The sequence below is a fragment of the Heterodontus francisci genome, chromosome 35 (assembly GCF_036365525.1).
Source record: "Heterodontus francisci isolate sHetFra1 chromosome 35, sHetFra1.hap1, whole genome shotgun sequence".
Classification (NCBI taxonomy): Eukaryota; Metazoa; Chordata; class Chondrichthyes; order Heterodontiformes; family Heterodontidae; genus Heterodontus; species Heterodontus francisci.
The window spans coordinates 40,505,116-40,793,473 of NC_090405.1; the positions used below are offsets into that span (position 1 = coordinate 40,505,116).

General features: G+C 42.6%; 1 protein-coding gene across 6 annotated transcripts; it reads right to left on the minus strand.

Annotated features, from left to right (window-relative positions):
- Positions 1-12,180: 12,180 nt before the first annotated feature.
- Positions 12,181-137,532, minus strand: c35h15orf39 (chromosome 35 C15orf39 homolog). 6 transcript variants are annotated; one of them, XM_068015416.1, is made up of 6 exons: positions 107,013-107,173; positions 106,693-106,883; positions 104,659-104,703; positions 75,691-75,812; positions 28,497-31,972; positions 12,181-17,887 (listed from the first exon to the last, which is right to left on the minus strand). In XM_068015416.1, the coding sequence occupies exons 5-6, from the start codon at positions 31,951-31,953 to the stop codon at positions 16,872-16,874; spliced, it is 4,473 nt and encodes a 1,490-aa protein (XP_067871517.1). In that variant the 5' UTR covers positions 31,954-31,972; positions 75,691-75,812; positions 104,659-104,703; positions 106,693-106,883; positions 107,013-107,173; the 3' UTR covers positions 12,181-16,871. The 6 variants fall into 6 exon arrangements, with proteins under 6 accessions (XP_067871517.1, XP_067871516.1, XP_067871515.1 ...); XM_068015420.1 differs by lacking the exon at positions 75,691-75,812 and adding an exon at positions 18,000-18,037 and having other exon boundaries at positions 17,773-17,887; positions 107,013-107,175; XM_068015415.1 differs by lacking the exons at positions 75,691-75,812; positions 107,013-107,173 and adding an exon at positions 137,514-137,532.
- Positions 137,533-288,358: the final 150,826 nt, after the last annotated feature.

Sequence of the window (288,358 nt, forward strand, 5' to 3'; positions counted from 1 at the left end):
GGTAGAACAGGCTTGAGGGCCTGAATGGCCTGCCCCTATTTCTGTGTCCCTATTTTTCTATTGATCAATCTCCCCTAAACTGTAGAGAAGAAAGATTTTAAAATGACTTCGAGTGCAGGAATGTGCTTTCATCACAAACAGCATGAACTCAAAGGAAACACCCACAACTTATGACCCAGAAGAGCAGAAGCCTCCCGGACCCAGAGCGAATGCCGACCAGAAAATATGACAAGTACAAAGCCAGTGCATGGAGACCAAGCCTGACTTTCTGCACAGGAGCTCTAGGCCAATCTACTCCAGGGGCCAGCTGAAGATGAAAGAAAATGAGAATGAATTCACAGCTGGCAGAAGGTTAAATAGACATGTCTTAGAAACAGGATGTGACAAAAGAAAATCTGAAAAAGATTTATCAAAGAGCTGCAAAACTGATCAGAAATACACTGAGGTATTGTTCCAAAAATGAATGGACTGTTCTGAGGAAAGAATGCTTTTGAAAAATATAATCAACTGACTCATTCAGCAAGGAATTTCAAAGTTTTTTTTGATTAAAAGCAGTGGTTTGCAGTGATATGTGAGCCATAAGCTATTGAAGGATTGAAAGATTAGTACTCTGCTTACCAATACAAAAAAAGCATCTCTGTATAATCGTCATTCTACTTAATTTGGTCACATGGTTGGACGAACTTGGAGAACTGTCAAAAATTTAGCTTGGGTATTGGATTTAACTTCAGAATTGAGATAATTTAAGTGGTTGAAAGATAGTTTAGAACTTCAAGTCTTTTGATTTAGTTCTTTGAAGTGAAAACTTGCATTTGCAAAAAGCTTCACGTGTAATTTTGGATGAATCTGATCTGTTTTCTAAACTGTGGCTTACAGATTCAGAAAAATGCACTGGGTTCGAATTAGTCTGTAACAGTCAGAATAAAAGCTTGAACTTTTAGGAAACTGAAATAACAGCCAAAAAATGTGGAAACGCACAAGTCAGCCTGTGGAGAGAACAGATGGTCAATGTTTTGGACTCATGCCCTTCTTCAGAACTAAAAGCTAAAAGATGGGCAAACATGTTAATGAAGCCTTTTTCATCACTTGACAAAAATTTATATGATACAGTTGTGTGGTGGTGATAATAGGCCAAGTTTTCAGATGTTATGAATTAAAATCTCAAGATGTGGAACTGAATTCAATGAATCTGAGTGTCTGTGGAAACAGGGAAACAAATGAGCATGGAAACTGCCAGATTTCCACAAAAATCCAACTGGTTCACTAATGTCCTTCCGGGAATGGGTTTAGCCTCTTGTGACTTTAAACCACCTTAAGTGGCTGATTCTTAATGTCCTCCAGGCAAGTCACTCGGTTGCAAAAAGAAAATTGCTACCATGAAGATGGGCTACCACCACCTCGGGTGAGGGTCCTATCCTGAGAACTAATTAAAGAAATTGGACATGCACAAAGCATGCCAATGTCTTCTTGTCGCTTTATTGCAGCAGCCATCAAACAGAGGGCCATGTTCTTAACTCTATTACTTGTCTGATGATTCATGCCTGCAAATTAGGTTTATTCTCCATTGAATTTTTGCTGCATTTCTTTGCCCTCTCCTTTCAGCTGGACTTTGGGAGCATTGCTGTAGGTGTTTAAAGGGTTGCAGCAGCCTCTTAGAGTGGAGCTAAGCAGGATTAGTATCTTGCTGGGGGGTCACTGAAGCCTTTATAAGCAAGTCCAAGCATAACAATGGAAGAACATCCAGAGTACCTAACAATTCTGAAAGGAACAAAGTGAAGAAATCTATTAACTTGGATCAATGTAATTATTTTAGAGTCTTAGAAACGTTTAGTCTTCAGTCACCGTAAAGGTCTCGCACTTCAAATGATCAGTACTACATAGGAGGCATATGGACAAGGGTATTGGATGGCCTTTAGTCAAGGTAACTGCAGTACACAATTACAATATCAATGACACAAAAACAAGAAATGCTGGATTCACTCAGCAGGTCTGGCAGCATCTGTGGAAAGAAGCAGAGTTAACGTTTCGGGTCAGTGACCCTTCTTTGAAACTGACAAATATTAGAAAAGTCACAGATTATAAACAAGTGAGGTGGGGGTTGGGCAAGAGATAACAAAGGAGAAGGTACAGATTGGACCAGGCCACATAGCTGGTCAGCTATGTGGCCTGGTCCAATCTGCACCTTCTCCTTTGTTATCTCTTGCCCAACCCCCACCTCACTTGTTTATAATCTGTGACTTTTCTAATATTTGTCAGTTCCGAAGAAGGGTCACTGACCCGAAACGTTAACTCTGCTTCTCTTTCCACAGATGCTGCCAGACCTGCTGAGTGAATCCAGCATTTCTTGTTTTTGTTTCAGATTTCCAGCATCCGCAGTATTTTGCTTTTATTACAATATCAATGATCTTGTGGATGGTGCAAATTTTGTTTTAGATTTCCTTCCTCCACAGGTGTTAGCAGCCTTTCAATAACCAAAGTATTCATTCTTCATGCCTACTTAATGAGTATTAGCAGGCTAGTAGCAGGGGAGACCACAGCCTATCACATTTGACTCATCTGAGTTCTGCATTTGCACTTTGCAGGAAGCATTACTAATAGTGATCACCATTAGTAACAGTGTTTTCTCCCCACCTTCTTAATCTGGAGGAGGTGTGGTGGGGGAGGTGAAATTTCAGTGATTTGCAAAGACCCCACTCTGCAGTAGCCAAGACCAGCTAACCCAGCGCAGGGCAGGGATCAAACCAGATATTTTTCTGCGATGGATATAACTTAGTTTCACAGCCACTGAACCATAGAGGAAGGAAGTGAAACCATTGCAAAAATAATCCAAAGTAAAATGACTCAACCATTCACAGCGTGTAGTGCACGGGGCAAACAAATTCAACAAAATTAAGTCATTAGATTTTAAAATTCAATGAAAATAGCCATACCACTGTGGTTGAGAAATGTTCATTCCAAAGCTCTAAGAACAAGAGTGGTTCATTTTTTTGACAATTCACATACATTGCACTAGTTGAGAAGATGGCAAATGACATACCATCGAGCTTTTGAAGATGCTGCTCTTGTTTACATTACTATCCCCTCTTCAGCACTTGCGGTTCTGCAATTTGGAGCTCTTCCACAAAAGATTGTAGATGGTAGGACAACTGGAGCTTTCAAGTCTAAGATGGTTCTATTTTTTAGGTAAGGTTATCAAGGGGTATGGAGCAAAGGTCAGAAAATGGACTTGAGGTACAGATCGACTATAATCTAATTGATTGTGCTGAGCAGGACGAAGGGCTGAATGGCCTACTCCTGTTCCAATGTTCCTAATACTGAAAGATATCCAAACTGTGTGTTCAGGTCTTATCGTTGCATTGGTTCATGATGACTTGAAAAAAGAGACTTTAAAGTGTTGAGTTTTATATAGAGCCTTTCACAATCTCAGGTTGTCCAAAGAGTTTACAACCAATGAAGTACTTTTGAAGTGTGGTCACTGTTATAATCTTTTTTTTAAATTGCAGTGAATCATAAGAGGTAAAGGAGAAGATAGGATACAATTATTCAGTATTTAGATTACATAGAGGAAGAAAGAAGCCATACGGTCATATGCAACTAAGTTTAACATCAAGTACAAATTGAAATACCTCCACCGGGATGAATATCATTTTCAGGAACATTTGTCTGCTTTGTTGTCCTATCTCCCAAATCTGATTAAATTATAGAAGGTCCAGAGAGAGAGATCCTCAGGATTTTGTTGGGAGAAATATCCCTTTATTTTACTTTAGTTCGGACAAGACAACCAATCTGGTGAGACAGAGACAACAGTCAAAGTATAGTCAACCAATCAGAATTTATTAAGGTATACTTAACAATAGGCAGTGAGCAACGACTGTTCACGGGTCCTTGCTTTTCCCAAACGTCTATCTCTAGACGATATTCCTCTTCTCTGTTTCTCTTCTTCTGCTTCTTCAGTGGAACTAGAGTACCTTCAGACAGGCTCCAGGGATTTTTATACAGTTGTAAATGTGTATTCTGTCTCTGGTCAGTCTCTGACCTCATTCATTACGTTTTTGGTTTTAGGTTCGTTGGGAGAAATCATGAATGCTACCTATCGTGTTAGTTAAAGTTAATCACTTTTATCAATCACCATTCGTACTGTCATGCAGGCCCCCACCTGCCAAGTCTGAGGCACACATTATTTCGCCACATGAACATTAAAACTTAAAATTGTGACTGGGAAGAAAAGAGGGCCTATCAAAAGGAATTGCCAAGCCTCTCACTGGAAAGATATTTGCATGCTAGTAGACAGTGTTGGAACAAAGGACCTGCTTCTCCAATACATAGAAGACCTGGTCAGGCCAGTTTGTCACATGACTAACTGGCTGTTTGAATTCGAACTTGCCACAGAGTGTCTGAAAGGCAGAAAGCTCTTTTCTCGTGGACTGAGAACACCTTTTTCCTGCCTGCTCCCATCTTTCTCACGGAACTGAAGACCCATTGAATACACATGAACCTCGAGAGAGAAAAGTTCAATACAGCGAACAAGGTTTAGGAAGAATACTGGGCCCCAATGAAAAGCAAGACTACATACAATCAAGGACTACAGTGAGCTCGAAGCACAGTAAAAACCCCTCTTCAGAGATTGCCTCAAACTTTTTTTACTTTTTTTCTTCTGCTCTTTTCTGTCCCTATTTGCATGTGTGTATTGCGTATGCATGCTAGTATGGGGCGCGGTGTGTATCCGTAGGTGTTAACCAAATTAGAGTTTAAGATTTAATAAATTTCCCTTTTCTTCTTTAAACCTAAGAAAGCCTGTTTCTGCTCATTTCTTTGCCTTTATAATTGGAAAGTGAACAAGTATTCACTAAGGGGGAGCTCAAATCACAATGTGTTTAAAAATTAAACCCTGTTACAATAAGACTAAAAAGGGGTCCTTAGGCACCTTTCTCACCCGGTTGTAACAATACCATAATTAATTTTAATTAATAGCCTGTTCACAGTTATGTTGGCAGACAATATGCATAATTGGGGCCATCTCCTGGATTATATTAGATGAGTTAACGTGCAGACACCTTGATTGCTTGCATTGTTCTCCACAGTGGGATAAACTGCTCTCATTCCATTCAATCTTCCTGGATTGTTCTAACATCCCATCTTTTGTTTCTATAAGCACCTAGTCTCATCCAACATATTATCCTTAACCATCACATGACATCCATTATGTGCGCCAAACTTAATCAATGATGCTTTCCACATACCAACAGTTTAACCCTTTTCTTATTAAAAGAACCCACACCACATTTATAAAGTACAGTGCCTAAAATTCGCAGTACTAGGAAAAATATATAGAAACCCAGAATTCTTACAGGAATAACAATTTATTCTAGTCTAACTGCATTCCATAAGATAACCAATTAGTAATCTGTTCAACAATGAAGGCCCACCACCATCTTCTCTAGTGATGGGTGATAAATATCGACCTTACCAGCAATGCCACAATTCTAAGAATGTGATCATTTGAAAAAGATACCATGTGAAGTAAATCATGAGACATAACAACTACACCGAGTATTGACAATATGGATAAAATTTTATTCCAAATGAACAAAAAAGCTGCATGAGCAACCCTTGCCAAATCATAGAAATGAGGGCAACTTTTTCAATAAATGATGAAGAGTAATTATCTACCTTTTTTCCCTATAAAAGTAAGTACACCATAGTAATACTAAACATTAGTAGACCTCTGTGAACCTACATATTTAACACAGTTTAAAGCGCTATCATTCTTGACCTTTGAGGCAAAAAGCTCAACATAGCTGTACTTTGGAAAAACATGAAGGCTCCTTCCATCTGTCCTATGCTGAGGTGACAACGATTTGAGTAGAATGAGTCTCATTGTTGAGATAGGTCTTCCCCACCCACATTGCAATTTGCTAACTGTGGTGATGGATTTATTAGATTATTTGTTGATTCTACAATCATAACATAGTATTATTTTTATTATTTATTTTATTTAGAGATACAGCACTGAAACAGACCACCAACCGACACTAGGGGCAATTTACAACAGCCAATTTACCTGTCACCTGCAAGTCTTTGGCTGTGGGAGGAAACTGGAGCACCCGGCGAAAACCCACGTGGTCACAGGGAGAACTTGCAAACTCCACACAGGCAGTACCCAGGATCGAACCTGGGTCCCTGGAGCTGTGAGGCTGCGGTGCTAACCACTGTGCCGCCCTTGAGCATCAGTGCTCTGCCACTGTGGATTCTGACTCCTGAAGGATGGCTTGGAGTTTCTTTTCCAGTGATTCTTATCCAATAACAGCAATCCCATCTCCCTTCCTTGATCCTTTACAACCTAGTTATGATCAATTTTCTTCTTTTCCTTATTTTCTGACCCCCTTTGTTTCTTTTGCTTATTAATTTTCATGTTCCTTATTTTTAACTCTTTGGAGCTGATTTTTTTTTCTTATTTTCCATAAGTACATTGTTTGGATTTTGGATTAAAGAGTAGAATCTCAAAATTTGCTGATGACACCAAACTTGGAAGTGCGGCGAGCAGTGTGGATGATATGAACCGCCTGCAACAGGACATAGATAGGCTAAAAGAATGGGCAGAGAGGTGGCAGATGAAATTTAATACTGACAAGTGTGAGGTGATGTTTTTTGGCAGAAGGAATAGGTAGAAGCTAAACATACTTAATGGCACAGTTCTAAAGAGTGTGCAGGAACATAGGGACCTGGGGGTGCATGTGCATAGATCTTTGAAGGTGGCAGGACATATTGAGAAAGTGGTTGGTAAAGCATATGGGATCTTAGGATTCATAAATAGAGGCATTGAGTACAAAAGCAGGGAAGTTATGCTGAACCTTTATGAAGCTCTGGTTAGGCCCCAACTGGAGAATTGTGTCCAGTTCTGGTCGCCATATTTCAGGAATAAAGTAAGTCTCCTTGAGAGGATGCAGAAGAGATTTACCAGAATAGTTTCAGGGATGGAGGATTTTAGTTACAAGGTTAGGTTGGAAAAGTTGGGTTTGTTCTCCTTAGAACAAAGAAGATTGAGGGGAGATTTAATAGAAGTGCACAAGATAATGACAGGCTTAGATAAGTTAGACAAAGAGAAACTGTTCCCATTAACAAATGGTACAAAGACTAAGGGATGCAGATTGAAAGTTTTGGGCAAAAGATGCAGGGGGAATATGGGGAAGCACTTTTATACGCAGCGGGTGATAATGACCTGTAACTTGCTGCCCACAAGGGTGTGGAAGCGGAGACGATCAATGACTTCAAGAGGAAGCTGGATAGCCACCTGCAAGAAATAGACTTGCTGGGCTATGGGGATCGAGCTGCACAGTGGGACTGACTGCAAAGCTATGTGGAGAGCCAGCATGGACTGAATGGGCTGAATGGCCTCCTCTGTGCCGTAAATAATTCTATGACTCTGATTTGTTTTTCTTATCTCATTAGAGCCATTAGAATTGTGCACACATGCATTTTTTTAGTTGGCATTGGGATTTCACCAGAGTTGTTCCAGTTATGTGGATAGATTGGAGAAGCTGGGTTTATCTGCTTAGAGTAGAGAAGGTTGAGAGGAAATTTGATAGAGGTGTTCGAAAGTATGAAGTGTCGAGAGAAATTCGTTTGGATAAAAACTGCTCCCACTGGCGGAAGTGCCACGAACCAGAGGACACAGATTTAAGGTAGTTGGCAAAAGAACCAAAGGCGACATGAGGAAAAACTTTTTATGCAGCGAGTGGTTATGATCAGGGATGCACTGCCTGAGAGTGTGGTGGAGGCAGATACAACCTTGGCTTACAAAAGGCAGGGGTGAGAGTGGTCAAAGACCAAAAGGTCTGAAAATTAGTGGCCAAAGACAAAAAAGTCTGAAATTTGTTTTGAACAATGAATCATGCAATTATGGTGCTGTTAATGATCTCGAATGCATGCGAATGCGTCCAGGTCAAATGTGTAGAAATATTGTTCACCTTCGATTACTGTCAAGATGGTGGACCAATGCATTTGTATAAAATCAGCAAAGTGACCTCAGCATTCCAACATTTCAGCATATAGTACAGTTAGTACATCATGTAATTATGAAGGATGAAGTAAGTTTTAACACCAGAACATGACCTTGAAAATTTGTTCATAAATCTGTGCTTGTTCGTTGTTACTGTAGCCTTAGTGGGGCCGTTGGCATCGTCTTGCTTCCTCTCTGGCTTTCTTCAAGCCTCCCTCAGTCTCATCTCCATGTCATTCACCCATCTGATTTTTTCTCTTTCTCTACTGTGTTTTCCCCTCCATTTCTCCTTCAATTGTTGCCAAGACAAAGCTGTCGGGTCTAAGTCTCAGATGGCCATACTTGGCTATCTTCCTCTCTAACTGTACTTAGCAACCAACCCTTTTGATTCCTGAAATTCTACTCTTTATCTAACCCACTCATTTGTCTTTCTGTCCATCCAGCTGATTCTGAGCATTCTCCATCCTCTCATCCTCTTTCTCCAGAGTCCAACTCTCACATCCATAGAGTGCAACACTCCACACTAGTGACTGTACCAGAAATTTTCTCAACTTCATGCTGGTGCTTTTGGACTTCCAGAAGCTACTTAAGTCACTGGTCACACCTCTTGCCATAACTAATCTAACCTGGATTTCATTGTTGGATGTAACTTTGGTGTTTATCATTGAGCCAAGGTATTTGAATTTGTCCACTGCCTCTATCTCGGTGCTTCTAATCTTGAATTTGCCACTGCCATTTAGAGCCATTTTGTTGGTCTTTGCCTCATTTATGTTCAGTCCAAAAGACTCACTGTGTCTTTTGACTAGCCTGCCGTAGTCTCTAGCTCTTCCTTTGTTCTGACTGGGTGTGGTGTTGCCTGCATACCCGAGATTTCCATATACTACAACCTCCTGTGATGAAACCACATCTGTCTGGTAACTCTGTTCCTGCACCATCCTCATTATCTTCTCTCCCACAGCATTAAGCAGCATGGGTGACAGAAGACACTCCGGACTGACTCCCTTCTCAAACTGGAATTGGTTTGTGTGCTCATCACCAACTCTGATGACTCGTGAAGCATTTCTGTGTGGCTCTTGTATTTGCCACACAAGATATTTGGGTGCACCAAAATCTATGTCTTCCATAGACTTTCCTGTGGGACAATGTCGAAAACTTTGGCATAGTCTAGGAACATGAGCCAAAGCTGGGCTTCCTGCTTGTTTTCATATTTCTCCATGAGATTTCTGAGCATAGCGTTAGTTGTACCCTTTCCTGGAATGAAGCCAAACTGCTCCTCTGCCACTTCGGTGTTCGCATGGTGGGGGTAACTCTGCCTGATGATCAAGTAGTACTTTAGATGCATTACTGATGAGATTTAGCGTCTGCTGCTTTGGACAGTCCTGTGTCCCTGCTATCTTTAGTATTGTGACCATCTCAGATATAGTCCACTTGCAAGCCCATTCACCTGTTGTCCATATATCATCAATAATTTTTCACTGCTGCTTCACCTCCTGCTTTCAATGCTTCCACTGGTATTTGATCTTGTCCATTCAATGTTCTTTATAGCTTTTCTTATCTCAACTTTCAGTACCTCAGGTTCTAGTTCTTCTTTGTTGTTTATCTTTGGTTCTTCTTCAAACAGTTTCCTGCAATAATTTTGCCATCACAGCCTGAGCTTGTCCTCATCATATAACAAGTTTCCGTTTTCATTCTCGATACCTATTCCTGGGTTTACATATTTCTTTCCAGCTATGACCTTGACTAGTGAATATAATTTCTTGATGTTATCATTCTTGAAAGCTTCCTCTGCTTCTTTGGCTCTTTCACTCAGCCAGTTGTTCTTGGCTTTTATACAGGTTTTCTTCATATCAGCACACAATTTAAGTTGTTCTCCGCTTTGCACAGAAATCTGTGCTGTAGTTTTAGAAACACTGCTAATTGGCTGGTTAGGTTTTCCCTTTAGCTGATGAATGCAGAGCTGTAACATGGGCCATTCTAGCTTTCTTAGCAGCAACCATCATTGGCAGAGCATTTTGTGGCCAGTTTCTGGTGTGATTTCTAGCCCTTTTCTCCCTGATATTTTTCCTCAGAATACACCTTGTATAAACTTCAGCAGTTTGCCACTAACAGGATCACTAGTCTTGTGTCTTCTTGCAAAGTACTCCAAACTTGACTTATCCTCTGCTGTCAGTGCATATTTCATAGTTTGGATGGCACTGTATGTGCAAGCATTCATCCGGGTCGACCCTGAGTCAATGATATTAGCCATGGTGCTGAAAGAACCTTCAACCATAGGTCCATGGAAGCAGCTCATCAAAGCAACTGCAAGTCTGCTGAGTGTTTTGTACTTGCCCCCTTGTGAACCTCATCCCACCATAAGTTTGACCTTCTTTCATGTTTGTATGGGGGTACAGTGTGTGTGTGTGGGGGTGTTGAATGGGGTACATGTTTGTCTGTATGGAATTGTCTGACTTCCAGATTGAATTTCAGATGTTCTCCCTTAGTGTCCCCATCCAACTCCAATGCCCCCCCCCACCGCCCCCAACCACACACACAATGTACCCCATTCAACACCCCCCCCCCCCCCCACACACACACTGTACCCCCATCCAACTCAGGCAACTTCATGGCTGGCCAGCTTGAAAAATAAATCAGGTTTTAAAGCCAGTCTTTTAAGGTCAGAAAGGGAGAAGCGAATGTCGGAAATCTGCCATTTGGCGGAAATTTCTCATTCCTGAAAAGGGAATTAGAGAAGTACTTGAGTGAAAAAAATGTGCAGGGCTATGCAGAAGGTGGTAGGAGGGGGGTGGGGCGTGGTAGGCGTGGTAGTGGGACTAACTGGATTGCTCTTGCAGAGTGCTGGCATTGACTCAATGGCCTCCTTCTGTGCTTTAACTTTTCCACGATTCCAACCTTTCTCAAGAGAAACTTAATTTCAGTTTGCATAGCCCAATGTTTCATAATAAATATGCATATATAATGGTAAACAAGTTTCTCCTCTAGTTAACTACACTGTGAAAGATGGTCTTGACTGTCTTGTGGTGGAACACCCATTTTGTGCAGACTGGGCTCTCCCAAAGGCCTCCATTGTCATCTTGCAGCATCTTTAGCATGCTACACTGACTATCTGATTGATCTGTATGCATCAGTGGCAGATTTGCAGTTCATCTGCATGGAATGAGAGGGAACCAAGTACTCCCTCTTCTCCTATTTACATAACTGATTAGTGTACTGTCATTCTCTGACTGCTCCAACCTGAAGGACAGAGGGGTCCAGATGATCAATGGGTTGCCATAAGAAGCATTCCACCTGATCAGTAGCATCTAAAGAGGAATTTCTTCACTCAGAGGGTGGTAAATCTTTGGAATTCTCTAGCCCGACGGCTGTGGAAGCTCAATCATTGAGCATGTTCAAGACAGAAATCGATAGCTATCTGGAAACTAATGACATCAAGGAATATGGGAATAGTGTGGGAAAGTGGAATTGAGTGATCTAATTGAATGATGGAGCAGGCTCAACTGGCTGAATGGCCTACTCCTGCTCCTATCTATAATGGCTCGAGCATGACTCAATGCCAAAAAAAGGAAATAGAAACCATCAGGAGGACATTTCTTGTGATGGCATTGAGCAGTACAATTGGTTGAGAGAGGGACTTCAGTCCCATCAATTCTTTGGTGACGTCATATACGGATAGCTCTTTGGTAATATATTGGCCTTTCAGTCTTGCTTCAAGTGTGCATTATCAATAGACCTGATCTACCAACAAACTTGTGGCTTTTGGCTCACTGTCAAAGGCTATGAACATGGGAGGGAGTGTTGTGATAAATGCTTCAATTGGCATTGAGTACTGCATGACTAGTGCTGAAGGAATTGCTCGTGTGCCATTTTCTGGCACTGAGTTAGTCAATGCCATTCAAAGGTAAGGTTTCTCCTCAGCAAGAAATTTTGGAGGAGATTCTGAGAGGTCTAAGATCCAAATGCCCAGAAAGCATTTTGGCCAAGCATAACTGCTCACTCTTTGACACAATAGTTATGCGATGAGGATTCCATCCTCCTAATTTTCACAATCTTTTTGTGTTGGCTACACTTGTTCTTGGTCAGATAAGTCAGTGACTTTAGACATTAGAAATGAACGAGCTCAGGACAATTTATTTCAACAGATTTATTTACAGTACTAGGTACAGATAAAACCTTAAACCAGACAGCATAGGTGTTGTGGTCTGGAGCTCCTCGTACACAAGGTCCTTGGGTGGTTAACCCAGCTATATTTATATTTAACTCCATTAAGTGTTAAGGGTTTGCCAAAGGCTGATATACTTTACTCAATTATTACACTTGTGGTCTGGCTTTGCTCAAGGAGAACACTATTCCCATTCATGCATTCCTGTTATCTCAAACTCAGATACCATCTTCCTGGCAAAGAATGTGTTTTCATATCCTTTCTCTAAACAATTAATACATATTTGCGTGAGCTGATCAGTCCACACAGACATAAGCGAATTAAGAACGCTGGTGCTCACAATAGTAAAGTGTACTTTGATTCAATTGTTCAGTAGCTTTCCGTTGTGCTTTGTTTGTATCTAACAGAACAACAGTGTGCTTGTCTAGATATCAACAGTTATACTGCTCATACCTACAGAAAGGAATTTCAACACGGCTCGATATGCTCCAAAACTATGACAAGAGGGAGGCATTAAGAATGAAAGGTTGTAGGTGTCTGCTGCCAGCATAGCTCGATAAGGGGCGATAAAGAAATTGCTAAAGTAGATGCTCGCCTAATCTAGCTGAGTTTTCAGAGAAATTACTGAAACCAGGCTCAGATAACAAAAGGCACGAGTCGAGTAGGGCTAAGCAAAACAAGACTGACAATGGTAGAGGTCTGCAGTTTCAAAATTTTGAGGAGTTGTGAAAACTGCAATAAACTTCAGTTGTTAAAATTTTTATTTGAAATTTAGCAAAAATTCAACTTGTAAGGTAAAATCACTAAAACTATCTTTTTCTTTCTGGGGATGTAGAAACAAGTGGAGTGATGCGTGGAGGAAAGAGAACAAAGGATTTTTAGGAAAGATTATCTTGATACCATGAACCCTACACCCATTGGTGGGAGCGGCCTAAACTCCAACTATGCAACTTCATTGCTAACCACCTCAATTTCCTCACAGGGCCCTCATTGTGTATGTATGCAAAGTTGGTCAGCTGCTAATACCACTCCTGATCGGTTTGCTATCACTGGACAGATTGAAAGTGCAACAGCAATTCAAAGGACTACAGATCTTTCTACAGAGCAATAGCGAAATATGTAGCAGCCTCAGGGGGTTCCAGCAGCTGAATCTGTAAAGGTCCTCTTGACGAAAGTGAGGGCTAAAAGACCAAGATTATGGGCATTGAAGGGAGGAAGTCCTACAAGGGCTTCAGCCTGCATGGAGGGAATATCCGAGGCAATCAGTGCAACCTCCATTGTCCCAAAAACTGCCACCCATATTGGAAGATGTTCAATGACCTCACAAGGGTGGTGAAGGTAAATCTAGGTAGTGTTGCTAATAAACAGCATTCACTTTTTCTTTCAGCACCTCGATGTCAAGGAAACTTATGCAAAAGGGCAAATCTCTGGAAAGAAAATAATCAAGCACCATATTAACCACACCATTAATTCATATAGCTGGCTGACTAAGCTCTGGCTATTCAAGGCTGCTTCACCTCAAGGAACAACGTACCTACTCACCATCATGGGATGCATGTCTTCATAAGGGGCAAATACCTTTCAACATTCTCTTCACCACCACCAGAAAAACCTGAGAAACGTGGCATGCAGAACACAACCAAGAGCAGTGTCATTACGTAAAACTCTGCAGGAAAAGTCCAGACATCATAGACTGAGACTGGCTCTGGGAAATAGCAAGGTTGAAAACAAAGCTGGCAACAGAAGGTTGGTAAAGCTTCGTTGTACATATTCTCAGCTTGACATGCAATGATTGCATTAAGCAGAAAGGTCACTGTGTCCACAACTTCTGTACTTCATATCACGGATAGGGTCTTGCAGGAAGAGGTCAGCAACTCCAATCACTTGATCCACAACAACCTCCAGTTTAGTGCCTTACCTTGTGCAAGCAGCAGCTCAGACACTCAGGAAATAGCTAGCGAGTCAGAAAGGGTGCCAGTAGGTGAAGCAGTAAATCCTGAATGAAAATGAAGGCCTTAACAAATGGTTGCAGATACAATGATCAAAAATTTTGGCACTTTTGGGAGAATGTTACATAAACATGGTTTGATCATACATAGAATGTTTTCAATGTTTCAGGGTTGGCAGGGCTCATGAACAAACTAGGCAGAAGTCTTTGACAGTGAGGTCTTTGCAAGGGTAGAGAGAGAGAATAGGCAGAAATGAAATGATGACCTGGTAAATCAATCTTTATTGAAAATACTGGGCTGTTAGTTGTATTTTCCTCCAGTCTTGCCTGTCCTCTCCCATGTCCCCTCCGGCGTCTTTCCTGCGCAGCAGTATCACTCTCACCTCAGAATCACAGGGTCGTGGGTTCAAGTCTTTCAGGAGTAAAGCAGGATGGAGAATGTTGCATTGCCAGAAGTGCTATTTTCTGGCTGAAATGTTAAGCGGAGGCTCCAGCTGACTGCTCAAGTAGACTTCAAAGATGGCACAATTTGAAAAGGAGATGTTGAGTTTTCCTGATATGTTGACTAATATTTATCCCTCACCCATCACACAAGACAGATAATCTGTTTGTTGGACTTGCTGGACACAAATTGGCTGCCACATCTCCTACACCACTGACTGCACTTTAAAGACAGTGACATACACTGTAAAAATGCATCCTCTATCATTTTTGTTCTCTTCTACCTGTGCATGCATCTCTGGCTGAAGGGAGGGAGGTCCTTTGGCTTCCAGAAGCAGCAAGCTTTTCTTCTTCGCCATATTTTGCTAGTACACAGAATGCTGCAATGATTCATGGAGCCATGCACCAGGCCATATGCAGGGCTCTATTAGATTTATCCAAGAATCTAAAACAAGACTGGAAGATGGCGGTAGGCTGCAGAGTAGCACCTGCATTATCATAAGGCATGGCTACAGTGCATCACACCATAACAATGCTCTTCTCTCATGTATTGTTCACGTACATTTCACAAAAGAATGAAAGACAAATTTCCAAGTGGTTTCAAATTTTTATACAAAAGTATACACAGTTAGAGGAGTTTGCAACACTGGTTTTTTGACCGACCATTTTCACATTTAGGCATCATATTTCAATATCAATGACTCTTATGAAAAGGTAACAATTTAACTTATGATAGAAAACTTAACTAGTTTTTTAAAAAAAGTACATACAAAACACTAAGTGTAACTACACTACTTAATGCAGCTGTGTTATCAATGCCCCAATTTATCTTGGCCTGTACAACAGTAACAAACTGAGAAGAAAACACTTGTCCCAAGGGTTTATATGAACATAGCAGGATGGATACAAGATTTCTTTGGGTAAAAGGGAAAGGGAGAATTTTTTTTTAAAAAAAGTTTTCTTTTATTTGCATGAGGACAGGCTGTACTGCAAGAATCAAAAGTACATTGAAAATACAAAATAAAATACAACTAATTGTAACTGCTGCCAACAAAAATTAGTTTTAACTTGATAAAATGTTGAAACTAAAAGGAAACCTCCTGTAGTTATCAATTCTTGATAAATACATTGCCAGCACAGACTAACAAACAGCGCTGTTTGGACTGGAACATAATTTGCAGGACTCTGCTTGTATCCAACACCGACCTTGAGAGTAAAGGCAAGGTGGGAAGGAAGGAAGGAACGAAGGAAAGAGAACCATTGTGCTGGTACTATTGAAAGTTTAAAATTAATTCTATGTTTAATCAAATTTGCAGATCTGAACTGTTGAAGACCTGAATGGCTGTACAAATTGACATAGCAAAAACACTTACACAAATGATTACACGTTTTTGTTATGCACCACCTGCTGTTAATTATAAATCTCTCAGTCCAGTGTTAACTCATTTCTGCTGGGGATGTGGTTGATGGGCCTCAACTGACCTCAGTAGCCTAGGCTAGGGGACAGAAAAGGTGATCCAGGGTTACAATTCTGAATAGCTATCCAGCAACTTCTACTGGGAAGTGCATGCATGGGCATCCAGCCGCAACTGGACTGAACTGGACTCAGCAAATATCCCACCAATATTCATCGTCTTGGCTCGCACAAAGAATGACTACCTAGGCAAGGACTGAAGGCTGCTGGTGCGCATGGACAGTGCTCCAAAGCAAGAGTCAGCACCTTGCAAGAGAAATTTAAAACAAAACATCTTTGATTAGATTTGACAGTGGAGAAAATACAGTGCACAATACAATTTTATATATAAAAAAAAGAGACTTGGCTCAGGAATTACAATAGTATGAGATTTGGTACATTACAAGTTGGATTAAATTATGTTTTGAACAAGTATACCTTTATCTCCAGTTGACCAATAGGAATATCATTGGCTTCCAATTTCCTTCCAGCATTTTTAGACATTACTGAAATCATAGAACTCAAAATAAAATGTGCCTTTGGAATTGAGGCCTGCACAATATTCCATTTCAGCAACCCAAAAGTCTCCAAGCAGGCTGCACACAAGTCAGTTCTTTTAAATTATGTGCGCATGGCCACGCAAAGTAAAGGGGTCTTCACTTCAATAAATCGCACTCCAGAAAAATAATTACGAGGGAATGTTAGATTTGCAGCAGTCTTTATCCCTACAATGTAAACTAAAAGACGACCTGATGATTCCTCCAGATATACATCATCTACAATTCTATTTTACTTTTGCCAGTCACGGGCAGGTGTTTACCATTATAGAAATTGGAAAAAGAAACTACAGCACAATATTTAGTTTTACAAGTCAGTCATCAACTCTTAGCCACCCTTTTTCATAATCCTGCAAGAGTTCAAGGTAGTACTGCCAATCAGGTTCAGTGTCATATTTAACTTCATACACAGTCTCTAAAGGGTCCTGGTGCTTTTCATGCACTCTGACCACTACACCTTTATACCAGGACTCAGATTTATCATTTTCCTCATATAGGTGTCTTATTCTTTTGCCGACTAAATTTGGGTATTCTTTCCTTTGACGTTTTCTGTAGGATAGAGGTTTGGTCATCTTCTGATCCAGTCGCCGGGAAGCATGTGGTAATAGTGGCTTTCTTGTAGCAACAATTGATTTCAGCATTATGTTTCTGCATGCAGCAGTCTGCCCTGGTTTCTGAAATTTTAACCGCACAATTGAGCTTCGAAGATGCAATACTTTAGATGTGCTTCTTGTTGGCCTCAGTGCACCATTATTCTTTTTCTTTACTGGCATTTGAGATTGTTTGATCTTCCTAGTGCAGGAAACATCTGTCCCTTTATTGTCCTCATTGATGGCCACTCGATTCAGTCTAACTACCAAAGTACTGCCCTTCTTTTCAAAGTTGCCTTTCATGAAAGCCTTTTCATCCAGAATTCCTTTTGTTCTTTTTTGCAACTTCCTAGGACCTGGCTGGGATTCCTTACCAGACTGCACTGTATTAGCATCTTGATTAGGCTCTGCGCAGGATGTTTTCTCTGACCGGAAAACTGATGCTGGCTTTACTGTCTGTAAAGATAGTGAATCATCACTTGAATTCTTACATTTAGGGTTAGAATTTACAAATGACGTTGAAGCTTTTTTTATTTTCCTTAGTCTTTTTCTTAGTTTTACATCACGCCTGGCTATGGCAATTCCATTGTCCGGCTTCTCCTTCAAGCAAGAAGTGTTTGCTACTGTTTTGTTTTTTATTTCTGTAGCACCGGTCTGTGTTTGCTGATTTTTATTAGCACTCTTGTCTGCTGGATTTGGAGCGATAGTCGTCTCCTTCATGCTTTCATCATTTTGCTCACCTTAAAAAAAAAATAGCATCCTATTAATATTGGAGACAATCAAATCGAATGTTTATGAAAGAAAACAAAAAGTAAGTGCTACAGGATTCAAAACACTTTGGTTAACAGATACCTGCACTGGAGCATCTAGACCAACATGTGAAGGTAGATCTGCAAAAAATAAATTTATTTACAGTGATCTGTAACTATTAATTTAAGACTTAAGTCTAATATATTCCAACTAGGATAACATTGCTTTCTCGTACTTGCTGCCTAGAAAATATTTTCAAGTGTCAAAACTGCTGGGACATAAGATTTTTAAGGAAAAACTATCAATCCTTATCTGATAGTAATATCCTTCTGCCTTCCTCTCCCACTGTCTCCTTTGCAAGTTTTCCAGGATTACTTATTTCATATTCAGGAGGGCAAAATGGTCATACCCATCGTAAGATCAACCAAGAGACATGGGACAATTTGAAATATCAAAACAGGGACATATGAATATCTGGTTTTCACTTTAATAGGCATAAAATCTACCAAAAACAAATTCCAAATTTTAATTTAGATTCAAGGTTGGGTAGAAGGATGCAAAAATGTAATAAGATGCAAGGTACGGAGGTCCTCAATCTTTGGAAAAACATAAGAGGCTCTACATAACCGAGTATTTTCCAAAACTTCCATCATCCACTCATCACTGGAAGGGGGAAAAGCAAGGATTTCAAACTCTCTTTGCCATCCCCAATCAAATGTGACTTTCCTAACGCAAAGGGAAGGTAACAGAAAGTAGTCATTTAATTTCCCACTGAGCGGTTTTGGAACAGGGGGAATAATGCAACCAAATTGCTACCTGGACACCAAAAACCTTAACCTGCCTATCCCTATGACAGGACTGGATTTTTACATTTAATGCATTTTAAAAAAAAATCATCCCGAGACCAAAAGTTCCTTAATCTAGAACAAGATTTGCAGAGGATAGGAAAGTTGATATGATAAACAGTCTTTATTAGTTGAACTAGTCCATGGAGTGCCCAATCATAGAATCTATGCTCCAATACAAATTTACATGAAACTGGACAGGAGAGAGAAAAGGAACTAAAGCAGTTACAGCACCAATACCAACAGTTTAAACCGTTCCCACTGGGCAGGAAATAGGCAACAGTGGGTCGGCCGCCGGTTTTACCTTTTCCACTGACTAGAAAAAATTTGGAGGGATGAAAAACGGATGGCTGGCCCACTGCTGCTTACACCGGGCACGGCAGGAATAGTCAAAAGTGACCTTTACCTTGCCTATAAAAACAAGACATTGTTTAAATCAGAGGCATCGGACAAAGATTAGCTGGTCACAAAGCAATGCCAGTCACTGAACCTCCAGGGTAGGACAGAAGCCACCATCGAGACAGCATTCTAAGTGAAAAGCTTTAACTCTCAAATCAATTGGCTTAAGCTAGGGCAGCAGTATTGCTAGCCTCAAACTGCAGCTTGGAGAGCTTCTGCACCTGGTTCTTACCCAATAACTCCCTGCAAAGTAAATGCATGGATATTGGAGAAGGGTGAAATCAGGATTGGCAATGATCCTCTCTTCCCAATAGCCCACCAATGCTCAACTGTCTAGGCTAAAACATGAATGACACCCACTTGGGTAAGATGCTGAACTACCTTAGACAGCCATGGAACATTGTCCCAGCCCCAGTCACAGTCTTGAAAAAGAAGAAAGAAAACTAGGAGGTGAGAGAAAAACAACCTGACAGTACAGACAAAACTGCAACTCCTATGAACCCAGGAATGGAGGTGATATTACAATTTTACAGTGGCAATAGCAATAAAGCAATGAGGACACGATTGTGTTGTGCAAGGCTTAGAAATGGGAAATCCTGTCAGGTTAGGATGAGCGCAGAAATAAGCAGAGAGTAAAGCAACAGAATAAAATGGTCAGGCACTGAGTGAAGGGGGAATTGGGGACGTAGGAGAAAACAGTTAAGTCTAATACGTAATTAGTCAGAGTTGAATGTAGCCACACCTGATTAAATAGTGAGCAAAGGCTCTTAAGTTATGCACCTTCCTCAAAGTGAATTGGGACAGTTGCAGTGCAACCCTTATGGACCCAGAACACAAAATTACCCGAATGTGGCATTGTTATGACCAGGAGAGAGGGGTCTAGGCATTCCCTCTCAACCTTTGCCTGGTTTAACCGTAACAGGGTTTAATTTTAAAACAGTGTTGTTAGAAATCAAACAGGTTTCCTTAGATTTAAGCAAGAAAGGTAGAAGTTTATTAATCTTAAACTCTAATCCAGTTAACGACTACAAATAGGTGACACGACCACACTAGCATGCATATGCAATAAACACACACGCAGATAGAGATAGAAAAAGGAGGAATAAAGGAGGAAAAGTTTGAGGCAATATCTGGTAGTTACAGTCCTGTAAGTTCAATGTGGAGTCTTTGGTTGCCAAAAGACTTGCAATTGGTTGGGGCCCAGTTCACGCTTCAACTGGTTCCGATATAGGAGTCTTTTTCCCATGAGGTTTACGTGTCTTCTGTGGGTCCAGTGGCTTGGGAGAAAGAGAGAGAGAGAGAGAGAGCCAGGCAAGAGACTTGCTTGCTTCAGCTTCTGTTGCAAAACTGGCTTCTGAATTCAAACTATCCTATGGCTAGTTCAAAAAACCTGGACCAGCCAGTTAATCATGCGACCAGCTGGTTTAACCAGTCCCTGCTCTGTGGATTGCATCATCTTACCAGGGCCTGGAATGCGCTTCTTTGCCTTCAATGTCTCGTGACCAAAATTCATTTGGGTTAATTGGAGCAGGGAATAGTCCTTTGTCTCCACAAGCAGCGTCTCTTACTATGTAAATGTCCTTCCAGCCCAGTGTCTGGTGATCTTCAAACAAGTAATTTCTTCATTCCAGCAAGAGTTTAAAATCAATGCCTCATTCTTGGCAAGTGGGATCTGCATGACACCTCCATACCCAGTGGAATGAAATGCAATTTTTAAAAAGAGCATTTCATTAAAAGAGACTACAGAGAAAATAAAGGTCAGGAAAAAACATGCATCTCTTTCATTCATTCATAGCCCTATCAATTGTTACAGCCTGTCTTTTCTGGGCAGCGGTGCTGCTTTAAACTGCCCTTTTTGGCATCCCAATAAACGTGATTTTTGAGAAAGTTTTTTCAGTTTGCACATTTGCATGACGGTCAAAGGGGTCTTTGTTCTTCTTGAGGTCTGCAAGGGGAGGGTTAGGTCTAATTAGCTCTAGGTGGGAGTTCTGCTCAGGGGCAGTGGCAGTGGGCGGTTCTACTCTGAACTCTCAGTGCTTTGATGAGTCATGCAAGGGCTTTTCACAGGGGATGGCTGGTTCCTTTTTGTCCTGCCTGTGGGGGTGGATTCTTTGCTAATCTTCCCTTTGCCCTCTGGGACACTCCTGCTTGCAGGTATTTGTCGAGATTCTGCTGCATTTCCCTGTGGCACTTTGACTAGGTGAGTCATTACCCTCACTGTTTCTCTGCCCTCTTGAGGTCTTTCTTTGTCTTTGCAGGTGCCTGTAAATGCTGTTAGCAACTCTGGTGGGGTGCTTCTAGTGTCTGCATCTACATAGGAGGATGTGGGTTCTAACTTTTCAAATATTTCAGGGTTGGTTGACCGGACAGTTGGGGTTTCCATTTGGGATTTCTCCCAGACTTCCTTTAATCTGCCCTCTTGGTCCCTTTTTCTCCGTTCCTTTCTAACCTGATGCCAGCCTTGTGCCTGCCTGTCCCCTTTTCTTCTCAGCCAGGGTCCCTTACAGTTCACCAGCCCTCTGCTGGAGGGTCCTCCAAACACTGATACAGGACTTAGGGGTGCAGATTTCACTGTAGGTTGGGATTTCCCCTCGACCTGGAACATGTGGCAACTCTTACAGTACTCCACCACATCTCTGTAGAGTTTTGGCCAGTCAAACTGCTGTCTTATGCGGGCTTTGGTTGAATTCAAGTTTCCTCTGTTCTAATTGTATCTTTGCTAGCAATAACCCGTCAGAATCTACTACTACTTCTGATTCAAGGGAAAAATGGTTGGCCACTAGTCATAGCAGTTCAGACTTCCTAGCCTTGCTACGTACAGTGACCCCACACTGCTCAGCCATTTTCCTCAACTCCTCCATAGACAGTGCTTTTAACTAATCCCAAGTGACTTCACCCTGGCTTGGGGAGCTACTAGCTTCAGTTGCAGACATGTTAGTATTGTAGTACACACAGCCACAAGAAAATCTGTATTGAAATCTTTCCTCTTTTGCTTGGGATCAATTTGGCTTCCCACTTCCAATTTCTCATTTGTCTGTGGGTAAAATCCCAGACGCTAGCCCCAAAATTTCTGTTACGACCAGGTGCAAGGGGTCTAGGGGTTCCCAAAACAGGGTTTAATTTTAAAACCTTTTTAGCTCCCCCTTAGTGAATCCTTGTTTACTGCTCCAATTGTAAGGCAAAGAATCAAACAGGTTTCCTTAGATTTAAAGAAAGATAGAAGTTTGTTAATCTTAAACTCTAATCCGGTTAATGACTACAAATAGGCGATGCAATCACGCTAGCATGCATGCGCGATAAACACATGCAGATAGAGACAGAAAAAGAACGAACAAAGGGGGAAAAGTTTGAAGCAATATCTGGTAGTTACAGTCCTTTAGGTTCAACGTGGAGTCGTTGGTTGGCAGTAAGTCTTGCAATGCATTGGGGCCCAGTTCACATTTCAACTGGTTCCGATGCAAGAGTCTTTTCTCTCAAGGTTTACGTGTCTTCCATGGGTCTGATGGCTTGGGAGAAAGCGAGAGCGCGAGCCGGGTGAGAGACTTGCTTGTTTCAGCTACAGTTGCAAAACTGCCTTCTAAATTCAAACTGTCCTTTGGCTAGTTCAGAAAACTGGACCAGCCAATTAGTCATGCGACCAGCTGGTTTAACCAGTCCTGGCTCTGTGGATTGTATCATCTTAGCAGGATCTGAAATGTGCTTCCTTCATTTGGGTTAATTCGAGCAGGAAATAGTCTTTTGTCTCCACAAGCAACATCTCTTAGTATGCAAATGTCCTTCCAGCCCAGTGTCTGGTGATCTTCAAACAAGTCATTTCTTCACTCCAGCAACAGTTTAAAATAAATGTTCAGATGCCAAAATTAATATGCCTCATTCTTGGCAGGTGGGTGTCTGCATGATCGGCATCAACTAGCAAACTGAACCCATAAGAATAATGTACGTCAAAAATAGAAGGCTGTACTGATCCAGTAGAGGCAACCTTATTTGGCTAGGAACTGGCTGTGTGAAAATGGACGTTGGATTTTTTCATGCCAACAATGGGTATCTGAAATACGAAAGTTTTGCATTGCTGGAAACAAAATGAGAAAAACTATATCCACAATATGTAGAAGCCAAAAGGATTGTGTTTCAAAATGTAAATTTCAGAACTTACAGGTTGAAGACACCAATTTTGCCTTAAACAAAAATGATTGAGTGTTATACAACTAACACAGTGGAATTCAGTTATAAGCATTATTGCTCAGAAGGAAATGTGTACAACTAAACCAACAACAGCAATGCTGTACAAGTTTAGAACTGCACCCATTAAGGTGTTTTTAAAACAAAAACTAGTAAATTTCCCATAGTATTGCCCATGGCACTTGAAGAGCTAATTAAAGAAGGATATATAATTTTTTTTTTTGGGGGGGGGGGGGGGGGGGGTTGGAATGGGGGCTACACAGTAGGCTGAATTTTTTTAAAATGGGGAAATTGGGGGTTAAAATAGCTAGAGAGAAGAGAAAAAAACTAATTAATTAGCAGGACAGGAACTAAATAAAGGAAAATAATATGGCCAATTAGGAGAGTTTGATTTGGATAATTTGGGGGAGGGGTACAATTAGGGGTCTAAAAGAGTATGTTAGGAATTCAAGCAGAAACACCAAAGACAGAAGCCCAACATAGCAATTAGAAAAAACCCTGACTAGGTCTTGGATAGGTTGGGGCATTGGATGTTAATAACAAGGGAGGAGGAAAAAACAAATGAAATGAAAGGAGGCTTGGTAAGACAAGACATGTCTGGATGTAAGGTGCAACACTGGATCTAAAAAAAAAAAATTAGTGTAGAGCTGGAAAATTTGACAGTGATGTAGAGTGCTAGGAGCAGGATGAAAATAATTTTATGGTGGAACAATTAAATTGGCGGGGGTGGTGGGCAGAGGTTTGGGAACACATTGGAGTGGTGATAGAATCAGAGTCATGTGACAGGGTGGGCTAGAGTTTAAAAAAAAAATCGCAGTTCAAGGAAAAAAAGCAGAGAGGAAAGTTCAGTACAGATTTAAAACAAAAATTCTAAAAAACTGCAGAAAGTTCTCAACTACTTATAGGAAACAAATTTTAAAAACTGCAGTAAAATGAAAGCATTTGAGGTGAGCTGAATAAAACTAAAGCTGACAAAGGAGCCATCAAAATGCCACTGACTAAATGGAGGCCAGAATCGGGACAGCCCATCATGCTGTGCTTCTCTCTCCACAGATGCTGCCAGACCTGCTGAGTATTTTCCAGCACTTTTTGTTTTTATTTCAGCACATTATAGAGATGGCCAAATAAGGAATTCACATTGCAAATGTTCATATTCTAATTTTGTCACTGTTTTCAGTAATGCTTTTACGTCAACAGGACAACTAGCTGCTCTGCCCTGAAACAGGTGATAACTTTTTTTGTTCATAGCAATGACTTTCAGCTAAGACTAGTTTCAAAGATTGCAAGCAGTATATTGTGATAGATATTGCTGTTTGGCAAAGATCAACATATTCCAACATTTCAAAAATACCAAGTTTTCATTTTTACATTCTGTATCAGTTTTCTATTAGTCAAACATAATTTTGTTAGGATTTTGAAATAAGTTGTCAGAATTCCAAAGTGACTTTCAAGTCCATTTGTTTTTAAACTCTGAATTATTCCCTCAAGTTTCTGTCCTTTCCTCTTAAATGATGCTACAAACACTAGCAGCCCTAGAGATGTCAGGCTAACTCAATTAATGGGACCTCGAGGGTTATAATTTCTGGATTATTCTTCAGCCACATGCAAACTGGCATAGGGATAAGCAGATTAGGCAAGTGGCTGAAGGAATGGTGAAGGAAAGAGGGGTTCCGTTTCAGTGGAAACTGGCACCAGTATTGAGGCAGGAAGGAACTGTACATTGGGATGGGCTCGATTTCAGCTGGGTTATGACCAGGCTTTGAGCGGAAAGGACTTTTAAGTTAGTATTTGGAGTGGGGGTGGGGTAAGGGTAAAGAGGGTTCAGGTGGAAAAGATAGTGAACTATTATTTGTGCTAACAATCAGAAATTGTGCTTTAGGCACTACAAGTAAAGGGAAAACGAGAAGATGTAATGTGATTAAACCAAGAGAAATAAGGAACATGTGAGTAAAACATTAGAGCTGAAGGACAAGTTAGGGTGCGAGGCACAAATAAGCATTAGTTATTCAAACACACGGAGCATAAAGAACAAAAGAATTGCAGGCACAAATCCAACTTGGAAGGCATGACATAACGGAGAGGTGGCTGAATGATGGTCAGAACTGGGAACTAAATCTACCTGGTTATAAAGGTCTACAGGAAAGATGGGGAAAATGGTAGAGCGGGAGTAGTAGTCTTAGTGGCTATGGAAGAAACAATTTCAATGATGAGAGGATATTATGAGAGGTAAGCAGCCAGGGGAGATAGAAAAAAGGATTTAAGACTTAAGTGGGATTGTGAACAGGCCTCTTAATGGGAGCCGTGAAGTGGTAGATTGTATGTATAAATACAGAGACTAGACAAGGATGCAGCAAAGGCAGAGTGGTTTTAATGAGGATTTTAACTTTTGTATGGATTGATACAAGCAGACTAGCACATATCAGAAAGTTAGTGAATTTCTTGTGTGCTCAGGATTGTTTTCTGCAACAATATATCCTAGAACCAAAGGGACATGCCATATTAGATTTAGTAATGAGCCACATTTGGTTAACAGCCCAACATGTGAACATTGATATAATAGTAATAATATTGATCTAATAGCAATCATAATATAAACAAGCTTAATGTAGCATCTGAAAAGGGAGAAACACAAAACAGCAACTAAGATTCTAGATCTAGGTAAGGCTGACAGTGCAATGAGACAGAGACTGTTCATAGTAAATTTGGGCAAGTCGGCTAATGGACAAAATGACAGATGATCAGTGGGAGGTGTTCAAAAAATAAATTTATGATACAGAACCAGTTTATACCCCTAAGGGGCAAGAGCATTACTTGCCAAAAAGAAAGCAAGCCAGGGATGACTAAGAAGGTAAGAGACAACATAATTTTATTGCAAGAGCATTTGAGTACAGGAGTAAAGATGTCTTTCTGCAGTTGTATAGAGCCTTGGTGAGACGACACCTGGAGTATTATGTACAGCTTTGATCTCCTTGCCTAAGGAAGGATATACTTGCTATAGAGGGAGTGCAACGAAGGTTCGCCAAGCTTATCCCTGGGATGGCGGGATTATCCTATGGATGAGAGACTGAGACTGGGCCTGTATTCTCTAGAGTTTAGCTTGGTTTGCGGGGGGGCGAGGAGTGTCTAAAACCAACGTACACAGTTTAAGAGGAGGAGGTAGGCCATTTAGGACTGAGATGAGGAGGAATTTCTTCACTCAGAAGGTGGTGAATCTTTGGAATTCTCTACCCCAGAGGGCTGTGGAGGCTCAGTCATGGAGTACAAGACAGGGATCTATAGATTTCTAGATAAAGATATCAAGGTGTATAGGGATAGTGCGGATAAATGGTGATCTAGTTGAATGGCAGTGCAAGCTCGAGGGGCAAAATGGCCTACTTCTGCTCCTATTTCCTGTGCTCCTATAAAACAAAGTATACAAAAATGCAAAAAATAGCACTGATCCTGATGAATGGGAAAGGTACAAAAAGTGACAAAACAGAGATAGTAGGAACTACAAAAAGGATGAGGCAAAAAAAAACTTGCAAGGGCGTCAAATCAACTTTTACAATATTAGAAAAGAGAGAGGTTGGTTAGGAGCCATGTGAGTCCCTTGAAAACTATTTTCATTGACAATATCACTAACCAAAGAAATGGTGGATACGTTGAATAATTACTTTACGTCAGTATTTACTGCTGAGGAAGAGGTCAGCATGCCAGAAATCCAAGGATACGAAGACTGAATCAGTGTCAGGGACTCACCAAAATTTAAGATTAATCTTCAGTATTGACAACAGTAGTCATTTTCAGAACTTACAAAACATGCAACACAAATGTCATATTAGGAAATGATGTAGCACTTTTTCTTTAAAAAATGTTTTACCAAGGAGAAAATTAACAAATCTCACTTCACTTTTCCTGGCGATAACTACTCATATAATTAACTTTCTAATTCCCAGGAACTAGTCCAATCAAGCTTTTGGTAGCATTTAATAAGTCTTGTGCATAAGGAAGAGAGGAAAAAAAAGTTGAATAATGTGATGTCACCATCAATCAGGAATGGATGCAAGTTTGAGTTTAACCTGCTTAGCTCCTGTCATGAGCAGAGTTGAGCAGGTGACATCTCCTACTGAAAGGAAAGGGGGCTATGGGGAAATGCACCTTCCAGGGTCTTCTGCCCTCTTGGCTGCCCAGTCAATGAACAAAATTGTAAATTGAATCACTGGGGGTGGGGTGGGGGTTCACAAACACTCAGTGGAGCAAAATCTGAAAACAAAAATTAGGTTTATCACATTCAAACTCGCACTTCACTTCATGCCTCACCTCATGTCTAATAAAAGACAATGTTTCATATTGGGAAAGTAAACTTTACTGTGTCAAATTTGTCAACCAAATAATTGAATACAGTTGCAAGTAAAACCATCATCCATTCTTTCCTTCCTGTAAAAAGCATTTTTGAGATTATTGCTTTTTAATTTAACACACCCAAATCAATTCCCAGTCTTTTGAAAACCAGAGGATCAAAAGTGGATCAACTATACTAAAATCAGGGATAATTTTAATACTGTGTCTTCAAAAATAACCTGCATAGTATTTGTAAAACAAGCTGTTAAAGTACAATATATATGTTTATATATGTGGAAAACTTCTACATAGCATGTTTTTCAGAAGGCTGGTCAGTTCCAGTTTCCATACAGTTAACTGTTTGACGACTGTTATAGTATTTCTGCACCAAAAGAAAAGTAACAAGATTAGTTTTATAATTAGTGTTTTGGGGTTTAATATTCTTATTCTACAAGATCCAACATCAATTAGCATTTTATTAGATGAATAGGAAACATGCATATTGTGAATGTTGCAAAGATATATTAGCATGCAGAGTTAACAGGTTAATCCTTGCAATGAAGATAAGGGATAACTGGGGGTAAGTGTGTGAAAAGTGGCAGGCAAATTTAAATAGTTAGAGTAGCTTGGGAAGCGATATTAAGATGCAGTGCAATTATGTAAAGAGACAGAAGGTTATTGATGAAATTACAGTAAAAGAACCCCTGTGATAAATACTTGACCTTTATTTCAGCATATTCAAGTTTTTAAAATTCCAAAAGCTACAAAGAATATAAAAAGACCATTGCCAAAGATTTGACTTGCCTGAAGAATCGCTCTTACCAGAGACAAAAGTGCAAAAAATTAAATTACTCACCAAGACGAATTTTTACACAAGAATGCCACAGAACATCCAGCAGGTCTTGATAGATTTCAGGTAACTGCTTTAAGGAAAGCAGCTTGATTAGTCTGGATGAACACCTTTGAAGCTGCAAATCACTTTGCAGTTTCTTCTCCTCTGAAAGGGTAGTTGGTCGCAATTCAATTTTGTGCTCCTGAAAAACTTGATCAATTGTTGTGCCCTTGAGGCTGGAAAACAGTTTCTCCTTCACTAAATATATTGGAATAAAAATGGTGCCAGCCCTGATTACATGGGGAAATGGGCATCTTCTGGAATAAATATAGCTCTCAAGGTGAGAAAGCAGTTTTTGCAGTGTCAGTTGAACTTGGCCATAGTTACGCCAAATTTCTTTTGATTTTGACATTTTCAATGCCTCAAAGTTTCTTGTACCATTCTTTAACTTTAGTGAAGAACTCAATTTTGGATTTTCCTGTCCTTTGATGTCCTGCAAACGCACACGCAAAACTTCTTCAGAGGTTTCAGCCACAGACTGTGCAATCATGTCACATAGGGACTGATGAAGATGCACAAAGTAATTGTAGGTGCCATTCTCACTCTGTGTTAATTCACCATTACTGGGCATACTGACTTTTGTTTCACAAGGTGACTTTCTAGCTTCTGGAACAGGACTCTCAATTAATTTAGACATATCAGGTAATATGCACTTCAGAGGTCTCAGAATTAATGTCGAAGGATCAATTGATCCAATTAAACTAAATTTGTTAGCTTCAGATGGCTGAATTGGATTATTTTCACCAACCTGTAGAGGGGCAGGTCTCAGTATTTTAAATTTTTTCATTTCTATCCTAGGGCAGTCACTCATGCTGCTAGTTTCAATAGAGGTTGTAACAACTGCCTTTTCTCTGTGCTCTCTGGATAGTCCTTTGTTTTCATGTTTCTCTGCATTACTCATAGATTCGGCAGTAATTTCTTTCTTTTCATTCGACAGATCTTCAGTCCTTTTCAATTCTTCTCCAGACCCACCAGAAACTGGAGAAGTTTGCTGAGTGACATCCAAAAGTGGATTTTTTGTCTTAATACTTAGGTCCAAGGCTCCATCAGCATCCATTTTGTCCATCCCAAGCTTTCCATTCATGTGGTCAACTGCACAGCTTGCGTTACAATTACTGCTTTGAAATGTTCCATTTTTAAGCTGACTGTTGTTTGGAGAAAGATTAATCACTTGACGCTGCATATCTAAAGAATTCTTCTCACTTACTGTTTTATTTAGCCCATCATCTTCCAATGCACCTTTTTCATTACTGGAGTCTACACACTCAGAAGGGTTGTCTTTTCTCAATTCAACATTCTTGGGTTGCAACTCATTGATGGCCTTTGGCAGCCTATTAGGGCTATGCTTATTTGAATCCGGATCTATGACACCTTCATTTCTGCAGTTTTGAGTTTTATTTTCTAAAGAGCATGAACAAGATTTATCACAATCTGACTGACATTTTAGACATTTTGAAAAGAACAGACCTGTGGCTTCCAGGTAAGCTTTGTAAGGTGCCAAACTGAACACATTGTTTATGACTGGCATGGGAGGGGAAGGAGGAGGAGTTGCTCTCTTGCCTTCATTAGAAGCGGGGGAGGAAGCAGGAGAGAAATTAATCTCAGATGTTTTTCTGGTTGGACTAATAGTGTAACTTTTTGGTGGGCTTTCCAGTCTAGCTTCTACTGGTTTATTATTTAAATTTTCAGTCTCTTTACTGAATATAGACCTACCACAATCACCATTGGATGAACTATGAATGCTTGGGATATGTTCCTGCATATGAATGTCCTTCAGTCTTTGATCTACAGTGGAGCCAACAGGTCTCTCAAATGTCCCCTTCAGGTGTTTTCCAGATAGTACAGGGTGAAAGGCACTGTGTTTACTTATCAACTGTTGGTGACCAACGTATTCCTTACTATAAAGCGAGTTTAATGATTTGTAGCACCTTTCAGCGGTTTGTGCATCAATGACATGTGACCTGAAGTGCAACATGTCCGGTGTAGGACGCTTTACATTTGCTGGATCTTGGTGAGATGGAGACACTTTGTTTCTAGAGGGACTTTGTGACTCAAACTCTGTTGGTTGCACTACAGGCTGTAAAATAGGATGAAGCAAAGGACCAGTCATGGTGACACTTTTCTGCTGTGAAGGAGGGGGAGGATAAGCAGGATACCCAAGAGATTCTGAAGGCTGTGCATAAAGATTCCCTGGACTAAGCTGACCTGCAAAACTGGAGCTGGATACTGGCATCTGCCCATCTGCACCTGGAACTGGATACTGGCAGCTGCCCATCTGTTGTTTGTAACTATGTGGATGCAATAATGAGTAAGTACCTGTGTTTTGCTGGTTTGAAATAGTGTTCCGAGAGTGTAAAACCTTTGGCTGAATTGGTATTGGAAACTTTGGTGGCGACAGCTTATCACAATACAAAGGTGGCTGCATTTGTTGCCCTTCAGTTCTTGCAAGTGGATGCAAGGGACCTTTCTGGAAGTCTTGGAGGTTGTGTGCAGACATGTTGTTATGACTCTGTACATTTCCATTACAGTTTTCGTACGAGAATGCAGAATATCTGGGATCTTGTAGAACATTCCTATTGTAAGCTCCATATCCTCGACACAGAGGTGAACGCACTCCAAGTGGTTTTCCAGTTTCTTTGGTGATTCTGCCCACAGAGCTAACTTGTATATTGCTGGATCCATGATGCAGCAAGTTATTTTTCAAAAGAGGATTACCATATTGCTGACTATGCATCAGTTGATCATTATTTGCAATTAAACTTGAACTAACAGGAGGTGGCATTCTCCATTCAGTTTCTTGACCTCTTCTACGAAAATGATCGGTTGAATTTTCCAAAGAGCAAACAGCCCCTGAACAACAGACACTATTTCTATATACTGGTTGTGGAAATGCTACATTTGCACAGTTATTAACAGTAGGTGATAATAAACTATGTTTCCCAACCGCAGAAGAACAGAGCACAGCTGGGAGATTCTGGCTATTTCTCAAGTTCTTCTGCCGTTCAACAAAAGTGACCCATTTTGACCGAATATTCATCAAATCTTTGACTAAGTCGAGTTTATCATTCTCATTTACAGATGGCTGAAATCGTGGGGGTCCAGTTTCAGGTTCTGTCGGATATAAGCGGCTGCTGAGATGTGAAGCATCACTTGGTTGTGACTGGATTGTTGGACTACCCATATGCTGCATAGAAGGTTGTGGCTGGCTCCAGACTCCTGATAGGTCAGTTCCTTCACGATTTCGAAGATGATACGCTAAATAAGATCCAGTGTACTTAAGGGCATTTTCAGGAGCATAGCTAGGGAGGGGGCTTGGTTTACAAAGCCCTGCCGATAATCCACTGTGTTCATTTTCCAGTCGAGGTATCTTGCTACAAATAAGCGAATCCATACGATCAAGGTTTCTTTTATTGGCCATCATGATGCTTCCAAACTATTTCCTGCACCAAATAAAGGAAAAGAGCCGTAACCAGAAGAAATAGAACAATATTAAAATTAAATCAGATTTTTGTGAAATTTTAAAAGTGACACTATCAGTGAAAACAACTGCAGAAAGTACTCAATAATTTACACCTATGTGTTATGGAAAATGGCTATGTAAATATAGAATTTTTCAGCATTGGGTAATTTTCATAATTCTTTTGCAATTTCAATGCATTTCAGCAGTGAAACATCTAATAGCAAGAATGAAGTGTGTTAGACAATCAAAAAATACAATTAAAAGAACCAAACCCAGTCATGACAATAGTGCATATGCATTCTTCACTATTTTTCTCAATGACTGCTTACTCAAGACAGCCAACCATTGTTCCTGCTCATTTATTTGAACCATGTTTGCTGCCATACCCATCCTGCTGTTAGGAATCAACAGGGAGAGAATGCGTTGCAACAGATGACTCAATTCTACACCAGTGCTGTGAGAATGAACTGGAACAGACATTGATTTAGATTTGTTAATAGCAACACACAAAACGGTTTAGTTACTCAGCACGATCCATAAAATTGTGAATCAAAAGACCATGCTTTCCTTTGGGTCCTGACCCATTATCTATTTAGTTGTACTTGAATCTCTCCAGCAAATGATAACAGCCACATCCATTCTCTTTGCAGTTTGCAGGTTTCATTTGAATCATCAGGACTACAATGAACTATGAGTTTTACTGGGCAAAGTATCAATTCTTATGATTTAGAATAGTTGAGTGAGGACTTGAAATGATCAAAATATTATATAAAATATTTACAAGCTGTAAATGAAAATCCTAATTATCTGTTCCCAATTTGTGGCATGCTCATCTTCTAGTGAATAACTGTCTCACTTCCTAGTTTTTTTAAAATCTTCATGAAGATCAGTTACTTGAATCATTTACATTATGAACCTCTCACTATTAGTCATTGCCTACTGGCCAGTCAAAAGCAGTTCAACTGGATCATATAACAAATAGCCCTGGTTTAACTACTAATCTATTGTAATTCTCACCACATGGTAGGCTGGGGCGCAGTGGTATTATCACTGAACTAGTAACCCAGAGACTCTGGTTATTGATTTGGAGACATGGGTTCGAATCCCACAGCAGAAAGTGGAATTTGAATTGAATTAATAAATCTGGAATTAAAAAGCTAATGACGGCCACGAAACCATCGTCAATTTTTGTTAAAAACCATCTGGTTCACTAATGTCCTTTAGGGAAGGAAATCTGTTGTCCTTACCTGGTCTGGCCTACACGTGACTCCAGACCCACAGCAATGTGGTTAACTCTTACATGCCCTCTGAAATGGCCTAGCAAGCCACTCAGTTGTACCTAACCACTATGAAGTCAATAAAAAGGAATGAAACCGGACGGACCACCCGGCATCGACCAAGGCACCAGAAACGACAATGGCAAACCCAGCCCTGTAGACCCTGCAAAGTCCTCCTTACTAACATCTGGGGGCTTGTGCCAAAGTTGGAGAGCTGTCCCACAGACTAGTCAAGCAACAGCCTGACATAGTCATAGTCATGGAATCATATCTTACAATGTCCCAGACACTGCAATCACTATCCCTGGGTATGTCCTGTCCCACTGGCAGGACAGACCCAGCAGAGGTGGCGGGACAGTGGTCTACAGTAGGGAGGGAGTTGCCCTGGGAGTCCTCAACATTGACTCTGGACCCCATGAAGTCTCATGGCATCAGGTCAAACATGGGCAAGTTAACCACCTGATTACCACATACCACCCTTCCTCAGCTGATGAGTCAATACTCCATGTTGACCACCACTTGGAGGAAGCACTGAAAGGTGGCAAGGGCACAAAATGTACTCTGGGTGGGGGACTTCAATGTCCATCACCAAGAGTGGCTCGGTAGCACTACTACTGACCGAGCTGGCCGAGTACTAAAGGACATAGCTGCTAGACTGGGTCTGCAGCAAGTGGTGGGGGAACCAACACGAGGGAAAAATATGCTTGACCTTGTCCTCACCAATCAGCCTGCTGCAGATGCTTCTGTCCATGACTGTATTGGTAGGAGTGACCACCGCACAGTCCTTGTGGAGACGAAGTCCCACCTTCACACTGAGGATACCGTCCACCGTGTTGTGTGGCACCATCACTGTGCTAAATCGGATAGATTTCGAACAGATCTAGCAATGCAAAACTGTGCATCCATGAGGCGCTGTGGGCCATCAGCAGCAGCAGAATTGTATTCAACCACAATCTGTAACCTCATGGCCTGGCATATCCCCCACTCTACCATTACCATCAAGCCAGGAGACCAACCCTGGTTCAATGAAGTGTGCAGGAGGGTATGCCAGGAGCAGCACCAGGCATACCTCAAAATGAGGTATCAACTTGGTGAAGCTACAACCCAGGACTACTTGCATGCCAAACTGCATAAGCAGCATACAATAGACAGAGCTAAGCAATCCCATAACCAACGGATCAGATCTAAGCTCTGCAGTCCTGCCACATCCAGTCGTGAATGGTGGTGGACAATTAAACAACTAACTGGAGGAGGTGGTTCCACAAATATCCTCATCCTCAATGATGGGGGACTGCCGAGTTGATAATCCATCTCGGCCCCCTCCTGAAGTCCCCAGCATCACAGATGCCAGTCTTCAGCCAATTCGATTCACTCCGCGTGATATCAAAAAATGACTGAAGGCACTGGATACTACAAAGGTTATGGGTCCTGACAACATTCCGGCAATAGTACTGAAGACTTGTGCTCCAGAACTTGCCGCACCCCTAGCCAAGCTGTTCCAGTATAGCTACAACACTGACATCTACCCGGCAATGTGGAAAATTGCCCAGTTATGTCCTGTACACAAAAAGCAGGACAAGTCCAACCTGGCCAATTACCGCCCCATCAGTCTACTCTCAATCAGTAAAGTGATGGAAGGTGTCAACAGTGCCATCAAGCAGCACTTGTTTAGCAATAACCTGCTCAGTGACGCTCAGTTTGGGTTCCGCCAGGGCCACTCAGCTCCTGACCTCATTACAGCCTTGGTTCAAACATGGACAAAAGAGCTGAACTCAAGAGGTGAGGTGAGAGTGACTGCCCTTGACATGAAGGCAGCATTTGACAGAGTATGGCATCAAGGAGCCCTAGCAAAACTGGAGTCAATGGGAATCAGGGGGAAAACTCTCTGCTGGTTAGAGTCATACTGAGCGCCAAGGAAGATGGCTGTGGTTGTTGGAGGTCAATCATCTGAGCTCCAGGACATCACTGCAGGAGTTCCTCACGGTAGTGTCCTAGGCCCAACCATCTTCAGCCGCTTCATCAATGACCTTCCTTCAATCATAAGGTCAGAAGTGGGGATGTTCGCTGATGATTGCACAATGTTCAGCACCATTCGCAACTCCTGAAATACTGAAGCAGTCCGTGTAGAAATGCAGCAAGACCTGGACAATATCCAGGCTTGGGTTGACAAGTGGCAAGTAACATTTGCGCCACACAAGTGGCAGGCAATGACCATCTCCAACAAGAGAGAAAATCTAACCATCTCCCCTTGACATTCAAATGGCATTACCATCACTGAATCCCAGGGGCTACCATTGACCAGAAACTGAACTGGAGTAGCCATATAAATACCGTGGCTACAAGAGCAGGTCAGAGGCTAGGAATCCTGTAGTGAGTAACTTACCTTCTGACTCCCCAAAGCCTGTCTACAAGGCACAAGTCAGGAGTGTGATGGAATACTCTCCACTTGCCTGGATGGGTGCAGCCCAAAAACACTCAAGAAACTCGACACCATCCAGAACAAACCAGCCCGTTAGATTGGCACACCATCCACAAACATTCACTCCCTCCACCACCGACGCACAGTGGCAGCAGTGTGTACCATCTAAAAGATGCACTGCAGCAACACAGAGGCTCCTTAGACAGCAACTTCCAAACCCGCGACCTCTACCCCCTTGAAGGATGCATGGGAACATCACCACCTGCAAGTTCCCGTCCAAGTCATACACCATCCTGACTTGGAACTATATCGCCGTTTCTTCACTGTCGCTGGGTCAAAATCAAAATCCTGGAACACCCTTCCTAACAGCACTATGGGTGTGCCTACCTCACATGGACTGCAACGGTTGAAGGCAGCAGCTCATTACCATCTTCTCAAGGGCAATTAGGGATGGGCAATAAATGCTGGCATAGCCAGCGACGCCCACATCCCATGAATGAATTAAAAAAAATTTGCCTACCAGGTTTCATTCAGTACTGAAGTACAAATACAGCGGAAAAGGAAACCATTCAAAATTGCAAGTTGTTGTGAAATATTCAAAACAAAGTGCAGGACTATTGCATGCCTTCTACCTAATTTTATGGGAATCACTTCCAATAATACAATCAGCATATTTGAATATAAAATTACATTCATGCCATGATAGGACATCAGTTATGAATGCTGACTTTGTAGTACAGTTGTGTTTGAAGAACTGTGATCCTTAATGCAGCGCAACATGATCATTGAGGAAACATGTGACCTCAAAAAAAAAAAATCTGCCCAGAGACAAGCCAGGGTCTTGGTTATCATGAGAACAAGGAACTCCGATCAAAGACCCTTTTGCAGGCAGGGTGCAAGGTTGTGACACCTAAAGGACAATGCGTTTTGCTCTTCCAGATACTCAGACTGTAAACACGGAGCAAGAGGCTTTAAAATGCAGATGAGTTGCAATTTTTTAACACCTGTAAACAAAGGAAGGCCCAGGTAGTTTTGCTATGGCCAGACTCATGGTCTCCGAGAATTTACAAAGGCAAACGACTATTGACTTTTGATCTGGATAAATGCGAGCGACTGAGCGACACAGGCACATGCATACCAGTGGGCTGTTTCTGGGGAAAACAGCTGGTCTCAAATCACCGATACAGGAAAAGGCTAAGATTTAACCTAGTTCAGAGACTTGTGAGGAATATTGTGTACAGTTTTGGTCTCATCTAAGGAAGAATATAGTTGCCATAGAGGGAGAGCAACGGAGGTTCACCAGATTAATCCCTAGGATGGCAGGATTGTCTAATGAGATTGAGGAAACTGGGCCTGTCTTCTCAAGTTTCGAAGAATGAGAGGTGATCTCATTGAAACTTACAAAATTCTTACAGGGTGTGACAGGGTGGATGTAGATAGGATGTTTCCCCTGGCTGGTGAGTTTAGAACTAGGGGATATAGTCTCAGAATAAGAGGTAGGTCATTTAAGACTGAGATGAAGAGGAATTTCTTCACTCAGAGGGTGGTGAATCTTTGGAATTCTCTGCCCCAGAGGGCTGTGGAAACTCAATCATGAAGCATGTTCAAGATCGATGGATATCTGGATACTAAAGACATTGAGATATTGGGATAGCATGGGAAAGTGGCGATGAGGTAGATGATCAGCCATGATCTAACTGAATGATGGAGCAGGCTCAACAAGCTGAATGGCTTACTCCTGCTCCTATGTTCCCAAAAGACCAACGGGATCACCAGAGATTGCTTTATTAACAGAAGTCCAGTGAAATCTGCTTGGAAGAAGTGAGCGAAGAGGACGTTGGCTTTGAGAAGGACACTGGGAGATCTAACCCATTGCAGCTGGGAGGAGTGAGAGTGTTTAAATTTCAAGGATACCTTTTCTGCTGAGAACACCAGAACGTATAAATGTGGTATGGGATTTGTGTGTTAATAAGTTAATTGGAAATACCTTCTTTGTATTTTAGAGAATTAGCTACCTATTGATTACTGTTTAGTTCATGTAGATTGAGTTTAGTTATAGCAAAAAAATGTTAAATGTTAAATCTTGTCATGTGATTCTTTAATTGGTCACTGGGAAGTTCATATCTCCTGTTTTAAAGTTAGCAGTCTCTGCTGAGGTCGTAACACATCAGCTTTTTAAAGAATGCCTTTTCTTTTCAAAGCTTTGAGCTCCAATGCCAGCTGTTTTGTAGCTTGCACAAGAGAAAGCAGCATTTACATTTCAGCTGTGTTACATGCCAATGTGAAGAGAAGTGCTCAGCAAGGAGTGTACCTCAAAATTGGACTTAAAGTAATCTCAAACTAATCAAAGTTATTCATTAGCATTACACAGACATATGTCCAATGGACAACTGACATTCTAAGAAAATAAAACAGGGGTCAAGTCTGAAAATATGAACTGTACTTGTACATTTACAGAATATGCCAAAGACCTATGAGGCAGCACTTCAATATTCTAACTTTTTTCTCCCAATCTAGCTCTTTGGTTATTCAAATACATATGACCAGTAATTGTTACATGCAGTGTATGTAATTGTTACTTTGCAGTATGCTCAGTCAAGATTGGATTCTGAGGATTATGGTTGTGATCTAATACAAAATGATATCGTTAAACAAATTGTCAAAAGCTTCTACAAAGTTGGGTTATCATCCATGTTCAAGTTTTAAGAATGATTCAGGAACCAAAAACGTTGCGATATAGTGATGCAAACCCATTAGTGAGCCACCTGTTTTGGTTACATACAACTCTTGTGTGTCTATATGCTACAAGACTACCAATTAAGGGGTTCAGCTAAAGCTCAAGAGATCTCTGTGCATTGATATTCTCAATTGAATGACTGATATACAGCCTTTCAAGTAAATTATTTGCTACTTCATTTGAATATATACTTCTAAAAGGCAAGTGTTTCATGTAGTTATGCAAGTCGGTGGTACAAAGATAAACTATAACATTAATAAAAAGGAAAAAAAATCAACTGAACATATGACTTATAATACAAGTTGTTCTGAAATGTAATGATAAGTTTTCCATGACGGTTATCCATTTTAAACAGTGCAGTTTTTCTAAACTGCCACTAAGTGGCACATACACACCAAGATTTCTACTAAGCCTTGTTATGATGTCTTTTCACAATAGAACAAAATCGATCAAGGCACGTGCACCGAACACACTTTACTGCCAAGATGGTCAGATTGTTAGTTTTAAACTGCACCGAGAAAAAAAAATGGAATTTTAAGAGAGCTTACTCAAAGATTTAAGATTTTCAGGGAATTGTGTTTGAATTGAAGATGACTCATTACAGTTAGCAACTTTTAGCATTGACTTCCAACAATTAAGGTGTGTAATCACAAGAAAAAAATGTATACTTATTACGATATTAAAGCATCAGTATGAGGATGCATCTTCCCTCACTCAATGCATTCTCAGCCAAGTTTCTAAATGGATTATGATATTCCTCATTTAGAAAAATGCTCCAGTATATACTATTCAACTTGCGACCACAACATAGAGCGTACAAGCTATTTAGATTTTTTTTTAAATTACATTTCACAGGTATTTTTATATGCTTGATTTTTCTGATGACAAGCGTTACAAAATATGTCACCACATACCTGCTATTGCATCATATAAAAAGTCACAACAGCACAAATAATTAAAATGTGCAAATATAATACATACCACTATAGATCTTTACTGACATAGTCCATCATTAATTCCACAGTTAAAAAGGCATGCAGAAACAAAATCGGCTCAGAAACTTAATCTATGTCCTGTTCTGTAGCAGAAGCAACAACGAATGGAAAGCCTTTAGGTGCTGCATGCTGCCTATTTGGCAAAGGAAAACAGACTCGTGACAATTACTGCAGGATCAGCCAATAACTAGCTGCCAAGTACGCTCTTTGAAGAACAGCTATCGGCAGAGATTGCAAATATTTATTATCCACTGTTCACTATTAATCTAACTACAGTGTTTCAATCATGCACCAAGCAGGGTTAAAATTAAGATATGCAAATGTATATCTAAATTAAATTACAAAGGTTGCCTCAACTATAGCAGTTATGAATAAACAAACCAGAAAATTATTTAAGGTTACGGTTTCTTTGTGCTTGTATTTTTAGCTGAAGCTATAGCTTTCTTTCCAGTGTAACAGTGAAACTACATTTCACTTTCAATATTTAGCTGTAAAACCCTGAACTCAGATTTTAAAATGAAACTTTTGGTAAACAGAAGGCTTTTTAATTTAAAAAGCACAGACAACCATTGCCTCTTTTATACTCAACTTTTCTAGGGTCCACAAAAAGTGAAACCTACTAATTCAATTTTAAAAAGACACTTCATTGTTCAAGTTATTTGGAAAGAAAATAAATTTGAAATGTCTGAATTCAATGTTGTTGTTGATGCCAATACTCAAACAATCTGCTTTCATTAGAGGGGAAAAAAAGCACCACATATGTGGTTGAGTCAACACAATGTGTTTAATTTGGATTGAAACCCAAGGCTGAATGCCAAGGTTCCCCAATCTGGCACACTGACTATTTGTTTTAAATCATTTAGTCCCAAACTAATGACGTCAGAACCATGACAAAAGCAGTAAAATGTACCTCTATATCTATCCATTCAGAGGTGCCAAGCCACAAAATCAGTTGGAAAGGAAGGCAATAGGAGCTGAGAGGGTATTTAATTGCCACCAGTTAAAATATTTTCACACATTCTGGAGAACTTTTAAGCCATATCTTTCTTGGTGTAGCTTTTCCAAGCAAGCAGAAAGCACGTCACAGTAATTTAACAATCCTCGACTACAAAAATGATTTGTGGTTTTCAAAATTTTATGTGCAGGTCAAATCAAATGTTATACATGACAAACCAAAATGTTCCAGATGATGATGATGATGATTTCCAACTGTAAGCTTCGAACACACTCTACTGATGAACTACAAGTCTTGAATTTCAGTGCATTTTAATAAAAATCTGTTACAACTGAGGTGGGAGGAGTGCACAGTTTATTCTAGTTCCACTTCCCCACAGGTCACAAATATTTACATTTTTTCCCCACTTACCGATACAGTCAATCATAGACTCTATTTTTATCCCAGAATAGAACACACCAACCAGGTTTCTTTAACAACAAAATCATCAGTTTATTATAAAATAAGTCTAAACCAGTAACGAAGCAAAGCATAAACCTAGATTGAAATAGAAAAAGGTCCCTTTTAACCCAAGCCCCCACACATGCGGTTAACCAAAAAAGATTTACTCTTTAGAGCTCTATTACAAAAAAATACCTTATTCAAAATACTTGCTAATTCTTCAAGAAAAAAAAAAGATATGAAAAGATGTCAGAAGTCCTTTTCTGGTTTGGCATCCTAAATACGCATAGATGGTTGTCACTGGGATCTTCCTAGAACAGTTCTTGTCAGGCGACATTGAAGATCAGGCACGCTTTCCAGGGAAAATGCAGTGACAGGAATTTTAGGCAGTTTCTTACACTTGCTTCTCAAGAGATGGAAAACTGGCAGACTTTTTTTTAAAAAAAAGAGCTGGAACAGACCGAGGTAGGGTTTGCTCCCTTGGCAAGTTTTCACCAACGGTCTTTTCAAACCATTGTCCATATCCCAACTCACTGTCCAGAGCGAAACCAAAAATAATGTCGCAAGAGTCAAGCCTCCTGACCCCTAAATCGTGACCTGTCACTTCTTTGTAAACCTCTTTCCCCAAGTCAAAAACAACTGCTGCTGGGTAATTATTTGAATACAGGTGCCTTCTAGTAACGGTTTGTTTTCAAGCTCAGTCCGAAGCCCTTCTGGTGACCTCTTTTTTAAAAAAAAAACACAAAGTTCCAGCATCATTTGAGTGGCACAGTGGTTAGAACTGCAGCTTCACAGCTCCAGCGACCCGGGTTCAGTTCTGGGTACCCCGTGCGCAGTTTGCAAGTTCTCCATGTGCGTGGGTTTCCGCCGGGTGCTCCAGTTTCCTCCCACAGCCAAAGACTTGCAGGTTGATAGGTAAATTGACCATTGTAAATTGACCCTAGTACAGGTAGGTGGTAGGAGAATGGTGGGGATGTGGTAGGGAATATGGGATTAATGTAAGTTTAGTATAAATGGGTGGTTGTTGGTCAGCACAGACTCGGTGGGCCAAAGGGCCTGCTTCTGTGCTGTATCTCGAAATAAAAATAAAATCTATGGATTCTTTTCAGTTTTAAAAAACAAATCCTCAAAATTTAAAGAAAAATGGAAGTACTTGTAACAAATCAAATAACTAGGGAACTTCATCACAGAGGTCATAGAGTTATACAACACAGAAACAGGCCCTTCGGCCCACCCTGTCCGCACCAGCCATCAAGCACCTATCGATTCTAATCCCATTTTCCAAAACTTGGCCCATAGCCTTGTATGCTATGGTGTTTCAAGTGCTCATCTAAATACTTCTTAAATGTTGAGGGTTCCTGCCGCTACCACCCCTTCAGGCAGTGCGTTCCAGATTCCAACCACACTCTGGGTGAAAAAAAAAATGTTCCTCAAATCCCCTCTAAACCTCCTGCCCCTTACTTTAAAGCTATGCCCCCTGGTTATTGACACCTCCACAAAGGGAAAAAGTTTCTTCCTATCTACTCTATCTATGCCCCTCATAATTTTGTATGCCTCAATCAGGTCCCCCCTCAGTCTTCTCTACTCTAAGGAAAACAACCCTTGCTTATCCAGTCTCCCTTCATAGCTGAAATGCTCCAGCCCAGCAACATCCTGCTGAATCTCCTCTGCACCCTCTCCAGTGCAATCACATCTTTCCTTTCGTTTGGTGACCAGAACTTTGCACAGTACTCCAGCTGTGGCCTAACTAGTGTTTTGTACAGCTCCATCATAACCTCCCTGCTCTTATATTCTATGCCTCGACTGATAAAGGCAAGTATCCTATATGCCTTCCTAATCACCTTATCTACCTGTGCTACTACCTTCAGTGATCTATGGACAAGTACACCAAGGTCCCTCTAACCCTCTGTACTTCCTATGGTCCTACCATTCATTGCATATTCCCTTGCCTTGTTAGTCCTCCCAAAATGCATCACCTCACACAGGATTAAATTCCATTTGCCACTGCTCTGCCCATATTACCAGCCCATCTATATCGTCCTGGAATCTAAGGCTTTCCTCCTCACTATTTACGACACCACCAATTTTCGTGTCATCTGCGAACTTATCATACCTCCTGTATTCACGTCTAAATCATTAATGTACACTACAAACAGCAAGGGTCCCAGCACCGATCCTTGCGGAACACCATTGGTCACAGGCTTCCAATTGCAAAAATAACTCTCTGCCACTAAGCCAATTTTGGATCCAATTTGCCAAATTGCTCTGAATCCCATGGGTTCTTACCTTCTTGACCAATCTTTCATGCAGGACCTTATCAAAAGTCTTACTGAAGTCCATGTGGACTACATCAACTGCGTTATCCTCATCTACACACCTAGTCAACTCCTCGAAAAATTCAATCGAATTTGTTAGATATGATCTCCCCCTGACAAAGCCATGCTGACTATCCTTGATCAATCCTGTTCCTCAGAAATTTTTCCAATAGTTTCCCCATCACTGACATTAGACTCACTGGCCTGTAATTACCTGGTTTATCCCTACTACCCTTCTTGAAAAATGGTACCACATTTGCTGTCCTCCAGTCCTCTGGCACTTCTCCTGTGGCCAGAGGAATTTGAAAATGTGCGCCAGAGCCCCTGCGATCTCCTCCCTTGCCTCAAATAGCAGCCTGGGATACATCTCATCTGGAACAGGGGATTTATCCACTTTTAAGACCGCTAAAACCACTAATACCTCCTCCCTTTCAATGCTTTGTTCAAGTAAATCACAATCCCCCTCCCTGATGTCTACACCTACATCGTCCTTCTCCATTAGTGAACACAGATGAAAAATGCGTTCATTCGAAACCTCACCAACGTGCTCCGGCTCCCCACACAGATTGCCACTTTGGTCCTTAATGGGCCCTACTCTTTCCCTGGTTATCCTCTTGCCCTTAATATACTGATAAAACACCTTGGGAATTTCCTTTATCTTGCCCGCCACGGTTTTTTCATGCCCCCTCTTCGCTCTCCTAATTACTTATTTTAAGTACCCCACTACACTTTCTATACTCCTCTAAGGCCTCAGCCATTTTCAGCCCTCCTTTTGTTTCCTTATTCAATCCTCTATATCCCATGATATCCAGACTTATTGGTCATACCCTTCACCTTTACGGAAACATAGTGGCCCTGAACTCTCATTATTTCAGGGATATGGTCACTATCCCGAAATGCTCCCCCACTGACGCTTCTACCACTTGTCCGGCTTCGTTCCCCAAGATTAGGTCCCGTACCGCCCCTTCTCTTGTTGTACTAATAACTTGTATCCTTTCGATATTAAAAAAAAAGAGCCTAATATAAACTATTTCACTACATTACTCTAAACGTCTTAAAGTCATTGCTCTGAATACACATTACATAGCACATGCAGCCAAGTGACAGTTGTCATACATCCGCTGAAGTGAACATTTTCAAACCATAAATAATGACCAACAACTGATTTAATTCTACAGGAGTGGAGAAATGACTTTAAAAGCTGTTTGAGAGTGTGATGGCAAGATTATACATTTTTATTTTTGGACGAAGTCAAATTGGGATGAATAACCTCTCATATCTGTATGCTTATTGTGGCCCTGTAACTGCTGATACTCACCCTGTAGAATTAAAAAGAAAAAGAGCCTTCCATTTATAGTGTGTCTTTCATGACCATCAGATGTCTCAAAAGCACTTTTACAGCCAATGAAGTACTTTTTAAAGTGTAGTCACTGTTGTAAGACTACTAGCTTCCAATAAACCCATATCCATCATCTTCTGGAATGGACAAGCTTAAGAGGGAAGAAAATATTTCTTCAAACAAGAATGTAAGTGAAGACAGCATAGCCCAGAAAGAATTTGCTCCCAATAATTTTTAATCATATGGCATTGTCCCCACAGGCAACACCATTCTTCTCTTCTCACCAAGTCCTAGAAATGAAGTCACTCATATGACAGGAAAAGCTTGCAATATGATGTCTAGTTTGACTATCTATTCAATAGCCTCCTGAGATGCCAAGTGGAGAAATGAGGTGCCTCCCACAACACATCTTAGTGGGCAGGTTGACATGGTGTGGGGCTCATGGCCACAATCGCACTTTGGGTTGTCCCTCATCTTCCACTTGTTTGATTTAGTTGAGTGCTATCCACTTTCTTCGAGCGAGTTCAAAGCCAGGGATCTTTGCTATTGCGTCACTGATGAGGTGGGGTTTTTTTAATGCTGCATGCGTCCAACGATTCTGCCCATTTGGATAGTGGGTTGACACCAGCTATATGAACATTAGCTGCTGTTTTCCAGAATGGCCGACACAATTTTAAGCACTTTCATGGTGGGGTTTTCAAGTTTTCGTGAATGGGAAGGTCAGTGTTGCTCATGACTTCTTCCAGCTCACTAAACATCATAGCGTTGCAGCGAAAGGCAGGCGCAACAATGTGGGACAGGACTAGGAGCCACTCAGTTGGAGGTAGGCTTAAGTTCCCCTGACAGTGTTCAGCTGCAGGACCATGAGGCAAAGCACTATTCTGCATCAGACCAGATTAGGGCCATGACTGCAATGTGAAGGGTCCTGTGCTTCCATGGAGAGTTGATGACAACCTACACGGTGTGTGTGCTAGTTCATTGAGAACATGTTAAGAATGCTATCAAAAAGACAGATGAACACCCCCCAAAACTGATCTGAAAAGCACGAAAGCATCAAATTAAGTTGGCATTTAGTTGAAAAAAAAATTGTAGAACACGGACTTGAAGCACTGGAGATGACTCAGTCAGCATCAGAATGCATTGTGCTAACCTTCAATTAAATAGTCATCAATTTTGTAGAAATAGTTTGACAGCCTAAAATTCATTGTGTTTATGGAAATCATGCTTTGGTTTATTATACAGCGTTAGATTGAGTTCAACTAATATTGTGCTACTCTAGCACTGTTATTTGTGATCTTTGTGCTGGCAATATTACTTTTCTTTTTAACATGACTATAATTAGAACAGTAAATCTCCTACCTAAATCTGATATTTACAAGATGAGCCAATTGTTTGATACAAGTCAGAATTTGTGTCTGTTTCTAGGGTTTGTGTGATCCGTAGTATCCTTTAGGTTAGATATAAACAGAGCCAATTTTAAAAAGTCACTAGTTGGGACCAAGTACAGCACTGGGTAAATAATATTTAACTCAAAATTCTCAACCCCAAAATAAGTATGTGCTACTAATAACAAGATTGATTTTTCTAGTTCCACAAAGTAAAAGGATAATATGACTATCAAGAGTAATCGTAGCTCACTTTCAGAATTGCAACACAGCCCTAGTTGGGTTCAATTTAACATGGTACAACAGTACAATTGCCATGAAGGTGGAAACCTGGAGGTGGGAAGCAGCGGCCCATAGCTGCTTCCTTCGCACACCTGGAGGACAAAATCACACCTACTTTTATGCTGATCTTGGAATATATGCACAGAATTAGCCTTTTGCAATTTATAAAGCAATAGAACAGCAAACAATTATCGATTCCTTAAACAGAGGAAGTAATGTTTAAACTGTAGTGTTCTATTCCGACCATACCTTAACTGCTACCTGTCTCATTGAGCAGAACTGGACAAGACTGTTAAGGCCTGGAAGCAGACATGAGGCTAATCCTCAGACGACTGAGCTATGTAACTTAGGTTTTCAGTTTACAGTTCAATTAGCTGACTAAGAAGGGGCCCAAGACTCAAGCAAATATTAAATGATATGGAAGAGGTGAATCCCGAACAGAACCTCAAATTAAACAGTAAGACGAGGAAGCACAAAATGAAATTGGTGAAAAGTCAGGAAATTCTTCCATCAAAGAAAGGCTAATCAACATGTGGAAAGGGTGGCTTCCTGGATGGATAAAGTGAAGTGTGCCAAATAGTTTTCTACCCATTTTACAATCTTGTAAATGGAAACCTCTTTGCTTTATTGATTAGTTAGCATTCTAACTGCTATGTCAAAACAGCCCACTTTTTCTTTGGTATATTTCCAGTAAGCTCGAGGTAATCTTTCATTCCAATTGTTTGGAAATCTTTTCCTCACTTTTGTCCAACACATTTGCAGTGGAATCTGGTCATAGTAATCATCTTAAGTCAACTGACCAAAATGATTTTTATAACTGCATTGATCAATATTAGTGATTCCTCATGTGCACTGCACTGTCAAACAGCCTGTGGCTAGACTATGAACATGCCTGATCTCAAAGGTTAAGCAGAGTCAGGCCTGGCTAGCACTTGGATACGAGACTGACTGAATAAAAGGGGTCTTGCTAAACAGCATTCACCAATACTATGAACAGTTGACTGGTCGGTGAAGCAAGGCTAAACATCCAATGTGCTATTCTTTCCAGTTCTGTTTTCAGGCCTAAACCAGAACTCTAAGACAGTGTTAATCAGTACTCACTGCAATTTTAAGCAGCTAAGCACAGCTAAAAGGACTGAGCTGGATTGTGAATCCATATATAAGTGAAAGCCCTGCAAACACTGGTCTAGACCATGAGCGCCCAAGCTTTACTCTTAGCAAGTCACTTAGCTGCACTTCACGGAACCTTGCAGGCTGTATCTAAAAACACGGCACGACAGAACACAAAAACTCATGAAACACTGCAGTTCAAAACAGAACTGATTTTTTTTTTTAAAAATAGGATTCTACATGACCAATTTATTTTACCCAATGCCTTCCCTTAATTGAATTTCTCAGTCATGTTAATTTGCTTTTTTGGCAATAAGGTTTGCAGTAGCTTTTTTTCCTTCAGAACTCAATGAAGATTTATGTTTTCATTCAATTACTTACCAATAGGAAAGATAAAGAAACTGTCTGTAATAAAGTTATCAGCCTTCCACCCAGCATGCTTGCCCTCATCTGCACTCTTCCTAATCAACTGGCCTCAATCTTCTCTCCGTCCCAGATATACTGTCTCTCCAATTTATTCTTCTTCTTGCAACAGTGATATCATGATTCCTATTCCCCCACCACACCAATATCCTGGTTCCTGCTCTCCTTAATGCTGACTGCTTTTCTTCCATGCTCTGTTGGTTCCTCCCACTTAAATTTTGGGTGGATTACAAGGGCTTCATAACACCATTCTCTCATCGATGGCTTTAGGATTAGTCAATAATGAAGGAACATCCTGAGAAGATGTTTCCAAACTGCCAGATCCACAAAATGGAGCAGATCACAGCTGCATATGGAATACTGATGGCAAAAAAATACATCAGGGCTTCATTAGGTTGGATATCAAAGGCTGGGGACCAGATATGAACTGACTGTACTTCAGATACCTTTGATCTAAAAACTTATAGCAAGAATTTCATTTGATCCATCAACATTTTTTTTTAAAATTAAAATTGTGAAGAGATTTCTAATCCAACTACATCTTGGGGTTAAGAAAACACTTCTCAGACATTACTCACGATTTGCAATATCTAAGCCCTCTTTTGCACTATAATCATTCAGGTCATTACCTCTATGCAATACATGTAGCGAGAAAAAAATGCATGTTTTAAATATCAGTTTCTTGTTAAAGATTATGTATAATTGTTACAATATAGGGAATTAAAACACAAAGTAAATGGTGAAACAAAAACAAAATACTGGAAACCCGCAGATCAAGCAGAATTTGTCTAGAGGGATTAACGTTTCAGAACTGGATGATATTAAATTGAACAGTTTTGTTAAAAAAAGGCACAGAACAAGGGAAAGTGGTGAGTAAAAAAAACAAACAAACACAGGCAAGACAGAAATAGAAAGACCTGTTAAAGTGGCTTGGTGAAAAACAGGAGATGGTTAAATGGCACGAGAGGGAACTGTAATGATAGAAATCTCAAAAACAGCAGACACAGTGTGAATACCTGACTGCGTGGTTGGAGGATAGGCAAGCATGCAAAACTGAAAGCAGAGCAGAGAGGAGACAGAAATCACTTCACCAGTAGAGTGTTTCAACCCACCCCATGGATAAACCCACTTTCTTCTCATTCCTGCAAATGCTGGCATACTCATACCACACTGGCAGCATGCTGCCAGAGAGAGAAATATAGAACTATAGTTCGCTATTTTCTTCTACCAGGCTCCTGGAACCTCGGTCGCCTTGCTAGACCTTCAGGCTTCCCTTTCCTCAAGCCTGTCCTCCACTCCTTGGCACTTCCAAAAATGAGGCATCCCTTCTGTACAGCACTTGAATGCAGATACTATACTGGCAATTAAGTCTGGAGCGGGGCTTCCATCATAACCTTCTGACTCAGGAGTTAAGGGTGCCAGCAACGGAGCTAAACTGACAAGACATAAATTGGGTATTAGGAAGGAATGCTGAACGTGAGCTCTGAAATTCTGAACAAGTGTCCACAACCAAAATGTAATTTTGTTTGTTCTGGTGGTAACTGACCTGCTGTGCTCTTGCAGAATTTTCTGTTTTTAAAGCATCCAGCAGTATTTTATTATTATTTTTTAAATCTTTCTGCTCAATAGTCTAATAGTGATTTGTCCAAGTGGATCCCTGTTCCCCACAATTTAGAAGCTGTAACATTTCGGTTCTCGCCCTTGTAGGAAATGCCTCTTCTTCTTTGGCCTCCTTGTCTCGAAAGACAATGGGTAAGCACCTAGAGGTGGTCAGTGGTTTGTGAAGCAGGGCCTGGTGTGGTTATAAAGGCCAATTCTAGAGGGACAGACTCTTCCACAGGCGCTGCAAATAAAATTGGTTGTCGGGGCTGTTACACAGCTGGCTCTCGTCTTGCGCTTTTGTCTTTTTTCCTGCCAACTGTTACATCTCTTCGACTCGCCACTCCTTAGCCCCGCCTTTATGGTTGTCCGCCAGCTCTAGCAAGCACTGACAACTGATTCCCACGACTCGTGGTCAATGTCACAGGACTTCATGTCGCGTTTGCAGACGTCCTTAAAGCAGAGACATGGACGGCCGGTGGGTCTGACACTAGTGACGAGCTGGCTGTACAATGCATCCTTGGGGACCCTGCCATCTTCCATGCGGCTCACGTGGCCAAGCCATCTCAAGCGCCGCTGGCTCAGTAGGGTGTATATGCTGGGGATGTTGGCCGCCTAGAGGACTTCTGCGTTGGAGATACGATCCTGCCACCTGATGCCAAGGATTCTCCTGAGGCAGCGAAGATGGAATGAATTGAGACGTCGCTCTTGGCTGACATACATTGTCCAGACCTCGCTGCCGTAGAGCAAGGTACTGAGGACACAGGCTTTACACTCTGACTTTTAGGTTCCGTGTCAATGCGCCATTTTCCCACACCCCCTTGGCCAGTCTGGACGTAGCAGCGGATGCCTTTCCCACGCGCTTGTTGATTGCTGCATCGAGAGACAGGTTACTGGTGATAGTTGAGCCTAGGTAGGTGAACTCTTGAACCGCTTCCAGAGTGTGGTTGCCGATATTGATGAGCATTTCTGATGCACTGTCCCATGATGTTTGTTTTCTTGAGGCTGATAGTTAGGCCAAATTCATTGGAGGCAGCCATAATCCTGTCGATGAGTCTCTGCAGACACTCTTCTGTGTGGGACATTAATGTAGCATTGTTAGCAAAGAGGGGTTCCATGATGAGGACCTTCCATACTTTGGTCTTCGCTCTAAGACGGGCAAGGTTGAACAACCTGCCATCTGATCTTGTATGGAGGAAAATTTCTTCTTCTGAAGACTTGAACGCATTTGAGAGAAGCAGTGAGAAGATCCCAAACAGTGTAGGTGCGAGAACACAGCCCTGCTTCACACCACTCAGGATAGGAAAGGGGTCTGATGAGGCACCGCTATGCTAAATTGTGCTTTTCATATTGTCATGGAATGAGGTAATGATACTTAGTAGCTTTGGTGGACATCTGATCTTTGCTAGTAGTCTGAAGAGACCACGTCTGCTGACTAGGTCGAAGGCTTTGGTGAAATCAATGAAAGCAACGTAGAGGGGCATCTGTTGTTCACGGCATTTCTCCTGTAGCTGGCGAAGTGAGAACAGCATGTCAATGGTGGATCTCTCTGTTCGAAAGCCGCACTGTGCCTCAGGGTAGACACGCTCAACCAGCTTCTGGAGTCTGTCTAAAGCAACTCGAGCGAAGACTTTCCCCACTATGCTGAGCAGGGAGATTCCACAGTAGTCGTTGCAGTCACCATGGTCACCCTTGTTCTTAGAGGGTGATGATATTGGCATCACGCATGTCCTGTGGTACTGCTCCCTCATCCCAGCACAGGCAAAGCAGTTCGTGGAGTGCTGAGAGTATAGCAGGCTTGGCACTCTTGATTATTTCAGGGGTAATGCCATCCTTTCCAGGGGCTGCTCCACTGGCTAGAGAATCAATGGCATCACTGAGTTACGATTTTGTTGGCTGTATGTCCAGTTCATCCATGACTGGCAGAGACTGGGCTGCATGGAGGGCGGTCTCAGTGACAACATTTTCCCTGGAGTACAGTTCTAGGCAGTGCTCCACCCAGCGGTCCATTTGCTTGCGTTGGTGAGTGATCGTGTCCCCTGATTTAGACTTGGGGGGGGGGGAAGAGATGCGATCTTCTTGATGGTTGGCCCAAAAGCTCTCTTAATGCCATCATACATTCCTCTGATGTTCCTGGTGTCGGAGGCCAGTTGAACACAACTGCATAGGTGTTGCCAGTAGTCATTTGCCTAACAGGAAATTAGGAAATGCCCAACAGGCCAATAACCACCCTATTTGCAGTAAATTTGCAAAATTACACAATATGAAGCACAATAGCTACCAATGTCTGATTTATGCACACCACAATGAAAATGCCCATAATACATTGATATTATCCTTAGTATAAATGCTTCTAAGTTAGTTGAAAAGCCTATCAATTTGACAGACAATTCTGCCCCATTGCCACTCCAGCTCAAAATTTAAAACTGAGAATTTCCAGATGTGCTAAGCAAAAGCTTTTAAAAACAAAATCAAAACTAATGCAACTGGGAACCCAGACTGCCCTTAACCCAATATTGTATATCATACATAAACACAATTAACAGCAGATAATGCTAAACAGAATATCAATTTACAGGACATCAACCGAAGATAAAAACTTTGATCCATACAATGGGCATTCAACTCATCACAATGGAACTAACTAGTTTTTTGATCAAATGACAGTCTGCGAAATAAATCAACAAACCAATCTGCCCCAAGATCAAGTCACAATTCAATTTTCAAATCCATGATCAATTTGAAATGATACAGTTCAGAAGCCAAGTAAGATTTCCATCACATTCATCAACAGCAAACATCGCAATTCTTCTCTGCAGAATTACCCTCTGAAGGGGTCAATGATGTCATAAAACAACATTTAAAATGACTTTCAACACTTGTTTTAACTGCCTGCAGCCACTGACAGTTAACTACAACTCATCCTTCAGCAGTGGGACTGCCTCATCAACTTCTGCTCTTGCGAGATTTCCCTTCTCGTAAGTTTCTCTTAACCACCCCCACAAGGTTTCCTCAGTTCTCCCAAGGATTAGTTCTTGACCCCCTTCTGTTTCTCATCCACACTGTGCCTCTTGGCAACATCATCTGAAGTAGTCAGATTCTACACGTAGGCAATGACATCCACAGCGACCTCACTACTACTGTATTGACCAATATGCAATTCTGGGTGAGCCATAATGTCTTCCAAATTAAACATCTGGAAAACCGAAGATACAAACTCTGTTCTTTTACCACCGATTCCATCTCCCTCCCAGGCCTCCAGCTCATGCTGAAGCAGGCGGTTCACAACCTTGGAGTACTATCTGACCTTGAGCTGAGCTTCCAATTCCATATCCTCTCCATCGCAAAGATCCAGGCAACACTGCCCTTCACCATCCCTGCTGCAACCCATCTGTTGCTGATCCACACTTTTGTTACCTCCAGAGGCGACTGCTCCAAGGAAGCAAGCTGGACGAACAACGCCATCTTTCTATTAGGAACTATATACAGTCTTCCGGCCTTAAACATTGAGTTCCAACAAATTTTGATCTTAAGCCACCATTTTCTCAGATGGGTGTTGGTGATGGAGAGTGGCTGTACCAGCACCACTGCGAGTGGAGGTGGTGTGGGGATCCCCATGGGATCAGCCTGCGAGATGGTCCGCATTCCTGAGTTCTGCCTACCTTGCTCACCCATATTCTCTAGCCACAAGAGCCTTTTCCTCCGCCAGATTTTCCATGTCTCCCTCCTCATGTTATTCTGTAACATTTACGCCTACCATTGTTTCATTAACGTCCCATTACACTTGCTTTTGCCTTGCAGCATCTGGTACTTAATCACTCCTGCCTGCCACCCTATCACAGACTTTCCCCATTGTTCTTTCCCAGCCCCAATCTCCCAGCTCTATACTTGCCTAAAACCTGCTAATCTTGATTTCAATTCTGACAAAAGAAAAACACTATCCAGAGCAGCTACCTGCCCTTCGTTTTCAATTCAGATTTCCAGCATCTAGTTTTTAACCTTTATTCCAATCTAAACTGTAGTATCTGAAAGGATGATGGAAGCACATTCAATAATAACTTTCAAAGAGGAACTGGATAAAAACTTGAAGGGGGAAATTTACGGAGGTGTGGGGAAAGAGCAGGCAAGTGAGACTAATGGATAGCTCTTTCAAAATGCTGACACAGGCAAAATAGACTGAATGGCCTCCTTCTGTGCTGTCATTCTATGCTCTCTTGGCTGGCCTTCCATCCTCCACAAAAACCTTTCAATACTCTGCTGTCTGTATTCTAACTTGCACCAAGTCCCGTTCACCCCAGCTCCAAATTTCCTTCCCTAAACTTCTCCATCTCTCTCCTCCTGTATGAAGTTCCTCAATATCGCCACGTTTGACCAGGTTTTTGGTAATCGGTCAATCTTCGTCTGATTATCACACAGGGCGGCACAGTGGTTAGCACCGCAGCCTCACAGCTCCAGCGACCCGGGTTCAATTCTGGGTCCTGCCTGTGTGGAGTTTGCAAGTTCTCCCTGTGTCTGCGTGGGTTTCCTCCGGGTGTTCCGGTTTCCTCCCACATGCCAAAGACTTGCAGGTTGATAGGCAAATTGGCCATTAGCAATTGCCCCTAGTATAGGTAGGTGGCAGGGAAATATAGGGACAGGTGGGGATGTGGTAGGAATATGGAATTAGTGTAGGATTAGTATAAATGGGTGGTTGATGGTCGGCACAGACTCGGTGGGCCGAAGGGCCTGTTTCAGTGCTGTATCTCTAAACTAAACAGATGCCAAGATCTCTGCACTCCTCAGCATTCCCAATTTCAATCACTCCATCATTGATGGCCATTGCCTTCAAGTTGCCGAGGCCCTAAACTCTGGAACTCCTTCCCTAAACTCTCTCTTCTCCTTTAAGACACTCCTTAGAACCAACCCCTTTGACCAAGCTGTTGTTCATCTGCCCCAATATCTCCTTATAGGTCTGTGTCAAATTGTTTGATAAAGCTTCTGAGGTACCTTGGGAAATTTTGCTACGTTAAAAGTGCTATATAAAAGCACTATATGAATGCAAGTTGTTGTAATTAACTTATTACTGTTGCCAAACATTGCTCTGTATGGGCTTTAAGATTAAACAAAACATCAGCTTTACGTTTAATACTCATGTGCACAGGATTTGGTAAGGAATCATGAAAATGGTTTCCCTAAGCCAGTTGAGTGTCTTCCCAACAATGTAAAAATATTGCATTGCATCTTGTGCCATTTTCTTTATGGTCTGCTGGTTGCAATCCTGTCTGGTGTTTTATGATCCCCAGTTGCTCGAACAGATAGCCAGATAAGGATGAGGGGCCTTATGTCTTTTCATATTTTTACTTATCATTGCCTTTCCAGACCTATAGCTTTGTTGTACAAAGCTTTTGATGTCTGCTCTATAGCAAAATTGTTATATAAAAAGACAATCTCTTCTCTTATACTCCCGCTGCTGTGACCAGTTTCGAGCTGTGAATGGAATGTTGCAGAAGCTACAGCGTCCATTAGAGGGTGCCACATGCTTAAACTGTCAGCCAGATACAAATCAGACAAAAACAATTAAAAGGGCATCTATTCAGCAGAAACTGAGACCTATGTAACAAAGTTCACGGTATAAGTGAAAAATCATGTGTAGGATACAATTTTGCTTATATCCCTACATTGTACATTTCTTACATCACACTATTTTTAAAGCTGTGCCAGTGAGAATGTAAAGTAGAGGTGAAGAATCTCCCATTGCTAGCATGAACACCTTGCTTATGTACATGATTTTCATTGCAAATACTGCATTCCACTTCAAGAAAAAAATGCTAAGATAATCATTTTCTGCGGAGAGAACAGATTGACAACAAAGTTCAGCTGTTGGCCTGTTAGCACGCATTTGTCGTCAAATTGCTATCCACAAACCGTCAATAGTAGCATTTGCAAACCATGGCATTAAGGTCCCTGTGGAGACCAACAAATCAAAAAAAAATTGAAATTTACCAAATGACTCCAATAAAAAAAAACAGGCCAAGATTTCACTTTTATTTTATCAAAGTAAAAATCAACATAAACATGAATTACCTCACAGTATGCCTCCAAAAAAAAACAAAGTAAGCTTTGCAACCAGGGTATGTGCACCTAACAGGACATTCGACAAGTCATCTGTTCAGGCAACAGCTCGTGCATGCTCCCCCACAGGTCCCGCAAACTGCAGATTCCATGACAATGGCACGTAGATAAATGCAAACAGTGTATATAAATTAGATGATAGCCTGCTTCTGGCTCAACCAAGATTGGGTCCCACCTGTTGTAAAAATTCTGCTCCATTACATAATGATACTGACAATCTGAGTTCTTTTTGCCCTCAGTCTGGTTCAGTAAATATACCGAGTCGGATGTGTAGGTAAAATCAATTACTTTATTTGCGCAGTCGCCGGCGGACTTACTCTGATACAGCGGCACTGACTCCACCGGAGTCTGTCGGGTCCACCAGAATAAGTGTCCGTTTGTGATACAGATACTACTGCTTATACATTAAGATTCATGCTACACCTCCTTGTTTAACCAATCAGTGCTGTACAATTCAACTTCAACCGCGTGGTAACGTGCAGTACATCTGTTATTGAGGTTAACAATACACTCCTTTCTTAATACATACTTGTTACTAACATAATATTGTTTTGCACCAAGATAAAAGAAAGCAGACAAGCAAGATAAATTAGCAAAAGGAGAGAAGTCAGCAACAAACATTCTGGTCTCACTCCCCACATTTATCATGAGTTCTGTCTCTACCTTGTGACAGTTGATCCTGTTATCTTTATCAAGTTTGCATTCCTAAGTGCTTCGTGCAGTCTGCAGTTACCCAAAGCAGCGGTCGTATACACTGATAAGAGGGGCCCTACATTTCTTATCATCAATCACACAGGGATGGACAGCATGTGTTTTACAAGAGTCCATTGCTCCAAACCACAGGGAGCTACACAATCATGCCATAAAGGAACAGATGTCCTTATAATTACCGGCGTTAGCTAATCTATACAATTTCACACCTTCAGCCTTTACTTTTAACTATTTCATTGCGGTTTCTGCAACTTAAAATCATACTATCAAAGCTCAGCAAAGCTACTATTCCTAACTTGGCTACATTTCCCATCAAGCATAGTGCCATGCCATTCTGCTCATTTCTACAATACCATTTTACAACAATTATTACAACTGCAACTGGGCATGCAAGTACAAAGTAGCTGTCATTAAGAATGGAAATCAAATTGTAAAAGTCCAAACAATTAGCTGCAATTAAACACAAGTTATTAAAGCAAAATTTAGGTGCAAGTTTGGCTTAACTGGCTGCTTAAATCAGGAGATTGCCAGTTCATCCCTTATTCCAGGATATGAGTGCATAATTGCTGAAAACTGCAGAAACAAAAGGGGCAGTAATAGTAGGGGATTTCAATTACCAGTACAGAGGACGCAGAATTCTTAAAATGTATTAAGAACTTTAGCCAGTATGTTGCAATCCCAAAAAGAGATGGAGCATCTCTGGACTTATTAGGGAATGAATTTGGGCACGTGGAAGGGGTATCAGTGAGAGAGCATTTTAGTAGCAGTGATCATATTTCAGTTAGATTTAGAGTAGTTATGAAAAAGGATAAAAATAAACCAAGAAGAAAAATTTTTTAATTGGGGAAAGGTCAATTTTACGAAGCCAAGATTTGGCAAAAGTGAACTGAAACAGCTACTTGAAGGTAAAATCAGTGTGAGATCAATGGGAGGCATTCAAGGAGATAAAGAGGGTTCGGAACAAATATGCTCCAACAAAGAAAAAGGGTGGGACTTACACATCTAGACCGGATGTAGCTTAGAGTAAAATGAGGCAAAAAAAGCTTATGTCAGTTGTCAAGAGCTCAATACTGCAGAAGGCCTAGGAGGAGTACAGAAAGTGCAGGGGTGAAATTAAAAAGGAAATTAGGAAAGCAAAGAAAGGGCATGAAAAAAATATTGGCAAGGAAAATTCAAAGATGCTCCATAAACAGAGGATAACCAAGAAAACAATAGAGCCAATTAGAGACCTAAAAGCTAACACATGTAGTTCTTAATGAATACTATGCACCTGTTTTCACAAAAAGAGGGGGACAAAGCATACAATGTGCTTAAAAAGGAGTATGAAATATTGGATGGAATAACAGTGAGGGAAGAAATATTAACGTGTGTAGAATCCTTGAAAGTGGATAAATCGCCACGGTTTTTGACAATGTCCCCAGGGTAGTCTGTTTGGTAAAGTAAAAGCTCATGGGATCCAAGGGAAAGTGGCAACTTAGATCCAAAATTGGCTCAGTGGCAGGAAGCAAAGGGTAATAGTTGACTGGTGATTTTTGAGAGTGGCTGAGAAACTGTTTACAGTGGGAGTTCTGCAGGACTCAGTAATGGATCCCTTGATGTTCGTGGTATATATTTATCTCAATGATTTAGACTTAAATGTAGGGGGCACGACTAAGAAGTTTGCAGATGACATGAAAATTGGTCATGTGGTCGTTAGCGAGGAAGAAAGCTGTAGACTGCAGGAAGACATCAGGGCTGGTCAGGTGAGCAGAAAAGTGGAAAATGGAATTCAATCTGGAGAAGTGTGAGGTCACACATTTAGAAAGAGCAAACAAGGCAAGGGAATACACAATAGGTGATGGTCCTTCTGTTCCTCTACAGAATCCTAAGGAGTATGCCTACTGCTACGACCGAGGTCGGAAGACTGCACAGTCTTTTCTAGTTCCACTTCTCCACGGGTCACAACATATATTTAAATGTTTACCTGGTTACTGGTACAGCCAGTCATACACTATTTCTTAATCCCAGAATAAAATACACCAACCAGGTTTCTTTAATAAACAAAATTATCATTTTACTATAAAACAAGACTTAACCAGTAATGAAGCAAAGCTTTAACAGATTAAAATATGAATGTCCCCTTTTTAAATTCCCCAATTACTCACACAGACACTGGAAAAATACAGAAATTCTCTCTGCAGAGGTTTGTTACAAAAAAAAGACAGAAAAAGACAACTTTGGCCAAATACTTGCTAATTCTTGATGGGAAAAAAATACGATATGGAAGGAAGTCAGTTGTCCATCTGGCATCCGGGTATAGAGACAGGTCACTGGCATAGTTTCAGAAGCAGTCCGTTCTGGAGATGTCGAGAATTATTCTAGTAGGCTTTCCAGGAGAAATGTGGCATCAGGGTTTTTCCACCAGCAGGCACTTGAATCGCAGGATTTTTCTCAGCTTCTCAGGAACTGCAGCACCAGGGATTTTAGCTCACCCACACTGGATGTTTGCAGGAATTCTTCAAAGAGGTAAAGGAGGTGGTGAGCTGGGTGGTTTTATTTTCCTTGGCAGAAAAACACCAATTGTCTTCAAACAGTTCACACCCCAACTCAACTGAAAACGATGTCCAGACCCCAGAGCGTTCTGACCTCCAGAAACCTTCACATGTGGCTTCTCTGTAACCATTTTTAAAGTCACCAAGGGTTCTGTGGTTTACTGAGCCCAAATCACAGGTGGTTTTCTAACATCTCAAGTCTCCTTTCGGTGAACTTGGTAAAAAAAAAATCCATGGAATCTTTTCAATTTTAACACAAGTCCTCAAAAAAAAAAGGAAGCACTTTCATAACAGTTACTACAGATCCCTGAAGGTGGCTGGACAGGTAGCCAAAGTGGTCAAGACGGCTTATAGGATATTTTCATTTTTTGGCCAAGGCCTAGAGTATAAGAGCAGGGAGGTTATCCTAGGACTGTTGCCAGTATTCTAGCACACCAGTATAGCGAAACAGGCAATTAGCAGCCTCAAATAAGCAAGTCAATTTTTTTAAGACAACACTATTTGAAGTACACAATATTCAAAGATTACATGAAAGCAGCTCACTGCAGCAGCAACAGGCACAGATTCAATGACCATACTGTCAAGTCTCAGCCATGTACTGCAGAAAGATACGTACTGAAGACCTGTCATGTACTTTCTGGCAGACAATTCAACAAGACAGGCATAGAAGTATGTGGTCTACCTTTCCTTTCAGCTATTAGTGTTTGAGCAAGGAGAATGGGCAGTCAGGTGGCAGATGGAATTTAAAAGACAAGTGAGAGGTGATGCATTTTGGCAGAAGTATATATACTTAATGGCACAGTTCGAAAGTGTGCAGGAACAGAGGGAGCTGGGGTTGCATGTGCATTGATCTTTGCGGATGCAGGACATACTGAGAGACTGGTTAACGAAGCATATGGGTTCCTGGGCTTCATATATAGAGGCATAGAGTACAAAAGCAGTGAAGTTATGCTGAACCTTTATAAAGCCCTATTTAGGCCCCAACTGGAGTAGTGCATCCAGTCCTGGTTACCCACACTTCAGGAAGTATATAAGGCTCCTTGGGAGGGTGCAGAGGAGATTTACTGGAATGGGTCTAGGGATAAGGGCGGCGCAGTGGCTAGCACTGCAGCCTCACAGCTCCAGCGACCAGGGTTCAATTCTGGGTACTGCCTGTGTGGAGTTTGCAAGTTCTCCCTGTGCCTGCGTGGGTTTTCTCCGGGTGCTCCGGTTTCCTCTCCAAAGACTTGCAGGTTGATAGGTAAATTGGCCATTAGCAATTGCCCCTGGTATAGGTAGGTGGTAGGGAAATATAGCGACAGGTGGGGATGTGGTAGGAATATGGAATTAGTGTAGGATTAGTATAAAAGGGTGGTTAATGGTCGGCACAGACTCGGTGGGCCGAAGGGCCTGTTTCAGTGCTGTATCTCTAAACTAAACTAAGACTGTATAAAACACTAATTAGACCGTATCTAGAGTATTGCATATAGTTCTGATCACAGCATTACTGGGAAGAATGTGATCTCACTACAAAGGCGATTTATGAGGATGTTGCCAGGAATGGAGAATTTTAGTTATGAGAAAAGATTAAAATAAGCTGGGCTTGTTTTCTTTGGAACTACAGGAGGCTCAGGGGAGATTTCATTGAGCTGTATAAAATTATGAGGGGAGAGACAGAGTGGATTGGAAGGACCTATTTCCCTTAGCAGAGAAGTCAATAACCAGGAGGCATAGATTTAAAGTAATCGGTGGAAGGATTAGAGGAGATTTGAGAATTTTTTTTCACCCAGGGAGCAGTGGGGGTCTGGAACTCGTTGCCTGAAAGGATGATAGAGGCAGGAACCCTCATTCCATTTAAAAAACACTTGGATATGCAGTTGAGCTGCAGGAATGTACAGGGAGGGCAACAGATCCAGAGTTGGAAGATGGGATTAGAGCAGATAGCTCTTTTTTGGCTGGCATGGCCGTAAATCTTTCTGTTTTTAATAATCTAAACTGACACTTGGGACCACAACACTTTTGGCGTCAGTTTTTAAAAGTTAAACTGAGGCCCAAACTGCCTCTTCAAACAGGTAGACCACCCTGTAATTTGACTATCATTTCTCCCTCAACCAGAGCATCAAAAAACAGGTTACTCCTATCAGGCCCTGCCCCTTTATTTGTTTAAGAACGATGCCTCACTACCATTTTCCAGTTCTGATGAAAGGTCAACAACCAGAAACGTTAACCGTCTCCCCACAGATGCTTCCTGACCTACTGAATACTTCCTGTTCTTATTCACTTCTCATTTGTGGGACCTCACTGTATCCAAACTGGCAGCTACATTTTACCAATTGACAATGACATTTCAAAAAGAATCTAGTCAGAAATGAACTGCTCAGAGAAACACCGCCCCGCCCCTCCAAGCCCCACCCCCCAAGGACACAATAAGGCATTGTAGGAACGAAAGTTCTTTATTTAGCAAAAATGATGCAGCAGACACTCAAAACGCTCTAGAAACTGGTGGGAAAAAACACAAATCAGCAGCTTAAAAGGGATTCACAGATGCAGATGTACAACATTGAGCAAGAAGTCTCTGCCAATGTAAAGATGTAAAAACTCAGCACTTGTGAAAGTAACAGTCCTAACCAGCAACACAAACTTTTGATGCCAAGTCAACACTAGAGATTTACACAAGAGCAGTGCAAGTCAAATTTACTTCCTTTCTTGTGGTAAAAGCACCTTCCTCTAGAAAAATTTAATAAGCTTATTTGGTTGATAAACAGACCTGCAACTCTCTGCCCCACCATGGAACACATCAGAAGAAAAGCACATCCACAAATTTAAAACTTGAGTTATTTGCTAATTTTTAACCTGCAAAGACAATTTGCTTTCTGCTTGCCATGCAATTCTGGAAACATTCGGCCAAATTGGCCACATGAGACTTTACTAGACATAACAAAGAATTGACAGAGCTTGAGAGAACAGTAAAGGTCAAGGTGAACTGACAAAAGATCAAAATAATGGAGTTCTATAAAAAAATATCTTGGAGGGGTGGGAAATTAATTATGGACATGAGGAAAAACTTTTCTATGCAGCGAGTGGTTAGGATCCGGAGTGCACCGCCAGAGTGTGTGGCGGAAGATTCAATTGAGTCTTTCGAAAGAAAATTGGACAATTATCCGAAGAGAAAAAATTTGCAGGGCTAAAGGGAAAAGGCAAGGGAGTGGGACTTGGTGAATTGCTCTTGCACAAAACCAGCACAGACATGCCCTACCGAATGGCATTATTCCGTGCTGTAACCATTCAATGATCTTCACTGGAGAAAATCTCTCGTATTTTATCTAGTTTTTAAAAACCCACTTGTTATCCTTTCTTCCGAGTAATAATTAAAACGCATCCCAGATGATACTTTGCCAACACCAACAGCACAGAATACTGACTGTGTTCAAGAAGCAGTGGGAATTGCTAGTGCAGGGGAGGTAGAAGGGTGCTAAGCAAATTCTGGGAATGCCGTACATGGGGGGAGGAATCACACGCTGTAAACGCCACGTTTGCTATAATGCACTGCAATAACATGATCTTAAAATGCAGAGTGAAATAATGATGAAAAAGGACCACCTTCAAGGACAGAAAGCAATAGAGAGAAAGACAGAAAAAAAAGACACTCTGCAAATATAGGAGCGAGCTCCCTACAATAATTACAGAAGACTCTGCAGATCTGTGCTCTTGCTACATTTAAAAAAAATGCAAGTTAACAAGCAGTTCTAGAAAAGTGTATGCAAAGTTGCATTGAGTCACTTGCATACCATAGGAGCCGGTTATAGAGAGAGAGAGAAACTGGGATCTATGCAGGGCTAAAGGAAACCCAGAGACCAAACCCATTGAAAGCGCGAGACGGCGTCCCAACGCGCGCTGAGGACGCGTCACCAGTCCGGCCCCTCCCCCAAACCCCCCACACACAATCCCGACCTCCCACCCCTCCCCCCACACCCTCAGTGTGGGCGCGCAGCACTGCAGCGCCAACTTACCTGCCGGCTTCGCTCCTTGATGTCCATCCAATACGATAAATCCAAACGAGTGAAATTAGAGATATTTTTCTCTCCAACAGATCCAATACCGGTTGCTTAGTCTCCAAATCTCTTTAAAGGCGCTGGATTCTTTTTTTTTTGCTCCGACACAAATACACACACAAACAGAAAAGAAGGAGGCATTGCGGCACCTTCCACTTTTTGAAATCGCCTGCAACTACCGCCGCCTCCTCCGCTCGGGGGGGGGGGGGGGGGAGGAGGAGGAACCGGTCACGTGCGCCAATGACGTAGGCCGGCTATTGTCCCCTTTCTGAGAAGAATGGGCGCCGCGGGCGGGGGTGTGGGGGAAGGAACGGCGCGGTGGGAAGGGGGCGGGGCGTGAGGGAAAGGGGCGGGGCGAGAGGGGAAGGGGGCGGTCGCAGGGGCAAGGTGGGCGTCGCTCGCGGCTGCTTGTCACGTGGGCGCCGGCTCGCTATAAAAGGCACTAACGGTCGGCGTGCTTGGTTCAGTTGAGCATAGTAGCTGGACGTTTGAAGTGGTCGATACGCGTGTGATGTTCCCTTGCAATGTTTGTATTTTTTGGTGCTGTTTGGCAATGTAATGTTTGCAGATTTTTATGAATAAACTATATTTTGGGAAAAAAAAAGATACGCCTGTTAGCCGAGAGACCTTAAAAGTTTTTTTAAAAAAGCAGCTAATGAAAGAGGAAGTAGAAAAGGCGCTGTCTCCTGTTAGCAACACCTTGAACCGGGTGACCCGAGTGTTGCATGAAACTCTTGAATTCTTTCATTCATTTCCTCCACCCTCGTTTCCTTCCTCTTTTCGTACATTACAACGTTGACCACAGCCTCAACAACACTTCATTGGCTGAAAAAGTGCTTTATGACATCCTGAAGTTGTGAAAGGTGCTGTCGAAATACAAGTCTTTCCTTTTCTTCACTTGCCCATGTCCTTCCTTTCATCCCGCCTTTGCTTTCATCCTGCCCTCTGCATTTTAGAGTCATACAGCACAGAAACAGGCCCTTCGGCCCATTGTGTCTGTGCCGGCCATCGAGCACCTAACTATTCTCATTCCATTTTCCTGAACTTGGCCCGTAGCCTTGTATGCTATGGCGTTTCAAGTGCTCATCTAAATACTTCTTAAATGTTGTGAAGGTTCCTGCCTCTACCACCTCTTCATGCAGTACGTTCCTAGCTAACCTACCAAGCCCCTCATAATTTTGTATATGTCAAACATATCTACCCCCCCCCCCCCACCACCACCACCACTGCCCTCAGCCTTCTCTGCTCTAAGGAAAACAACACTAGCCTTTTCAGTCTCTCTTCATAGCTGAAATGCTCCAGCCCAGGCAACATCCTGGTGAATCTCCTCTGCACCCTCTCCAGCGCAAACACATCCTTCCTAAAGTGTGGTGCCCAGAACTGTACACAGTACTCCAGCTGTGGTCTAACTAGCATTTTATACAACTCCATCATAACCTCCCTGCTCTTATATTCTATGCCTTGGCTAATAAAGGTAAGTATCCCGTATGCCTTCCTAGCCACCTTATCTACCTGCGGGACAGCCTTCAGTGATCTATGGACAAGTAGACCAAGGTCCCTCTGACCCTCTGTACTTCCTAGGGTCCTACCATCCATTGTATATTCCCTTGCCTTGTTTTGCTCCCAAAATGAATCCTCACACTTCTCAGGATTAAATTCCATTTGCCACTGCTCTGCCCATCTTACCAGCCCATCAAAATCATCCTGTAATCTAAGGCTTTCCTCCTCACTATTTGCGACACAACCAATTTTTGGGTCATCTGCGAACTTACTGATCATACTTCCAATATTCAGCTAAATCATAATGTACACTACAAACGGCAAGGGTCCCAGGACCGATTCCTGTGGTACACCACTGGTCATTTTCTGCATCTTCCCCTCAGCTCTCGTCTTTTTAAGGGGAGTCTACACTAACTTGCTTAGTTTAATATTTTCATTCCCAATGTGCTACATACACTGTGGAAAGTGTTACTTTTGCGCTGAAATGAATGGTTAATGCCTGTAAACAGGAGTATATAGCTGGCTATCAGTGCTATTTGCATTGCATCCCACAGCCATTACTGCTGCTGTTTCATTGTTGAAGTGCGCTTGGCTTTTAAGTATAGGGATAATCTATTGAAGGGTAATTTCCAATTTGCTCTCCACGTGCTCACTTGCACAGGGCCCATGTTGAGATTGAAGTTGGCCTCAGTCGGTTAAAGTGCCCCAATTTGGTTTGATTGGCAACACTATTGCCTGAGTCAGATTGTGGTGTTTACACTTCATATTAGAAGCCGAGACTGAATGCTATTGTTGGGGTGCTGTTAATAAGAGCCCCTGTTGAAATTAACATGAGCCAATGGTAGTATTTGAAAAGCAGAGAATTCTCTGCATGCCTGTTTTAACCAATTTGTTAATGGACTTGATGGGCTGAATGGCCTCCTGTACTGTGAATGACTCTGTGACGCTATCTATATAATAGTCTTGACATGGCAAAATAATGCAGCAATCACCTAACAAGTGTCATTGGAGAATTAAACCACTTAATACAGTGGTCTACAACAACAAATTGTTATGGTTGGAAAAAAATCTAGTGGCACAAAATGTAATGTAATTGAATTAACTATTTCTGTTTAAACTTTGAATTGAATTGTTAATTGTCTTGTTTACTTTGAACCAACAGCCATGACATACAGTAAGTCATTTGTACAATTTGGGGAGTTTTAATATAAATTTCTTGTTCTCAGCACTTTTGGCATTGGACCTTGTCCCCTGCAATGTAGCTTTTTGATACTATGCCCTCAGTGCATGTGTGTATGTCCTTGTAGATAGCATGTGACCTATAAGATTAACAATTATTTGCTATCATGTGCTATGTTATCCATCTGGCACAGTATCAAACTCTGGATAAGATGTTTACATAGTTAAAGTAGCTAATGCATTTATTGACTAGCACACAATAAAAATGAGAAAGATTTGCCAATTATTAAAGATACTGTGTAACACAAATCTGACAACCAATGTCCTGTAGAAGTGATTAGCCTTTCATTTGACTTTTGAAAAAAATTGACCATTTGGTTAAAGTTCTGATATGCAGAATGCCAGTTGTTATACAGAATAAATGGCACCTTTCCACTGCAGAATGACTCCTCAAAATAAGCTGCATAAGATCACACTCAAATAAAGAATGATGTTGGGTGATGTTACGAGAGTGTTTCTATTTTTTGTAAAATATGTTTTTAAGGACTTATAGTTGAATTATTGGCATTGATTCATCTAGAAACTTGAAGAGATTTTTTAAATGTCACCAAAAGGTTCCTGGACTTGGCTTGTAAACAAGCCCTTACTGGAAGGCACCTATTTTCAGATAAAATACCAGCAGGAAGCTTGTTGTTTTGACTTGAAGATGTTTACAGAGAAGTGACAGGTCAAGACTTATAAAAGTTAGGAGGCTTGGCCCTTGTGACATTGTTTATGGTTTCGCTTTGGACAGTGAGTTGGTATCTGGAAAATGGTTTTAAAAAGACAGTTGGAGTGTAAACTGCTTGGAAGACAGTTGGTTTTTGCCTGCCAAGGAAACCCAGCTCATCTCTTTTTCTCTCTTGGAAAGAAACTCTACAGATTCAGTGTGTCAGTTTCCTCTTTCCTCCTGTATTTGAAGAAACCCCATGTATCGAAAGTATGGGAACTGAAACCCCTGTTGCCGCATTTCTGCTATAAGGCCTATCTGAATCCTCTGTTGCTGCATTTCTTGGAAAGCCTACCCAAACTGATCTTCAACATCGCCTGGAAAGAACTATTCTAGGAAGATCCTAGTGACAGCTGTCTATACGCATTTGCGACACCAAACCAAAACAAAGGACATATTTCCACATCTCTTTTTTTTTCTGCAAGAATGAACAAGTATTCAGCCTAAGTATTGTTGTCTTTTTTTTGTAACAGCGCTCTAAAGCAAAATTCCCTTTTATTTTTCCAGTTAACCGGTGTAAGTATGTGTGTGTGTGAGGGGCTAAGGTAAAAAAGGGAACTTTTATATTTCAGTCTGTGTGATTGTGCTTTACTCCATTACTAGTTAAGATTTGTTTTATAATAAACTGATAATTTTGTTGTTTATTAAAGAAACCTAGATGGTGTGTTTTATTCTGGGAAAAATAGAGTCTATGATTGACCGTCTGGTTAAGTGGGAAAATTTAAATATGTGGTGAAGTGGGACTAGTAACAGCGATTAGACAAAAAAGGTCAAACTCAAATTTTAAAGCAGATTAGGCAGTACTTAAAAAATATTAACATACAAACAACCTGAAGATATAGAATCATTGAATTATACAGCACAGAAGGAGGCCATTCAACCCATCATGCCCATGGCAGATGTTTGAAAGAGCTTTCCAATTTATCCCACTTTCCTGCTCTTTCCCCATAGCCTGGCAAATGTTTCCCCTATAAGTATTTATCCAATTCTCTTTTGAAAGTTGCTATTGAATCTGCTTCCACCACTCTTTTAGGCAGCGCATTCCAAATGATATTACTTTCCACAATGTCTTAGTAAGTGTATTCAATAAGTATCCATGCCAGATAAATTGTCAAGGTCTTGGAGTTTGCTGATGTCAGCAGGCTGAAGTATTAGTACTACAATTGACTTCATGGTCATTGGGGTTAGGGAGTGCACAGCTGACTAAGGTTGCAGCTCCTGATATGTATGTAGACCAAGTCAGACCCTAACCATAATTTGCCAAAGGTTTGCATGGATATTAAATATTTTGAAAGGGTATTGGAGGGTGCCTTGTTAGCTGTGGAATTGAACTCCAGCAGGAAATCAATGCCTTCAGGAATAAAGAGATCTTATACAGGCCTGGAAGTGCACAAGAATTACTACCTTACAATTAGCAGACAGTGCTTTTAGCATTGGCATTGTGACAAATGGATTCCAATGGTTAGCAAACCATTCTTTTTAAGACCTTAAACCAATGTTTTTGCACCCAACTAGCACTTCAAACCATAACCTTGTTGAAACAGTTCAAAGAACTGTGCTGGTTGCCATTTTAGATGCATTTGAAGCATACACCAGCTCATTAATCCATGTGAAATGGATTATAATCCTAACTCCTTTTTGGGGCTATCCCAGATCAGGTGTAGGTCTCAAATAATCATTCGCCACTTAAGGTTGACAAAGACAGATCTCACAAACACTTGAAAAGGTTGGGAGAACTGATCTAACTCTCCCTAAGGGGAGCTGAGAATATTCCCCTCCTCCAGATAGCCTTTTTAACAAGTTTTAGCCAGATTATAACAACCTGGATGTTATGAGGGTTCGGGCATCTCTTCAGTAATGTACCTCCCCAGCAAAGTGTGTACGGAGACGGGTTCTCGAGTTAGTGATGCAGAAGACTATGTGAGACAATATATATATTATTAAAGAATTGAACATGCGATTCACAATTGATGGGGCTGTCAATCGTAACATTAATAGCTCTAGGAAAAGAAAGAAAATATAATCTTGTTTCTAGTAGAGGATCCAATTTTTAAATCTAAATATTGATACAGTAAAATATTTAAGATATCCATCAGCATTTAAAGTAACACACCTTAAATCTCTGAGCAGAAGGCTACAGAATTCAGCAAGGCAGCTCTGTCCCTGTTAAGGGGAGAACTATCATTGCCTTACCCCAATAGTTGTACGTTTATCATGAAACATATTGAAGCGTGTCCAATGAATGTACTGTTTCTAAGCTGCATACCTAATTATTTTACTTATGGGGGTGTTACCTCTTTTGCAAGAAGGTTTGTCCCGCTTATTCCCCAAATAAGGCTGTATAACTGTTAATTTCTACCTTTTTTAGTTTCTAAGAGAAGCTGAGCCAACAGGAAGCTGGGAGTGCAAATGCTGGTCAACTTCCCTAGTTGCCCAACTCCGTTTCCTGGGTTCAGCTAACAGTGATTTAGATCCATCTGCAGAAACCATGTCATCAATTGTTACACTGTGGTAGCTTTTGTGATTGTTTATAAAACCTGTGTTATCTGGGTCTTACAGTGTGATGAGGTTCATGACTCCTAGGAGTGAGTTCCTCTTATCAGGAGTTTCCTTTATGCTCCAGGATGAAGCAAGTCCTTCACCACAGAAGCAAGTACAACACAACCAAGCTTGGGCTTGGACTGATAAGTGGCAAGTAACATTTGCGCCACACAAGCACCAGGCAATGATAATCTCCAATAAGAGAGAATCTAACCATCTCCCCTTGACATTCAATGGCATTATGATTGCTGAATCCCCCACTATCAACACCTTGGGGTTACCATTGACCAGAAACTAAACTGGAGTAGCCACATAAAAACTGTGGCTACAACAGCAGGTCAGAGGCTTGGAATTCTGCGGCGAGTAACCCACTTCCTGACTCCCCAAAGCCTATCCACCATCTACAAGGCACAAATCAGGAGTGTGCTGGAATACTCTCCACTTTCCTGGATAAGTGTGACTCCAACAATACTCAAGAAGCTTGACACCATCCAGGACAAAGCAGCTCACTTGATCGACACCCCATTCACCACCGACGCACAGTAGCAGCAGTGTATATCATATACAGGCTGCACTGCAGCAACTCACCACCCCTTCAACAGCACCTTCCAAACCCGTGACCTTTTCCACCTAGAAGAACAAGTGCAGCAAACGCATGGGAACACCGCCACCTGCAAGTTCCCCTCCAAGTCACACATCATCCTGACTGCTGCATCAAAATCCTGGAACTCCCTCCCTAACAGCACTGTGGGTATACCTGCACCAGATGGACTGCAGCTGTTCAAGAAGGCAGCTCACCACCACCTTCCCAAGGGCAATTAGGGATTGGCAACAAATGCTGGCTTTGCCAGTGACGCCCACATTTTAAGAAGTGTAGGTGAAGCTAAAAACAAATTATTTTTTTCTTTTCAAAAATCATCACCCAAATCATACAAAACACTAATCAATTTAAATGAGAATGTTATTTACACTAGTTCTGATGAAAGGTCATTGACCTGAAATGTTAACTGTTTCTCTCTCCACAAATGCTGTCTGATCTGCTGAGCATTTCCACCATTTTCTGTGTTCATTTTATGTTATTTACACTGTTGTCTATGCCCTCTAGTTCCTGCGGTGTCCACCTTCTGATTCTTTTTACCTGTTGAATGGTCTTTTGCATTTGAGTCCAAGTTGGATGACATTAAATGTATACAGGAATCCACAATATTGTACTTCAATAACAGATATGTTTGGGTATCCAATTTCCTGTGACAAGCATATAAACCTGCATCTGCTGTGTCCTTTCTCTACCAGTTTCTGTCATAGATAATTGAAGGGACACCTTGTGTGTCTTTGAACAGACACAGTAGGAAGAATATGGCGGACAGTTAGTAATCCTTGTGAAGTTCTTTGAAGCCAAGCCTTCTGCATATTCGAAATTAAATAGAGGTGCAAGTCATATTGAGTGTATAACATAGGAGCAATTAGATATGAGTGGGGTGTCCATTTGATCTTCACTAGCATCCAAAGTATAAGGAAATTAGATACTTAATTGGTACTGACAGTAAATAGTTAATCATTTTGAGGATCAAAAGTATCATATTGTGGGGATAAAGGTAAACCAGTGAATCTGATTCTGCTGGTCTTACTGCATTTTTAATAACTATATTCAAAAAAACTAAAATTTTACTACACATATCACCCAATTAAACATCTAAAAACTGTTAGTAAATACTGACTACATTTTAGTGTGTAGGCGAAGACGACACTTGGGTTTGCTTTCCAATAATATCCGTGACTGTATTAACATTGCAGGTTTGCCACCGAAAAGAAGGACTTGTGTTTAGATAGCGCCTTTCATTCTAATGTAGGAAACACAGCAGCCAGTTTATGCACAAGCAGCAATGTGATAATGACCAGATAATCAGCTTTAGTGATTTTGATTGAGGGATAAATATTGGCCAAGACACCAGAAGAGCTCCCCTGCTTTTCTTCAAAGTAGTCTTCTTGGCATTTCTTCGTGGACGAAGATTTTGGGAAGGTTGTACTCATCGATTTGCAGGCCCGCTGGTGGCGAGCCAGGTCTGTCTGTGACCGGCAGATTCTCCCACAGCAAGTACAAGTGAAGGTGTAGTCGCTGCTGGGGGCAAATGAATCTATCCTTCTCCTCCTTTTCTCTTTCGCGCTGGTTCTTCACTCAGTCTCAAAGGTGTCTGTAGCTCTCCTGATGTAGCATCACAATCTAAGGCCTGCGCTTCCCGCTGGTGATGGTCGATGTGGTACACAGAGAGGGACTTCTTCAGGGAGTCCTTGTAACGTTTGCGTAGGGCCCCTCTGTTCCTTTTATCAGTGGTCAGCTCTCCATACAACAAGATCTTGGGCAGGCGACTGTCGTCCATCCAGGCAACATGACCCGCCCAATGCAGTTGGCTTTGCAGGAGGATGACCTCGATGCTGGTGTTATGGGCTGTTCCCAGGACTTCAATGTTTGTGATGCAGCCCTGCCAGCAGATCTTGAGGATGCTGCACAGGGAGCGCTGATGGAAGCGCTCTAGAAGGCGTACATGATGGTAGTATAGGACCCATGACTCAGCGCCATACAGAAGAGGAGTGAGGACTGCGGCTTTGTACACTTCTGAGTTTGGCCTGTGCTCTGAGGCTGTGGTTGCCCCAGACTCGTTTGTAGAGTCTGCTGAATGTTCTGTGTGCTTTTGAAAGCCTATAGTCCACTTCCTTATCTATGGTGGCATCAAATGAGATGACGTTCCCCAGATATGTAAATTGCTTGACGGCATTCAGCTTAGTTCCCTCGTTGACCATGCTCGGTGGTCTATATTCTTCTTGGGGTATCAAGCAACCTTCTGGACTAGACTGGAACACCCTGATCTCACTGCTGATTCCACTCCAGAATAACTCTGGGATCACATCAAAGCTGTAGTCCTGGATACTTCCAATGAGGTCATCGGACCCAGCACCAAGAAGAATAGGGACTGGTTTGATGATGACAAGGAAATTCAAGATCTGCTAAAAATAAAAAGGTCAGCTCAGCCAAGAGCATGCAGCACCCTACAGTGTAAACTGAGGAACATCCAAAATGACTGGTGGATCACACTTGCGGAAAAACTCAACTGTACACTGATACTGGTGAATGAGAAGTTTCTTCAAAGTAGTATCATAGGATCTTTTACATCCACCTGAGAGGGCCTCAGTTTAATGTCTCACTCAAACAGTAGCACCTCCAACAGTGCAGCTCTCCCTCAGTACTACACAGGGGTCTCAGTCTTTCACTTTGTGCTTAAATCCTAGAGTGTGATTTGAACCCACAACTTTCCTGACTCAGGCGAGTATGCTACCAACTGAGCCATAGCTAACAGTAGTAAGCTGCTCACTTTAATGTAAGGAACCAGGTGCCCTGCATGTACTGCCACCCTTGACAGTAAGAAAATAAAACTTGGTATTGGAGGCTTTGCACCAACTGCACAATGCAGAAGCTGACACTATCTGAAGAGAATACAGTACACCCAAATACACTTGCACTACAACTTGATGCTGTCATTATTTCAGTTTTACTGGGCTAAGTGCTCAATCTGAACATAAAGGCCAGTAAATTGGTTTCTATCACTGGCCTAGATTTTGGCGAAGGTAAGCTAGCCAGGTATACGAACAAACGTACATACGAGTTAGGAGCAAAAGTAGGCCACTTGAGCCTGCTCCGCCATTCAATAAGTTCACGGCTGAACATATTACTCCACATTCCCGCCTGCTCCCGATAACCTTTCACCCCCTTGCTTAAAGTTGGAAATGGTGACTGAGTGTGATATGTGTCCCATTTTGGTGCTGTGGAATCTGGTTATAATGTTAAAAGGGTGATTTCCATATGACAGGTTTTAAACTTCTCTGTTCCAAAGATCCCCTGGAACTGGTTGCATATTCCTGGGAATCCCCTGCAAATATGAACGTGCGCCTGGAGACCCCATATCCCACCTTCCGAAGGATATTAGCTACTCCAAGGAAAATGGTGTTATCACCGGAGAAAACATTTTTGGTTATTATTCAATGATAGAAATAATACATCAACAAATATAGAAATCTTATATAAATGTTGTGTAAATGGACTTCAAGAAGGCATTTGATTAGGTTCCACACTAGAGATTACTCACAAAAATGAGAATGCAGAAAAGTGGAGGTGCATGTGGCAAATGATTCAGCAGATTGTTTTACACAAATGAATTGAAAACTACCAGCAAATGTGACTATCTTATGGTCATTGAAATTACCAGTTGATCAAAAACAATACCTTCCTCCCTCTAAAACATTTGGTTTTTCAATTGAATGCCAGCAGCCTGGGATAAGAAGTACAAACTGCATATAAATTCTAAGGCTGTAGTGGAAAACCCTTTTTACAATAAAGGTTACTTTGCAGATAACATGACGTTAACATAAAAGCCATTTACAAATAATTCGGCATTGATCATTTACACAATGCTTCAGACCTCACTTCTCATAGGTGTTAAGAGACAGTAAATGCCCTTTTGTCCAAGGCAGTTTCTGTGAACAATGACTCCTCAGTCTGAATCCTGGCTAGACAAAGACCCCCTCAAGGCCATTGGATAAAGACATATTATCTGGGACACAGCAGGAAATTGGCAGACTGATCTCTGCTCAGTTAACTAATTTAGAGACAATAGTCTCTTGGCTAGGCAGAGGAATGTTAGGAATGTTATCCTTCATATTGATCCAGTGACCCTCTTTCTCCCTCCCTTCAAATTCACAAGGCTGCCAGACATGCACGTATGCAGATGCAGACTGAAGATTGCAACAGGCAACACGTGGATGAATAACATGCTGAGCCTCACCTCATTGGCTTTTAAATGAAGAGCACACACTTATCTGAAGCCAAATGTTTTTGTTCCAAATTATGACCTGTTGCCTTTAGGAGAGGAGGAACAAGTTCAGGTGGATGTAAAAGATTCCATGGTACTAGCTAAAGAAGAGCAGAGGAGATCTCATGCTATAAAAACAAGAAATGCTGGAACCACTCAGCAGGTCTGGCAGCATCTATGGAAAGAGAAGCAGAGTTAACGTTTCGGGTCAGTGACCCTTCTTCGGAACGAGCAAATATTAGAAATGTCAAAGGTTATAAGCAAGTGAGCCGGGGGTGGGGCAAGAGATAACAAAGGAGAAGGTGAGATCTCATGCTATCCTGACTAACATTTATCCCTCAACCAGCTCCTTCTAAACAGATATATAGGTTATTTATCACATTCTTGTTTGTGGGATCTTGCTGTGTGCAAATTGTCCACTGCATTTGCCTAAACAACGATAGTGACTCAAAAATAATTAATTGGCTATAAAGCACTTTTGGAACATTCTCAAGATGTGGAAGGTGCTATATGAATGTAAGTCCTTTCTTTAATTGGGTGTTTTAAATTGGAGTTAAGGGATGTCACTCAGCTATGTAAGGATATGTTTCTTTTTTCTGGCCCAACTATACCTAATGTAGAAGCACCTGATGCAGACTATGGATATTCACAATGCAAAAGTATCCCATATTCAGCATTGGATTCCCCATCTTGATCAGGTAAAAATACAGATGTTAAAAATGAAAATAATGTTTCTCTATTATGAAGACTGCAAGGAAGCTTTGGCCTTCACTTGGTGGGTTGATGTATAAACATGTTTATTATGAATCATTGTATTATGTTAATTAAAATTAAGTTTATATGGGCAAAAGTTAAATTCCCATGCAAATTCAAATTTGTGTGCCTGCAAAAGAAAAATGTGGGTTGCAATCTAGTGAGATTGTAACAAGGACATCACTGACAGAAAGACAAAATGTTTATATATCAGAGTTTTGGAGAGCAAGCTTGCTTACATGAAGATGTCTATATGGTAAACTTTTGTGCTGATATGGCAAATTACCAAAGAACAAAGAAGGACATTGTATGAATAGGAGTGCAAGCACACAAACATTTACACTCAAAGCGTGTGAAAACACCTGAAAACAATGAACTTCTAAAAAGCAAAGGGTCCTTGAAGATGGCCAACATGAGATAACGAAGAATAACAGACACCAACCGTCTGACATTATGGTGTAGGAGTCAAGATAGAGTGCATAAGAAGGCTCTATTTCCCTTAGTTGAAGGGTCCATAACCAGGAGGCACAGATTTAGAAGTAGGTGGATTTGAGGGGAACTTTTTTCAACAAGAGTTTGGTTGGGATCTGGAACTCACTGCCTGAAAGAGTGGTAGAGACACAAACTCTCATAACATTTAAGAAGTGCATGAATAGGCACTTGAAATATCAACCTACAGATCAAGAACTGGGGAGGTGGTGGTGAATTGGCACTGTCAGTGAGCTAGAAGTCCAGGCTAGTGCACTGGGTACACAAGTTCAAATCCATAACAGCTGCTGTGATTTAAATTCAATTAATTCATAAAAAATCTGCAATTGAAAGCATAGTCTCAGTAATGGTACCATGAAACTATCATTGACATAAAACCCCATCTAGTTCACTAATGCCCTTTAGGGAAAGAAATCTGCTGGCCTACATGTGCCTCCAGCATAGTTGACTGTTAACTGTCCTCTGAAATGGCCTAGCAAGCCATTCAGTTATCAATGGCAATTAGGGATGGGTAACAAATGCCAGTGATGCCCACATCCCATGAAAGAGTTTCTTTAAAAAAGTGGGATTAGGTTGGACGGCTACTAATCAGACATGATGGGCTGAATGGCTTCCTTCTGTGCTGCAAATTTCTATGATGATCCAGGATCAATAAGTAAGCCAGTCAAACTGCTTGTAATCAAGTGGGTAATAAAAACCTGCAGAAGATATTTCTGTAGTTGGGCCAGAGACAAGCCTAAAGTTAATTGTCTCCTGGAAAACTGCTGGTCCTTCGGTGCCCAAGTGAGCAAAAATCCATATTTTGTAATGTAAGCGACTCCATCTGTCCTTGGGTTCAAGCTAATTGGTAATCAGATATTCACCAGCTTGACACTTCCCAATTAAGTAGCTGGGCTATATCAGGTGTCTCATGGATCAGATACGATTTGAAGAAAATAAATTACCTTTGGTGCACTGGTGCTTGTGTACAAATGACATGGGCTCCCTCTGCAACTCGTATTTAATTTACAATAGTGACTTTCTTCATGATTCCTTGTCTGCACAGCACTGCTCATCATTTGCATACCTTCATATAAAGATGAATATACATTGAAGCATTTAGTCAGTTGCATATCCTAGTATTCTTGCCCTTATTAAGCTCGAGTTCCCTTCCCTTGGTTAGCAGAATTTAAGTAGAATGAGAAACTGACTTGCCAGATGTAATAATTAGTGCTTTAAATTACACAGTCTGGCTTCCTCATTGTAATGCCCGATCCCTGCCTATTTTTTATTTTGTAATGGGGCTTTTGCTACCTCCAGAAAGCATCGACCAGTTTCTGGATGGATGTTCTATTGCCATTTATGTGATTATTTCCATAATTTCCCTCATAATGTTTTTTGCTGTTTCCTTTACCTGCCCACAAAACCTGTCGCCGGGCAGAAAATGAAAATGAAAAACACATTTTATTTAGAAGTAACACTTTTTCGGAAGCTTCAGGTAATTTTTAGTGAGCAACGTTAGTTGTGACTCTATTCACATTATTACCAGCATGGTTGTTGAATAGCTACATAACCATGTGGTAAATGAATCTGAGGAGCTGGAGAATGTACATCTGTGGATTTTTAAAGAGGAAATTGTTGGCACTAATTTTCCAGAAAGTCTTGATTTGTTCAAATGCAAATGATATAGCTTTTTTCCCAAAAATAATAATTTGGGGTACAATATATGGGTAATTTGAGACATGACATGTGGTAAGTGTAGCATACTTGGAAGGAACAGGTGAGATTGGACCAATAGTTCCCAAAGCTTTCTACCAACGGTTTGTTTTCTTCTCACCTCATGGGCTTGGTTTTTAGCCTCCACTGGAACCGGGATCGGAGGTAGGCGCCAACATGGCTCATTTAGGGCCACTTAAGGCCAATTAAAGGAGGTCGACTGAGATTTTTCCAGTCAGCCTCCAGGTTTCTGCAGAGAGGGGAGGCGGTTTAGGTGCCTGGAGGCAGCTTTCCGGTGCCAGACTGTGGATCCAGCACTCTAGGCAGGCCTAGAGTCCTTCCCTGCTTGCCTGGGTTCTGTAGCAGCCACAGGCCACCCTGTAGAGGGATTCGTCCCCTTCCCCCCAAACAACCCACAGAAGAGGACCTGCTGCAAAACCCACTGTTTAATTTAAACCTGAAAACAAGTTGGAGAGCGGGCACCTCCATTTTGAAGCGCTCTCTCCCTTAATTACCTGCCATCACTGCCTGTTGCCCCTTTCAAGCTGGAAGGCCTCTTATTGGCCCTTTGATAGCCCTCCCGCCTTCCTTAATTGGATGGAGAATCTGCCCTCTGGCCATTAATTGCCCGCCTGGGGAAAATCACAATGAGTGACTGTTTCCCATAGTGCAGGCTTCTGACCCCCATTTCAGCCTGATGGTGAGGTTCAGAAGTCCGCAGGGAAGATCCTGCCCTATGTGTCTGTTGTGCACTTATTGATAGAGATTGATTGCCATGATTCCACAACAACTCCATTATTGTTGTGTCATAAGACTACTTGGATGATAGATGGCAAACTCGATAGACCTTGGTTTTTTTTTTGTCTAGCAATTTCTATACTCATATGAGTTGTGGCTATTCTAATGTCGAGCACGAACATAACAGACACAATGTGCTGAATGCTTTCCTTTTTAGTGCTAAAATTTCTGAAGTCTTTTAACAGCTTGCAGCAAAACAAGTGAGCTATTGAATCTGGGAAGTCTTGCATTAATCATCATTTTCTCAGGGCGGCCCTTTGTTATGGGACGGTCCGACTTCAAGATGGGCTCCCTGGGCTTGGCTGTGCAGGCTTATGTTACAACTTTCAAATTGCAAAGCAACTTTTTCATTGAAACATACAAAACACAGGGGCACATGTCAATTGCCAACTTTGCTGAATCCACTGACTCAAAATATATAATAGTTGTGAACTGTCCAGAACTCTAACTAGACACTAACTCAGACCAGCTCTCAGGGCCAATAATTAAGCAAACTGTTTTAAAAAGCTGTAGATTGTGCGAACCTTAATTTTTATTAAAATCCCAGTGCAGTGGCGGGGGGCGGGAGGGGGGGTGGGGGCTGGTGGGGAAAGAGTGGGGCTCATAGTTGACTTGCATTTTCTTTCTTTGAAAAGGTAAATTGCTTTAGAACCATCATGAGGAGCTCTATCAACAAGATTGCAAATAATGACACTGTACAGTATGATTTGAAAATGGACATGATATTTTTAGTTTTCTTGTTCAGAAGAGTGACCTCCATGTGAGCCAATGAGAGACTAATGTCAAACCTTCCGTGAGCACTCCTCTGATTTTATGCTGTCCTTCCTCTCCGTGCTCCTGCAAATCTATTGGAGACCAATTTAAGAAGATAGATACCCTGTTTTCTGTACTTCTGGAACATCAACATCTCACAGCAACAAGTTCCATTGAAATTCATTATCATACCATTTAGCTAACCACAGCGGTGTCTGTTAGAGGCGCTCTCATCTCTGCTTCAGAATGGCTGGGGGCTTAAGTCCCACTCTGGGACTTAAGCACAACTGAGCACAAAAATCAAGACACTCCAGTGTGACACTGAGGAAGTACTGCACTGATGGTGCTCACTTTCAGGTGAGATGTTTGCCCCCTCAGGCGGATGTAGAAGATCTTATGGCATTATTTTGAAGAAGAGCAGGGGAGTTCTCCCCCCTTTGTTCTGGCCAATATTCATCCCTCAATCAACATCACAAAAACAGATTGTCTGGTTATTATCTGTTTGTGGGAGCTTGCTGTGTGCAAATTGGCTGTTGCGTATCCTACCTTTCAACAGCGATTGCATTTCAAAAGTACTTCATTGTCTGGAAAGCATTTTGGGACATCCTGAGGCCATGAAAGTAGGTATATAAATGTCTTCTTTCTTTAGTAGCTACATCTTAGCCCCATGTTCCTGGTCTGCTGCTGGGGGATAGGCCTGCTCCTTGCCAAAAGAGCTATTTGTTGGTACAGAAGTGTTACTCTGGCAGCCTGGCTCTCTTCTACAGCACCGGCTATGCCTGAGCAGGTTTGTAGAGGGAGCATGCAGTGTCCAGCAGTGCATTAAAGGCCTTCCGTGACCAGTAGGCACAGCAGGGTACGGAATGTATTGTAGATGCCAACGGCATCATTATAATTTAATTGGTGTGCTTCTTGTTCTGTTGATTGCAATCATATTTAATTGGATATTTCTTGTTTAGTTATTATGTTAATGATGCCCTACAAGGACAGTTGCCATATCCATTTGTTGACATGGGGGCGGGCGGGATATGTAATGTCACTCTTACAGGTCAATCAAAAAATACATAACCTGGTTATGACTAGGCAAGGTAGTACATTGACAATTTCCTACTGTTGGGGACAACTAGTTAGACAAGACTTAAATGTTGGTTATTAGATACTGTTGATTGTATGAGTAAAGACAAGGGTTGATTGTGAGGAATTACTGATTATACAAGATGATTGTCAATTATCAGTGGATTCTTGTCATTTGTTGGAACTAGAAGAATTAGACCTGGTGATGACACATCGGTCATAAGACTGCATGGGCAGCCGATTAAACAGAAGTATTAAAGGTATAACAATGTCCTTCTGTTTTGTGTACAAGGCCAGGCTTATGAAGTCATAAAATCAGACAGATGGAACAGAACAACCACAAGAAGGAAGCCACAAATGCGAACAACCACCATAGCAAAAGAACGTCCAAGCGGGGAGAATGGAAGAACTGCAGCACAGCCAAGGGAAGCAGGAAAGAGCAGCAAAACAACCAACCTGTTATTGTAATAATGTGATGAAACATAGGTATTGTAGGCTTAATTAAGGAGAATTTAGATATAGTTAATATATTATACCTTTTAGAATTAAAGATTTAATAAATGGTCAGTTTTAAAGACTCACTGAAATTCCCTTTTAAGAGTGCAGAGTTAAAAAGTTTCAAGGTCCTTCAAGGTCCCTGTTACAATAGAATGTGAACCAGAAACACCTTTTCAGTTGGAAAATCCATTTCAGCGTTTCTGTTGCAAGGGACTTGGAAGATAAACACACATTGAAACATCCTGTGTGACATCAGTAAGAGGACGCTATAAACTTAATTAGTTGATGGTATTGGTAAAAAGTAGACAGATTGACTCAAAAGAAGGGTTAAAGGTACCATAAAAACACAATTATAGATAATAAAATAATAAAATGGAATGGTACTTACGAAAACAGATGCCAAGTAAACACAATTATAAACATTTTGAACAGATAAAGCCTCACAACTTCAAGAGTAGGGGAATTCCAGCAAAAACATTTTGCAGGGGTGGTAGCTAATGATATTACCATATATGGATCTTAAAAGCAGGAAAAACACACACAGAAAGGTAACACGTATGCCAAAAGGTCAGATGATGGTTTAGAAACAGTATGAACATGAGGGTTTTTGAAGCAAAAGACTAGAAGTATTGAATTCCTCATCAATGCTTTTCAACCACTGGCTTACTCGGGGAATTTAAGATAAAAGTTTACTTTAAATTTTAATGAATATTCTAAGATGTTTTTGCTGGAATTCCCCTGCTTTTGAAGTTGTGAGGCTTTATCTGGTCAAAATGTTTATAATTGTGTTTACTTGGCATCTGTTTTTGTAAGTACCATTCCATTTTATTATTTTATTATCTATAATTGTGTTGTAACAATATCAAGGTTGAACTTTTGGATTCTATTTTAGGAATAAGATTATATGTTACATCTCTTAGTAATATTTGATATTGTGATATACTTATCCACTTAAAGTGTATTGCATGTTCAATTCTTTAATATATACATAAAAGTTAATAAATTGTCTCATGTGGCATTCTGTATACAACTACAAGAATCCCCTCTCTGTGTATCTTTAAGTAGAGAGATACATATTGAAGAGAGTTTCCTAGACCCTTATAATATCTGGGATATTTATGACTTAGCCATAATTATTTTAAAAAATAGGCTCTCTGAAAGATCGTAATATTCTGTTAGTTTTCTTTCTTTGAAGGAAAACTAGTTCAATTCTTTAGACCCAAATAAGTGTTTATAAGAATTTGTCTGGTTTGAACTTAATTAAAGGAGATTCACAGGGATGTATGTCTGATTTGGTATAGTCCCTATAAGGGGTTAAAGTCATAAATCACTTCAATAAGTCTGGTAGAATACTTCCCTGTTGATTAATCTATGATCGTGCTTATTGAATATAAATAATTACTTTGTTTTGGTTTCCTCTGTTCTCAAGGACCCCTCCTCTCCCCACCCCACCACTCTTCCCCCTACTTCCCTCCTCCATCCTCAGTCTTCAGCCAGTAGTAGGTATTTACAAGGGCTATTCAAAAAGGTTTTGTTTTTTAACAATACATGGAACACTTGCCCTTGTTGCTTCTGTCAAATCCTATTTATTTTGTTTATTTAATTTTCACCGATCCTTCAGGTAGCAGCACATTTGAAAGGAAAACTACAGCTGTGCACCGGGACATTCAAATTAACAAAAATAAAATACAAGCAAAGTAAAAATGGCAGTGATTCAAAACAATTATGTTCCGCAGTTCTGGCAGGATAACATAATTGGATAGGGATATTTAGATTACTTTTCAAGGAAGTGTAGCCATTATACTCTTAAGCCATTATACAATAGCTGATTCGCAGTTCAATGCTTTGGAGATTCTTCGGCACAGTTCCTGCTTTACCGGTGTGTTACTTAAGAAAAGTGTGGTTGAAGTGTAGGATACTTTACGTTGGTGTGTTCCATACGCCTCATAACTATTTGCAGTTCCAAGCTCTGTTTCCCACCCCCGGAGGGAAAATTCAGTCCCTGGTCTTTTAGAATTAGAACATTACAGTGCAGTACAGGCCCTTCGGCCCTCGATGTTGCGCCGACCTGTGAAACCATCTGACCTACACTATTCCATTTTCATCCATATGTCTATCCAATGACCACTTGACCAATGACTAACAAATAAAGCTACAGGGAGTGAGATTTTATAATTGTTCCCGTTATATTAGGTGTCTTATCAAAAAAAATCTTTGCCTTGTTTGCTAATCTGAAATTGGCGGGCTTTTTGAAATTGATTAAATTTCAGTTTCAGTTGCAGTTCAACCAATCAGGGCCCAGCATTTCCCGCCGCCCTTTTCCTTCCCAGAGCTGGTTTCAAACTTGGCTGATGGACGGGGCAGCTTCCAATCACAACACTAGGGTGGTCCCTCTAGTGTCTTAAATAGACAGTCCCTGAGCAGTCTCAACATTTACAGTGTCTTTGTTCCACATCTTCTACCAGAATGGCCAGAACCAAGCAGACAGCGCGCAAATCGACCGGAGGGAAAGCTCCCCGCAAGCAGCCGGCTACCAAAGCGGCCCGCAAGAGCGCTCCAGCCACGGGCGGAGTGAAGAAGCCTCACCTTTACAGACCCGGCACTGTGGCTCTGCGGGAGATCCGCCGCTACCAGAAATCCACCGATTCTATAGTTTTAATAGTCTATAGTTTTAATTTCAAACAAATTTCTCTGCAGCACCTGTGGAAGAGCCTGTCACTCCAGAATTGGCCTTTATAGCCACTCCAGGCGCTGCTTCACAAACCACTGACCACCTCCAGGCGCGTATCCATTGTCTCTCGAGATAAGGAGGCCCAAAAGAAAGAATAGTTTTAATCACTTCACCATTGGCAGCTATGGCTTCAGCTGCCTAGGCCCTAAGCTCCCTAAACCTCTCCTGACTCCATCTCTCTTTCTCTCCTCCTTTAAGTTGCTGCTCAGAACCTACCTCTTTGACCAAGCTTTTGGCCACTTTTTCTGAGTCTTGTTCTGTTGATTTTCAATCATATCTAATTGGATATTTCTTGTTTCGTTATTATGTTAATGGTGCCCTACAAGGACAGTTGCCATATCCATTTGTTGACACAGGGGATATGTAATGTCACTCCTACAGGTCAATCAAAAAAGGCATAACCTGGTTATGACTAGGCAAGGTAGGACATTGACAATATCCTACTGTTGGGAACAACTGATTAGACAAGATTTAAATGTTGATTATTAGAAACTATTGATTGTATGAGTAAATACAAGGGTTAATTGTGAGGAATTACTGATTATACAAGATGATTGTCAATTATCAGTGGACTCTTGACATTCTTTGGAATTAGACCGGGTGATGAACCATCGGTCATGAGACTGCATGGGCAGCCGATTAAGCAGAACTCTCCCATAAAAGCACTATATAAATGCATGTTGTTATATTGAATGGTATCTGTTACACAGAAAAGTATTTACATGGACTATCATATACAATGTGCATTATTTTTAGTTTTGATCCACGTCAGTCTGGAAAAGTTGATCCGAATCACTTACGCAATGAGCAAAATGCAGAGGCAAATAATCTGTCAATGTATTCTTAGTGATGATCTGTGCAGGATGGGGTCCCACCTATCGTTTCACACAGTTGTTGCTAGAGTTAGTAAAATGGTGTTAAAGTGATGGCATAGGACTACTACTCCAGTGAATTTTCCTGTGCATGTCACATTTTGGGATCTCTTGATCAATTTTCTCACGGAAAGAATTTGGAAAAAGAGTCATTTTACATGCTGTGTTTCACAGCCAATTTCAAAAAATCAACAAGGGTCTGAGATTATCAGTAGTTAACCCGCTAATGAGTGAGATTTGAAGTTGTTTCCTCGTAGCCTGTAAATAATAAATAACATGTTAGCTTGCCTTGGTAATCAATTAACACCTCATATGAATGTTCACTGTAAGCTGCGTGGGTCAGCTGCAAGCCACGCGCAAGTCAGCCCCTTTAATTTACTGCACGTGCATGGCCATGCCAAAAGATTTAAAGGGCCGTGCACTTAAATAAATCACCTGCGCACTTCAAAAAAAAAAGAACAAAATTAGAAGGAATGTTGCCTCACACCCATTATGTTGGTGAGTAGCTCATCCCTTGCCCCTGGCAGGAGATCAGGTGGGTCATTCCTTTCAGGCTGTGATTAGCGAGAAATAAAACACTCAAGAGACAGGAAGCTAAGCAGATGCTTTGAATCAGAATGTTGTGAGGCGTTCAGCTAGTAAAAGGTTGAGAGAAATTTGGAGTGCAGGAGAGGATAGTCAGAAATTACCTCATTTGTCAAGAAGGCTGACCCACTGATTGTGGGAAATGTGACATTCTTTATTTTCATAGATTCTTACAGCAGAGAAGGAGCCCGATTGGCCTATTATACCTGTGCCAGCTCTTTAAATGAGCTATCAAATTAGTCCCACTACCCAGCTCCTTCCCCGCAGACCTGCAAATGTTTTGCTTTACTAGTATATATCCAATTCCCTTTTAAAAGTTATACAAAGGACACAAATATCTTGTTCTGGTCACTAGAGAGTAGCACTGTTACATCCCCTAGGTCACATTGCTGTGCAAGGAGATATAGGGCAATATGAGTCAACTCCCAAAGAAGCAAGAAATGCAGAACACTTATGAGAGCGACTGACTCCACCACAACTGAAAAGAAATCTTTATTTATAACAGTGTTGCTGTCTGCAGTGCAGGCTGTAAAAATGAAAACCTTGAATGGTAGTTCTCGGGTCACACAAGAATTTGAGTCTAGAGTGCTGCTAAGTACACAGTTTGAGTCCTTTATGCTGCATAGTGCTGGTAGTAAAAAGGAGAAAATTGGAATGCCATTAGAATGCAGCCACAGTGAGACTTCTCACCTACGTTATTAAGCCACTTGTGTTCCACCGCTTTTTCTAAGAAATTTATAGAATCATAGAAAGTGTCCATTCAGCCCATTGTTTATTTTTGTTCATTTCAGGGTTGTGGGCATCGCTGGCTAGGCCAGCATTTGTTGCCCATCCCTAATTGCCCTTGAGAAGATTGTGGTGAGCCGCCTTCTTGAACCGCTGCAGTCCGTCTGGTGAGGGTACATTCACAGTGCCGTTAGGGTGAAATTTCCAAGATTTTGATCCAGTGACAGTGAAGCAACAGAGATACATTTCCAAGTCAGGATGGTGTGTGGCTTGGAGGGGAACTTGCAGGTGGTGGTGTTCCTGTTGCTGCCCTTGTCCTTCGAGGTGGAAGAGGTCACAGGTTTGGAAGGTGCTGTCGAAGGAAGCGTGGTGAGTTGCTGCAGTGCATCTGATAAATGGTTCACACTGCTGCCACTGTGCGTCAGTGATGGATGGAGTGAATGTTTAAGGTGGTGGATGGGGTGCTGATCAAGCAGGCTACTTTGTCCTGAATGGTGTCAAGTGTTCTGATGTTGTTGGAGCTGCACCAATCCAGGCAAGTGGAGAGTATTCCATCACACTCCTGACTTATGCCCTGTAGATGGTGGGCAGGCATTGGAGAGACAGAAGGTGAGTTACTCGCCACAGTATTCCCAGCCTCTGAGCTGCACTGTAGTGACAGTATTTATGTAGCTGCTCAAGTTCAATTTCTGTTCAATGGTAACCCCCCAGGATGTTGATAGTGGGGGATTCAGCGATAGTAATGCCATTGAATGTCAAGAGGAGATGGTTAGATTCTCTCTTGTTGTACATGGTCAGTGCCTGGCACTTCTGTGGTCCGAATTCCTCAGGGTAGTGTCCTAGACCCAACCATCTTCAGCTGCTTCATCAATGACCTTCCTTCAATCATAAGGTCAGAAGTGGGGATGTTCGCTGATGATTGCACAATGTTCAGCACCATTCATGACTCCTCAGATACTGAAGCAGTCCGTGTAGAAATGCAACAAGACTTGGACAATATCCAGGCTTGGGCTGATAAGTGGCAAGTAACATTCGCGCCACACAAGTGCCAGGCAATGACCATCTCCAATAAGAGAGAATCTAACCATCTCTCCTTGACATTCAATGGCATTACCATTGCTGAATCCCCAATATCAACATCCTAGGGGCTACCATTGACCAGAAACTGAACTGGAGCAGCCATATAAATACCATGGCTACAAGAGCAGGTCAGAGGCTAGGAATCCTGAGGCGAGTAACTCACCTCCTGATTCCCCAAAGCCTGTCCACCATCTACAAGGCACAAGTCAGGAGTGTGATGGAATACTCTCCACTTGCCTGGATGAGTGCAGCTCCAACAACACTCAAGAAGCTTGCCACCATTCAGGACAAACATTGGCACCCCATCTACAAACATTCACTCCCTCCACCACCGACGCACCGTGGCAGCAGTGTGTACCATCTACAAGATGCACTGCAGCAATGCACCAAGGCTCCTTAGACAGCACCTTCCAAACCTGCGACCTCTACCAACTAGAAGGACAAGGGCAGCAAATGCATGGGAAAACCACCACCTGCAAGTTCCCCTCCAAGTCACACACCATCCTGATTTGGAACTATATCACCATTCCTTCACTGTCGCTGGGTCAAAATCCTGGAACTCCCTTCCTAACAGCACTGTGGATGTATCTACCCCACATGGATTGCAGCGGTTCAAGAAGGCGACTCACCACCACCTCCTCAGGGGCAATTAGGAATGGGCAATAAATGCTGGCCTGGCCAGCGATGCCCACATCCCATGAATGAATAAAAAAAAATGTTACTTGCCACTTATCAACCCAAGCCTGAATGTTGTCCATGTCTTGTCGTATATGGATATGGACTGCTTCAGTATCTGAAGAGTTGCGAATGGTACGGAACATTGTGCAATCATCATTGAACATCCTCACTTCTGACCTTTTGATGGAGGGAATGTCATTGATGAAGCAGCTGAAGATGATTGGGCCTAGGACACTACCCCAAGGAATTCCTGTAGCAATGTCCCTGGGCTGAGATGATTGGCCTCCAATAACCACAACCATCTTCCTTTGTGCTAGGTATGACTCCAATCAGTGAAGAGTTCCCCCTGATTCCCATTGACTTCAATTTTGCTCAGGCTCCTTGATGCCACACTTGGTCAAATGCTGCCTTGATATCAAGGGAAATCACTCTCACCTCACCTCTTGGGTTCAACTCTTTTGTCCATGTTTGGACCAAGGCTGTAATGACGTCAGGAACTGAGTGACCCTGGCAGAACCCAAACTGAGCATCAGTGAGCAGCTTATTGCTTTGCAAGTGCTGCATGATAGCACTGTAAATGACACCTCCGGTCACTTAGCTGACGATCGAGAGTAGACAGACGGGGTGGTAATTGGCTGGTTGGATTTGTCCTCATTTTTGTGAACGGGACATACCTGAGCAATTTTCCACATTGCTGGGTAGATGCCAGTGTTGTAGCTGAGCTGGAACAACTTGGCTAGGGGCGTGGCTAGTTCTGCACCACAAGTCTTCAGAACTACAGCTGGGATGTTGTCAGGGACTGTAGCCTTTGCAGTATCCAGCACCTTCAGCCGTTTCTTGATATCATGTGGAGTGAATCAAATTGGCTGAAGATGGTTGCAAATGCTTCAGCTTTTTCTTTTGCACTGATGTGCTGGATTCCTCCATCATTGAGGAGTGGGGTATTTGCGGAGCCTCCTCTTTCAGTTAATTGTTAAATTGTCCACTATCATTCAAGACTGGAAGTGGCAGGACTGCAGAGCTTAGATCTGATCTGTTGGTTGTGGGATCGTTTAGCTCTGTCTATTGCATGCTGCTTCCACTGTTTTTCATGCAACCAGTCTTGGGTTGAATCTTCACCAGGTTGACACCTCATTTTTAGATATGCCTGGTGCTGCTCCTGGCATGCTCTCCTGCACTCTTCATTGAACTAGGGTTGATCCCTTGGCTTGATGGTAATGGTAGAGTGAGGGATATGCAGGGTCGCTGCCAGATCTGTTCTGAATCTATCCCATTTAGCACGGTGGTAGTGCCACACAATATGATGGAAAGTATCCTCAGTGTGAAGATGGGCCTTCATTTTCACAAGGATTGTGAGGTAATCACTCCTACCAATACTCTGGACTGTCCGAGCCACTAAAAGAGTTATCCATTTAGTTCCATATCTCTGTGCTTTCCTGATACCCTCTTTGACTTTTTTTTACCTTATTGTATTGGTACACCATTAGTCACAGCTGTTTTATTAATGAAACCGACATTCTGCTTGATAAAATGCAACCAGATCGGAACCACAGTTCAACTATTGCTTTAATGGTAAACAATCAAACTACTAATTTTATTAGACCTATGACAAAATCTCAAGCTGACAAAATCACACATACTAATTTGATTTAATTAGATTTTATTCATAGGCATATTAAGAAAAGTCAAACACTGAATGCTTCAGTTATTGAAATCCACCAGGAAATGTGACTGTTTATGAAATAAAAGAAAGACTTGCACTTATATAACGCCTTTCACAACCTCAAGTCCTGAAGCACTTCACAGCCAATGAAATACTTTTTGAAGTGTAGTCACTGTTGTAATGTAGGAAACACGGGAGCCAATTTGCACACAGCAAGCTCCCATAAACAACAATGTGATAATGACCAGATAATCTGTTTTAGTGATGTTGATTGAGAGATAAATATTGGCCAGGACACTGTGGAGAATGCCGCTGCTCTTCAAAATAACGTCATGGGATCTTTTACTTGAGAAGCCGGATGGGACCTAGGTTTAAAATCTCATCTGAAAGACAGCATCTCTGGCAGTGTAGCACTCCCTCAGTACTGCGGTGGAGTGTCAGCCTCGATTTTGTGCTCAAGTCTCTGGAGTGGGAAATGAATCTACACTCTTCTGACTCAGAAACGAGTGTGCTGCCAACTGAGTCGCAGCTGATACCCAATCTGTTTATCCCACTTCCTTTTTAGCATCTAAGTCAGAAATGGTCTTTACTCTCTAGTGCTCATTAAATAAGGCCTTATAGAGTCATAGAGAGATACATCTCCAAAACAGGCCCTTCGGCCCAACAAGCCCACGCCGACCATCACCACCCATTTATACTAACCTTACATTAATTGACCACCTCCAGGCGCTTACCCATTGTCTCTCGAGACAAGGAAGCCAAAGAATCAATCACATTAATCCCATTTTCCCTCTCACATCTCCACCTTCCCTCAATTCTAGGGGCAATTTTTACAATGGCCAATTTAACTATTAACCCTCAAGTCTATGGCATGTGGGAGGAAACCGGAGCACCCAAAGGAAACCCACATGGTCACAGGGAGAACTTGCAAACTCCACACAGACAGTACCCAGAACCAAACCTGGGTCACTGGAGCTGTGAGGCTGCGGTGCTAGCCACTGTGCCACTGTGCTGCCCCACAGTATGTTAGTATTGGTATATTCCTGGGTGCAGGAATCCGACTATAATAGGGGATTATAAGGTAAAAAAAGTTATTTTCCTGGGAACTAGTGATTAAAAAATTAAAAAGCAGAGCTTAATCTGCCTGGAAGGGTAGAAGGAACATGTTAAAGGACACCAACATCATGAGGCATGATAATTTTACCTCCTAACACAAAAACACTCCCTGAAAAACAGGAACTCCCTCCTGAAACACATAAACATATTCACTTCAACAATACACGCCTTATAAATAATCACTGTAACTTACCACAACCTAACAACGGATGACATTATTTTCCACAGATGCAGCTAAAACACCTGTCAATTGAATCTGGGAAACTGAGTTATAATCTTAAAACACTATTGTGCAGCTAGGAAATGTAACCTTCACCATTCTGCTAGCTCTAGGGATATTGACCACCATCTGTGCTCACAGCTTCCTGCTGGCTCAGTCTTTCCTTAGAAATTAAATAATGTGGATTTCAACTAGAAATTATTTGAAAGATAGAAGGGTAACAACCTACTTACAAGAGAGGTAACATCCCCATATGTAAAAACAAGTGATGCAGCTTAGAAACAGTATAAATATTGGAACCACACATTAGATCTTTCGAATTGTTGGATTCATTCCAGCTTTTCTCATGGTAAAGTTACCAGCTACTGTGGCGTGGAGAAGATATTTCCCCTTAATTGGGATAGAGATATCTTGCTAAACTCTGTAGCTTTCTACTCGTGGATTTAAGGTAAATGCTGCTTTAAATATTGATGGCTATCTTAAATATTTTACTGTAGCAATATTTAGTTTTAAAGCTTGGATTCTCTACTAGGAAGAAGATTATAACTTCTCACTTTTCCTAAAACTCTCAACATTGCGATTGACTTTCCATCACATGTGGAATGCATGTTCAGTTCTTTAATAAACTTTTACATAATTTAGAAAATACATTGTCTCATATAGTCTTCTGTATCACAAACTCGAGAACCCATCTCTGTACACTCTTCAGTGGAGAGGTACATTATTGAGGAGAGAGGCCCGGACCATTATAATATCTGTGTTGTTATAATCTGGCTAAAACTTGTTAAAAAGGCTATCTGGAAGACAGTAATATCCCCGGCTGGTTCTTTTCCTTTGGCGAGAGTTAGATCAGTTCTTCAAACCCATTCAAGTATCCGTGTGATCTGTCTTTCTCAACCTTAGGAGAGAGTGATCATCTGGGGAGTACGCCCGATTTGGAATGGTCCCACAAAAGGAGCTAGGATTATAATCCACTTCATGTGCTGCTAAAGTGTTCATTACAAAGAGATAGACAATCCAAAGGTTTGCTTTTGGGGCACTAGGGAATTTTCTGCTTTAAATAGTTCTTCATTGATATTGGATTGGATCCTGCCCAGAACAGAAAGGGCTTGCTACAGGAAATTCCCTTCAAGCATAACTCCTGAAGATTAGAGATGTCATAATTTCATGGGTTTTAAAAAGTACCGCAACACGGATTATTGAAAATGACATGGGGGTGAAATTGGGGTACGCCAGTAGCATCTGATGGTAGCATAACGAATCAGCAGTCCGTGTTACATTGCATCACATTTCTTTTTCCATTTCTTATGACAGGCAGACACCAATTTCATCCCCATACAGTTCAATTAATCCTGCTATTTTTTTGATTATGTAATTTTGTCGAGGTGCTTTTCCATTTATTCTCAGTTGTGGCTCAATGGGTCGCACTCTTGCTCCTGAGCCAGAAGGTTGTGAGTTCATGTCCTATGCCATGGATTTGAGCACAAAATCCATTGCTGAGGGAGTGCTGCACTGTCAGAGGTGCTGTCTTTCGGATAAGGCGTTAAACCGGGGCCCTGTCTATCCTCTCAGGTGGACGTAAAAGATCATATGGTGTCCTGGCTAATATTTCTTCCTTGAATCAGCATCACTTCAAAACAGATTATCTGGTCATTATCATATTGCTGTTTGTGGGAGTTTTCCACTTTTCCTACATTACAACACTGACTACACCCGGAAGGGAATTGGCTGAAAAGTGCTTTGGAACGTCTTTCAGTCCTGAAAGGCACTATGTAAATGCAAATCTTTCCTTTCTTTCTTGTTGCCATATCTGTGACAACCAAGCTTTCCAAATAGCATGCTAGAGAAACAAAACAATTTATGTCATAGATTATTATGTTTTAATATCTTTGCTGTTCCGATTGAACAGGAACAATGTGGGCAACGGAGTACCAATGGAATGCTGGAGTACTTGTTCAATTTCAGTGGTCACCAACACAGTCGTCCTACATCCCCTTTAGCAGAGGTAAAATGGTTTTGCTTACAGCCAAGAGAAGATGTAGTAACCACTTCTGTTTTAGCTTGTGTAGGTGGGTCACGTGAAATATGCCATTCCACTTGCTGAGGGAGTGCTGCACTGTCAGAGGTGCTGTCTTTCAGATAAGACGTTAAACCATGTTGAACCACAAGCATCTTGAAGGCCCAGAAACAAAGCTCCAAAGGTGCCTCTTGACTTGAACAGGGGAGGAGGGAACGTCCTATATTCTGTCCCACTCACCCAGAACACAAATGCTGTTTCTTTTTTGTAAGATATTACAGAAAACTTTGGGTAGTGGGGGGAGAGTGGGGAGTCGTAGTGCACCATGTCTGTGTATTGTCTTCTCTCTTTGGCTCACGTGAATAAACTTTGGAATGGATGCTTGAGAGAAATCCACATAATTTAATACTTATATGTGTTCTTTTCAGGCCCCCAACTGCACAAAGTTCAAACTGGACAGGTCCAATGAATAAGTGATAAAAAACTTTAAAATGACTGGACTCCCAAAGCCAAGTAGCCAGGGTTCATGAGTCACTAGGCCTTAGTTTTGACACCTTGCTCTTCTGATTTGGTTTTTCCAGGAAAATACTTTATAGATTACCACATAAGTAATTAAAATTTTACCCTCCTTTTGAGATCGCCTTCTTTTCCTCGACTTACATGCACTGGCTGGTCTCCACAATGGAGCTGTCCAGAATCTCCAGGCTTTCTGATCGATGAACTGCTCTAAAAGTGTTATGGGCCGCAAATGAAGCCTGACCATGAAAATGCCTACCCGCTGTAAGCGGTCACTTGAAAAATTAATCCCTTGAATGTGTGGCAGACCAGTAGACCTGTGCATGCTGAGGGGAAAACTGTACCCCTCATTAAAAATTAACGCAAATTTCTAAAATGTTAACATATTATTGGATTACTTCTGCTGTTCTCAGTAAGTTAGAGGATGAGCTGTTGTATAATGACAAGAGCAGTATCCCATGTAGCACACAAAGCATTATTATATAGCAGAGTTGTCTAATATGTTATCCACTAGCCACGTGGGGCTAATTGGAAATCCAGAAGAGATTAATTGGGTTCAAACCTCACTCCAGGACTTAAGCATATAACTTAGGACGACACTTCAGTGCAGTGCCAAAGGAGTTCTGTACTTTTAGGCAAGATGTTAAACTGAGGACCTGTCCACAATAAAAATGCGAAATACTGCAGATGCTGGACATCTGGTTCTGATGAAACGTCATTGAACTAAAATGTTAACCCGCTTTCTTCTGTCCACAGATGTTGCCTGAGTTGCCGAATGTTTCCAGGATGTAAACGATCCTCAGGACATTGCTACGAGCAAGTGACTTGATTACACTTCAGAAGTAATTCATCGACTGAGCCACTTTGGAACATCCTCAGGTTGTGAACTGTACTGTGCTGATGCAAGTTTGTCTTTTTTGACCATGTATCAATGGACTATTTTGTTCCAATGGAGATGCAAAAGAATATGTGTACTCATTGTCCCTGTCCTACATATACTCTCGTTTGTCAGTGTGGGCTGAATATGTCTCTGAGCCCTAAGGTGTTTGAATTGGCTTCTAGAGCATCAGAAAGGTTAATCTTAAATACAACTCTGCATTTCCTATAATTTGAATTTAAGATGATTCATCTTTTATACAGCTAAAGTGTTCAAAACTGTAACATGATATCATTGTACACCAAAATTGTCAGCAGTGGTTCAAGTGACTTTCAGTGCCAAATTAGGCCTTCCTTTGCCCCAGGTATAGATTCAGGTTTCAATTTAGGAATGTCCCCTCAAGGTATCATTGTTATCAGCAGTAATCTGATTTTCAGACTTCTTTTCCAATTGCATGCATACTTTACTTTTGTTAGCCCCACTGTGCTCTCATTAATCTGAAATGATGCCAACCGCTTTAACTGGTTTCTTTTGCATTTACTATTGTGCTTCATGTTCACTTAATCTTTTCTTGCCCTCCAGTGCAGTAAGTTCGGAGATAGTCCATATCCCACTTTGCACAGTAATCCCCCTAAACTGGCAGTTCATGGATGCTGCAAGATCCTTCCAGCACGGTGGTGTTGCAATAACCACTGAGAAATAATTTGATGACACGTAACTTGGAAGCATTGTGAACTGTGAGGAGGATCGTGTAGAACTTCAAAAGGACATAGACAAATTGGTGGAATGGGCAGACAGGTGGCAGCTGAAGTTCAATGCAGAGAAATGTGAAGTGATTCATTTTGGTAGGAAGAACATGGAGAGATAATATAAAAGAAAAGGTACAGTTCTAAAGGGGGTGCAGGAGCAGAGAAACCTAGGTGTACATGTGCATAAGTCATTGAAGGTGGCAGGATAGATTGAGAGAGCAGTTAATAAAGCATACAGTATCCTGGGCTTTATTAATAGGGGCATAGAGTACAAGAGCAAGGAAGTTATGTTGAACATGAATAAGACACTAGTTTGGCCTCAGCCGGAGTATTGTGTCCAGTTCTAGGCACCGCACTTTAGGAAAGACGTGAGAGCATTGGAGAGAGTACAGAAAAGATTCACGAGAATGGTTCCAGGGATGAGGAATTTCAGTTATGAAGATAGATTGGAGAAGTTAGGACTGTTTCCCTGAGAGAAGAGGAGGCAGAGAGGTGATTTGATAGAGGTATTCAAAATCATGAGGGGTCTGGACAAAGTAAATAGAGAGAAACTTTCCACTCATGAAGGGATGGAGAAGGAAAGGGCACAGATTTCAAGCATTTGATAAGAGAGGCAAAAGTGACATGAGGCAAAACTTTTTCACGCAGCAGGTGGTTAAGGTCTGGAATGCCCTGCCTGAGAGTGTGGTGGAGGCAGGTTCAATTCTAGCATTCAAAAGGGAATTAGACAGTTATATGAAAAGGAGGAATGTGCAGGGTTATGGGGAGAAGGCGGGGGAATGGAACTGAGGGAGTTGCTCTTTTGGAGAGCTGGTGTGGACACGATGGGCCAAATGCCCTTCTTCTGCACTGTAATGATTCTGTGATAATTGCCTAGACAAACAAGCTGTAAGTGTTGGCTCCTGCAAAAGCTTCAAACCTCATGTAGGCTGATCTGGAAGTATAGGCAATATCTACGGGTATGAACTCCAGTTGCAAGTATCAACTGTTTTACACTCCAGAGTAGGTAAACTTTCCTATTTTTTAACCTTCTCCTGAAGGTATTGATGCATGATGGGCTATGCAGCCAAGATCACTAACACAGCACACAGTAGAGTTAACTCTCCGGCCTTCTTCGTCTGTACGGCACATTTATTCATTCGACTAGAAGTTGGGTCCATATTACCATTCTTCATATCTGAACTGGGCGGTTGGACCTGCAGTTTCCACTCGGTCATGTTGTTTTCATCTATGCAATTTTTTTTTTTAGAGATACAGCACTGAAACAGGCCCTTCGGCCCACCGAGTCTGTGTCGACCATGAACCACCCATTTATACTAATCCTACACTAATCCCATATTCCTACCACATCCTCACCTGTCCCTATATTCCCCTACCACCTACCGATACTAGGGGCAATTTATAATGGCCAATTTACCTATCAACCTGCAAGTCTTTGGCATGTGGGAGGAAACCGGAGCACCCGGAGGAAACCCACGCAGACACAGGGAGAACTTGCAAACTCCACACAGGCAGTACCCAGAATTGAACCGGGTCGCTAAAGCTGTGAGGCTGCGGTGCTAACCACTGCGCCACTGTGCTGGAAATCAGCCAAACCAGCTCAAAATGTTCGTGTCATTTCAGGAGCAAATTCCTTCCTGTGCAAGTTTCGCGATCTTTTGCACGGTTCAGAAAATATTCAATTAGAACCCGTCCCTGCCCACAAACCTGGCCAAGGCCCCAGGTCGAATGAATCACTGTTGCGCGTTTCTGCTTGTTTGTGGGCCTTCAAGACTCTGAAAATCAATCTGGTTTGTTTGCATGCAAGGACACCATTAGGCATGTTTTAAAAGCCTTAAATTTTGTTTTCTAATTTACTGAGAAACGATCGAGTGTCCACCAATGTAGCTAGTAAATGGTTCTGTATAACTGTAATCTCATTTTCAGCTATTTAAAATCAGATTTCTCTCACGAGGTGGACTAAACACTCAGATTAGTCAGTTCCGAAGAAGGGTCACTGACCCGAAACGTTAACTCTGCTTCTCTTTCCACAGATGCTGCCAGACCTGCTGAGTGAATCCAGCATTTCTTGTTTTTGACTCAGATTAAAGGTGCTTTTTTTGGGAATAAACCCATTTTCAGCTGTACTAATAAAACTACACGAAGTCACCCTAAGCAAACATATCAAGAAATATTGATTGATACAATATTTATTTGATAAAAATGATGTTCTAAAATGGCCTGATTGCCCTGGTCCATGGCTGTCTTTATGTTTGAAGATATGCAAATGAGTTTGAGCAGAAACTTCAACAAAAATTTCTCAAATCTAGTGCAATTTTGAACGCAATTTGTGCCCGGATTGCCGATTTCAGTCAAAGCGGCAACTCTTGGCCCCTGCTTCAAAACAAGCAGTTGTGTTCCTACCCCCATATACATATTTCCATATGAAGAGGGAGGGAATATTACCTGGTATTGATCAATAGAAGATAAGTTATTGATTTCTCTCCATCTATAACTTTGTCACTTTGCCAAATATCATTTAACTCAGGTCAGACAAGAAACATATCATGAGCCTTCCAGGTCTGAACGGCAACATGCATTTGGCAGCTATGTCATTGGGAAAGTTTTCCATCGGCCAGAAATTAATCAGAACTTGTATCAGGATGAGCTGGAGCGTTTTGCTGACTTAACCAATTGTTGATGTAATCATACCAAATTATAGGATAACTATGGCATGTAAAGTGAAGCTTAAGCTTTTGTACTAAACACCACAGATCACACCCAAAGTCACCAAGAGAATACAATTTGTCACCTTTATCTGCTGGTTTGCAATCTCTTAGGTTAAACATATTTGCATTTCCAAAATAATTGTCATGTTTGGTAAAGGCAAAAAATATTGCCTACTTGCTAACTAGTGCTAGTTACCAATAAACTACTTTATCAGTTGATCAAAATCGAAGGTAGTCATGTTTAATTATCTAAGCTCACTGGGTGCCTTAACTTCTGATACAAAAATCTGAAATAAAAGAAGGGGAATGCTGGAAATACTCAGGAGGCCTGGCAGCTTCTGTGGCGCGAGAAGCAGAATTCCTGTTTCAGGTCGAGAATTTTCAGCATTTTCTACCTATAGATCTTGAGCTTCCTGTGAACTTCAATCTCATTTTTCGACTCCGATCAGCCAACCCCTCATTGAAAATCTGATGTTCTCTGTTGTGACCTCTCATTTCAGACAAAATCTTGTCAGAAATCTTTTGCATCCTCATTGGCTACAGGTGAGGTCCCAGAGGACTGGAGAATAGCCAATGTTGTTCCTTTGTTTAAGAAGGGTAGCAAGGATAATCCAGGAAGTTATAGGCCGGTGAGCCTCACATCAATGGTAGGGAAATTATTAGAGAGGATTCTTTGGGACAGGATTTACTCCCATTTGGAAACAAACAAACTTTTAGCGAGAGGCAGCATGGTTTTGTGAAGAGGAGGTCGTGTCTCACTAATCTGATTGAGTTTTTTGAGGAAATGACGAAGATGTTTGATGAAGGAAGGGCAGTGGATGTTATCTGTATGTAAAGCCTTTGACAAGGTCCCTCATGGCAGACTGGTACAAAAGGTGAAGTCACACGGGATCAGAGGTGAGCTGGCAAGATGGATACAGAACTGGCTCAGTCAGAGAAGACAGAGGGTAACAGTGGAAGGGTGCTTTTCTGAATGGAGGGCTGTGACTAGTGGTGTTCCGCAGGGATCAGTGCTGGGACCTTTGCTCTTTGTAGTATATATAAATGATCTGGAGGAAAATGTAGCTGGTCTGATTAGTAAGTTTGCGGATGACACAAAGGTTGGTGGAGTTGCGGATAGTGATGAGGATTGTCAGAGGATACAGCAGGATGTAGATCGGTTGGAGACTTGGGCGGAGAAATGGCAGATGGAGTTTAATCCGGACAAATGTGAGGTAATGCATTTTGGAAGGTCTAATGCAGGTGGGAAGTATACAGTAAATGGCAGAACCCTGAGGAGTATTGACAGGCAGAGAGATCTGGGCGTACAGGTCCACAGGTCACTGAAAGTGGCAACGCAGGTGGATAAGGTAGTCAAGAAGGCATACGGCATGCTTGCCTTCATTGGGCGCGGCATAGAGTATAAAAATAGACAAGTCATGTTGCAGCTGTACAGAACTTTAGTTAGGCCACACTTAGAATATTGCGTGCAATTCTGGTCGCCACACTACCAGAAGGACGTGGAGGCTTTGGAGAGGGTACAGAAGAGGTTTACCAGGATGTTGCCTGGTCTGGAGGGCATTAGCTATGAGGAGAGGCTGGATAAACTCGGATTGTTTTCACTGGAACGACGGAGGTGGAGGGGCGACATGATAGAGGTTTACAAAGTTATGAGTGGCATGGACAGAGTGGATAGTCAGAAGCTTTTTCCCAGGGTGGAAGAGTCAGTTACTAGGGGACATAGGTTTAAGGTGAGAGGGGCAAAGTTTAGAGGGGATGTGCGAGGCAAGTTCTTTACACAGAGGGTGGTGAGTGCCTGGAACTTGCTGCCGGGGGAGGTGGTGGAAGCAGGTACGATAGCGACGTTTAAGAGGCATCTTGACAAATACATGAATAGGAAGGGAATAGAGGGATACGGTCCCCGGAAGTGCAGAAGGTTTTAGTTTAGGCAGGCATCAAGATCGGCATAGGCTTGGAAGGCCGAATGGCCTGTTCCTGTGCTGTACTGTTCTTTGTTGTATTCTCAACTTCACTTTTCTGTCCATCTGTTTCAGATTGTTTTTCCCGTCACCAATCACTTCTTCCTCTGCCTTGCTAAAAGATGTTTCTAGTTTGCCTAAAATAGTTAGAATTTAAAAGACTTTTTTTCAGATTAATGCTCTTCAGCTTCTTCTGACCCTCTAGGATCTCCTAGATTGACCAGATTTCCTCAACCTCGAATTATTTTACTCATCACAGCCGAAAAGCACAGGTTATTCAGCAATATAATGTAAGTTGTTGATTTGTGTGAGACACCTGCTTGGTTTGCACTTCAGTATGAACTTAGTTTGAATTTTCATCATCAACATTTGTGGATATTTATAATGTGTAATCAAACATACCTCTACTCCAAAGAGCAATGGTCCTTGGATGGCCCTGTTGAAATATTCAAGTAAGCAGTTCTGAGTGCACTGTGACTCATGTCTCATGACTTGGTGACAGTCAAAAATGTAGATTTATGTGACAAATCTAGAACAGCAGCAACTGAAGTGAAACATTGCCGATTGCCATAGCCAGTCTCCTGAAATAGCCACTTGTTTAACTAGACCGCACTTATACCTAAAGCAGAAGGTGCAACTGTGAGGCTGTGCTCGTCCTCCTGCAATACCATTGTATCACTCTATTTCCTTCATTTTGCTTTTCAAACTTGCAAGTCCGCAAATGACGACAAGACGAATTTATGATGCCTTTAACATAGAAAAGGTGCTTCAGAGATTGAAGGAGAAATGCACGGTGATCTTAAGGTTAGGAAGAATGACCAAAAGTTTGGCCAAAGGAGTACATTTTAACAAGGATCTAAAAAGGGGAGATGGAACTGGAGAGGCAAAGACACTGCATTAAAAGCTCTGCTGATGTACAAGGCTTTCTAGAATAGGCGTGACCACAGTCCTTCATGTTGGTCATATATTCCCAAATGAATTGGTGAATGAACCAAGGTAGAAGCAGCTAATTGTGTTTGCATAATTTTCATGTCACACAACTGCAAAACCGATAAAAGACAGGCAGGAGATGGTTGATATTTGTTCAGTTTCATAAGTGTTAAAATTCATATGTCACGGCTTTCTGATGCATGTTCTGCTTTCAGTTATTTACTCCAGTGTTGTCGGTCCAAATGCTTTTCCACGGTAAAAGCGCCCCTCTTCTAAATTGCCCATTTAACTCAGAAATCAGGTCAAACATCTTTACTGTTTTGGACTTGTCTGAATTTTAGTTTTCAGATTCTCTCTGAAGGGTAAGAGAGGAAGTCTTGATAGGGCACTCTTCTATTGGCTACTGGTCGCCATTATAAGTCATCAAGTCATTAGGGCACATGAGGAAGCCATTTGGCCCATTGAGTCCATACCGGCTCCGTCGAGCAATCCAATCAGTCCCACTCCCCCGCTCGATCCCTGGAGCCCTGCAAATACATTTCCCTCCAGTGTCCATCCATTTTCCTTTTGAAATCATTCATCGCCTCTGCTTCCATCACAATCATAGGTAGCAGGGTCCAGGTCATGACCACTTGCTGCGTAAAAAAGTCCTTCCTTATATTGCCCTCCTCCAATCTATCCACATAACTAAGGTCCGTCATCCCTCGGACCTTCTGCACCCTCTCTAAAGCCTTTGCATCCTTCCTAAAGTGTGGTGCCCAGAATTGGACATGATACTCCAGTTGAGGCCTAACCAGTGTTTTATAAAGGCTCATCAAAACTTCCTTGCTTTTGTACTCTATGCCACTATTTATGAAACTGAGGATCCCCTATGCCTTTCTAACCGCTTTCTCAACCTGCCCTGCCACCTTCAACGTTTTGTGCATATATACCCCCAGTTAGGTCCCTACCAAGTTGTGGGAAGGGTGAAGGGGAGAGAGGGTGAATGCTGGCATTAAAGGGGTGACATAATCCAAAGATAGGGTGGCCAAAAATTGGCCAATGGCCTTTCTCATCCTTAACACAGATATATTGGTAACATTGTTTCATCGCCATGACAGAAAGAAAGAACTTCCATTTTTATGGCATCTTTCATGAACTCAGGATGTCCTAAAGAACTTTACAGGCAATTAAATAAAGTGTCATCATTGTTGTAATGCAGGAAATACAGCAGCCAATTTGTGCACAGCAAGATCCCAAAAACATCAATATGATAATGACCAAATTATATGTCTTAGTGATGTTGGCAGTCAGGGCCTCAGTTCAATGCCTCATGTGATAGACAGCACCTCCAACAATAAAGCACTCCCTCAGTATTGCATTAGAACATCAACATGGATTGTTCTGCTCAAAACTCTGGGCTGGGGTGGGATTTGAACCCACAACCTTCAGGCTCAGAAAGCAATAGGACAATCCACTGAACGATAGAATCCTGATTGTTTGCTTGGTTATGTGCTGATTACTCCCCTTTTTCCTCCCACTGACAATGCTTTTTAATTTTTCCTGTCATGTGATGCCCGTGTTCTTGCCCCAGGAACTGGCTTGAAATGTGCATTTTCTTAAAGAAATCAGTTAACAACTTCTTTTCATCTGCTTTCTCACCAAGGTTCTCTGCACTCCTGGAGGCTTTTCTGTGGTGCAAGTCCACAAGAATCCAGCACCTCACCAAGTGCCCATTACTCATTTGGAAACACAGAGAGGGCAATCAGCAGGCTATAGAATGGTGGTGGTGGTGTCATTGGAACTGAAGTTGATCCTGTTTCTAAAACAAAAACAAGAAATGCTGGATTCACTCAGCAGGTCTGGCAGCATCTGTGGAAAGAGAAGCAGAGTTAACGTTTCGGGTCAGTGACCCTTCTTCGGAACTGACAAATATTAGAAAAGTCACAGATTATAAACAAGTGAGGTGGGGGTTGGGCAAGAGATAACAAAGGAGAAGGTGCAGATTGGACCAGGCCACATAGCTGACCAAAAGGTCACGGAGCAAAGGCAAACAATATGTTAATGGTGTGTTGAAAGACAAAGCATTAGTACAGATTAGGTGTGAAAATACTGAATATGAAACCACCCAGGATCACAGGTATCTCCGAGAAATACAACGTTCCTCGGACTGCTACTCTCGCCGCATCCTGAGATCCACACTCAGTGCTATGCGCCGCCATATGCACACACTGGACCTCTCTCTCCAGCAGCACCGTCTTACCTTATCTCAAATCTGTTCTACTCCGCAGTTTCATCTCATCTTACGTCTCATCCGACGCATTAACAAAAAACTTTTTTTCTTCCTTTCAGGTGTTAAGGAACGCAAGCTCCAGCAGCTGATGGGGACTAATGCCCCTCCAGATCCTCCTTCCGCTTCACTTCCCTCTGACCCCACCCCTTCTGATCTGACCCCTTGCCGTGTATTCACTATACCCTCTGACCTCCCCCTCTCTGATGCTGAGCGTTCTGTACTCAGCAAAGGTCTCAGTTTTATCCCCTTACGCCCCCACCTCAATGAATTTCACGCTCGGCATGACGTTGAGCTCTTCTTCCGTCGCCTCCGCCTCTGGGCTCACTTCTTCGACCAGGAGTCCTCCCCCCGACCAGCAGACCCATTCACCCGCCTCCAGCATTCTCCCTCTACCTGGACCCCTCCCCCTGGCCTCTTACCCGCTCTTGATCTCTTCATTGAAAACTGTCGGTGAGACATTGGTTGTCTCAATTTCTCTGCCCCCCTCACTCACTCTAACCTGTCCCCCTCTGAACTTGAGGCACTCCGTTCTCTCAGGTCTAACCCCGACATGGTCATCAAACCTGCAGACAAGGGTGGTGCTGTTGTTGTATGGCGTACCGACCTCTACCTTGCAGAAGCTCAACGCCAACTCACAGACACCTCTTCCTACCTCCCTCTGGACCATGACCCCACCACCGAACATCAAGCCACCGTCCAAAGGACTGTCACTGACCTCATCTCCTCTGGAGATCTTCCCTCCACAGCTTCCAACCTCATAGTCCTGCAACCCCGGACAGCACGCTTCTACCTCCTTCCCAAAATCCACAAACGGGACTGTCCCGGCAGACCCATTGTGTCAGCCTGCTCCTGCCCCACTGAACTTATTTCTTCCTATCTAGACTCTATCTTTTTTCCGCTGGTCCAGTCTCTTCCCACCTACATCCGTGACTCTTCTGACGCCCTACGTCATTTTGACAATTTCCAGTTTCCTAGTCCCAACCGCCTCCTCTTCACTATGGACGTCCAATCGCTCTACACCTCCATCCCCCACCAGGATGGTTTGAGGGCTCTCCACTTCTTCCTGGAACAGAAGCCCAACCAGTCCTCATCCACCAACACCCTCCTCCGCCTGGCTGAACTTGTTCTCACATTGAACAACTTCTCCTTCAACTCCATGCATTTCCTTCAAGTAAAAGGTGTCGCTATGGGTACCCGCATGGGTCCTAGTTATGCCTGTCTTTTTGTGGGATATGTCGAGCATTCTTTGTTCCAGTCCTACTCAGGCCCCCTCCCCCAACTCTTTTTCCGGTACATTGATGAATGTATCGGTGCCGTTTCCTGCTCCCGCCCCGAACTAGAAAACTTTATCAACTTTGCTTCCAATTTCCACCCTTCTCTCACCTTTACATGGTCCATCTCTGACACTTCCCTTCCCTTCCTCGACTTCTCTGTCTCCATCTCTGGGGATAGGTTGTCTACCAATATCCATTATAAGCCCACTGACTCCCACAGCTACCTCGACTACACTTCTTCACACCTTACCTCCTGTAAGGACTCCATTCCATTCTCCCAGTTTCTCCGTCTCCGACGCATCTGCTCTGATGATGCTACCTTCCATGACGGTGCTTCTGATATGACCTCCTTTTTCCTCAACCGAGGATTTCCCCCCACTGTGGTTGACAGGGCCCTCAACCGTGTCCGACCCATTCCCCGCACCTCTACCCTCACCCCTTCCCCTCCCTCCCAGAACCGTGACAGGGTTCCCCTTGTCCTCACTTTTCATCCCACCAGCCTCCATATCCAAAGGATCATCCTCCGCCATTTTCGCCACCTCCAGCGTGATGCCACTACCAGTCGCATCTTCCCCTCCCTTCCCCTGTCAGCATTCCGAAGGGATCGTTCCCTCCGCGACACCCTGGTCCACTCCTCCATTACCCCCACCACCTCGTTCCCGTCCCAGGGCACCTTCTCTTGCAATCGCAGGAGGTGTAATACCTGCCCATTTACCTCCTCTCTCCTCACTATCCCAGGCCCCAAACACTCCTTTCAGGTGAAGCAGCGATTTACTTGTACTTCTTTCAATGTAGTATACTGTATTCGCTGTTCACAGTGTGGTCTCCTCTACATTGGGGAGACCAAGCGCAGACTGGGTGACCGCTTTGCGGAACATCTCCGCTCAGTCCGCAAGCAGGACCCTGAGCTTCCGGTTGCTTGCCATTTCAACACTCCCCCCTGCTCTCATGCTCACATCTCTGTCCTGGGATTGCTGCAGTGTTCCAGTGAACATCAACGCAAGCTCGAGGAACAGCATCTCATCTACCGATTAGGCACACGACAGCCTGCCGGACTGAACATTGAGTTCAATAATTTCAGAGCATGACAACCCCCCACTTTACTTTCATTTTTAGTTATTTTTTCTTCTTTTTTTTAACATTCCTTTTTACATTTTTTACAATTTTTTTTGCATTTATTTCATTTCATCTTAGTTTGTTCAGTTTGTTTACCCACTGTTTTTTTCAGGTTGTTTTTCTTCAGGTTTGCACTTGCTGCTGTTCAATATTCAGTATATTCACACCTAATCTGTACTAATGCTTTGTCTTTCAACACACCATTAACATATTGTTTGCCTTTGCTCCATGACCTTTTGGTCAGCTATGTGGCCTGGTCCAATCTGCACCTTCTCCTTTGTTATCTCTTGCCCAACCCCCACCTCACTTGTTTATAATCTGTGACTTTTCTAATATTTGTCAGTTCCGAAGAAGGGTCACTGACCCGAAATGTTAACTCTGCTTCTCTTTCCACAGATGCTGCCAGACCTGCTGAGTGAATCCAGCATTTCTTGTTTTTGTTTCAGATTTCCAGCATCCGCAGTATTTTGCTTTGATCCTGTTTCTGCCTGACTGTCACCGACAAAGATGTTGAACACTGGGCAGCAATCGGAAATGGTTAGCTTGGTCGAATCTTTTCCTTTTTTTAGGGGAACTGAGGCCACTTCTACCACCTCGACAATTGCCTTGGTTGAAATCAACTAACTATGCATAGAAAAAGGATCAGATAGTTAACAGACCAACCTATGTGACTCAGCTGCTCTCTGAATAAGCATTGTGTTCCCAGGGTTGAGGAGTTCTGGCGAGGCTTTTTTTTAGAAGTTGTGTTCAACCTCTTGGTGTCACTATTGTACTTAAGTGCAAAATCAGGTTAATGCCATCTGGTGATACAAACAGTGTACTACACTCCTAAGCTTGTGACACCTTTCGATATCATTGTTTTCTTGGGTGTTATCATTTTTATCATCTGATTATTCTATTGATTTGAATGCATTTACATATAAACTGCTGTGAATTATTCTCTTAGACATCTTGGCCAGAATACAATAAAAATAGTGCTTTCCTACCAGAACAAAAATAGACTTACCACAGCTTTTAGACGTGTTCTGCTAATTCTTGCCAAACTCAGAGTCTGAGGAGGAAGCAAAATCATTTAGTCGGAACAATTATCTCTTCAGCAATATTTCCTCTTTTCTCTGTTATCGTGGTCAGCATTTACATATATTTAACCTCACCAACACTATTCAAATGCAATGCATACTCAGCATGTTCTAGAAAGAGGCATGTTCCTTTCTGGGCATGCAGATAAGTAATGAGAAAAGAGCCCTATTTTCTTCGGGGATGATACCACAGATCATCTAAATGTTAAAAATATCTATATGTTGCTTGTTTTGCAAGGTAAAGCATACAAACTCTTGCAAGAATTATAGTTGCAGCTCGGTGCGCAGAAAACTTAGAAACATGAGTAATGGGCATTTCGTGGGGTATCAATGGGAGTTCAGACCCTATGGAATTGTACCTCAGGAAAACATTTATGAGAAGACAAAAAATTGACAAAATCTTCTGGCAGCTGTGACATAGCTTTAATTGACCATTGTGCCTTTATCCTAAATTGACAACAGTTTTTACTGGGGATGCAAGTTACATTTATAGCTTGCTCGTATTAGGTGAGGGAAACAGGGCATCCGGGACCTGAGTGAACACAGTATCTCCTTAATCAATCAGACGGAAGGATTGAGAAATAAACTGAAAAAGGACCAAGAAGGAAGTGTAAATTACAGTGGATGATTTCAATGCCAAATCATGTACAGAAAGAAACATGAAAAGATAGAAAGATTGGATATTAAGAGAGAAAAGAGACAAAGGAAAAGTAAAACTTTTATTTTTGGAAAAAAAAATCTCCAACAACAATTAACACCTGAAGGAATGAGACACCACATCTTTACTGGTTAATTTGCAGTACCAGAGAGTAATCATCTGTTGCCACATCGCTGAAAGGGTACTTCTGCTTGTGTTGACAACAGATAACCTTCTGTAACGAGTTTAGTCCATAATCACCACGTAAATACATCAACTTGACGCCATTCAATGATGAGGCAGACAGTGAGATGCCGTTTTTATGAAGCTAAAGGCAAAGCAGTGCAACTTGGACAGCAATTTTTGAATATTGTCATCTGCCCCTCGCCTAAAATTCCTGTACCATTTTACGCCTAAGTACCGGCAAGTGCCATTATCCATTATTTTGACAGTAAAATTTTGGGCTTTTTTCCTCTCAGAGAAGTTATTCACATTCCATTCCTATGAGTTTCCAACTCCCAGAATTTTGATATTTAAATTACTTCCAAATACATAACGTGTGTGTAACCACCATACAATATGCAATTCGCTGTGCACAGTAATTTAATGGCGTGATGCTATCCAGGTTTTTGAATTCATGAAGATATTTATGTGATAAGGTATATAGAGCTCTTTGTTTGCAATCAAGGGTTATTATTGTAAGCTTAAGGGGTAACTGCTTCATACTGTTGAATTTATCACTTGTGTAATAGATTGCAACCAAGCGTAGTGTAGTGAATCTCGACTTGATTCAACATGAAAAAAGGAAATGAACTGACACTTGATTCAACAGGGAGTAAAGGGATGTGCGCTTGGAAATGCTATCTATTTGTTAATAGTTCACAGAGGTCCGGAATATAAGCCCTAAATGATAGCATGAGCTAAACAAATTAGACCATCTCTTGATCACAGTTTCATATTTCAAGTTCTCATATCTTTTTTTTATACACTTGCGAGAGACCATGATTTATGAAACCCTTATTCATCTCAATTCTACCCATTCAATTGCAGTCTGTTGCAATTTTACAGATATTATTTTAGCAGGTTAAAGTAGCTGCAGATCACTTTCACACAAATCTGCAATTTGCAGGAAAACGTTTGTAAAATAACATGCACAGAAGTTGATGTAAATTCCTTGCATTTTTATTTTACTCAAGTCTAATATATTCTTTTGCAAGTTCTACTGTAAAAGGCACCCACAGCAACATTAATCATTCCAAAAGCACTTTAACTAAAGGAAGGGTGAGAAATGGATCAATATAAGAACGTCAGAGATTGTACCAACCTTTCCAAAGGTAATCCTGCAAACAAGTTAAATGGTTCATTTTTGTCATGCAATGATCCACCTCTGCTGCCACATGTCTTCAGCCAAAGCAACAAGAACGTTCTGCAGTAGGACAGATCTTAAACCCTGCTGAGGCAAGGCTTAGCCTTAGAGTCCGTAGGGAACAGCACCTTGCACTGTAGACAAGCGAGCTGCAAAAAAGAGGCAGAGCTAGTTGTGGTCACAAGTAAATATCAAAGACAAAAGTCCAGAGTGTCTCGAAGCGAAAATAGTACAGCTAAACTAACTGAAAATAAGCAAGGCCAGTGCCAGTCCCTTACTGTAGGAAACAAGTAAGTTCTCTTTGAACACACATAGGCTGCTTCAGTTGTGAGTTATGAACCTTCCACTACAATAATGTTTTGAGTTATAATTGTTGATTCAAATGCAGTCAGCAGTTCTTATTTTCCTTGCAAATCTGGCTTGACTTCTAACTTCTCCGCTGCATTTTATACTTACATACAGTACTGAAATGATGAAATAGTAGATGATGTCACCACATCTGGGCTGTCAGCCAAGTTATACAAAACAGGGCTATCCATGCAAGAATTACAGACATGTGGGTATACAAGACGAGATAAAATATCCTCTGGCATATCTGAGTAGTTTAAAAATGTTTCTTAAAATGGGGGGGAGGGGGTGGTGGGCTTCGATGCATCAGAAAATGGGTTTGCTAGCTTGAACTACAACAAAGTAACTATCCAGTGTTGTAGTGTGAATAAAAAAACATTAATCAACAGCGGTGCAAAGGAGCTTATACGATACCATCTAGGCTGTTTGTTTACAAAAAGCAGAAACTCAACTTAAGATCTCTCAACTGATTTTATTACCTTTCTAAACAATGGTATTATTTTTAAAAGCACGCAGCTGTTAGCAATTGTATTTTTGAGCCTTTTACTTAATTAAAAAAAAGTTCTGTTGCACCAAGTACATTTGGCAACACGTAAAACCCCACTGCTCCTCGTTGTAATGAGAAAGAAATGACGTGTACAAGCAAGAATTAACGTTCCACATCAGCCTCCGCTGCTGGGTGGACCGCCAATGACAAAGTTATTTGGATAATAATGCCCAAGTTACGCTGAATCTACCAGCCATTCGTTACTTCTAGAATTTAGGGTTTCACTATTTGCACTAGAACACTAGAAATAGTAGGGCAAAAAAGGACACTAATTTGCAAATGAATACCCTGTTTACCAGAGTTTATTTTAAATTTTTCCATTAACTTCCTTCTCTCATGCCTTCTCATTAAGCCTCTGACAGTGACAGAGATACACTCCCAAGGGCATTGGTTTTCTTCCAAGTGTATGTTTGAGCCCAATCCCAGCCTCAGCTGCTATTCTCACGCACATGCTTTTCAGCAGTGGCTGGATAGTAATGTCGATTTAAGACTCTGGTTAATCGGGAAAAATTTCCAGGCTTTGGGATTCAAGGATTGCGACTAGTTGGATAGCTCTTTTGGAGCCAGCACAGGTAAAGTGGGCCAAATCGCCTCCTTCTGAGTTGTATCATTTTATGATTCTTTGAATTCCCCCTGTCAGGGGTACTAAGGCTAGTTGTATATACCCTCTGACTGATATGAGCCAACATAGCAAGACTAACAACTGAAGCTCAGTATGACTCAGTTATAGATAGTACACTAAGCAACCATAGCCATCCCCTTCATGTGTTCAGTCATGTGTCGAGTTCGATAATACCTCTCTGTGTGTTGCTGCTTTGTTAGTCAGATATATTTGTCCCACTCCTTATATCATGCAGGAATTGTTTTCCTTGGTCTACCTTTGATCTTTGGCCTTTCGATTCTCCTAAGCCTTCCTGATGGCTTGGTGTTAATCATAGCAGCTGTGGATCAGTTGTCAGTACGTCTTGTGTCTGACTCAGAAAGTTGTGGGTTCAAGCCACATTCTTGGGCACCAAATTGAGACTGACACTTCCAGTGTAGTACTGAGGGAGAGCAGCACTGTTGGAGGTGCCAACTTTTGGAAAAGATGTTGAACCAAGACCCCATCTGCCTTCTCAGGTGGACGTAAAAAGATCCCATGGCACTATTTTGAAAAAGAGCTGGGGAGTTCTCCCTGGAGTCCTGGAAAATATTTATCCCTCAACCAACATCACAAAATTATCTGGCCACTTACGTCGTTGCTGTTTTGGGAGCTTGTTGTGCACTAATTGACTGCCTCATTTCCTACACAAGCAGTGACAACACTTCAAAAAGTACTCATTAACTGAGAAGATTTTTGGGACATCCTGAGGTTGTGACAGGTTCTCCATAAATGCAAGTTCTTTCTTTATGACAGCTCTCAGAAGGTCATGAGTCCATGTGCAAAGATCTACGCCTATCAAATGAGTCGCACGTTTAAGGAGTGGGAGCCTTTGCCGCTCATGGCTGAGAACTCCTTCAGAACTGTTCCTGTTCTGTCACTGTAACTTCACCAGAAGAACACCAGAATCCCCACTAACCCAGTGGACAGGGCTTCCACCATGATTCCGGTGAAGTCACAGCAGTGAAATGGGAGCAACTCTGATGATATTCTCCAGTGCATAACTATAGGTATTTACATTTGGGCATGCATTACCGACCATAGGGATGCAATCAATGCCCTTGGTAACCCTGGGTTTCAACTATGAAAGTGAACATAGGAAGTTATAATGGGAAAAGTTGACAGGAAGTAAACACAGGAATAAGGGGGTGGGCAATTATAAGATTGCAGCCATCAAGAAGCTGATAGGATTGGGTGCAACACTAGTTTTACACCCTGCCTGGTTTTACTCTCCAGAGTAATATTGGGCAGGTTATAAAATAAGCATTCCATCCAATCGCATGTGTTTCCAGCCCAGTGAGTTAGCTTAAACAGCTTAATATATTATAGATGCAATTTAAATGCTTACAAAGTCACATCTCTTTTTGCTTATATTCAGCATTCAAAAGTGATAGTCCGTATAAACTAGTAGCAAGTTCCTGAAGGACTGTAACATTATCAGATTTAGATAGAGACCCTGAATAAAAGTTGAACACCTGAAACACTTTGCCAAAAGTTCTATTTAGGTACACTAGAAAAAAGGGAAGGTTCAAATATGAAAAGATTAAACTAATACTTTACCTATTTCTCGGCCTTTTTGGTTAGAAACACATGGACAGTAATGGCAAAAAGTTCAACTCAAATATAAGGCAAAGATTTATTTACTTATTTATTTACTTATAGTACCAGTTATTGATTATGCAGGAAATGATCAAAAAATGGTTCATTGCCTCCGGCGTGGCTTTTTAGTGCCGGTATACAGCCTACCCTTCCCCCCCCTCCCCCACTCCCTCCGCACCCTTCACCCACTCACCCCTTGCCCCAGCTTCTTTCCCCACCCACCCCTCCAAGCCACCATCCCCCTACCTCCATGTTCCTTTCCCCACAACCTGCCTCCTGTCCTGGCCTCCTCTACCCACCCCCCCCATCCTCTTCTCCCTCAACCCCACCCTGCCTCCTTCACACCTCCCCGTCTTTCCTCCTCCCCCACCCCTCCTTTCCTCCTCTCCCACCCCTCCTCATCCCTCACATCTGCACCCCTCCTTTCCTTCCTCACCAAGACCTCTCTTTTCCCCACACCCATCCAACCCTCCTCCAACCCATCCCCACTCCACCTCCCGTTCCTCTCCCCAACCCCCAAGCACCCACTTCTACACTAAGTTGCTGTCCCTCCAGTTACACTGATGTAACCTTGAAACTGCGGTGACCACGCCATGAGAGATCTACTACTGTGTGTAACACTGAGCTGAGGCACCGTTAAAGATTCCAACTTTGTTCATCGAGCTTTGTGATTTAGCAGGGCAGTCACACCCAGGCAGCTGTAGAGCTGGCTATTAATTACTTTGTAATAATTCTCCAGCCTGATCCAACACATACCTTGTATGTTTTGAGATCTTTGTAATTTTGGCATGATTATGACAGGTAATATCTAGAGCTTGCATGAACAGACATATCACTTGTGATAAAGTTTGGTTAAATCATCCAATAATAGAAAATACATTTACAACTGAAGAAAATTTCACAATGCAGTGTTCCGAGTATTACTTAATTAATTAAATAATTGAATGCAAACAGCCATCTGGGACTCATGGGCTGGAATCTTCCCAAAATAGAAACTAATCCAGGGTTGGGACCATTTCCGGGTCACAATCCCACTGGGATCTGGCGCTGAGATCTTATGGGAGGTGGCCTCCGTATTTGCTGTCCAATGAGAGGGCCCACAGCACTGGGAGAGGCGGGCGTTGCTGAGAGAGGTAAGTGAGCGCGAAGGCATCTCAAAATGGATAAGCTTTCCAATGGCTCAGGAACTTTTCGAAGAGAAAGAAGGCAGAAAGGCATTAGGGCCATCATTGTGGAGGAATGATTGTTGACATGGCTGCGGCTGTTTAACTCTTGCGGCTCCGTCATTGGGTGTTCGAGAAGAGGCTCCGATTGGTTAGCTGCCTCCTTGGAGCCGGCTACTAATTCCCGGGGCAGACCTCCCTGGGAAACTCACCCAGATGTGGGACTGTTGGGCAGCTGTCCCGATGGGGTTTTCCAATACTTTCCTGGCTCCCTCCCTTGTCTCCAAAGCCACCTCCAAGAGGCTGGCAAGATTCTGCCCACAGGTTAGAAAATGCTGCTTGTACACTAATGTGCGTCAAAGCATGCAAAACATCGAGAACAGCTTTACTAGTTTCAAATGAGACATTAAACACAAGTCTGCTCTCCCAGGTGGATGTAAAAGATCCCAAGGCGCTATTTTGAAGAAGAGCTGGGGAGTTCTCCCAGGTGTCCTGGCCAATATTTATCCCTCAACCAACATCACAAAAACAGAATTATCTGGTCATTATGCATTGCTGTTTGTGGGAGCTTGCTGTGTGCAATTTGGCTGCCGCATTTCCTACACTGCAACAGTGGCTACACTTCTAAAGTACTTCATTGGCTGTAAAGCGCTTTGGGACATCCTGATGTTGTGAAAGGTGCTATATAAATGCAAGTCTTTCTTTCTTTACTTGTGTTTTTCACTATCTTTTCCACACATCCTATTTACACCACATTAATGATTTCTTCTTCCCAGTGGAAATGCAATATAAAATCGCCCATATTCCCCTGATGGCTCAGGCAGATATGGCAGGGAGTAGTTGAGTCATACTGACCAGGAAATTCCTAGGTTTTATTGCGTGTAACTGGTCTCAGCCAGAACATAGGGAGTGGTCCTACATTTGACCTCAGCAGCCAGAGTTTGGGAAGGGGGAAATCAGCCAGGGGTCTCACTCCTGACTGCTATTCCACTAGCCAAACTCAAAAGTGTGTGGGAGTCAGATGAGGGCAGCCTCAATCATGACTGCGATTCCCATCATAAGATTTAATAGCCTGCTAAAAACCATGCACTCAAATAATGATGGCAACAAGAGAAAGGTAGCAAATATGGATCAAGAAAGGACTTGCATTTAGATAGTATCTTTCAAGTCCTCAGGGTGTTCTCAAGAGCTGCATAATTAATTATGAATGAGTAAGAGTAATGTTGGAAAATCTAGCAGGACATGACAAGTTGGCACTAATATAAAGTAAGATAAGTCTGTAGTTAGTCTGTTTTGGTGGTGTGGCTTGAGGGATGAATGTCGGCCAAGGCACGTTGAGAATTCTCCTGCTTCTCTTCAAATAGCTTCGTGTACGAACAGGCAGAAGAGCCCGAAGTTTAACATCTCTTCAGAAAGTCAGGGAGTCATTGCCTGTATGGAATTGGGTCACTGAATGACAGAATATGTTTGAGGGGCGAAATGGCCTCCCCCTGTTCTTGTGTTCCAATATTCAAGACAGAAGGAAGGAAGTAGTGAAAACTGGCAGCAAAAGATAGGAGGGGTGTAGTGGGGGAATAAAAAGTTTGAATGTTTTGAAATAGAACCTTGAAAATGTGGCAACACAAGCCCAGCCAGTACACACCATACCACTATCAGTTTTTAGCATAACAGATTCTTACAGGGTGCCCATCACATTTTTAGCCTAACTGCCAGGACTTACCTTACCTTTCAGGCAATTATAAAACAAAAAAGCCAGTCACGTCTTGTGGCTGTTGTTCTTACCAGTGTGGAAAGTTATGATTATTGTGCTAGTGTCAATGTAATGCTTGGTGTCGCGAGGAGCCACGCAGATCAGAGTTTGAAATGAAAATGGAAAATGTTGGAAACGCTCAGCAGCATCTGAGGAGAGACAAGCAAAGTTAACATTTCTTGTCGACACCTTTCATCAGAGCTAGAAGATCCAGTTCAAGATTCAGATCGGTGTGGAGAGGTGGGGTTGCTGGTTGGACAGAACAGAGGAAAAGGGCAGTGATAGAGTGGAAGGCAGGGGTGATTAAAGGGATCATGGTGCAACCATTGTCAGCACCTGTTGTCTGTGATATTGGAACTGAGTCGATTCTTTAATCCAACATTTGAAGCGATACTCAAAACTATTGAGCAGCACCCAGCTCGTTCCAGCCTTGAGGCGTAGACTTGCCACTAGTTGCTCGGTCTCTAGCTATTCTACTCCAGACAGGCAATAGTAAGATCCTTGCCAATCTATGCCTCAGTTCCCTAGGTAAGGGCAGTGTCTCCCTATGGGGAGAGAGTGTACACTCTGTATGAGGCAAACGTAAATCCATAACAATGTGGACTTCTCAACTGAAGCAATATGATAGATATGCCAATAACTTTCCAACAGTGTTAATCCTCCTGTTTATTTTTGTTGAGCTTGCTTTAGTTTTTTTCTTTTCATTGGAATATCTTGCACTATTGATAACAAATTGAGATGTATAAAATTATGAGGGGGGGCTAGATAGAGTGGATGGGAAGGACCTATTTCCCTTAGCAGAGAGGTTAATAACCAAAAGGCATAGCTTTAAAGTAATTGGTAGAAGGACTAGAGGAGAGTTGAGGAGAAATGTTTTCACTCACGGAGTGGCAGAGGGTCGAGACCTAACTGCCTGAAAGGGCGGTAGAGACAGAAACCCTTAAAAGACACCTAGATATGCACTTGCAGTGCTGCAACCTACAGGGCTTTGGATCAAGAACTGGAAAGCGGGATTTGGCTGGATAGGTCTTTTTCGGCTGGCATAGACACGATGGCCCGAGCGGTCTCCTTCTGTGCTGTAAATTTTCGATGTTTCTAACTCTATAAAGACAGAATACTTGCAATTATATCGGCAGCATAGTGTATTTTGAGATTAGATGTTCAAAGACTATCACTATAAATTGATAATGGTTACACTGTAAAATACTATGAACTCTATCTTGTTTTTTTTCTAGGAATTGCAGCATTGCTACAGATGAAGTGTCTAGATAAGGCTTTCTCACTTAACTCATTTCCTGTACTTAATCATTGTGGTAACTGACTTTCACAGTAGGTCAAACTGAGAGTTACAAACTGTAGAACAGTAGTGTTGAGAACTTTGGAATCCGAACTGCCACAGAACTAACAATTCCCAACAAATTATAGAGAAGGTAGTTGCTATTTCTTTATCTCTAAATTCTGCTCAATAAAATATAGAAACAAAGTTCTCACGTAATTATATCCTCTGTTACCAAATGCTTTTCGAAACTGGAGTTCACTGCTCCTGGTATTGGTAGGGAGCGATGTGCCAGTATACAGGCAAGAATATCACTTCAAACTTCAGTATCTGAACAGTTGTTGAACAGGCAAAAAATAAAGGCAGGTATAAATGAAATTTGGAAAAATAAAGGAGACTGAACAAAGGAGTTGCATTAAGCTATGGTGAACGGTGGCAATAATGTGGACTGTGGACTAATTAAAATAAAAGCAAATTGGAAGTTAGGAAATGCATACGAATGAGGGAGAATCATGAATATAAGAGAAGACTGCGATTTGTGAAGATGGTGGTCAGTAAGTTAGCTGAGAACTGGAATGGAGTAGCTATCTATGAAGGACAATGACAAATGGCTGAGGCAGTGATTGCAATCTGTGGGAAAAGCAAAGATCTTTGAGTGAGAGGGGGAAATGGTTTAAACCGAGATGCCATCTATGCGGGAGATGCTTTAGCGACTGATGGAGAGATTGCAGTGTTTAAGGGAGAAAAAGAAATTCATTTGCATTTCTCATAGTCAGCAATTTTGCACTGTGGCAGAGTCCCACTCAAGTTATGATAGTAAAAGGACATCTTGTGTGAATGTCCCATTTTTATAGTTGAAGTTTGCTGCCAGTCTCTTGCAGCCTTACCAGAGTTTATAAAGGTTTAGCAGAACTTTCTTGCTTTTATACTCTATGCCTCTATTAGTAAATACTATATACTTTTTAACTGTACTCTCAATTTGTCCTGCCACCTTCTAAGATTTGTGTACTTACACCCTGTCTCTCTGTTTCTCCATCCCCATTAAAATTTTACCATTTAGTTTATATTGCCTCTCCTCATATTTCCTACCAAAATGTATCACTTCACTCTTATCTGCATTAGATTTCACCTGCCATGTGTCTGCCTATTTCACCAATCTATGTCCTCCTGAAGTCTGTTACTATCCTCCTCATTGTTTACTACATTTACGAATTTCGTATCCTCTGCAAGCTTTGAAATTATGTTCTGTATCCTCAAGTCCAGGCCATTAATATATGTCAAAAAGAGTGGCGGTCCTAACAGTAATCCCTTGGGACACCAGTGTATACCTTCCTCCAGTCTGAAAAACAACCGTTCACCACTACTCTCTGCTCTCTGACTTTCAGTCAATTTTGTATCTATTTGGACTGCACTCCCATTGGGTTTTGATTTTGCTAACAAGTGTATTATTTCCACATACTCAATTGCACTGCCCTGATCTGCCCCCTCCATTTCCTTCATCAAAGAACTCAATCAAGTAAGCCAAACACCATTTGCCTGTTAGCAACTCTCCTTACAGTAAAAGTCTTACTAGTTCATCAAAGGATCTTAACTTGTGATCTACAATGTTTGATTTCGTCAATTTTACCTTTTATTTGTTCCCAAGATATGGCCGATGCTGGCAAGATTGCGATAATTGCCCATCTCCCACTGCTCCAAGGAGGAGGTGGGCCTTCATAGCAACTGATTGACATGCTACAACTATTCAGAGGATATCAAGAATAGTGTGTACTAGAATAATATAGAAGTCAACACCATCCAGGACAAAGCAGCCTTGTTTGATTGGCACCTCATCTGCCACCTTAAACATTCACTCCCTCCATCACCATGGCTGCAGTCTGTATGATCTACGAGATGCACTGCAGCAACTTGTCAAGGTTACTTCAACAGCACCTCCCAAATCGGGCAATCTCTACCACCTGAAAGCACCCTCCACAACCTCTGCACTCCTCAAATTCTGGCCTCTTGCACATCCCCGATTTTCATCACTCCATCATTGGCAGCCATGTTTTGTGTTGTCTAGGCCTTAAGCTCTGGAATTCCCTCCCTAAATCTCTCCACCTCTCTACCCCTCTCCTTCTTTAGGACACTACTTAGAACCAATCTCTTTGACCTAGCTTTTGTTAACCTGTCTTAATATCTCCTTAAGTGGCTCCACGTTAAATTCTGCTTTATAATGCTACTGGGAAGCACATTGGGATTTTTTTTCACATTAAAGATGTTATATAAATGCTAGTTGTTTTTGTAGGCCAGACTGTGTAAGAATGGCAGGTTCCCTCATTCTATGAAATGATATTTGTGATATTGACCTGTAGACTCTTATCTTTTGGTTTTCTAAAATAAACAGTCATCTGCAATTATGTTTGTGATTTCTGTTTGAGTTGGCCTCTCCCAATCTCCTACAAAATTCTTATAGTTCATACACCTTGTTTTCTGGTATCTAGTGTGTGCAGAGTAATTAACAAAAACCCACAAGTTATCCTAACTAGTGAAACCAAGTTTTGGGTCTAACATTCTGCCATATCTTATTTGTTAGCCTGTCATTGACAAGTGTAGCTGTACAATAAGAGTAAGAATGAACTTGTGCTTAAATATAGTGTAGACAGGTGACACTCAGTTCTCAAAAAGCAAAATACTATGAATTCTGGAAGCATGCAGCAAGTCAGGCATCATCAGTGGAGAGAGAACAAGTTAACGGGCCAAATTTTCAATCGGCTCAGAAGGCAAGACTGGAGGGGGGGGAGGGGGGGGAGGGGGGGGAGGGGGGGGAGGGGGGGGTGGGGCCCAGAATTTCCCACTGCTGGCTGGCGAGCCGATTTACCAGTATGGTCCCACCTCCAGGCCATTTTCAAAGAGCCTAGGTTGGGGAGGGAATGGCTGCCCGCCCCTTCGATAATTAATTAAGGGCCAATTAATGGCTCTCTCTCCCGTGCCAACTGGAATGTTCCAGTCGTCAGGCAGGCCCCCGGCAGTGGCCAAAACACAGCTAGAGAAAGGTGGAGGCTTCCTGGTGGCAGACCAGGGTGGGGAGCAGCTCTCCAGAATCATTTAAAGCTCCCCCCACCCTCAACCCGCTACTGGCGCTGAAAGATGGCGACAGCTGCAGCCTTGTGGAGGGGTTTTGTACAAAGGCCTGAATTTTATTTTGCGGCGGCGCCCCTTGAACTCAGCGGCGTGCATGCATTTAACAGCCGCTGCTGAGCCCCCATGATATTACGTGTGGGGGCTCGTTAGCATCATTGTGCCAAGCCATATTATGCGGTGAGAGGTGGGACATCTGGCGCAGTGAGGAACCTTTTGGCAGCTGTGCAGCAGGTGCTGGGGCCCTATTTAAAGCGCCCCAGCACCTGCTTCCTGACAGCTGTCCAAGAAATACTTACCTGACTGTTGAAGAGTGGGGCTGCTGTCAATCTGGCATCAAAGCAGAAAGTGCTGGAGAAACTCAACAAGTCAGGCAGCATCTGTGGAGGGAGAAGCAGAGTTAACTTTCAGGTTGTGACCAAGTTCACACATGACGGCCGCCCCATCTATGTTAAATGAGGAAGTGTGGAGTGAGAGGCAGCGGGTTGCATAATCTGCAGAGTTTTACATATTCTAATTGGGGTGCCACCGCCAAATGGCAGGAGGGCCACACCGCGGTCTCCCACCGCCGGTAATACGCGGCGGGCCCCTCTCGGTGTAGCGGGTCGAGGTGCAGAATTCTCCCCGCAGAATTTTATCGGGCCTTATGTTGCGACCCACCATGTTGAGGGGCTGGTAAAATTCGGTGCAAACACACGAATTAGGAGCAGGAGTAGGCCATTGAACTCCTTCGAGCCTGCTCCGCCATTTAATAAGACCGTGGCTGATCTGATTGTGGCCTCAACTCCACTTTCCCGCCTACCCTTTGACTCCCTTGTTAGTCAAGAATTTATCTACCTCTGCCTTACAAATATTCAATGACCCTGCCTGTACTGGTCTCTGGGGAAGAGAGTTCCAAAGACTCACAACCCTCTGAGAGATAACATTTCTAAACCTGACTCTAGTGGAAATCGAACCCACAACCTTTGAATCAATGATTAGCTCGAAGTCTAACACGCTATCCATTGCAATAAGGTTCTGGTAGCTGTGGCCATTTTTATTTTCAAAATTGTGAAAGTGCTGAAAGGGCACCTTATCATGTGACACCAACTCCCCCCACCAGGCCCCCCCCCCAACTTCCCTACATCAACAGACAGCCACTCTCTCCAGCATCGGGAGAAAAGCAAAAGGTTGAGGCCTATGATAAGGTGGTTGTTGAGGTTGGGTGGAGATCAGAGGGTCGGGTGTGTGCAGAATAGAATAATTAACTAGAGGGATGATGATGCAAGGCAAAAGTAGGCGATAATGAGACAAGTAAAGAAACAAAAGGTGGCTCCAGAGGAGGTGCAAATAGTCATGGCACAATAGCATGGAGTTTCTGGCAAGAGACTTTTCATGCAATTGGAAACATTGGGCAGGATATTCCCACGGGCTTCCGAATGCTGACATCGGGATCAAGTGGGTGTCCCGAGCCCACACTTGCTGGGAGCCAGACTGCGGGTGAGATCTTTTCCTGAAAGCAGCCTCCTAATTGGCCTTCCCCATGCCCGCTGTCCTTAACAGGTTCCTGATGCTGCTAGCCCAGTCACAGGGCCAGCGGCTCTAGAGCTGAGGCAGGTAGGAGACCTGGAGGCACCCTCGGAGGCATAGATTTAAACTAAAAATTCAGAGGTGCTAAAGGCCCTTCAGATTGGAAGGGAAACTCCAACGGCCGCAGTGTTTGGGCCGTGGGTGCAGACCTCGCAGCTGGCAGGACCCTCCATTGAAGTGGCGCCCTGCCCCCATGGCGGGGTGCTGCTCTGCCACCCGGAAAATGCCGGCGGGCCCTCTAAATCGCCCCTAATCGGGCTTAATTATTTTAATTGGCTGCCCACCTCCTTTTCAGCAGGCAGCCACCCGTATCCTGCCCCATGTCTGGGAAACCTCCTCGGGAGCCATCCCTACGCAGCTCCCCGTTATTTTCCTGGCCACCCCGCCATGGGGGTAGGATACGGGTGGCTGCCTGCTGAAAAGGAGGTGGGCAGCCAATTGAAATAATTGGCCGCCACCCCGGAGCCAAGAAAAGTCTGACCTTTAACTCTGCTTCCCTCTCCACAGACCTGCAGGATTTTCTGTCTTTATCTATTAAGTTGATCAGTATGTTATTGTCTTCCTGTTCTATGCATTTTGATGGCAAATGAAAATGACTAAACGTTCATCTCTTGGGCTATTGAATATCAGTGGCAGCATTTTTAAAATGAGGTAGATCTGTATGTGTTTACGTGTGTCTGCACCTTTATACTTATCTACCGATATGCAGGAGGGATTGCGTACATGGACGGTCCTGGTCTAAAAGGTATGGGATATGTGTGATAACAGAACATTCTTGAAATATTTTTTAGAAGTGCCTTGGGACATTTGACTACATTAAAGGCGCCATATAAATGGAAGTTGCTGTTGAATCATAGTTCAGGAAGGCCCGATCATGAATGGAATAAATTAATATAGTTAGGATAATCACAGCTGGTTAGAACAGAGAATGGTGAATGGATCTCCAAAGTCAGTCTATACTGTGTTCTCTGGAGTGTGGTACCTTTATAGTAAAAGTTATTAAAATAACTTCATTGTAAGCTTGATTATTTGGTGTCTGAAACCATTAGACTCTATCTTTACATTCAATAACAGTATCATGTCTCCAGAATGTTGCAAAACGCTTCGCAATCAATGTCTTTTGAAGTAAGGTTACAGTTAATATGTAGGCAAATGTGGCAGCCAATCTGGCAAGAGCAAGATCCCACAAGCAGGAAATGAGAAAGATGAACAGTTAATTTGCTGTTGGTAGTGTTCATTAAGTAAAGACTATTTGAAGTGATTTATGACTTTAACCCCTTATAGGGACTAAACAAAATCAAGAGAACATCCCTATGAATCTCCTTTAATCAAGTTTGAACCAGACAATTTCTCATAGACATTTATTTGAGTCCAAAGAATTGTACTAGCTTTCCCTCAAATAAAGAAAACCAACAGAGAATATTACCATCTTTCGGATAGCCTATTTTAATAATTATGGCTAAGTCATAAATATCCCAAATATTATAAGGGTCTGGGAACTCCCTTCAATACGTATCTCTCCACTTAAAGAGATACAGAGAGGGGGTTCTTTGTAGTTGTATACAGAATACTACATGAGACGAGTTATTAACTTTATATATTGATTAAAGAATAAATTCTAAGTGGATAAGTATATCACAATATCAAATATTACTAAAAGATGCAACACATAATCATATTTCTAACATAGAATCCAAAAGTTTAACCTTGCTAGTGTTGCAGCAAAAATATCTTAGAATATCCATCAAAATTTAAAGTAAACTTTTTACCTTAAATTCCCCATAGTTTAGAGGCATTGTTTGAGGATTCAACGCTTCTAAACTTTGCTTCAAAAATCTCTCATGTTAATATTGTTTCTGAAGTGTCATCTGACTTTTAGCATTTAAATGTGGCCTTCCTGTCTTCCTTTTAAAATCCATACCTTTAATTACCATTTCCACTTAATGTTTTACGAACTTCCTTTGCTGTTGAAGTTGTGAGCATTTATGTTGTTCCTTTTAGTCCATTCCATTTATTGTTTCATTATCTATAATTGCCCTTTCCATGGCATCCCAAAGCAACCTTTGGAGCTGACCTGTCTGCACAAACCAATTAAGTTTATTGCTACCTCTTACCGACAGGATATGTCAATGTGTGTGTTTATCTTCCAAGCCCCTGACACAGAGACACAAATGGATTTCCCAACTTGTTTCTGGTTCATAACAGGGACCTTGAAATTTTCTAACACTACCTTCTTAAAGGGGAATGTCAGTGCGTTCTAAAAACTGACCATCCATTCAATCTTTAATTCGAAAAGGTATAATATTTTAAATATTTCTAAATTCTACTTAATTAAGCCTATTATACCTATATTCCATCACATGTTGGTCAAGGCCACCAGAAGTACCTGGTCTCCTTTAGATAGTACCATGCAATCTTTAACACTGGGCAGTTAGGGTCTCAGTTTAACTTCCCATCCAAAAGCCACCACCTTTGACAGTTCAGCATTCGCGCATTACTTTACTGAAGTTTCATCCTAGCTTATGCGCTCACGTCAAAAGAGAGAAGTGTTACTAATTGAGCTACTGGTGGGTAGTGGAGACAAATAACACTGGCAAATTGACGAGGAAGCGCTTTGTATTCCCAAAAAAACTCTGACGATATAACAACAACTTGCATTTATATAACACCTTAAACCCAGTAAAACATCCCACGGTGCTTCACAAAAGCATTATCAAGTAAAATTTGATACTGAGGTGCATAAAGAGATATTAGACAGGTGACCAAAAGCTTTGCCAAAAAGGTAGGTTTTAAGGAAAGTCTTATCGGAGGACAGGGAGGTTCAGGAAGGGATGATGCGGTATTATTTGAACTTTGGAAGTGACCCATTGGACTGCACTGATTTTCTGGTCCTGTACAACTCCCGTTCTAGTTCCTTTTTATGATGGCTCACTGCAGCTCCAGAATTTGTTTATTTCACAATTTTCTCCTCATTTTTCCCCACGACTCCTGAGGCGCTGATATTTTCTGGGGAATGGTTCAAGTGTCTCAGACAGCCCTCCTGCTACCTCACTCAACAGCTGCGGGTGAGCTTTTTGAAGCCGTTAACACCAGGTCTTTGATATAAAATGGGCCACCACCAGTATTGAAATTAATGGCGATTGGAAAAATCTAAGCATGAGCATCAACAGGCCATTGGACCATGGAGGGCATCACCACAAAGCTGAATCCTGCCCTAACCTGAGGTTCACACATGCATTTACTAGCAATTCATTGAATAGCAATCAAAATGGGAAGGCTGGCTGTTATTCCCCTCTCTCTCTAACCTAGGGGTACTGACGTCCACTTTGTTCAGCTGAGCCCAATGAACTCGGCCCAAACCAAGAATCATACCTACTTTCAAAACTTCGGAACTCCTTACTTCTCGCAATTGTTCTTCTCTTACAATCGAGAAGCTTTTAAAACCCAAACTTGGCAACACCCTTGTACTATCTAATCTTGTCTAGGTTTCCGCAATAAAACTGTAGTCAGCAGTTCCTTTAAGTGATTAAGCATACTCTGTATCTCTCTTCCACCCACTTGTTCTTATGAGATAAATTAGACCAAAGCTCTGTCTCCTGTACAGTTCCTAAAATTCTGTAACAATTACACCATGTTGTAATTCCACATTTCCCTTTAAGCACTTTATGTTAAAAGTATAAACTGTGCGCCACCCATTTATTTGCTGCCTGTAGCTATGTTTTTTCCTCCCAATTCGTTCACAAATCCATAAAACAAACATTACCCATTTGTTAAGCCAATAATTTGCATGGCTGCCTCTCGTCAAGTGGGAAGAACCCCAACCCCCAAAGGTGGGTCCCAGCAGTGAGCAAGGGGGCAATATTTGCCTTGTAGGCCCATCCATGTTCCATTTGTGGCCCTGAGATTTTTCTAGATAGAGACTCTCAATGCTGCTGATGTCTGTGGGTAGTACTCAAACCTCTCACATGGGTTCACATCCCATTTCTGGATAAAAATCAAGACTGGTACTCCGGTGCAGTACCGAGGGAGTGCTACACTGCTGGAGGTGCTGCCTTCTGGATGAGATGCAAAACTGAGACCATGTTTGCCCTCTCCGATGAATGCAAAAGATTCCTTGGCACTATTTCGAAGAAGAGCAGGGGAATCCTCCCTGGTGTCCTGGCCAATATTTATCCCCTCAATCATCATCGCAAAAACAGATTATCTGGTCATTATCACAATGCCGTGTGTGGGAGCTTGCTGTGTGCAAATTGGCTGCCGCATATCCTGTATTGCCGCATTGATGACTCCTTAAAAATGCTTTATTGGCTGCAGAGCACTTTGAGACGTCCGGTGGCTATAAAAGGATCTATATAAATACAAGTCTTTTCTGTCAGTGCATCACTGAGGGAGTGCTGCACTGTCAGAGGTGATGCCTTTTGATGAAACCATGGCTCTGTCTGCTTTCTTGTGGACATAAAAGATTCCATGGAACTTTTTCAAAGAAGAGCAGGGGTGTTATCCCCAGCGTCATGGTCAATATTTATCCCTCAACTAAAATCTCTTCGAAAAAAAACCACAGCTTTTATGGTCATTAGCCCATTGCTGTTTGTGGGAGCTTGCTGTACGCAAATTGGCTGCTGCATTTCCCTACATTACAACAGTGACTACGTTTCAAAAGTACCTCATTGGCTGTAAAATGCTTTGAGATGTCCTGAGGTAGTGAAAGGTGCTATGCGAATGCAAATCTTTTGACCTATGCAATCCGTTGTCAAATCTGTAAATGTATGATCGTGCAATGGCATTGTTTTAACAAGCAATATAAATAGCTGACAAAAATTAAACAATGGCTAGCATACGAGTAAATGACATCAAACGATTGAAAGGTCTTGAAGGACTGATATTATTTCAGTATGTGAAAGGTGTGACCATTCAGAAACTAGCTTTCTGTATGTTATTTGCACTGAAGTTTTTATATAATATCTGGATGATTGAGTGCCATTGACAGTACACAAGAACTGAATTTCCTCTGATCCTCCACCTACTCTCTCACACTGATTCACTCTCACTCAGGCTCACTGACTCACATTCAAGCTCACATGCTCACTCTTCCATGTCTTTCGCTGGCTCAACTATAATAGTTCTTTAAACTGCTGCAAACCTCGTAAAGTCTGACCAGCCCGAAGCCTGTGGTAATCCAAGTACTGGTGAAGCTTTATGAGGCTTACAGCAGTTTAAAGAGATATTACTGTATCTGGATGGAAACGCCAAATTGCATTAACAAATAGTCATGTGAGAGGTGTTGGTGGTGCCTGTCTTAATGTGACCTCTCAGTCCTTGCTGCAGTAACAGAAGTAGACTGGGTGTATCAGAGACTAGGGGTGGGGAGGGCAAGAAACTTTGTTCAAGAGAATTAGTGTCATTCATCTTCTCCCTGTATGAAGTCGATACTTAATTCAATGTTGAGTGATGTCACTTCTGTGTGACAGGGTGCACAGGGAAGAAAACAGGGGAGGGGGATGGGGCAGAAGCCGATTCCTGTAGGGTCAGAGGAATATAGATTTTGGAAGAGTTGGTGGGGTGGGTCTGTTAAATTTGAGGTAGGAGCCAATCTTGGTCAGTGAGAACAGGGGTGATGGGTGAGCAGGACTTGCATTGCATAGGACAAATACTTTTCTTTTGTGGTGCAGTCAGTGTTACGTTAAGCAAATATTGATCAAAGGTGCACTTCACAGCTCTGCGGACAATTATTTTCTCCTAGGTTGCTAGCTATGCCAGACTATACGCAACATAACTGAAACTTGGTAGTATTTATGGGGGGATCTGATCACTTGATTGAAAGTGCTAATTTTAACTATTCTGTCAAGTGCTTATAACCAAATTAGATACTTTAAATTGCTATGAAAGTACTTCCATTTTTTAATATTTTTGTGAGGACTCATGTTTTAAAATTGTGGAAATGGATTTCTTTGGAGGACTGAAGTGATTCCATAGATGCTGGATTTTGTTTTTTTTAATCAAAAGATCACTGGGAGGACTTTGTTCAAAAATACTTACTGCAAGTCATATGTCTTCAGCTAAGTAAACAGCAGGTGTCTTCGAACTATGGGAGTTGTTTATGGAGAAGTGATATGTCAAGATTTATGGTGGGCAAGAGTTGGTTTCAGTTTGAATATTGTTTTGAGTCAGTTGGGGGTCAGCCTGCTAAGAGAGAAGACTAGTTCATCTTTTCTTCACCTCTCTGAGAAACCCTATGAATCCAATGTGTGGTAGCTGAAACCCTTGATGCAGCATTTCTCCTGGAAAGCCTACCAGACTAATCCTTGATGGCGCCTGATAAGAACTGCTTCAGAAAAATCCAGTGACAGCCGTCTACATGTATTTCGGATGCCAGAATAAAGGGACAACTGATATCATTCCAAATCTTCTCCTTTTCCTTCAGGAGTTAACAAATACTTGGCCAAAGTATTACTTTTGTCTTTTTTGTAAAAGGAGCTCTGCAGAGTAAACTTCTTTATTTTTTCTTTAACCTGTCTATGTGTGTGTGTGTGTTGGGACTAAGTTAGAAGGGAACTTTTATATTTCAATCTGTGTGTTAATGCTTTATATCTTTACTGAATACATCTTGTTTTATAATAAATTGATAATTTTGTTGTTTACTAAAGAAACCTGGCTGGTGGATTTTATTCTGAAATAAAATTAGAATATATAATTGGCCATTTCGGTAACTGAGTAAACATTTAAATATATGTTGTGACTTGTGGAGAAATGCAACTAGAGAAAGACAGTGCACTCCTTCTACCTCAGTCGTAACAGTATAGAAAAGGAACTTGCATGCTTCCAGTAATCCTCACTTAGTATATTCTCAGGGCTATTTCCTCATTCTGAAAGACCACAGTAGAACAGATATGGTATGATGAGATGAGAAAATACTGATAACATGCCTTATATCTGTGCCTCAGTATATTAAGACGAACACAACAAGTAAAACTACTGAATGCTTCCCTTTATATCACATCATTCAAACATCTCAAATTGTTTGTAAAGTGTGGTAACTTATTAAATTTATCCAGTAGTGTGGTTCCCAAAGAATGCAAACTTTGACCTAAAACCCCTCATGTTTCCAATTCAATGGAACAAAACTGCCTGTAATCCAAAAATATAGACTTGTATTTTCACATCACATTTCACAACATCAGCGCTTCACAACCAATGGAGCCCTTTTGACGTGTAGTCACTGTTGTAATGCAGGAAATGTGGCAGCCAATTTGCACACAACAAGCTCCAAAAACAGCACTGTGATAATACCAGATAATTTTTTTGAGTGATGTTGGTTGAGGGATAAATATTGGTCAAGAGACTGGGGAGAACTCCCCTGCTCTTCTTCAAAATAGTGCCATGGGATCTTTTACATCCATCTGAGAGGGCAGATGTGATCTTGGTTGAATGGTTCATCCATAAAACGGCACCTTCGACAGTGCAGTGCTCCTTTGGTACTGTCATCTTAGATTTTTCCAGCAGCAACTGATGCTAAATCAAGGCTTCCTCTGATGGCTGGTTTGGCAAATACAATGGGGTGAAATTCTGACTTGGGCATGAGCATGAGATAGGTGGTATCATATTCACTGTCAGTAATACTCCCTGCCTAATATTCAGTTCCGTTGAACGTAATGGTATTGAATATTGGACTGAGCACATAACAGATGGCTGATGCCCATTTGCATCTGCTCTCAAGTCAGAACTTCACCTCCACTGTGTAGTTAAGCCATATGGATTAGAAAGTTCCTGGTCTTGCTGAATTATCAATTGAGGTGGTTGTAGGGGTGTTACTGACTTGGCTTCAACATCCCTGTGCTTGGGAGGGCAAAATCAACTGGGGTTCCCCTAGTTTGCTATTTAGTGATCATTGCTATCTGGCATGTGCGTGTGTGTAGGCATCAAGCAAGGACAGAACTGTTGCTTCCCATCTCCCATCTATGTAGCATCAAACCACCTGCCAAAACTCACAATCTAGACTCTCAGTTTACAAGATAATTACAGATGAAGAAATCCATTTTAGTTCATCTATCCAGGGAAATCTTTACAACCCCTACCCGTTTACCACTTGCTTCCTAAATGATTCCAGAGTTTTTTGTCTTTGATTGCTCTATCTGGAAGTTTATTCCACGTTTTGATCACTCTTTGAATGAAGAATCGCTTCTTGATATCTGTCCTAAAATTATTTTTTTTTACCGTTGTGCAGCCCAATTCTAATTCTGCAGTTGGATCTGAAACAATATTTTGGGTTAACCTTTTCTATACCTTTGTCAATTTTATATAAAAGCAACATCTTACATTTATAGAGCATATTCAAGGTCAAAGACGCTTCTCAGGAGCGTAATCAGACAAAACTGGACACTATGACACATAAAGAAATATTAGGAGAGGTGACCAGGTGCTTGGTAAAAGTGGTAGGTTTTAAAGGAGCGACTTGGAGGTAGGAGATTTAGAAAGGTGGAGAAGTTAAGGGAGGGAGTTCCAGATCTGATACCTCTATAATCTCACTTTCAGAAGCCTCCTTTCCAAGCTGTAAAGCCCAAATATGTCCTCATAACTCAAGATCTGATAGCAGGTATCAGACTGATGGCACTTCTGTGCATTGCTATCCAAGGTGCAATCTGACCAATCTGTACAGTTTGATCATTAGCTCCTCTGATTTATATTCTACCATTCTGGCTAAGTAGGTTCAGCATTGTTAAGTTTAACAACGGTTGTTTTGGAAAGACACTAGATGGTGTATCGAACCATAGCCCAGAATAAGTAATCTCACTCAGTGAAGGCAATAAAGGAATGGTGACATTCTTCTCGAAATTTAAAAAAACAGTTGTTCAAAATAGGTGGATCTTTATTCTGTCTTTACTCTGTGCTGTTGGATAACTCACATTGTGGTAGATATTGGCCAGAATTTCACAGCCTCCCCAACCGCAGGCAGGTGGCGGGGAGTGGGGTGGGGCATAAAATTGAGTCGGAGGCGGGAGGGTCAGTTCCCGCCCCTCTCCTGCCCCTGCTGCAATTTTACGCGGGGTGGCAGCAGCAAGAAATGGCCCATCCAAGCCAAACAAAGCCCTTAAGTGGCCAATTAACTGCCACAAGGGCCTCCTCCCACCGCCACCGTTATTTTGCCCTCGACAGCCGGTTGGCAAAGGCCCCAAGAGCCCCATCTGGTAAAACCAGGCAGTCGTCTTGTGGGGGGTGGAGACCCTCCTGATTGGGCACCCAGTGTCCCATGAAGGGCCACCCCTGAAACCCCAACTGCCCCCAATACACAAAAGTCCCCCACCCCCCCTAACTGATCCCCTTGCCTTGCCGGCGCCTGGCCGACTGTCCCGGCAAGGCCCTAAAAAGTGAGTTCTGGGGTCATCCTTCCTGTTTACTCCGATGGCTGGGTGCAGTCCCAGCAGTGGTCACTGGTCTCGGTGGCGTTGCTGGCACTTAAAGCTGCTGGCCGGCTGATTGGCTGGCAGCTCCATTAGGCGGGACATCCTGCCTCAAGGCAGTGGAGGTCCTGCCCAAGACCAATTAAGGGCCTGGGGTGTGAAAAATCGCGGCCTGGCTCCCAGGCCTGGCGGAGGCGGGCTCGCCACTGGTGGGTGGGGCCTCCCGCCCAACGTAAAATTCCAGCCAGTGACTTTGCATTATTGTGTAAAATGGGTGATTATCCAGTCATTATCGCATTGCTGTTTGTGGGAGCTTGCTGCGCACAAATTGGCTGCTGTGTTTCCTAGATTACAACAGTGACTACACTTCAAAAAGTACTTAATTGGCTGTAAAGCGCTTTGGGATGTCCTGAGGTCGTGATTGCACTGTAGAAATACAAGTATTTCTTTTTATTTCCAGCAATTTGGGAAGCCCAGTTTGCATATCTCCAGATTTTTATCTCCATTAAAGTCCGAAGTGTTGTGTTATTGCCTTTTGTCAGCAATAAAGCAATCTTGAGTTGAGCAGCAAATAAAACTTAGGCTCTTGATTGTGAAATAACAAATACACAGGAGAGCTCTATCATACATGTGTGACTCGGTCGGTGTTCAACACAACTCCAAATGCTCTACCACAGGTTGGAGGACATCACTTCCTATGATGATGTGTGAGGTATTCAAACTGTTAAGGTGATATCACCATAAATGGATCTATGAGAAGTTAATGGAACCCTTTGGGCTCAGTTAGCTTTCTGTTCTGAAGAGCTGGGATCTTGTTAATGGATTTTTTGTGGAATTCACACCAGAGCTCAGCCTTCTTGTGGAAGACACCCCCTCCTCCCACCAAATAAATGAGGCTGAATCCTCACCGAGCTGGATTGTGCTTCAGGTTCTAGCTGCTTGTTCTTCACCCAAGTTCCAGGCGGGCATTTTAGCCCTGTGGGTTTCTGCAAATGTGCTTAAATGGGGAAAGCAGACCCTGACATAGTTTCAAAGCAAAAATGGATGCCTACGCGCCGTGTTACTTTTTAAGTGACAATTAGTGGGAAACTAGAAAGCAGCTTCCTCATACATCGTGCAGCCATGCAGAAACTCAACCTTCTACCTGTTTTAAAAAAATAATTTTGTCCTGATTAGTAAATATTTAACTGTCCGCTGATCCTCTTTGATGCTTTGGGAGATAGGCGCTTATTTATGCAAATGCAGTCACAGATATGCAAGAACTGAAGATCTTTTGTTTGGGGAGCTACTTACCAAAGATGGAAACCAAGAGGGGTTCAATCATTCGCGGAAGCTCCTCGTCTCGATTATCATGCAGTGCACAGATGGTACAGTGAGAGAACATCTGCTATTTTTAGCGTCATTTTGAGGCAGGTTTGTTTGTTGGCGTCAGTTATGCAGAGGATGGAACAGAACTTGCAGGGCTATGGGACTGACTGGATTCCTCCACAGAGAGCCAGCAGGGACCCGATGGGCTGAATGGCCTCCTCCTGTCCCCTAATGACTCTATGACTCTATAACTAACAGCACACATGCAGAGGTGCGTCAGAAATGCAATGTGGCTACTAAATGGAGATTTAATACTCATTATGAATCCAATAGGGAGTCATGAGAAATTTCTTTAACCTGTCGGTGGTTAGAATGTAGAGCTCGCTACTACAAGGAGCGATTGAGGTGAATTGCATCAGAGGAAGCTAGATGAACATATGAAGGAGAAACCAATAGAAGGCATATGCAGATAGGGTTAGATGAAGAGGGCTGGGGTGAGTCTCATGTGAAGCACAATTTCTGGAATTGACCAGTTGTGTGAAATGGCTTTTGTTGTTCTCCTCGACGATTCTAACACATGATGAAGGGTCACTGACCTGAAACATTAACGCTGTTTCTCTCTCCACAGTTACTGCCAGACCTGCTGAGTATTTCCAGCATTTCTTGTTTTTATTTCAGATTTCCAGCATCTGCAGTATTTTGCTTTTATTCTAATGCTCTCTTGACCGATCTCCCCTCTCCCACGCTCTGTAAACATGAGCTCATCCAAAGCTGCTGCCCAGATCCTAACTCGCATGATGTCCCTTTTAACCATCACTCCTGTACTCACTGACCTACATTGGCTCCCAGTCCAGCAGCACCGTGACTTGAAATTCTCATCCTTGTGTTCAAATCCCTCTGTGGCATCACCCTCCCTCTTAACTTGCTCCAGTCTGCAACCTCCCGAGATCCCTGCACTCCTCTAACATTAGACCGATATAGATAGGTTGAGTGAGTGGGCAAAAATCTGGCAGATGGAGTATAATGTGGAAACATGTGAAGTTGTTCACTTTGGCAGCTAGGATAAAAAGCAGAATATTACTTAAACGGAGAGCGACTGCAGAATTCCGAGGTGCAGATGGATCTAAGTGTTCTAGTACATGAGTCACAAAAAGTTAGTATGCAGGTACAGCAAGTAATAAGGAAGGCTAATGGAATGCTATCCTTTATCACGAGAGGAATTGAAAATAAAAGTAAGGATGTTATGCCTCAGTTATTCAGGGCATTGGTGAGACCACATCTTGAATACTGTGTGCGGTTTTGGTCTCCTTATTTAAGAAACGATGTCTCTGCTTTGGAGGCAGTTCAGAGGAGGTTTACTAGATTGATAGCTGGAATGAGCGGGCTGTCTTATAAGGAAAGGTTGTACAAACTGGGTTAATCTTCACTGGAGTTTAGAAGAGTGAGGGGAGACTTAATTGAAGTTTATAAGATCCTGAACGGTCTTGACAAGGTGGATGTGGAAAGGATGTTTCCTCTTGTGGGTGAGTCCAGAACTAGGGGGCACTGTTTTAAAATTAGAGGTCATCCTTTTAGGGCAGAGATGAGGAGAATTTTTTCTCTCTGAGGGTAGTGCGACTTTGGAACTCTCTGCCTTAGAAGGTGGTGGAGGCGGGGTCATTGAATATTTTAAGGCAGAGGGAGATAGATTCTTGTTAGGTAAGGGAATCAAAGGTTATTGGGGGTAGATGGGAGTGTGGAACTCGAGACACAAACAGATCAGCCATGATCTTATTGAATGGCGGAGCAGGCTAGAGGGGCCGAATGGCCTACTTCTGCTCCTAATTTGTATGTTCGTATGTTCATAATTCTGGCCTCATGCATATCCCCAATATTAATCGCTCCATCATTGGCTGCTGTGCCTTTAGCTGCCAAAGCCCGAAGTTCTGGAATTCCCTCCACCTCTGTCTCTCCTCCTCCTTTAAGACACTTCTAAGAACCTACCTCAGTAACCAAGCTTTTGATCACCTAGCCTGATCCAACTTTATGTGGCTCAGTTGCAAAACTTGACTGATTATACTCCTGTGATGCATCTTGGGATGTTTTCCTACATTAAGGGTGCTATATAAAAGCAGTTGTTGTTGGGCCTTTGGAGGGGGGCTGCAGAGGAGTGCTGTTCATGGTGGGAATGTTTTTTCATTGATATACTTCAGTGCAACAGTGTCCTGAATTTTACTAGCGCGTTGCCGCAGAGCACACGCCGTATTACACACCGGGGCTCATTTAAATGGAGGGGTGGAGTGGCTGCCCCCGATAACATTGAGGGACGGGCCGTCGTGTCCCTGGCAATGGCATCCAGTGCCACCGTGCAGGCGCCAGAGCCATTTTTAAAGGGCTTGAAGCCCTTTTAACGTGACACAGGTTCAATTCAATTAGAATAACATTTTATTAAAACTTCAAATCCCCTCTCCCACTCCCCCCCCATGCATAGATAATTAGTTTTATGCCCTATCCCCCCCCAGAAAAAGTGAGTCCGCACTCACAACCTTTCCCCCCTGAACTTTATTCCCTTTGACCCTAAACCCCTTCCCACCATCCCCATAGCCAATAGGGATTGTTTTTTCCACTCCCCACCACCCCCTCACCCTGAGAATTTTATTCCTCTCCCCCCCCACCCTCCCCACCAGTGTCTCACTCGGAACTCCGTACGGCATTCCGAAGGCACACGAGTTTTAGATTAGATTAGATTAGATTAGATTAGAGATACAGCACTGAAACAGGCCCTTTGGCCCACCGAGTCTGTGCCGAACATCAACCACCCATTTATACTAATCCTATATTCCTACCAAACATCCCCACCTGTCCCTATATTTCCCTACCACCTACCTATACTAGTGACAATTTATAATGGCCAATTTACCTGTCAACCTGCAAGTCTTCTGGCTTGTGGGAGGAAACCGGAGCACCCGGAGAAAACCCACGCACCCACAGGGAGAACTTGCAAACTCCACACAGGCAGTACCCGGAATCGAACCCGGGTCCCTGGAGCTGTGAGGCTGCAGTGCTAACCACTGCGCCACTGTGGCCAGCGGCCAGCGGCCGTAAAATCGGCGTTGGACGGCCAGCGGCAACAGGTAATTTCATTTGCATGTTAAGTGAGCTCACTTCAATATTTTAATGACGGTCCTGCCACCAAACGGTGCAAGGACCGTACTGAGGCCTTGCCGCTAATATCCGATGGGGCCTTCTTGGCGACATGGGTGGTGGCGGGTCGCTGCCGCAAACATTTTATGGGCCTCCCCTCCATGATCCACAATGCCGAGAGGCTGGTAAAATCCAGACCAGTGTCTTGCTGCCACATCTCTTCATTCTACATCCAAATTTGTAGTTTGTTTGTTGAACTCAGTTCTGCATATCAAAACCCCAACTCCCAGATTTAGTTCAAACCTGAATCTAATACTTGCATTAGAATTGACGTGGTTACTTCAAGAGTTTATTACAGGAAATATAGACTTCACATCTTGGCATTTGGACAATATTTATAAGCATAAAGGGAGAGGGTTATGGTCAAATGAAATGGTTAGGACTTAACTGCTCTCCCACAATGCAACCCTTTGTTAACCTATTAGTATAATTCCCACTTTATATAGAGAAAGCCACAAAGTGTCATCTGACAAGCACGGTTCTGACTACGTTGTCTAGAATGATACACCATCACTTTCCCAGTCTGTAATATGAATGAGATATTCTCATAAGTCTAATTTCACAAGTTTTCACTTCATTAGAAACTGTAAAGCACTGTGTAGGCAAAATGCATAATGAAAAGCTGTAAGATTATTCAGACCCCTCAACAATGGTTTTAAAAATAATAACCCCTCTGTTCAATTGGATTCAGATAGTATAGAAACTTTAATCAATTTGAAAGAAAATCCCCTATATATTACCCCATAGAAACTCCCATAGTATAAATTTCACAGAATAAGCAGTTGATAAATTTGTCAGTTCTTCAAACTGCCAGTATTACAGAGATTGTCCCAAAATGTTGTGACAGGGAGATGAAGGTGATGGAGTGAATAAACGTGGCTTCTGTTAGTGCCATTGGAAACACAGCAGAAAGATTTCCACTGTTCGCTATGTGTTAATTCACGTCATAAACCGAATGAGAAGATTACAATTTACTTGTTTAACGTATAACGCTTGAACTACTGTTGTCAGCCTTGGCTCAGTTGAAAGCACTCTTTCCTTTGTGTTAGGAAAGTTATAGGCTGAGGGTGCACTGTGTTGTTGGAGGTGCTGCCTTTTGGCTGAGATGTTCAAATGAGGCCCTGTCTATCATCTCAGGTAGATATAAACAATCCCATTTCAAAGAAGAGCCAGGGATTTCTCCCTGGTATTCTGGCCAGTATTTATCCCTTCGGCAGCATTACTAACAAAACAAATTATTTGGTCATTTTTTTATTGCTGCTGGTGGGAGTTTGCTGTGTGTAAATTGGTTCTGCGTTTGCATTACAACATTGACTAGACACTGACTACACTTCACAAGTGTTTCATTGGCTGGGACACACTTTGGGATGTCTTGAGGTCATGAAAGGTATTATAGTAATATATAAGTTCTTTATTTTTATTACTTTATTTTTTTTTCTTTGATTCAATCTTCAATTTAACCTCAGAAAATCCAGGAACTAGGAGTGTGGTATTAAACTGGGGGAAAAACGAAAAATTCCTACTTGGTTTGCATTGATACGATTTGCATGAACATTTCTGCTAAGTAAGTGCACATGAATGGTGACAGGAAAAGCTGCCATTTGTAAATCTAAATGCAGTGTTTTGTAAATAAAAACTACAGATACCAGAGAAAAACACAGGAAATGCCAGAAACATTCCGCAGGTCGGGCAGCATCTGTGGTGAGGACAGAGGTGTTGATGTATAAACCCTTTGTCAAAACTGGAGGATATTACAGATCAGCAGCGTTCAAAAAGGAACTGAATAGAGGGATATACACACACACAGATGCACATAGACTCACACATACACAAACATACACACACAGCCAGAATCAAACCCACACACATACCGAAATAGACACACACAGACATAGAGAAACACACACACACAGAAAGAAACACACAGACATAGAAATACACACACAGAAATAGACACACACACAGACATAGGAGGAGGTAGTGGTAATGTTACTGGACTAGTAATCCAGAGACCAGGCTTATGCTCTGGGGGCATGGGTTTGAATCCCACCACAACAGATGGTGAAATTTAAATGCAATTAATAAATCTGCAATTAAAAGCTAATCTAATGGTGACCATAAAGCCATTGTTGATTGTAAAAACCCAGTCTAGTTCACTAATGCTCTTCAGGGAAGGAAATCTGCCATCCTTACCTGGTCTGGCCTACATGTGACTTCAGACCAGACCCACAGCAATGTGGTTTAATGTTAACTGCCCTCTGAAATGGTATGGGTAATAAATGCTGGCCTAGTCAGCGACTCCCACAAATGAATAATAAAAAAAAGAGACAGACACTCACAGGCTTTTGTTCTCTCCCAGGCATCAGGGTCCGTGATGAGGGGGGACTCTGAAAATGACACTGGGAAGGCCCAGCCTGCTGTTACCTTGGCGAAGGGACCCCCATTTGAATATTTAAATAAATTAAAATTAATGATACTTACGCCGCTGCCTTGGGTCCCACTGCGATCTTTGGTCCGGTAGCAGGTACCCCCGTGCCTTTGGATTCCCGTCCGAGGAAGCAAGGCGCCACAGTGGTGGGGAGTGGGGGGAGGATGTAAGTTTCTCAGTGCGGGAGAGGGGGAACAGGGTCAAAGTAACATCATTGGTGTATGGGATGGTGGGAAGGGTTATAGTTTAAAGTTTACGCAGTTTGGTGGGGAGAAGATCAGGTGGACAAGGTAAGTGTTTTTTGGGGGGGAGAGGGCAAATTATTAATTAAATTGTTATTGGGGGGGGGGTGGGAGAAGGGCAGAAGAAATGTCTTTATTTATTTTTATTTACTTGAGCTTTAAATATTTAAATTTACCAGTCGGGCTCAAAGCTCTTTAAAAATGGCATCAATGCCTGTGCACAGGCAGCTGACGCCATTGCTGGGGACAGACAGCTAACCCTCTCCATTTGATTGCGGGGTGGGGGATGCGGACTGCACTGGCTATTTAAATGAGCCACCGCATGGAAGATGGCAGTGGCTCCGCGCCATGCGGCCTGCCCATGCCGTTCTCTTCGCCTGCCGCTGACATCGGGTGGTGTGCACAGAAGATTCATTCCATTCACAGGTGCAGGAAATGTAGTTGGGATAAACTGAGGGATGAGTTCCTCCTGAAGATGACTGTCGGTGCCCATGTTTTGCCACCTTGCCACAGTCCATAACATTGGGACCATACAGGGACAAGTGCTGGTCAGCCACACCCCCATTTAGAATACTGCGTTCAATACGAAGCATTGACCCTGAGGAAGAATATATTGGCCTTGGAGGTGCTGCAGTGCAGATCCACCAAAATGATAGCTAGATTAAAATGGGTTAAATTATGAGGTTGCATAGACTAGGCTTATATCTCCTTGTGTATAGAAGATTAAGGGTGATTTAATTGAGGTGTTTAAGATGTCTAAAGTTGATAGGGCATGTACAGCGATGCTATTTCCAATGGAATAAAGGAGTATAACCTTAAAATTAGATCTAGGCCATTCAGAGGCGATATCAGGAAGCACTTCTTCATACAAAGAGTCGTGGAAATCTTTTCCCCAAGCTGTTGAGGCTGGGGGTCAACTGAAAATGTCAAAACTGAGATTAATAGATTTTTGTTAAGCAAGCGTATTAAAGGTTATAGAACCAAGGCTAGTAGATGGAGGTAAGATACAGACTAGCAATGATCTAATTCAACGGTGGAACAGGCCGAAAGAGCTAATTGACCTACTCATGTTCCGGACATGTTCCAAGTACCGGACCTGCTGACCTACCACTCAGAGGAATATCCCCAATATATCATGTTGTATAGTCATGGGATACTGCTTTGTGTGAAGGAGTGTTATGTGTTGCATTTGAGGCATATGGTGTATATGATGAAAATGCACTGAAGAACCTGTCCCTGATATTCCCTCTCACCTCACGACTACACCACACGACATGGTTCATATGGCTCAGGTAAGTGACGTCACTTCCTGTATAACCACCAAACTGAAAACTTTTGCTCGCAACCCTGACGCACCTTCCATAGAGAAACCGACATTTTGTATCCAGATTAATGAATCCAGCAGGATAGAGACAAAAATGATTTGGCCCATCCTAACTGCTGGCATCCAGGTAGAGGAGAGTTTACAGACGGAGGTATCATAATCCAACGCTTGCCCTCCTACATTGTCACAAATGTTGGAGCAGTTACTGGCCAGGTAGAAGGAACGCACCACGAAAGTAATTCATCAAATGGACAACAGTAAATGTGCGATGGGTGCACTATTAGGTGTCAACTGTGGCTCAGTGGGTAGCACTCTTATTTCTTACTCAGAAAGTTATGACTTCAAACCCTACTCTAGAGACTTATGCATATAATCCAGGCTGAGAGTCCAGTGTAAATTCTGACGGTGTACTGCATATCAGAGTTCCTAGCTTTTTGGGATGTTTAAACCAAGGCCCTGTTTGCCCTCTCAGGTGGGTGTAAAAGTTCCCATTGCATTATTTTGAAAAAGAGCAGGGGAGTTCTTGCCAGTGTCCTGGTTAAATAGTTTTCTCTCAACCAATATCTCAAAAGCATTATCTAGTCAATAGTAAATGCTCTTTCTGGGATCCTGCTGTGTTTCCTACATTACAACAATAACTGTACTTCATCGGCTGTAAAGTACTTTGGGAAGTGAACGGCGCTATATAAATGCAAGTTCTTTCTTTTCTTCAGCGCAGGGGATGATTTTTTTTTCATTTCTGGAAATACCTGGGGAGAAATCAGTTTTATGGATTTACCTAGTATTACAAGAGTTTTAACAATAGCACAAATGATACTTTTTGCTACTTTACGACCACATTTAAACACATGATACAACATCAACAAATGGCTCAGGGGATGACTTACAGTAATGCTTGTCAGCAGCGCAATCTCCTTCATGTTACTGATTCCCTTCCTGAAGGGGCAAAGGCTTCAGGCCTGATGCATGCCCAGAATGCTTAATACCCCTCCCCTGTGCTTTTGCTTATGAAGGAGCATTATCAGATGTTTGCATCAAGTTAAGAGGTCTGATGGTCAGTGACCTACAGGTCAGGCTGGTCAGGTGAGCTAATGTCAGAATGTGTACTTTATGAGTCACCACGTCCTGTCTAAATGCATGTTTCTATCTTGTGAATAATGTCCTGCTGTGTGGTTTTGATAGCAAGTGTCCTTACACCTTTTGAACTTTATTGTGTTTAAAAGGGGATGTGTAACCATGGAGCCTTGGTGGACTTACTGAGCAAAGGGAAATCATTAACTATATTTGACACGAGAATGCAAAGGTTCGAGATTTAATCATTCCATGGTCGCTATTGTGCAAGAGCTACTGCAAGTTTCCTATATAAGGTGCACATGGCCACCAGATTGTTAGAACAGACTTGAGAGGGAAGCCACTGTACATCTGTTCCGGGAGGGGTAACTATAACCTTGAACTCTGTATTTTGTAGGGCAGTTAATAAAAGTCATTAGAGGCGATTGGTAGCTATGAGCTTGCGTATCTGGGCTTTGTAACCTTAGGCCTCCTGTTATTAGAGTCAACAATTTGAGAAGTAATGGACCTGTGTTTATATAACATCATACCAGATCTCCAAGATACTTCAATGTTCTTCACATTCAACAAACTAAATTCCAAAGTGTAATCATTGTATCTACTATGTGGTTGTTTTAGGTGTTACATAATCTTTATAGAAAGGTAATTAAGTTTAATAGTACACCTAGTGTTCCAGGGTATTTTTTCAGTTATAAGCCAAGAGCTTGCAGTGTCTCTCTCTTTGGTGCTGTTAATGACATTCCCGCCACACCTCTGGCAAAGTTACACTTAGTGGAGCGGGAAGAACTCTGAGGAAGTTCCTGGCTGTAGAACTTTTCGCAGATCTGTGCTTGAATGATCAAAAATGTTTGCAAATCAATAAATCTTTGTGTGTTTTCAACCGAAAGTCTGATTCCCCAACCTCCTGGCCCCCGCAATCCCTCCGCCCAGTTTCCTGCCTTTCCTTCCATTCTTGCAGGTGCGGACTCCTACCTCCGGTTTGCTCTCACGGGAAGCAGTCATCCTCCACTACTTTGCCTAAGTGGCCATTATTCATGTGTGAGGCTTGACGGTCAGTGCTGCCAGCTATTTCATTGCAGGAAGAGGGAGCATCACAGCCAAGCCTGATCTTATCCTCTGCCAGTGTACACACGTGCACATGAACTCCTCCTTCTTTGGCCTCCTTGTCTCGAGAGACAATGGGTAAGCGCCTAGAGGTGGTCAGTGGTTTGTGAAGCAGCACCTGGAGTGGCTAGAAAGGCCAATTCTAGACTGACAGACTCTTCCACAGGCGCTGCAGATAAAATTGGTTGTCGGGGCTGTTATACAGTTGGCACATGAACTCATGCAGATACAAACACATACTTGCACACACATACACACATACATGTGCATGCACACTCGTGCACTGGTGTACTTTCAGCAGGGTGCAGTTGCCCAGAAGAAAGTGGATTTATATTTGAAACAGAAAACCTTAGAAGATATTGGTAAAAAGCAGAGGAGGGAGATTAAATGGAGAACTCTTTCAGAGATTTCTGTCCTCGGCCTGCTGCAGCATTCCAGTGAAGCTCAACGCAAGCTCAAGGAACGACACCTCATTTTCTGAATAGGCACTCTACAGCCCTCTGCACTCAATAGTGACCATCATTTTGATTGTTTTTTTTAACATGTACCGGTCTTAAACTGTTTTTTCCTGTTTTTGCTTTTGGGCAGAGCTGTTCATCATTTTGCCATTAACACTCACTCTGGACTAATGGTTTGTCTTTTACAATGGCTTTTACTACTCCCTTTGCCTTTTATTCCATGACATCTTTGTCATTTAATCCCTCCTGCCCTCTGCCCTATCCAAGATCTTCCCCTTTGTTCTTCTTCCCGCCACTTTCACTTGCTCAAAACCCATTACATTTCTAACCTTTCCCAGTTCTGATGAAAGGTCACAACCATATAGGAACATAGGAAGATAGGAACAGAAGTAGGCCATTCAGCCCCTCGAGCCTGTCCCACCATTCAATGAGATCATGGCTGATCCGCGGCCTAACTCCATATACCTGCCTTTGGCCCATATCCCTTAATATCTTTGCTTAACAAAAATCTATCTATCTCAGATTTAAAATTAACAACTGTTCTAGCTTCAACTGCTGTTTGTGGGAGAGAGTTCCAAACCTCTACCACCCTTTGCGTGAAGAAGTGCTTCCTAACATCTCTCCTGAACGGTCTGGCCCTAATTTTTAGATTATGCCCCCTAGTTTTAGAATCTCCAACCAGAGGAAATAGTTTAGCTTTATTGAGCCTGTCTTTTCCTGTTAATATCTTGAAGACTTCAATCAGATCACCCCTTAACCTTCTAAATTCCAGCGAAAACCGGCCTAATTTGTGTTATCTCTCCTCGTAACTTAACCCCTGTAGTCCAGGTATCATTCTTGTAAACCTACGTTGCACTCCCTCCAAGGCTGATATATCCTTCCTAAGGTGTGGTGCCGAGAACTGCTCACAGTACTCCAAGTGGAGGCTAACCAGCTCCAACATAACCTCTGTGTCTTTATACTCTAATCCTCTAGATATAAAAGCTAGAATTCCATTAGCCTTTTTGATTAATTTCTGCACTTACTCGTGGCATTTTAAAGATCTATGCACCTGAACCCCCAAGTCTCTTTGGACATCCACTGTACTTAACCTCTTCCCATTTAGAAAGTACCCTGCTCTATCCTTTTTTGGTCCAAAATGCTAACTGGTCTGTAATATCCTTGGTCCCCCTTTTCACCCTTCTTAAAAAGTGGAGTGACATGTGCAACTTTCCAATCCAGAGGAACCATTCCTGAATCTAGGGAACTCTGAAAGACTATAGTTTCTACAATGTGCTCCCCTACTTCCTTTAACCTGAAACGTTAACTCTGCTTCTCTCTCCACTGATGATGCCAGACCTGCTGTGTATTTCCAGCACTTTCTGCTTTTATAACTCTTTCAGAGAACTGATCTCCTTCTGTAAAACATTATGACTCTGTGAGGTGGATTTTCAACTATCCACCCAGCCGTGAAGCTGATGTTGTTGATCAGCAGACCATTATAGAAACATTAATTCTCATTGATCTCAATTGAAATGTGTACCTATGCGGTTTCTATAGTAAGCGACTAATGCACAGGGCTGGTTTTACGCCTGGGCAGAGAGTTGGAAAATCTTCCCCAATGAGTTTGTTAACTTGGCTCACAGTCCCTGAGGTAACCCTTTTCTCTTTGCTACTTATGGGAACTCGCTGACATAATAAGTTACTGCTCTTTGGGTTAATTCCTTTTATATGTAGTGCTTTGTGATGTTTTTGAAAGATCTAAACAGTATTACATAAACAGGAATTTGTCTTTGTTTTGTACTTGAGTTGCTTAGGCTGTTGTAATAATTCACCTTTCATTGTGAGGAAACCAGTTCCTCAATTCAGAGTGTTTCAAAATTGTGTGTTCACAGTCTTGGTACCATCCCACGATGTAGCATGTTATGAACTCTGGACAGAACCTGGAAGGCAGTTATCTAGTTTATTATGCTGCGCCAACATACTCGTGAAGAACTTTTTTGGCACTGGTCAAAGGTTTATAATGCCTGGAAAGCTTTTAGTTTAAAAATTAATACTTTTTTTTCTCTCCTTCTTTCCTCCATGTGGTGACTCGGGTTGACTGGCATATGATAATTAGAGCCCTGCTCCAGTTCGCTGGGCACCATTCCCATGCCTGAACTCAGGGAAGTAAAAATGGTGCGATAGTTGGGAACATAGCATGGATCCCCTCAGCCACCATACTAGGTCCCAGGCTGCTCCGTTCCCACCAGGCGGGAAGGGAGGGTTATAATAAACTGTAGAGAGTTGCGAGGCTGTGGAATTCATGTGAAAAATAAGAGGTTGAGACAGAAACTATGCCAATGTTACAGATTAGATATGATAGGTGGACCAAAGGAAGAGGGGTGATGGAATATTGGAACAGACTGCGTAGGCATGATTAGGACTATTTGCTCATGTGAAATGTAAATACCAATGTGTGTAAAACTCCAGGAAATTTGTTGTGAAAGGATAATGCTGGAGCCTATCTCTACTCAGTTTCACATTTATTGTACAGAGTGAAAGGAGTACAGACATGTAGCTCCTCACTTAACACCCTCCACCTGCATATAATCAAACAATTGATACACAATTAACAGATTGACAAAGTGAACTAGTTGGGACAAATGAAAGAAAAAAAGACTTGCATTTATATAGCATCCTTTTATGATCTAAGGATGTCCCAGTAGTTAAAGCCAACCTATTACTTTTGAAGTGTAGTTGCTGCTGTTTTATACCCAAATGTTGCAGTCACTTTTGCACGCAGCTAGATCCCAGAAACAACAATAAAATCAAAGATTGAAGTAGTTCTGGTGGTGTTGGTTGAGGGGTGAATGTTGGCCAGGAAATTGGAAAAACTCCTTTTTCTTATATAATAAAGTGCAATTGCATCTTTTTGAATAGATAAGACCTATTTTAGCACCTCATCTGAAAGACCGCACCTCCAACAATGCAGCACTCCCTCAGTACTGCACTGAAGCACCAGTCTAAATTATTTGCCCAGGTACTCAAGTGGAGCTTGAACCCATAACCTTCTGAATTTGAGATGAGCATTATCACCAGGTTAAGCTTGACCCTTAAATGGTAAGAGCAAAGGATTTTACAGGAGCGAATTAATAAAACATTTGAAGAGGAAAAATTGGTATTGGAATAAAGTAGGGAAATTGGATTAGAGCAGACAGCTCTGATATGTAGCTAGCACTTGTGTAAATACAATGGGTTAAATAGCTTCCAACTATGATGATAGAGTATCAGCGCATGTACTCAGTATGATGTGGAGCATGCAATGCATCTCTCTCATTTTAGCCCCATATTTTAAACAATGACATTAAAATACAACTTTCTACTTCTCTAATTGGTATACCAACATGGGCGGCACAGTGGCGCAGTGGTTGGCACCGCAGCCTCACAGCTCCAGGGACCCGGATTCGATTCTGGGTACTGCCTGTGCGGAGTTTGCAAGTTCTCCCTGTGTCTGCGTGGGTTTTCGCCGGGTGCTCTGGTTTCCTCCCACATCCAAAGACTTGCAGGTGATAGGTAAATTGGCCGTTGTAAATTGCCCCTAGTGTAGGGCGGTGATAGGGAATATGGGATAACTGTAGGGTTAGTATAAATGGGTGGTTGTTGGTCGGCACAGACTCGGTGGGCCGAAGGGCCTGTTTCAGTGCTGTATCTCTAAATAAAAAATAAATAAATAACATTACATGAACGTCTATTCCCATGAAGATCAGTGTAACCTACACGCTATTGACTTCTAAAGCAACATGATTATCTATCGAGATGTTATGCAAACTATGCTATCAGTCAACCTACAGATCAAAAACTATTGAACAGAAGTTATTCAAGGATCTACTAAGACAGATATGAGGAGGTCAGGTCAGTAACAAGGGAGACATTGGAGGCATTGGAGCAGGTACTAAGTGTTATCTTTATATTGCAGGCACTGGTCTCAGAGTGATTGAGCGAGTAACCTCCTCCAGCCTAGAACCCTCTGACATCTCTGCACTGCTACAATTCGGGTCTTTTGGGGATACCCAGTTTGATCACTTCACTATTGGCGGCCGTGCCTTTAGTTGCCGAAGCCCTAAGCTCTGGAATTTCCCCTCTCAAACTCTCTGCTTCTCTCTCCTCCTTTAAGATGCTCCTTAAAACCTACCTGTTTGACTAAGTATTTGCTCACCTATCCTAATAACTCCTCATGTGGCTCGATGTCAAACTTTAGTTGGTTATGCCCCTATGAAGTGCCTTGAGTGGTTTTACCATGCTAAAGACGCTATATAAATGTAAGCAGTTGTTGCTGTAGCAGGTCTGTGTTGTACTGCCAGCTCACACATTACTTTCTGGCCAGGGAATGCTGAGCTCTGCACATACACACTAGAATTTCAATGGTTTCCATCTGGTGGTTAAATTTTAATGTTAGTAAGGGACACAGACACCCATCTCTCTCCCTGCTCAGATTAAAGAGATTCAAAATGAAGTTTAAAATGCTACCTGACACCCTACTAAAGCTAATAGAATGTTATCATTCATTGCAAGGGGCATGAAATACAAAAGTGCCAAAGACTTGCAGGTTGATAGGTTAATTGGCCATTATAAAATTGCCCCTAGTATAGGTAGGTGGTAGGGAAATAGAGGGACAGGTGGGGATGTAGTAGGAATGTGTAGGATTAGTATAAATGGGTGGTTGATGGTCGGCACAGACTCGGTGGGCCGAAGGGCCTGTTTCAGTGCTGTATCTCTAAACTAAAAGTAGGGAGGTTATGCTTCAGCTAGACTGAGCATTGGTGTGACCACATCTGGAGTACTGTGTACTGTATTGGTCTCCTCATTTAATGAAGGATGTAAATGCGTTGGAAGCAGTTCAGAGAAAGTTTACTAGACTAATACCTGGAATGGGCAGGTTGTCTTATGAGGAAAGTTTGGACAGTCTAGGCTTGTATCTGCTGGAGTTTAGAAGGGTAAGAGGCGACTTGAGTGAAACATATAAGATCCTGAGGGGTCTTGACAGGGTGGATGTGGAAAGGATGTTTCCCCTTGTGGGAGAATCTAGAACTAGGGGTCACTGTTTAAAAATAAGGGGTCACCCATTTAAGACAAAGATGAGGAGAAATTTTTTTCTCTCAGAGTGTCGTGAGTCTTTGAAACGCTCTTCCTCAAAAGGTGGAGGAAGGAGAGTCTTTGAATATTTTTAAGGCAGAGGTAGATAGATTCTTGATAAGCAAGGGGGTGATAGGTTATCGGGGTAGGCGGGCATGTGGAGTTGAGGTTACAATCAGATCAGTCATAATCTTATTGAATGGCGGAGCAGGCTCGAGGGGCCGAGTGGCCTACTCCTGCTCCTAGTTCATATGTTCGTGCATTCATACTCATCTGGGTATGGAAATAAAGTAGGGAAATGGGATTAGAGCAAAAGCTCTGATATGGAGCTAGCACTGATGTAAACATAATGGGTCATATAGCCTCCAGCTATGATGATAGAGTGTCAGTGCATGTACTCAGTATAATATGGAAGGTGCAAGGGAGGCATTTTTCTTCAAACGAAGCCCTATGTGCCTAACAAAGGCATTAAAATATAACTTTCTACTTTTCTAATTGGTATACCAAAATTGCATGATCTTTTATTCCCATAAAGGTCAGAATATTCTACACGCTATTGACTTCAAAAGCAACAACATAATTATGTTTCGTGATGTGACACAAAATGTGTGATCAATCAACGTACAGATCAAAAACTATTGAACAGAAGTTATTTAAGGATATACTAAGACAGATATAAGGAGGGAAGATCAATAACACTGGAGTTATTGAAACCAACTGAAGGACTATAGGGGCATTGGGGAAGGTACCAAAGGTGTCTTTATATTGCAGGCACTGGTCTAAGAGTCTACACTGCTCCAATTCTGGCCTCTTGGGGATCCCAGTTTTCATCGCTCCACCATTGAGAGCCATGCCTTCAGCTGCCTCGGCCCTAAGGTTTGGAATTCCCTCCACAAACTTCTCCAGCTCTCTACCTCTCTCTCCTCTTTTCAAATACTCCTTAATATCTACTCCTTTGATCAAACTTTTGGCCATTCGGCCTGGTATCTCCAGATATGGTTCAGTGTCAAATTTTCTTTGTTAATCGCTCCTGTGACATATCTTGAGTGGTTTTACCATCTTAAAGACATTATTTAAATGCAAGTGGTTATTGTTGTTGTAGAACAGGCCTGCGTAATCTCACACTCCGACTCGGGAAAGCTGAGCTCTGCATATGCACACTAGAATTTCAATGGTTTCCACTTGATGGTTAAATTTTAAGGTTAGTAAAGAATACACATCTCTCTCCCTGCTCATATTGAAGAGTTTAAAATGCTCCCCGACACCTTAATCATTTGGTAAATTTTTAAACTGTTGGACGGCAGCAGGTGAGAATCTAAATTGAAATCACTTTCTCAAAGAATCAAAAAAAAAGGACACCTGTCAGAAATACACAGGAGGTCAACCACTATCCGTAAAGAGGAAAGACAGGGTAGAACATTCCAGGTATGGGCCCTTGATTAGTACTCCAGTTCTCATGAAGGGTTACACACGCCATAAACCATCTTTTCTCTTAGGACCTGTTGTGTATTTCTGACATTTTTTTACTCCTATTCCAGCTCCTAGAGATGGGCTCACACCAAGGAGTCGATTCCTTAATCTGAAAGAACTTGCATTCTCGGTGGTAGAAGCAGATTCAATAGCTGCATTCAAAAGAAAATTTAATACATTTACAGGGCTATGGGGAAAGAGCAGGGATGTGGGATTAATTGGATAGCACCAACAAAGGCCCAGCACAGGCATGATGGGCTGAATGACCTTTTAAGCTGTAGCATTCTCCGATTCTTTGATTCAATAGCGCCTTTCACAACCTTAGGATATTGCAAGGACTTTGAAGTATTTTTTGAAGGGTATTTACTGTTGTAATGTATGGAGAGAAATCATGCAACCAGTGATTTTCTGTGCACTGATTTTAATGGAGCAAAAATTCAGGCTGTACGTCGTGCCTCCTGGAGATGCACCCACTCTGTGGGAATGCCCACGCGCAGAACCTCTCCTCAAATTAATCACAACCAAATTAAACTCCACTCCTCAGTTGACAGTGGTTTGAATCCCAGAATGCTGCATTATAATGGTAATCAGTGCGATATGACTGCCCTGGTAACGGCCAAAATAAAAACAGAAAATTCCAGAGAACACTCAACAGATCAGGCATCATCAGTGGAGAGAGAAACAGAGTTTATGGTTCAGGTCGATAACCTTTCTTTAGCATTGGAAGAAGTTAGAGATTTATCAGACCTTAAGCAAGTGCAGAGCCTGAGAAAAGGTGCGGGCATGGAGGAGACGGGAGAAGGTCTGTGATCGGATGGGAGGCAGGAGTGATGACATGATAAAGGGATGATGGTGCAAGGCAAAAGGGAAAGGTAATGGGACAAGTAAATAAACAGAAGATGGATCCAGAGGAGAAGTAAATGATTACAGCAGAATTGTCACCAGTAATTGCTGCCTGAGGATATGGGAGCAGTGATTATGATCTAAAATTATTGACCTCAATGTTGAGGCTACGTGTCTGTAAAGTGCCTAAAGGAAAGACGAGGTGCTATTCCTCAAGCTTACTGTAATGGCATAGATTTGGAAAAGCAGCCCATTCTAAGACTGCCATTTGACTCTATAATCTGATATTGCTATTCCTGGGCATATAATTACATAATATAGGTCCATATCTATATGTACATACAGAAAAACTGTTCCAGCACCAGCTGAGAGATACCAACTGGACTAGTTTATTTATTTTTTCTATTGGGGACTTGTACACACTGCCTGACCACTAGAGTACTACCAGCGACCTTGTCTCTCTCTCTCTCTCTGTGACTCTCTTCTTCTCCCGTTACATTCAGCAAAAATAAAAATTGATTCATTGTGAATGGTCTATTTTTCCCTCCAAATTATCATTCAATAAATAATCAATCATTTAGGTGTCAAATTGTGCCATAATAAATAATATTGATATAATTGTGAAATGAAAGCACAAATTCAGAGATACTGTGGTTTCCAAATGTAAGATTTTTGTGTGTTTTGGTAGGATGTTGACTAGCTTTTGACCCACAAGGTACAGACTCTGGTTACCTAATCAAGATAGAGAGTTTATTAAGTACAGCAAGAATATACAAGCAATACAGTAGTTATACAGCAGAGTGTAGGGTGTCCTCGGTCCTTGTTTTCCAAGCTGCTGTGACGCTGTCTACTTTCTTGAGGTGTTCCATTGACTGGAGGGTGTTCTGTTCACTCTAGTTTGGCTTCTTCTTGAATCGGTGCACCCCGAGTTGTCCCAGCACCTGCCATCTATGGTACCCACCGAGGGTTCCTTCCTTCCATATTAGGTTACAGTTCACCTTAACCCTTTGATTGGTCAGGTATGACCTCACCTTCTGTACATTGTCTCTTCTTGATTGGTTTGTAATAGTCAGATTACAGCAGATATGACCCTACCCTCTGTACATTGTCTCTGCAGACAGCTTGATGGCCCAAGTCATTGTCACACAATGGGGAATGTTTGCTGTTCCCATCAACATTCCAGTCTTGAATGGTCTCTGAATATCTAATTTGCATTACCATCCTCATGGGGCCTACAAATCTATCCTTTAATGTGGCTGAGTCTGTCTTAATTGAAATGCAGAATGGGCAATAATCAAGACATTCAGTCTCATAGCAAAGCTATTTCTGCTATTGTCATGACAGTAAACACCATCTCTTACCATCTCCCCAGTACAGTATACAAATATACATTTCACATTTAACATGATTCTAAACACAAAGTCCATAACTTACTTCTAATCTAATACATTGATACATTCACAAAGTATAACTATTCCCGAGCAAAACCATAACATCACTTAAAATCATTCTACTTTAAAACATAGCATCTCATGCGCGTTTGTATCAGGCCGTAACTTACTTTTTAAAAATTCATTTGTGGGATGTAGACATTGCTGGCTAGGCCAGCATGTATTGCTCATCCCTAATTGCCCTTGAGAAGGTGGTGGTGAGCTGCCTTCTTGAACCACTGCAGTCCTTGGGGTGTAGTCACACCCACAGTACTGTTGGGAAACGAATTCCAGGATTTTGACCCAGTGACAGTGAAGGAACAGCAATATAGTTCCAAGTCAAGATGGTTTGTAGCTTGGTGGGTAACTTGCAGGTGGTGGTGATCCCATGCATCTGCTGCTGTTGTTCTTCTAGGTGGTAGATGTCGCGAGAGTTGAAGGAGCCTTGCTGAGTTGCTGCAGTTCATCTTGCAGATGATATACACTGCTGCCACTGTGCATCGGTGGGGGAGGGAGGGAATGTTGAGAGTGGTAGATGGGGTGCCAATCAAGCTTTGTCCTGGATGGTGTCGAGCTTCTTGAGTGTTATTGGAGCTGCACCCATCCAGGCAAATGGAGAGTATTCCATCACACTCCTGACTTGTGCCTTGTAGATGGTGGACAGGCTTTGGGGAGACAGGAGGTGAGTTACTCACCACAGAATTCCCAGCTTCTGACCTGCTCTTGCAGCCACAGCATTTATGTGGCTGGTCCAGTTCAGTTTCTGGTCAATAGTAACCCCCAGGATGTTGATAGTGGGGGAATTCAGGGATGGATAGATTCATCCAACACATAAAACATGGCAGAGGTTAACTGCTTAGTTCCTACACAATTACTTACTCTAAAGAAACATGGCCTATACATTTGTATGGTAGACTGAATGTAATAACTGGGCAGAACTCCCAAGAACAACATCATCAGACTTCTGAGACTTCACAATGGCGGCACAGTGGTGCAGTGGTTAGCACCACAGCCTCACAACTCCAGCGACCTGGGTTCAGTTCTGGGTACTGTCTGTGTGGAGTTTACAAGTTCTCCCTGTGACCGTGTGGGTTTCTGCTGGGTGCTCTGGTTTCCTCCCACTGCCAAAGACTTACAGGTTGATAGGTAAATTGGTCATTGTAAATTGCCCCTGGTGTAGGTAGGAGGTAGGGAATATGGGATTAATGTAGGGTTAGTATAAATGGGTGGTTGATGGTCAGCACAGACTTGGTGGGCCAAAGGGCCTGTTTCAGTGCTGTATCTCTCTATGACAATGAAATTTGATTTGACTGTTGCTGACCATCTTGTTCTGACAGTACCAGTCTGATTTGTTTAGTTTCAGGTTTATGCTCCATGGGTACTGATTGAAGGTAAAGTATCAGGGCTTGAAATAAACACATCTAGAGTCAAAGCAGCATCAGTGACATAAAGGACACCTGCAAGGTTACCACTTTATAAATGCATGTATGTTGCATTAAACCTGATTGCCCATTTACCATTTACTTGCTTTGAGGTGAATGGAACTTTAGAAAGGCAGATCCTATTATAGTATGGCTTAGTAGGTGTCGTGCAGACCCCCACCTGCCAAGAATGAGGCATATTAATTTTGTCATATGAACATTGATTTTAAACTATTGCTGGAGCGAGGGAACGACTTGCTAAACAGATCCGCCCTGGCTGGAAAACATCTTTTGGGCCTCCTTATCTCGAGAGACAATGGATACGCGCCTGGAGGTGGTCAGTGGTTTGTGAAGCAGCGCCTGGAGTGGCTATAAAGGCCAATTCTGGAGTGACAGGCTCTTCCACAGGTGCTGCAGAGAAATTTGTTTGTTGGGGCTGTTGCACAGTTGGCTCTCCCCTTGCGCCTCTGTCTTTTTTCCTGCCAACTACTAAGTCTCTTCGACTCGCCACAATTTAGCCCTGTCTTTATGGCTGCCCGCCAGCTCTGGCGAATGCTGGCAACTGACTCCCACGACTTGTGATCAATGTCACACGATTTCATGTCGCGTTTGCAGACGTCTTTATAACGGAGACATGGACGGCCGGTGGGTCTGATACCAGTGGCGAGCTCGCTGTACAATGTGTCTTTGGGGATCCTGCCATCTTCCATGCGGCTCACATGGCCAAGCCATCTCAAGCGCCGCTGACTCAGTAGTGTGTATAAGCTGGGGATGTTGGCCGCTTCAAGGACTTCTGTGTTGGAGATATAGTCCTGCCACCTGATGCCAAGTATTCTCCGAAGGCAGCGAAGATGGAATGAATTGAGACGTCGCTCTTGGCTGGCATACGTTGTCCAGGCCTCGCTGCCGTAGAGCAAGGTACTGAGGACACAGGCCTGATACACTCGGACTTTTGTGTTCCGTGTCAGTGCGCCATTTTCCCACACTCTCTTGGCCAGTCTGGACATAGCAGTGGAAGCCTTACCCATGCGCTTGTTGATTTCTGCATCTAGAGACAGGTTACTGGTGATAGTTGAGCCTAGGTAGGTGAACTCTTGAACCACTTCCAGAGCGTGGTCGCCAATATTGATGGATGGAGCATTTCTGACATCCTGCCCCATGATGTTCGTTTTCTTGAGGCTGATGGTTAGGCCAAATTCATTGCAGGCAGACGCAAACCTGTCGATGAGACTCTGCAGGCATTCTTCAGTGTGAGATGTTAAAGCAGCATCGTCAGCAAAGAGGAGTTCTCTGATGAGGACTTTCCGTACTTTGGACTTCGCTCTTAGACGGGCAAGGTTGAACAACCTGCCCCCTGATCTTGTGTGGAGGAAAATTCCTTCTTCAGAGGATTTGAACGCATGTGAAAGCAGCAGGGAGAAGAAAATCCCAAAAAGTGTGGGTGCGAGAACACAGCCCTGTTTCACACCACTCAGGATAGGAAAGGGCTCTGATGAGGAGCCACCATGTTGAATTGTGCCTTTCATATTGTCATGGAATGAGGTGATGATACTTAGTAGCTTTGGTGGACATCCGATCTTTTCTAGTAGTCTGAAGAGACCACGTCTGCTGACGAGGTCAAAGGCTTTGGTGAGATCAATGAAAGCAATGTAGAGGGGCATCTGTTGTTCACGGCATTTCTCCTGTATCTGACGAAGGGAGAACAGCATGTCAATAGTCGATCTCTCTGCACGAAAGCCACACTGTGCCTCAGGGTAGACGCGCTCGGCCAGCTTCTGGAGCCTGTTCAGAGCGACTCGAGCAAAGACTTTCCCCACTATGCTGAGCAGGGAGATTCCACGGTAGTTGTTGCAGTCACCGCGGTCACCTTTGTTTTTATAGAGGGTGATGATGTTGGCATCGCGCATGTCCTGGGGTACTGCTCCCTCGTCCCAGCACAGGCATAGCAGTTCATGTAGTGCTGAGAGTATAGCAGGCTTGGCACTCTTGATTATTTCAGGGGTAATGCTGTCCTTCCCTGTAATGCTGTAACATAATTACATACTAACAGACAGTGCTTGTGGAGAGAAAGGACTATTCCCTGATCCAATGAACCCACAATGGACTTTGATCACCAGACATTGAAGGTGAGGAAGCTCACATTCCAGGATGACTGCAAAGATGGCAGAATCCACAAACTGAAGTGGTCAAACTGGCTAGTCACATGACTAACTTGCTGGGCAAACTGGGTTTTTTTTAAAATTGTGCCACAGAGACTCAGAAGGCTGTTGAAACTGAAGCTGGAAGAAGGAAGCTACTCTCTCTCTCTCACTTTCTCCCAAGCCACCAGACCCACGGAAGACACGTAAACCTTAAAAGAGAAAAGACTCTGACATCGAAACAAGTTGAAGCATGAACTAGGCCCTAATGAACAGCAGGACTTACCAGCAACCAAAGACCCCACATTGAACTTAAAGGATTGTAACTACCAGATATTGCCTCAAGTATTCCCCTTTATTCCTTCGACTTTTTCTGTCTCTATCTGCATGTGTGTCTATCGTGTATGCATGCTAGCGCGGTCGCATCGTGTATTTGTAGTCGGTAACCGGATTAGAGTTTAAGATTAATAAACTTCTACCTTTCTTATTTAAAATCTAAGAAAACCTGTCGGAATTGATTTATTTGCCTTACAATTGTAAAGTGGTGAACACGGATTCACTAAGGGGGAGCTAGAACATAGTGTTTTTAAAAAAAAATAAACCCTGTTATGGTTAAACAAGGCAAAGGCTGAAATGGATCCCCTAGACCCCTTTCATCTGGTTGTTACATAGGTAACACTATGACCTCTGAGTGAGAAGGTTGTGGGTCCAATTCCCACCCCAAAATCTGAGCTGACACTTCAGTGCTGCACTCTTGGAGGTGCTGTCATTCAAATGGAATGTTAGGAGGCCCTATTTGTCCTTTTTGGTGGATGTAAAAGCTCCCATGGAATTATTTCAAAGATAAGCAGCGGAGTTGTTCCTGGTGTCCTGGCCAATATTTATCCCTCAATCAACATCATAAATTATGTTTATTATCTGATCATTATCACATTGTTGTTTGTGGGAGCATGCTGTGCATAAATTGGCTGCTGCATTTCCTACATTACAACAGTGACTACACTTCCAAAGTACTTAATTGGCTGTAAAGCACTTTGGGATATCTTGAGGTTGTGAAAGGTGCAAGTCTTTCTATTTATATCAATGTATTACACCACCTGTTGGTCTTATTAGCTATTTATTGAAATGAAGATTTACGTAATTCCATTCATATTCTCAGTTCCTAAGAGATTTATTTCTACATTTTAAATGGCACTGATGGATGTCTCCTCTGATACTTGTATTGCCAACAAGATGGGAAAGATTTCTTCTGTTGTGGTTTTATTGTAATACTACTTTATCACACATGGAGTTTTACAGCACAGAAGAGTGTATCCGGCTCAGTCTGCTTGTGCTGACTCTCTCTGAAAGAAGTATCTATTTAATGCTGTTCCATTGCCCTGTCCCCAAAGGGAATAGAAAACAGAAATTATCAGCATGGATTTCAAACAGGGGTGAGCATTCAATAGAATTCCATGGGATCGAGTCATATGGCCTATTTGATCCATGCCAGTATTTATGCTTCACACGAGCCGCCTCCTACCCCTGTTCATTTAACACTATCAGAGTAATCTTCTCTTCCGTTCTCCCTCATGTGTTTATCATGCTGCACAATCCTCATTTCGTGAGGAGGTCACAAACATGGTAGATGGGTGCATTATAATGGATGGAGAGTGTACGACTTTAGGAAAACCTTTGACAAGGCACCACATAGGAGATGTTTAGGGAAGATTAGGGTGCGTGGAACTGCAGGGGAATAAGAAACTGGATTAAAAATTGCTTCAAAGTGGAGAGTGGTGTCCCACAGGATTCTGTTCTTGGGTCACTGTGTGCATCAATGATTTGCATACAAGCAGAGAGAGAATGATGTCAAAATTTGCAGATGGCACTCAAATGAGGTAAAAAGAGTAGCATGGAATTTAATGTCAGTAAGTGTAAGTGACACAACTGGAAAAAGATATATACTTTGAATGGCAGTCGGCTTAGTGACATGAAAGAGCGGAGAGAGTTACAGGTGTGCAGGACATTAAAGGCAGCACTTCAGGTTGATAGGATCGGAAACAAAGACAAATGCAGCTGTAGATTTTATCTCAAGACATGTAAACTGTAAAAGCCCAAAATGAGGAGCCTGTATAAAATCTCAATCAAACCTCAGTTACAGTATTGGATGGTGTATTGGGCTCCACACTATAGGACAGATATTGAAGCTTTACAGAAGGTACAACAAAGATTTATTCAGATGCGAAGAAGGGTCACTGACCCGAAACGTTAACTCGGCTTCTCTTTCCACAGATGCTGCCAGACCTGCTGAGTGGTTCCAGCATTTCTTGTTTTTATTTCAGATTTCTAGAATCCGCAGTATTTTGCTTTTATTTATTCAGATGCTGCCTGGTATGTGGAAATAGGAATACAAGGAAAAGGAGTTGAAAAATTGGATCTCTTTTTATTCAAAACAATAAAAATTGTATATGGACTAATGATAAAAATGTTCACAATTAGAGCAAAAGGGTCATAGGTACAACATTAAATGTGAAAGGTTTAGAATAGAGAGCAAGAGAAACATCTCTACACAGAGTTGCACGGCTGTGGCATTCACTTCCAAGGTAAGCGTCTGAGTCAGAAATTGCATCAACATTCAAGATTAGATTGGTTCGGTGGATGAAGGAAAAGTGGACAAATGATTCAGGCAACAGTTGGAAGAGATGGAGCAAATTTCCCCACTCCTGTGCCTGGCCGTGTTGGATTGCTTTGCTTTCATAGCACAGAATGAGGCCTTTTGTCCCATCAAGTCTGTGTTGGCTCTTACGAAGATCGTTAGTAGAATCGTAGAATGGTTCCAGCACAGAAAGAGACCATCAGTCTGTCGTGTCCATGCTGGCCCTCTGCAAGAGCCTCACAGCTAGTCCCACTCCCGTGCCCTTTCCCCGTAGACCTGAAATTTTTTTCCTGTTCGGGTACTTATCCATTTCCTTTTGAGAGCTACAAATGTATTTGCCTCCACCACACCCTCAGGCAGTGAAAAGTAATTGATTGAAGCTTGCAGTACAATGCCGTAATGCGTTAATTACCATGTGAACAAAGGAGCAGAGTTCACCAATTGGGGAGCAACACGCAAACTTGTAGGTGCGCTAACCATCTGAGCAAACAGCGAGCACGAGCATGAAAATCCTGGGAAATTCCTACTTCCCGTTTTCTTGCTAATAAGCAAGAACCAACTTAAATGCTGTAATCAATTGATTGTAAATTAGAGTTTTCACCAATTGTTATATGATAATTCTTGTATGTAATTATTTTTTATAACCCTGTTCTGATATGCCCTGGTTAGGAGCTGTTGAGGGGTAAAAATAGAGAAAAACACAAGTGTCGGGTCTCTCTTGGCCAGGAAAATTCAAAAGCAAACTTCAGCAGCAGGATACCAGCTCTGCAAAACAGGCCAGTCAGTGAGTGTATGTGTGTGTTTGTGTGTGAGACCCAAAAGATAACAAATTAGTATAATTCCAGAGACTCTGATAAAGAGACAAAGAATAACAGTATTGAGTCCCAGACAAGATAGATTAGGTACCAAGGGCAATACCATGTCTCTGTTTAGCTCGGCACTAGTATTGGAAAGTTAATGAGCTGATAAGGATCCAGGCGTAGGAAAGCAGATGGAGTCAGAGGTCATGAGATACTGACCTGGCCTGGGCAGGCAAATGAGTACGTGGCATCTTTTGAAATTGGACTAGTTAAAGCATTACAAGTCAACGATTGGATTAAACCAGTCTCCATAGACTGTGCTGTGGAGAAAGTATAAGAAAGGATTTCCTAAGCACTTAAAGTGTAGAAGTATTCAGCCAGAAGCTCCGGGCCGTCCCGCAGGCGAACCCTTGCCGAAGGATGGGCTGGCGAAGGGACCACTGCTTCACATCAAAGGGCAATGAAGCCTGGGACATGGCCATCAGGGGTAGTCACACGGAGATCACACTTCTAACCAGGATGTAACGGGTAATGCAACAGTTGTGTCTTGGTACTACTGCTCACACATTGGCATGTCAAGTTTTGCTTATACTGAACAAAATGTAACCAGTTCCACCAAAATGGGTGGATCATAGGCTTTCTTTTGATAAATCTTAATAGCCAAACACGTTAGTCCCACTCCCCTGCTCTTTCCATGGATCCCCGTAGTTTTTCTCCTTCATGTATTTATTCAATTCTCTTTTGAAGGCTACTTTGCAGTGTGTAGACACCACCTCATCAGGCAGTGCATTCCAAACCTAACCAACCGCTGCGTAAAAATGTTTTTTCTCATGTCACCTCTGGTTATTTCGCCAATCGCCTTAAATCTGTGCCCTCTAGTTATTGACCCATCAGCCACTGGAAACAGTTTCTCTTTATTTACTCTTTCTAAATGCTTCATCATTTTAAACACCCTTCCAGATGTTTCCACTCAGCTGACTTCTCCTGAAGGCAGTAGGTCACACTCGGGACAGATTAGGCAGGCAGCGCTGACCATCCTCCTCCTTCCACCATTGGCCACACCTCATGTACGGGCCTGGGCAATCAGTGCTAATGGCTATTCAACCTTGGGATCTATCAGAACCAAGCCGTGAATGTGCTGGCATTTCAAAGCCATACATCGCAGCAGGCTACAATGGATAGTCAATAAAATAAGGAGTTTTGTTGGATTCTTGGATCTGAAATCAGGGATTCAGCCTTGGCCAAGTGACTGACTACATTATGTATTTACCGACCCAGCAATCACCGAGGAATTGCTTTTCTTGTGGGAATTCCACCATTAGGCAGAAGACGAGGTCCAGTAAGTCGTGCAGTGTTCATGCTCTGCACAAGTTGTATTGTCTCGATAGCATTGTCATATATTTTCATAGAAGTTAATAAATGAGATAAAAGATTTACGGCAATTATCAAAAGAATCAGAAGGAAGATGAGGAAAAATTGTTTGATGCAGCAAGTTGTTGTGGAATGCGCTGCCTAAAAGGGAGCACATACAATGGTAACTTTCAATAGGGAACTGGATAAATACTTGAAAAGAAGAAATTTGCAGTTCTATGGAGAAAGAGCAATGGAACTAATTGGATAGGTCTTTCAAAGAGCTGGCACAGGCATGACGGGCTGAATGGCCTCCTTCTGTAACATTCTATGGTTCTGCATTTGATGCTACACCTTCTGTAACTCATTTGGTCTCACACACTGTGGTGTGAGAAGATTGGAGTTATCTCACCAACAATCTCTCCTTACCACTCTGTAAGGACTGAAAAAAGTACTAGTTTTATCTCTTTGCGGTTGCCTGTGAGTTATTCTCTCCCGCTCTGCTTCTCTCCCACATTATTTTAAAACAAAGTCATTGTATTTGAAAATGAAAAAGCAGAAGTGAAACAAATTTCACCATTAATTGTAACGTCTTTTTCACAGCTGTGCTAACCCTAAATTTGGGAAGTTTTGAACAAGCCTGCTCCTGATTCAGTTTATGATTCAACCCATTTTGGTTGGGAATGTATGTCTGGGCAACGCTCAATGTCATGGAAGGCCTGAAACATTTGATGGGCAGGCCTCACTTGAATGGGGGCAGGCAAGCTGCCAGTGTAAATGCTCATTGGCAGCTCACCCCTTGGGAGTGGAGGGAATCCAGCAGTCCTATCATTTCTTAAAGGCACTCTGCACTTCTTAAATGAGAGGTGATTTATTAGTGGTGGTTTGATAGGAAGCACTTTACATCAGCTTTATATGTCAACGGCTCCCCAGTTTTGTGATGTTGCCATGGAGGTGATGATGGAGCAAATAAGGACTTCCCTTTTGATGGCAGACGGCTGCCCAGACAAATTAATGCCTGCTGTGAGCTGTGAGGAGGATGCAAAGAAGCTCCAATGTGATTTGGACAAGTTGGGTGAGTGGGCAAATGCATGGCAGATGCAGTATAACGTGGATAAATATGAGGTTATCCACTTTGGTTGGAGAAACAGAAAGGTAGATTATTATCTGAATGGTGATAAATTGGTAAAGGGGGAGAGGTGCAACAAGACCTGGGTGTCCTTGTACACCTGTCGCTGAAAGCAAGCATTCAGGTGCAGCAAGCAGTTAGGAAGGTGAATAGTGTGTTGGCCTTCATTGCAAGAGGATTTGAGTACAGGAGCAAGGATGTCTTACTGCAGTTATATAGGGCCTTGGTGAGACCACATTTGGAATATTATGTGCAGTTTTGGTCTCCTAATCTGAGGAAGGATGTTCTTGCCTTGGAGGGAGTGCAAAGAAGACTTACTAGGCTGATTCTTGGGATGGCAGGATTGACATATGAGGAGAGATTGGGTCAATTAGGTCTATATTCACTAGAGTTTAGAAGAATGAGAGGGGAGATCTCACAGAAACCTATAAAATTCTAACAGGACTAGATAGGCTATATGCAGAGAGGATGTTCCCGATGGCTGGGGAGTCCAGAACCAGGGGTCACGGTCTCAGGATATGGGGTATGTCATTTAGAACCGAGATGAGGATAAATTTTTTCACTCAGAGGGTGGTGAACCTGTGGAATTCTCCAGCGCAGAAGGTAGTGGAGGCCAAGTCATTAAACATATTCAAGAAGGAGATAGATATATTTCATAATGCCAAAGGGATCAAGGCATATGGGGAGGAAGCGGGAACAGGGTACTGAATTAGATAATCAGCCATGATCTTTTTTGAATGGCAGAGCAGGCCCAAAGGGCCGAATGGCCTACTCCTGCTCCTATTTTCTAAGTTTCTATGTTTATATGCATCAAACCTGTGATGTGTGATAGTGCAGGAAGAAATTTAATGACCTTACCAGGGTAGTCAAGGTAAGCATTTTCTCTTCATTGCAGTGCAGTACTGAAGAAAAGGATAGCTGGGAAATGGGAGGCTGGTAGGCATGCTGGAGGCTTAGCTCTACTTAAGTGAACAACAGTACAGAATTTAGAGGCCCAGCTTTCAAAATTACAAACTTTGATGTGCACCAACAGTTGATAGAAGCATTGGATATGCCAAGGATCTTCCACATTTTGGCAGAATGTGTGGAGGAGCCTACTTCCAACTTGTGGTGCAGTGACGGCATCGACAATCTGCAGTCAACCCTGGAGCATGTGGTCACTTCTGTGGACACTGCAGCTGAATCCCCCTTGCAGGAGTCTGTGCCACCAATAGTCGCATCTGTTGTGTAGTTTACTGAGTAAAACTAACGTGTTCTCACAGCGAGCAGCCATTATTGAACAAACTTTATTAACACCTCTCCAGATTGAGAAGGCAGTAGAGATTACACCTCCCACCAGTGAGGGCAGTATAGCAAAATGCTCAGTTATGACAATAGACTGCATTCCCTCCCCTCCTTAATAAAACTATACATTAAAATGTAAACTGGTACATGTTATTGTATTCCAGGAAATGATGTACAATACCTGAAATTTAATAAGTTGGGTTGCATGCTTGTTACTGTAATCACAACTAAAACAAATATGACCAATATTTCCAGAGTAATTTACGTGTTAAAACATTTATTTTTTCTTAACACCAGCACGTCTTTAACAAAAATATCAACATTTGACAAGACGTAATGAAAAGGACAACTTATTTCTTCTTCATTCCTACATACCTTCAATTAACCTGCCTGGCTTCTTTCTCTTTCTGTCTGGGTATCTTCTTCCATTCCCATTAGCTTGACTCTGCTTTCTCAACATTCCAGACTGTGTCAACCCTTAACTTTGACTACCAACTCCACTTAATGGTTAGGACTGATCAATTTGTCTTAATCAAAGACCCTGACTCACTTTGCTCTACTGGTGGATTCTGTGATACTGGCAAATGTTCAGTTTCTTTGTGACTTGTACTTTCTTTCTGGCTTTCACTTGGGACTGAAGGAACTTGGACTATAGGAGATTTCTCATGCTCTTCCTTTGTCAGATTTCCTCTTTCAAGTAAAAGACCTACATGAAACTGATGGAATCTCTCTCTGATCTTCACTGGATATGTGAATGCACCTTTGTGTGTATGAATGGTAAACAATTCCTTGCTCTTGTTAGTTAATTCCACTTACAATATGCATTTGACAGATCTATCTTACTGAACACCTTCTCATTTACTAAATTAGAAAATAAATCATCACTAGTAGGCAGTGGGTAAGTATCATTTTCAATCACCTTATTTACTGTGTGTTTATAATTGCCACAAATCTGAATGGACCCGTCTGCTTTTTGAACTATTACAATGGGTACGGCCTGTTTACTACTCTTCAGCGTATTAATTGCCGCTGTTCTTTCTAATCGATCCAGCTCTTTACCTACTGCATAAGGTACTGGCCTAGCTTTGCAAAACGTTGGCTGTACATTGTCCTTTATCTTGACTTCAGCCTTGCGATGCCTAATTTTATCATTTGGTCCTCCTTGCTCAAAGACCGCTTTGTACTCTCTTAGCATTTTCTCAATGTCAGACATCTTCTTACTGATCCCTACTGTAAATAACTCAGCCAGTATAACTGTCTTAAGCTAATTCCTTCCCATCAGGGAGAATTTGTGTCCTCCTATTACTACCAAAGACAATTAATAGGATGCATCATCATATTCCACATCTAACTTCACCCACACTGGAATGTGTTATTGAAATAACTAGTCAGTTTCACACCAGTTTTGCATAAGGGAGTATGACTTAAGGACTTCTTGTACTCTCCTTCTGAGATAAGAGACACTGCTGAGGCTGGAATTTATCTTCAGACTTTTTAATCTCATCTTCCATGTGTTGTTTGTCTTGCTCTCTGACTGAGTACAACTCTTGATCTTCCTACTCATTAACATCAACTTCTGTTTCCATATCTGTCATGTGCTCATTCAAGGACTTCCAGGCTCCTGAGCTACCTTTAGATCTACCATGACCTTGAGCTTCGTCCTTTGCTGTGACCTGGAGCTTTCACGTGATCTGGAGCTTTACTGATCCTCGACTCTTGCATGCCGTCTGGATATGACTGACTTTCCCACAGGCATAGCACTTGAACTGGAAATGGGGGCATTTAGACAGTTTGTGGCTACCATGGCAATCCTGACTGAGTCTGTGAATTTGGCTGCCATGGCCTGGTTCCCACTAAAATCTGGTGGACCTCTCCTGCTGGCTTAGGAAAAGAGCTTCCTTGTAATCTGCAACTACCTCTTCCTGCCACTTCCATGGCTGTGGCCTCATCGCAGGCCTCCTTCCACGTCAGCTTATTACTTTTACCCAAAAGCTTGGCCTGGATTTTAACGTTCTTTAGTACTCCAACAAACACGTCTCTAAGGCTGTCTTATATGTTCACGCCATACCCACAGTGACAAGCGAGTTTCTTTAATTTATTTTATTTTATTTAGAGCTACAGCACTGAAACAGGCCCTTCGGCCCACCGAGTCTGTGCCGACCATCAACCACCCATTTATACTAATCCTACATTAATCCCATATTCCCTACCACATCCCCACAATTCTGCGACCACCTACCTACAATAGGGCAATTTACCATGGCCAATTTACCTATCAACCTGCAAGTCTTTGGCTGTGGGAGGAAACCGGAGCACCCGGCAGAAACCCACGCGGTCACAGGGAGAACTTGCAAACTCCGCACAGGCAGTACCCAGAATCGAACCTGGGTCGCTGGAGCTGTGAGGCTACGGTGAGAACATAATTTGTAATAGACTCACTTGGCAACTGCTTCCTTCCACGAAATGCAATTCGCGGTGCAGTTTCATCCTTAGTCGTGCCATAATATGAGTCCAGAATCTCATTAGTTTCAGAAAAGTCCAAAGTACAGGGATCTCGCAGGCAACATTGGTTAAACACCACCTCAACAGCATCTGGCCCCATCATCCTAAAGGAAAACATTTACTTTATCCTCACCTCCCATTTTATTAGCTTTCAGCCAAATGTGTAACCTTTGTTTGTAATTGTCAGGGCTGAATTCCCCTATTGTCCCAAAATGTATCTTCAGTGCCATTTTTTTCAATTACCTACTGTGCTGATTCACTGAGTTACACCTGAACATGATGTGTACCCACACAAAGCAATCTTTCAAATCGCCCAATATGCCTCAAAATCAACTTTGGAAGTTCCGAAAACTGTGTCACAATGTCCTTCAGACCATAAGTTCGTGAATGAAACGTAAAAGAAAATCAATCCCATCTCATCATTATCTTTCAGTAGTATATTTCACTCTCAAAGCAAGCAGACATTATTGAACAAACTTTATTAACACCTTCCCGATGAGAGTGGGCAGCAGAGATTACACTTTCCCAGCAGAGAGGGCTGTATAACAAAATGCCCATTTATGACAATATACTACAGTGTCCCTCTGGGATGATCATACTGGCTTCACCATTTTCTCTGCCTTGGACAAACTGAAGGAGTACCTTGATAGGGGATTCATTCAGATCCTGGAGTTTGCTGTCATGACAATTAGTAGGAGTGTTAAGCTACAGATACATGGTAGAGGCATGGCGCAAAGGTGTGACACCATTTTTCCACAATACAGATCACTGGTCAGGCCACATCTGGGGTCTTGAGCCCCGTTTTGGTCCCCGAAAATGTCGGGTCTTATAGTAGCCTTGGAAAAGGTCTGGAGGACAGCTACGAGAATGGTTCTCAGCTTAAAGATTCTTAACTATTTAGGCTGACTTAAAGGCCTTAATCTATTTACTTTAGTGCAGTGTAGGCTTAGACCCTACCAGATAGAGGTCTATAAAATAAGGGGCTGGATAACCCTGTTGATAGATTATTTCAAATTAATAGACTGGGGAGGGCCAGGGGACATGAGTTTAAACAATGCAACAATCGGAATAGACTGGATGTTATACCGCTCTTCTCCCAGAGAGCAGTGAGCCACCAGAATGTATTGTTGGCTGGGTGCTGGCTCACTGCAAAAACAGTGAAAAAAACAGTATAACGGCCAGCGAACCCATAGTGAATCTGCCAATGTGAAATAACATTTTTTTTTTATAAGTAAGAAACAAAGGTCATTGTGAAGGTATCACTCTGGTTGCAAAGAGAAGATAATCAGTTGAAGTAAATGGAGAAGTTGTGGTTTTAGACGTCTGTACATTGTAAGAGGAAGGAAAAGCTAAGTGAAAGGGTGAGTCAGAGTAGCAATTGGTGCAATGAAATATACTCAATGCAGTGCAGATACAAAGACAAAGAAGAGTTTGTAGGATAATGTGCTTGGCTTAGGACGAACTGGAGAGATATGCTCAGAGGAGCAATGGCAATAGCATTGTTGAAGAAAGGAAGGAGAGAGGTTGCACAGTAGAAGAGAGGAGAATTGTCCATCAGATAATCAGCTTTGTCTTACATCTTATCAAAGTCACAAGGTGTGAGAGGAATATTCAAGTGTTCAGAAATCTTCTACTCAGCACAATTCAATTTATCTAACACAAGTCCGAGAGTGATTCACCAGATCTTGCATTAGGAAGGTAACAATGTGTACATAAAATCACAAAAATGAGATAAACACCTCTGAAATTGAGTTTTAGCAGCAAATACCCACAGTGAGAATATATCAAGGCAAAACTCAAACCCATGGAGACATCTCGGCATAACAGTGTGATATCACTACAGTGCACAGATAGGATGTTAAGTCAAGGTTATGTTGACTGCTTCTGCTGGATAGTAAAGGAAATTCAAATGGCAGTATTTGAAGAAGAGGCGACAAGCTGTTCTGATGTCCTGAGCTAGCATTTCATCCACAGCCAATATCACCAAAAAGAGATCAGCTGGTCATTATTGCTTTTTTGGGGGAAATTGCATGTCACACTCTGCAGGAAAATTTTGCCGGGTGCTTTATCTTTTTGGAGATCCTTCACCACCTCCCTTAGTTAAGCACTGTTCAAGTCGGTTAAGGCACATTGTATACATTCTGTGAAGGGGGCAAGGTTGATGTCCCAAGAAAACCTTTGACTCTTCTCTACTTTCATTCTTAAGATATGGTTGTGCTACTACAACAAAACACATAGAAAGCAGTGGAGATGTAGTGGTTCCATTTTTCTTGAGAATGCATGTGTTAAAACTAAGTAACCGATTTGTAGAAATAAGTTTGCAATAATCTGGGAAACTGTGCAATGAACAGTTCCTACTGAATCTAATTAAGAACCTGCAATCTGCCAGCAAGCATCTAATTCAAAGGCTGCCAACTACATCATTCATATTTCAGTTGACATAAATGTTTTAAGCACTAACACCTCCACCATGGTAAAAGAGGAACAGTGAATCTCTAGGCTTGACTATTCCAAGACTCTCCTAGCCAGCTTCCTACCTTGCACCCCTTGTAAACCTGAACTCATGCAAAACTCTGTTGCCCGTATCTGAACTTGCACCAAGTTCCGGTCACCCTTCACCCCTGTGCTCACTGACTGACATTGGCTCCAAGTCAGGCAATGCATTGATTTCAAAATCTTTGTTTCCTTGTTTTCAAATCCCTCATAGCTTTGCTCCTCTGCAAACTCCTCCAGCCCTACCACCCCAAACAGCTTGCATTTAGTGCCTTTAAAGTAGAAAACCATCCCAAGGTGCTTCACAGGTGCGTTAGTCTCTGTGCTCCTTCAATTCTGGCCTCTTGTGCATCCCCAAATTGTATCGCTCCGCCATTGGTGGTCAGCTGAATTCCCTGCCTATATCACTCCGTCTCTCTATCTCTCTATCCTCCATTGATACTCCTTCAAACCGAAATCTTTAGCAAAGCTTTTGGCCCTAGCTTTTGCAAAAATGAATTACATTGAATAATTTACCATGGTACAGTGATTTACTAGGCTGTAGTTAGACCAGATGAAGGTTAACCAAAATCAGTCAAGATCTAATAGAATGGTGGAACAGATTTAAGGGGCTGAATAGCCTCCATCCATTCCTATGTTTATCTTGGATCAGTGTTTGAGAAAATATGAGTAAATGTTAGGGAACTTCATTACAGTAACCTTATATTTTGCTTAATTGTTCCAACCTTTCCGAGAGGACAATAAAGAACGCAACAGCTTGCTTGTATTGTGTCTAGGAGGAGGTTATTTGTTGTCATTATGATACTATTTTACATTTTATTTATTCTCCTTTTTCATCCGGTAGAAAATGTCTCAGTTTCCTGTAACCTTCAAATGAACATGATCTCAGTTGTGTTGCGGTTCCCCTTTTCTTCGGCAGAAATGCTGAGTTGACTGTTTCAGAAATGCAAACAACAGTGTCAGAACATGCGAATGGGAAAAGCAAGGGCACAAAAGGACCAGCTGACCCAACAAGTCTATCCCATCCGGACAGAATGCAGCCTATGTGCACCACCAACCCACCTGCAGCCCCTCCCTCAAGTCACACTATATCCAGTGAGGGGTGGAATAGCTCAAGGATCTCAAACATAGGACTTGAGTTGAACATGCCCTAGGGCAGATGAATCTAACCTGACTCATTGCTTTTGTATTTTATACTCATGCCCCCTAGTTCTTCTTTCCATAAGTTCCTTTAAGCACCTGCCTATTTTGTATAGAAATTCAAACAGTACAAGGACAATATATCCTTCCTGAGGTGTGGTGGCCAGAACTGAACATATTACTCCAAATAGTGTCTGACAAAGGCTCTGTACAACAGAAGAACCACTACCTCACTTTTCCTTTCCAACTCACTTTTAGTAAAGGCCAACATTCCAGTACCCCCTTGATGGTTTTTGTATCAGCTTTTAGTGATTTATGTACATGGACACCCAAGTCCATTTGCTCCTCCACTGTTCCTAGTCACTCCCCATGACCAAAATATTCTAGTTTGTCTTTTTCAGATCCAAACTGGATGACCTCATGATTTGAACTCCATCTGCCCTAGTTTTACCCACTTACTTTTTCTGCCTATGTCCGTTGTACCTTCCTACTCCAATCGACACAACTTGCTGTGCCTCCTAACTTAGTGTTATCTGCAAAATTGAATATGCAATCCGTATTCCTTCAACCAAGTCGTTAATACATATGATGAAAAGTGGAGGCCCCAGTACATATCGCCAGGGAACACCACTTGCCTTCGCCTGCCAAATGGAGAATGTTTCCTTTATCTCTACTCTGTGTCTCTTACCTCCCAGTCAATTACCAGCACGTCGGGAAGGTCACCTCCAATTCTGTGTGCTTTCATTTTTGATAATAATGTCTTGTGCAAAACCTTATCAAAGCTTTCTGCAAGTCCATATAGATAGCATTCATAGACAATCCTCTATCCTCCTCCTCAGTGACCTCCTCAGAAAATTCAACGAGATTAGTCAAGCATGACCTACCCTTTACAAATCCGTACTGACTGTCCTTGATTAGTTAATACGTGCTCAGCCACTCTAATAGATTCCAGTAACTTACCCACAACTGAAGTTAAACTGATTGGGTCTGTACTTACCTGGTTTTGACGCCCCCCCCCCCACTCCCCCATTATGAGATTTGCAATTTTCCAATCTATAAGCACAATTCTTGAATTTTGAGAGCTTTGTAAAGTTATGATGAATACGATCAGCAATTTCTTTCCCTATTTCATAGTCAAAACAAATACAATGTCACTAAGAAACAGCCACTGGGAAAGTGAACTCAATAAATATGTTCAAAATAATTATTATGATTTTCCACAGTGGCCAAATATATCCAATAAACTTTAATAGTTGTTTGTCAGAAACAACTACAGACATTTTCTTCATATAAAATACATTTTTTAATTTTGAATTTGGAGTGAAAGAAGTTTATAGCACCAAAGGCAACTATTCAGATGACCCTGTCCATAGTGGCTCTTAGCAAGAATAATTCAGAACTAATTCCACCGCCCTGGTCTCTGAGCATAGCCCTGTATCTTCCTTTGTTTCAAATGTTGTCCTCTTTTGTCCTTAAGAGATGCAACGGTCTCTGTCTCAGCTAGAGGCTGTAGCAATGCTGTCCATGCTGCAACAACTCTACGTAAAATAGTTTCTCCTAACTTCTCTTCTTCCACCATTAATGAAAAATTAAATTAATGACCCTTTGTTACTGACTCCCCCAGCTAGAGCATATCAAAAGCTTTTTTAAAAACCCGTATCCAAACTTCTCTTAATCTTCTCTGCTCCAATAATAATAGTGCCAATATCTTCTCAAAACTAAGGAATCTCATGCCTTGTATCATCCTGGTAAATGTATGCTCCGTCTGATTTTAATATGCTTTCTAAAATGTGACAGTCAGAACTGCTGACAGTCCTTAAACTGCACCTTAGCCGTTGCCTTGTACAAACTTAGGCTCTCTTTGCTGTTGAAAGTTTTGCCCCTATTTATGAAATCCAAATGCAAATGGCTTTATCTACTTGCACTTGCATTTTCAAGGGCCTAGGTACTTGTCACTCTAGACCTCACTGGTTGTCATGTTGGTGGATGGGGTTCTAGGTTGACCAGTATGCTGTTTGTCAGGAAAATTCTACATGCCGAATGAGGAATGTTCATTTCATCAGTTGGAAACTTACATTAGACTTTTAATGGAAAAAAAGCCTACAAGTTAACTTTTTAAAAACTGGCAGCCAAGATGGCCACTGCAATTTACATTTGAAATACCCAGCTAGGACAATGACATGCTGTAAGTGTTTGAATGACCTAAAATGGCTTAATTAGCACAGCAGTGAGTCAAGGCCATCCTCACAAATTTACCAAGTGTGAATTGACATCCTGGGGCATGTGGAACCTTGAATTTCATTAGATGGTTCCAGAAAAACATCCTTTAAACAAGGGGGATTGAGAAAACCATGTGGCCATCTGTTCACCTCTGAAGAAACTGGGAGTTGTTACACAGACAAGAGACAAGCAGTAACAGAGTGTGTAATGGCTCCCCTTTTTTCTCCCTCTTTTTCTCTCTCTCCAGAAAACATCGAGTTTGAAAACCATCTGCAACTGGGGGCCCTCCACGCCTACAGACTGCTACATCCAGTAACAAGGGGAAGAGAGCCAACTGCAATTCTGCCTTCAAGCAACCCTGAGCAAAGCAGGCCAACAAAATGCACTTTGACTAGCGAGAACTTCAAGAATACAGCTTCAGCCGAGGACTACTGGATCATCCACTTTACAGACTGTATTTAAGTTCCATTTATTCTGGACTACAATCCAACCACCAAATCCATTTCCCTCCTGTCATCTATTTGTATGTGTGTGATTCTTGTGTGAATGTGTGTATGATTGTGTAGAGTATTTTTAGTATTTTTAAAATCGTGTTAGAGTGTTAAGTATAATAAACTTACCTCTTTCTTGTTTAAACACAAGTAAACCTGTCCGATTGGTTCTTTCACGAACAGTAAAGGAAACGAGAAAACACTCACGAGATGGTAAGCACAACCACTGTTTAAAAGGAATAAACCCTGTTGCAGTCAAATAAGAGGAAGGGGCAAGAGGGGAGCCTGAAACCCGTTCCTCAACTGGCTGTAACATGTTGCCCTGCTATGAATTACTGTGCTGTTATAAAATGTTGGTGTCAGCATTTCTTAAATAAGGATTGTCAATGTGTATGCCTCATGATAACCTGACTCATATCTATTGATAGTCTGTGCCTGAAAGGAGACACTACTCGTGTGATAATGGAATGTTCTTGCAGTTATCTGTCTGTACCTCTGCAGTGCTGCTTACAAAGTTATTAAATTAAGCTGTTGTTCTGGTCTTAATTATCTAGTGTTTGAAACCAAGAGATTCCATCCTATAGGGTGAACACTTTAACACCCTTTGGTGTCTTTCCGTTGAATCTATTTTCCCCATTACTGTTTTTACTTCCTCAATGCATTACCTTGTCCTTCTCCATTTTAAATTGCTGCCTGTCCATTTAACTAATTTGTCTATTTTATCCTGAATTCTTTTGCAGTCTGCCCTGCAGTTTGCCAAACCCCTGAGCATTGTCAAATATCCATATCATGGTCACTGTTCTCAAGTTCAAATCATCATATACACCAAGAACAAAAGTGAACCCATGCTGGCTCCGGGTACCCCACTGACAACCCATCTCCAATCCAAGCAACACACATTAATCGTAACTCCTACGTTTCTCTCCAGCATACTGACGGTGCACTATATTTGGACTAAAACAAATAGCTATGAGTCAGGTGGTACACTGATATAGATAAGGCACAATAGGACATAGGAGCAGGAGGAGGCCATTCAGCCCTTCGAGCCTGCTCCACCATTCTAGATCACAGCTGATCATCTACCTTAAAGCCCCATTCCCACACTATCGCCATATCCCTTGATGTCATTAGCAACTAGAGTACTAATGATGCACACACTTAGAAAACAATAAAGTTAAAATCAGTTCACAAGAGGTCAAAATAAGGTTTCCCAGAATGTATTTCTTGCACAATTCATTTCCAATAATGCTTTTCAACAAAATGGTTGTTCAACAAAAAGCTGCTATACTGAGGGAGTTCAGCACTATTGGAGATGCTGTCTTTTGGATGAGATGTTAAACCAAGGACCTGTCTGTTCTCTCAGGTGTACATAAAAAATCATAGTATTTCATTGCTTGTGAAGCAATTCCAGATATCCTGAAGTTGTGCATAGATGTTTTTCAGACTGGAGGAAGGTTTGGAGTTGTTCCCCAGGGGTCAGTGTTGGGACCCCTGCTCTTCCTAATGTATATTAATGATCCAGACCTTGGTGTAAAAGGTAGAATTTCAAAATTTGGGGATGATATGAAACTTGGAAGCATTGTGAACTGTGAGGAGGATAGTGTTGAACTTCAAAAGGACATAGGCAAGCTGGTGGAATGGGCGGACAAGCGGCAGATGAAGTTCAATGCGAGAAATGTAAAGTGATTCATTTTGGTAGGAAGAACATAGAGCGACAATGTAAAATAAAATGTAAAACGCTAAAGGGGGTGCAGGAGTAGATGGACCTGGGGATTTATGTGCATAAGTCATTGAAGGTGGCAGTACAGGTTGAGAGAGCAGTTAGTAAAGAAAAAGTACAAGAGCATGTTGAACTTGTATAAGACACTAGTTCGGCCTCAGCTGGAGTATTGCGTCCAGTTCTGGGTGCCACACTTTAGGAAAGACGTGAGGGTATTGGAGAGCGTACAGAAAAGATTCTTGAGAATGTTTCCAGGGATGAGGAAATTCAGTTATGAAGATAGATTGGAGAAGTTAGGACTGTTTTCCTTGGCGAAAAGAAGGCTGAGAGGAGATTTGATAGAGGTATTCAAAATCATGAGGGGTCTGGACAGAGTAGATAGAGAGAAACTGTTCCCACTCATAAAAGAATCGAGAGTGAGAGGGCACAGATTTAAAGTAATTGGCAAAAGAAACAAAAGTGACATGAGGAAAAGCTTTTTCACGCAGCGAGTGGTTAAGGTCTGGAGCACACTGCCTGAGAGTGTGGTGGAGGCAGATTCAACTGAGGCCTTCAAAAGGGAATTAGACAGTTATCTGAAAAAGGATAATGTGCAGGGTTACTGGGAGAAGGCAGGGGAAATGACACTCAGTGCATTACTTTTTCGGAGAGCCAGTGCAGACGCAATGGGCCAAGTGGCCTCCTTCTGCGCTATAACAATTCTGTGATTCTGTGAAAGGTGCTATATCAATGCAACTCATTTTTTTTCTATTTGGATGTTTCCAGGTAACTTCTGCAGCTATTAGTCACATCGGTCATTCAGCAATTAATGGCTGCATGAATTCTCTGCTCAGGCACCCTTCTAAGTTCATTCAGTTCCACAAAGACACAGCAAAACAGAGAAAGAGCCATCAATTTCCTCTCTGTGGCTGGATTCCCATATGTGCAAGGCACCATTGATATTACCCACATGGCTGTCTTATCTAGAAGCCCAATAAACTTCATGAGCAGCAAGGGATTTCATTAAATAAAAGATGCTGGGAATACTCAGCAGGTCTAGCAGCATCAATGGAGTGAGAAACAGAGTTAAGTTTTCAAGCCAATGAGCTTGCATCAGACCTCATCAGATTGGATTTCATTTCCAGACTATCCAGATAGTGAGTGAGGCTAGCCATCTCATTACACAAGTTAATGCAAGCTACCCAGGGAGCAAGCATGATGCATTTATTCCCAATCAATCCAGGATGCCCGTAAGTCTCAGCCACAGTAGTGTGCCAGAAAGGAGAGCTGAAGATTACAGAAATCCAAGTTGTTGTACTTGTTCGCTCCCTCTCACAATTACTCTCTGATTCACTCAGTGATGTCTCCTCTGTCTTTTTAATGCCCTCACACTAAAGAAGGATGTTTGAATAAGTAAGACACCATGACAAAGACCATCGATTAAAGGGACATTGGCAGTGTGGATACTAAATTGGCTGAGGGAAAGAAAGCAAAGTGTAGTGGTGAACGATTGCTTTCAGACTGGAGGTAAGTGTACAGTGGAGGCCCCCAGGGTTTGATATGTATTAATCACCTGGACTTGGGTATATAGGACATGATTTCAAAGTTTGTAGTTGAAACTTGGAAATATAGTAAACAGTGAGTAAGATAGCAAGACTTCAGAAGGACATAAGATAGGCTGGTGAAATGGGAAGACACATGGAGTGCAATTTAGTAGTGTGAAGGGATTCATTTTGGCAGGAAGAATGAGAAGAGGTAATATAAATTAAACGGGACAGTGTTAAATCAGGTGCAGGAACAGAGAGACTCGAGGGCGCATGTACATAAATCTTTGAAGGTGGCAGGACAAGTTGAGATGGCTATGAAAAAGGCAGACAGGATCCTTTACTAAAAACCAAAAGTGCTGGAAATACTCAGCAGGTCTGGCAGCATCTGTGGAGAGAGAAGCAGAGTTAACGTTTCAGGGTCCGTGACCTTTCATTAGAACTGGCAAAGGTTGGAAAAGAATTAGAATTAGCTTTTAAGCAAGTGAAGCAGGGTGGAGTGGGAGGGGATGTAGAGGCGGGGCTGGTGGGGAATGGAACAAAAGGGAAGGTGTGTGATCCTTTGCTCTATTCAATACAGGGATAGAGTACAAAAGCAAGGAAATTAGGCTAAACCTTTATAAAAGACAGGTTAGGCCTCAGCTGGAACATTGTGGCCAATTTTATATACTACACTTCAGGAAGGATGTCAAAATATTAGAGAGGGTGCAGAAAAGATTTACCAGTGTGATACCTGTGATGAAGGACATCAGTTGTGTGGAGAGACTAGAGAAACTGGGGTTGTTCTCTTTACATCAGAGAAGGTTAAGGAGAGATTTGATAGAAATGTTCAAAATCTTGTAGAGTAAATAAAGAGAATGGTTTCCAGTGGCAGAAAGGTCAATAACCAGAGGACACAGATTTAAGGTAATGGGTAAAAAAAAACAGAGGCAACATGAGGAAAAGCTTTTTAAGCAGCATGTTGTTATGCTTGGGAATGCACTCCTGAAAAGATTAAGTGTTAACTTTGTAAAGGGAATTGGATAAATACTTGAAAAGCAAAAGGATAAAGGGCTATGGGTAAAAAAAGGAAGACTTGCATTTATGTAGCACCTTTCAAGACCACTGGGCATCTCAAAGTGCTTGAAAGCCAATGAAGTACTTCTTTAGGGTAGTCACTGTTGAAATGGAGGAAACTCGGCAGCCAATTTGCACACAGCAAGCTCCCACAAACAGCAATGTGACAATGACCAGATAATCTGTTTTTGTGATGTTGATTGAGAAATAAATATTGACCAGGACACTGGGGAGAACTCCCCAGCTCTTCTTCAAAAAAATGCCATGGAATATTTTACATCCACCTGAGAGGGCAGACAGGGCCATGGGTTTAATGTCTCATCTGAAAGACGGCACCTCCGACAGAACAGCATTCCCTCAGTACTACACTGGGAGATTCGGCCTTGATTTTTGTGCTCAAGTCCTGGAGTGGAACTTGAACCTCCAACCTTCTGACTCAGTGTTAAGAGTGCTACTAACTAATCCACAGCTAACATTAGAATTGCTCACCTTCGAGCAGAGAGCTTAAGGGGAGATTTAATAGAGGTGTTCAAAATTATGAAGGGTTTGAAGTGACTTATGACCTTAACCTCTTACTGGAGCTAAACCAAATCAGGAGCACTTCTCCGCAAATCTTTCTCACCTAAGTTTAAACCAGACAGATCTCACACACACTTGTTTGGGTCTGAAGAACTGGCCTAGCTCTCCCTCAAAGAAAGAAATCAGCAGAGAATATTAAAAATCTTTCAGATAGTCTATTTTTTAAATAAGCATCAGCTAGGTCATAAATATCCCAGAAATTATAAGTGTCCAGGATTCTCTCTTCAATAATGTACCTCCCCATTTAAGGACTGTACAGAGAAGAGTTCTTGCAGTAGTATACAGAATACTACATGAGACGATTTACGAACTTATTTACAAATTTATTGAAGAATTGAACATGCAATACACCTAAAGTGGTTAAGTATATCACAACATTAAAGGTTACTAAAAGATGGAAAACATAATCTTATTTCTAAAATAGAATCCAAGAAATCTAACCTCGACAACGTTACGGTGGAATATCTTAGAATATCCATCAAAATTCAAAGTAAACTGTTACCTTAAATTCCCCGAATATGCCTCCTGATTAGCAAGATAAACCCCCTTGATTAAGAGTTGAATTATCTTATCATGCAGTTAGCTTCCTTTACCATGAGGTGAGGAGCATTGCTGAGGAATTCAATACTTCTAATTTTTTATCGGTAAAGTTCCTATGAATCTAATGTTTCTAATCTGATTAGGTCATCCCTTGTAAATGTGGGTGTCCCTTCTCTGTATGTTTCCCTCTCTTTCATTATCCTTATAAGGTTGTATCATTCACGATTATTCTTAATTATTTAATTGTTAAGAATTCCCTTATCATGAAGTTGTGAGCATTTATCTCAAAATGTTTATAGTGTTTTACAGTAACACTGTGACTTTGGTTTATTGGTTACTTATTTTGATAATTGTGTTTTATTCTTAAAAGCTTCTTTTTTAAACAAAGATCGTTCAGTAACCTCTTTTTTTTCTTCTTTTGGGTTAACTCAGGGTCACATAACATCTGTTTCTTCTAGGTGACGTTCCATTTTGTGATTGATCATTCATACCTGAATTGATAATGGTTCTCTGGTACTATCTGCACCATTTTAAGACGACTTCGCTATGTTCTATATCATTATGTTAAAAGTCAGCTCATCAGGATTATAGGTATTAGTGTGTGCCCCATATGGTGTGTCTCAATTCCATTGTTTTACAATAGTGCATGTGCGACATGCCTGTTTAGCCCAAAGGCTTTTCTGTACATTCCAATGTAGCAGAAACGTTGGGATGGATTTTTAATTGAAAGAGAATCATCAATTTTTAACCCTGCTTTTAAAAAAGAATCCAGGGAATTTTAAAACTGACAATTTGTTCAATCTTTAATTGTAATAAATGAATCTTCATTCCTAAAGTGTAATGTCTTAATTATATCTGAATTCTACCCAATTATCTATATGCTTTCCTAATTATTCCTATTTTACCTATATTTCGTCACAGGTTTTGATAGAATGCATAAAGAGAAACTGGGTTAAATTTTATAAGCCCGCTGCAGAAATCGGTGGTAGGCGAAAACAATGGCAGCCTGTCCACACGGGCTGTACACCAAAGAGCCGCCGCGATTCCAAGCACGGCGGATCATTTAAATAGCCGGGATGGGCTGACCCCTCCCCGACCACATGGAGTGGGTGGGCTGTCCATCCCCGGCAATGGCGTCAGCTTCCTGTACGCAGGCGCTGATGCCATTTTTAAAGGGCCATTAGCCCTACCGATAAACATAAATATTTAAAGAAACATTAAATGAAAGAAAATAAATACATTTCCTTGGCCCCTCTCCCACACCCCAAATATCAATTAAATTAATTATTTGCCCTTTCCCCAAAAAAACACTTACCTTCACAATCTGACCTTCCCCGACTAAACTGCACAAACTTTCAACTATAACGCTTCCCACCATCCCCTACACCTGTGACATTCATTTGACCCCCATTCCCCCCCCTTCACTGATAAACGTACTTCCTCCCCCCTCCCCACCAGTGTTGTGCCTTGTTTCTCCAAATGGGGATCCGTAGGCAGGGCAGTGCCGGCCTCCAGGATGAAGATCACCGCGGCACTTCAGGAGGTGATGGGAAAGTCATTAATGCAGGTGAGTATATATTTTTTAATATTTAAATTAATGTCCCGTCGCTGAGCGGCGGGGAGGGAGCCTCCATGTCGCCTCTCTGCCGGCGGGAATATCGGGACGGGCCCTGCCGCTGTCAAGATCCGTGGCGGGCCTCAACCGATGCAATCTTCATGCCTTCCCTACCACAGATCCTGACGTCGAGGCCTCTATAAAATCCAGGCCACTGTATCCATTGGCAGGAAAGTGGGTAATTAGAGGATACATGATCAGTCAGGCTGGCTGTCGAGCGGGAAAAATTAAAAAGATCTCCTGCAGAAAATTTCGATAGGCTATGTAGGAAAACCACACTTCCATGTTTTCCATTGGCATTCATCTCTTTTCTCTTCTCAGCCAGCCCTGAGTAAGTATTGGCACCTTTGACTCTGGTACCAGCTGGTGAGGTGATTTAACCACTAACTAGATCACCTTATCATGCAGGCCCCCACCTGCCAAGAATGAGGCACATTAATTTTGTCATATGCACATTGATTTTAAACTGTTACTTGAGTGAAGAAAGGACTTGTTAAAAAAATCACCAGACACTTGGCTGGAAAAACATTTTTTGCATATTAACAGCCAGTGCTTGGAGGGACAAAGAGGCTATTCCCTGCTCCAATTTAACCCTCAATGGACTTTGAGCACCAGGTATTGTGTGCAAGAAGTGACATTTCAGGGTCGGCTAAGACAAGAGAATCCACAAACAGACGTGGTCAGACCAGCTAGTCACATGACTAACCTGCTTGGCAACCTGGGTTTTCCTGAATTGTACAAAGAATTTGAACTGAGAAAGACTGTTTGCTCCTGGAGTAAGAAGACTTCTCCTGTCTGCTCCCATCTGTTTCTCACAAGCCTCTGGTCCCACTGAGGGCACATGAACTTCAGGAGAGAAAACTCTCCTACATTGAACAAGGTTTAAGAAGAATACTGGGCCCCAACGAAAAGCAAGACCTACCTACAATCAAGGACTTTTCAGTGAGCTCGAAGAACAGTAATCAAAACCATCTTCAGATATTGCCTCAAACTTTTCCACTTTATTTCCTCTGCTCTTTTCTGTCTCTATCTGCATCTGTGTGTTGTGTATGCATGCTAACCTGGGCGCATCGCGTATCCATAGATGTTAACTGAATTAGAGTTTAAGTTTAATAAATTTCAACCTTTTTTCTTTAAACCCAAGAAAACCCGTTTGGCTCGTTTCTTTGCCTTATAATTGGAAGTTAGTGAACAAGGATTCACTAAGGGGGAGCTAAAAAATGGTGTGTTTAAAATTAAACCCTGTTATGGTAAGACCAGGTGAAGGCTGAGAGGGAACCCTAGACCCCTTTCTCACCTGGTCATAACAATCTGCTTCTAACTCTATCTTCCTGTGTAAACTGGCTTGACGACATTTGTTTCTGTCCTTTCTCTCCTAATCTATTTGCCTTTATTTGAAGTATATTCCTCATCTGTCTGGCTTCTATTTTGAAAAATGTAAGGGAGACTTGTATTTATATGGCACCTTTCATGACCTCAGCTATTGATATACTTTTGAAATGCAGTCAGTGTTATAGTATAGGAAACACAGCAACTGAATTGAACAAAGCAAACTCCCACAAACAGCAATGTGATAAAGACCAGAGTTGTGATGGTTGAGGACTGACCAGGGATAACTCTACTGCTCTTCCTTGCAATAGCACCACAGGCGCTTTTATCTCCACCTTGATAAAGCTGATCAGGCCCCAGTTTAACACCCTATCTGAAAGGCAGCATTGTTCTGGATATCAACTAAGAATTTTTTTTAAACCCCTCAAGTCAAGTTTGAACCCATAACCTTCTGGTTTAGGACCAAGTGCACCACAACTGAACCACAGCTGACCCAGCTGCTTGAAGGTTGCTTCCAACTAATTTCAAGTTTTTACAAAAACCATATAATCTGAAATTGAGAAACTTCCTCTATTTAATGTAAGGTGAAAAGTCTGTTTCCATCACAGCTATCAAATGTCTCAATTCAATTTTGTTTGACAGTAAATACAAAATTGTTCAGTGGTACTATAACTGGACTGTGCCTCCCTAAGATGAATTTAACAGAAGGCAGCGTTAATAAGTGAAAATTCCCATCAAGAAACAATTCAAAATGTTCTCATTAAAGCCAGCCAAATTTCCAGTTATTTTAAATGTTCAAGAATTTCTGCTGTTCGTCAGAAAAATACAGTCTTCAATGCAACCAAATTTATATAATGCCTTTTGGCATTAAGAGGCAGCCTACCCAGCATATTTCAAACAGGCTGATGGAATTGACTTAATGCTTGTTAGTTTACCAGAAACATATACATTGATGAATGTCAGCTTGGCAGGAATAAATGGATAAAAGAAAAATTTTGCTCACCCAACCTTCTCCAGCTCTACAAGCCATCGAGGTCTTGGCTCTTCTCCAATTCTAGCCTCTTGAGCATTCCCAACTTTCATCAATCCACCATTGGCGGCTGTGCCTTCAGCTGTCGAGGCCCTAAACTCTGGAATTCCCTCTGTAAAACTCTCTATCTCTCTCTCTCTCGCTCTTCCTTTACCATTCTCTTTAAAACCTCCTTGACCAAGCTTTTGGTTGTCTGTCCTAATATCTCCGTATATGGCTCAGTGTCAACATGGATTTGTAAAAGGCAAATCATGCTTGACAAATGTAGTTGAATTTTTGATGAAGTAACAAAGAAGGTTGATGAAGGGAATGCAATGGATGACGCCTATATGGATTTTACGAAAGCGTTTGATAAAGTACCACATAAAAAGCTGGTTAACAAAATTGAGGCTTGTGGAGTAGAAGGGTCAATGTCTGATTGGGTAATAAATTGGCTATGAACAGAAAACAGCGAGTCATGGTGAATGGATATTTTTCAGACTGGAGGATAGTATATAGTGGTTTTCACAAGGGTCAGTGCTGGGACCACATAATTCTTTTGCTATATATAAATGACTTAGATTTGGAGTACAGAGTAGAACTTGGAGGAGGACAAACAGTGAGGATGATACAAACTGCCTGCAATAGGACATAGATAGGCTAGCAGAAAGGGCAGACAAGTGGCAGATGGAATTTAATACTGACATGTGTGAGGTGTTGTATTTTGGCAGAAGGGATAGGCTGAGGTAGTATAGACTTAATGGCGCAATTTTAAAGAGTGTGCAGGAACAGAGCGACCGGGGGTGCAGGTGAATTGATCTTAGAAGATGGTAGGACATATTGAGAGTGTGGTTAATAAAGCATATGGGATCTTGGGATTTAGAAATAGAGGCATTGAGTACAAAAGCAGGGAAGTTAACCTGAACATTTATATAGCTCTGGTTAGGCCCCAGCTCGAGCATTGCATCCAGTTCTGGTCAACCCACTTCAGGAAAGAAGTGACAATTCTTGAGAGGGTGCAGAGGATATTTACCAGAATTGTTCCAGGGATAAGGGATTTTAGTTACAAGGTTAGGTTGGAAAAGCTAGAGTTGTTCTCCTCGGAGCAAAGGAGATTGAGGGGAGATTTGATAGAGGCGTACAAGATTATGACAGGCTTAAATAAGTTAGACAAGGAAAAACTGTTCCCATTAACTAATAGTACAAGGACTAGGGACGCAGATTGAAGGTTTTGGGCAAGACATGCAGGGGGAATATGAGAGAGCTTTTTTATGCAGCGGGTGGTAATGACCTGGAACTCACTGCCCATAAGGGTGGTGGAAGCGGAGACAATCAATAATTTCAAAAGGAAATTGGATGGGCACTTGAAGGAAAAGCTTGCAGGGCTATGGGGATCGAGTGATCGAGTGGGACTGACTGGATTGCTCTGCGGAGAGCTGGCATGGACTCGATAGGCTGAATGGCCTCCTTCTATGCCCTAGATGAATCTATGACTCTCTAAGAGCAGGTTGATTTCTTTTTCAATGGCTTCTCCACCCCGCCAAGTGATATCTGGGATTAACGTACAACCTATCATGCTTCAAACCATCTGTATTATATCTTTGCCCATCTGAAATGTTAGATAAGCTACCATCTCGTGTATTGAACATGGGTTGCCTTTGGTTGTATTCTGAAAAAAATTCATTTGTCTTGATGCCTTGGGTAAAGCTGTACCCAAAGAACAAAGAACAAAGAACAGTACGGCACAGGAACAGGCCATTCGGCCCTCCAAGCCTGCGCCGATCTTGATGCCTGCCTAGACTAACACCTTCTGCACTTCCGGGGCCCATATCCCTCTATTCCCTTCCTATTCATATATTTGTCAAGATGTCTCTTAAATGTCGCTATCGTATCTGCTTCCACCACCTCCCCTGGCACTCACCACCCTCTGTGTAAAAAACTTGCCTCGCAAGACTATCTGGAGATCAGTGCCAGTATTAAAGGGAGGCAGCTCCCCTTTGTTAATGGGTTATCTGGAATCAGAAATAATCCAGTTGTGCTGGTTTGGCTAAGGCCTGAGGTTATGCAATTTATACTAATTTACCACAGTGTGGTAAATCAAACTCACTGAGTGCTGCCATCATGATGGGAGTGTTGCAGGGATTGAGAATTTCAACAAAAGCTTTCTTCATTTCTGGCAAAGAAGTGACTCATCAGAGAGCCTGGGATTTTTCAGGTGTGTCAGTCTCTTTGACAGGTAGAAATAATTAATGTTCTACTTGTCTGTCGCTTGACAAAGAATCTGAGTCATGTTAGTCACAGAGCCATGGAGTTATACAACACAGAAACAGGCCCTTCGGCCCACCGTATCCATGCTGGCCATCAAGCCTAACTATTCTAATCCCATTTTCCTACTTCTGTAGCCTTGTATACTATGGCGTTTCAAGTGCTCATCTAAATACTTCTTAAATGTTGTGAGGGTTCCTGCCTCTACCACCCCTTCAGGCAGTGCATTCCAGATTCCAACCACCCTCTAGGTGAAAACATTTTTCCTCAAATCCCCTCTAAACCTCCTGCCCCTTACCTTAAATCTATGCCCCCTGGTTATTGACATCTCCGCTAAGGGAAAAAGTTTCTTCCTATCAAACCTATCAATGCTCCTCATAATTTTGTGTACCTCAATCAGGTCCCCTCTCAGCCTTCTCTGCTCGAAGAAAAACAACCCTAGCCGATCCAGTCACTCTTCATAGCTGAAATGCTACAGCCCAGGCAGCATCCTGGTGAATCTCCTCTGCACCCTCTCCAGTGCAATCACATCCTTCCTATAGTGTGGCAACCAGAACTGTACACAGTACTCCACCTGTGGCCTAACTAGCATTTTATACAGCTCCATCATAACCTCCCTGTCTTTCTAACCACCTTATGTACCTGTGCTGCTGCCTTCAGTGATCTATGGACAAGTACACCAAGGTCCCTCTAACCCTCTGTACTTCCTATGGTCCTACCATCCATTGTATATTCCCTTGCCTTGTTAGTCCTCCCAAAATGCATCACCTCACACTTCTCAGAATTAAATTCCATTTGCCACTGCTCTGCCCATCTTACCAGCCCATTTATATCGTCCTGTAATCTAAGGCTTTCCTCCTCACTATTTACGACACCACCAATTTTCGTGTCATCTGTGAACTTACTGATCACACCTCCTGTATTCACATCTAAATCATTAATGTACACTACAAACAGCAAGGGTCCCAGCACCGATCCCTGTGGGTACACTACTTGTCACAGGCTTCCAATCGCAAAAACAATCTTTGACCATCACCCTTTGCCTCCTGCCACTAAGCCAATTTTGGATCCAATTTGCCAAATTGCCCTGGATCCCATGGGCTGTTACCTTCTTGACCAATCTCCCATGCGGGACCATATCAAAAGCCTTACTGAAGTCCATATAGACTACATCAACGGCTGTATCCTCATCTACACGCCAAATCACCTCCTTGAAAAATTCAATCAAATTTGTTAGACATGATCTCCCCTGACAAAACCATGCTGACTATTCTTAATTAATTCCTGCCTCTCCAAGTGGAGATTAATCCTGTCCCTCAGAATTTTTTCCAATAGTTTTTCTACCACTGATGTTAGACTCACTGGCCTGTAATTACCTGGTTTATCCCTGCTACCCTTCTTGAATAATGGTACCACATTCACTGTCCTCCAGTACCCTGGCACTTCTCCTGTGGCCAGAAAGGATTTAAAAATAAAAACAAGAAATGCTGGAATCACTCAGCAGGTCTGGCAGCATCTGTGGAAAGAGAAGCAGAGTTAACGTTTCGGGTCAGTGACCCTTCTTCGGATCCTTCTTCTAAGGATTTAAAAATTTGTGTCAGAGCCCCTGCAATCTCCTCCCTTGCCTCACATAAGCAGCCTGGGATACATCTCATCTGGACCTGGGGATTTAACAACTTTCAAGCCCGCTAATACCTCCTCCCTCTCAATGCTAATTTGTTCAAGTATATCACAATCCCCTTCCCTGATCTCTTCACCTACATTGTCCTTCTCACAGATGAAAAGTAATCATTTAAAACCTCACCTATGTCCTCCGGCTCCACACATAGATTGCCACTTTGGTCCTTAATGGGTCCTACCCTTTCCCTGGTTATCTTCTTGCCCTTAATATGCTTATAAAACACCTTGGGATTTTCCTTTATCTTGCCCACCAGTGTTTTTTCATGCCCCTTCTTCGCTCTCCCATTTACTTTTTTAAGTACCTCTCTACACCTTCTATACTCCTCTAGGGCCTCCGCTGTTTTCTGAATCTGCCATGAGCCTCTTTTTTTTTCCTTATCCAATCCTCTATATCTCTTGACATCCAGGGTTCCCTGAACTTATTGGTCCTACCCTTCACCTTTACAGGAACATGTTGACCCTGAACTCTCACTATTTCCTTTTTGAATGACTCCCACTGGTCTGATGTAGACCTTCCTACAAGTAGCTGCTCCCAGTCTACTTTGGCCAGATCAAGTTTTATCGTATTGAAATCGGCCTTTTCCCAATTCAGCATCTTTATTTCCGGTCCATCTTTGTCCTTTTCCATAACTACCTTAAATCTTACAGAGTTATGATCACTAATCCCCGAAATGCTCCCCCACTGACACTTCTACCACTTGTCTGGCTTCATTCCCTTAGATTAGGTCCAGTACCGCCCCTTCTTTGGTAGGACTTTCTATTTGCTGGCTCAAAAAGTCCCCTTTAAGCCTTTTGCACTAAGACTATCCCAGTTAATATTGGGGAAGTTGAAATCCCCTACTATTATTACCCTATTATTTTTACACCTCTCTGAGATTTGCCTACATATCTGCTCCTCTATCTCTGATTGTTTGAAGGCCTGTAGTACACTCCCAGCAAAGTGATTGCCCCCTTTTTGTTTTTAAGTTCTATCCATATGGCTTCATTTGAGGAAACATCTAAGATATCATCCCTCCTTACCGCAGTAATTGACTCCTTGATCAACAGTGCAATGCCACCTCCTCTTTTACACCCCAAAACTGCCCCCGTCACTCCTGAAGATTCTATTCCCTGGAATATTAAGCTGCCAGTCCTGCCCTTCCCTCAACCATGTCTCTGTGATAGCAATAATATCATATTCCCATGTGCTAATCAATGCCCTCAATTCATCTGCCTTATTTGTAAGACTCCTTGCGTTAAAATAGATGCAATCCAGCCTTGCATTATTTACTTGTGCCTTAACAGGTCTATATTTGGTCTGCCTTCCAGACTTACTTAGTTTCTCTTCTATATTTGACTGTGCATCATCCCCTACTGTACCTCCACTCTGTATCCCATCCCCCTGCCAAATTAGTTTTATCCCCTCCAACAGCATTAGCAAACCTCCCTGCAAGCATGTTGGTCCCGTTCCAGTTCAGTTGTAACCCGTTTGACTTGTACAGATCCCACCTTCACCAGAAACAGACGCAGTGATCCAGGAAACTAAAGTCCTCCATCCTGCACCATCTCTTCAGCCATGTATTCATCTGCTCTATCCTCCTATTCCTATACTCACTAGCACGTGGCACCAGGAGTAATCCAGAGATTACAACCTTTGAGGTCCTGCTTTTTAATCTGCTACCTAGCTCCCTAAATTCATGTTACAGGACCTCATCCCTCTTTCTACCTATATCGTTGGTACCAATGCGTACCACAACCTCTGACTGTTCACCCTCCCCCTTCAGAATGTCCTGCACCTGCTCCGTGATCTCCTTGACCCTAGCAGCAGGGAGGCAATAAACCATCCTGGAGTCACGTTTGCAGCCACAGAAATGCCTTACGATAGAATCCCCTATCACTATAGCTCTCCCACTCTTTTTCCTCCCCTCATGTGCAGCTGAGCCACCTGTGGTGCCACAGACTTGGTTCTTGCTTCGTTCCCCTGAGAAGCTATCTCCCCCAACAGGATTCAAAGCGGAAAATCTGTTAGAGAGGGAGATAGACCCGGGGGCTCCTCCACTAGCTGCCTAGTTCTTCTACTCTGCCTGGTGGTCACCCATTCCCTTTCTGTCTGAGCAGTCTTTACCTGCGGTGTGACCACCTCCCTGTACATGCTATCCATGATGATCTCAGCCTTGCAGATGCTCCACAGTGTCCCCAGCTGCCGCTCCAGATCTGAAATGCGGATTTTGAGTAGCTGCAGCTGGAGACGCTTCCTGCACACGTGTTCGCCCTGGACACTGGAAGTGTCACTGACTTCCCACATTACACAGGAAGAGCACTCCATGCTGCCGAGCTGCCCTGCCATGACTTACCCTTAATTTACTCCCTTAAATTACTCAAAAATTAGACATTATTTACACCAGAGATCTTGATTCCCTAAAAAACACTAGTTACTACATATAAAAACTGTATACCTTACTTTTCTCTTTACTTTAGTTACTAACCCAGCTCTTTACTGATACTCCCTAATAGCAGTTACTCACCAACCAACCCTAATAGCAGTTACTCACCAACCAATCATCTTGCAGCTTTCCTGTGATGTCACTGTTCGAATTTTTTTTTCAAACGCAGCATGCGCCAACTCCTGAAGAGGTCCAACTGTTCTCCGCTCCTGAAGGTAAGTGAAGGCCCCGAGCCTGGTGCTGAATTTATCCGCTCCCGGTTCTAAGCGCTCCCACACAGGTCCAACTGCTCTCCACTGCTGAAGGCAAGTGAAGGCCCCGAGCCTGGTGCTGGATTTACCGCTCCTGGTTCCAGGTGCTACCACACAGTTCCAATTGCTCTCCGCTCCTGAAGGTAAGTGTTCAAAGGGACATGCCTGGTAGCAAAGCTTTGACGTGGAGTGTCAAAAGCTTGGAGTAGTCCAAATGCTGTTAGCTTTCCCTATTCTGGATCTTCCCTGCTCCTATCATGCATTTCCATGTGGAAGCACTGAGTCAGGGCTCCATGGACTGAAGTCCCACGTAGTGTCTTAGTGAAGAGATTCTGAAAAAGTGACTGATGGCTTGTTTGCCAGGAACAGTGGTAACACCAACTTTCCTGTGATGACACAAGTCCAAATGAGTGGGTGCTCGAGTTTGTGCTTCTGGCTGGATTCCCAAAGGTGCAGGGCATCATCGACTACACACGTGTGGGAATCACGGCACCCCAAGATCACCCAGGGATGTTCATCAACTTCAAAGGCTTCTGCTACATCAATGTACAACCACAAAATATCTTTATGCAGGTTGGTGCAAGATTCCCAGGCAACTGCCATGGCGTTTTTGTCCTGCGGCAGTCCACCACCCGCCCCCCCAAGACATCCTCAGACCTTGAAGCAAAGTTAATGCAGCTGCTCAGAGACAAGGGATACCCACTTAAAACATGGCTGATGACACCTCTCAGGAATTGAGGAATGAGGTGCAGGAGCAATGCAATGAATGCCATATGGCCACCAGATGTGTGTGATCGAACAAACCATCGGCATGCTGAAGATGCACTTCAGAAGCCGCAACAGATCTGGAAGTGCCCTTCAGTACATACCAGCCAGGGTCTCCAGGAGTGGTGTGCTGCACTCTGTAGAACATTGCAGAGTAGCGAGGTTTGTTTCTGTAGGAGGAACAAGGCAGAGAGTCTGTTCAGAGCATGAAGCAGAGGAGGCAGAAGGTCATGTGGGCAATGCACCACCACCAGGACACACCGCTGCCCTGGATGCCCTCATAAATTTGAGGTCCACTTAGGTTCTACCAGTACACCCATCTCACTACCACATAGAAAAGCCACCCGCCATCCTCTCACACCCGCCACCACCCCCCCCCCACCCCACCAAGTGCAGTCCTGGAAAGAGCCAAGCAGCCTTTGTCCAACCCCTAATTGCTGAACGTCAACTCACCTCTTCCAGTTCATCACACAACTGAAAAGGCCACTTACCAACCAGCAACCAAGAGTAGGCAAGCCAGGAAAGTGGTGAAGTGGTGCAAAAGAATGATGTTTATGTGGCTCACATATAAAATGAAGGAAATCAATATAAGCACTGCTTGTTTTCCTGCTACTGCTCCCAGAGCCACAGTTTGGATGAAGGAACCCTGTTCATTACCAATGCTCCTGCCTGCTATCCTGTACAATGACAGTCTCACTGTTGCTTACCAGCATAAATGCTGAATCACGAATATATATGAGAGGTTTTACCAGCAGGCTGGGAACAAGCTTCCCTCCAGTGCATTGCTTGCAGCAACATTAGAAATCTGCTTAAAAGGAACATCATTTTACTAAAAGCAGAGGTTATCATACCGTCCCCCTCACCCCAACCCAAGAGAGAAAATTCTCAAACACCATGGGGGGGGGGGGGGGTGGAGTTTTCCTGGCATTGTGTAGAGTTCTTGGGATCCCCCGAGAAAGAGCCAAGGAAAACCCCTGAAAACCATCTTATATGTTCATTGTCATTATCACCTGGCATGTTCCACATCGATTCTGCAACCTGAAACTGGACACAGGGAAATGAAGTAGATCTTTCTCAGGGATCGAGTTACAAGTACAAGTTGGAGAGTTGGAGGGTTTCCAAGATAAGCTGACTTGTTTGAACAGGTGGAAGCAGCCTTTAAGGCTGATTTTTTAATTTGTTTATTTTTCTTTCCAATTTTCTTTTCCCCTTCCTGTAGGCATTCCGTGGGCGGCCTCCTCCCCCTCTCCAGTAGTTGCCCAGCTAGCCATTCTGGAGATGTGAAACTAGTCAGAGTACCAGGTGGGGTTAGACTGCAGAAGGCAATGTAGCCTAGTCCAATACTGTCCTCACTCAACACCCACATCGGAACATTTCAGTAAGTGAGTCATTGGATATTGATCAGGAACGTTGGTATGGATTTCTCCTCCCTAATTCATGGGTGCGTCACTGCACTGCCCTACTGAGTTCAGTTGAATTTGCACAGTGCACGAATCAAAGCCAGAACCTTCCTGGTCTGTATTGCTCAGCTATCTCTGGGATAAATCTGCCCCCTCACTGGCTGTACCAACAGTAAAATGGACTTCTCTCCAATTCTATCCTAGTGGGCTTTCCCGATTTCCATCACTCCACCATTGGTGTCTGTACCTTCAGCTGTCTGAGTCCTAAGCTCTGGAATTTTCTCCCTAAGCCTTTCCGCCTCTACTCCTTTAAGACACTACTTAAAATCTAACGGTTTAACCAAGCTTTTAGGCGCTAATATCCCCCTATGTAGCTCTATGATAAACCTTGTCTGATAATGCTCCTGTGAAGCATCTTGGGACAGTCCATTACTTTAAAGGTGCTATATAAATGCAAGTTATTGTTGCTGTTGAGTGGAATCTTGACTACAGTAGAGGTAAGTTTTGAAACTGCATGGGTCCAGACTGTCTCCAGACTCAGTGCTTCAGATCATATGCATGAGGAGCAGGGTTGCCAACTCTGGATGAATGTGCTCCTGGAGGTTTCATCACATGGCCTCCTGTCACCAACTGCCCAGCTCCTGCAAACCCGCCACTGGCCGGCCGGCATGTCCATCGTTGTGGTGCGCCGCCTTCCCATGGCCAATTGGATAGCATTAGCCAATTGGATGGTTCGTGACTGTCAGTCAAACAAACTTCTTTCCCATCTCCAATATTTTTTATTGACAAAGAGAAGCGTCCAATGAATATTGAAAAACAAACACCCCATTGCTTTTTTTTCATGTTGCTATGATTTTTCTGCTGGGCGTTGCTCACAGCAGAGTCCTGGAGATTAATCTTCAGTTCCTGGAGACTCCAGCCCAACCCTGGAGGGTTGGCAACCCACAGAGGAGATTTATCATCAGTGGGTAGACTGGAGGCTTCACAGCTGTCTGTCAGGAGACCTTGTTAAACAGTACTTGGAACATTAAATGATTTAAATTTAATATAATAAGCAATAAATCTGATTATCCTGCACACAGTAAACACTACTCTGTTTACAAACCTTGCAAAAATGTGTCAGGTAATATTTTACATGCAAACTATACCTCTGAAAGCACATATTTGACATAGGTATAAGTTTCCAGACCCTGGCTAAAGCAGTTTGATTAAATGTGTAATCAGTTTGTTTAAGCGTCCTATCATTTTAATCCTTGTTTACACTACAAGTCCGCAACAATTACATTTGTTATGGGTCAGAATGATCTGTACAGTACAGCGGAATTCTGAACATGCTTTTTGCTGCAAAGCATATGTTCCACTGGTCATTTCAATTTAATGCTAGCATTAAACTAGGAAACTAGAGTCTTGATATTAACACCCCAACATCCAACGATAGATAGGAAAGGGTTAAAAAGTTAAAAACGGGGAAGTGACCACAACCTGCCGCTTACGTGCTTTTTTGTGATCGCGAGCTTTGAGCCACACGTATGTACCATCCTCGAAAGGTGGGAAAGTATATTAACATATTTAAATCAGGCTCCCACAGTGCAATTGGGATCCTGAATTAAACTTAACAGTTGCCGGATAGACATCCCAGGACTCAGGAAACCCAACAACGAAATGGAGGGGGAAAGTTGCTGGCTCAAGAAGGCAAATGTTTTTACAGCACTCCTTGTGGGCCAGGGGGAGCAGGAATACTGCCACCCAACCCCTAAAGGAAGCCTTCTATTTCCCTTCTACCAATCGCAACCTCTATCTCCCTTTGCCACAATCACCATCCTCCCTCTCCAGCCCCAACCTGTAGCTCATTAACTTCCGATTGGCCACTGTCCTCCTCTCTCAACCTCAAGCCCTGATCTCTCGATCCCTCCTTTCTGACTGCTAGGAACCGTCCCCCATGGATTCGAATGCAGCATCCTGCCACAGGTTTTCCGCCCAGCCAGTCCGGCAATCTGGCTGGCTGCTGGGCAGGAAATGGACTACTATAATGGGGTCCTGCCGTTAAATTCAGCAGAGCATCCATATCCCTGGCTTTGCCAGATTTCTGTCGTGCTTCCCCACACCTTCCCCACAAATGTCGGGGCCATAGGTGACAACTGTGGCTCAGAGAGTAGCACTGTGGTAGTGGGTTCAGGTCCTGTTCCTGAGGCTTGAACACAAAACCTAGGCTGATACTTCAGTGCAGTACTGCACAGTCAGAAGTGCTATCTTTCAAATGAGACATTAAACCAAGGCCTCGTCTGCCCTCTCTGGTGGCCAGAAAAGATCCCATGGCACTATATTGAAGAAGAGCAGGGGATGTTATCACTGGTGTCCTGGGCAATAGTTATTACTAAACAGATTATCTAATCATTATCACATTGCTGTTTGTGGGAGCTTGCTGTGCACAAAGTGGCTGCTGTACTTCCTACAGCGGTGACTACACTTCAAAGGTACTTCATTGGCTGTAAAGTGCTTTGGGACATGAAAGGCACTGCATAAAATGCAGTTTTTTCTTTTTTAGAAAATACATCACAGAGTATTTCTCTACGCAGTGTTGAGATCAACAGCTGGAATTGGTTGGTTGGTTGAGGCCATGACACTGGACTCATTTGAGATGATATAATTGGAAAGTTATAGAGTTGATATAATGGTGAAAAACAATTCATTGGAAGCTGTGACCAAACTGTACCGGGTTCTTGTTAGACCACACCTTGAGCACTGTGTCCAGTTGTAGTCGCAGAGAAATAAAAGGAGACATTGTAGCATAGGAGAAGCAACACAATGCTTATTTCTACTGTCAGAGGTCTGGGGTATGAGGAAAGACTTGCTCTTTTCTGCCTGGAAATCAGATGTCTGATTCCTCCCCATCACTAACGCCCTCTAGCCCTACAGCCCTCTGAAAATGCTGCATCCCTCCAATTGTGGCCTTGCACATCCCCGACTTCCTTCACTCCACCATTGGTGGCCGGGCCTCCAACTATCTAGGCCCCAGAGTTTGCAATCCCTTCTTTAAACCTTTCTAGTTCTCTCTCCTCCTTTAAGACACTGCTTAAAACCGAGCCCTTTGACCAAGCTTTTGGTCACCTGTCTTAATATCTCCTTATGAGGTTTGGTGTCAAATTTTGTTTGATAACGCTCCTGTCAAGCCCCTTGGAACATTTTACTATGTCAAAGGTGCTAATAAATGCAAACTGTTGTTGTTTTTAGAGAGGGGTTGTAATAGAGGTAAAATAAAATAATAAATGGTATGGAAATGTTTATTAAAAAGACTAAATTAAACAGCAGGAGTAGGACAAGGGGACACAGGTGCAAACCAATCAAAGGCAATTTTAGGAAAACTTTGAAGAAGTTGACTATTCTTCACGCAAAGAGCAATCAACAGTTAAATGGACTTTCGGGCAGATTGGTGGAGCCGAAAACACTGGAATCGTTCTAGAAACAACCAGATCCAGCAAGGGGAGTAGGGTAGAGTCACAGCAGATGGATGACTTAAGATGGGCTGAATAACCTTCCTCATTCTTGTATTCTACGAAGAATGAGACTAAATAGGTTGAGGAATGTTTTTCATCTGAATCTATCTTGTGATCTCAAGAAATAAATAATTTGAATTACTCAAGGTAATGTTAAAACTTGCTTCTGGTTAAATTAGTACCAGGCTACGACTTAATGCAGCATAACTAAGAATTCCTTTGTTTGGCTGAAGTTTGGCTGTTTCTTTGCTGTAAACGCTCTGGTCTACTTCATTAAGTCAGCTTAATCTAATTTTATTTGGTCAGGCATCTTATAATAACCATCTCTGGTCAGTCTCACATCTCGCCTATTTGAAACCTCATTCTAATGGTGTGTTTTGTGGAAATTGAAATTCCTTATGGAATTGGGAAAGTCTGTAAGGCGAATGACCTGTAAAAGATGTATAATCACATACTCTGTTTGGCAAATTTACCCATTCCCTTCCTCATGGATGTATTTTACATGGAAAAAGTTGACTGGGCATTATTTTGATAGCTTGAACTGGGGGAGGGAGGACAGGAGAGTAAATTTTGGAAACAATGCCTCTGTTGTCTTAATGTCATGCAGCTGAACATTATGAAATATTGGTTTTCAAACTTTGGCTGAGTAACTTCCACCCTGCAGAACTTAGCATGTTTTTAGCTTAACCAAAAAAAATGTGTCGCTTTCAGAAAATTACTCTCTGTTTCTCCTGAATTAGTGATCTTCACCGGCATCAAGCTGCCAACAGGCATGGTGGACAACCTGCAGTTCTAAACCAGCCGCGAGGAAGTGAAGGGAGCAGCCAAGGAATGGTTCTCCTTGGATTTTCTCCACTCAGTAATGTGATTGCAGTTGGGAATTCGGTACGTCGGGAGAATTGAGAGTGGGTCACCATTTTGATATGTATAAATGACTTGGATATTGAAAAATAGAGCAACATTTCAGAATTTGCCAATGATACCAAACTTGGAGGTCTGGCAAAAAGTGAGGATGATACAAATTGGCTGCAACAGGACACAGATAGGCTAGCAGAATGGGCAGAGAAGTGGCAGATGGAATTTAATACAGAGAATTAGGTGACGCATTTTGTCAGAAAGGAAAGCAAGAGGCAATATAGGATTAATGACACAATTCTAAAGAGTGTGCAGGGACAGAGGGACCTGGGGGTTCATGTGATTAGATCTTTAAAGATGGCAGAGCATATTGAGAGAATAGTTAGAAAAACATATGGGATCTTGAGCTTCATAAATAGAGGTATTGAGTACAAAAGCAGGGAAGTTATGCTGAACCTTTATAAAGCTCTGGTTAGACCACAACTTGTGTCCAGTTCCGGTCACCGCACTTTAGGAAGGATGTGAGGGTCCTTGAAAGGGTGCAAAGGAGATTTACCTGAATGGTTCCAGGGATGAGAGATTTTAGCTACAAGGTTAGGTTGGAAAAGATGGAGCAAAGCAGGGTGAGGGGAGATCTGACAGAGGTGTACAAGATTATGACAGATTTGGTTGATGGTACAAAGACTAGGGGACATAGATTCAAAGTTTTGGGCAAGAAATAGAGGGGCATGTAAGGAAGAACTTTTTTTACATGTTGTTATGAATGCTGGGCTTTGTAACTTGATTACGTTTGAAAAAGTGTGATTTTTAGAAGTTTAACATGGATTCTGAGAAGACAGTTGACCTCACATCCCCTCTGTTTAAGGACAAGACAGAAATTTTGGTTGCCAGGATAACAGAGAACACAGATCAAAGACTTCAGGGGTAACACCTGAAGAACAATTGGTTTCACCCTTACAGATTTTCGAATCATAAACAAGGAGTCAGTGATTCTGAGGACGCAAATGTACCAGGCAGCTGTTAAGACCCGGAAACAAAATGAGGGCCAGGTGGCTCAGCTGAAACAAAGCCAACAGGATCACCAGGAACTGCCTCATTCATGGCTGTCCAGGATGTAAATATGGACTGAAATGATGATGTAACTAATGAATTTTTGGTTGCATACTATGAACACAGTTATGCAAGCTATGCCATGAGAATGTATATAAGATACATTGGGATTAAGTCCAATTGGCTACTGTTGACACCATTTTCTGCAGCCAAGTGCGAGAGTCCATAAGGCTGTGTTGCCTGCCCGGTTGCAAGGTTTGGGACATCTGCTCAGGGCTGGAGAGGAAATTGCAATTGGAGGGGGAGGATCCAGTTGTTGTGATCCATGTGGGTACCAATGACATAGGACTAGAAAAGAGGTTCTGTCTAGAGAGTATGAGCAGCTAGGGACTAAATTAAAAAAGCAGAACCTCAAAGGCAATAATCTCTGGATTATTATCTGAGCCACGAGCAAATTGGAGTAGAGTAAATAAAATTAGAGAGTTAAATGTGTGGCTCAAAGATTGGTGTGGGAGAAATGGGTTTCAATTCATGGGGCACTGGCACAAGTACTGGGGAAAGTGGGAGCTTTACCATTGGGATGATCTTTACCTGAACCATGCCGGGACTAGTATTCTGGTGAATCATATAACTAGGGTGGTAGAGAGGGCTTTAAACTGAATTGTGGGGGCGAGGGATCAGTTCAGAGAAGATATGATAAATTAAAGAGAGAGGACAAGGAAAGAGAACAAAGTAGCAATAAGGGAAATAATAATCAGCGCGTGGCAGGAAGGGACAGAATGTACAAAATTAAGAATGCGCAAGCAGCTAATGCTCTTCTTTGGCCTCCTTATCTTGAGAGACAATGGGCAAGCGCCTGGAGGTGGTCAGTGGTTTGTGAAGCAGCGCCTGGAGTGGCTATAAAGGCCAATTCTAGAGTGACAGGCTCTTCCACAGGTGCTGCAGAAAAATGTGTTTGTCGGGGCTGTTACACAGTTGACTCTCCCCTTGCGCCTCTGTCTTTTTTCCTGCCAACTGCTAAGTCTCTTCGACTCGCCACACTTTAACCCCGCCTTTATGGCTGCCCGCCAGCTCTGGCGAACGCTGGCAACTGACTCCCACGACTTGTGATCAATATCACAGGATTTCATGTCGCATTTGCAGACGTCTTTAAAGCGGAGACATGGATGGCCGGTGGGTCTGATACCAGTGGCGAGCTCGCTGTACAATGTGTCTTTGGGGATCCTGCCATCTTCCATGCGGCTCACATGGCCAAGCCATCTCAAGCGCCGCTGACGCAGTAGTGTGTATAAGCTGGGGATGTTGGCCGCCTCGGGGACTTCTGTGTTGGAGATACGGTCCTGCCACCTGATGCCAAGTAATCTTCGGAGACAGAATGCACAAAATTAAGAATATGCAAGCAGCTAATGCTAGAGGTTGCATAAAAAGTAAAATTGCAGAACTAAAGGCCCGTTATTTAAATGCTCGCAGCTTTTGTAACAAAACAAATGAATTGATACTCAAATAAAAATAAATATGTATGATCTGATAACCATTACAGAGACATGGCTGCAAGATGACAAAAGCTGGGACTTGAATATTCACAGCTACATGACATTTTGGAAGAACTGAAAATTGGAAAAGATGGAGGGGTAGTTCTATTAATTAAGGATGATATTAGTACAATAAAGAGAGGTGACCTTAGTTCTCAAAATGAAGATGTAGAATCAGTTTGGGTAGAGATAAGAAATAGCAAAGGTAGGAAGTTACTTGTGGGAGTAGTTTTATAGGCCCCTTAACAGTAACCATACTGTAGGATGGGTATACGGGGAAAAATAATTGGGGTTGTGAGAAAGGTATGGCAATAATCATGGGTGATTTTAATCTACAGATAGATTGAACAAATCTGATTGGCAAAGGTAGCCTGGAAGATGAGTTCATGGAGTTTTTGTGACATGTAAAGCAACACATAGGCGGCACAGTGGCGCAGTGGTTAGCACTGCAGCCTCACAGCTCCAGCGACCCGGGTTCAATTCTGGGTACTGCCTGTGTGGAGTTTGCAAGTTCTCCCTGTGTCTGCGTGGGTTTCCTCCGGGTGCTCCGGTTTCCTCCCACATGCCAAAGACTTGCAGGTTGATAGGTTAATTGGCCATTATAAATTGCCCCTAGTATAGGTAGGTGGTAGGGAAATATAGGGACAGGTGGGGATGTGGTAGGAATATGGGATCAGTGTAGGATTAGTATAAAATGGGTGGTTGATGGTCGGCACAGACTCGGTGGGCCGAAGGGCCTGTTTCAGTGCGGTATCTCTAAACTAAACATGTTCCAGAGCCAGAGTGCAGGCTACTCTAGATCTGGTAATATGTAAAAAGACAGGATCAATTAATGTCTTCATAGTATGTGACGAAATATAGGTATGATAGGAATAATTAGGAAAGAATATAGATGATTAGGTCGATTTCAGATATAATTAATACATTCCACTTTAGGAATAAAGATTCCTTTAATTCAATTAAAGATTGAATAAATTGTCAGTTTTCAAGATTCCCTTTTAAAAGCAAGGTTAATTCATGATTCCCTTTTAGTTAAAAATCCATCCCAACATCTCTGCTACGTTGGAATGTGTAAAAAAAAAAGAGTTCACCTTTAGGCTAAACAGGCCTAGGAAATATTGCTAAACTAATGGAATTGAGACATACCGTACATGGCACACACTTATACTTAGAATCCTGATGATAATGATATAGAACATAGACAGGTTGTCTTAAGGTGGTACAGGATAGTACCAGAGAACCATTAAGAGATGTTATGTGACCTGAGTTAACCCAAAAGAAAAAAAAAGAGGTTACTGAACAATCTTTGTTAAAGCTTTTAAGAATAAAACATATATATATATATGAAAATAAGTACCAATAAACCAATGCCATAGTGTTACCATAAAACACCACAAACATTTTGACCAGATAAAAGCTCACAACTTCATGATAAGGGAAATCTCAACAATTAAATAATTAAGAATAATAGTGAACGTTATGGCCTTATAAGGATAATGAAAGAGGGTAGAGCACACACAGAGCGGTGACACCCACATTTGCAAGGGATGACTTAATCAGATTAGAAACATTGGAAACATAGGAACTTTACAGTCAAAAAATTAGAAGCATTGAATTCCTTAACAATGATTCTCACCTTATGGTAAAGGAAGCTAAATGCATGACAAGATAATTCTATTCTTAATCGAGGGGGTTTATCTTGCTAGGCAGCAGGCTTACTCAGGGAATTTAAGGTAACAGTTTACTCTGAATTTTGATAGATATTCTAAGATATTCTGCTGTGACACTGTTGAGGTTGAATTTTTTGGATTCTATTTTAGAAGTATCTGACGAAGGGAGAACAGCATGTTAATGGTGGATCTCTCTGCACGAAAGCCACACTGTGCCTCAGGGTAGACGCGCTCGGCCAGCTTCTGGAGCCTGTTCAGCGCGACTCGAGCAAAGACTTTCCCCACTATGCTGAGCAGGGAGATTCGTCAGATACAGGAGAAATGCCGTGAACAACAGATGCCCCTCTACATTGATTTCATTGACCTCACCAAAGCCTTTGACCTCCTCAGCAGACGTGGCCTCTTCAGACTACTAGAAAAGATCGGATGTCCACCAAAGCTACTAAGTATCATCACCTCATTCCATGACAATATGAAAGGCACAATTCAACATGGTGGCTCCTCATCAGAGCCCTTTCCTATCCTGAGTGGCGTGAAACAGGGCTGTGTTCTCGCACCCACACTTTTTGGGATTTTCTTCTCCCTGCTGCTTTCACATGCGTTCAAGTCCTCTGAAGAAGGATTTTCCTCCAGACAAGATCAGGGGGCAGGTTGTTCAACCTTGCCCGTCTAAGAGCGAAGTCCAAAGTACGGAAAGTCCTCATCAGGGAACTCCTCTTTGCTGACGATGCTGCTTTAACATCTCACACTGAAGAGTGCCTGCAGAGTCTCATCGACAGGTTTGCGGCTGCCTGCAATGAATTTGGCCTAACCATCAGCCTCAAGAAAACGAACATCATGGGGCAGGACGTCAGAAATGCTCCATCCATCAATATTGGCGACCACGCTCTGGAAGTGGTTCAAGAGTTCACCTACCTAGGCTCAACTATCATCAGTAACCTGTCTCTAGATGCAGAAATGAACAAGCGCATGGGAAAGGCTTCCACTGCTATGTCCAGACTGGCCAAGAGAGTGTGGTAAAATGGCGCACTGACACGGAACACAAAAGTCCGAGTGTATCAGGCCTGTGTCCTCAGTACCTTGCTCTATGGCAGTGAGGCCTGGACAACGTATGCCAGCCAAGAGCGACGTCTCAATTCATTCCATCTTCGCTGCCTCCGGAGAATACTTGGCATCAGGTGGCAGGACCGTATCTCCAACACAGAAGTCCTCGAGGCGGCCAACATCCCCAGCTTATACACACTACTGAGTCAGTGGCGCTTGAGATGGCTTGGCCATGTGAGCCGCATGGAAAATGGCAGGACCCCCAAAGACACATTGTACAGCGAGCTCGCCACTGGTATCAGACCCACCGGCCGTCCACGTCTCCGCTTTAAAGACGTCTGCAAACGCGACATGAAATCCTGTGACATTGATCACAAGTCGTGAGAGTCAGTTTCCAGCGTTCGCCAGAGCTGGCGGGCAGCCATAAAGACAGGGCTAAAATGTGACGAGTCGAAGAGACTTAGTAGTTGGCAGGAAAAAAGACAGAGGCGCAAGGGGAGAGCCAACTGTGCAACAGCCCCGACAAACAAATTTCTCTGCAGCACCTGTGGAAGAGCCTGTCACTCTAGAATTGGCCTTTATAGCCACTCCAGGCGCTGCTTCACAAACCACTGACCACCTCCAGGCGCGTATCCATTGTCTCTCGAGATAAGGAGGCCCAAAAGAATTTTAGAAGTAAGATTATGTTTTCCATCTTTTAGCAACCTTTAATGTTGTAAAAAAACGTAACCACTTAAAGTGTATTTCATGTTCAGTTTTTTTAATACATTTATAAATAAGTTAGTAAATCGTCTCATGTAGTATTCTGTATACAACTGCAAGAACCTCTTGCTGTACGCTCATTAAGTGGGAGTGGGGAGGTACATTATTGATGAGAGAATCCTGGACCCTTACAATTTCTGAGATATTTCTGACCCAGCTGAAGCTTATTTTAAAAATAGGCTATTGGAAAGATAGTAATATTCTCTGCTGATTTCTTTCTATGAGGGAGAGCTAGACCAGTTCTTCAGACCCAAAAAAGTGTTTGTGAGATCTGTTTGGTTCAAACTTAGGTGAGAAAGATTAACTGAGAAGTGCTGCTGATTTGGTTTAGCTCCTGTAAGGGGTTAGGTCATAAATCACTTCAAGGAAAGGCACCCCTAGGTAGCAGTAATCACAACATGATTGAATTTTGCCTTCAGTTTGAGGGTGAGAAGAATGGATCTAAGACTAGTATTTTAAACTTAAATAAGGGTAATTATGAGGGTTTGAGGACAGAACTGGCTAAAGTAACCTGGGAAATTAGGTTAAGGGATAGGTCATTAGAGATGCAGTGGCAGACATTTAAGGAGATATTTCATCACACTCAGCAAAGATACATTTAAGACTCTAGGGGAAGGATGCACCATCCGTGGCTAAGGGAGGAAATAAAAGATAGTATCACATTGAAAGAAAATGAGTACAATTCAGCAAAGAGTGGTGGCAGGTCAGAAGATTGGACAGAATATAAAAAACAGCAAAGAATCAGTAAAAGAATAATGAGAGAGAAATTAGAGTACGAGAGAAAGCTAGCTAGAAATATAAAAACGGATAGTAAGAGTTTCTACAGGTATTTAAAAAGGAAATGAGTAAGTACAGTGAGTGTTAGTCCTCTGGAGAGTGAGTTTGGGGAACTAATAATGGATAATAAGGAAATGGTGGAGATTTTTTGCATTTGTATTCACTGTAGAGGATACAAATAACATCCCAGAAATAATTAAGCATCAAGAGTTGAAAGGGAGGGAGGAACTTAAAACAATTAGCATCACCAGGGAAAGGGTACTGAGAAAATTATTAGAACTAAAATTCTGGGTACTGCCTGTGCAGAGTTTGCAAGTTCTCCCTGTGACCGCGTGGGTCTTGCAGGTTGATAGGTAAATTGGCCATTATAAATTTCCCCTAGTATAGGTAGGTGGTAGGGGAATATAGGGAAGGTGGGGATGTGGTAGGAATATGGGATTAGTGTAGGGTTAGTATAAATTGGTGATTGATGGTCGGCACAGACTCGGTGGGCCGAAGGGCCTGTTTCAGTGCTGTATCTCTAAATAAATAAATAAATAAGAGCTGACAAATCCCCAGGTCCTGATAGACTTCATTCTAGGATCTTAAAAAGAAGTGGATGCTAAGATAATGGATGCATTGGTTTTAAATTTCCAAAATTCCCTGGATTCTGGACAGGTCCCATCAGATTGGAAGATAGCAAATATAACTCCATTATTCAGGAAAGGAGGAAGACAGAAAACAGGAAACTACAGGCCAGTTAGCTTAACATCTGTCATAGGAAAAATGCTGGAATCTATTATTAAGGAGGTTATAGCACGTCATTTAGAAAATCTCAGTGCAATCAGGCAGAGTCAACATCATTTTGTGAAAGGGAAATCATGTTTAACTAACTTATTAGAGTTCTTTGAGGAAGTAACAAGCAACCTGGATAAAGGGGAACCTGTGGATGTGTGTCCTTGGATTTCCAGAAGGCGTTTGACATCAAAGATTACTAACCAAAATAAGAGCACTTGGGGGTAACATATTAGCATGGATAGAAGATTGGTTAGCTAACAGGAAAAAGAGAGTAGTCATAAATGGGTCATTTTCAGGTTGGCAAGTTGTAACCAGTGGCGTGCCACAGGGATCAGTGCTGGGGTCTCAACTATTTACAATCTATATTGTCATGAAGACCTCCACCTGCCAAGAATGAGGCATATTAATTTAAAAAGGGATCACCAGACACTTGGCTGGAGGATATTTGCATACTAAGAGACAGTGCTTGGAGAGACAAAAGAATTGCTCACTGATTCAATTAACAGAGATTGGGCTGAGCAATGGGGATCCACATCTTGTCGGGGTAAGAGACAGCACTACACCCCCACAACTGAGAGCTTTGGAATCCACAAACACAGGAGTTTGTTCAAACAGTGAGTCACATGACTAACCTGCTGGCCAACTTGGTGTTTTGAATTGTCCTCACAGGACACTTTGGAGTCAGACGGCAGATTGTAACTGAACCTGGAACAAAACAGCCTCTCTCCTGGCTGGCGCTCTCTCACTTTCTCACAAGCCTCCAGACCTACTGAAGTCACTTAAACCTCAAGAGAGAAAAGACTCCTCCATCAAAACAAGTTGAAGTGTGCACTGGACCCCAACAAACAGCAAGACTTACTGGCAACCAAAGACTCCACATTGAACTCAAAGGACCATAAATAACTACCAGATATTGCCTCAAACTTTTCCCCTTTATTCTTTCTACTTCTTCTGTCTCTATCTGCGTGTGTGTGTATCGCAGATGCACATGGTCGCGTCGCATATACGTAGTCGTTAACTGAATTAGAGTTTAAGATGAATAAACTTCCACCTTTCTTGTTTAAATCTAAGAAAACCCGTCAGATTTCTTTGCCTTACAATTGGAAAGCAGTGAACAAAGATTCACTGAGGGGGAGCTAAAAACACAGTGTTTTTTTAATTAAACCCTGTTACGTTTAGACCAGACAAAGGCTGAGAGGGAAGCCCTAGACCCCTTCTCACCTGGTCATATCAGAAATTTGGGGGCTAGTGCCTGGATTTGATGCACAGACAAACGAGAGAAATTGGAAGTGAGAACTGAAGCCAGTAGCTCCCCAAGCCAGGATGAAGTAACTTGGGATAAGTTAAAAGCACTGTCTATGGAGGAGTTTAGAAAAATGACTAAGCAGTGTGGGATCACTGTATGTGGCAAGGCTAGGATGTCTGAACTCCTAAGGCTAGTGGCCAACCATTTTTCCCTTGAATCTGAAGAAGCAGAAACTGAGTTAGAAATAAACTCTGACAGGGTACTGCTAGCAAAGATACAATTGGAACAGAGGAAACTTGAATTAGAAGACAGGGAAAGAGAAAGAGAAAGATAGAGACAGAAGAGAGAGAAAAAAAGAGCCTTCCAGAAGGAACGTGAAGAAAAAGAGAGAGGAGAGAGACAGGAGAGAGAAAGAGAAAGAACCATCCAGAAAGAATGTGAAGAGAGAGAGATCTGAGGTGACTTGAGTTAATTAGGGGGCGACAGAGTAACCCCAGTGAAGGTATGGCCAATATGGAGGAGCGTAATTCAGGGCTGGGTACAGGATTGTTAAAACATTCCCAACTGACCCCAAAATTCAAAGAGGGAGACGTGGAATCATTTTTTGTGTCTTTTGAAAAACTGGTAAAGCAGTTAAATTGGCCAGCTGAGGCTTGGACTTACCTGCTACAAAGCAAGCTAACCAGAAAAGCCCATGAGGTTTATTCCATGTTGCCAGATGAGAGTCCATCAAATTATGAATTGACAAAAAATGCTATCCTAGGGGCATATGAATTAGTACCGGAAGCCTATTGCCAAAAGTTTAGAACCTTCAAGAAGCAAGTTGATCAAACTTACCTGGTGTTTGAGAGAAATAAGCAGCTGGCTTTTGATCAGTGGCTGAGGGCTGTTAAAGTACAGCTCAGCTATGAAAATCTCAGAGAAGTAATTTTGCTCGAGGAATTTAAAACTCTCTCCCACTCTCCATAAAGACACATGTAGAGGAACAGAAGGTTCATAGAGCCTGGCAAGTTGCAGTGCTGGCTGGTGAGTTTGCTCTCATTTATAAGTTGGTTTCCCAGGGAAAACCTTTCCTAATCACCCCCAGAAATCCGAAAAGGACAAAGGGTGGGAAGGTGATAGAAGCCCAAGCACTTCAGGGAGGGAAAGAAAAGCAGGAGACACAGGGGGCCCTCCTCCAGCCAAAAAGGAAGGTGCTGTAAGTAGGAATGAGACCCAGAGACTTGTGTGCTTCCATTGTAATAAAGCAGGGCATTTAAGAGCTGACTGCTGGAAAGTAAAGGGAAAGCCTGTACGGTTAATCAGAGCACACCCGCTCAGTGACGGAGAAGGGACCCTGATGGAAAGCACAGCAGAACAAGCTGTGGCTTTAACTGCAGTAAGAGTGAGACCCAGGAAGCTTATGGCTGCAAGTGCAGGAAAATTTAATAGGATTCCTGAGAGTTATCAGGGTTTGTGTCTGAAGGGAGAGTAACCCCATACCCCTCACGTGAGGCAAGCAAGCCCATACTAATCCTGAGGGACACAGGGGCCACTGGATCCCTATTACTGGGAAAAGGCCTGACCTTTCCCCCAGAGAGTGCAGTAAACACCAGAATGGTGGTGAATGGTACTGGAGGGTAGTGTATGCCTGTACCTTTACACCGGGTGCACTTGGAGTGCAACCTAGTTTCGGGACCGGTGAGCGTAGGGATTGTCCCTAGTTTGCCTGTGGACAGGGTTGACCTGCTCCTAGGTAATGATCTGGTGGGGCCGAAGGTGGTAGCTTCCCCAGTTGTGAGAGAGAGACCGCAGGAGGTCAGATAAACAGTGAAGTGGCAGCTTCCCTGGATGTGTGATGCATTAGGCCATGATCAAGCCAGCTCTCCCAGATGAGACTGATTTGACACTGCAGGCAGATGACTATGAGGTTCTGTCTGTCTGAGACTTTCTTTGGAAAGTTAGAAGACCAAGGGAAAGAATTGGAAAGCAGTGAACAAGGATTCACTGAGGGGGAGCTAAAAACACAGTTAGACCAGGTAAAGGCTGAGACGGAACCCCTAGACCCCTATTTCACCTGGTCATAACAATATCAATGACAATGGATGATGGGACAGAATCTATGGTTACTAAATTTTCTGATGACACAAAGATAGGTAAAAGAGTAAGTTGTGAAGAGAACATAAGGAGTCTGCAAAAGGATATAGATAGGTTTAGTGAGTGGGCAAAGATTTAGCAGATGCCGTATAATGTGGGAAAGTGTGAACCAGTCCACTTTGGCCGGAAAAATAGAAATTTAACATATTATTTAAATGAGAGAGATTGCAGAACCCTGAGATGCGGAGGGATCTGGTACATGAAACACAAATGTTAGTATGCAGCGATTAAGAAGGCAAATGCAATGTTGTCATTTATTGCAAGGGAATAGAAGATAAAAGTAGAGATGCTTTGCTACAGTTGCAGAGCGCATTGGTGAGATCATATCGAGAGTATTGTGCAATGTATTGGTTTCCTTACTTAAGAAAGGATATAATTGCATTGGAAGCAGTTCAGGGAAGGTTCACTCAACTGATTCCTGGGATGAGTGGGTTATCGTATGAGGAAAGGTTGGACAGGTTGAAGTTTAGAAGTGATCTAATTGAAGCATATAAGATCCTGAGGGGACTTGACAGGGTGGATGTTGAAAGGATGTTTCCCCTTGTGGGAGAGACTACAACTATGGGGCACAGTTTAAAAATAAGGGGACAGGAATGAGGAGAATTTTCTTTCTCAGAGGGTCGTGAGTCTGTGGAGGCAGGGTCATTGAATGTTTTTAAGGCATAGCTAGACAGATTCTTTACAAACAAGGGAGTCGAAGGCTATTGGGGGAAGGCAGGAAAATGGAGTTGTGTCCACAAATAGATCAGCCATGATCTTATAGAATGGTGGAGCAAGCTTGAGGGGCCGAATAGCCCACTCCTGCTCCTAGCTCGTGTGTTCATATGGCCACTGTTGAATTCGCCAGCTTGATCTTTGTGGGAACACAAGGATGAAGTGTGGAAAAATGATAGTGGTCAATTCATCTGTGCTAACAACAGAAATCGGTATGAAATGTCCTGGGTGCTGAATTCCTCAGACAAGATATAGACAGTTAATGACCAAAGGCTTGTGATTACAAGAAGACAGGATATTGGTAATAAAATGAAGCCAGTAATTACAAGAAATTAAGTATGGGTGAGGCTTGGAACATGGAAGCAAATGGAATGTGTGTGTGGGGTTGTGTAGACAGTGGGATGGGGATATAGGAAAAGATATTGATCATGCACAGTGATTGATCACGCAAGGAAAGACCCTATCACTGATTCTAGTGACATTGTGCATGAGGGGAGAGTGAGGGTTAATCCTGGGATGCCTTTCCTTTATCTGGCGTTGTAGTTGAGATAGCCTGGCCAGATATTGGAAGAAGATTGCTCCTGAACGACTGATCATCGATCAATGGGAACTTGTTGAGATTAAAGGCACAGACTAGATCAGAGTCTGTAGGTATCATTTGCAACATTGATTTTACAGTAATATTCCCTGGGATTTTAGTGCCATTTTACTGGAATTCTATGTAACCTAACTTACATGTAATCTTTAATCTTGTAGAGCATGTTTAATTTTTTGAAAGCCATACAGAGTAAAGCTTAAAGTACTCCAAAAGACTCATGAGCATTGACATCTATTGTTGACTTGTGAATATCTTTTAAGTCGCTTGTCTTACAAAGTCAAAAGTACTCGGAAAAGTGAGGGAAGAGGACATTGACTTTGAGAAAGGTCTGGGAGATCCGACGCATTGCAACTGGGAAGAGTTTGACTTTTAACCACAAAGATTTTGCCATCAAAAAGGACTGTGCAATGTATAAGTATCATGTGAGGTTTTCAAGTATTTTAATAAGAGATACCTTTCTTTGTAATCTGGGGTATCAGCTACTTACAAAGTACTATGTAGTTAATGGGGATTTCTTTTAGTTTAGTTGTTATGATAAAAGTCTTAAAACGTAAAATCTGGTGTAATTCTTTAACTTATTCTGGGGTTCATATCTCGTATTTTTAACATTATCCGTCTCACTAAGGTTGTAACAACAGCAAGTTGTAATGACCTGGAACTCACTGCCTATGAGGGTGGTGGAAGTGGAGACCATTCACGATTTCAAAAGGAAATTGGCTGGGCACTTGAGTTAAATAAACCGGCCAGGCTATGGGGATAGAGCTGGGGAATGGGACCTACTGGAATGCTCTACAGAGAACTGGCATATCTTGATGGGCTGAATGGCATCATTCTGTGCCGTTACGATTCTATGACTCTATGACATTATTTTACATTGTATAGTGTCACATGCCCCAATGTGCTCCTTATTTTTTTTAGGAACGTGGGTGTCAATAGCAAGGCCAACAACCCTTGTTTCCTTGGGGGTGGCCGTAGTAGGCAAATGGCATCCTTTGTGACTCTGACATAGATATACTATCCCTCCTTGTCTTTCTCAAACTGTCTGGAGCCTTTGACACAGTTGACCACACTATCCTTCTCCAATGCCTCTCCACTGTCGTCCAGCTGGGTGGGACTAAATTTGTCTGGATCCATTCTTAACTATCTAGTCATTGCCAGAGAATCACCTGCAAAGGCTTCTCTTCGTGCTCCCAGACGGTTATCTCTGGTGTCCCCCAAGGATCTATCCTTGGTTCCCTCCTATTTCTAATCCAAGTGTTGCCCCTTGGCAACATCATCTGAAGACACAGCATTAGATTTCACATGTACACTGACGACACACAGCTCTGCCTCACCACCACCTTCTCTCGACCCCTCCCTGTCTTTAAAATTGCTTGTCTGACATCCAGTACGGGATGAGCAGAAATTTCCTCCAAGCAAATATTGGCAAGACCGAAGCCATTGTCTTTGGTCTCTACAACAAACTCCGTTCCCTAGCCAGCAAGTTTATTCCTCTCCCTGGCAACTATCTGAATCTGAACTAGTCTGTTCACAACCTCGGAGTCATATTTGACCACGAGATAAGTTTCCAACCACATATCCACGTCATCACTAAGACTGCCTACTTCCACCTCCATAGCATCGCCCAACTCTGCCCTGCCTATGTTCAAACTGCTGCTGAAATCCTCATTCATGCCTTTGTTACCTGGACTCAACTGTCGCAAAGTTCAGGTCAGTTTCTGTAAAACTGAGAACAGCTGACGGGCAGTCAGTTCACACCTGGTAGAAACTGAAATCGAGCCTGCAAGACCCACAGATCTGTTTTAAAAAAGTAAGTTTAGGAAACAGCTCATATTGGCAGCTCCTTTGACACAGGCACGCTGAAAATCAGCAATGTAAAATCATGACTAGATTGACTGAGCTAGGATTGCCTGTCTCACTCACTCTGCCAGTTGATGAAATGTGGAAAAACAGGCAAATCTAGTACTGAGAAACACATGTCAATGGTAAACAAATTAGGTGTAACAGGATAACATGAACTGTGGAAGCATTCCCCTAAATGGAAACAAAATACACTGAATGCTAGAAATCTGAAATAAAAGCAAAAAACTTCAGGAAGGCACATTAGCAGGTCAGCAGCATCGATGGAGAGAAATAGAGTTACTGTTCCAAGTCAATGATCTTTTATCGGAACTGGAAAATAGAGATTAAACAGGTTTTAAGCAAGTACAGGTGCAGGGAAAGCGGGGAGAACAAAATGGAAGCAAAATACTGCGGATGCTGGAAATCTGAAATAAAAACAAGAAATGCTGGAACCACTCAGCAGGTCTGGCAGCATCTGTGGAAAGAGAAGCAGAGTTAACGTTTCGGGTCAGTGACCCTTCTTCGGAACTGACAAATATTAAAAATGTCACAGGTTACAAGCAAGTGAGGTGGGGGTGGGGCAAGAGATAACAAAGGAGAAGGTGTTAACACCTATTCTGTACTAATGCCTTGTCTTTCAACACACCATTAATATATTGTTTGCCTTTGCTCCATGACCTTTTGGTCAGCTATGCGGCCTTGTCCAATCTGCACCTTCTCCTTTGTTATCTCTTGCCCCACCCCCCACCTCACTTGCTTGTAACCTGTGACATTTTTAATATTTGTCAGTTCCGAAGAAGGGTCACTGACCCGAAACGTTAACTCTGCTTCTCTTTCCACAGATGCTGCCAGACCTGCTGAGTGGTTCCAGCATTTCTTGTTTTTAGAACAAAATGGAAGGTGTGTGATAAGGTGGAAAGCAGGTGAGATTAAATGACAAAAGGGATGATAATGCAAGGCAAAAGGGGGTGTAATGGGACAAGTAAAGAACAGATGCATACAGCAAAATCAACACGCCATCTGAGAAAATGGGCACCTAAGTAGGTTGACCCTTCAGGCCTCACTGTGTGCAATTCTGGTTACTGCACTTCAAAAGTGTCATGTGCTTCGTTACCTGAACTCAACTGTTCCAAAATTCAGGTCAGTTTCTGCCAACTTGGGCACTCAGTTCACACCTGGTAGAAGCTGAAAGCTAGCCTGCAAGACCCATGGATTTAGAACCATAGAAAAATTATGGCACAGAAGGAGGTCATTCAGCTCGTCGTGTCCATGCCGGCTGAAAAAAACTAGCTGCCCAATCTAATCCCACCTTCCAACACTTGGTCCATAACCTTGCAGGTTACAGCACTTCAGGTGCATGTCCAGGTACCTTTTAAAAGAATTGAGGGTTTCTGCCTGCACCACCATTCCTGGCAGTGAATTCCAGACACCAACCACGCTCTGGGTGAAAAAGTTTTTCCTCATGTCCCCTCTAATCCTTCTACCAATCACCTCAAATCTGTGCCTGCTGGTAATTGACCTCTCCGCTAGGGGAAACAGGTCCTTCCTGTCTGCTCTATGTAGGCCCCTGTTACAACCAGGTGAGAAATGTGTCTAGGGGTCTTTTGCTGTCTTTACCTGGTCTTATTGTAACAGGGTTTTATTTTTAAACACACTGTGTTTTGAGCTTCCCCCTTTTGTGAATCCTTGTTCACAGCTTTCCAATTATAAGACAAATAAGCCAATTCACACTGGTGTTCTGAGGTTTAAAGAAGAAAGATGACATTTTATTAAAACTTAAACTTAAACTCTAATATGGTTGATGCCTACGGATATACGACACACCCATGCGAGCATGCACACGCGATATACACATGCAGATAGGGACAGAAAAGGGAAGAAATTGTAAGGTGAAAGGTTTGGGGCAGTCTCTAATGGGGGGTTTTCACTGTGCTTCGAGCTCACTTGAATGTAGGTAGTCTTGCTGTTCGTCGGGGCCCAGTGTTCTTCTTAAACCTTATTCACATAGCAGACTTTTCTCTCTTTGATGTTCACGTGTTTTCACAAGATTCAGGAAAGAGATGGAGGCAGGCAGGACTGGAGAGGAGGTTCTGTTCCAACCGGGAGCACACGGCTTTCTCCCTCAACTCTCTGTGGCAAGTTCAAACTCAAAAAAACTCCAGCCAGCTAGTCATGTGACTAAAACTGGTTTGACCACTTCTTCCATGTATTTGGGAAGTAAAAAACTTTGTTCCAATACTGTCTGTTACTATGAGAATGTCTTTCCAGTCAGAGGCTTGCAATTTTAAGTTTTAATTTTCATGTGGCAAAATAATGTGTGCCTCAGTCTTGGCAGGTGGGGGGCTTGCCTGACAGCCCCTTATAATTTTGTACACCTCAATTAAGTCACCCCTCATCCTCCTCTGTTCTAAGGAAAACAACCCTAGCCAATCCAATCTTTCCTCATAGCTGCAACTTTCAAGCCCTGGCAACATTCTTGTAAATCTCCTCTGTACTCTCTCCAGAGCAATTATGTCCTTCCTGTAATGTGGTGACCAGAACTGTACACAATACTCCAGCTGTGGCCTAACCAGCATTTTATACAGTTCCAGCATTACATCCCTGCTTTTATATTCTATACCTCGGCCAATAAAGGAAAGCATTCCATATGCTTTCTTCACCACTTTATCTACTGTCCTGCCACTTTCAAGGACCTGTTTTAAAAAAGTAAACTTAGGAAACAGCTCATATTGGCAGCTCCTTTGACACAGTCACGCTGGAAATCTGCAATGTAAAATTATCATTAGACTGTAACACTGTGAGCATGCAAGACAGCACAGCAATAACTATCATTTCTTCTAGCAAAAACATACACTCTCAAAGAGTTGCAAGACTAACTTTGGCCCCACATCCTTTATTGGACCCCAATAATTAATAACAAGACTTCCATTGTTAGCCTGTTCCATTTCAGAAGGCTCCTGTTACGCAATCGATACTTTTTCTAAACCTGATTCAGATGAAAGGTTGATGCCCACAGAAAGACCAATGGCAGGTTTCCAGATCTTGTGCAACCATCCCAATTATGTGGAAAGCATCGTGAGAATCAAGTAAGAACAATGATTTATCCATCAAGGTATGTTATTGTGTAAAAACCAGTTTCAAAGCTGCAGAGCTAATAGAACATTTTTATTTGAAAAGATTATTGAGTGATAAGGCCCACCTTTGAACAGTCGAACCAATCAGGTACATGTGCATTAGTGTTTGTCTTTATGCTATTGCCCTTTCAATTTTTTGCCAAATGGATTACCACACTTTCAAATCTTATTTATCTGCCATTTTTGTTGGCAACAATACTGTACCCGTAAAGGAACTGATTGCCCAATGTTTTCAGTTGGTTCCTTAATCAATGTTCAAGGCAAAACAGGAGAAGTGAATGTTTTTATACATTCATCCTGGAGTTTTCATGAAGTGTTGAAAAATGGCATGTTTTCCCTCAGGAAAATTATTAAGCCACTCACTGATTCACAATTTAATGCGCATTTTATGTGCTAAATACAAGCATGTAAAGGATATGGGCTCCAACTTGACTTTGAATAGGTGATGGTAATTCAGTAAATGGCACTTCTTGTCATTTAGCGCAAAGCACTCAAATCTGTAAAATTGAAGTGAAAATATGCTGCTATTTCTTCAGCTTGCAAATCTATTCAAAAGATATTTTCATATTTCACGTTGCTCAAACTCAGTCAGCTCTATTGGGCAATGGTGCAACAAAATTGTGGAAGGAGAGCCGATGTACCAATGCGATAACGTCAATATGCAGGAATGAATCTCTGAAGTTTGCAGTTTTGGACAAACAGTGAATTATCAAATTGCAACTCAGAACGTGTTTCTCTGTCCCCAGCTAGTCTTATGCTCCTATTTTGGCTTTAATTAAATAAATCTGGAATCAAAAGCTTGTATCAGTAATGGGGATCATGAAGTTATCAGATTGTCGTAAAAATCCAACTGGTTCTCTAATGTCCTTGAGGGGAGGAAATCTGCTGTCCTTATCTGGTCTGGCCTACATGTGACTACAGACCTTCAGCAATGTGATTGACCCTCAACAGCCCTTTGAAATGGCAATAGCAAGCCACACAGTTGTATCAAAATGCTACAAAAGGGTGCAATAAGAATAAAACCGGAAGGATCACGCAACATCTACCAAGACATCAGATTCAAACTTGTCAAAAAGGCACGCAATCCAGTTGACCCTGAAAGGTCCTCCTCACTAACATCTGGGGACTTGTGCTAGGACTGAGAGAGCTTCCCACAGATTAGTCAATCAACAGCCTGACATAGTCATACTCACAGAATTATACCTTTCCGTTAACTTCCTAGACTCTTCCATCACCATTCTTGGGCATATACTGTTCCACCAGCAGGACAGACCACCAGAGGTGGCGGCACCATGGTATACAGTCAGGAGGGAGCGGCTATGGGAATTTGCAACATTGATCCTAGACCCTGTGAAATCGCATGTCATCAGGTCAAACATTGTCAAGGAAACCTCCTGCTGATTACCATCTACTGCACTCCCACAGCTGTTGAATCAGTACTCCTCCACATTGAACACCATTAGTAAGAAGCAGTGAGGGTAGCAAGGGTTGCACTCTGGGTGGGGAATTCAATGCCCACCACCAAGAATGGCATGGCAGCACCACGACTGAATGAATTGACTGGGTCCTTAAGGACATATCTGCCAGACTGGGCCTGCAGCAGGTGGTGAGAGACCAACACGAGGGAAAAACTTACTTGACCGCATCTTCACCAATCTACCCTGTCACTGATGCATCTGTCCATGACAGTATCGATAGAACTGACCACCACACTGTCCTTGTCGAGACAAAGTTCCGTCTTCACACCCTTCATCATGTTGTGTGGCACCACTACCATGGCAAATGAGACAGATTTAGAACAAATGTAGCAGCTCGAAACTGGGCATTCAAGAGGTGCTGTGGGCCATTTGCAGTGTCAGACTGTATTCAATCATAATTTGTAAACTCAGGGCCTGGCATATCCCTCACCCTACCATTACCATCAAAGCAAGTGACCAACTCTGGCTCAATAAGAAATGTAAAGCAGTACCAAGCATGCCTAAAAATGATGTGCCAACCTATTGAAGTTACAACACAGGACTACAAGTCAGGAGTGCGAGAGAATACTCTCCACTTTCTTGGATGAGTACGGCGCCAACAACACTCAGGAAGCTCCACACCATCCAGGACAAAGCAGCCCGCTTGATTGGCACCCCATCCACCACCTTAAACATGCACTACCTCCACCACTGATGCACAGTGGCAGCAGTGTGTACCATCTACAAGATGTGCTGCAGCAACTCACCACACCTCCTTTGACAGCACCTTCCAAACCCGGTCGCTCTACCACCTAGAAGGACAAGGGCAGCAGACACGTAGGCACACCATCATCTTCAAGTTCCCCTCTGTAGTATAAGGGCCTGAAAGGGTTAATGTTGAGAAAGTATATAGACTACCTCCTACCATGATGATGTAAGAGATTACATGTGAGAGAGACTTGCAGAGAGATGCAGTGTGACTTCAGAGGAGTCACACTGATTGGCCTGAAGCTGTGAATAGTTATAATGTAATAAAGGTTAATGTTCTAATTACTCCAGACTAAGAAATCTCCCTAAGCTAGACTAATTAAAGTGGCAGCACACCAAACAAACATACAATATGGTGATCAGCGGTGAGTTCGTGAACAATGGTCATTCTTACCATACACCACCCAGAAGAAGAATTTGAAGAAATATTTTGAAAAGGGATGACCTGAAAGAAGCGTCAAAAATGCAGAACTGGAGAAGAGGCTGTGGAAAAGCTCCAGAGCTCCAGACACGGAGAGCCGGGGAATCAGCGGTAGCAATCCGGTCTAGCGATCGCAGGCTTCGAGTTGGTGAACCAAGCAACAATTGAGGATCTGGAAAGCAACCCTGAAAGAAGGTAAGAAAATTTGTCCCTAATGGCACTAGGCAGGCAGCACCGAGGAAGTCCTTAGAGAGGGCTGACCCAAGATCAGCTCCATTACATGTGGTGACCAGGGCGAGCGAAAAAGGAAACAAATAACGAGGCTGCAAATATTCAATTCTCCAAGAGAAAGGAATAAAGGAATATAGCAATAATGCTATAAAACTGCATTTAATACAAGAAGAAAACAAATCCCAAGTCTAGTGGCGAGATTTCAAAGGGAGAAATTGTGGCCATAGTGGGAGTCAGCATGGGGCTGAAAAGTGTGGGAAATGTCCAATACTGGCGGGAAAAACTTAAAAGTGAAAGTAAAAGAATTGAAGCTATGGATCTTAAATTCACAATTCCAGTGAGGTTTGGATACATGGAAGGATCAAATCAAACTCTAAATTGGTTACTCCGGCGAAAGAGATTTCTGAGATACAGAATTACTTTCAAATTAGACAGCCAGTCCAAATCAGAGCAAATTAACTCATTGCTGTATTCTATTGGGGCAATAGCAGATGATGTTATTGCAAGACAAGGCATTAATAAGACATCTGCTAAATTTGATGAAGTTTTAAAGCTTTTGATACTTATTTCAACCTGCAGAGCAATAGGATTTTTGAAAGGGCAAGATTCAACAGGAGGGTCCAGAAGCCAGTTGAAACAGTCAATGCTTTTATCAATGATCTTTACAGACTAGTTGAAGGATGTGGATATGGAGACCTTAAAGCAGAATTAAATTGAGACTGCATCATGATCGGTATTGCTGATGAATCCCTATAAAATTAATTTCAGCCTAAAGAAGACCTCACCCTAGACAAAGCTATTCAATTGGTGAGACTGTATGCAATACTCCAGCTGTGGCCTAATCAGCGTTTTATACAGTTCCAGCATTACATCCCTGCTTTTGTATTCTATACCTCAGCCAATAAAGGAAATCTTTCCATATGCCTTCTTCAGCACTCTATCTAGCTGTCCTACCACCTTCAGGGACCTGTGGTCATGCACTCCAAGGTCTCTCACTTCTTTAATCCTCACAATATCATCCCGTTTATTGTGTATTCCCTTGCTTTGTTTGCTATCCCCAAATGCATTACCTCACACTTCTCTGAATTGAATTCCATTTGCCACTTTTTCAACAACTCAACCAAACCATTGATATCATTCTGGAGTCTACAGCTATCCTCTTCATTATCAACTACATGGCCAATTTTTGTGTCATCAGCAAATTTCCCAATCATGCCTCCCACACTTAAGTCCAAATGATTAATATATACCACAAACAGCAAGGGACCCAATACTAAGCCCTGTGGAATGCCACTGGAAACAGCTTTCCATTTGCAAAAACATCCGTCGACTACTATGCTTTGTTTCCTGTCACTGAGCCAATTTTGGATCCAACTCGTCACATTCCCCTGTATCCCATGGGCTTTCAATTTTCTGACCAGTCTGCCCTGTGAGACCTTGTTAAATGCCTTACTAAAATCCATGTAGACCACATCCACTGCACTACCCTCATCAATCCTCCTTGTTACTTCCTCAAAAAACTCAATCCAGTTAGTAAGACATCACCTTCCCTGAACAAATCCATGCTGACTGTCCCTGATTAATCTATACCTTTCTAAGTAGCAGTTTATCCTGTCCCTCAGAATAGATTCTAACAATTTACCCACCATTGACTAACAGGCCTATAGTTATTTGGCCTATCCCTCGCACCCTTTTTAAACAATGGTACAACCTTTGCAGACCTCCAATCCTCTGACAACTTGCCCGTATTTAGTGAGGATTTGAAGATGATCCTCAGAGTATCCACTATTTCCTCCCTAGCTTCCTTTAACAACCTGGGATGCAATCCATCCGGCCCTGACAATGTCAGACCCTCGAGTACTTCCTCTCTCATTATGCTTATCGTAGCTACTATTTCGCACTCCTCCTTTTTAACTATAATGCCAGCATAAACCCTCTCTTTTGTGAAGACAGAGACAAAAAAAACCGCATCAAGAACCCTGCCCACATCTTCTGCATCCAGGCATAAGTTCCCGTGTACATCTCTGATAGGCCCTACCTTTTCCTCAGTTATTCTCTTGCTCTTAATGTACTGATAAAACATCTTCGGGTTTTCTTTGATTTTACCTGGCAATAATTTTTCATGTCCTCTCTTGGCTTTTCTAATTTCCTGTAGATTTGGCAGTACCACCCTTTATCTTTGTGGGGACATGCCTACACTGTGCCTGTAGTATCTCGCTTTTGAATGCCTCCCACTGGTTTGCCGTTGATTTTCCTTCAAGTAGCTTTATCCAGTCCACTTTCGCCAGGCCACCTCTCAGTTTATAAAATTTGCCTTCCCCCAATTTAGAACTTTTATTCCTGTTTTATCTTTGTCATTGTCCATGATTATGCTAAAACTTACTGTATTATGGTCACTATCTCCAAAATGGTCACCCACTGTTACTTCATCCACTTGCCCAACTTCATTACCGAAGACTAAATCTAGAATTGCTTCCCCTCTTGTTGGGCTTGTTATGTGCTGGCTAAAAAAGTTCTCTTGAATGCAGTTCAAGAATTTTGTGCCCTTTGTGCCCTTCACACTGTTTGTATCCCAGTTGATATTGGGGTAGTTGAAATCTCCAACTATTATTGCCCGATAGTTTCTGCACTCAGAAATTTGCCTACATATTTGTTCTATCTCCCTCTCACTATTTGGGGGTCTATAGTACACTCCTAGTAGTGTGGCTGCCCATTTTTTACTTCTGAGCTCAACCCATATGGCCTCATTTGATGATTAATTTAGCTTATCATCCCTCCTCACAGCTGTTATTGATTCTTCAAACAATAATGCTACCCCTCCTCCTTTTTTATCCCCCTCTCTATCCCACCTGAAAACTCTATATCTAAGGATGTTGAGCTACCATCCTTGCCCCTCTTTAAACCAAGTTTCCATTAAAGAAATGATATTGTGAAAGAGAAAGACTAACCACATCCCCTTGACATTGACTGGCATTACCATCGTGAATCCTCCACCATCAACATCTTGGGGGTCACCATTGACCAGAAACTTATCTGGACCAGCCATATAAATACTGTGGCTCCAAAGGTAGGTCAGAAGTTGGGAATTCTGCTGTGTGTGACTCACCTCCTGACTCCCCAAAGCCTGTCCACAAGACACAGGTCAGGGGTCTGATGGAATACTCTCCACTTGCCTGGATAAGTGCAGGTCTAACAATACTTAAGAAACTTGGCACTGTTCAGAACAAAGCAGGCCACTTGATCAGAAAACCATCCACCAGCTTAAACATTCATTCCCTCCACCGCCGGTGCACCATGGCACCATCTAAGCCAAGGCTCCTTTGACAGCTCCTGCTGCAGCCTCTACCATCGAGAAAAACAAGGGCAGCAGATGCATGGGAACACCACCATCTGCACATTTCTCTCCAAGTAACACACCATCCTAATTTGGAACTATATTGCCATTCCTTCATCGTTGGGTCAAAATCCTGGAACTCCCTCCTGAACAGTACTGTGGGGTGTACCTACACCACATGGCCTACAGCGGTTCAAGGGGGCAGTTCACCACCACCTTATGAAGGGAAATTAAGGATGGGCAGTAAATGATAACATTGCCAGTGATGCCCACGCCCGTGAATGAATAAGTAATAAAAAAATTGACTTAAATTTTCTTTAGCAGGAGTGTGAGAACACTATGTTCTTGTTCCTAGGTTTTATTTTTATGCTTCACTAATTACAGGTTTGCATGCCAACAATAATTCTGAGATTTGGCAGTCCGACCTTCCTTACATTGATACCAGCTTATGGGTGTGGGTGTGGTATTACACCATGAATGTGATTTAAATGACGCATCAATATCATAGTCTAGAAACATAGATCTGCTCCACTGATACCATCTTATTACTGATGGGTTAGTCCTTTGTATGACTGTGTCAGTCTGTTAAAGCCTGGGCTCCCTCAATGGCCGAGCAAGTGAGTAGCCAAAGCATAAATACCAGGAAATTCCCAATGTGTCCTGCAATGTTAGTTAATCCCTATTGGCAGGGGGCACAATCGTAGTCAACGCATTGTCATGGCAACAGTTGTCAAATGGGAATTAATTTTAACGTTTAGCTATTTCATTGCAGAATGGATCATCTTGGAAGTTTGAGAGAATAGAGGAACAGATACTTTTGCCACTTCCATTTCAGTGGTGTTTCATTGATGAACGCAATGGAGAGAAGTTGAGCCTGGAGGAGTGTGTGGGTTTGTATGTGGGCCAGGTGTTAAAATCAGCAAAACTGTCAGTGTATTGGGAAGCTGGCTCTAACCTGCCAAGTTCCGCATTTATCTGGAGCACTTTAGGACCCTCTCAGGATTAACATATTAACATATGCAAATCGTTCAATTGGAGCGATATTTCAACTGACTACTAATGTTAAAGGTGCATCCATGGGTTTCCTGGCCTTCCTGAAACTCGCCTGTGGAAGCAAGGCAAGAACCCAATGAAATTGAGGGAGTTGAATCAAACTCATGGAAAAACTGCAATAAATACTCAGTACTCACAGCTGCTTACTTATCTGTGGGAGGGAAAGGGTTTGTTCACAGCACTTTTGCTGAGAGTTTACTTTCTACACTTTGGTGGTTTCCTGACTCGCATCTGGATGGATGGCACATTGGTTGCCTTAGATTAGACCTCAGATGAGGACCAGTAATATCTGTGTCAGTGACAGCAGCAGCAGCCTGTAATGGGATGGCAGAGAGGGCATCTGCAGAGAAGGGAGCTAAATTGAGTCTGTATTCTCTGGAGTTTAGAAGAATGAGAGGTGATCTCATTGAAACATACACTATTCTGAAGGGGCTTGACAGGGTAGACACTGAGAGGTTGCTTCCTCTGGTCGGGGAATCTAAAACACGGGGGCACAGTCTCAGGATAAGGGGCCGATCATTTAGGACTGAGATGAGGAGAAATTAATTCACTCAAAATGTTGTGAATCATTGGAATTCTCTACCCCAGAGGGTAGTGGATGCTCCAACATCGAATATATTTAAGGCTGGGATAGATAGATTTTTAGTCTCTCAGGGAATCAAGGGATATAGGGAGTGGACAAGAAGGTGGAATTGAGGCAGACGATCAGCCATGATTGTATTGAATGGTGTAGCAGGCGCGAGGGGCTGTACAGTCAACTCCTGCTCCTATTTCCTGTGTTCTTATTAGAGGGCATCAGCAGAGAGGGCATTAGCAGAGAGGGGAACAGCAGAGAGGGAGAGCAGCAAAGTTTCAGGAGGCTCAGATTGTCACATCAGGTGGTGACAGACATCTGCAGCCTCCTAGAAGAAGACAACTTTCTGTTGGACCTGGTGGCTCCGTGCTACCATTGACTGTCAAAGCCACAACTGCCCTCAGCTTTTTAGCCTCTGGATTCCTTCAGAGCTCTGCCAGAGATGTATCCAGGATCTCCCCCTAGTTGGGAGCTCACCAGGTATAAGACAGGTGACTGATGAGTTGTTTGCCAAGGCCACCAACTATGTAAACTTCACCTGCGATGTGATGCCAGTCAGAATGAACGGGCTCTCATGTTTGCCTCTATGGCTGGTTTTCCCACGGGTGCACCTCTGGATCACCCAGGAGTATTTGTAAACTGCAAGGGGTCTCATTCCATCAATGTGCAGCTGGTGCGCAACCACACAAAGATATCTAGGCAGGTCTGCGCAAGTTTCCTGCAGAGCTGGCATGTTGATTTTGACCTGTGGCAGCTGAAGCTCCCTGACGCCTTCGGATGTGCACACACACGTAAGAGGTGGCTGGTAGCAGAAAAGGGATACCCACTGCAAACTTGGCTGGTGACACCTGTCAGAAACCCTAGCGATAAAACACAATGGTGATACAATGAATGCCATATGACAACCATGCTGAAGATGCAATTCAGGTGCCTAGAGAGATCTGGAGGTGCCCTTCGGTTTGCACCAATCAGAGTCTCCAGAATGATTTGCTGTGCTGCGTATAACTCTGCGGCAGCTAGGCTTGGTCCTGCAGGAGGGACAAGGCACAGAGCTCAGATCCTCTTCGGACAATACCAAGGAGGAGGGGCAGCAGATGATGAGGGTAATATACTACCAGCTGCTCACATTGCTGCCCAGGATGCCTTTAATCATGCATGGTTCACTTAGGTTGTACCAGTGGGCTCATGTCAGAAGGACATGCAAAGGCCACTCTCCCGCACCTCACTTCCACCTGCCCCAACGCCACTGACATAAAGCAGTCCTGCAAACAACCCATTGCATATTTCCCAATTGGTCCCCATTAATTCATGTCTTCCTATTCATTTTCAAACATGTTAAAAGGTGACTTGCTATCTAGCAACAAGGAATGGACAATATGGGAAAGTGGTTCAAAAGAATGACCTTTATGTGCTTTAACTAAACAGAAACTTAACGACATTACATCCTCTTTTTCCTTCTGCACGTGCATGGTGCAACCCCTGTGACTTGAGTAGAGATAGAGGCAGGCTGATCGATTCTCTACTCTGGCTGCTCAGTTGCTCTTGGGCAATGACCTATGGATGTTGAAGCCTGTGAAGATACCTGTGCAGGGGCAGATGTGATGGAATATAGATATAATAGGCTTAATTAAGTAGAATTTGGAAATAATTAGTGTATTATACCTTTTAGAATTGAAGATTGAATGAATCATCAGTTTTTGGAAGTCGCTGACACTCCCCTTTAAGAAGGTAGAGTTAGAAAATTTCAAGGTCCCTGTTATGAACCAGAAACAAGTTGGGAAATCCATTTGTGCCTCTGTTGTCAGGGGCTTGGAAGATAAACACACACATTGAAATATCCTGCAGTAAGAGGCAGCAATAAACTTAATTGGTTTGTGCAGACAGGTCAGCTCCGGAGGTTGCTTTGGGGTACCATGGAAAGGGATATTATAGATAATGAAACAATAAATGGAATGGACTAACAGGAACAAGAGGTTAAGTAAATACAGTTATAAACATTTTGACCAGATAAATGCTCACAACATCAACAACAAAGGAATTTCAGTAAAACATTAGTGAAAATGATAATTAAAGATATGGATTTTAAACACACACTCAGGAAGGTCACATCTAAATGCTGGAAGTCAGATGAGACTTCAGAAACAGTATAAACATGAGAGTTTTTGAAGCAAAGATTAGAAGCGTTGAATCCTCAAACAATGCTTCTCAACTAAGGGGAATTTAAGGTAAAAAGTTTACTTTAAATTTTGATGGATATTCTGTATATTCTAAGATATTTTTACATTAGCAAGGTTGAACTTTTGGATTCTATGTTAGAAATAAGATTACGTGTTACATCTTTTAGCAATATTTGATATAGTGATATATTTAACAACTTAGAAGTGTATTGCATGTTAAATTCTTCAATAAAACTAAAGAAGTTAATAAATCATCTCACGTAGCATCCTGTATGCAACTACAAAGAACCCCCTCCCTGTGTCTCTTTAAGTGGAGAGATACCTGTTGAAGAGAGTTCATAGATCTGTATAATATCTGAGATATTTATGACTTAGACATAGTTATTAAAATAGACGATCCGAACGATGGTAATATTCTCTGTTGGTTTTCTTTCTTTGAAGGAAAGCTAGTACAATTCTTTGGACCCAAATAAGTGTCTATGAGAGTTTGTCTGGCTTGAACTTGATTAAAGGACATTCATGTACTCCTGATTTAGTTTAGTCCCTATAAGGGATTAAATTCATAAATCACTTCACAGACTCGCCCATTGAGAGAGGAGGCGGTATGTTGGGTAATGACTGAGGTGGGGGCAATGGGTGAGAAGTGGAATTGTTTTGAATGGAGTCCCCATGTTGCCTTTCACCATTATTCCCCTCATACCCCAGCTGAATTTTACTGCTACCACTATGCTGGGGAACACTTTGGTGCAGAACAGTGAGGATCTGTAAGAACAAGGCTAAAGTATCTGTCATCCTATTTCAGGTGGTTGGCATGTTGTCATCCAAAGTCTGCATAGCTGTGGTCAACGTGTGCATGGACTCATTTGATTGGAGCATTTGATAATCCATGGAGTTGGTCACTCTATGTATGGAAGAAGACATCATCGCAATGCCCTGCAACATCAACCCATTGAGGCCTGAGGTGAACCCCTCCATTCCCTCTACAATTGTGTGCAGTGTGTTCGGAAGGCCTGTCGATGGATCATACATACTTGGCTGCTCCTCAATGATTCTCCTTTTTATTAACAGCCTCCATGGGACAGCATCTGTGGCTACTGAGCAGAGCTTGGAGAGGGCTGTGGCTCCCTGCCACCTTCTGAAGGGTAACTAGGGAATTGCAAGTGACTCCAACTTCCCAAGAATGAATTAAAAAAAAGAAAATGCATTCACAATTTATGCAGCTGCGTGCAAGTTTCCCAGGGAGTAACTTTCTCACCATTGTATGTTTAAATTTGCAGTCGATTAGAAATAAGTAGTAAGATACTCTACTACTCAGTAATATTCAGAACACTGATCATATTATTTCTTAAACTGATCATACTTAATACTGTAGCATATGATTGAATATTCTGAGAAGATTTCTCTCCCAATTACTGACTGAAAACAGGTAGAATATCAAGGAAATGGGCAGTCAAATTCCTGTCCCTAAATTAGTCTCTGAGTTCTCCCTTGGTCCACCCTTTCCCCTTTGCTACAGATGCATATTGCCACCCAGTTACACATCAATGGCAGCAAAAGTTCTCCAGACAAATTTCCTCCCTTGGCACCAGTGCACTGGTGACAGGAAAAAGGAGGTGGTAACTGTGGTAACAGAAAGCAGAATTGTGGGGGGAGGGGGGGCGGGGGTGGCTGCTGGTTTCTTTCGACAACGAGGTAAAAGAACTGGGAAATCCTCACTCCACTAACCCCACTGACCACTCGTTTCCTCATGGCTCCACTCAATTGGAATCAGGACAGATAGAGGACTTCTGCCCCCTTTAGAAGTTATAATCTGGCCCCGCTCATTTCAGGTGCTGCAGAGATTGCCCTGCTCCGGCAGAAGGACTTTGTCCTCAATTAATAATATTAAATCTGAGATCGCTAGATTTTTACTAGACAAGAGTGTATTGAGCCAAGGCGGGTGGATGGAGTTAAAATCCAGATCAACCATGATCTCAGTGAATGGCAGAACAGACTGTAAGTGCTGAATGAAGTTCAGGGCCCTGTTCTTATGTCCCTCCCACCAGTGGCGCATTCCCAACAAAAAGAGGAGAGATACCATCAGGAGCTCACTCTGCTCACTAAATTGACTAAAATGGGTTGGGGTGAGACCAACCATTATTCTCTTACTCAATTGAGCCATCCTGTCATTAAGGAGAATTCCCAATTCCACTATTTGCTATGGAATTAATGCATCAGTGAGTTATTGTCATGGGGAGCTAAAATCAAGAAAAAAGCTCGAACTTGCCCTGCAATTTGTGCTGCCACTTCTAGTGAGATCCTACTTAGCTTTGATGAAAAATACCATGTAAGCTGCACGCTTCCTGTTTTAAGGTAAAACACCAGCACAATGAAGGGAGCACAAACTTCCACCAATTAATGGGCTGTGCACTAACAATGGCTCTTGTTAACATCTGGGATATTTCCAATCACAGGTATTGAAAAAGGTCTAGACCATAACAAGCTTGTCAAATTCACAAGTCTAAAGGTCATGCCATTCCTCCTATTACCATTGTGCTTAGACTGTCAATGAATGGGACTGAATGGATCCCACGATTATTGGCAGTTTTCCAACAAAGCTGCCTTCTGATATAATTAATTAATGCACATCCTGTTGCAATGTGGTAAACTCTTTGATAATACATAAACTATCTCCTCCCCTCTAAAGGAAGGGAATGGAGGAATTGTATTTATACAGTGGCTTTCACATTCTCATGATGTGCCTGAGCACTTCACAGCCAATGAATTAATTTTTAAGTGTAGTCACTTTTGTAAGTAAAGTCGGTAATATACCCACAAATAGCAGTGAGATAAATGATCACTTAAGCTGCTTTGGTTAACAGAGAATTTGTGACCATTGCCATTCTGCTTTAAATAGCATAATGGGATCTTTTATGACCAGCTGAAAGGGCAGGCAGGCCCTTAGTTTAACACATTATCTGAAAGACAGCTCCTCCAACAATGGAGCACTCCCTCAGTACTGCACTAAAGTGTCAATTTAGACTATGTAATCAAGTCCCCCAGACTGGGGCTTAGAACCTACAATCTTCCAAGTCAAAGACTGATATCAATAGTGGATATCATGTGTGTTAAAAAAGGATGCTGTAATCTTCTCACTGTTTACAATGTAGCTTGTCACACAGTGACCAGAGGAAACCTTTCTGCTGTGTTTACAATGCCACAATGAGTGACTGGGGAAATCACACTTGAACCCATGACCATTGGACTCGGAGGCAAAAATGTTACCGTTCAGCCAACTCTGATACCATTGCAGGTAGCTGCTTCTGAAGTTTGGGAAAAGGAAACATTTGTTCCTCAAACTGACTGGTTATTTATTTTGGATTCCATGGCCTCTCCCCTCCCTCTCTCTGTAACTTCTTCCAGCCCTATAACCCTCCAAGATCTCTGCACACCTCCAATTCTGGCCTCTTGCACATTCACAATTTTAATTTCTCCATCATCGGCAGACATGCTTTCATGTGCCTGGACTCTTGGCTCTGGAATTCCATCCCTAACCATCCCTGCCTCTCCCCCATTTCTTCTCCTTGAAGGTGTTCCTTAAAATCGACCTCTTTGACAAAGGTTTTGGTCACCTTTCGTAATAACTTCTTTAGTGTCAAATGTTGTTAGTTAATGCACCCCTAAAATCCCTTAAGATGCTTTACTACATCAAAGGTGCTATATACATTCAAGTTGTTGTTGTTTATGTGCTGTCATCCATTCTACACTGTGAATATTCATAATCAAGCTGCATTTTCACTGCCAACTCAGTTCAAACACTTTCTAGTTCAGGGATGACAAAATGTTATGATTGATCACAGCAACAGAAATATTATCTGCATTCTATAAGTATGCCTCAGTTTTGCACAGATTGGCAAGATTTGGTCCCTGCACAGCACAATAGAAGCAATAATGTTATGAGGTTACAAAAGCAGAAACAAAAGGGAGAGAGGGAGCCAGAGAGAGGAGTGCTGGAGACCCACGGTTAAATGTGGCGGCGGGGAGTCAGTGGGAGATAGACACAGAGAGCGAGTCTGAAAGAGAATAGTGCTGAAGACCCATAGTTAAATGACTTCTTCTTCTGGGGCTGTCCCTTGGGAATGAGGATGATTTTCTTCCACTCCAGGATTGTGGGTCCTTAGGTGACTGAATAGTCCAATTCTGGATCTGCACGTTCTGCCAAAGGTGGAGCAGGTGGTGTTTGGTGAGCCGAGTGAATGGGATGCTCGAATTTCCGAATGCTCCTTCCACTGTTTGTACTTGGTCGCTGCCTGGGCAATTCGACCTTGTTCGAACTGGCTGGTACCTTCGCGGATGCTTCTTTTCCATTTTGGGTGGTCTCGGGCAAGAGATTCCCACGAATCAGTGGAGATGTCACATTTTTTTCAGGGAGGTTTTCAGGACATCCTTGTTTTCTCTGCCCTCTTGGTAACCTCTTGCCGTGATGGAGTTCAGAGTAGAAATCTTGTTTTGGAAGTCTTGTCTTGGGAGACATGCGGACGATGTGGCCCGTCCAACGTAGCTGACTAGCGATGACCAGTGTCTCGATACTGGGGATGTTGGCCTGAGAGAGGACACTGATATTGGAGCACTTGTCCTGCCACTGAATTTGTAGGATCTTGCGAAGGTACCACTGGTGATATCTCTCCAATGCTTTGAGATGTCTGCTGGACAGTGTCCATGTTTCCAACGCCTACAGGAGGGTAGGTAACACTGCGGCCCTGTAGACCGTGAGCTTGGTGCCTGGTTTGAGGTCTTTGGCGGTCAGTTAACTGTGATGGCAGGGAGTCAGAGCACGCACATTCAAAAAAAAGAAAAAAATCAAATGGAGATGTCACAGGAAAGCAGATAAGAGATTGGTTGGTGAGTATTTCTCTTTTCCCTTTCTAAACCAGGACATTTGTTTAAACTCAAGGTAAGTATAATTGAAAGTACATTAGTAGAATATTAGCAGGTCCAGTTTCATTAATTAAAATTAAGCTTTTAATTTAATCTAAATGAATCAACTATAAGGTAAGGCTGGATCAATTAATTAGTATAAAAACTAAAAATTAAAGACAATTTGATAATTTATCCCATAATTAAAATCAGTGCTCAATTAATCAATTATATCTAGGAGATAAAGTTAAAATTAAATAATCGGGGATAGTAACAGTAATGACATCTGTATTTTTCTGTAAATTGAAACCTAAGGTGTACAGATAATAAGAGTTAAGTTAACGTCCTTATAAAATAAAGCAACATCAGCACAAGAAAAGCAACTGATTGGAGAGTAGCTGGTGAATCTTTATTCGTTTAAATAATAAGTTCAAAAATCTAATAGATAGAGACATAGAAAGGTAGCTCAGACCCGTGGAGTGTGCATCCTATTCCATATTGGAACTCCAGGACACTTCTTGTGTCCTGGACAACCGCATGTGCAGGATGTATCATCAGCTGCAGCAGCTTGAGGTCCAGATATCGGAGCTTGAGCAACAGCTGGCATCACTGTGGTGCATGTGCAAGGCTCAGAGTTTTGTAGATAACATGTTTATTGATTTGGTCACTCCGCATAAGAATATGCAGGCAGAGAGGGAATAGGCGACTGCCAGGCAGTCAAGAAGGAACAGACAGGCAGTGTAAGAGTCCCCTGAGTGCATCTCACTCTCCAACTAGTATTCCATTCTGAACACTAGTGAGAGAGATTGTTCCTCTGGGGAGTGCAGCCAGAGTCTAGTCCAAGGTACCATGGCTGGCTCAGTTGTATGTGGGGGTAGGCAGGATTGAGATTATAAAAGCAATAGTGATAGCGGATTCGATACTTAGGGAACAGACAGGCGTTTCTGCGACCATAGACTTGAATCCAAGATGGTATGTTGCCTCCCTGTGCCAGGGTCAAGGATGTTACTGAGCACTTGCAAAGCACTCTGACGGAGGTGGGTGAACAACCAGTGATCATAGTTCATACTGGTACCAACAACATAGGTCTAAAGAGGGATGAGGTCCTGTAGGGAGGGGTTAGGCAGCTAGGAAAGAAACTAGCAAGCAGGGCCTCAAAGGTAGTAATCTCTGGATTACTCCAGTACCACAGGCAAGTGAGTATAGAAATAGGAGGATACAGCAGATGAATACATGGCTGGAAAGATGGTGCAGGAGGGAGAGCTTTAGATTCCTGGGACATTGGGACCAGTTCTGGGGGAGATGGGACCTGTACAGGCCAGATAGGTTGCACCTGAACAGAGCCGGCACCAATATCCTTGTGGGGTGATTTGCCAGTCTTATCAGGGAGGGTTTAAACTAACTTGGCAGGCGCGTGGAAACCAGGAGGTAATATTAGAGAGGAAAACGAGGGTGCACAGAGAATTGGTAGAGATAGATTGCACTAGAGTAGGAAATAGTAAGGTATTAGGTGTGGTCAGAGTTAGAGGAAATGTAATAAAGTCGAAATTAGGTTTACTGTGCATGCATGTGACTGTGCGGAGTGTGGTAAATAAGATTGATGAGCTGCAGGTGCAGATAGCTACATGGAAATATGATGTGATGGTGGTAACAGAGACCTGGCTCAAAAAAAGGGCAGGACTGGGTATTAAATATTCCTGGACACAAGGTGTTCAGGAAAGATAGGGATGAAAAGAAAGAAGGACGGATAGCAGTATTGATTAAGGAGAACATTACAATGCTGGAGATAAAGGATGTCCCACAAGGGTCAATGGCAGAACCTATTTGTTTAGAGCTAAGAAACAATAGATGTACCATTACATTGCTTGGTGTATTCTATAGGCCATCAACTAGTGGGACAGATATAGAGGAACAATTCCAGAGAGGTGCAAGAATTATAGAGTAGTTATAATAGGGAACTTTATCCTAAAATAGAGTGGGATAGTAATAGTGTAAAAGGCAGAGAGGGACAAGAGTTTCTAGAGTGTGTTCAGAAGACATTTTTACATCAGTATGTTTCCAGTCCAACGAGGAAGGAGGAATTCCTGGATCTGGTTCTGGAGAATGAGGTGGGTCAAGTGAATCAAGTATCAGTAGGGGAACATTTATGGAACAATGACCATAACATAATAAGGTTTAGGTTAGTTGTGGAAAAGGACCAGGAGCAATCCAAAGTAAAAAAATAATTAATTGGGGGAGGGCCAACTTCAATGGGGTGAGAATGGATCCGTCCCAGGTAAATTGGAATCAACAATCGGGGGTAATTGAACAATGGGCTACCTTTAAACAGGAGATAGTTCAGGTACAGTGAAGGTACATTCCCACAAGGCAGAAAGGTAGGACAAACAAATCCAGAGCTCCCTGGATGATAAAATAGACAGCAGTAAGATGAAGCAGAAAAAGAGTACATGACAGATGTCAGGTGGATAATACAATTAAGAAAAAGACTGATTATAGCAGGTTCAGAGGGGAAAAGAAGAAACAAATAAGAAAAGCAAAGAGAGACTATGAGAAAAGACTGGCAGCTAACATAAAAGGGAATCTAAAAGTCTTCTACAGGCATAGAAATAGTAAAATGGTGGTAAAAGGAGGAGTGATGCCAATTAGGGACCTAAAAGGGGATTTACGCATCAAGGCGAGGCCATACCCAAATCATGGTGAACAAGGAGGTAGTTGAGATACTGGATGGAATAACAATTGACCAAGATAGGTTGGCTGCACTTAAAGTTGATAAGTCACCAGGACTGGATGAGATGGAAATGAGGTGGAAATTGTGGAGACACTGGCCATAGTCTTCCAATCCTCCTTCGATACAGGGGTGGTACCAGAGAACTGGAGAATTGGAAATGTTACATCCTTGTGCAAAAAAGGCTGTAAGGACAAGCCCAGCAACTACAGACCAGTCAGTTTAACTTTGGCGGTGGGAAAGGTTTTAGAAACAAATACAGTCACTTAGACAAATGTGGATTAAGTAAGGAAAGCCAGCATGGATTTGTTAAGGGCAAATCATGTTTAACGAATTTGCTTGAGTTGTTTGATAAGGTTTGATGAGGGTAATGTGTTTGACGTGGTGTAGATGGACTTCCAAAATGTATTTGTTAAAGTGCCACATAACAGGCTTGCCAGCAAAGTTTGAGCCCACAGAATAAAAAGGACTAGCAGCATGGATACGAAATTGGCTGAGTAGAGGGACAGGAAACAGAGGATAGTGATGAATGGTTGTTTTTTGGACTGGAGGAAGATATATAGTGGGGTTCCCCAGCGATCAGTGTTAGGACCTCTGGTTTTCTTGATATATAGCAGTGACATAAACTTTATGCACAGGCAGAATTTCAAATTTTGCAGATGACGCAAACTCGCAAGTATTGTGAACTGTGAGGAGGACAGTGATAAACTTCAAGAGGACCTAAACAGGCTGGTGGAATGGGCAGACACCTGACAGATAACATTTAATAAAGAGAAGGGAGAGCAGGAGCAGAGGGACCTGGGGGTATATGTGCACAAATCATTAAAGGTGGCAGGGCAGGTTGAGAAAGAGGTTAATAAAGCATACGGCATCCTAGGCTTTTTATCTAGGGGAATAGAGTATAAAAACAAGGAAATTATGATAAACGTATAAAACCTCAACTGGAGTACTGTGTTCAGTTCTGGGCACCACACTTTAGAAAGGACATGAAGGCATTAGAGATGGTGCAGAAAAGATTGATGAGAATGGTTCCAGGGATCAGGAACTTCAGTTTCATGGATAAATTAGAGAAAGAGGAGCCGTTCTCCTTGGAAAAGGGATGATTATGAGAAGATTTGATAGGTGTTCAAAATCATGAGGGATCTAGACAGAGTAGTTAGGGAGAAACTGTTCTTATTGGCAGAAGGATCCAGAACTAGGGGACAATGATTTAAGGTAATTGGCAAAAGAAACAACAGCGACATGAGGAAAAATGTTTTTATGCAGGGAATGGTTAGGATCTGGAATGCACTGCCTGAGAGTGTAGTAAAAGCAGATTCAATTCAGGCCCTCAAAAGAGAACTGGGTAATTATCTGAAGAGAAGGAATTTGCAGGGCTATGGGAAAAGGCAGGTAAGTGGGACTAGGTGAGTTTGTGATGGAATATAGGTATTATAGGCTTAATTAGGTAGTATTTAGATATAGTTAATATATTATACCTTTTAGAATTAAAGATTGAATAAATGGTCAGTTTTCAAGACTCACTGAAATTCCCCTTCAAGAAGGTAGAGTTTAAAAATGTCAAGGTCCCTGTTAGAATAGAATTGCTGTTGACAGGGACTTGTAAGATAAACACATACATTGAAATATCCTGTGTGACATCAGTAAAAGGCAGCCATAAATGTAATTAATTGAAGTTATTGGTAAATGAAGGCAAATTGACCCACAAAGAGGGTTTAACCTACCATAAAACACAATTATAGATAATAGAACAATAAAATGGACTTACAGGAACAAGAGGTCAAGTAAACACAATTATAAACATCTTGACTAGATAAATGCTCACAACTTCAAGAGCATGGGAATTCGTGTAAAATATTAAGTGGCGATATTAGTTAATAATATGCCCACATATGGGCCGGAATTTTACCGTAATCGCTGGCTCTGGCACGGGTGGAACTCAAACGGATGCGGCCTCCGTTCCCGCGCTGCGTCTCCTATCCACCGGCATCATGCGCGGGACAGCCAATTAGCGGCCCCATGGCGTAACTGAGACCTGAATCGGCTCGTGTGGGCGGGAAGATATATATCATTGGGGGCGGAGCCACATCCGGGAATGTCTGACGTAAACCCTCGAAAAATGTTTACCTCAATGAAATTGACCAGGTACTCATTCATTGTTTAAAAATCAGCAGTAGTAGTTGTGGTTCACTGAGAGGCTACAGTTCTGTTAGGGCAGAAGGAGTTAGAGATTTAAACACAGGTGGAGGAAGTCATGGAGGGGAGAAGCACTCGCTCAGCCCCCCCGTTTTTCAGATGATTCACTACAGGTCCTCCTTCAGGCAGTTGAGGAGAGGCGTGATATCCTCTTCAACCCAGATGGTAGAAGGCGAACGTCGACAGCGATAAAGAGGGCCTGGCTGGAGGTCGCGGAGGAGGTCAGCAGCCATGGCGTCATTTGGCGCACATGGATACTGTGCCGCAAGCGCCTCAATGACCTGCTTCGCTCTGCCCGGGTAAGGGGCATTCCTCATACATCTAATCGTTATTTTGTCAAGGGAGGGTGTATTTGTATTCATGATGCAATGTGGAACCCCTGCATGATCATTGCCTGGCTGCCTCCTTGCATTGAGATACAAGATGGGCATATAGAACAAAGAACAAAGAACAGTACAGCACAGGAACAGGCCATTCGGCCCTCCAAGCCTGCGCCGATCTTGATGCCTGCCTAAACTAACACCTTCTGCACTTCCGGGGCCCATATCCCTCTATTCCCTTCCTATTCATATATTTGTCAAGATGTCTCTTAAACGTTGCTATCGTATCTGCTTCCACCACCTCCCCTGGCAGCAGGTTCCAGGCACTCACCACCCGTGAGTATGTGAGATGAACGTTAAGGAGGGATTGATGAGGGCACGCTCAGCAATGGCACAGCAGTTAAAAGCCACATCAACCCATTTGGGTGATTGCGTGAAATGCGCACGCAAATGTTTGACCTAATTTTTTCTTTCATTAGGAAAAGAGGGCACACAATGCCCGAGAGAGGACCCGGACAGGTGGTGGCCTGGCCTGTCCAGCATTCCTCAGTAGAATGGAGGAGGACGCATTGGTGATAGCAGGGGACGAAGGAGGACGAGTCGTAGCAGATGGCGAGGCCGGTGGACATGGCCATGATCGTGAGTGATCCAGAAAGTGGTGTTTTTTAGTTTTAGTTTTTAGTTTTAGAGATGCAGCACTGAAACAGGCCCTTCGGCCCACCGAGTCTGTGCTGACCATCAACCACCCATTTTATACTAATCCTACACTAATTCCATATTCCTACCACATCCCCACCTGTCCCTATATTTCCCCACCACCTACCTATACTAAGCGCAATTTATAATGGCCAATTAACCTATCAACCTGCAAGTCTTTGGCATGTGGGAGGAAACCGGAGCACCCGGAGGAAACCCACGCAGACACAGGGAGAACTTGCAAACTCCACACAGGCAGTACCCAGAATTGAACCCGGGTCGTTGGAGCTGTGAGGCTGCGGTGCTAACCACTGCACCACTGTGCTGTGTGTATTAGTGCATTTCGGGGGGGAGGGGGCAGGGTGGGGGATGTTGATGGGCCAATGTTGTTATGAGTTACTAATGAACATAATTAAGCCCTCAAATGTCACATCACACTGATGTGACCGTAATGGACTCAAATACATGTTCTCCACTCTGGCTTTCTGATCAAACTGATCAATATGATTTTCCCAGCAGGTGGCCGACTGCATGGAACAGGAAGCATCTCAGTTGTACCACCATCCACCTCTGAGGTTTAGGAGGGGGCCTCAGAGGGCGCACCGTCACATCCTCACGACGCACCAAGCGCCAGCGCAGATACAGACACCTCGGTTGGGATTTGCGTGTCCGTGGATTTGATTTCACATCCAGGTGTCAGCACAGCACAGGTGCCAGGCCAGCCACCGGAGGCAGAATCGGCCGATGCCTCACACAGTCGGAGGAGTGTGGGAGGCCAGGCCTGTGCAGAGCAGCAAGCTGATGACATGCCTTTGAGAACATCCATTCGGCAGGAGATGTTGCAGGTGCAGCAAGCGGTCCTTGAAAATCTGGCGGAGCTGCCTGAGACAATGCGCGGAATTAATCAAACTCTGGCTACATCCATCCAGAGTATGAGTTCTGCTCACTCTCAGGCAATTGAACATCTGGCTTCCCCCATTGACAGATTGGCGGCTGCAGTAGAGGGGCCAGTTCTGGAAGCACTTCGTGACGTCAGATCGATTGTGGCCTCCCTGGACCAGAGCATCAGAGAGCAGAATCTGATGCGCTGGTGCCAGGTCGAGGCCGCTCATCCCTCTGATGTCACCACTGAGGATCGTCCGAGCCTCACGAGGGCACAGGGGCAGCAGATCGCATATGGGAGCTCCTCTCAGGACGCCTCTGATGCATCCTCCAGCTCCTTGCTCCCTCTGCCAGGGACATGTGATCAGCGAAATCCCAGGGTGTTACAGAGTACTCATGAGATTTCTCAGGAGAACCCTGAGATGCCGGGGCCCTCACGGCCGCAAGCAAACAGAGGACGTCGGCCAAAGTCCTCACAAGCAGGGCAGCAAACAGTTCAGCCACCTGCCTCTAGTGTGTCTGGTGGCGAGGGATCATGCACCCGAAAGAGCACTTGGAAAATAATTAAGAAATCACTTTAACATCACTAATGGTCCACAGGGTGAATTGAAAGATTTTTTTATTTGAATGTGTTATAAGATATTGTAATAAATCGGGTTCTCTGAGATTTTGTCATGGCTTTCCTGAAGTCAATTCCAACATTGTTGCTCAACAAAAGTAGTTCAACATGTGAGGTCTCACACCTGGGTGGTGTTCCTCATGATGTGAAGGATTGCATCGTCACATTCTCTCTCCCGTGAAGGTGAGTGAATTTGCCCTTTCAGAGCCTCACAATTAGTCTTGTCATACGGTAATCCCAATTGTGCGAAAATCTACAGACTCTCAATGGAAACGTCTGCCTCTTAAAGACACCCTTGTCTATTGAGCACTTAGATCCAAATTAAATTCAGCTTCCTCTCCATGACCATCAAGTCAGTGGTGTCCAGCTTCATCATCAGAAACATCATCGTCATCTGATGACACATCGCGATGACACTGATCCTTCTCCAGTGCCTTTCCATTTTCAGTCACCAGGTTATGCAAGGCACAGCAGACGACAATTATTCTTGCAACCCTTGAAGATGCGTACTGCAGTGCTGCACCTGAGCGGTCAAGACACCTGAACCTCATCTTAAGCAGGCCTATAGTTTGTTCGATGGTCACTCTGGTGGCCGCATTGCTCTCATTGTATCGTTCCTCCGCATGACCCCTTGGATTCCTCACTGGTGTCATGAGCCATGTCTTCAGAGGATAAACCCCTGTCGCCAAGTATCCATCCCTCCATTCTGTCTGGAGGCCTGAAAAGTGCAGGTATGTGGGAGTTTCGGAGAATGAAGGCATCATGACAAATCCCAGGGTAACGTGCACACACCTGCATGATTCTCTGACGATGATCACAGACGAGCTGAACGTTCATTGAATGGGATCTCTTGCGGTTAATCAATGCCCCCAACTGACCTGCTGGGGCTCTGAAGACCACATGAGTACAGTCAATCACGCCCTGTTCCATTGGAAACCCAGATATAGTGCTGAAGCCTCTGGCTCTCTCAATCTCACAAGTGTTGTCCGTCTTGAACGTGATGAATTGGTTACCACGTTGGAACAATGCATCAGTCACAACCTTGATGCAGTGGTGCGCTGCTGCTTGTGAGACTCCGCACAAGTCTGCTGCTGATGCTTGGAATGAGCCAGACGCATAGAAATTAAGAGATATTGTAACCTTTAGAGCGACCAGCATTGGATGGCCTCCGATACAGTTTGAGGAAACATCCACTGCCAACATCTCACAAAGAGATGTGACAGTCTCCCCTGACAGCCGCAGTCTTCTTCTGCACTGCAGGTAGCTCAGATGCAGCCGGTATGCCCCTCCTGGTGGGTAGGCACGTATCCTGATGTGTTCAGTAACGGGCGACTCTGCCACCTGCTCTCCCTCCCACATCACGATGGTGCACTGGGTCAGCTTGTTGCATGTTCCCCTGCCCATTTGTCCTTCTGTCCTTCATAGGGGCAAGGTCCTCCTCATCTGATGATCCACCTCCACATTGAACAATTCCCATTGCTGTACTACTCACCAGATGCTCTGACCACAGGTATTAGCTTCCAGCAGTTAGGACTGGCTCATGAGATCCCCTTCCTTTCACCACATAAATCAAAGTTGATGGGTCCCCATCAGCAGTGCAGAACACTCAGATGAATCCTTTAGCGCTAGTTGCAAGTCACACACCTTGTCAGGATCTCCAAATAGAATTAGAATTATTTCAGAGTAAAACTGAAAATTGTACTTCCAACTCCCTCCTGAATCAATGCCTGCCACCCTTATGTACCTGCCGGCTGGCCGACACGCCCCACGAGCCGATTTATGGACATTAAATCAGACCTCAGACGTAAAATTGTTGTCAATTGCTTTTAAACGACCTCAATTACCTTTCAATTACTTGTATACGGGTGGAGAGCGCAGACTCGCTCACGCCCGACCTCCGACGTTGGAAAAATGGCGTCTGCACTTACTGACGCCGGGGACACGGCCCGACGTCATCGCGCTTCATTTTACCATCAGGACGCCTCCGAAGAGACACGTTTAATGCTGGTAAAATTCCAGCCATGGATCTTGAAAGCAAGAAAAACACACATAGAAAGATAACACCTATATGCTAAAAGATCATATGACACCTTAGAAACAGTATAAACATGAGACTATTTTGAAGCAAAAAGTAGAGGGAATGAATTCCTCAAACAATACTTCTCACCCTATGGTTTACTCGGGGAATTTAAGGTAAAAGTTTGCTTTAAATTGATGGATATTCAAAAATATTTTGCTGCAACATTAGCAAGGTTAAACCTTTGGATTCTATGTTAGAAATAAGATTATGTGTTACATCTTTTAGTAATATTTGATATTGTGATATACTTAACCACTTAAAAGTATATTGCATGTTAAATTCTTTAATAAATATATAAAAGTTAATAAATGTTGCACTCTGTATACAACTTCAAAGAACCCCCTCTCTGTGTCTCTTTAGGTGGAGAGATACATATTGAAGAAAGTTTCCCAGACCTTTATAATATCTGGAATATTTATGACTAAGCCATAATTATTAAAAATAGGCTATCCAAAAGATGGTAATATTCTCTGTTTTCTTTCTTTGAGGGAAAGCTAGTTCAATTCTGGCAGGAAGGCTGCACTTAAAGGGGGCCTGACAATTTTTTTCAGTTCAACTTTTATGCCTGCAAGAGAATATTTATCATAATCCTTCTTTTTCTTAGGGTATATATTTTAGCCTCACTTTAATTTCATACCGTTAGTTTACGAGCTGACGTGAATCTGAAGCTAGCACAGCTATAGGGTTAATCTGAAGACTCTGTGGTGAGGGCCACTCACTTAAGAAACAAATCACATGTGTTTCATGGGTTACTTTTATGTCGAAAGTTATTATCAAGCACGGACTCATTTTGATTTTGAGGAGATTGGTAATTACTATTTGTTCAAAGTGTTTTTAATTTGCCTGTTTAATGCTAAATAAATCTGTATGTTAGTTTACAGGCTTGATCGGATCTTCTGAATCCAAGATCGCATGGCAGAACATAGCATAATCCAGCTGGCTGAAGCATATTGATAAGTTTTCTGTTTGGTCTCTGAGTCTTGCCACATTAGCCTAAATATTGGGCAAGAAAAGACAAACTCTAGTTTGTGAGGGACATGAGGTCCATTACAAGAGTGGTGAGTGACAGCAAAATCCAAGGATAATATCTATGTGAATAATAATATCCCGTTTATCCATCAGCCCAGTGCTCGCTAATTGGTTCCCCGTTAGGCAACAATTTGATTTTAAAATTTTCATTCTTGCATTCAAATCCCTCCATGGCCTCGCCACTCCCTATCTCTGTAATCACCTCCAGCCCCACAACCTTCCGAGATATCTGTGCTCCTCTATTCAAGCCTCTTGAGCATCCCTGATTTTAATCGCTCCGGCATTGGTGGCCACGCCTTCAGCTGCCTGGGCACTAAGCTCTGGAGCTCACTCTCTAAACCTTTCCGCCTCGCTACCTCTCTTTCGTCCTTTAAGACATTCCTTAAAACCTGCCTCTTTGACCAAGTTTTTGGTCATCTGTCCTAATATCTCCTTATATGGCTCAGGATCATATCTTGTTTTGTAATGCCCTTGTTAAGCACATTGGGGCATTATATTACATTGAAGGTGCTATATAAATGCGAGTTGTTGTTATTTAGATCTTTATAAACTTTTAAAACCCAAATTTGACTCAAGTCTATACAACTTGAGATAGAAAGACTACTTGCACAACAGGGCCCCAAAACATTGCAACCTTAGAGAAATGAAGTTATATTTTCGTGGATATCAAGTTGAGGGTGGATAGCATTGAGAAGTGAAGTGTTTCTTTACCCAGTGACAACACTAAATACTTCCAGGCCATGTGGTCCACACTGAGCTGTACAAGGACACCTCAGGAATAGCTTTCTGCAGGCGGACAGTTTTTAGAGTTAATTCTGGATGGGAAACTCCAACAAAAAATGTCAACATGTGCTCCATATGATTTCTGAGAATGCCATATTGATGATTTATTTCACTATTTAAGAGTCGATGCATTATTCTTAATCATTAATGTCATGCAGGGCCCCACCCACCAAGAATGAGGCACATTAATTTTGCCACATGAGCATTGATTTTTAAACTGTTACCAGAGTAAAGAAAGAACTTGCTTTTTAAAAGAAAACAACACCAGATCCTTGACTGGAAGGACATTGTTGCGTACTAGCAGACAGTGTTGGAACAAAGGAACCAGTCCCTGCTCCAGTAAACACAGAAGACATGGTCAGACCAGTTTTGGCACATGACTAACTGGCTGTTGCAGAGTTTTGAACTGAGAGTTTTAAATCGGCCACAGAGAATTTGAACTCAGAAAGCTCTTGACTCCTGGATTGAGAACATCTCTCTCCTATCTGCCCTCATCCCTCTCACCAGCTTTGGAATCCATTGAAGACATATGAACCCCGAGAGAGAAAAGTCTCCTACAGCAAACAAGGTTTAAGAAGAGTACTGGGCCCCAATGAAAATCAAGATCTACCTACAAGCAAGGACTACAGCAAGCTCGAAGCACAGAAACAAAAACCCCTCTTCAGAGATTGCTTCAAACCTCTCCACTATTTTTCTTCTGCTCTTTTCTGTCTCTGTTTGCATGTGCGTATCGCATATGCATGCTAGTGTGGAGCGCAGCGTGTATCCGTAGGCGTTAACCGAATTAGAGTTTAAGTTTAAGTTTTAACAAATCTCACTTTTCTTCTTTAAACCTAAGAAAGCCTGTTTGTGCTCATTTCTTTGACATAATTGGAAAACGGTGAACAAGGATTCACCAAGGGGGAGCTCAAAACACAACGTGTTTAAAAATAAAACCTTGTTACAGTAAGACCAGGTGGAGGCCGAGAGGGATCCCTAAGCACCTCTTTCACCTGGTCGTAACATTAACAAATAATTGCTATTCTATTCAATGCTTATACTCAGGAGTTATGTATTAATAATGCATTAATATTGTTAAGCAATTTCAGTTCATTCACCTCTGTATTGCTGGTCTGCATTGGTTCTTGGTCCAGCAGTGCCTCGATTTTAAAATTCTCATCCTTATTTTCAAATCGCTCCAAGTCCTCGTTCCTCCTTATCTCTGTATCCTCTTCCATCCCTAGAACCCATCAGGATCTCTGTGCCCCTCTAATTCTGGTCTCTTGTCCATCCCAGGCTTTCATCACTCCGCCATTGGTGGCCATGCCTTCAGCTGCCTAGGCCCTAAACTCTGGAATTCTCTCCCTAAACCTCTCCATTGCTTTTTCATCCTTTAAGAGGCTTCTTAAAAACCTACCTCTTTGACCAAGCTTTTGGTCATTTGTCCCAATATCTCTTTATGTGGCTCAGTGTCAACCTTTATTTGATAATGCTCCTGTGGATCGCCTTGGGACGTTAAAGGTGCCATGTAAATGCAAGTTGTTGTTGCAAGATATTATAGCGCAGGTGTAGAAAATAAGCAAACCATCCAAGCCAACCAAAAGGAAATGTTGGCTGCATACTGATCATTCAACTGGATGCCAAACATTACATATTGTCAAAAGTTGAACAAGCTGGCAGAAGTGATTGTGGGAAAATCATTTGGGCATTGAGCCGTTCCCATATTTGTATACTGTAAAAACATTATCTGGCAAAAAGGGACAACAATCTGCCTAAACACTGTTCAATGCTTATGTAAACATTGATGTAGTTGGCAGGTATTTTGTTTTCTCTTACTTGCACATCAAAGTTTTTAAGCAAAATGTAAATGTTGAGGCATGTCGACTTTTTCAGATTCACTCCAGGATAACAAAGTGTAACTATAAGTTATTCCCCTTTTAAGTCTTCAATTTGTTAGTGAGTTATAAACTTAATAAGAATAACTATATGTTTATTCATGACACAAATGTATAATTAACAGGAGAAAGGTGCAGGAATAATTCAGCAATATTGTTAAATAGAGTACAGCACAGGCAATATCTGACTCCCTTAGTGTAACTGTGTACGTTGACAACTGATTTTCAACATTGTCTGGAAGAAGATGTTCCAAAGTTTCTCTCTTCCTCTCCTAATAGCACTGGCTGCAGGGACAATTCCACAGACTCTCAGCTCTCTGGTACCTCAGCCAAGTGTTCATTCTTTGAGTGTGAGCCTCCGCAGCCTATTCAGTCGTGGGGAACATCACTCCTGAGCCAGATTTTGTCCCCCCACTCTTGGAGGGAAAACAACTTCTGTAACCAAGACATTACAAAGTTACAAACGTGCTCTTTATAAATGGATTTACGATTTCACTGGAGCTAGTGCAAAATAAATCTCTTTCCTCCCAACCCTTCACCCACTCTTATCTACTCATGAAGTCTCCAGCCACTCTATCGTTGAAGCATAGGAATTATTTGAATTGGAATTAGGCAATGGCGCAATGGTCTGTGTTTGAGTTGTTTAGAACACGATGTTCCTTATCGTTTTTTTGTAACACCCTTGACGTTACTGACATTTTGCCATTTTCTAATTCGTAGATTGCTGACCTCCCTTGACAAAATAACAACAGGAGTTCTTTTACGTAATCTATTGTGCCCTCTAGTTGGCTGCACTATGTTTATTATTGTTATATTACCTTTGATTTGTGCTAAAATCATTGTACTGAATCTATTTAGCCTTAATAATAGCAAGAGAATAAATGAGTTAGTGCTATTTTTTTCTCTTCCTTGAGCGATGGTACATATCCAGAAGTCCACAGAAAGTGCATCATGATAGTTACAGTGAGAAGCAGCTTGGAAATATTTCTTAATCAGCAGTTTTGAGGACATGTGGCCATGACCAGAGCACTGGATGCATTTGTGAAGCAGCAAAAATGAAAGAATGGCAAGGTGGTAAGATTGATATCCCAGAAGGTCTGAGATCAAGTGGGCTGAAAGGTCTTCTTTATTGAAACGTACGTTGCGATCAGAAGCCACCTGGAGATGGCTGGCTGCTGACCAGTCTAATTTGGGCTCAAGGATTTAAATGAGGCGAACATTTCAGTATTGTATTCTACAGATAGTACCTAGAATTTCCACCATGACTTCAGCAGAAGATCAATAGAGATGCTGGAGAAACAACATATACAACCGGAGGTCGGGGTGTCCGCAGTAAAAACTCTTTCCTGGGTAAGTCCACTTCTCTTTCTGTTAATTGAACGTGATGAGTCCCAGCCAGCACTGTTCATACTGGCCAAATGAGGAATAATGGGACTCTTACATTCAAATGGGAAAGCAAAGTAGATATCTGCAGTTCACTCTTTATTTTGCTGATCACTCACCCTTGCCATTCCATTGAGCAACTGTCTGCAATAGGGAAATGTTACAGTTGAGATAAGTGAGCGTGAGACCAATTACAAATCTGCTTAGACAGATGGAACTGTTTCTAGTTTTTTAAAACCGTAGAAAGGTTACGGCACAGAAAGAGGCCATTCAACCCATCGTGTCTGCGCGGCCGAAAAAACTAGCTGCCCAATCTAATCCCACCTTTCAGCACCTGGTCCATAGCCTTGCAGGTTACAGCTCTTCAGGTGCAGATCCAGGTACCTTTTAAATGAGTTGAGGGATTCTGCCTCCACCACCGATCCGGGAAATGAATTCCACACACCCACCACCCTCTGGGTGAAAAAGCTTTTCCTCATGTCCCCTCTAATCCTTCTACCAATCACCTTAAATCTGTGCCATCTGGTAATTGACCTCTCCGCTAGGGGAAACAGGTCCTTCCTGCCTACTCTATTTAGGCCCCTCATAATTCTATATAGTCTTTCCTCATTGCTGCAATTTTCAAGCCTTGGCAACGTTCTTGTAAATATACTCTCTTCAGAGAAATTATGTCCTTCCTGTGACGTGGTGACCAGAACTGTACGCAATAATCCAGCTGTGGCTCAACCAGTGTTTTATACAGTTCCAGCATTTCATCCCTGCTTTTGTATTCTATATCTCGGCCAATAAAGGAAAGCATTCCATATGCCTTCTTCACCACTTTATCTACCTGTCCTGTCACCTTCAGGGACCTGTGTACATGCACTCCAAGATCTCTCACTTCCTCTACCCCTCTCAATATACCCCCGTTTATTGTGTATTCCTTTGCTTTGTTTGTTGTCCCCAAATGCATAACCTCACACTTCTCTGGATTGAATTCCATTAGTCACTTTTCCGCCCACTCAACCAAACCATTGATATCATTCTGGAGTCTACAGCTATCCTCTTCACTATCAACTACACGGCCAATTTTTGTGTCATCTGCAAATTTCCCAATCATGCCTCACACATTTAAGTCCAAATCATTAATATATACTACAAACAGTAAGGGACTCAATCCTGAGCCCCATGGAACATCACCGAAAACCGCCTTCCATTCGCAAAAATATCCATCGACCGTTACCCTTTGTTTCCTGTCACTGAGCCAATTTTGGATCCCAACTCGCCACATTCCCCTGTACCCCATGGGATTTTACTTTTCTGATCAGTCTGCCACGTGGGACCTTGTCAAATGCCTTATTAAAATCTATGTAGGCAACATTCACTGCACTACCCTCATCAATCCTCCTTGATACTTCCTGAAAAAATTCAATTAAATTAGTAAGACATGACCTTCTCTTAACAAACCATGCTGACTACCCCTGTGACAGTTTATCCTATCTCTCAGAATTGATTCTAATAATTTGCCCACCACTGACCGGCCTATAATTACTGGGTCTATCCCTCACACCCTTTTTAAACAATGGTACAACCATTGCAGACCTCCAACCCTCTGGTACCTCACCTGTATCTAGTGAAGATTTGAAGATGATACTCAGAGCATCCGTTATTTCTTCCCTAGCTTCCTTTAACAGCCTGGGATACAATCCACCCGGCTCTAGTGATTTATCTACTTTCAAGGATGTCAGACTCTCTAGTACTTCCTCTCTCATTAAGCTTATCGTAGCTAATATTTCACACTCCTCGTCTTTAACTACAATGTCAGTATCATCCCTCTCCTTTGTGAAGACAGAGACAAAGTACTCATTAAGATCAAAATAAGCCAAGTCTTCTTCCAAGACTCATCTGTCTGTTGTTTGCTCCAAGTATAAGTAACCAGAGTAGCGTGTCCACCTTCCTGGCTTTGTCGTCATGTCCCGACACAATAGCCTCTCGCCTTTAACCTGAGGTAGAGCCTGGGGGTGTGGATACCAAAGTGGGTGGCGATCTATCTGACCGTAGATGTGATGCAGTGGGAATGAAAGAGAATGAGGGTAATCATAAGCTAACCCGCTAGGCATTAAACTCAAGGGATTAGGTGGAATGCTGGCCTTACATCCTGGACCTGAATTGAGATTAAAATCGGGCAAGGTGTCCACCAGTGATGCACCTGATCCCACCTATCTCTAATCAGGCAGGTTAAGTTAAAATTGCCTCCCATTGATCCTAGCTATCTCTTTTTAAATTTGTTCATGGGATGTGAATGTTGCTGGCAAAGCTAGCATTTGTTGCCCATCCCTAATTGACCTGGAGAAGGTGATGGTGAGCTGCCATCACTGTAGAGCTGAAAGCATACGCTGCTGGTCCCATCCTTGCCTTTGTAAAGTGGATGGCCCATTGGGCCCACGGGAGCAGCCTTCCCTGCCCGTGGCCCCCACTTTGGGGTATGAAGCTTCCGGCTCCAATGACTCCCCCCACGCACCCCCCCACCCCCACTGAATGGCCACTGGGAGGTCGCCTCAATGCAGCCTCCCCACACTCCCAACAAGATGCTGATGGGAAAATCGTCCTCGATAGCGCTTTTAATTATTTAAATTGGCTTCCCACCTGCACTCAGTGGGTAGCCAATCCGCATCCGGTCCCAGCACTGGGAAAATTCCCCTGCACTGGGACTGCGTCAGGGAGCCATCTCGACATGGCTCCCTGCTATTTTCCCATCCTGTCCCGTCTCCCAGCCCTCCACCCCAGGGCCGGGAAGATCCCGCCCATTCTCTCTCCACTAGACGCTGCCTGACCTGCGAATTATTCCCAACATTTTCTGTTTCTGTTTCAGATTTCCAGCATCCGCAGCATTTTGCTTTTGTATTCTAATCCAACCTGCCGGGCAGGAATCCCGTGGAATTGATTCAGCAGCTGCCCAATATTAGAGAGGAAAATCGAAAGGGGTGTAAAACTGGCATCGTCCCCCAGTCCTGGCAATTTCCTAACAAGCAGGTTAGGCTAAAAATTGCCTTCTGCTGTCCCAGCAACAAAGTCTCCAAGGCTTTAATCTCCTGCAAACAACCAATCCAGTCTGGCATGTATTACTTGAACTTTCCAGCTATCATTTTGCTGCCAGTTCAGAAAGTACAGCAGTATTCCTTCACAACAACTCCTCCATATTGTTGCAGCCCTTGAAAATAAAGGTCCTGGATGAAGATTTTCTATGACACTACTGGTGGTGACATTGCAAGCATGCTTTAAAAGAGTTCATTTATCACTTCACTCAAGGAAACTTTCCTGCTGTATTTACAGAGGTCAAAGGCAGTCTTCCTTTCCCTTTTGTTTAAATATTGAATCATGAATTCAGTTAGAACAAATAAAGTGAATCATGCAGCTGTCCGATGTGAATATTTCACCTGAGTTTTCCGATGTGACTGTTGCAGTGTTTGATTGATGTGGGTTTCATTGTATTAGTCTGTCCACTTATCTGTGTTCACTGTGTTTGATTGCTTAAGCCTATGAGTGGAGTTTAGGAGTAAAAACTGAAACTAGAAGGTTCTACAGCAAAAGAAATCACACTGCTCTTAGGAGACATTGTACTGAGATTGTGTAAGAACTAATATATTTTAAAGTGCTGTAAATAAACCAGTTGGTGATTTAATACAAGTGTGATAGCCACATTGCTCTGAGATAAATCAAATATACGTATTATATACAGCAACTCGGCATAAACATCACAACTGTGACAAAGTTAAACTTTCCCTCCTCGTCCTTCTCGACCACATCATCCTTGTCCAATGCCTCTCCACTGTTTTCTAGCTGGGTGGGACTGCTCTCACCTGGTTCCATTCTTATCTATCTAATTGTAGCCAGATAATCTCTTGCAATGGCTTCTCTTCCTGCTCCCACACCTTTACCCTTGGTGTCCCCCAAGGACCTATCTTTGGACCCCTCCTGTTTCTCATCTACATGCTGTGACATTATCCGAAAGCACAGTGTCATTTTCACATGTGTGCTGACAACACCCAACTCTCTCTCACCCAACCCCACCACCTCTCACGACTCCTCCACTGTTGCTAAATTATCAGACTGCTTATCTGACATCCAGTACTGGATGAGCAGAAATTTTCTCCAATTAAATATTGGGAAGACTGAAGCCATTGTTTTCAGTCCCCAATCTGTTCCCTAGCTACCGATTCCATCTCTCTCCCTGGCAACAGTCTGAGATTAAGCTGTCTTATTTGACCCAAAGATAAGCTTCCAATCTCATAATCATACCATCACTAAAACCGCCTATTTCCACCTTCGTAACATCACCCGACTTCGCCCCTGTCTCAGCTCATCTGCTGCTGAAACCCTCATTCATGCCTTCGTTACCTCTAGACTTGACTATTCCAATGCACTCCTGGCTGGTCTCCCACATTCTACCATCTGTAAACTTGAGGTCATCCAAACATTTGCTGTCTGTGTCTTAACGCGCACCAAGTCCCGTTCCCCTATCACCCCTGTGCTCGCTGACCTACATGGGCTCCAATCAAGCAACATCTTGATTTTAAAATACTCATCCTTTTTTTCAAATTCCTCAATTGCCTCACTCCCTCCTTATCTCCGTAGTCTCTTCCCTCCACAACCCTCCAAGATATCTGTGCACCTCTAATTCTGACCTCTTGCACATCCCTGATTTTAATCACTCCAGGGAGGCCATGCCTTCAGTTGCTGAGGCCCTAAGCTCTGGAATTCCCTCCTTACACCTCTCTGCCTCTCAACTTTACTTTCCTCCTTTAAGACACTCCTCAAAACCTAACTATTTGACTCAGATTTTTGTCATCTGACTTAATACCTCCTTATGTGGCTCGGTGTCATATTTTATCTTATAATGCTCCTGTGAAGTGCATTAAAGGAAATATATAAATATACGTTGCTGTTGTTTTCATGCTGAATATTGTGTGGACAGAATGTTTTAATGGGAGTTGGCTAATTGGGTGTCAGCTTGGGTCCGTTCGCAGTAATTTATCTCTGGGTAAGATAGAAAGAACTTGCTCTTATATAGTGCCTTTCATGACCTTAGGAAGTCCGAATGCGCTTTACAGCTAATGAAGTACTTTTGAAGTGCAGTCACTATTGCAATGTAGGAAACACAGCAACCAATTTGTACACAGCAAGCTCCCACAAACAGCAACGTCTTAATGACTAGATAATCTGTGTCACCGATGGCAGTTGTCGGATAAATATTTGTCAGGACACTTATTACGTCTTGTTGTTTTCTGGAAAAAAAAAATGTTGGAAATAATCACACTTTAAACTTGGAAAAGCCTGAGCTTTTCTTAATTTGTTCAGCCACCATGCTGCCTGCTGTAGGACTGGTGAAACTGGTTTTGTGTTACACATCCCATGACTCTCCAGTCCAGCCATGAATGTGGCCCCAGTGGAACACTTACACATAACAACTAGTTCCTAGCTAATTAGTTCCTAGCACTTTACAGATAGTATAACAATTTCTTTAAAATATAATGCCCATATCAATATAACTGTCAATATAACTAAAGAGGATTATCAATCGACTTTTGGAAATAATCTGAACCCCTTTTTAGAGTCTTTTATAGCATATATTCTTTTTCTAAAAAATATTATTCACGATATCACTTGAGTGTTAAGATGTTGTGCCTCCATCTTGTAGATTTGGCATTTGTTGCTCTCAGTGGTGCGTTGGCACGCTGCACAGGCGATGTTGTGTCACTTGCTGGAGATTTTGTTAATGTTGTCTCGCTGGATAGTGATGTTTCTGATGTTGTTGATAGTGATTTCTGTTGTTCCAGCTCAGGTGTAGGTCGAATATGGATTCTCTTCCTTCTCATTCGGTTACCAGTTTCAGTCTCAATGATATATGACCTTGGGGTCTCAGCTTCACCAACAACTTTTGCTGGGCTCCAGGATTTCATGATTGGATCTTGTACATTTACAGTTTGTCCTTTCAACAGCTCAGATAGGGAATTAGTTGAAGTGCTTGTTGAAGTGTTGCTCTCCTCTTACCTGTGCTTCAGTGAGTTGTTGTCTCACTTCCTCCTGGTCACTTGAAGAACATATTTTGCTTGGCAGAGTTGTCTTATATTTTCTTCCATTTAACAGCTCTGCCAGTGAATTCATGTCGGCCTTGAGAGCTGTGGATCGGAGTGACAATAAGTCCAGGTTTGGGTCTTCCTTTATCTCTTGGCATTTCACAAGTGTTCCTTTGACCGTCTGGACGTGTCTTTCTATAAACCCGTGTCCCCATGGGTAGTGTGGTGATGAGGTGATGATGTTGAACCCATACTGGTCAGCGAATTCCTTAAATTCTCTGGATGTAAATTGGGTGCCATTGTCACATATTAACCTTTCAGGAATCCCTTGCTCAGCGAACAGAACTCGTACTGCTCAGATGATTGTTGTGGCTCTCAGGTATTTCATCTTCCGGATAAAAGGGAACTTTGAGTAGGAGTCTGCGACTATGAGATACCATTCTTGATTCTGTGTGAATAAATCGACTCCTACAAGAATGCCATGGTCTGGGTGATTATTCAGTAGCTATCATCTCTTTCTGTTGTGTGTTTCTGTACTTCTGGTATACATTGCCGGTAGGCACCATATTTTCAATATCTTTGTATATGCCTATCCAGTACACAGCTGATCTGGCTCTGAGCTTACATTTCTCCATTCCATGTGGCCTTCGTGTATCTTCTGGAGAAGTTCTTCCTGCATTGTTTTGGGTATGATTAACCTGTATCCAGCTTGTAGAACACCATCTTCTAGTGAGATGTCATCTCTGATAGACTAGTACTGTCGTATTGCTGGCTGTGTGTGTTGTATCCTATCAGGCCATCCCTGGATCACTTGCTGAGATAGCATCTGTAACTCCTCATCTTTGCTGGTCTCATCTCTAATTTGACTCAGTTTCGGTGGTGTTACGTTCACTAGGTGATGAAACGTTATACCTAGATCTTCTATCTCACGTTTTTCCTGTGGTGATAACTGAGATAGGGTGTCTGCCAGCACCATTTCTTTTCCTGGTTTATATTTCAGAGTGAAATTGTAACTCTGAAGCCTAAGAGTATCCTCTGCAGTCTTGCTGGTGCTTTACATAGATTTTTCTTGTAGATCTGCTCCAGTGGACGATGATCAGTCTCCACTGTGAACTTTCTCCCATAGAGATATGTGTGGAACTTCTCACATCCATACATGACTGCCAAAAGCTCTCTCCCTATGTTGGCATATCTTGTCTCAGCTGATGTCAGAGCTTTGTTTGCAAATGCTATTGGCTTTCCATCTTGCACTAGGGCTGCTCCCAGTCCTTTTGTAGAAGCAGCTACTTGGAGAGTGACGGGTTTCTTTCTGTCGTAGTACAACAGACTTGTCTCCTTGCAAACTACCTTTTTGAGTTTGTTGAAACTCCTGTCATATGACTCTGACCACTGGTATACTACATCTTCTTTCATCAGCTCCCGCAGGTTTGCTGTGTGTTCTGACATGTGTGGAATAAAGGAGCTTATGTATTGTATCAAACCAAGGAAACTTCTCAACTCTCTCTTATCTCTTGGGGCTTCCATCCTAGAGATGACTGAGATTCTTTCAGGACTCGGCTTAACTCCGTCAGGTCTGTACACCATTCTGTCACTTTCACAATGCATTTGTCTGCATTTAGCTTAATTCCAACTTTCCTGGTTCCCTCCATGGCTACAAGTAGATGGTTGTCATGATCTTTTCCATCTACACCTTATATCTGGATATCATCAGCTATGCCAACTGCTCCTTTGCATCCCCTGTATGTCTTGTCTACTTTCTGTTGGAACACATCCTGGCTCACTTTGAGGCCGAAAGGTAGACGCAGAAATTTGTACCGTTCAAAGGTTGTTGGATGTTGTCAACAATGAAGATTCTGCATCTAGCTTCACATTCCAGTAGCCATTTCTGGCATCAAGCTTGCTGAAAACTTTTACCCCTGCCAGTGCTGGTGTGATTTCTTCCAGTGTGGGAATAGGGTAGTGTTGGAGAAATTTTCTTAGCTTTGCTAATTATTACATAACTTTGTAGAAGCAGAAAAGCAGGACACAGCTTGTAGCTAATCTAACCACAACCAACGGTCATAAATTGTAGACAGAGCAGCTAACCACAATCAGACATTACGGCCAGATGTGGTGTCTGGAGTGGGCATTGAATTAAGGAACTAGCTTGTTATTGTTGAAACTGATGTTTTGCTGACCTCGGACCCTGCATGGTGCACTGTTACGTAGGCAGTCTTGTGGGTGCTTATCTAATTGTGAAACTGTTAGCTCTGCCTCTTTTATACCATGTAAGTCCACGGCGATCTGTAGCTTTTGGGAGTAGCACTGGACCGCCTTTAGGTAAGGTGTGCTCCCCCATGATATCGTGCAATAAAGTGTTTGATTCTCAACATCTGAGTCCGGAGAATTTGTTCAACAATTGGGCACAATCTGGATTTTCTTCAATAGGTAGTGATCCCTCTTTATTGCTTGGTTAAGATCTTTGGGATCTAGGCAAATTCTTGGCCATCCATTTGGTTCCTCTCTCACCACGATAGAATTTATCCAATCTGTAGGCTATGTGACTCTGGCGATTACCTTCTTTTCTTCCATTTCTTGGAGCTCTCTTTCAAGCTTTCCTTTTAGTTCTTGGGGGAAGCATCACTGGTTTCATCACCGGGTCAATAGCAATGTGATACTCAAAATCTTCAAAGCATCCAACCGTCTCGTCAAAACACTCTGGGTACATTTGTACCAGATCTTCTTTGCTTCTGATCGGAGGGCGCTTTTCAATGGGTGTACTGTCTTCAACCCTCAGTGTCGCCTCCTTAACCTCATGCTTTACTGAGATAATCTGCAGCTCTTCACAACTGCTCAACCCCAGGATAGCTGGACCATCTGTTTCTGTGACATAGAACATACAGTTAACATCTTTTCCTTTGTGTGTCCCTCTGATTTGGTTGTTCCTAGCTGTCGAATCTCAGTTCCCCCGTATGCTGTTAGCATGACGTTGTTTGGTTTCAGAGCACCTTCCCTTGGATAACCATTTTCCTCCAAATTTTCAGGAAAGATCTGTTGGTATAGTCTGAGCAGGATGATGTTACTCTGCGCTCCAGTATCAATCTTCACCTTCAGATTTATCATTGTGGGCTTGTTTCTTGCCCTCTTCCTGATCTGAATGGTTGTGTGAATTTCTTTTCTCTGGGAACTGTCACAACCAGACATTTCATGCAATTGTATGGTTCTATCATGTTCTCAAACCTTCGTCATCTTCCAGGGTATGGATGTTTTAGTTTCTTTCACTGCTCATTTGCTCTGTTACTCTGGCTCTGGTGACTCGTCTACCACCTTCTTGCCTTGTTCTGCACATCTTTTCCCGGTGATTGGTCTTTCCCAAGCTCTGCAGATTGATCCATATGCGAGACATTTCATTCTGTCTGTCAATTCGTGTGGTCATCCATAGTTCCTGCATGTCTTTCTCGCAGTTTACTGTACATTCTTTTGTTGTTCTTTCACTGCATCAACCCTGCTGCCTTTCTCTTGACTTAACTGAAGTCTAGCTATTTGGGTAGTCTTCATCTGTCTGCTCGTGGCTTCGTGTGCTCTGGCAGTGTCTACAGCCTGCGATATTGTGAGCTTGGCCTGTCCGATTAGAGCTTTCTGTACTTCAGGGTGTGCAGAACCCCAAATGAGCTGATCTATCAGCCGTTCATCTGTGTCCTTAAATTTACATTTTCTAGCTGCATTTTTCAATCTTGTTACAAAATTGTCAATAGGCTCACCTAGTTCCTGTCTGAGGCCTTGAAATTCATATCGGTATATCCGATGATTTGATTTTGGCTGGAGATGGGTGCTGAATCTTTCAAAAATTTTGTCTGGGTTTCTGCTGTCCTCTTCGCTTAGGTCCCAGCTGTTAAATAAGTTTAATCCTTTATCTCCAGCCCACAGAAGGATACAGCTGACCCTCTCCTCTTCACTAGTGTCTTTTAGGAAACTATTGAATGTCCATCTGCATTTTTGTTTGAACTTCTCAAATGCATCAGCTTCCCAATTCATTATGGGCTGTAACTGTGCATTCATTCCTGTCCCAGCTGACCTTTCATTTTCGTTTTCGCATGAGTCACTCAGTTTTTCTTTCTCTCTCTCTGGTACTAACTTGGGTCAATTTTCCCAATCTAATTCTTTTAAAATGTTCCCGGTTTACTCACAGACACTCACTTCCACCAAATTACGTCTTCTTGTTGTTTTCTGGTTCCCAGATGTTGGAAATAATCATACTTTAAACTTGGAAAGGCTTGCGCTTTCCTTTATTTGTTCAGCCACCATGTTGCCTGCTGTAGGACTGGTGAAACTGGTTTTGTGTTACATATCCCATGACTCTCCAGTGCAGCCATGAATGTGGCCCCACTGGAACACATACACTTAACAACTAGTTCCTAGCTAATTAGTTCCCATTGCTTTACAGATTGTACAACAATATATAACACTGGGGAGAACTCCCCTGCTCTTTGAAATAGATTTTTTTACAGCCAACTGAGAGGGCAAACAGGGCTTGGTTTAATGTATCATCTGAAAGACAGCACCTCCGGCTGTGCAGCAGCCCCTTAATACTATCTCTGGAGTGGGACCTGAACCCACAGCCTTCTGACTCAGAAGATTGAAGGTTCAAGCCTTATGCCAGCTTGTAATCTGCATTTAGACTAATGGAATGCTGCACTGCCATAGGCTCTCGTAAGATATGATGTGAGGCTCTGTCTGCCAAATCTATTAATGCAGGTTCAAGATCCCACAACATTATTCAAAGAAGAACAGGGTGTTTTCCTCAGTGAAGACCCGAGCTCAATGCTAAAGATACTTGAACTGGGCCCAGGTTCTATGCAACTGGAGGTCCCACTGCAGCTGCTCCTAGAGTTGCCACACAATCTGTGGTCAACTGCAATGTAGAGGAACCTCTGTCAAATAAGTGCAAAGATGGTGCTAGTGGGCTCCTGAACACTCCTGGCTGGATGTCCCAGTCATGGGGGATGTGAAGGTGGTGAAGCTGAAAGCAAAGCCAGAGCAAGACACTAACCAAGAAGATTCAGAAACACCAATTCAGCCAGGAAGATTAATACATCAGACCCTCATCCAAGACTCATTCAGCTAAGAGACATCTCTTTAAGGAACGCTACTGTCCACATGCTACAGAGAAAGTCGCTATAAATACCTTCTACACTCTTCCTTCTGCACTGCCTCCAATACCATCAATGGCCATCGCTGACCTATTCTCCGCATTCAAGTAGTTCATAAATATAGTGCAACCAATTTATTCACCTACTTTGCTTCAGTGTTGCTAATTTCTTTTCCCTATAGTATTGGTGTATAATATACGACTTCCAACTCCTAACGTGTCACTTCCTCCAAGGTGCTTCCCTTGCGGAAGCAGTAAGTCAGATTTTTGCCTGTTGGGTTTCAGTGGGAGCTGCTTGGATTCAAGAGGCCCTGCAATTAATTCTGCCACGCAGTCACCTATGTGGCTGGCTCATCCACCCTGGTTGCTCACATTCTCAAATATTGGTACCAAAAGGAAACTGGTTCTACATCCCACAGATGTTTGTGGGAGAATGGTTGCCATGTTTGTCTGCATTACAGCAGTTATTGCACTTCCAGTTGATTCACTATATGTTGTGCTTTAGGATGTTTCCAGGATGGCACCTCTTAGCAGGATTGCTCATACAAGTCCCCTAAACATGTCCAAAATACCCAGCAACCTCCAGCCAGGAGTGTGCAGGAGTCCACTAGCTACATCTGTGCACTTATTTGACAGAGGTTCCTCTACATTGCAGTTGACCACAGATTGTGTGGCAACTCTAGGAGCAGCTGCAGTGGGACCTCCAGTTGCATAGAATCTGGGCCCAGTTCAAGTGTCTTTGGCATTGAGCTCGGGTCTTCACTGAGCTCATTGCGGCCACAGGAATTGCTCTCACACATATCAGTGGTAAGGGAGTGCCCAGGAGCCAGGGCATGGCTGGAGAAGGCATGGATAATGTTAGAGTGCGTCATGGGGAAGTTATGACATGAAGCCCCATCCAGAATCCACATCCAACCCAACCAGTTCTCCTGTGCAAGTTGCAATCAATGTGCCAGAAGGCAGGGTGGATGAGCCAGCCACATAGGTGACTGCGTGGCAGAATTAATTGCAAGGCCTCTTGAATCCAAGCAGCTCCCACTGAAACCCAACAGGCAAAAATCCGACTTACTCCTTCCGCAAGGGAAGCACCTTGGAGGAAATCACATGTTAGGAGTTAGAAGTTGTATATTATACACCAATACTATGGGGAAAAGAAATTAGCAACACTGAAGCAAAGTAGGTGAATAAATTGGTTGCACTATATTTATGAACTACTTGAATGGGGAGAATAGGTCAGCGATGGCCATTGATGGTAATGGAGGCAGGTGCAGAAGGAAGAGTGTAGAAGGTATTTACAACGACTTTCTCTGTAGCATGTGGACAGTAGCGTTCCTTAAAGAGATGACTCTTAGCTGAATGAGTCTTGGATGAGGGTCCGATGTATTAACCTTTCTGGCTGAATTGGTATTTCTGAATCTTCTTGGTTAGTGTCTTACTCTGGCTTTGCTTTCAGCTTCACCACCTTCACTTCCCCCTTGACTAGGACTCTACATATTGAAAACCTGCAGAATAACAATGGCCTTGAAGGCTCTGATCTGTCGAGAAATCTGAAGTGGGAATTGTTTTCCAACTCTACATTTCCTCAATATCATGGACGATTCTCTTACGATGAAAGTAAGTGGTCGCTTGCTTTCAGCCCATGACAGCCATTGCCAAGGGATTCAGATGCCATCTTTGGCTCCCTGGACTTTGACAAATCTAGTAACACCATAAAATGGGTCAGCCTTGTCACACTGTTGCTGCTCAGTGGGAAAGGTGATGTTAATCAGATTGAGTAATGCATCAGCTGCCAGCTTGATACCTCACTATTGATGGCAAGCTGACTGATACCGTAGCTGTGCTGGCCTGGAAGGAACTAGAGGCATAAAGCTGAAGTAGCCACCTTGACTGCACAAGGGAGCCATCCCTGTGAAGTAAGTAGGCTGCAGGTATCCTCAAAGCAAATGGGCACAGCTCTGCTGAATCAGAGCCTGCGGAGGCAGCTGTTCTCCAACAGTGCCTGTGCCTGTAGATACGGTGGATGGCCTATTGGCAGTTGGGACCTTTGGCATTGTAGACATCTTCTTTGTTCCCTCTCCCTTCGAACCAAGAGAGAGGGGGAGCAATGAAAGCAATCGCCATCTTACAAAGACCCACTCTGCCCATTGAGTTCAGTGGAAGGTAGAATCAGTCAAAGTCCAACACAGGCTGCTGATTCGCTACCGCCTGCTTTCCAACTGGTGATATAAGCTAAAATTACCCCAGTATATTGGAACAGGAAAATTGCAGCTTCCCTCATGCAGTTATCACTGGTGAACCTACTTTGTTAGTGAAGTGATAGAACGGATACCCCCGCAGGGAAACAGCACAGGGTTTTGCAGTGTCATGTTCAAAGAACAAAGAACAAAGAAAATTACAGCACAGGAACAGGCCCTTCGGCCCTCCAAGCCTGCGCCGATCCAGATCCTCTATCTAAACATGTCGCCTATTTTCTAAGGGTCTGTATCTCTTTGCTTCCTGCCCATTCATGTATCTGTCTACATACATCTTAAAAGACGCTATCATGCCCGCATCTACCACCTCCGCTGGCAACGTGTTCCAGGCACCCACCACCCTCTGCGTAAAGAACTTTCCACGCATATCCCCCCTAAACTTTTCCCCTCTCACTTTGAACTCGTGACCCCTAGTAATTGAATCCCCCACTCTGGGAAAAAGCTTCTTGCTATCCACCTCTCATGATTTTGTACACCTCAATCAGGTCCCCCCTCAACCTCTGTCTTTCTAATGAAAATAATCCTAATCTACTCAACCTCTCTTCATAGCTAGCGCCCTCCATACCAGGCAACATCCTGGTGAACCTCCTCTGCACCCTCTCCAAAGCATCTACATCCTTTTGGTAATGTGGCGACCAGAACTGCACGCAGTATTCCAAATGTGGCCGAACCAAAGTCTTATACAACTGTAACATGACCTGCCAACCCTTGTACTCAATACCCCGTCCGATGAAGGAAAGCATGCCGTATGCTGCCTTGACCACTCTATTGACCTGTGTTGCCACCTTCAGGGAACAATGGACCTGAACACCCAAATCTCTCTGTACATCAATTTTCCCCAGGACTTTTCCATTTACTGTATATTTCACTCTTGAATTGGATCTTCCAAAATGCATCACCTCGCATTTGCCCTGATTGAACTCCATCTGCCATTTCTCTGCCCAACTCTCCAATTTATCTATATTCTGCTGTATTCTCTGACAGTCCCCTTCACTATCTGCTACTCCACCAATCTTAGTGTCGTCTGCAAACTTGCTAATCAGACCACCTATACTTTCCTCCAAATCATTCAGTGGCCAAGAGTTCCGCGACTCCTGAAATTGCTGCCCCCTAACCTCACAATTCTCACTGGTACAAACAGCAGAAGGAAATTCCAAGCCTAAGTGATTAATCAATGTCTGTTGCTTCTGTAGCTGCAGGAAAACTTTGACAAGGAAGAAAAAGAAAGGCTTACATTTAGATAGCTCTATTCATGATCTCAGGACATCCCAAAGCGCATTATAGCCAATGAAGTACTTTTGTAGTCACTGTTGGAATCTAGGCAGGAAATATAATCTTTCTGCCTTAGCTTTCTTAATTTCTCCGAGGCAAAAAATATTAAGGCACGCCCTAACTTAAAGGCAACATAATGAAATGAGCACTTTTATGTAGGGTCAGAGATCCGTGCCTTCAGGTAATAAGTTTGATGCCATGGTAATTGCATTAAGTGACTGTTCATCACAAAGCATTCATCGCAAGTGTTTACTCGAGAAAGTCTTTGGAAGGTTCTGCTTGCGTCCTGGATCTATAGATTCCCCCAGGGCTGTATTTCTTTTGGAACATATTCAAGATCAGGGAAAAGGCAGATGCTACAATTGTCAACATAACAGCCAGTGTCAATTTCTTCCAAAATGGATTTTAATATAAGAACATAAGAAATAGGATCCAATACTATCCCTAATTTCTTTTGCAAGTCACGGTTGAACCACCTTTCCGGTTTTATTTTTACGTCAGACAGGAATGAATAATTGTTGTAATTCATGCACACATTCTTTAAATATTATCCATTACCTATCCACCGTCAACCCTTTTTAGTAAAGTTCCCCAATCTACCATAGCCAACTCGCGCCTCATACCTTCGTATTTTCCTTTATTTAGATTCAGGACCCTAGTTTCGGATTCAAGAAATTGGAGAAATTAATGGGGCTGTAGTTTGATAAGTCCCCAGGACTTGATAATCTACATCCCAGAGTGTTGAAAGAGGCAGCTGTGGAGATAATGGATGCATTGGTGGTCATCTTCCAAAATTCTATAGATTCTGGAGCAGTTCCTGCAGATTGGAAGATCGCAAATGTCACCCGACTATTTAAGAAGGGAGGGAGAGAGAAAACAAGGAACTACAAACCTGTTAACTTTACATCAGTCGTTGGGAAAATGTTAGAATCTCTTCTGAAGGATGTGATAAATGGACACTTGGATAATAATGATCTGATTGGGCATAGTCAACATGGATTTATGAATGGGAAATCATGTTTGACGAACCTGTTGGAGTTTTTTGAGGCTGTTACTAACAGAATTTATAAAGGGGAGTTGGTGGACATGGTATACTTGATTTTTCAAAAAGCCTTTGATAAAGTCCCCCACAGGAGGTTGGTTAGCAAAATTAAAGCACATGGGATAGGAGGTAATATACTGGCATTAATTGGGGATTGGTTAACAGGCAGAAAAGAGGGTAGGAATAAACAGGTCATTCTCGCGTTAACAGGTTGTGACTAGTGGGGTACCACAGGGATCAGTGCTTGGGCCCTAGCTGTTCATAATATATACCAATGATTTGAATGTGGGGACCAAATGTAATATTTCCAAGTTCGCGGATGACACAAAACTAGGTGGGAATGTGTGTTGTGAGGAAGATGCAAAGCTGCTTCAAGGGGATTTGGGAAGACTGAATGAATGGGCAAGAATGTGGCAGATGGAATATAATGTGGAAAAATGTGAGGTTATCCACTTTTGTAGAAAGAATAGATGTGCACAGTATTTCTTAAATAGTAAGAGATTAGAAAGTGTAGATGTACAAAGGGACCTGGGTGTCCTTGTCAATAAGTCACTGAAAGCTAGCATGCAGGTGCAGCAAGCAATTAGGAAGGTTAATGGTATGGTAGCCTTTATCGGAAGAGGATTTGTGTACAGGAGTAGTGAAGTCTTGCTTCAATTGTATAGGACCTTGGTTAGACTGCACCTGGAGTACTGTGTGCAGTTTTGGTCCCTTTATCTTGGAAGGATATTATTGCCATAGAGGGAGTGCAACGAAGACTTGTTCCCGGGATGGCGGGACTGTCCCATAAAGAGAGATTGGGGAAACTGGGCCTGTATTCTCTAGAGTTTTGAGAATGAGAGGTGATCTCATTGAAACCTACAAAATACTTAATGAGATAGGCAGGGTAGATGCAGGTAAGATGTTTCTCCGGGCTGGGTAGTCTAGAACCAGGGGACACAATTTCAAAATAAGGCAGAAGCCGCTTAGGACCGAGATGAGGGTTGTGAATCTTTGGAATTCTCTATCCCAGAGGGCTGTGGAAGTTCAGTTTTTAGGACTACATGGCACAGCTTTGTTGGTATGAGCCAGCCAAAGTGAATTACACATGGCTTGATACACATTGGTGTAGTGTTGTGGTGTTCTAAAATTGTATTTGCATTGTGTACTCTAGAGGCTGCTGCAGAACACACATGCTAGCAAAGGGAAAGTGAAAGTAAAAAAGAGAATAAAGAAATCTTTGTGTTCAGCAGCCTGCAGTACCTGTCTCTCTGTCTCGGCCTCATAACTTATGCTATACTCGGCTAAACCTCAGTTAGAAGTTAAGTCCTGAGGACATCATAAATGGATTAAGTGTAACTCTGGTGTAGCATGGGAGTGTTTCTCAATAGTGAAACTCCATTTTGTGGGATCCCACAAACAGATGGCTCCAATTCAACACATGAACTGAGACCAGTGGGACATGGTAAATTAATCGCAACCCTGCATTACCAAGTAGCAGAGACATATCATTCATTCAGTAATTTCCCATGGTGCCTCCTGTACATTCGAATGCTCACCCCATTTCTGAATAACATTGTTCTTCAACCTGGATGAGAAAACCCCAACGCTAAAGTCTAGAAATTACTGCTGGAGATGTTATTCAATGCATCTGTATAATTCTTCTGTCTTATAGTTTAAAGCAATAGGCAAGTGCCTCTGTACAGGTCGTAAACATAGGAGTGTCATACAAATCGTTCTGGATTTGCATTTAAATTAATGGATGGATAATTGGGCAGGGCCTGTTAGAAGTCTATGTTGAAGTGTGTTAGATTCTGAGAGGGCTTGACAAGGTATACACTGAGAGGCTGTTTTCCCATGGCTGGAGAGTTTAGAACTTGGGGGCATAGTCTCAGGATAAAGGGATAGCCATTGTAAGACAATTGAATCAAAAGATACTCACAAGTCTAGTCCTAGTTAACTACAGATTCGCCCCAATAAGGAAAAAAATGCCAACACTGTGAGTCAGTTGGAGTACCTTACGGTTTACTCCATATGGCTTTCAAAAATTAAACAGGCACTAAAATATTAAAGATTACAAGTAAATTAGTTTACATAGAATTCCGTAAAATGGCACTAAAATCCCAGGGAATATTGCTGTAAAATCAATGTTACAACACCTAAAGACTCTCACCTAGTCTGTGTCTTTAATCTCAGCAAGTTCCCACTGATTGATGATCAGTCATTTAGGAGGGATCTTATTCAAATATCTGGCCAGGCTATCTCAACTGCAGTGACAGATAAAGGAATGGCATCCCAGGATTAACCCTCACTCTCCCCTCGTGCACATGTCACTAGAATCAGTGATAGGGTCTTTCCCTGCGTGATCAATCACTGTGTATGATCAATATCTTTTCCTGTACCCCCATCCCACTGTCTATACAACCCCACACACATTCCATTTGCTTCTATGTTCCAAGCTTCACCCATACCTAATTTCTTGTAATTACAGGGTCCATTTTATTACCCATATCCTCGTTTCTTGTAATTACACACTTCAATTTATCATCCAATTTCCTGTATTCATGTAATCACAAGCCTTTTGTCATTTACTGTCCATATCTTGTCTTACAAATGTAGCACACAAGACATTCCATATCGATTTGTGTTAAGTGCTTACTTGCAAAGGAAAATTTACTTTTATTATTATTGTTATTATTATTATTTTTCACTCACTTAACCCTTGTGTTCCCACAAAGCTCAAGCTAGCAAATTAAACACTGGTCCCAATCCCAATGGACTTAATCCCATCGTGTCTTATGTACATTCTCACGACATAGCAGGCATAACTGTAGTCATGGTATGCAGCCGAAAATTCATCAGTTACATTGTCCTTCCAGACCATATTTACACTATTTAGGTCTGAGATGAGGAGAAATTTCTTCACTCAGAGAGTTCTGAATCTTTGGCATTCTCCATCCCACACAGCTGTGGATGCTCAGTTATTGAGAATATTCAAGATTGAGATTGATAGATTTTAGAACTCTATGGGGATTGGATGGGAAAGCAGAATTGAGGTTAAGGATCAGTCATGATGTTAAATGGCTTGAGGGGCCATACAGCCTACTCCTGTGCTTATTTCTTATGATCCTATGTTCTTATGTCCTCTTCATCCAATCTTCCTTAATGCATGGCACCCAAGCAGAATAAGAGAAAAATCTGCCCTTTGATCCGCACCTAGTTCCCTCTACACTTTATCCTCCCTTTCTTCCCTCTTCTTCTGAAGCTGGTTTTTTTTTTGCTGGGGAACAGTTCCTTAAGTCTCATCAATAATCTCCTGCCTTGTCCAAATTTCAATGTATGAGTCATTGACAGTGGTGCTAACAAGCTATTCAGTTTTTGGGGGAGAAAGAGAGAGGTGGGAGAAAGAGAGGGAAAAGAGAGAGAGAGAGAGACACTGCTGTCCAGGCTGAGATCAGTTAAATCCATTTATATCAATGTCAGCCGTGGCTTGTGGAGGTATTCTCACCTCTGGGTTTGAGTCCCACTCCAGCACAAAATCTTATCTAATTTGAGCAACAAATTGAAACTGATGTTTCCAGTGCAGTACCGAAGGAGCGCTGTCCTGTCAGAGGTGTTGTCTTTTAGATGAGACATTAAACCAAGGCCGCATCTGCCCTCTCAGATGCACATAAAAGATCCGATGGTTTTATTTTGGAGAAGATTAGGGAGTGATCTCAAAGTAAGATGCCCGCAATGATCTCACGATCTCTGTGGATTTCACCTTTTACAATGTTAATTTGATTCTGGCACCAATCATAGGGGGTCTCTGGCATCCAGTAACCGTGATTTCATCCAAGCGGACTGAGCAGCCAATCAGATTGAAGAATTCAATGCAGAAAACCAGTGAATAAAATGTACTGAATATCCCTCACTTTTTAATCATTTTACAGAGAGGGGAACACGCCCCTGGGATTCTGGTAGAAGCTGAAATATTATAAACAAACTTTAATTTAAAAAAAAATTATATTAATAACCTATTAATTTTTGTTGTTATGGAGAAATTTGTCATTCTACAAATATAAAATTATATTTTCAGAGCCAAAAAGGTTGTTTAGCAGTGATTATGGTCTAGTACACCATTGAACTCCTCTTTGCTGACGATGCTGCATTAACATCTCACACTGAAGAGTCTCTGCAGAGACTCATCGACAGGATTGTGGCTGCCTGCAACGAATTTGGCCTAACCACCTGCCTCAAGAAAACGAACATCATGGGACAGGATGTCAGAAATGCTCCATCCATCAATAACGGCGACCACGCTCTGGAAGTGGTTCAAGGGTTCACCTACCTAGGCTCAACTATTACCAGGAAAGTGTGAAAATAGATAAGTCCCCTGGGCCAGATGGGATTTATCCTAGGATTCTCTGGGAAGCCAGGGAGGAGATTGCAGAGCCTTTGTCCTTGATCTTTATGTCGTCATTGTCGACAGGAATAGTGCCAGAAGACTGGAGGATAGCAAATGTTGTCCCCTTGTTCAAGAAGGGGAGTAGAGACAGCCCTGGTAATTATAGACCTGTGAGCCTTACTTCGGTTGTGGGTAAAATGTTGGAAAAGGTTATAAGAGATAGGATTTATAATCATCTTGAAAAGAATAAGTTCATTAGAGACAGTCAGCACGGTTTTGTGAAGGGTAGGTCGTGCCTCACAAACCTTATTGAGTTTTTTGACAAGGTGACCAAACAGGTGGATGAGGGTAAAGCCGTGGATGTGGTCTATATGGATTTCAGTAAGGCGTTTGATAAAGTTCCCCACGGTAGGCTATTGCAGAAAATACAGAAGTATGGGATTGAAGGTGAATTAGTGCTTTGGATCAGAAATTGGCTAGCTGAAAGAAGACAGAGGGTGGTGGTTGATGGTAAATGTTCATCCTGGAGTATAGTTTCTAGTGGTGTACCGCAAGGATCTGTTTTGGGGCCACTGCTGTTTGTCATTTTTATAAATGACCTGGATGAGGGTGTAGAAGGGTGGGTTAGTAAATTTGCGGATGACACGAAGGTCGGTGGAGTTGTGGATAGTGCCGAAGGATGTTGTAGGTTACAGAGGGACATAGATAGGCTGCAGAGCTGGGCTGAGAGATGGCAAATGGAGTTTAATGCGGAAAAGTGTGAGGTGATTCACTTCGGAAGGAGTAACAGGATTGCAGAATACTGGGCTAATGGGAAGATTCTTGGTAGTGTAGATGAGCAGAGAGATCTTGGTGTCCAGGTACATAAATACCTGAAAGTTGCCACCCAGGTTAATAGAGCTGTTAAGAAGGCATATGGTGTGTTAGCTTTTATTAGTAGGCGGATCGGGTTTAGGAGCCACGAGGTCATGCTGCAGCTGTACAGAACTCTGGTGCGGCCGCACCTGGAGTATTGCGTGCAGTTCTGGTCACCGCATTATAGGAAGGATGTGGAAGCTTTGGAAAAGGTGCAGAGGAGATTTACTAGGATGTTGCCTGGTATGGAGGGAAGGTCTTACGAGGAAAGGCTGAGGGACTTGAGGTTGTTTTCGTTAGAGAGAAGGAGGAGAAGAGGTGACTTAATAGAGACATATAAGATAATCAGAGGGTTGGACAGGGTGGATAGTGAGAGCCTTTTTCCTCGGATGGTGATGGCAAACACGAGGGGACATAGCTTTAAGTTGAGGGGTGATAGATATAGGACAGATGTCAGAGGTAGTTTCTTTACACAGAGAGTAGTAGGGGCGTGGAACGCCCTGCCTGCAACAGTAGTAGACTCGCCAACTTTAAGGGCATTTAAGTGGTCATTGGATAGACATATGGATGAAAAAGGAATAGTGTAGGTCAGATGGTTTCACAGGTCGGCGCAACATCGAGGGCTGAAGGGCCTGTACTGCGCTGTAATGTTCTATGTTCTATGTTCAAGTCGAAGAGACTTAGCAGTTGGCAGGATAAAAGACAGAAGCGCAAGGGGAGAGCCAACTGTGTCACAGCCCCGACAACCAATTTTATCTGCAGCACCTGTGGAAGAGTCTGTCACTCTAGAATTGGCCTTTATAGCCACTCCAGGCGCTGCTTCTCAAACCACTGACCACCTCCAGGCGCTTATCCACTGTCTCTCAAGACAAGGAGGCCAAAGAAGAAGAAGAAGACACCATTGAAGACTCAGTTACACCTCATTCAACAAGACGTAACTTTTTCAGGAGCTTTTACAATGAGATTAGAGCATAGAAAGTGGATGTTCCCGCCATTTCAAGTGATTTCTAAAGATTTCCATCTGTGAGGACACCAGTGCACACTGTGGAGGAACAGAGAATCACTAACTGTGACTTCTGGATTTTTGCATTTAACCATGCATGTGCAGACCTAGAAGTTACTGTCAGTTTTACAGTTATAATGATGGTGAATGCTGACAGTTTCCATGCAAAATTATGGCTTTCACTTTTATGGACAGCAAATCGTACAAAACCATCGATTGGCTTGGCTGCCCAGCCATGTCCCTATTATGTGATCACATTGTGCCTCACTCCATAACCTGAAGCCTCTTGCATCATAAAATTGACTCCTGTAAGTTTTCCTCTTTAACCATGAAAGCGGAATTGTTTTCAAGAGCATATCATGGTGTGGATAGGTCTCAAAATTTGTCAGTTTGCCTCAGGGCATAGTGAGATGATTAAGCATCCAACAGCACAGCGAAAGTGCAATGAACTTCACCAGGGCAAGAGTGAGTCAAATGGTAGATAGAGGGAAATTATTTTCCACTGGTGCGGAAGCCTAGTCAATGGGATATAATCATAAAATCAGAGCCAGGCCATTCAGGAGAGAAGTTAGGAAACACATACACAAAGGGTAATAGAAGTGTGGGGCTTTCTGCCACAAAAAGCAATAGAAGCAAACTCAATTAATAATTTTAAAGCTGAGATCAATGACGTTTTGCTAGCTAAGTCCATTAATAGATATGAATCCAAGGCAGGTAAATGGTGTTAGGATAAAGATCAAGCATGATCACATTGAATGGCAGAACAGGCTTTAGGGTTGAATGGTCCAGTCCTGTTCCTATGTTTCAATGCAAGAGACTGAGACCAACACTATGCTCCCTTGCAATGTCATGTTGACAGCAATTAATAAGTTTCTTGAACATAACACAGTGCTCAGCCAAGTGAGGAAAATTCTACTTTTAGGCACAATTCATGTTGAGTCCGGGCATGTAAACAGTGAACGGAAAGTCTGACATTGAAGCTTTTGTATGCATCAAACCATTGAAACCTGACTGAAAACAAGATACTAGATCTGTGAACCCACATCCACCATTTCTTTACCCTGTGATTTACAGTATCTTATGGAATTGTGGGCTTTTATTAAAGGTGCCTTGTCCTTCGTCAAAAACAAAAACTTCTACAATTGCCTTTAAATATCATGCTACTCTGAAGAACTAGATTTTTCATAATTGATCAGAGAACGTTTTTGGTTTTACCAACATTACCAAAACAAAACCCAGATAATCTGGTCATGATCACATTTCTATTTATGGGAGCTTGCTGTGCACAATTTGGCTGCTACGTTTCCTACATTGCAACAATGACTATATAACAGAAATACTCCATTGGCTGTAAAGCATCCTGAAATTGTGGAAGATGCTTTCTAAATATATAACTAGCTTTATTCTTGGGTTGAGAGGGTTGTCCATAATGGGTCAGCCATATAGAAATTGAGAAGAAATTTCTTCACTCAGCGGATTGTAAATCTTTGGAATTCTCTACCCAAGACGGCTGTGGATGCTCAGTCATTGAGTACATTCAAGGCTGAGTTTGATAGATTTTTGGGCATTAAAGGGATCAAAGGATATGGGGATTGGGTAGGAAAGTGAAGTTGAGGTAGAAGATCAGTCTTGATCTTAATGAATGATGGAGCAGGCTCAAGGGGCCATTTGACCTTCTCCTATTTCTCTTATTCTTGTAAATGCAAGTCCTTCATTCTTAACAGGAGCTGTTTTGCCATAGACACACAGAGACCTGTACCCAGTGTTCTTTCTCAGTTGCGCGAGTGCTCAACCCTGTAGCAGTCCGAAGTTACCGCACGGGGCACAAACAGACCACGAACAAGAAGCAGTACCTTTAAGGTATCTGCATGTGTGGCCATGCAGCAATATTAAAAGGGCTGTGCACAGCAAGGGAACATTTCCAGTACCTACTTCAGGAGTTGGACACCAACCCCGGATTTACACTGCAAGGCTACCATCAGTACCTAGCAGAATCTGTTTCACACCAATGCAAAGCTTGTGCTGTAATTGTACCCCAAGATCGTCTCCTTCAGCTGGACTCACACTGTGAGAGCTGCCAGCTTTGCAGCCTTGTCTCCAGTAATGTTTGCAACCTTTGCATCGATAGTAAATCTTGTTACATTGACACAGCTATGTTAGTCCACAACACTAATAATCCAGAAAATGTGAGTTCAAATTCCACTGTGTCAGTTTGACAAATTGAACTATATTTCTTTAAAAAATCTGGAAAAGCCAAGCTGGTATCAGTAAAAGTGACCCTGAAGCTGTCAGATTGTAGTAAAAACCCAACTGGTTCATTTAAGGTTCTTTAGGGAAGGAAACCTGCCGCCCTTACCTAGTCTGGCCTATATGTGACTCCAGTCCCACACCCATATGGTTGACTCTCAACTGCCCTCTGAAATGGCCTAGCAAGCTGCTCAGTTGTATCCAAGGCAATTAGGGATGGGAAAATAAATGCCTACCTTACTGCAACATCGACATCTGGAGAAATAGTTTTTAAAAAGCACAAAAACATTTAAAATTACTCTTGCAGTAAATCGGAGCCATCGTATGTTCTATTCCAGAAAGCCAGGCAGTGAAGGATAGAACTGGAGCCTAATCTTTACACACTTTTATAAGCTTTTATTTACAGAGATACAGATTACGAACATGTACCTTCTAACCCAACAACCATAGTTTCAATCTGCTCCTATTTAGAGAAGCACAAGTAAATCCCCAGTTATTGCACACCAACTGAATATAATTTAAACATTATAAGCATTTCTACTGAAATGGAAAATGATTCCTCATTACATCCTTGTTGAGAAAGTGCATCAGGAGCATAGGGGGTGAAATTGGACAGTGCCACTCTGCCTGTGCAAACTGGGTACAGGGAACGATCCTTGCCAGGGACCAGGAAGCCCAGAGGCACACTTGATATTGAGCCTGGGGCCTCATTTGAATTAGAATGGTGAGGTCAAGGCAGTTCACTGGCGAAGCGGATTACAGTTTCGGGGCCCTGAATCTCTGGCAACAGCCCTCAGGAAGATCCTGGGAGGGGTAGTTGGGGGCAGGGGGAAGTTGGGAGGTGATCAGGAGGGAGCTGAATGGGGGCTTGGTAACTGTTTTTCGGACTGCTGTAAAGGCCAGGAGCAGTGTTCTTTCTCATTCCCGGCTCCACGTTTGTTCGATATGTTGGAGAGTTAAAGTTTAAGACCTTCCTAAGCTAAACAGGAAAACAGCAGGTTGCCTGTGTTAGAAAATAAGTGGCACTGACAATGAATGATTAATATATAACTTTAATGGCAAGTGTAGTAAACAGGCAGAGGGATCAGTTAACCATAGTATAAAGTGGACATTTAGCTAAAATAGTGTCAATAAACTGTTCTCCAAAGGATCCAAGAACAGATAAATCATACGGTTTTGGTTGTGGGAAGTACCTTTGAAGTAAGCGACTAAGGTTGTTTGTGTAAATAAATGGTTCTTAAAAGTATCTGCAAACAACTAAATGTGCCTTTAAAGTAGGAAAACTGAAGTGTGTGAAACAGAATGGGGTTCCAGAATTAGCTGGAGAGCTCAAAAGAAACACAAAGCTACTCCTTTGTATGTGAATAAAGTCCATCCGTATACACCACCATCTCATGCTTAATCGAAGCGTGACCTCATGAATCATAGAAGGAAGGAGGTTGACTAACAATTTTTTTTTATTTCCAAAATATAATTTATTCATAAAAATCTGTAAAAATTACATTCCCAAACAGTTTAAAACAGCATCAAGTCAAAAAATACAAACAGTGCAAAGGTGATCAGTTTCCTTCAATACAATTACGAGTTGCCTCACAACCCTTCCATTTCACATTTGTCCTGCCAGATACATTTTTACATTATACAGGAGACAGAAATTTTCCCGATACAGTTCGAGGGGTTTCCCATGGATCCAGCCCCTCAGTTCAGCTTGGGGGGGTGGATCTTACACTGTGGTCTTTCCCCATTGAGCCTTTGCTGTGGCTGCCCCAAGCTTTAGTGCGTCCCTCAGCACGTAGTCCTGGACCTTGGAATGTGCCAGTCTGCAACATTCGGTGGTGGACAACTCTTTGCGCTGGAAGACTAGCATGTTTCGGGCAGACCAAAGGGCGTCTTTCACCGAATTGATAGTCCTCCAGCAACAGTTGATGTTTGTCTCGGTGTGCGTCCCTGGGAACAGCCCGTAGAGCACAGACTCCTGTGTTACAGAGCTGCTTGGGATGAACCTCGACAAAAACCACTGCATCTCTTTCCACACCTGCTTTGCGAAGACACATTCCAGGAAGAGGTGGGCAACCGTCTCTTCCCCACCACAGCCACCGCGGGGGCATTGTGCGGAGGGGGCGAGACTTCGGGCGTGCATGAAGGATCTGACGAGGAGGGGCCTTCTCACCACCAGCCAAGCTATGTCTTGGTGCTTGTTTGAGAGTTCTGGTGATGAGGCATTCCGCCAAATGACTTTGACGGTCTGCTCGGGGAACCATCCGACCAGGCCCATCCTTCGCAACACCGGGGACAGATAGAACCTCAACACGTAGTGACACTTGGAGTTTGCGTACTGGAGGTCTACACACAGCTTGATGCAGCCGCACACAAAGGTGGTCATCAGGATGAGGGCCACGTTGGGTACATTTTTCCCGCCCTTGTCCAGAGATTTGAACATTGTGTCCCTCTGGACCCGGTCCATTTTAGATCCCCAGATGAAGCGGAAAATGGCTCGGGTGACTGCCACAGTGCAGGAGTGGGGTATGGGCCAGACCTGCGCCACGTACAGCAACAACGTGAGTGCCTCGCACCTGATGACCAGGTTCTTACCCACAATGGAGAGAGATCGCTGCCCCCACATGCTCAACTTTTGTTGTACCTTGGCTACTCGCTCCTCCCAGGTTTTGGTGCACGCCCCGGCCCTTCCGAACCATATCCCCAGAACCTTCAGGTAATCTGACCTGACAGTGAAGGGGACAAAGGATCGGTCAGCCCAGTTCCCAAAGAACATGGCCTCGCTCTTGCCGTGGTTAACTTTGGCTCCCGAGGCCAGTTTGAACTGGTCGCAGATGCTCATCAGTCTGCGCACGGACAGTGGATCCGAGCAGAAGACGGCGACGTCATCCATGTACAGGGAGGTTTTAACCTGAGTGCCTCCGCTGCCTGGGATTGTCACCCCTCTTATCCTCGCATCCTTCCTCATAGACTCAGCAAAGGGTTCAATACAGCAAACAAACAATACCGGGGACAGAGGACAGCCCTGTCTGACTCCAGATTTGATCGGGAAACTTTCAGATTCCCACCCGTTGATTGAGACTGCGCTACTGATGTTTGTGTAGAGCAGTTGGATCCAATTGCAGATTCCCTCCTCAAACCCCTTTTGGAAAGCACGTCCATCATGTAGGTGTGTGATATCCTGTCAAAAGCCTTCTCCTGGTCCAGGCTGATGAGGCAGGTGTCCACCCTCCTGTCCCGTACGTAGGCGATCGTATCCCTGAGTAGCGCGAGACTATCAGAGATCTTCCTGCCGGGTACAGTACAGTTCTGATCGGGGTGGATCACCAACTCTTGATGTTCTCCTTAATCGCTTCCCACCAGTGAACTGGAGACTCAAAGAGGGGTTTCACGGTCCTCCAACCTTTGTAATCCCCTTTGAGTTCCTCAATGTTCTCTGGGGTTAGCAGTGTAGCATTGAGCTTCCACGTCCCTCTGCCAACCCGCTGGTCATCCTGTAAGTGACAGTCGGCCAGTAAGAGGCAGTGGTCGGAGAAGAACACCGGCTTGACCTCGGTGGATCCGACCGTGACAGCACGGGACACAAACAGGAAGTCAATCCTGGAACTGGCAGACCCGTCCGATCTTGACCATGTGTATCTGTGCTGCGCTCCGTCTGCAGGTTTGCTGAAGACGTCGTGCAGTTTGGCATCCTTAACTGTTTCTATTAGGAATCTGGATGTAGCGTCCAGTTTGTTGTCGTCACTGCCGGATCGTCCAGCCGCATCGATGGCATAGTTGAAGTCACCGCCTAGAATGACCGGCCTGGACGTCGCCAGCAGCAGTGCGAGCTGCTGGAAGACGGTCAGCCGCTCGCTGCGTTGTACCGGGGCGTACACGGTGATCAACCGGAGCGGAGCGTTGTTGTACATCACGTCTGCTATGAGGAGGCGACCGCCCACCACCTCCTTAACTTCGGAGATGGTGAAATTACCTCCCCGCAGCAGAATACCCAGGCCGGAGGAACGGCAATCATTACCCCCCGACCAGATCGATGGCCCGTGGGACCACCATCGCGACCACTGCCTGTAGGTGCTGAGGTGTAGTATTCTACACTCCTGCAGAAACAGTAGGTCGGCTTTGACCTTGGCGAGGTAATCCAAGGTTGAAACACATCGCGTAGTAGATTTAATGCTACGCACATTAATGGAAGCAATCTTTACACCCATTTTTTTAAAGTTAGTTGTTGCTTCCCATACCATTTGTCCTTGCTAGTCCCAGTCCTTCGGGATGTTCCTGCATACCCATCGTGTGAGCAAGCTGTTTCACAATATTTGGGCCCAGAAACCCCTCCTGGTTTTTCATGCAGGGGTTCTTCCGCTGGGGTGACATCGGGGGGGTCTTGTAGGCAGCAAAGATTGGGTTATCCTCTGCTGCTTCCATCTGTTCCTCCTCGAAAACATCACTGCTCCCGGCTTCCCGGAGCTGAGGTGCGCCAGACGCATCTTTGCTCTCGGTGTCCTGGAGCTGAGATGCATTGGCCACGTCGTTACGTGTGGCGCTTTGGGGTTGGGGCACGACGGGCCCATCACAGCTTCCAGTGCCCGGGGGCTGGGATGCTTTATCTTCCATCTCCTTGGAGTTCTGCCGCCTCTTTTGAAGGGGCTGTCGTTCCAGCATTCCTTCGTCCAGTGAAGAGGAGTTGTTGCAGTCTGATTCAGAAGATAGCCTCCTCTTGCCACTGGTTTGGGTGGTGGCCTGTTCCGCTTTGGGATGTTTTTTCTTTGTGGTTTTCCTCTAAACCACTTGCCACTGACCTGTTTGTCCATCTGCTGCCTCCTCCTCCATTGATTCTGTCTGTTGAGCAGGGGTTTCCGAGCGCAGGGTAGGTGCTGGGTCACTGGTTTCAGCTCCCTCCCCTTCCTTCTCCTTCTCAGGTTGAAGTTCCTCACTGCGGAGAAGGTTGCTGGTCTCCTTTCGAACACCGGACGCCTTCGTCGAACCTTCTCCCGGCCTTTTCTTGGACCTTGCCGCCTGAGCATAACTCAGGCAGCGTTTGGGGCAGGTTTCGTAGAGATGGCCTGCCGCACCGCACAAGTTGCAACACTTAGTCTGCTTACAGTCCTTGGTCTGATGGCCTTCTTCCTTGCAGTTCTTGCAAACAACCGTGCTGCAGTTGGCTGCCACATGACCAGATTTGCCATAGGTGCGGCAAACTCTGGGCTGCCCAGCGTAGACCAAGAAGCCTCGACATCCCCCGATAGCGAAGCTGGAGGGAGGGTGGATGATGGCTCCACTGGGATCGACCTTCAAGGTCACCTTGATCTGCCGCTTGCTGGTCCAAATCCCAAAGGGGTCCTTGACATCAGTGCTGCTGCCGGCCACCTCGACGTACCTGGCGAGAAAGGTGAGTACATCCACCACCGGAACATGGTGGTTGTAGAGGTGAATCGTCACCACCCGGTCCCGTTGTGACGGAAGCGTGAAGAGCGGCTCCGCTGTGAGGATCGACAGTGGCGCCCGGTCACCTTTCTCCTTGAACGCCTTCAGGAATTTGATGCATCCCGCCACGTTCCGGAATGTCACGTCGAAGTATCCACTGCTGGGGAAATCCTGCAGGCAGAAGACGTCCGTCGCTTGAAATCCGCAGCAATCGAAGGTGCGATCGACCGGTGCATCTCCTTCCTTGTCCTTAACGCCCACCTGAACGGTGTTGCGCACTCCCTGGCCCGAAGCTCGAAGATTGGTTTTAGCCATTTTACTCAAAGCTTCCCCAGGATCAAAAGGCAATGATCATGGTCTCTTCTCAATCAAGTAAGCACTGATAAGAACAGATACTACACTTGATCTTAGCCAAATTGACTCAACAACATTCAGTTGGGATTTTTTTTATTAAAGCCTGCCTTTTTGGTGATGATTCCCCCCCCCCCACCCCCCCCCCCCGCAGGGGTCCCTTTAAGGTTAGGGCGCATGTAAATTTGGTTACCCTGAATACAGCAGGCCCAGCACCGGCAGTGAACAGGGCAGCTCAATTTCAGGAAGGGGTCCTGAAACAGGCACCTAGCCTCTTATTTACATACTTAAAAAGCCGAATGCCTGTTTCAGGCAAGGGTCCTAGGTGCCTATACTTCATGCTTTACCAATATGTCAGGCAGCAGACCTCTGGGTTGGAATATACACGCGTAGGCCACCCACCATATTGGATACTTAGGCGCCTGTTTTATGCCTGTAAAGTGGTGTGATGTCGACCAATTTGCAGGGGCTTACTCTCTGGCACTGCATATTTCCTGGGCAATGCCCCTGCAGGCTGAATGTAGTCGGCAGGAAATAATTTAATGTGAGATATGCTTTTCTCTTCTGCAAAGTCAGTTCTGTAATTCTACTTCATCACACATAAAAGTCTTGGCTTGTTTATGCTGGCTGATGCTGAAATCAGCATTATACTCTATGCTAGATAATGAATGCCCAAATTGCACTCTGAAAAATGATCCTGAAATACCATGTATTAACCTGTAGTTATAGGCTCATTGCATCATATTCTTTATTGGTATCATCGACATTGGTTTTTCCATAAAAAAGGACTTACATTTAAATAGCGCCTTTCCCATCCTCAGGCCATCCCTAAGTGATTCACAACCAATGAAGTGATATTTGATGTACAGTCAGTGTTGTTATGTTGACAAAAGCACAGCGCAACAGTGACTGAACCCGCTAAGGAAGATTGGATGGGCTCCGTCACAAGTGGTCCTTGCCTCCTCCTTGCACTGTTGCTGGGTAGTAGGTTACACCCAGACACATATGATGATAAGAACAAGGAGCAGGAGTAGGCTATTCAGCCCTTCGCGCTTGCTCCACCTTTCAATTAGATCATGGCTGATCTTCTATTTCAAGGCCCTTTTCCTGCATTATCCCTGTATCCCTTGATATTTTTAACCTGTAGAAATCTATCAATTTCAGTCTTGAACATATTCAATGACTGAGCCTTCATAGCCCACTGGGGCAGAGAATTCCAAAAATTCTCCGCCCTCTGAGTGAAGAAATTCCTCCTCATCACAGTCCTAAATGGCCTGCCCCTTATTTTGAGACAGTGTACCCTGGCTCTAGACTCACCAGCCAGGGGAAACATCCTTCCTGCATCCTCCCTGTCGAGCCCTGAATTTTGTATGTTTGAATGAGATCACCTCTCATTCTTCAAAACTCCAGAGAATAAAGGCCCAGTCTATTTAATCTTTCCTCACAGAACAATCCCTCCATCTAAGGAATTAGTCTGGTGAACCTTCATTGCACTCCCTCTATGGCAACTATATCTTTACTTAGGTAAAGAGACAAAAAAAAAGAGACCAAAATTGCACACAATTCTCCAGGTGCAACATACCAGTTGCCTTCTTAATTTCTTGCTGTACCTGCATGTTAGCTTTCAGTGTCTCATGAACAAGGACACCCAAGACCAGGGAACCCAAATGATTGACCCAACTGGAAACACAATATAGGAAATACTTACTGTTGTGCTGTAAGAGATACATAACCATTAAACATTAAAGGTTGATATTTGAGTACAGTACTCAGGGTGTGAACAGAATTCCAGGAAAACACCTTGCTCTTCTTTGAATAGTGTTGTGAGCTTTGGAACCTGAATTACTGGTTCTGGCAATCAAAGTTTCAGTTTATATCTTGCAAAATACAATAGAAGTTCAGCATTCCACTATTCTAAGTGCAGATTGCAAGCTAAAACCTGCCCTAAGCCTTGAATTCACAACCTTCTGAGAAATTTGTGGGGTCAAGTCTCACTCCAGAGACTTAAGCACATAATCTAAGATGACATACCAGAACAAAACTGAGGGAGGGTTGCACAGTTGGAGGTGCTGTCTTTTGGATAAGATGTCAAACTGCGGCCTCGTCTGCTCTCCCAGATGGATCTTACCGGTGTTGTGGTCAATATTTATCCCTCAACCAGTATCACTAAAACATATTATCCGGTCATTATAATAGTTGCTGTTCATGGGAACTTGCTGTGTGTATATTGGCTGCTACATTTCCTAGATCACAACAGGGAGTACAGTTCAACAGTACTTTATTGGCTGTAAATACAATTTTTCGTTTTGTCACTTCCTGGTTATCTCTCCAACATATTGAAAGATGATAAAGACCTTTATCAGTTAAAATGATTAGTTAGTTATCCCTTACCAGAACAGTTATGTTTTCACACTGAGCACCACACCTTTGCACTTTGGCTCTAGTTTGTTTTTGTTCCACTGAGATTGTATTTCAGCTGCATACCCTTTCCATTACTGTAGTGGGGAGTATAGTAGAATAGGGGGAAGTAGCTTCAGCACAAATTGCTGGGCACATTGATATATTAATGGCTGAGATTTTGCGGTCAGTAGCAAAGGAATGGTGCTTACTATTGCCACGGAACTGTTTTTCTCCTCTGTTTAAAACAGTGTACCTTTAAGACTCTGTTTGAAAACAGTGTGCCTTCATGACTGAGTGCAGTGTGCCAGAAGCTGCACCTGTTTCCTAGGCCACAGCAGGAGAGAGAGAAGGTCACATGGTGTACTGTAACTTTTAGCTGTGGGTAAAGACTGATTTCAACCGGTTTGAACTAGAGGCCAGCAAAGCGTGCTCTGAAGGAAGAATCTGTCTATTTCTCTTAGCAGAAAAATTACATTGAGTTACAGGCTGTGTTATTGCCTAAGGAGAGAGAAAAAAACCCTGGAAAAAGAACATTTGCCTTCAAGAAAGACTCTCTGTCATTTATTACTGGTTGCTGCAATTCTCAGAAAAGTTTCTACTGAAAAACTACCAATTTTAGAATCCAAATAGACCTGTGGCTATACTCCTTGTTAAAAGAACTGTGTGACGCCTGCTGCAACTGAAGTGCTTCAAATGTCTATCTATTACAAAACTGTTTCACCGAATTCCCCTGGCAACTTCAAGTGGCATCTGATTGTTCTAATCTGGGACACCTCACCAACCAGGACCATAACTCACCAAGACTTACAACCCAGCTACTTATTTTATTCCTAAGAAATACTATTTTTAAAACCGGTTAACCACTAATTTTTGAATGTATGTGTGTGTGCATTAGGGTTAAGAGCAAATAAGAAGTTATAAAGTCTTTAGACATAGGTTTATCTTAATAGTGTTAAGATTTAGTTTATTGATAAAGAGTTATTTTGTTGTTGTCTAAAGATACCTGGTTTGGTGCATTTTATTCTGGGGGTTAAAAAAGTGCTTATTTGGATAATTGGGTGGGAAAAGTTTAATAATATGCTGCGACCTGTGAATTATTGGGACTGAATTGACAGTGCATTGCTCCCGCCTCGGTTGTATTACTATTCATGATGCTTACAGCTGCCCACACACCTCCCATGGCCTTTTGCATGGCAACCTATAGTAATTAGAGATCCTGTTCAGCACGTCTGCCTCTACGGGGGATCTGGGGAACATGTGAGCAGGGAAAGTAACAATACGTCTCCTCAAACAATCAGAATGAAGAATCCTCACCAAGACTAAACCAGGAAGTGTAAGTTAGAATATGTAATTCAATGCAAAATCATGTACAGAAAGCAAAATAACAGGTATAATTTTACCATCCCCTGGGTGGTGGTCTAGGAGGCTGTGGGGAGGGGACGCCAGTAAAATGCTGGGCAGCCATGTCGGGACAGCTTCCCAATGCAGTCCCACTGCCGGGGACATTTCCCAGTAGTGGGAACAGCAGCAGCTTGGCTGCCTGCTGATCGGAAGTGTGCAGCCAATTTAGACCATTAAAGGCCCAATTGAGGGCCACTTCCTTGCGATGCTAGCCTTTTGCCAGTGGTGAAGTGGGGCCCCGCCATGTGGGTAGGCCATTGTCTGCAAGGAGGTGGCCTCCTTCCGGCGCCCCAGATGGAGGGCCATTGGTGCTGGAGGCTCCATGGCCCAAGGAGGAGGTCAGCAGGGCAAAGGCCGCCCCAGCGGCTCCAATACTAGTGCTGGAAGGGTTTCCTATTACTGGGGCCTGCTTACTTAGCCCTGGCAGAAAAAAACAACTTTCTGCCACCCCAGCTAGGGCATTTCAAAATGGAGGCACCCTTGGGTTTCCCCTGCTGCCTCAGCAGCGGCCACCTCTCTCGGTGGTGTTGCTGAGGTTGCAGAGCTGCCAGCCCTCTGATTGGGCCAGCAGCATGGTGGGCCCGTCCACTTTCCTTAATTGGCTGCCTCCCATGCCTGCCAGCTCTTGGTTGCTTCCTCCAGACAATATCGCGGGGGTTGTCCCGACTCCCACCCGAGCGTGCTGTCCAACCGAAAACACCCCCCGATGTCAGGACTTCCGCCCTTCTGAGAAGATTCCGCCCAAAGAGTGGGAAAGGAAGGTGGGATTAAGAGAAAGGGATAAAGATACAGAAAGAAAAAATTATTTTATTTTAACATTTTTAAAAATTCTCCAACAATAATTAAAATCGGAAGGAATGTGACTCCACACTTATAAATGTAAATTTTTAGGGCCAGAGAGGTTGTTTGGCAGTAATTAAGGCCTATCATGCTGTTAAGAAGTCATTTCCATTTGAATGCACCAGCCCTAATATTTTCTTTGGTATTTAGTGGGTATCTAACAGGTATGTACCTCAGCTTCATGCCCTTCATGTCTTTCAATATGGAGTCTCTCAGTGTGGTACTGGTGTAGCAACGTTTGCAGTGGAGCAAGGTAACTTGGAGAACAACTTCCTGATTTTCATATTTAACTGCGCATGTATGGACTCTTGACGTTGCTGTCCATTTCACAGTGTGTGCTGATAGTTTCACCTTTATTATTACCAGAACTGATATATGCTCAAAAAATTAAGGTGGAGGTGTCACAAAATTTATGTGCTGTATAGTTATTTCTGTAATCTCAAGAGTGACTCATTCTTCCAAAACCACATACCTTTTCACTCACAATGACAATCTGCAATCTGCTGGGTTTTATTTGTAACATCTTCATCAAATCATGTCAATTTTTGGGTGGAGGAAGAAAGAATTGGCATTTATACAGTGCCTTTGATGACCTCTTTGAACTTTGAACTGTAGTTGCTGCTGTTAAATGCAGAATGGAGTGTAATTTTCTCCAATCGCTAACATTACTGAATAGAGGGTTATATAGCCTGCTCACAAAACCAAGGTGCCTTTCAAACAAGCTATTAGCAACAACTGTTAATGACAAAAGCACTAATGTGTTTGTATGGAATTCTTCCATTTGTTACTTTAACAAATGCATTTAAAATAAATTAATGCACAAATGCATCCGAATACCATCAATGTTTCTTCTGGAGCTTATTTTTACATCTAGCCCTCAAGGTTTGATTCTTCTGAGCCAGTTTGCAGGTATACACTGCCAGTGTGAGCTTTGTCCACATGGTGTGCCTGGTGAAATCACACAGTCTTGTCCGCAATATTTCATTGATTTTATTAGTCGTCTTTTGCTTTCTATAATGCTGTCGGTCCTAACCCTGGCCACTATTCTTGCTCTTAAGAACAAAGAACAGTACAGCACAGGAACAGGCCATTCGGCCCTCCAAGACTGCGCCGATCTTGATGCCTGTCTAAACTAAAACCTTCTGCACTTCCGGGGACCGTATCCCTCTATTCCCATCCTATTCATGTATTCATCAAGATGCCTCTTAAATGTCGCCATCGTACCTGCTTCCACCACCTCCCCTGGTAGAAAGTTCCAGGCACTCACCACCCTCTGTGTAAAGAACTTGCCTCGCACATCCCCTCTAAACTTTGCCCCTCGCACCTTAAACCTATGTCCCCTAGTAACTGACTCTTCCACCCTGAGAAAAAGCTTCTGACTATCCACTCTGTCCATGCCGCTCATAACTTTGTAAACCTCTATCATGTCGCCCCTCCACCTCCGTCGTTCTAGTGAAAACAATCCGAGTTTATCCAGCCTCTCCTCATAGCGAATGCCCTCCAGACCAGGCAACATCCTGGTAAACTTCTTCTGTACCCTCTCCAAAGCCTCCACATCCTTCTGGTAGTGTGACGACCAGAATTGCACGCAATATTCCAAGTGTGGCCTAACTAAGGTTCTGTACAGCTGCAGCATGACTTGCCAATTTTTATACTCTATGCCCCGACCGATGAAGGCAAGCATGCCGGATGCCCTCTTGACTACCTTATCCACATGTGTTGCCACTTTCAGTGACCTGTGGACCTGTACGCCCAGATCTCTCTGCCTGTCAATACTCCTCAGGGTTCTGCCATTTACTGTATACTTCCCACCTGCGTTAGATCTTCCAAAATGCATTACCTCACATTTGTCCGGATTAAACTCCATCTGCCATTTCTCCGCCCAAGTCTCCAACCGATCTATATCCTGCTGTATCCTCTGACAATCCTCATCACTATCCACAACTCCACCAACCTTTGTGTCGTCCGTAAACTTACTAATCAGACCAGCTCTATTTTCTTCCAAATCATTTATATATACTCCAAACAGCAAAGGTCCCAGCACTGATCCCTGCGGAACACCACTAGTCACATCCCTCCATTCAGAAAAGCACCCTTCCACTGCTACCCTCTGTCTTCTCTGACTGAGCTAGTTCTGTATCCATCTTGCCAGTTCACCTCTGATCCCGTGTGACTTCACCTTTTGTACCAGTCTGCCATGAGGGACCTTGTCAAAGGCTTTACTGAAGACCATATAGACAACATCCACCGCCCTTCCCTCATCAATCATCTTCATCACTTCCTCAAAAAACTCAATCAAGTTAGTGAGACACGGCCTCCCCTTCACAAAACCATGCTGCTTCTCGCTAATAAGTTCATTTGTTTCCAAATGGGAATAAACCCTGTCCCGAAGAATCCTCTCTAATAATTTCCCTACCACTGACGTAAGGCTTCTTCTGTTGTTTGAAACTGGCCCCACTCTATCTCATAGAACATGGTTGCTTCTCCCTGCAAATGTCCCTTTATCTTTCAAAGGTCTGCACTTGTTTGGTAATTTCTTAATTACCATTTACATTACAACAGTGGCTACACTTCAAATGTACTTAATTGGCTGTAAAGCGCTTTGAGACATCCTGAGGTCATGAGAGGTGCTATATAAATGGAAGTCCTTCTTATTTTTGAAAATAGATTCCAATATTGGTCCTTGGATTCACCAAATATTAACTTCTCCCAGCATATTTCTGCCCTCATCCTTGGGATCCCACAGAACTATTTCAGAGCACAGCAGGGGAGTTCTCCCCAGCATCCTGGCCAATATTAGTCCCTCAATCAACATTACTAAGACAGATTATCTGGCCATTATCTCATTACTGTCTGTGGGACTTCCCTGTGCTCAAATTGGCTGCTGCATTTCCTACATTGCTACAGTAACTACACTTCGAAAGTACTTCATTGGTTGTGAAGCACTTTGAAATGTTCTGAGGTGGCGTTATAGAAATGCAGGTTCTTTCTGCGTGTAGTTAGTTTGAGCAATCATGAGCCTTTTGTCAAGGGGCGACGCAGTGGTTAGCACCGTAGCCTCACAGCTCCAGGGACCCGGGTTCGATTCTGGGTACTGCTTGTGCGGAGTTTGTAAGTTCTCCCTGTGACCGCGTGGGTTTTCGCCGGGTGCTCCAGTTTCCTTCCACAGCCAAAGACTTGCAGGTGGTAGGTAAATTGGCTGTTGTAAATTGCCCCTAGTGTAGGTAGGTGGTAGGGAATATGGGATTGCTGTAGAGTTAGTATAAATGGGTGGTTGTTGGTCAGCGCAGACTCGGTGGGCCAAAGGGCCTGTTTCAGTGCTGTATCTCTAAATAAATAAAATAAATGATCCAGCTCTTAAAGGACGCTTAGTGCAGAGTGAAAAACTGCCTTTATTGGCAGAACTAGCTGGTACAACCTTGCTCTGAAAAGAGTTATCATTTTTCCTTAAGTTTTTCACGCTTTCAGACAGAGGGGAGTTTAGAAAACTGAAATAACTGGAATAGTTTGATAGTTAGGTAAGAGTTTACAGAATGCGTGGACACAATTGTGATATAATTGGAAAGTGCCAAGTGTTCAAAAAAATGTCTGCAAGTATCTGGAAAGTGTCAGCATAAATATGTCAAGTCACAATCTTTTTAATATAAATTCATATCTAGAACACATCCCCCTTATAAATCAGTAAAGTATTAGAAGTCCTCTGTTATGATCTAATTGTTGGCAAGTGTAATTATTTTGAAAGCACAACTGACATTTTTATTTTTTTAAATACTTTGCATCTTGAGGGTCCGAAAGTGAAATGTAAGTAACGAAACTAAAGAAAGAATGATTTGCATTTATCCAGCACCGTTCATAACCTCTGGATGTTCCAAAGTGTTTAACAGCCAATGTTGTAATGTAGGAAATGAGGCAGCCAATTTGTGCACAGTGAGATCCCACAAGCAGTAGTGAGATGAATGACCAGATTATTGTGTTTTTTCAGTTGACGGTTAAGGGATAAGAGTTGCCAGGACTCCACGGGAACTCCCCTTCAATCATGCCTTGGGATCTTTTACATCCACTTAAGAGGGTAGACAGGATTCGGTTTAAAGTCATAGCCAAAAGATAGCATTGCCAACAGTACAGCACGCCCTGGAGTTTCAGCCAGGACTACATGCTCAAGTCTTTGGTGTGGGTCTTGAACCCACAGCTCTCTGACAGAGGTGAGAGTGCTACGCACTGAGCCTCAGCTAACACTTCACAGGAGCTATTTTCAGTAACATATGGTTTAGCTGCTGAATAGCACACCAACAGCTTAATACTCTTGTGGCATAATAAAAGGTAATTTTCCATTCGAAAATAGAAACAATATCAACAACAACCTGCATTCTTAAGGTGTCTTCAATGTAGAAATTGTCCCAGAGTGTTATCAAAAAAATGACCATATGCTTGCCAGGGTTATTTTAATGCAGGCTTCAATCCATTTGAAATTATAAAAGGAGTCCAGCACAAGTCGAATGCCTGTGCTTTGCTGATTGAAGAATACACTCCATGAGGTCTATTAGTTTACTCACAATGTTGCTGTTTTTCACCCGAGGTGTTGAAATAAGGGCTATATTTATTTATTTAGAGATACAGCACTGAAACGGGCCCTTTGACCCACTGAGTCTGTGCTGACCATCAACAACAATTTATACTAATCCTACATTAATCCCGTATTCCCCTACCTATACTAGGGGCAATTTATAATGGCCAATTTACCTATCAACCTGCAAGTCTTTGGCTGTGGGAGGAAACCGGAGCACCCGGAGAAAACCTACACGGTCACAGGGAGAACTTGCAAAATCCACACAGGCAGTACCCAGAACCGAACCCAGGTCGCTGGAGCTGTGAGGCTGCAGTGCTAACCACTGCGCCACCCATAGTAGGGATAATTAATGAAATGGGAGAAGCACTAATTGTCTTATTCTGCTGTGAACTACAATTAGGAAGCAGTCGAGCACCTGAACTTGTGCCAGGAGCCAAAGCTGAAGGTTACTGAGGGTTTAGATGTTCCAGGAGTCACGAGCTGCAAGAAGTCAGGGAAAGCAGAGATTGAATTTATAGAACCTGTGTGTGTTGGCATCCTTCCATCTATGAAAGATGATGGACACACAGCAAACAATCCATTTAGGTGGGATGTCTTCTCTTGGTGCACCTTTGCTGATGGCTGTGAAGGCCAATCCTTGAGAGGCAGGTTCTGCCACGAGTGCCGCACGTGAAGCTGCCAAGTGACGCTGTGAGTTGTTGTTTTCAGCGTTGGCGCCTGTTGCCAAGCTGCTGTAGCAACTGGTTATCGTGGCAGTGCACACCAGTCCACAGGATGTGTCACCATTTCCCTCTTTCACCAGCTAGTGACTCCCAGGTGCGATAGTTGACATTTAGGCCCTTCATGTCACGCTTGCAAGGAAACTGATGCCGATGATTTTCAAGTTTCAGACAACTGACTGAAACCTCATCCACCACTTAGGGCAAAAGGGAAGTTTCTTTATTCTAAACTCCTTCTTGCGATTTGTTCATTTGATTCCCATGCCATTTACATCTGCACACTAGGTTCATATGAAATGTGCTACTTGCTTCCACATTATCCATTTTAAAAACCTGGATCATATTCCCCCATTGTTACATGGAATTACAAAGAAGTTACAGCAGAGAAAGAAACCAATCGGCCTAACTTGTCCCTGCCTTTTATGCTTCACATGAATCTTCTTCAATCTTACTTCATCTAACCCCATCAACATATTCAGATTATGTTTGGTAAGTCTTTCTCTGTAGTTTTAGGTGCTCTTTGATGTTCTTGGGACTGAAGTAAGGTTTGACTGGGTTTAGTAAAACATTTGAGGCAAAAACTGAGGCAGAAGCAGCAGCCTGTTGAACAGAATGGATTCTTCTTTATTCTGTTTTGCTTTTATTTTCTCTTTCAGCTCCCTCTACTGGCTCATGTGTACATGGTATCCTCAAGGGAACAATATGCACAATGCAATTCTCAAAACGTTATATCACCTTGAGAGGCATCCCCAGCACTGGACATGCACAGTTATCCCACTGTTGATGGAGGCCAGAAATATAAGGTTTACAACCTCCAGAGCCCTGATTGTGAACACTTCTTAGATCAAGGGTCTTGTGAGATTAAGGAATGATCCCACATGTCACAATCAGGTAGACACACAGAATCAAGTTCGTGTCGGTTCCCAGGCCTGATCAGAATTTACATTCCAAAGATCAAAGTCCTGGCACTCCCTTCCTAACAGCACTGCGGGCGCACCTTCACCACACTGACTGCAGTGATTTCGGGAGGGCACTCACCATCACATGCTCAAGGACAGCTAGGGATGGACAATAAATGCTGGCCTTGCCAATGACGCTCATATCCCCACATTGAATTCAGATGGCTGAATCTGCCTCCATTGTGTTCTCACATTTCCTACAACAGTGACTAAACTTCAAAGCTACTTCATTAGCTGTAAAGTGCTTTGAAATGTCCTGATGTCATGAAAGGCACTATATAAATGCAAGTTCTTTCCTTCTTGGTCCTTTTCTCTCACTCAACAGTGGGACAAAAAAGCACTGGTGTGCAAAACCAGGAAATACTAGTGCAGAGTGAGAACAGACAGGAGAAGCAATTTTCTTGCTGATGAAATCATGGACATTATTGGACATGGGAGAGGACTTCAGGACAACATAACAACAGTGACTGCTCTTCAAAAGTGATTCATTGCCTCTGAAGGACTTTGGGATTTTCTGAGGTCCTGATAAGGTGGTTTGCCAATACACATTCTTCCTCTTTTTATTTAACTTCAGTACACAATACTTCTTCCATGTGATTATTGGCAAATAGGCAATATATGCTCAAATTTCATTTACTCATTTCCACTCCCATGATTATGTCCCGTGTGAGCTCTGCACTGCAGTGGTGAGTACTTGGCAATGTCCCGTGGGCACTGCACATTTCCATAGCTGCTGGCTCCAGCCTTTCTGATCCTGGGCACTCCAGACCACTTCTCAGTGAAGATTATACAAATGAATGAATGAAGAAAAACATACAGTTTAAAATATATTAACTGTAGTGTTTATTATTAACTCTGGCTGGTAACAAACTAAAAAAGAATTTAGAGCTTAAAAAAAATGTGTTTCTCTATTGCTCAATGATCTCAACTAGTGATGTGCCATTGTCAATTATTCAAACACTCCCAAGTTGTAAATTCTAGGATCTTCCCATATTGACTGTTGAAGGAATCTGATACTGGTTTAATCAGTAAGAAGGTTAATCAAACAATAGCATGGACAGTTATCCAACAATAGCTGTGTACAAAAGGAGGAACTAAGTAAGCAGATAAAAGGCCAAGATGGAACAAACATCAGGCAGTTTGGTTTGGTCATGCTTCTGGCTCATCCTTCCATTGACCGACAGCATTCACTAAATGCCTCCATAGCTACAACATCTGACTTACATGAATGACGATTAGAAAAAAAAGGCTTGCATTTCCATAGCACCGTCCACAGGAAGTCTCAAAGCACTTTGCAAGCCAATGAAGCACTTTTTGAAGTGTAGTTACTGTTGTAATGTAGAAAACACTGAAGCCAATTTGCCCACAGCAAGCTCCCACAGACAGCAATTTGATAATGGCCGGATAATCTGTTTTTGTGAAGTTGATTAATAAATATTGACCAGGACACCGAGGAAAACCCCCATGCTCTTCTTTGAAATAGTGCCATCGGATCTTTTACATTCACCTAAGAGGGCAGTCGGGGCCTTGGTTTAATGTCGCATCTGAAAGATGGCACCTCTGACAGTGCGGCACAGCACTCCCTCAGTACTACACTGGAGTGTCAGCCTAGGTTTTTGGTGCTCCTACAGTGAGACCTAAACCCACAACCTTCTGACTCAGAGGTGAGAGTGCTACCTACCGACATATGGCCCCACACGTTGCCCATGATGCTGCCCCTTCCTTATTGCAAACATGCTTTACGTTTGCTGCAATTATCGATGTTGTATGGCAGCGTCTTTTCCCGATTATACAATCAAGAACAGAAGGATATGGCCTGAAAATGAATGTTTATTAGACAGGGCAGCAATAAAGCAATTGCCAAAGTTTAGTGCCGACCTCAAATTGTAACTTTTGGTTAAGTTGGACTTAACTTTTTGTTTGGATCCATGAATTACAGTCACTACTGCAGTGTATGTGGAGGTTTGGCATTGAGGCTCAATGGGTGAATGATTCACATTCATGTCCAAGTGCCAAAAATGACACCCGTGCAGTAATGGCAAGATGGTACAGAGCTCATTATGCCGTGGTGGGATTTTGGGTTGTTTTGCTATGTGACCCTCTGACATATAAATGAAGACGGCTATTCAGATGAATAACTTGAAATGGAAAAACAAAAATTGTTATTTGTGGAAAAAGTGACAGAAAGGATGAAGTAAGTGAAGGAGGATGTTGTTTAGGTTTCAGTGTAAGCACAATTTGCTATTTTCATCGCAATGACATGCATGGGCAAGTATGAGTTTCACTAAAGCTAGCAGCTAATAAAATATCCAAATATATAAATGTGCAGTGAGCATATCATGACTTCTTCAAAAACTTAGGCAAGGTACAAAAGTTCTGATCCAGTGAAATCTATTTAATAGCCACCATTTCTACCAATAGCATAACAAAACATTAAAGTTAAAAGATCAGCTGGCACTTGAGATGTTTTCTCATAGAAGCGTAACTATGCTCCACCCCTATATAACCATAACATTTCTAATATATTAAAAGTCTTACAAAGTGTGCACATTTCTTGTAAGTGGCACATCTCCTTCCTGTCACGCGTCATTGGTCACTTGCTTAATATTACAATACACCTTATTCCTTGACTCGCTCTTAGCAATGGCATAAGTGAATCAAAGGAAATGGGGATTGAGCAGGGAGGTGGAGTTGAGGTAGAAGATCAGACATGATATTACTGAATGGAGGAGCAGGCTCGAAGGGCTATATGGTTTACTCCGGCTGATATTTCTTGTGTTCTTCTAATAGCAATAATTAAATTGACCTTTGAGGAAGATTCAGTTACAAATTATAGGGAAGTGCAGTAGAGCTAAAAAGCAACACAATTCATTGATCTGACGACATGCTTCATGGTAAGGGCTATTTAGGGGTTTTTTTTAGAATCAGGTTCAGATTGCTATTGTGTGACAAATGTTGATTGAGATGCTACTGATTACAAACTGTTAAAATACCTTTGCAGTGTAATCACACTATACAATGTGCTCATGCAAATATGTTCAGCCGATTCTAGAAACTTCTCCGCCTGCCATTTTAATGAGGCGTGGGCATGATTGACCAAATTATTGCGAAATCTATCCAAATTCTCTGAGTCTTTTCTGCCATCTCTACCTTTGATGACAAAAGTTTATTTGGGGAAAAGGTTTCAGATGGCAATAAAACAAACAAGCCATGCAAAAGGACGTCCTTGCACCTCAAAGCAAACAGTAGAGTTTCTTAGCTTTATTATGGTTATAGATCCCAAAATGCCAGACAAGAGCCATTTCTAGCAGAAAACCTGCTTACAATTAGGATATAAGAAATCATAAGAGGGACCCAAGCATGCAAGTTTCAGTACCTAACCATTCACTTCCTCCATATCGCTGCAACTTCCTCAAGTCCTACAAGCCTTCGAAACCCCTCTGCACTTCTCCAATTCTGGCTTCTTGCACATCCCTGATTTTAATCACTTCACTATTGGTTTCCATGCCTTCAGCTGTCCAGGCCCTAAGCTCTGGAATTCCCTCCCTAAACCTCTCCGCATTTCTACCTCTCTATCCTCCTTTAAGACAATCTTAAAACCCATCTAGTGTTTGGCTATCACTCTGAGGATCTCCTTATGTGGCTTGGTGTCAAATTTTGTTTGACAACACTCCTATGAAGCGTCTTGGGACACGTAACTATGTTAAAGGTGCTAGATGGGAATATAAAAATAAGGACAGAATTTATGACTTTAAATTGGATGCTGCATTATATCTGCTTGCCCTGAAGCAATTAGTCTCAGGCCTCCATTCCTTCAAAGCAAGGTTGCTGCATTTTTGTTAAGTATGGATATTAAGGGTTACAGATCCAAGGTGGGTAAATGCAGTTCAGATAAAAATCAGCTATAAATCTAATTGAATGGTGGAAAGGCTCCAGGGGCTGAATGGCCTACTCCTGTACCAATGCTTCATTTGTATAATACCTTTAGCCTTCACTTCCTGTGTGCAACACCAAGGTAGATTAAATTTCAATTGTTGTATCAATGTAATCTCTTGTGTAACATAGAAATTAGCAAGAGCCTCAAGTAAATGAATGCCAATCATTTTGTAGGAGCCAGCAAAAATAGCACTGGGAAAGGAAGCTCACAGTCAAATTCAGTGCAAAATTGCAGCAGACATAGATCATAACAGAACCTATCAAATCTCTGAGGAAGTGCTTTTTATATTCAGTGATGCCTTCAGTTTGATAACTGCATTAGAAGATCTCATAATTGCTAAAAAGCATCCCACATTTTACTAGAATTTGAACTTGTTATCATGGCAATACATGACAGTCATCTCCAGTTTGTACTGTAACCATGGAAATGCCTCAGAACCATAGCAGATCGTGATAAAAGTGGGGAAAAACCCAAATTTTCAAACTGATGCGGTAATGTGTTTTCTTCTGATTTTGAAGTTTAAGCACAGTGTCAGGGTAAATCCTCTCCACCTCTCTCTCCTCCTTTATGTTGCTCCCTAAAACCTACCTTTTTTATGAAGCTTTTGGTTACTTGTCCGAATATCTCCTAGCTCAGCATCACATTTTGTCTGATAAAACTTCAGTGCACCTTGGAACATGTTTAACTACATTAAAGACAAGTTGACACAGGGGTCAAGTAGCTTTACTTAATTTCCAATAATACCTGAGAGTGCTTGACATTGGAATCTCCCATTTCTTTCCAAAGTGCTGGTATTGAGAGAGATGGGCTAAACTTCTAATAAGGGCAGAATCACTTTCCAAAGAGGAGACATTTTCTGGTGTAAAAATTGCTTTTGTAAAAATGGAGAGTCAGGAAATGGTTAATAAACTATTAAGCTTCTCATTACAGTGCCCCCCATTATAATATTAATCCCCAGCACTGGTAACAAGAGGTAGCTGGAAAATTGCTGCATGTTTGGTAGGTTTTATCGTTGGGTGTAATTCTGCCACAAATTGTGCAGTACACTTAATGCTAATTAAAGATTCTCAGCAATGGTTGTAAAAGGCGATGGTCTACAGTGCTTGTCAGGAGTGATAATAACACTGACTATGTGAGGTCAAGGAAAAGAGTAGAACAAGGCCCTGAAACTACAATGTGCGATCATTGATATACAGATACTTAGTGTGTTCATGTGCAATTGCTTTACTAGTTTAAGAGAGGTGTTATCCCATGTATTTAAACATTTATTTAAATAAAAGCTCTTCTAGTTTTTTTCTTCATTCTTGGGTGGTGGGCAACACTGGCAAGGCCAGCGTGTCTTGCCCATCCTAGTTACCTCACAAAGGTGGTGGTGAACCTTCTTCTTGAACCACTGTGGGTAGCAGTTTTGATACAACTGAGTGGCCCTGTAGGCCACTTCGTAGCTCAGTTAAGAGTGGGACTGGAATCAGATGCAGGCCTGATCAGGTAAGGATGGTCCTCACACTCATGATGGTTGAAGCATTATGTCTCGACACTTCCTACTCCTTTGCAGCCATGTAATCTGCTGAGATTCTGCTGATTTCCTATCAGAGAATTGAGACCATTTACTAGTCTCACGTTGACTTCTTATGCCCAGTTTAATATGACAATCGGAGGTTGGAACTGATTCAAAATCTACCTAAAGCACCTCTCCAATTGCTGGTAGAAACCAGCCCAGCTGTGCATTCCAAATTGATTCGAGCTTCATATACTTATTTCCCATTGTCCCCATTAGATTTCACACCAAGATCGATTTGATGATGCTGTTTAAGTGGTCAGTAGGAATGATGACCGTGTAACTTGGTCTCTACCCCTACCCCCACCCCATCTACTTCAGCAACTGCTGTTGCCACAAAATTCTCCTCCCTGGGTATTGCACTGGAGCTTTCAAGGTTGGAGACATTTCTTGATAAATATACATGAGGTTTTGGTTTCCGAGGAAACCTTCTTGGCAACAAGTGGCCTTTCTAAAACCTTTCTATTCAACAAATTTACAACTAAAATAACTTCTTTGCAGCAAAACATTTTCCCGTGAAAGCTTCTTAAAGACAAATGGTTGCCCTGCTATGAGCATATGGGGTGATCTCCATAATTAAAAGGGCCCAAATGAGGCAGACTTTTGGGACCCAACAATCCCCCATTGAGGGCCGAAGAAGTCTAGATACATTGGAATTAAAAAGCAAAGTCCAAATATTGGTGAACGGATAGGAGAGAAGCCTTAATGTTGGGAGGTAGCTTTAAATTATTTTATAGTAATGTAGGGGGAGCTGGAGTCCAACATAAAATTGCTGCATTAACAAAAATATTAGCTCATCTGATATCGTTCTGTTCTGAGAATGAGTCTGATTTACTCAGAATGCAAGTTGTTTTAAAATGTTACAGGGATTGATTCAGATCAGTTCTGAATGCAGATCAATTTGGATAGAATCTTTAGTGCTCATTTTAACCCAACCTGCCCATTGAGCAACTGATGGGATTGTGTATAATGCCGTTGTTACACCCCACCTGATTTTAGTCTCCTTTGAAACCAACAGAGAGTTATAACGAGTTCCCATTGAAATCCCGCCTGGGCGTGTTGGGTTAAAATTGTTCCCTTTGTGTATTAGGTCAAAAGCACAGGGGTTGGAACCACTCTCGTTATTCTGTGTACCAACATTTGAATTGCAATTGTGATGACCTTTTCTGGTTGCTATTTCTACTGAAGTTGTAACACATTGAAAAAGGTTTTACATGCCTCAGAACCTTATGCCCAAATATATATAGGGTCCCAGGGCCTTCAGCAACACATTCTATTATATTATTGGTCCTAATATATTATTGTGTACCAAACATCCAAACATTGGGATAAGAATTGGATCTTTGGATTCAGTGTCACAACCCAAACCTTGCATCTTTAAAATGGCACATAATATCCTAGTGGTTACGTTACTGGGCTAGTAATCCAAAGGTCTGAACTAATGATCTGAAGACATGAGTTCAAATCCCACCACGACAGCTTAAATTCAATTAAATAAAACCTGGAATAAAAAGCTAGTACCAGTAATGGTGATTGCGAAACGATCAGATTGTTCTAAAACCCCATCTGGTTCACTAACGTCTTTTAGGGAAGGAAATCTGCCATCCTGGAAGTCTGGCCTACATGTGACTCCAGACCCACAGCAATGTGGTTGACTCTTAACTGCTCTCTGAAATGACCTAGCAACCCGCTGAGTTGCATTCAAAAAGGTGGCTCATCACAACCTTCTCAAGGACAGTTAGGGATGGGCAATAAATGCTGGTCATATTCTGTGATTGAATAAAAAAACGTATTTCTTTAGGAGGTGTTAAAATAAGAGCATGCATTTCTATAAAGGACACTGGAATGTCATTCAAACACATTGTACATTTGGCCACTAATAACAACACAAGTAATTTCTACACCAGTGTGTTTCTCCTTAAATGTATTGTACTGCAGCATATTGTTGTGTTACCATACACAGAGTTCTTTGGATGAAGTGCAGTGTTTTGGAGAGGTAGGGGGTACAGGCTAATTGTATGGTATAGGAACCGAGCAGGGTATGAGATGACAATGTGTGAGGCGGATATGGAAGGAAGACAGTCCAAAAATAAATCGGAATAATGTCATTGCCAAGAACTTCCTGCTTTTTTCTTCCCCTTTCCTATAGAGTAACCTTGCAGTCTGTTTCCTGCGCAGTCTGCAATATAGGAAAGCATGCTGCATTGAAACATGACCCAAGAAAGCCTGTACCTTTTTTTCAACATAAAACACCTAATATATTAGGAAAATTAACAAATAGACACAAGATCCACTCGTCACTGATTCAGGCATGTAGGATAAACATTGAGACATGCAGAACTTGGGCAAGCGGTCAAAAAGACTTGCAGTGCACATAGGAAAAATAACACATGTGCCAAGTTTTCTGCTCACAGATCTTACTCCTCCACAGTTTCTTGCTCTCTTACTATATCTGACGTGATGAATCATAACTGGTGAAAACATTTAAGTGACTAGAATTGAGAGTTGCAATTAATCTGATGACACAGAAATCATAAAGGGGTGTCCATGACGTCACTGTTGAGCTGCTTTGCAAATCACAAGCGACAATATGAATACTTTTTCATAGTTACGTCAGTGGGACTCCAGGCTGAGTTAATTTCCACCTCTCGTAAGCTGGAAAACAATGAAACTCACCAGCTTGTACATAAAATCAGCCTATTTATCCATCACCTCCAATCCTTCATTGCCTACGCTGCACACCCGCTGCATCATCTTTTTGTGACCTTTGCTTCTAGTTATTTGATATTACTCTTTTAATTTGCCTCCTGGTGGCTGGTGTTTATGCTTCTGAATCCCTTTTCTGCAATCTGGTAGCAAAACAGTATTTAATATTGGTTATTTTTAACATCTAGTTGGAAGACAAGTAAGAAAGCAACTCCCTTTACCTTCTGAACAGTTGCTCATTGTGTCTGGGCAGGCAAATCATTCCAAAGCCCAACAATTGGGGCATTTCAATATTAGGAGTGTACGCCTGTCTCAGTATTGGTTCTTCTGAGGCACCCACAGGTTGCACCCAGTGGAATGTGAGCCAACTTTCCACTCCCTTAGAAAAGAAGTGAACATAAACAACTGACCAAAATTCACCAGCCCGAACTTTCACTGTTGCTGCTCCCTCAGTGATGGCACCATATTAACTGGCAGGTAATACTCTGGGATTGACTATACATGGCATTGTAGGGCTGCCATTCAGACCAAATAGCATTTGGAGGCATAGAAGGTGGTATTTACAGGAGAGCACAAATTCAAGTTAAGTGTTTACTAACCATAGCACTGTCTAACGAACCACACTGTCCCTTGTGTTCCTCCCTTACCAATTAACCTTTTGGAGTCGGAAGTAGAGCATTGCACAAGTGCAATTGGATTTACGCACATAATATACGTCATTGCCTTTTCCTTAATTGCTGTGAAGGACAAGTTAAGGATAGCCCATGAAATTCCTATGTCGGGACATGTGGGGATCCAGAAGACCCAATCACGTATAAGTCGACATTTTTACTGGCCAAGTCTTTACCTTTGCAGCTTTGTAAAATGTGCCATACGTGCCAGATTGTGGAAAAACCGCAAACTGCCATAAAACCGGCACTTCTAATTCCCATACCATTTAGTAGGGTGTTGGTAGACTGTGTGGGACCTTGACCGAAAACAAAAGCGGGACATCAATCTATACTCACTATCATGGATATGGCTACTCCGTTCTCAGACGCCATTCCCTTGAGAACAATTTCTGCTAAGGTAGTGGTTGAAAAGTTAACCCAGTTCTTCACTAGATGTTGATTGAGATTCAGTCAGATCAAGGTTCCAATTTTATGTTTAAAGAGTTTCAGGAAGTTATGAGTAATCTGGGTATAACACAGTTAAAGTCCTCAGCATACCACCCACATACACAAGGGGCTTTAAAATGGTACCGTCAGACTCTCAAAACGATGATCAGGGCATACTGTCATGAATATCCCCATGATTGGGATAAAGGGCTGGAATCTCCTTCGCTTGCCACGAGAGATTCACCTAATGAGTGTACTGATTTTAGTCCTTCTGAATTAATTTATGGGCATGAGGTAAGAGGTCCTCTAAAACTAATCAAAGAAAGGTTTTTAGAACAGAAGGACATATCTTCTGTGTTAGATTATGTATCCATGTTCCGGGAGTGGCTCACAAGAGCCTGCAAAGTGGCTCAGGAACACCTGAAAGCTTCCCAAATAACCATGAAGAAATGGGCAAACAAGCATGCCAAGACCTGAACATTTTAATCATAGGAACATAGAAAATAGGAGCAAGAGTAGGCCATTCAGCCCTTCGAGCCTGCTCCGCCATTCATTATGATCATGGCTGATCATCCAACTCAGTAACCTGTTCCCGCTTTCCCCCCATATCCTTTGATCCCTGTCGCCCTAAGAGCTATATCTAACAGCTTCTTGAAAACATACAATGTTTTGGCCTCAACTGCTTTCTGTGGTAGCGAATTCCACAGGCTCACCACTCTCTGGGTGAGGTGATTTCTCCTAATCTCAGTCCTGAAAGGTTTACCCTGTATCCTTAGACTATGACCCCTGGTTCTGGACTCCCCCACCATTGGGAACATCCTTCCTGCGTCTACCCTGTCAAGTCCTGTTAGAATTTTATAGGTTTTTATGAGATCCCCCCTCACTCTTCTAAACTCCAGCGCATATAAGCCTAACCGACTCAATCTCTCCTCATACGTCAGTCCCGCCAACCCAGGAATCAGTCTGGTAAACCTTCGCTGCACTCCTTCTATAGCAAGAACATCCTTCCTCAGATAAGGAGACCAAAACTGCACACAATATTCCAGGTGTGGTCTCACCAAGGCCCTGTATAATTGCAGCAAGACATCCCTGCTCCTGTACTCAAATCCTCTCGCTATGAAGGCCAACATACCATTTCCCTTTTTTTCGCGTGTTGCATCTACATGCTTACCTTCAGCAACTTGTGTACGAGAACACCCAG

Bases quoted from the DNA above. Each gene is read 5' to 3' on its own strand.
- c35h15orf39 (XM_068015415.1), bottom strand. From the start codon at position 31,953: ATGATGGCCAATAAAAGAAACCTTGATCGTATGGATTCGCTTATTTGT. The intron at 17,888-28,496 runs GTGAGTAATTTA...TTTTTTTTTAAG, and splicing joins TTGTGTAAAAATTCGTCTTG to GTGAGCAAAATGATGAAAGC.